The sequence below is a fragment of the Manacus candei genome, unplaced genomic scaffold (assembly GCF_025592945.1).
Source record: "Manacus candei isolate 608988 ecotype Guabito, Panama unplaced genomic scaffold, ASM2559294v1 h1tg000008l, whole genome shotgun sequence".
In the NCBI taxonomy this organism is placed as follows: domain Eukaryota; kingdom Metazoa; phylum Chordata; class Aves; order Passeriformes; family Pipridae; genus Manacus; species Manacus candei.
Window position 1 is genome coordinate 18,930,499 of NW_026138056.1, and position 250,216 is coordinate 19,180,714.

A 250,216-nucleotide genomic window follows, 5' to 3' on the forward strand; every position below is an offset into this window, starting at 1 on the left:
CCTCTTGATTGAAAAAATAATTTCCCCATTCTTTGCCTTTTTTTTCTTTTTTTTTCTTCTTTTTTTTTGTAATATTTTTATTCTTTGTAAATGCTCTGAGATTGAGAGATAAAAAAATCACAAACAAGGAATACGTGTTATATTACCCATGTGTTTAGGTAAAATAACAAACAAATTAAATAGCTCATCTCTGTGGCTTTTATTTGTTTCCACACATGCTTTAGAAATCTTAAAGGAGGCTTTGTAACCACAGTGAAGAAAAAACTAGAACCGTAATTCCCCCAAATCTTTGCTGTTTATGTCCAAGATAGCTTTAAGCAGTGTCACAGCAAGTGGTACGTGTGGAGTTCAAAGCGATCTTTACACACACACTTACTTGCAGTTTATTGTGCAAAAGAGATGTTTTTCTGTCATCTTTCTAAATCTAATTTATTTTCTCCTCAGTTTTCTTTTTCTCAGCTAAAAACAAAACCAGTATTGTATTAATTGGAATGGAAAGCTGCTGATCATAATCATCATAACCAGAAGCCAAGTGCTGTTAAATTTCAGATAAAGCTCTGTCATTCATAGAGTGATTTAATATTTCATCTCTTAGTTATATTTTCTTTTTGCCTCTTTCGTTTTTTTTTCCTATTTGGGATTGTGATGAAGCATAGGCTAACGGCTAATTGAAACCATCAAAACACAGTTGATAAAATACAGTATAGACCCTCAAGATCTGGCTGTGAACACATGTGCCTTTGGGTGTATTAATGGGCAGAGGCCTCCAGCTGAATATATACATAAATAGTTTCTCTTCACTGTACCTCCCTTTGAGATGCTAACACCTCAGGAATCACCAGGGATGACATGCTGCTCTCTTTCTGCTCTCACATACAGGGCTGTACAGAAGGTGAATTTTGCAAATCTGTAGTTTTTAAGGCAAAACAAATAAATATTGAAAAGGTGAAATAAAAATGCATTATGCTACTTTCAAATAGATTATTTCCACAAAGTTAAAAAAAGAACCGTAATTCACACTGAGATTATGAAATAATTTGAATTTTATAAAATTAACGGAGTTGTAGCATTCATATATGTTACCCTTATTGTATGTAACTTCTTTTCAGAGATTTCTTTCATCTTTCCTCTCTCCAATCTATTCAGTACACTACAGAGACAAAAGCTTGGTTGCCTATGTTTATGCTATGATAATCTGATTGCACTACCTAAAGGAAGACCACTGTTGAAGCATTTTAGCTCTCTGCCCTTGCCTACATTAGTCTTCCTCAATTGCCCAATTGTACAATGAATTCTGCCAGTTCTATCCACTGTATGATCTGATACAAAGTTCATGCAATGCAACTTCTACTTGACTACAGTGTATCAGGGCCATGATAAGTCAACAGATCTTACTTGCCTTGGCCAGAGTCACCTGGAACCTCCAGCCATAACGGGTATAGGATGTCCATCTCAGATCATGTTTGAGCTACTTCAGATGTGCATCTTACTCTATTCCTCTCTATGCCCCAGTCTTCTGCACAGTCCTTGGATGTATGTTGTAGCCTTATTTTCAGTCCTTCTCTGGCCCTTTCACCTGCTGCTCCCAGTTTCATCACCAGGATGGATTCCAGGTCATTTTCATTGTTTGCTGCATATGGGACTGTTGACAGCTCTGCTTGCCACATGAAGATGTTGCAGACCTGTTACCTAGTCAAGATCTCTTTTTGCTTGATATTGCAGTGGTTACATATCATCTAACAGTATTTTCTGGAAATATTTTGAGTGAGAGAAATTTAGTGCACGTGACTGCATGTATATATGGTAGTCGTGGTGACACAGGGGACAGACCTCTTCTCCAGCCATTGCAGAATGTCCAGCATGGAGAGGAAAATGAGGTACACTGCCTTAAAGTACTTTAAAACTTACCCTTTAATCCACTCTTGTACTTCCTATATATTATTTTCAAATTTTCCTATACAGTTAAGTAATATAGTTTGAGATTGCAATACTGAATACTTTTATTTTAGTCATTTTTAGTTATTGTGGATGCTGTGGATTTGGGAGAACTGGACAAAATTGTTCTTTTGATCAGCAGCAAAACAGGTAAAGTACTTTTTACTTTCTAAAGTCAGTGATGTGAATCACACAGCTAGCATCCTGTTAAAGTCAATGAAATCACTGCCAGAGTTAAATACTAATTAATTTCCTTTGGCTACTTCTAGAAAACGTAATATTTTATAAAGTAAAATCCTACCTTTTGATATATTAAAATCCTTGGATCTAAAATCTATATCATTATTGCATCCAGAAAGTAAACTATTCCATTGCATAAAAGAAAGAAGAACATAAAATTAGGATGAATAATTATATTCTGCAATTAATACATCATCTATTAATAAGTGATCTAGGAGAATAATTATAACTCAAGTAAGAAATTGGTATTGTTTAATATTCCTTCCCTGATTCAATTATTTTCACTATTTTTTCCAACTGTTCTGTTTTCTCTCTGTAACATTCGTAAGGGAATTTTACCTCTATTTGTTGGTCAGCAAGTTCTGTCACTGAACTTCCTTAAAGTCGTCATGACTTTAACATCTCTTTGCCTCATCTATAGAACGGTTATCATGCTATGGGGGAATATTTAAAAAAATAATTAAATATCTTTTTAAGTCTGTTAATGAAATTTGCTATACAATTGCAAATCATTACTTAGTAGGTATTACAGTTGATCATTTTCAGACAGTTTTCTAGGAAAACAGGGGTTCTATGTCTACACTTTATCTGTCTTTTTTTTTTTGTTTGCCTATCTGTAGACTCTTCATAAAAGCCTTTTAGACTCATCACCCAATTTCAACCAAATACATAAGATTTGGGCAGTAAGTGTGTGCCTACTCATTGGCTGGTCAACACTCCTGTACCACAGCACAGGCTGCCTTGTTTGCTAGGGGCTTCCGAGGGGCTACAGTGTGGAGCTGCAGTTGCTACAGAGGGGAAGGGAAGGAAAGGGAGAGCCCTGCTATGGTGTTGTGGGAGCAAGGCATATAGCTCTCTGCTTTTGTTCCCCATAGCTTCAGTTAACTATGGCCATCTGTCTGACTGACAGTCATTGAATATGCCAATTGTGTGTTGCCAAAGGGCATCACAGAGAGCATGACAGGCAAGACTTTTCCATTCAGGTTTGAAAACACAGTTCACAAAGGAGAGACATTGGGCTTATTGCCTCTGTGTCTTATGAAGAGAGGATTGGTTAGATGTATAATAGATTTCTTCCAGAGGAGTTACTTAGATGATAAAACACTTCAGATGAGTAAGGGTGTCTCTATTGTAATTAGACTTGTTTGGACTGAGACTAGTTTGGACCAAGATTTGAATCAAAAATCCTGAAAACCAAAAAAGCTCTTTAGTGTTTAAGGTCACAGAATCATGGAATCACAGAATATGCTGAGTTGGAAGGGACCCACAGGATTATAGAGTCCAACTTTTATCCCTGCACGGTCCAACTCTCATCCCCAAGAGTCACACCATGTGCCTGAGACTATCATCCAAATGCTTCTTAACTCTGTCAGCCTTGGTGCTGTGACCACTTCCCTGGGGACTCTGTTCCAGTGCCCAACCACTCACTCGATGAAGAACTTTTTTCTAATATCCAACCTAAACCCCCCCAACACAACTTCAGGCCATTCCCTTACGTTCTGTCACTGGTCACCACAGAGAAGAGATCAGTGCCTGCCCCTGCTCTTCCACTCATGAGGAAGTTGTAGACTACCATGAGGTGTCTCCTCAATCTCCTCTTCTCCAGTCTGAACAGACCAAGTGACCTCAGCTGCTCCTCATACAGCTTCCCCTCAAGGCCCTTCACCATCTTCATTGCCCTCCTCTGGACACTCTCTAACAGCTTTATATCTTTCTTATATTGTGGTGCCCAAAACTGCACACAATATTCAAGGTGAGGCCGCCCCAGTGCAGAACAGAGCACAACAATCACCTCCCTCGACCAGCTGGTGATGCTTTGCCTGATGCACTCCAGGACATGATTGGCCCTCCTGGCTGCCAGGGCACTGCTGACTCATATTCAACTTGCTGTCGACCCAGACCGCCAGGTCCCTTTCCACAGTGCTACTTTCCACCATCTCATTCCCCAGTCTGTGTGAACATCCAGGGTTGCCCCATCCGAGGTACAGAATCCGAGACTTTCCCTTGTTGAACTTCATAGGGTTGGTGATTGCCTAGTCCTCTAATTTTTCGAGGTCTCTCTGTGAGGCCTCCCTGTCTTCAAGCAAGTCAGATGTATCCTGCAGGACTGGTCAGCCCAGGCAGAGTATTGCTCTAATATATTTATACTTTCATTCAGTATCTGAGCAGGTTTTTGAGATCAGGTTGTTCAAGATCCCTTTCTGAAGCTTCTGACTCGCTCCCTGCACTATCTTGGCAGGTTGTAAGTATAACACAATGTCCTGGATTCCTCCACAGGAGTCTTATTATATCCTATTGACTACTTGAAACAGTAGTAGAAGACATTGGAATGCAGTTTGTTGAACAGGGCTGAAGCGACAAAAAATAGAAGAGAAGGGAAAATAAATAGTCTTCATGACTAACTAGTGGCAAGAGATTCAGGCCATGTAGCTGAAGTGAAACCCCCAGCAGAAAATTCAAAAGGTAGTGTAAGTCAGAGTGCAATCTTTCTCAAACAGCAGAGGGATACAGTGAGTTGCTGAACTTTCTTCATACCTGCCACCTAACTTCTTTGTGCTGCGTGTGGAATAGAGCTCCAGCCCTTTTGTCAACCATTCGCTGAGGATGAAACACCAGATGTGTATTTCTGTTCTTCCTTCTCAGATGTGCCTGCCTCAGTCATGCTGAATCTTTTCTGCTTGCCTGTCCAAGGATGGTGAAGACAACACTCCTTTGCTTGACTAATTAAGACAAAGGAAATGCTTACTCCTAAATTTCTAAGTTGAGGTTTACAAATAGGAACAAAATAAAGAATCTTGTAATGATTCCAACATTTTTAACTCAATTGTTGGCATTCATAAATTAATTAATAAATGATGTTTTAATATATTAGGAATGACACCATTATACCAACAATAGAGTCTACCTAATTTCTTGACACGCAATGCAACATTTTTACCTAACTCTATTTCCTTCTTTGTAGACTGCAAACTGAACATTAAAAAACTGGAAGTGAAAGAAGCTGCAAAGGAGCATCCTATCTATGTATTTGAAATGAACGGGTAAGTATATTATGTAAAGCTAGTAATGTTTTCTTAAAATGTAATAGCTGAAAACACTGAGCAGACACTGAATCAAAGTAACTATCAGAGCGGTTCTGTAAATAGACATTTGAAAAATAAATCCATCTTTAACTGTTCCACATAAGTTCATAGGATTTTTTTGATTTAACATATGATTTACTTACCACAAAATCATATGTGGTTTTGTTTTTCAGAGAATTTTCTGTGAGTGCAAATAAGCCTGAAATACAGAGAGATATCGCAAGATCTTTTGTTATTAGAGGAGATAAACAAAAAAATGACATCGATAACAACTTAAATAAAGAAGAAAGTCAAGCAAGAAATTTGACAGAGTATACTATTAAAGTGTACACAGGTGACAAAAGGGGAGCAGGGACTGATGCCAATGTGCATATTATTTTATTTGGGAATGAGGACAAATCTGAGGTATTTCAACTCTCTCAGTCACTAGAGCATCAAAACCCCTTTGAAAGAGGAAAGGTGAGTACACAGATTTTACAAGTTGTGTCTGTTTCTGTACTGGAAAAGCAAATTTTAAATCTCTGCAAGTTCTTTAGAGAACTTTAGGTATTTATTCTATTTTCCACGTCATTAGATGAGATTTTTTCTCAGCTATCTCTGTTTCAACTTTTCACCAGAGTAACCAAGGGACATTTTACTTCTGCTGTCTCTGTTGCTCTTCTGTCTCTTAGTCCCAAATACATCTTCATATTACACCCACTTATCTGCCCAGTTATTAATTTCCTTGTTCTGAAATGCACAACATGCATTGCCTGTACATGTGCATATATGTGCAATATCCCATGCTGTTGCCCAAACTTCGAATATTGTGCATGAGGATACATCAGTCTCTTACATCCCATCATTTTACTCTGCCATGGAAACTGATGCTGTGAGCCTCACTGAATGTATAAGCCTATAACCAGATAAAGTGGAACCATACACATCAACCTATTTCTGATATCCATCTTGCTTTAGGCTGTTATTGAGAGACCCAATAATTCAGATACAGATATTTGCATAATAATGCAGACTCTCTGCATTATGTCCTAGTACCTTAGCTGACTGTTCTCCTATTTTAATAAGCATATTAGTCCGACAAAGCAATTGCTCCATTTAGTCACCACCTGTACAACAGAGTACAATGATGGTTACCCTTAAGTAACAAGAAATATATATATATTTTCCATATCTTTCTCCTGTGGATTTATTGAAAGGTAATGACTGAATAATTAGAACTCAAGTGAAAATATCTTCCTTAAGAGATGTACCTCATTTTCTCCAGTATTACTAAACATGTTTTTACCTGCAGTTGGTCCAAGTTTCTTCAGCCAGGATATCTGTGACCATCTTCTAGAAGATCTTTACCCATGAATTGTCTTCCATACTGAGGAGGTTAATAAATCTGGTTAGCTACAGGCACAAGGAGCAACTAAAAAAGTATCTTGAGCAGTATTTCCTTTTGCCTGCTACTACGCAGGAGGTGTCACTACTTTTTGAAAAAGAAGAGTAGATACATAGAAATCCTGTTAGCAATCCAGCTAAGCCAATGGGTAGCCAGTGGTGTCAAATGCCTTATGAAAAAAGAATCTCATTTTAAAAAAATCTGCAATATGAAACAAGGTAATATTTTAAAGCAGATGCTATTTGAGAGACATAATGGTACATGTAGCAAAAGCCTTTCTCTCTAATGTTCTTGAATGTTTATTTATATATTATACACTAAATAACATTTTAGAAGACCATATCAGTTGAGTATTCATGAGACCAAAAAATGTTTTTCTGGTAGACAAAAGTCAGGAAAGAGGTGGAGATTGTCCTACTATAAATTGAAAAGTGAATCTTTTCTGTTTAAGCTGAGACCTAGTAGGACAGGATCTATACCACCATCTTCAGTATGGAAAATAAATCATCTGTGACTCATCTATTTTGAATTGGTATTATTATATTTGAATTAATCTCGGAACTGACCTAAATAAATTTGTAAGTTTCCAAACATTGGTATAGGTATAATATTTTTAATAACTGTATTTTAATATTAAAGGTCGATACATTCAAGATTAAGACAAAAAGATTAGGCAGCCTGTATTCAATTGAAATTGGTCACGATGGGAAAGGATTCGGTGAGTATGCTGCCTGTGTTCAGTAGCCTTGTAAAAATCTTCTGCCTAAAGATCTGCCTGACATTTGGAAAGGTGTTTGAAGTCATACTATGCTACAGCTAGCTAATACAAATCTGTGTACAAATGAGGTCAGATTCACTGCGCCTGCTTTCACCCCCTCTGTCTATCACATTTCCCTTGACTTTAATTTGATTTTTTTTTTCTAATAGAGATCAAGTTAACCTAAACCTCAGATGGTTTTATCCTTCAAACATTGCTCAGCCAAAACCCTTATTAGATGTCTTACATAAGATAGGATTGAATTTTCAAACTGCAGGCTAAACTTTCCATGATATGAGCAAGTTTTGGACTCTGGTCAAAGCATGCTGTAGCTCCCTCTCACACACATAGGGCTTTTCTTCTTGTGAAAGCGTGAGGAGAACATTAGTGTGCACCAGGTCTTGCCCTGATGTTAGGTGAGGATGTGGCTATAGTACATAACCACACATGACGATGGAAAATGTTTCTATGTACAGTGTGTTACAGGTAACCTCTAAAACCTGAATTTTACATAAAAATTAAGTGGGAGACTACAGCATATAATCTTTTGAGCTTAAATTTAATTGTGCTAAAAAACCCTAGGAATATACAGATATCAGATGTATACAGATATATAGAGACATACAAATACATAAACTAAATTTGCAAGCAATGTATAACTTGAGTCAAAAAGGTCTGATTATATTGAGATACTCTAGTCAGGTGAAGTTTGCTTAACCCATCTCAAAGAAATAGAGTTTTAGGTTTAATAAAATCTGATTAATTTAAGCTCATGATGCACTATATAGTGGCAAGGGTTTATCATTTCTAGGATGAACCAAGCAAAATTCTGCAAATAGCAGTTCTTATTTGGAAAAAGTTGAACAGGTTTGGTGTTTTTTTCCAAAGTACCAGTCACATTGTATATGTCATGTTGTTGAAAATTCAAACAGAAAAATCACCAAACTTGTTGAAATACCTGTAATAAATAAGATCCTTTTGCTGACTTTCATCCTGCTGTGCATGTACACAATTCAGTTTAGGTCTGATTCCCAGCGTGGAAATGGAACTCTACACCGGCAGACTTCTGGCACTCTGAGAGTTGCACAGAGGTCTGTAGGGGAAATAATGGGTTGAATTTTCATTTCCTGGATCCCGAAGTATCAACAAAATTATTATCTTTTCTCTCTGTGCCCTGATCAACATCACATAGCTGCTAATACTGCCTTCCTAGCACAGCTGGTGTGTGTCAATTCATCTTACAGACATGACTACCTTCCTCTAAATTTTTCTCTGAAATTATCTCCAAGTGTCTCTTGTCACATCAGCTGTTACCTTCACAAGCTTCCTCAAATGTAACAGCTCTTTGAAATGTTTCATCTGTTTCCTAGATGCCTCTGGATTTCTCCATACCTGGATATTTCAGAGGTGTCTGTTGGAGTTTTGTCAATAAAGGAGGAAGCATTAGATTTTGATCTTTTCAAGAGCACAAACATGCCTTTATATTCTCTTGTAAAATGCTGTGTAAATTTGCGAGACCGTAAATTTTTATTGCTGATAATCCTGACTATGAATTAGAGATTTCATGAAAGGTCATATATTCCAAGTAGAGTCTATGATATATTAAACCATTCACAAGATTTCATTAAAGGAGTTCCAAAAGTACTTCACAATATCAATAAATGAATCTTGTGAATTGAAGATGGAAAACCTAGACACATTCAGGGCCTAGTTATACCAACTATTTTTTTTGAAAATGCCAATGAAAAATGAGAAAAGTTGCAATGCATTTACATTTTGTTCAAATTGAAACAATTTACAAATATTTTCACATTACATTTTTAGTCTACTTACAAATAAAATATTTTTACTGGTTTTAGCCTATTTAGAACTTTGTCCAAATATTTGAAAACCAAAATAATTTGATAGAATATAGTTCTTTATCTATAGGACATGCAAAGAATGCTAAAAGGTAGTCAGTTAATAGCAGTATAGTCCTAATTAGTTTTAAAATATTGTCATTAATATTTGCCTTGGCAAACACAACTAAAGATATCAGCAAAAACATTGTACACATATATATATATAAAAGTTTTGGTTTTAAAATCTTAATATTTTAATATTCCATGAAATAAAATTCTATATCACAAGAATGAAGATATTTTTCACACAGCAAAATAGGAGATTATAGTATAATATTTAATACATTCTTAAAGATGAAACAGATGTGAGTGTTGGCCTAAATGGAGATGCTGTTCTGAATCACGGTACTGGAAAGATAGAATTATAAGGAGCATTCAGATTCACCACTTGGTTTATATACATATCAATATATTAATTAGAAGGGAGTAGTAGAATGCCCACCAGGGGTTCATGTGGAGTACATTTCCGAGTAAGAAAAAGGGCAAAATGGGTTTTAAAGAACGTATTCAATATTACCATGCACTCTGTTTCATTTGTCTTGTTGCCTGTTCTGTTCAATATGGAAAAATAAGTTGCAACAAAAATTTTCCATTACATTTTCTGTCAAAAACATCATAGACCTTCCCTATAAAACTGAGAGAAGTTGGTAGTAATATGAATTATCTACATTTCAGTTTTATCACTGTAGTTGAATACACTTGGAAGTATTGAACCACATGGGGTTTGGAAATGAAATTAGAAACCCTTCTTATACTCTAATTGTGTTTTGGTTTTATTAAATTTTCTCCTTTTTTCTTTCCTTCTACAGCAAGTGGCTGGTTTCTGGAAAAAGTGGAAATCACAGATGCATCTAGAAATTCAGTGTATTGCTTCTACTGTAACAGGTCAGCAGATCAGTTCATCATCACTCTGTACAAACCGTTTTCTTCTCCACAAGAATTAGTAGTAGTCTTTTTAGTCTCTCAGTTGGTTCTCTTCTGGTTTTCTAAAACAGTAAGAATGTTTTTATACCATGCTGTGTTGCTATCAGTCCATCGCCAAAGACTTTTGAAGCATTTGGCCAATTTCAAACTAATTTGTCAGAAGAATTGTTAGAAGAAAACACTATATTTTTCCAAGAAATTAAAACTGAATGACTGCAGAAGGGAGAGATACAATTTAGTGCCTTTGCCAAGAGAAGGTATTTGTATGTATTTTCAAAGGTAGAAGGTGTCTGGTGAACCATTATACAAGCATTAATGCATATGTGGCTCTGACAAACATATCATGGATAAGCAAACAGGCATGGGAGGGAAACAGAAAGGAGGATGTTAGGATATGGCAGTATAGATAAAAAACTGGAGAAAAAAGAGTGTATCTTATTGATAAAAAAGGCAACATTAAAACATTAGAATCATTCTGTTTCTATGTTTGCTTACTATGGGTCCAAAATACATGCAGCAAATAAGATAAAACCAAAAGAAAGCTTTATATGATGTGATGTAGGAGGATGATGATCTAAATTTCTAAATTTATTTGGATTCTGGGGTACTGGTGTAAAGGACTTCTAGTGTGCAAAAAGCAGATGCACTTTAGTCTGCATCAAACTGAAACAGTACAGTTTCAAAAGTTGGAAATTAAATTGAAGGGTATATTTGGAGTGACTGCTCACTATAGTGTACAGTTCACAGCTTGAAGAATTTCAGAATAAGCATCTGAAGCAAACATGTTCATGTCTGCCTAAGAGGAAATCAGCTTTTTAATGCACCTGGAGAACACATAAGTGTGAAAATTTACAAGTTCCCTGTATCTAGAGAGAGGAATGTTACCTGGTGGTCTGAAAACAGAAGTGGCAACCAAGAATATTTAGTTTATCCTTTCCCTAAATATGTCTCTAAACTTAACAGTTGACGGAAGCCAAATCCCAACCCTGAACCCAAAAAAGTACCTTTTTTGGTTTTTGGATAGTCAGTTGTACTCTACAGTCTAAGTCACGAGAATGTGAGGCTGTTAATGACCCTAACAACGTTAAACGTCTTTCAACAACATTAAACTTCACTTAACTTTCTCCAAACACATCCTCAGATACTATCTAGTCTTCCAAATACCTAAATTTAAGTTAGTGGACAGGAACAAAAATCCTTAAACCAGAATATCACTCCTTTGTGAAACACAATCCATAACGGAATTTCAGTTGATGCCACTCCATCTCTTTTGCTTGTAAGAGTTTTCAGATCACACCAGTCAGAGGAAGATTCTTGAAAAAGATAGCTTGCAACAAACAATTTTTTTCCAGAGATTTTTTTTCAATTTTATTTAAAGTATTGTAGTAAAACAACAAAGGTACGTAAGAGACCCATTTGGCATAGAACTCGAATCACATCATTGATGTGGGGGAGCGACTGACACAGATTGATTCTACATGCTGCTGACTAGGACATTTAACAGGGGCCTTGGTGGGTTAGAGATGTATGCTTACTTTGGTGTATACCTACTCACCCAAAATGGAAGTATTTTAGCAGAAAAGATTAGGAGGTTAACCCCAGAGTACTCAGTGACCCAGAGGCTCTGGGGCACTCCTAAAATACAGGAAATTGTAAGTTCATGTTCCTCTTCCAGCTGAGACATGGAGCTCCTCATCAAGCCTACCATGTAAATGGGGAATGGTTCATTCTCTCATCAAAAGACTCATCTGGTACAAACGATGTCTCTAAAAGATATTCATCACTGAAAAACCCAAATCCTTTGTTAACCCATCTAAATACCTGTTGTCTACCTTACACATCACACCTTTCCTAGGCTCTGTGACATCCATATGCAATTTTAGCTGCCAAGATTAGTTGTGTTTCAACCTGGAAGTGTTTAGCTTCCGCCATATCTCCCAGATGTTGAAAGGTGCAACTTCAGATGTGAGATACTTAATGCTATACTAATGTCTAGGAATCCCTCCCATACTACCTCCTTAGTAGATATCACATGAGGTAGACTGTTATAAACCTTCCAAAAGTGTTAGAAGCTTTTTAACTCTCTTTGGATACTAATTCCACTGTATCCATGGTTCCAGTTAACACCAGTCTACCTGAGTTTTGGACTCAGGCTTATTTCCCATATAATCAACAGTAAAACCTCCAGAGGCTCTTACAGAGCAAGGACTGAGCCCACTATGCAACTCAGTATTTTGTGAACCAACAAAGAGACACGAGAAATAAACAGTCATGGGAATGGAATACCAGAACAATAATCTGCTATCACAGAACAGGTTTCCTTACTCTGAATTATCCTGATTTTATGTCACTGTTTGTGGTGAACTACAGGTTACCCATATGACCAAGAAATAAAATGAATGTATATTTCATAAAAATACCCATAAAGTTAATTACACTTTTAAATTACATATACTGGGATACTAAAACAAAAATAAAAAAAAAATCACTATTTTTTTTCAGGTTGGTTTCTGCTTCTGTATAAACCAATGTAAAAGCTCTCCTAGAAAACCAAAGGTGCAGAAACAGGCTCTCACGAGTTGTCTGTTTATTAAGTTTTACATGTGTTGTGTTTATGACAGGTTTTTATGTTTTTTCCTTAAGGTGGCTTTCTGAAGATGAAAGTGATGGCCTCACCACAGTGCAACTTTATCCATAGCAGCTTGATTTCTGATTCTTTCTGAGTGTGTTGCTTCTCCAAATTCATGCTAATTTGATTTGATTGTATTTTATAATTCTGAAGGTATTGTAATTTTTGTGCAGAAATGTCAAAACAATGAGTTAAAAACATCACAGTAAATTAAATGTGTCTAATGTGAACACAGAAGTGTGATCCTATTAGAAATGCTCGAAAACTTTGCATAACTGAAATTTCGATATCAGAAATTTAAATATGTAACATGGTTTGTGGACTTGATCTGAGCAATCATAATGGTAGACATATGTAGTAACATACTCAAATATTTTTGTTCCAGCAATAATTTGTGGGTAAGCTAAGTTTAGCTCTTGTATCAAATCTGTCAGTATTTACTAATTTGATGAATCTTTATCAATTTCAACATTTATTAAAATTTAGATTTTCTTAAATCATTTTCCAAACAAATTGCACAATGTTTCAGCCTTACCATGTATCGCTGCTCTTTTCTATAGGACCATAACAGAGAGTAATAAAGACCTTGTTATTCAGGAGTTCACCCTGTGTTGGTAAGCCTCTCTCTGACATTGACTGTAAAATCTTGTAGCTGAGACAGAAACTCAGCTGTGAATCTTTAGATCCAAAGTGTCTTAAGAGAGGCTGTTGTCAGGAACACTGCAATAGCTTACTGGGAGGCTTAGGCATCTCCCTGCTCAGCACAATGACTTTTGCAGTGCCTGTCCTTAGCTATCTAACTGGCTTTCCAGTGCAATATGAGTGAATGCCTTCCCTTCAAATAAAAAAAAAAGAAAGAAATCGAACAATTATTTTTACAAATGCACAATAAATAGTAATATATTTAGCTACAGATGCACAAATTAATGTTTGTTTTGGTAGGCTTTGATATTGTCAGAATTGACTCAGGAAGAGTTTAGGATCTAGGCAAGTCTGAACTGAAATCATGACTTGCACATCGGCAGAAGTTTCATGTGTGTGATCAAAATACAAATATTGTATATAAGCTACATAGGTCATCCCTCCGTTAATCAAAGGCTTCACCTTTTGTACATCCAAACCCTAAAATCTTTATGAAGATTTGAAATTTATACATGTTTCACCCTCAAGATGCCATCATGTTCTGTATCAGCTATGTGCTTTCTATAATCACAAGAATTAAATGAGTTTCTAATCTGTGTTGATGAAACATTGTCTGGCTGTCTTTTTAATATGTTTAATGTTTATTTACTCACATTATTCTGTGAAATGAGGATGCTTGAAATCTGTATGTGTGTGGAGATCTCAGTTGTTACTTTGACACAAAAAAATAAGTGCATATAATTGGTCTTGGTAGGTAATATCATTTTTATCTACCTTTATCTATCTATGTCATCAAAAGGTATAAGGTGTGGATGTGGTAAGTGTGAGCAATGGAACAGATTCAATTTCTTCTAGAAGTGCTTTTTCTTTCTCCCTCTGCTACCATGCTCTCTGGAATGGACTTGAAATTGCATCCCCAGAGTGCACAGTTCACTTACTTAGTATCAGTATTCATTACACTGAATCACTTCATTGTGATCTATTATGTGATTTGTTTCATTATTATGTCTTTCATTAATAGTTTGTAATACTAGCTCTCTTTGATGTCATTTCTGATTTATCAAGTGTAAATGGTGCCTTCCTAATCTGTTTTTCCTTACTAAGAGTGAGTATCCTCCTTCTGCAGCTGCCTTCCATATTTGAAAATTATTTTCTCTACCTATAGGGTGTCCAAATCAGGTTTTTGATTCTCTTCCCTTGATCCAGAGCCATGTAAACACCTCTCTAAGCCTTCCTCTAACAGGGCCACCATAGCAGAGGGCTTCGTTTCAAGAGCATCATGGGTGCTTGCAGGCAATTTCACTTTGGTAAGAAAATCTGAAATACCATATAACCTCCTGTTCAAGTCTTTCTTGGAAGACGTGCCAGTTAGCATATTTAGCTTGTGACCAGTGCCAAACCCCAAATGTGTTTCTTCCACATGGTATACAGTGATGTCTGCTGTGTTTGGCACAGAAGTCACTTAGTCTCTCTCCCTTGTCAGTGGGATGATTTTTGGAAAAATTGCAGGCCAAAGACAGGGACATTACAGACTTGCCTCCTTGTGTGCACTCTGCTGTTCCTACACAGCAAGGGTGCTGCCCTGTCTTTTTCCTCCCAGCACCCTGCTCTGCCTATGGAAAACCTGGGCATATATTGACACCACCGATGCCTCTGTGGGGAACGGAGATGTAGCAGGGAAAAGAGTCTGCCTGGGTAAACAAGAAACCCATGAATCTGGCACACAAAGAAGTCTTGGAAGGAGCAGAGAGAGAACTCAATCAGTTGGAGAAGGTAAAGCTGTAGTGGAGAGAAGGGTTCGTCTTCAACTGCCTCTCCCTGCTGCAACCTGTCCTTGAAGATCTGTGCAATAGGGCAGTGGCTAGAGGATTCTGCTGCTATTGTTGTTATTATCATTATTGTCATTATTATTAATTTAATTTTGCACTGCAGAGAAAACCTGGAGCTGGGTACTAAAATATATACCCTGAAGATCATAATATAGACTCTTAGACAAAATAGAGTCTGAAAATGGCCATTAAAGGTCCAGTATTGGTTAACTGTATCTTTTTTCTTCATCCACTTCTCCTGGTGTGCTGTTATATATATTATTAGGTTGACCTATGTGACACATTTTTGCCCATTTAAGCCCTTAAGCATCTTAGTTTCTTTTGCTGATGATGTTAAGGACTTGAAAAAAATATAACAATGCTCTGACTGGCTCATTGGACCATTAGATATTCTCCCAGCAACTCCAAGTACTGCCTTGCTGAAACTCATCATACATAAGAAAGAATTCCTTCCTTTTAAGTACATACAACCAGTTATATTGCATCTATCCACCCTGTAGTTTGTCAGTTGTGGAAATGGCATGAGAATAAGAAAAAAGGAAGTACCAAGTTCCCTTTTGAGTTTCTTTAGATGTCTTGGATAGGTAACATCTAGTCTTCCATTGTTAGTATTTATAAATGTCTTTGCAAATATAAACCACCTCTGCTGACATATCAGTTTGAAATGTTCTTTTGCACTTCTCCACAAAGAAAGGCAGTAGACTGGAAAAGTCCATAAAATCCTCCGTACTGAACAGTGCAAAGCAGTGTCGTAACTTCTGTGCTAGTTGAATCTTTGTCTTACAATCATTTTGCTCGACTTGAATTCATTTTGAACAGATGAATCAAAAATGGGAAAGAAAATGGGGATTTTAATTTTCTTCAAACTTTTGAAAATTCTTAATTACATTTTACAGTGTGAGAGGGCATGTTAATATCCCCTTAGGCATTCCAAAAATGCTTTTCCCATTTATCATAGAAAGAAATATGCTTGCTTGTTGGTTGGTTTCTGCATGCACAATAACAGTGAAAGGGTTGTCAGCATTGTACAAAGTTTGCTTCCTTGATGTTTTCCTATATGGCTATGTCTTCTATCATTCCATATATATTTAGGTCTATCTTTGATTATATATTTAAATACATACTATGAAGTGACTTGAAAGGTGACTGGAATCCATTTCCAAACAACAAATGTAAATTTAAGAAATCCTGAGTTCAATCTCTCAAAAATTCTAAGAAATAATTTCTTCTTTCATAAGTAATATTTAAATCCAGATGCTGTCATCAAAGCATGGCTATTCTCTGTCTGCTTAAACCTGGAATCAATCAGGTCTATCTGTCTGTCTATCTATCTATCTATCTATCTATCCATCTATCTATCCATCTAGAGCATACTTGAATGTATTTACATGTTTCTAATCTTTAGACCTTCTGGAAATATAATAAAAGAAACTACAGCCCCAATTCACCATGAAGTTTAAGTATGTTTTAAAAATATATAGTATTCTAATATTAATTTTCTAAACAGCATACCAATTTACCAGTGTATTTCTGATTTGTGCTTATATTAATTTGCTGAAATATAGGCTTCATTGAAAGGAAATGCATCCTTCCTTTGCAATGGAGTAACTCTGTTATCAGAGCATACAGTGGCATGTGCCTGTTGTGAATGAAGCTGGTTGGGCAAAAAGGCAATTAGTGCATAAATATTAAACAGCCTATATTACAACTTTCACTGACACCTGCATGTACAGTTTAAACATGAATCTATTGAAAACACCTAAAACCCCCAAACATTTTGGAGAATAGTTCTTACTTTATGCTCCTGAGAAACTGATTCAATGTGCGTGTGTTCCTAAGGGCACTGTTTTAACATGGAAAACTAGTTAAAGTCAGATCTATGGAAGGCATAGCAGTGAGACCATGTCTGAGTGAATGAGAAAACAAATGTTCATCGGGAAGGGAGGGAGGGAGGGAAGGAGAGAAGGAAGGAAGGAAGGAAGATCTGCTAGCAGATTCACCAGATCTGGAAGACATCACCAGAGAACTCTTTACGGCATAGGACTTCATTTATTTCTAAGAAGGGCTGCTCAGGAGCTTTGTTCAGCAGGAGAGACTGGTCCATTGCAAGCCCTGCCAGGACAGTAGGGTTATGCACAGCTCCTTCATGACACAGAACTACTCCCCAAGGGACTGACAGTCAGAAAGTCAGGCTTTTGTGTCAGAATGCTTCCATAATGTGTCAAATCCAGTACAATGAGCTCATTCTAATGCTTCAGTTAGTCTGAACTAGAAGAAAATGCAGAAACATCAAGCACTAAACTGCAATTGCCAAAAGTACTGCCAAACAAAAGAAAATAGATTTTGGAATCCTTTGGAATGAATGTATGCAAAAAATTATTAGACCTGTACAGTATACTGATATTCTAATGGCAAAATGAGAGATATGCAAGCAAGAACTTGAATGTATTTTGAAATGGCAGTTTGTACAATACAGATAAAGAAGACTTGGAAAAACATATTAGGAACCCGAAGAGCTAAAAAATACTTTTGAGTGAAGATAAGAAGATTGGAACCCAGAAGCTTATTTCCTGGACATTTAGGTTTCAATTGATAATGGTCTACAGTGAAAAAACAGAAAGATACACAGACAAAAAGTATTGCTAAAGTAGATATAGATTATAAGATATTGTAAGGGGCAAAAAAAGGGAAACAGGAGTCGTAACTCAGAACAAAAGCAGTGGTATCCATAAAAATGTTTTCTTTAAAGAAAGTTGGAGAAAAAGAAAGCCAAGAATAAAATCTCCTTCAGACAAAAATTACCTTCACATGAGAAATAAATATATTTTTTTTCTGTACTTGGTTTAGGAAATATGTATTTATGTGATCTCACTTTTGCCATTCAATTATATGTTGTAATTAATAATTTCTCAGATTTAGTACCAACATTGGCTAGCTGAATGCATGCTGCTTTGCACACTGTGTATATACAAACTCTTCTGACCTTGAGATAGCTCCATAGATGTTATGTCAGTTTAACAAAGAGGAAATTTGGTTCTGTTACTATTATTATTTGGGATGCTTTTTATTTGTTATCTTTAAAGTGAGAAAACAAAACAGAAGACATTCCTCTTATAGAGTATCAAACAGCCTTTAATTTAAGTGTTCATCTAATGCACTGTCTTCATTTAACAGACAGTTAATTTTAACATGAAAATCAGTGGGAAATATTATTTCCCTCTCAAATGTAACAGTAGCTGAATCCACTACTGAGGAGGGGAGGGGAGGGGATGGGAGGGGAGGAGAGGGGAGGGAGGGGAGGGGAGGGGAGGGGGAGAGTGAACAGAAAAATATAGGAAAGGATATGTAAAACTCTCTCCACCACAGTGAAATATTTGGCAAACTGAACACCTTTCAGATTTACAGGTCTGAACCCACTGTGGTGAACTGGAGTCTTCCTGGAAGATGGATCAATTCCTTTGGTCAAATTCACCCTTTAGTGAAGTGGTTCAGGGTAAACATACCAGAAAATTTACCCCACTTAAGGAGAAGGGAGGGGAGGATATAGGGACACTTGGCCCCAGCAGTTACCTCCTCCAAGTGGCAAGCAGTGGAGTAGCCTTAAACAGGCTACCATGACTTCTGAAGATGATGTACAGCTGGACTGATGCCATTTATATTCTTAAATTTCTATTGCATTGCTCAGAGGCACCTTCTGCCCTTTTAGTAAGTTGGACCTTGTTCTCCTCCATTTTATTCTCTCCATCTTAATCTGACACGTTTGAGTAACTCTCTTGCTCCACCTACAGCCCAAGCAATTTAGGTTAGGATTTCAACTCTAGGAGCACAGTTGTTCCATCACTCTCACCCATGTATCACACTATAACCTCCATTATAAATTTGTGGCATCTTTTAGACCTGTACATGTTAAACAGACTCAATTAAAGTAACTTAAAGTGCACACTATAACATTTTATTAAAGATTTAACTATAAGAAGATTCTGGAGATACTGTATAGCACTTTCCAGTAGCTAACAGGACAACAAGAAAGGTGGAGAGGGACTTTTTGCAAGGGCATATAGTGATAGTATAAGAGGTAATGGATTTGAACTGACAGAGGGTAGGTTTAGATTAGATGTTAGGAAAAAAATTGTTTACTGTGAGGGTGGTGAGACACTGGAACAGGTTACCCAGAGAAACTGTGCATGCCCCATCCCTGGAAGTGTTCAACGTCAAGCTGGATGGGGCTTTGAACAACCTGGTAAAGCGGAAGGTGTCCCTGCCCATGGCAGGGGATTGGAACCAGATGATCTTTAAGGTCCCTTCAAACCCAAACCACTCTATGAAATAGAATAATGCTGGAAACTTGTTGATATATATAAACCATAAATTTGCCACTAAATTAGCTTTGTTATTAAGCACCTTCTCTGCTGACAAGGTGGTCTTGGAATCATAGAATGGTTTGGGTTGAAAGGGACCTTAAATGAATGTACTCTATTATGTATAGCTGCTGACCAAATTATGAAAAGATATCTTGAGAAAGAAGCAATTTGCATTACAAGTCTAAGGCAAGAAACATCATATGGATTGTAGTGAGAATAAAATATGGGGTTCCAAAAGGGATAGAAATAAAGTTATACCATGGTAACAGAGATTGGACAGCAAATGTGTATTATTTGAGAACCACTATGTGACAATGTAGTTAAAGACTCTTGTGAGATAACATGCAAAATAACTAACCAAATTAGTTTCATGTATGGTCTTCATCTTCCAAAGTTTGATTTTTGTGTGCTCAGCACTCTTTGAATAATACTGTAATGTATGCTGCAGTCTTTTCTTGAAATCTGGGGTATATATCAGTAAAACCTAATTTCCTAAAGGCAATTTTATACTTACCACGTACATTTAAGAGTTTGAAGACAGATTTTTCAGCTGTCCATATGACTTCTTCTGTTTAATTAATGAATTTAAAGGGACTATATTTAGTCACATAGCTTAACGTAACACTGCCCTATCACAGTCTCACTGCCATTCCTATTAAGATATTCTACCAACGTGGTTGAACTATCTCACTCTTCTATTTTAAGAAGGGAGAAGACATGCTTATAAAATATTCCAGAGGTTTAAAAAAAAAATTAAAATGTGAAGAGATCAGTTAGTTGCTCATTCTGTACGGTTAGAGGTGCAAGAGGACAGAGAGGGCAGGAGGGCCAAGGGTAGGCGGCAAATGCCTCCCCACCCAGCCAACAGCCCAAGCCCTATGACTCCCGTGTGACTCCCAGAGGCAAGAGGCTGGTGGCCGTCCGTGAGCGGGTAGCTAGCGCACACTTGCATCCCCCGCCGGGCTCCGAGGGCGACGGCTGCCCCGGACCGCCCTGAGGGGGTCTGTGCTCCTCGGCGGTGAGCGGCCGCCGGCTCCGCCCGGGACGGCCGCTCCCGGCCTCGGCCGCTCGCTGTCCGAGTTGGGAACTGCCAGCGGGGCCAGTTCTGCTCCCGAAACACGCGGGCGAGCTGTGTGTGAGGAGCGGCCGCGCTCCGCGTGCAGCAGTGGCTGTGGGGAAAGGGGCGGGGAACAGTGAAAGGCATCGTGAGTTCGCCTAGTGAATTTTACGCCTAAAACACGATTTTTCCAGGTGGTGGAATAAAACGGTGTCTCCTCACCTTCCCCCGAACGCCTCTGAGGCAGCGTGAGTCACAGCACAATCCGAGAGCTGCACCTCGCAACCGCGTTTCACAAAGTTAGGGAGCGGCGGCGGCGCTTCCTACGGGACGGCCGGGACAGCGGCGAGGGGCTCAGCGGGACTCGCCGGGCCGGGGGCTCAGCTCGGCCACGCAGTGTGGCCCGTGGCTCCCGCTCCGTCGGCCGGGTGTTACGGCTGGGCATCGCTGCCGGGGCCGGCCCCCAGTCACCGCTCCGGGGCGGCGGCGGCGGCTTCCCCCGGTCCGAGGATCCCCGCTCGCAGCGAGAAGCCCAGGGGTGGGGAGAGGCAGCCCTCTTGTCCGCCCCGTCCGCATCCACCCGCGTCCCGCCACTCCACCCCGCGCCGGCGGGGCAGAGGCAACCCAAACTGCTCCGAGTGCACCGGAGATCGACAGCAGAGCCGGCGGCAGGGCCGCGACCTTCTGCTCCTGCGGCCCCGGCCCCGGGGGGTGCCGCCCACACCTCACCCCGCCCCGTTCCCTCGCCGACCCGCTCCCTCGCCGCCGCCGCGCCCACCTCCCCGGGCCGGGCGGCAAAGCCACTGTTTCCCCTCGCCGCCGCAGGGCCGTGCTCCGCACCCTCGGGACAACGCCGAGCCCTCCCCTCCCGGCCGCCGAGCGCCCCCTTCCCCGCCCCTGCGCCAGTGCCGGTGCCGGTGCCGGGCGGGGGGCGGCGGCAGCGAGGGAAGAGGGATGAGGTCATCCTCTTTCCCGGCGTCAGTCAGCTGGGTGGTGGCGGCGGCGGGTGCGGGCGGAGGCGGGCGGGGAGGCGGGTGCGGGATGCGCTGCTCCGGGCAGCGCAGCCCTGCCTGCTCCCGGCTCGAGCGGAGCGCGGCGGCGGCCCCGGCACCGCCGGCCCCCGCGGAGGCGGTGGCGGGGCGGGCGGGCTGAGCGCGGCTCCCCGCAGACAGGCGGCGCTGCGGACGCGGCCGCCGCGGAGGAGCCGCCCGCGGGCGCGCAGCCCGGCGCGGAGCGGGGACAGGGGACGCGGGGAGCGGCGGGTCCGCGGCGGCGGAGGGCGGGAGGCAGGAGTCAGGAGGCGAAGGAGGAGGAGCAGGAGGAGACGCGGGATAAAGGAGCGCTCGCTGCTCCCTCTCGCTCTCCGGCGGGGCTGAGGGAGGCATCATGGCCGCGAAGTCGGACGGGCGGCGGAAGATGAAGAAGGGCGGCGAGGTGGCGTTCACGCCGCTGCAGAACTCCGAGCACTCGGGCTCCGTGCAGGCGCTGGCCCCGGGGCTGCCCACCGGCTCCGGGCCGGGCGGCGGCAGCGACGACGACGAGGCGCCCGGGGGCGGGTGCTGCAGCAGCGGCGGCAGCAGGGACGGCTCGGGCGGCGGCTCCCGGTGCTGCTGCTGCTGCGGCGGCGGCAGAGGAGGAGACGGCGGAGGGGGCGGCGGCGGGGGCTCCCGGGGCTCGGGCGGGGGCTCGTCCTCCTTGTGCTTGCGGCTGGGCAGGGAGCAGCGGCGCTACTCGCTGTGGGACTGCCTCTGGATCCTGGCCGCCCTGGCCGTGTACTTCGCGGACGTGGGCACCGACATCTGGCTAGCGGTCGACTACTACCTGCGGGGCCAGCGCTGGTGGTTCGGGCTCACCCTATTCTTCGTGCTGCTGGGCTCCCTCTCTGTGCAGGTCTTCAGCTTCCGCTGGTTCGCACACGACTTCAGCACCGAAGACAGCGCCGCCGCCGCCGCCGCCGCCGGGCACTGCCCCGCCGCCGAGAGCAAGCTGCTGGTGAGCAGCAGCTCCGCGGCCGCGGACATCGACGCCGCTCGCCCCAGCACGCCGCAGCGACAGGCGTCCACCGCCAGCAAGGGCAACGCCACCAACAGCAGCAGCAACAGCAGCAGCAACGCCGCCGGCAGCGGCGCCGCCGGTCCCCGCGCCAGCGGCGGCCGGTCCGCGTCCTGCGCCTTCTGCATCTGGCTCCTGCAGTCGCTCGTCCACATCCTGCAGCTGGGGCAGGTCTGGAGGTGAGGAGCCGGGCGAGGGCGGTGCGGGGGCCGGGGCCTGAGCCCCTCGCCATGGGGGAGCGCTCCCGGCCGCGTGCGGGACCGCGCCTGGCGAGCGCCGCCTGCCCCACCTCGGGGTCCCTCTTCGGGACCCGCCGGGCCGTCGGGGGCTCGGGGTGGCCGGGCCCCCTCGAGGCTGTGAGCGGCCCCGGGCGCGGCGTCTCCCACCCCGCTGAGGGGAGCCCCGCCGTGTCCCTGAGCGCCCTGTGCCGCACGGGCGGCCGCCGCCCGGGGAGGCGCCCGGCTGCCCCGCCCGCACAGTGCCAGGTGCCCTGAACCTCCTGGGAAACTTGCGCCAGGGGCTCGTAAAATAAAAGAACCGATAGGGGAAAGGGGCCATACCCCCGTAATGCTCGTCTCCTGGTGTCCTCACATGTGGCCAGGACACCGTTGCCGCCAGCAGGGAACTTCACTGACAGTGAAGAGTTACTTTCTGGTAACACCCCGATGCTGTTTTATGACATTTACGCATATGCTGCGAGCAGTCATCTCCTTGCTATGCATACCCGTTTTCTATATATGTGATGTATTAAAGGAATGTCTTCTAAACCAAACTTCTGAGTAGCAGTTCTCAAAACCACCCGCAAGCGACACACACTGCGTTATGGGAAGGATGTGCTGAAGTAGGTTGTGGAAGGCACTTACTGAGGAAGGAGATGACATCATAGTTTTCAAAAGTAAACTTTTCCTTCAATTTGAGCAAATTTACAGGAAAGATTCATATGGAGGCTGAATGCCCTGCAAATACATTTAGTGCTGCCTGAAAAGTGCAGGGTTCAGAAGGCATGGTGTATAAATAGATAAAACTTTCACATAAAATTTTGGAAGACAGATGCTGTGTTGAAGAAGGTCATGCAGTGGGGCAAGTGCACTAAAGCAACAGCTGAAAATACCTTTGGGGTTTCTTGTCTGATGGATGAAAAGAAATTCTGTCATCCTTCTGTTTTGGAAACAGTGGTTTGTTTGTTTGTTTGTTTGTTTTTCAATTATTTCATTAGAGAGTTTAATTTGTTGCTATTCCAAAGTTCTGGGGCTGAAGTTTTTAATATTTGTCTCATCCTTTTGAACAAAGACTGGCTTTTGCTCTGTATTAATGCAGTATCTGGTACTGCTCAGTCCCGCTTGTGGCCCTTAAGCATCAAGGAGTCCAAGTGCTGCTAGATAATTGATCAAAGACCTTAGGATGCCATAACTGTCTTTCACTTTCCAGAGTATTTTGTTCATTGTGATAAATACAATTTTCTAAACTTGTGAAACTAACTCAAAGTTACAGGTGTGCTCAATATGAACTTGAGAGGGAAGCAGAAATTTGAACAAAAAGTGATGCTTTGTTTTGGATCTTGATTGGTTATATGCTCATTTATGCTGTACCTCCACAGCTGAACACAAGTTAACACAAGTTAAATTTAGGACTTCGTGAGTGAGATGGTTTTTATGTAATGTTTAGTCCCCAACCTGCAGAGACAGAAAAGTAGGTACCATGGCTCAAATTGTATGTAGAAATTCATGTTGATACTGACCCATATAGAAGACAAAACTGTGGATCATGCTGAGTGACAGAGAAGAGAGTTTTACAAGGTCTAGTGTCATGTGGAGAATACAAAGAGCAGGGAGGGCTGTGGGTGGAGCAGGGTGGGATCTGATACTGTGCAGCACTTCTGTCAGATGAGGTGTCTGGGATTTAGAGCTCTCTAGCTGCTTGCTTTTTGATGAAGAACAGTCTTTTTTAAAATCCAATTTTCTCCTTGGAAGAGCACCTAGTCCTCTATATTTAAAGCTAGCTGAGTCTCTTTTGATCATATGTAGCTTTTATTTGTGTTTTATATGCAGCAACGTCAGACTACCAGAATATTAGACTGATGAGGCAAGTTAGGACATTATTTATGGTTTAACCTTTTTATGGTGATGCCTTTTTTTTCCTCAGTGAAACAGAGCCATAGAATTTTTTGTCTGTCAGTAACTTTGTAGTATTTATTTGCAGTTTTCCACAAACATACAAATATATATGGTTGCTTGTATGCAGTGTTGCATATCAGCACTTCATAATTTATTAAAGTGACTTCATTTTAATTCCCTGCATACATTCCTGTTAAGGGAGAGCCTTTGGAGACGTCTACAACTAATAATCAGCACCAAAGAGGAGAGGTCACATCAAACCCTGAGAAACTCTACATAAGCATGGCATCAGAACTAACATGATCTGTGGAAATTTTCTGGAAAATAGAGTGTCTATTTAGACACTTAATAGTCCAGAACTTTTTCTCTGCAGTGTAACACTGGCACTGTCTTGAGCAAATAATTCAAGCTATTTAGGCTGAAGGAGGATCTGAAATGTTTTCCAGTTGCTGGTATTTGGAGACTAACTCCTTCTTTGACACAGCTGAACAGACTGTGCTGGCTGTGTGAGCACCACAAGTACACATGTGTTGGGGTCACCATTCCCCCCAGTCGACAAAAACCATGTTACCCTTTGTTCTGTGCTTCTCACTGTGTTTCCTCTCAGCTTTCAGTTTTTCCCTTCTCTTTTTCTTTTGACCCTGGTTAAAACTCCCATATGTCTGCATTTAAGTTTTCTGTTACTTATTGCATTGAATTTCCTTCAGCAAAAATGACAGTAAGATGCCCCTCGTTTCTCTGTTGACAAGGAGCCCTAGGTATAAGTTCCTTGGTTTTGTGTAAGGGCAAGGATATCAGGGAATAAGGAGAAAGTTTGCTGATTCCTGATTCTCAAGATACTGAAACTGGTGCTCATTCTGTTTTTATGTGGTGTTTGTTGTCTTTTGTCTCCTATTAAAAATGTCCCATTACCAAAGATTTTTAGGGGAACTGTGTCAACTGCTTAGTTAAGGAAGCTATCCTGAGGAATGGGGGGTACAACTGACAATACCAACATTCTTAATTTTCTTGCATTAAATTAAAAACAAACAAACAAACAAACAAACAAAAACCAAACTTGTAAAAATGTGGTTTTACTAATTAGTTCTGTCAGGATGACTTTTAACAATTTCAAAGCTTTTCCTTTGAGATTAATTTTTTGTTTACAAATATACTGAAAGCCAGATCATTTAAAATGATTATGTGTTAATTTTAACTAGAATGTGATAATGGGAAATGAATGAGCTCTTTAATGTGGCATGGAACAATGCTGGAAATAGGCAATCTAAAATTACTAAAACAGTTTTTTTCCTAGAATGTAAAGAAGGGGAGCTCCAGGAGCAGCTAAGCTGCCAGTCAGTTCTGAATAAAAATGTAATTTTTTTTCTTTTGAAATCAGTATAGCTTTTTTCTTTTCCCCACAAACTTTAGAATATTGAATTTCTCCTTTCTGAAGGATAAACATATAATTTACTTTTTCTCTGGGGGTCGGATGTTCATGAGCTTCCTGGTAATAGTGTCCTGTTAAAGTACCAGTAAAGTCTCTGAGGGCCTCCTTGCCACAGCAAAGTGCAGCTACTAGGCCTTCATTGGCAGCTAATTTAATGTTAAAATATGATCATTGATGGGATTTTGCCTTCAGAGATAGATACAGACACATTTCTTTACCAATAATTCTGCTTTTAACCAATATATGGGCATAGAAGCCATGCTATGGAGCCCTGTTTTCCCAAGTATGTGCTGTGAGAGACCTGGCTGATTGTTAGTAGACTCTGGGGAGTACAAGGAAGATGTAATGAATGGATTCTTTGTATTCCATTGAAAAGAAAAAATGAAAGCAGGTGATTTAATTTATAGTCTATAAGGACTACGTAGAGGAATATGGGCCAGTAAAATTCGCATAAACTATTGCCCTTTGAGCTGGCATGAGAGTATCTAACCACTACCCTTGAGCATCCCTTTGATTCACTAAGCTTCCCAGGCTTAGCCATGGCTTTCAGATTTTGCAATGGATAGCAGGACTTGGTGACTGGATGTAAGAGATAGTAGTGTTCACTTGGTGTCTGTGAAGCTAGTTCATTTCCTAAAAAAAATTTTCTCTGGCTGAGGTTTCTTTGGGCTGGCAGGATTGGATAGCAATGCTCCTGAAGCTGGGAAAAGGTGTCCTGAGACCCAGCCCTGGGGGAAGTGTGGATTGTAGGAAATTGGGTGGGTGAGAGGAGGAGACTGGAGGACTGCTGGCACCCACCTTGTGGTGTCTGGAAAGCAAGAAGTAGCTCCCTGAGACAATTATTGTGCCTTGAAGCTGGGTGGTGTGAGCAGCCTGCCTTGGTTCTTGGAGGTTCCCACAGTGTCTGTCATTTGTCTGAAAGGCTGCAGTTAAAGTCCCTGAAAGGGAACTGTCAAGTTTCTGTAGCCAACAATGTCAGAGGAAAGGTGAATCATTGAAAAGAGGAGGTCTGGAAATTACTCTTTAAAATTATTTCTGGATAGCTAAAATAATACTGAGATGATTAAGTACATCCCTCTCAACAGAGTGAGGGGTTTTGAGATTTCCTAGCTGTGTGGGAATCCACCTGAAGAAGGAAGAGACACCAAGTTAATTGCAGACCCTTCCAAGTGGTATTTTCCAGGACAAGTGTCTGTTCCAAAGTGGGTCTAGTTGCCTGACAAGTGATGCTATGGTTTAATGATGCTATGCTATATCTGTTTATGTGTATTAATAAGAAACCATTATTTTGCTTCTCCTTCCTGGTTCTTATTTGGAAAAAAAAATCCTTGGAGCAAGGTTGTAGAGGTGATACTGGATTCTGAGACCAGAGTGAGTTGCAATTTCTCTGCTGCCCTGCGGAAGCATTTATCACAGGCCTGGGTCATCTGCCAAAGAAATTTCATTGCCTGTGTTCATGAGCTTCACCTCTTCAACAACTTTATGCTCTTAGAATTAGGAAAAAAAAAAAAAGGAAAATGGTACCTGCCTTGTATACTGTTCTGTATATGAGAAATCCTTACAACTTCATCAGGTGCTCACTATTAAGCACGACTGGACCCCTAAGATGGAACTGGGAGCAAGGTAGTTCAAATTAAGAAAAACGTCATCAGTCTTAGCTTGAATCCAAACTTAAATAAGTTCATTTGGTTTTGCACTTTTGCTCTACACAGTAGTTTTGACACTTATTGCAGTAGTAGTGTAGGAGTTCGGTGTAGTTACGTGGTCAATAATTCCAGCTGCCATTGGACTTCACGCTAAGATGTGATAATATCTCGATCTGACACCAGTTTTTCTTACTGTTTTGAAATCTGTCAGATAATTTGTCACATGGAGTCCAAATTTATGAATCATAGCCATTTCCTAGACAAGATTATTGCATATCCTCCCCATCTGTCTCTTAGTGTAGTGAAATGCTACCACTCAACAATACCATATTTCTTTTATTGAGTTACTGCAGTGCTTGAGTTAAAGTCCTACTGGCTAACTATTTTGCTTGCTGTGTCTTTAGGTCTCAGGAAGGTGATGGGCTCCAAGAAATAGCAATTAAAGTTTTCTTTTTTTCCCCTCTCAACAGGATTAGAAGGGGCAACCCACCCTGTGAGTGACCTGACCATATTTAGTTTTGCTTCTACGTTCAGCAGAATAAATATTCAAAATATTTTCTTTTTCTTTTTTTTCCTTCTTTTTCTGAAGACAGTGGTATGCAGATGAAGTCTGTGCCTTTCATATTTTTTTAGAAACACAAAAGTGAAGTTTTACTATGTTCTTAAAAATCTCTTATAAGTCTGCATACAAATCAGATTTGGTATTCAGTTTATTCTAATAACCTTAGCTATGTGTAAAAGATGCTGATGTACTTTAGAAGAAAGATACTATACTTTAATAATTGACAAGAATTCTCTCTGTAGAGAATATTTATCAGTTACATAAGTTTTCAGATTTTCAAAGGACTGCTTAAGCACTAAAATTTCTGATCGCTCAATAAGTCTAGTAGGAAAACTAGTATTTTGTACACAGAATACTTTCTAGAAACTTATGTATGAGAGGGATTTATATTTGGCTTTTGTCCAAAAAAGTGGAAAATCTATATGATTTCAAGGGTTTGTGTTTCAGAGGATTTCATGTCACCGTGTGTAGTTATTATTCAAGAGTCCTCCAACACTATGCAGGAATGAATATATGAACATACCATGAATTCAGAGAAATACTTCACATTATAATTTGTTTGTATATGTTGTAAAATTGCAACCAAATTGGTGTGTTGGTTCTTTTTTGGGTTTTTTGGCTTTGTGTTTTTTGGGGTTTTTCGGTTGGTTGGTTGATTTTTTATAATTTCTGTTACATACATCAGGGAAAGTATTTATTGCTGAAAGGTCAGTTTGCATGTCCACATCTGCTGTGGGAAAGGAAAAAAAGTGTGACATCATCATCTATAGCCTCAGTTATCTTGCTTCATTCTGCAGGTTATTTACATCAAAGTTTAACTTGTTCAGAGGAGTACTCCCCTTGTCAGCTGCTTAGTCCTTAATATTTGTCCATAAGGACTGACTTGACCACGAAGATACAAAAGTTCTAGTAAAATTAAAATAAAATCAATACCTATGTCACTTGTAACAGTATTACCTCGTTCTTCTGTCTCTCTGTTCCAATTAAGTAGCTTTTAATGTAAGGCAGATAAATCACATAGTGACTTACATTTTCAGTAAACAGGTTGTTTGGAAGGAATTTATCAGGCACAGACAAAATCAATAGCTCTTTTACTTGCATTTCAAGAGGAAATTTGTGGTTACTAAAGTATATTTACAAAGTGGTGCCATTTTTGTCCATTTTAGCACAGCTGCCAGGTGTATACATTGCGTCAAGCGGACAACCTGAGGCAAAGAAGCCACAACATAACATTAGTTGAGGTATAAGCACCTTACCAGTGTAGCAAGGACTGAAATATCCCAGACCATGGCAAAAATCACAAATACATGGTCATGCCATAGAATGAGTTATAAAACACTGTGCAGAATACACAGAATAAAACTAGCTAGCTGGCACCTGCAAGGTTACTGCTGAACTTAGGAAAGCAAACGGGCTATAAAAAGAACTGTTTTGATTTGCTTGATTTTTAAAATGAAAGGAGGATGATATAAAAGAGAACATGAGGGAGAATTGAGAGAGCCTGTAGAAAAGGAGTCAGGTTCTGAAAAAGCATGGGAATGCCAGTTAACCCTCCTAACTATGTACCTCACTCCAGTTTATTTCCCTTTTGCCATTGACCAAAGAGGGATTATTTGATTAATTTTCTAAGAGACTGCTTGAGAAACTGTAGAAGGAGGCAGGAAAACAGAAGATTTGTATGTCTGGGCAAACTCAGAGCAAAAAATGTTAGATACACAGAGAAAATGCTAGATAAACTCTGATTGCAGTGAGTAATCATCTGAACAATGATAAATACAAATGTAAGGTATCAGTGTGGCACCAGCTGACAGTGAAGAGAGTGCTCTGAAACATCTTTTCTTACATTTTAGAATTAAAAAATAATAAGTCTTGGGTATATATTTTTCCCAGGAGATTTTACCTGAATTTTCTGGCAACAATAACATAAATTATCATGTCCCCATAGACTCTGATTGCTGAAGTGGTTTTTTATCACTCTCCTTCTCATTCTGTTTACCTGCCTGAATGGCTGAAATGGGTTATAATGTATTTTTTCTCCCAAGATAAAATAATTGCTATATTATGTTATTATTTTCATTATTTTTCCTTTGACAACAAGCTGGTGCTGTTCAGCACGTTTATGGTATAAGATTTGTATGGCAAGCCATATAAATCTTTTTGATTGGCAGAGATAATCAGTGGGGGTGGTTAATGCTATCAGTTACAAATTATTTGATGTCATGAGTTGGAGCCCGTGGAGCATGACCTTCTTGTGGGATGTCTTCAAAGGAAGTTTGGCAGCAAGTGATGTGACAGCAAAAGTAACTACTTTTTGTTCATCTAAAATTTGAAGGTGTGACTTAGACAAGACTAATGTACCAAGGAGGGTACCAGCTGGTTTAGAGAAAGATGCAGATGTTTTATGGTGAATAAAAAGTGAATTAACCTACATATGGAAGGACAGTTTTCCTTGTTTCTCTCAGCTGTTATATATCAGATTGATTTCTGCCCTTAAGAATGAAGGTTAACATTGCCACAGTTTTCCACTTTACCCTCTTTAATGGGACGTTCTCATGTAAACATCTGATCTTTTCTAGGATCCTAGCAATTTCTTTGAGTGGTGTTTTTCCATGTATAGTGCATAGGATCAGTAGATTACTTCTGGCAGGTCCAAGGAAAATACCTTTAAGTATCAAGCACTAGCCTTCAGCTATCTATAGAGAGATCTGTACATGCATAGAAAGCAACAAAAAGCCACTGTGCTGATATTTTCACCATTTGCTTGTGTGGAAAAATAAGCTTTGTCATTATAAATGCATGGGGGTTTTATCTAAAAGAAGAGTATAGATGGAGTTGTGTATCTTATTTTTCTTCAACCCTAATCTTTATATGCTGACTTTATATGGAAATTCTTCTGTGAGCCAGATCTAAAATAGGACTTAGATCTGCAAAGCAGAATTCAGATACTCTTTGGACATATAGAGTATGTCCAAAATATGACCTAGAAAATATGACCTAGAAAATTGGGCTCAACAGACTTGTTAGGAAGGCTTTTTTTACTGTGAGGGTGACAGAGCACTGGAACAGGCTGCCCAGAGAGATTGTGGAGTCTCCTTCTCTGGAATTATTTAAAACATGCCTGAACATAATCCTGTGCAGGATTGCACAGGATTATAGATGAACTTGTTTTGGCAGGGGGCTTGGACTACATGATCTCCGGAGGTCCCTTCAAACCCTAACCACTCTGTTATTCTGTAATTCTGTGATTCTGTGTGAAGTTTCCTAAGGAACTTAAACATAATGGACCATAATGTTCAACTTGAAAGTTTCCTAGAGGTTTGCATTTTGGCTGCATTTTGGCTGTGTTCAGAACCTCCCCAGCACGCATAGCCTGAGTTCCTCTTTCTTATTTAAGCCCACTGCAAACCAGATGCTAGGCTGCAGTGACACCAAAATCCCATAGTGGATTCAGTTGGCAAGCATTGTTTATACCTGCTTTATGAGCAATGATGAGCTTAGATCCCTGACAAATATTGCTGACTCTGCTTTGGTTTACAGTACTGGAGAAATGTCCCTTGCGATTAGAGTATTTGCTCAGGTTTTAGGAGATCTGAGTCCACTGCCCTTTCCAGCTGTGAGGGGTCAGATCTTGTCTCCCTGAGTGGTTTCTGCAGTGATGCCTAGGCGAGGCTGGATGGGGACATTTTATTACCATTCCTGCTGGAGCTGTGACATAACACTGACAGAAATGTCATGTTTGTGAGGCTAGAGAGGAAAGCTCAATACTTAGGGACTTCTGATGAGACCAAATACAGGTCTCTCTGTCTCTCTTCTTTACTGCTTAATTAATTCTTTTTCAGCCTTTTCCAACCTTTTAACCTTCTCTCTCTCTTATCCTGGAAGTATACCACCAGTATTTCCATTTACAAGCGTTCATCCTTCATATATAGTATAACCACAAATAGCACCATAATACAGATCTGCATGAAATGCCTGCTTAGCTTATGGGAGTAGCTCTAGATGAACTGAATTAGCTGAAGGATTGATTTATTAATTTTTTCATCATTTTTTACTGTCTTTGATGTGTCCATCCCGTAGTTGTTTCACACTTTTGCTCTGTTGTCTGTTGCAAAAGTGAATAAGTAGTAATTTAAAAATTGCAATTTAAAAATGGCTTGAGTTCCTGGTTCTTGCTCTGAGTTTATTTCCTGATAACATTTTTGTAGTTTATTTTATCAACATAAGCAGCAGTGCTGTGGATGAAATGGAACCCTATCTTCATGCTCCGGTTTCTTGTTTCCCAATTTGCTGCTAGTTTCACAGCGAGTGTAGTCCAGCTTTTCAGTATGAATAATTTTGGTTGTCTTTTGGTTGCCTTTGGTCTGAGTTTCAGAAATGAAAAACCGCATCTCCATTTTCTTTTAATTGGAGTGGAGCTCATTATCTTTTTTTTTTTTTCTTGAAGGGAAAAGAGGATTTAAAATGACTCAGTTTGGGCAGTCAAAAGCAGTACATACTTCTGAAGATGTTATCTTTTTGTTATTTAGTACGTATTTGCAATCTAGTTGTTATATGGATATTATGAAGCTTAATTTCTGTAATATACATTGAGATACTCAGAAGGAAATTCATCTAGGTAGAAACAATTCAAAACCAATTATCAGTTCAATGTGTCTGTCAAAACAAGTTTTAGGTTAAGCATGTTGAAAACATGAACATCTCTCTATAATGGACATTATTGGGCTTTTAAAGAAAGATTTTAGTATTTTAAGGATTTCTTTCCACAAGGGTTTCTGCTTATTACAACCCTAATATGTTATACAGGTTAAAAAATTTCTGTCCTTTACCCTATTTCCTTCACCTACTAATTTTGCTGCTTCAAGTTAGCTCACACCTATTCCCTTATGCTGTTTTCCTTATTTGTTAGTATGCTTTACAATCTGGATCCAACATGCCATGAGAAAAAAATGGCTTAGGTAACAAGAGCTGGGAATTTTTCTAAACAAAGTGCAGGTGCTAGAATCAACTTCAATCCAGAGTTTACAAGCACTGGACATTTCAGCTCCAAAACCAATTACTTATATGGGTCACAGCAGACAGATAGGTTGAGGGTAGAACATTTCCAGTAGTAATGGAATTCAAAACAGAATTATTAGAAAAAACATAAATGTAAACAGAGTTCATAGTATATTAAACAAAGATGTTCTGTAAGTAAAGACTGGTTAATTACAGATTTACCCAAGTAAAGCCAAATACAGTGCGGAGGATAATTAATGTGGCTGAGAGAACTCAATAATAATGGCTTTGAACTTTTACAATAGTGTGTTAATGCATGTGTCTAAAGGAGGGATTGCATTTACAGTCAAGAATTTTTGTTAGCGATTTTTACTACACAGGTGAATTAAGAACTCATGATGAGAGATTATGAAAATTACCTTACTGAACTAAGAGCCGTGTTTGGCCCTTGTGTGCTGTTCATTATTTTATTCTGTTTATAAAATTTAAGATTTTGGAGATGTACATTTTTCTATAACTTGTCTTCATTCTGTTTGTGTCACTTCTATGACATAGCTACTCGTTAATAATCCAATTGAGTTAGAGAAATAATGAGTTATTGGGAGTGTTCTCTGCATGGTCAGACTAAATCAAGAGGACTACTGAGAAAACTAGCAAAAGATGCTAAACAAGTCATCCCACCATCAGTCCCTAAGTTCACCTCTGAAGAGACTGACTCAGCCCCTTGTACAGCCCACTGGTGTGTTTGGAGAAGCAGAGCATAAAAATCCAGGACCTGAGAAGGCTCTAGTTGAAATGGACTCATTCGCTTGTCAGTTTGAACCTGGACTCATATGCTATCATGTAGACTGAGAATTTTGTGAGTTTGTGGGTGCTTTACACTCATCAGTGTAGAAGTATAGCCCCTCTAGAGAGAGAATGCTGGCCTCACAACCAGCCTGTGATTTCATGTGGGTCTTGCCTCAGACAGCCCAGAGCAGGTGTTTAACAACTTCCAGCCTCACCTTTGTTGGTAAAGTGGCAAGATGTTTGGAAGAAGGTTCTCTTTCTGTTCCTTTGAAAACTTCAAAGCACAGCAGGAGAATGACGTTGTGTGCAGGTTTGGAGATATTCTGTAACAGAAGTAATGAGGAGTTGCTGCTACTTGTGGTTTAAGAGCATGTTTAAAATAGAGGAGTATTTTTGAGCAGGTGCCATTCCTAACTCATCCCAAAATCAATTCCAGACCTGGACTCAGTCCTTCTTCTTGAGTCTATCTATTCTCACAGTGCCCATATCTTTATTACACGATGTGTGCAGCCTCACAAAGTCAACCTTCCATGATAAGAGTCAGAATTTTTCTACAGGTCTAGCATCTTTTAACATGACAGGCTTGTGGAATACCATACTGCTTCAGAACTCATGTTAAGAAGTTGTTATCAATAACTTTTATGATGTTTTACAAATGAGAGAGTCATATAACAAAAAAAAAATTAAATTATACGTCCATACATTTCTGTTTGTTAAGTGTCAGGTACTGATTGACTTTCTTGAAGTGCAGAAGGTATTGTATAGGAAGAACATTTTGAAAATTTTGACTGTCAGCAAAATTAAGTATATTTCAGCAGTGACATAAAAAATGTTCCTAATAGATGGCCTAAGTAGGAAATAGAAGTGTATTACAACAAAAAAAGTAAAATTTCCATTTTTTAATGTAATGCTATGTCTTAAAGGATTTTAAATTTCCATAAAATGATTCATTGAGCTTTGAAACAATTGCTGTTTAAATTATCAACGTGTAATAACTCAGGATGTTTTCAATAGCTCAGCAAAACCTATATTGCTAGTTTTTAATTTTATACCAACACCTAAGGAGGAAAGATGACCAGTAGCTTTACTTGACAGCTAGCACTAATATAGGAGTCCAACTTAAAAGGATGCTGTTCATAACCATCATCATAAAAAACCCTCGCAAGTATTCTTTTGAAGTTCACTTATGAATTCGGTTGACTGTATTAATGACTTGTACTGATTTTTTGAGCTTGAACTTTATTAGTGCAAATACTTATGGAAGGTGTATTTTAAGCCTGAGTGCCAGAATATTAATCAAAACCTTAATTACATATTCAGTAGTAATATTCACAATTCATATGGGTCTTACTTAATTTCATTACTCATCCAATCAAGGATCAGAAGAAATGACATAAGATTTAAATAGCAAATTGTTTTGGATATTTCTAATTAGTAGGCACAAAGGATTGGTTATTAAAGAAATTAATTTTGGCACCTTGAAAACTGAAGAATAACCTTGAAATATGAAGAAACTCAACATTCAAATCTGTTCACAGAGAATTTATAAAATGTTTTTATGCATGCTTAATGTGTATAAAGTATTTACAAATAAGTAAACATTAGAAATATCATAGAAATATGTCTTCTAATGGCATGTCATAAATCATTCTTTGGGGAATTCTTCATGAATAACAACCTTAATAGTCATAGGGAAGGAAAAAGGAAGACAGCAGGATTATTTGTGTTGATTTCAAGTAATTGTTTTGGGTTCAATTATTGCCGTTGTCACTCAAGATGTACTTTATTGTGAGAATATTTTGACCACAGAAATTCTAATTTGGTTAAAATGGAGAATGAGTCACACTGGATTTATTTTACTATGCGGGGGTCTGCCACTGCTTCATCTGTGCTTTCACTTCCCCATCCTCAAAAACCTGTGAAGTCTCTTTTTGAGGGGACAAGTCTTTGAAAACTGAGAACTTGAAGAACCGATGGGAGAATTGGGTCCTTCTCCCTGTCCTGCTGTCACTCCAGGCTCTGTTAAGTGTCCTTCATCTGCACTACAACCCAAAGCTCTTTGATTCTCTGATGTACCACTCTTGATGCCAGAGGAAGGCTGCTCTGTGGCTCCCTCGAAGGTGCATTTCTATGAGCAATATTGGATTCTAAAAGCAAGGAAGCACAAAGCCATGGGAATAGTGTAGGAATGTTATTGATTGCCATTGCTGAATGTGTATGTACCTGTGATTTGTTGCAAGGCATTTCCTGACACAGGCTATCCCCACAGTTTTTGGTTTTGGTTTGTTTTTTTTTTTTTAATGTGAACATTATTTTAGCATATAGATTTCACAAAGAGAAGAAATGCATGAAGAAGTAAGGTAAAATCTGGGAACTGTCAGTCATGAAACTATCTTTTTAACTTCCTTTTTCTCTTGGCAACTATTTTTATCATATTCAAGCATTAGCTCTGAGAGAGAAATAATGTTCACTTCAAAAGCTACTTCCTCCTCAATAAATAATTCAAAACCATAGATTGTTCATGAGGAGTTATCAACACACTAGTAGTAATTTCATATACTGAGCAATCGCACTCACTTTAGCCTACATATGATTTAAATAGAATATGACAGTTTAGGGTCTCCATTTGCCCCATGGCATGTTGGGATCAAACTTGGCAAGTGATTGCAGTTCTCATATCTTCAGAAGAAGTGAATGAAAGTTGCATAATTCAAAAAGGATTTCTTAATTACATGCTAAATCAGAGTTTGCCTGCTTGTGTTCTGAATCCAAATTGTTGCCCAGGACCAGCTTTAAAGCATGTGAATATTTTCTCTGTCCCCTTTTAACTAGCATCTCAAATCTTGTATCTTTTTTTAACTTCTTATTATTTTGAGGCACCGTTCCAGTTTATTAGTTACCTTTGATTTATCCCATGGGTGAAAGGCTGTGTCTACCCTTCCTGAGCTGTCTTGACACATAGGATACTTCAGCTGAGTACTACCTGCCTCCTGGAAGTTTTACATCCTTTCATTTTTAAAACAGTCTATTTTTTTTCCTTTACCACTAGTAACCCAGAACCCTACACTGAGGAGTGTTAACTACTGGTTGTGCTGGGAAGGTCTGTGTTTCTTACGGTCATAAATGACTGTGGTTAAAAATATGCAAATTCCTTCTCAGTCTAATCCTCTTGCCCTGTTGGTGGGAAAATGCAGAGCAGGAGTACATCAATGGTATAGGTATCATGTACTACTAGAACAAATTTACAGATCTATCATACTGAACTCAGGTTAGGATTTCTCTTTCCCTATATTATTTTTTCTGAAGTGGCTCAGATGTGTTCACGGCTGCTTGTACCTGGCTCATCTCAAATTTGGCATAAAATTTCTTTTTTTGGCTGTACACAGAATTAATCTAAACACTCAATGACAATAAGCACTCTTATGAAGATTTATGGCTATAATCACTTAAACCATAGCAATTTGTCCCTGGTTTGCATCCATGGAAGTGGGTTTGCATGGAAGGCAAGGGATGTCTACAGTCAAGAGATATTAAGTGCAATGCATAACTTTATGCATTTGTCCTTTGTGTTCTCTAGGGTCTTTATCTTCTAGAAAGCCTTTTGATAGGTAGCCTTCTAACTATGCCAGAGTTTATGCAAAAGATACATAACGAAATCATACTTAGAGATTTGTAATTGTCTTGGTGATAAGATGCAGTCCAGGGCTGTATTTCTTCAGGAGTATAGCAGATTGAATTTGAGGAGTAACATGTGTTTCCATGTTCTTATGAAGGAAATAATTGCCCTTCAAACCTCTATGGTATTCTCCAATTCAGCTGACTAACAAACTAAAAAGATAGCCAAGCCTTCTCTCACAACATGTTTGCCTACAGGGAAGGCTGTACCTGAATTATTCTTCCTCCAAAGTTTCAGTATAATTTGAATAGATTTAACAAGGGTTTAAGGGGAGCCATACTCCTTTCATATAAATCCCTGCTTGCCAGAGGAAAGGTAATGCCACAGGTTTTGGCTTATTGCTGTGAATGTAATGCTGGCCTTGTTATTTAACTTCCTGGCTAACCTGGTCTTTTAGCAGAACTACACCAGAGATTTTCATTTTGGAAAAAGTCTACTGATCATACGGCATGCATGGAAGGAGCAGGCAACATTAGGTTAGTGGCATGCAGAAGTAAGGTACATTGGGTCACTGGTAGGTGTGTTTCTGCTTTGATTTAAAGTGTCTTTGAGATGTTCAGAAATTTCCTTTATGTTCCAGTGGGATAAGAGATTGGACTCATGATGGAGCAGTGGTGATCAGCACGTAACTCATAATGCTACACGGGGTGTGTTTTGAAGCATCAACCATTACTCTGCAGGTAGATGAAAGAGACATCTAAAGATGTACTCTTCTTGTCTAACTCAGAAACTGGTCTCAGGTTGGTGCTGACACGTCTGGAAGAAGGACTTTATCTCTCTCTATATAAAGATATATATATATATATATAAAATTAGTGCACAAAGAGTAAAATGGGGAAAATGAGGCTAGAACAGTGGATATGGAAATGTTAATAGTCATTTGGTTAGCAAAGAAAACTCTAAGCTGCCAAGAAAGTAGTGTTGGTGGTACATTGCTGCTAGGATTGTTCAGTGGCTGAGTGTTGACTCTAAGGAAAAAGGTGAAACATTGAGTACAGATTGGCCAAAAAGCTGTGCAAGAAAAGTAAAGTAGAAGAGTCTGTGCAGAACTTCATATGACACCATGACTGGAAATAGGGCCTTGAATATTGTGTGCTACTGAGAAAGAGAACTCAAACTAGACACATTCTGGTATACTACTGAGTATTAATGATATGTTAACTTGAAAAAGTGAAATATATGTGTTTAAAAACTATTTTTTTTAGAAGGTGTGCAAGGGTCATTTCCCTGGGCTAGCACTGGGCTGCTGTCCTGTGGATTGCTGGAGTCCTGTGGTAAGAAGGGAAGGGTAGACATTCCAGAAATCGTGTAAATGTTATCCATTGTGGGGGATTTAAACTACTTAAATGGATATTGGAGAGCACAGCCTATTAGTAACCATCACAGGTGTTTTCATGTGGTAGATGAGAGTCTTTATCAAGTAGCTAAATGTATTAATAAGATGTGTTACAGTGTTCTGTTTTTTATGGGGATATTTTCGACTTTTTAGAATTTCTCAGTAAACAATAAGGACGCTATGGAAGACTGATAACACTGAATAACTTTCAAGAGAGTGATCACAGATAACTTCCTTTTATGTTTCTTGTGGAAATAAAGCTTCTAAGTGTTTTTTGTTTTGTTTTGTTTTGTTCTCCATGGATGAGCAAAATTTCAAAACTGAGTCAAATGGTGAGAGAAACTTGCAGTTACAAATATATAAATAAATTCTAAATTTCTTTGAAATTAATAATGCTAACACTGCCAGAATCTCAACATCAAAAAAGAGAAAAAAATTGTAGGGTGTGACTCTATAATGAAGTGCTTGTTCACAACACCATTAGGAATCTGCAAAAGACACCTTGTCGCCTTGCACCCTTCTCCTCCCAGTTGTCTGAGCAACACTACGACTCAGAGATCAACAGGTTTGGAGATAAAGTGCAACTTTCCAAAGCCAAACCAATATGGGCTTTACAGAAAAAAATTAAAAATAGCAAAACACTCTTCAGCTATGTAATAGGGACAGAAAAAGGAAGAAAGAGAGCTGCTATCTTATGAGGGTGGATATTAAAGATAACCTAGATATGACTTGGTACTTTCCCTCATTTTTCAGTATAGATGTATATGTTAGAATGGTGGTAAATGGAAGACAGATATTGCAGTAGTAGTAAAATAGAAATAACCACAACTGCAGTGAAAGCAACATCAAATGAGTTTATCTTTGAAAAATCAAAGGGAATTCATCATTCCCATTCCAGAATACTGAAAGAACTGGTGAATTACATCTGTATTTTGAAACTGTTAAGATAGAAATCGTACCATAGGACTGGAGAACAGTTACATGTTTAGGAAGCTGAGAAATAAAATTATTCTTCAACTATCCATCTAGAAGTAAGTGATGCTATAAGTGTCCTTTCCTTTAAAAACTTTTCTAAAGACATACAGTTAAAGGGCAGGGAGGGAAAGAAATAAAGTGCAACAAGATTGGTACTGCCAGACTGATCTGAGAACTTTCTCAGTACCCTACTGAATTTTATAGGTGAAAGCAATGTGCTGTGTGTTTTCTGCCTGACAGGAAAAACCTTTGATGCATCCTGGAATTTTTCAGCAGAGCTGGACAAGCAGCCTCTTCCTTCTCCTCTCATCCAGAAGACATATGTTTAAATCACTGCATTGCTATTGTGCCAGAATTTCCAACCTATAGCTCTTTTTGTTTTCAAAATTCTGAATTTTATATCAGATAGAAGTTTGCATTTCGCAGCCTGGTCTGAGCATATTGGGATTTTGTTTATTCTTCAGGCATGATCTGAGCAGATAAAAAAAAATTGCTGGTGGAAATACAGTCAAAACAAATTGAGGCTTTCTACATTTTGATTTTGCTCCACAGAGATGTATTGTCACATGCTATGAAATCAGGGGGTTTAAAAACTTCAGAGTCAATGATTTAAGCTTCCGCTAAGCATCTTCTCAAATAGGATTCAAGCTTGTATATCTGTGGCATACCCCAAGACCATAGTTAAATTGGAGCTTTCCATATGTTGCAGCATGCCAGAAAATTTCACTTAAGCTTTGCTATGATAATATGTGTACAGGACCAAGTTTTCTCAAAAGGTACAGTATTCAGTTTCGGTACATAGTCTTGGTGAGACTTTGTTGGCTGCTTAGCATCTGTGAACATTTAGGTGTTTAGTTGGGTGTCTGCAAAGTGACAGAGGAAACTTATCACTGAAGATTGACTAACTTTATATCATTTAGATCCAAAGTGTAGGGATAAACTACTCCAAACAAAAGCTAGCCTAGGTATTTTATTGACCATGTGCCTTCTACTTTGTGAGACTGCCTGCTTGGGCTTTTTAGGGTAACAGTAAAAGGACTTTTGTCAGTTCCTGCAAATTGAGGTGGTGGTGGGCTTTTTACATGTAGAATTTTGTATTGTCCTTAAATCAAAATGTAGAAATAACATCATATTACTGTGGTAATGGCTTTATTATAGTTTTTATACTTTGAAACATTCTCACCCGCTGCTGCAGAATAAGCACTACAGCCAGAGAATGAGACTGAGAAACAGAACAGTATTACATCACTGGGACAGAATATATATTCCTTGTCCACAATTGTAATGGCACAAGTATATGTCAAGTAGTGTTGAAAAGCTTTCTTTAGGCTGTATTCAGTAGAGTTTGTTGACTGGCTCATACTAGAGTTTTTCTAACCTCAGGCATGGATGTATACCCGTTCCCTGGTGTTACATAAATCTAGGTGCTTCAGAAACTGAGTTAGTCTGAAGAAAAAAAAAAAAATGTTTTGGTATGAGTCTGGAATGCCTTCCCTCTCGTGCAGAGTGCCACAGGCCCTGCTGGTTAAGTAGTACTTAACTGAGTGTTAAACCAGTTTAAAGTGCAAAAGGTAAGTGGGTACATTGCACTGCGTAGTGGTCTGCAGCAGAGGCACCCTTGCTTTAGGCTCCACGTGAAGTCCCCACAGGCTTAATAATGTGTCTGACTGCTTTAATCAGCCTACTGACTGTAGTTCAGAAATTCACAAAGCAAGTAGTATCTTACTCATCCTGGGGAAAAAAAAAAAAAAGAAAGATAAATATAGAATCAGGCCATGAGGTTGTATTGTAAGTTTGCTAAGAATAGTTGCAAAGGGGATTACTCAATCACTGAGAGCAGTAGAGCAGTGGAACTTTTTTTTTCTTTTCCCAAAGAGTTGGGATTTTTTTTTTTTTTGGTGAGTAATGCTTCAGCAGCCCTCACAGTGAAGAGATGTATACAGACTTCTGGTCCTACAAGCACCATACCACCAGTTTTAAGTAGATATACAAGCAGATGAAGAATCAAGCCAGAGTTTACTGAGCTCAAACAAATTCAGTCACAGAAGTGAGACAGAAATTGATGACTAAATAAATAAAATATTAAGTGCATTACATTGCTTCTTTTTTTTTTGCCTTTTTTCTTCTTTTAAAAAAGTCAACTACAATTCATTCAGATACAGCAAAATATTGTTGGGCCAAAAGACTGTACAATTTCAGCTGCTGATTTGGACTCATGAGCAGACGAGAGGCACCTTGGACGGCAGATTATTTTGCACTGCTAAAGCATCCAGACTTGTATAGACTGCTGATAGTCTGTATTTATACACTTCTTGATCTTAAAACTAATTTTAAAACTTTTAGAAGTCAACAAAAATTATTACAGTTGTGCTTTATGCTAGTGAAGCTTTTGCTGAAAAACAGGACACATTTCAATAGCAAGATTAGCTAGACTGTGAAATATTACCCCTCAGGGAAGTTGTAGGAGACCAGTTGCATGGATCATTTAAATGCAATTAGAAAAACCAGCAGAGGATGGAGCCAGGCAATTCCCCCTCCCCGCCCCCCTTTCCTTCCTCCCCAAATAAGTTTGAAAAATGTCATTTTGGGAAATAATAATGGATTCAGGTTGCATTTAGCAAGTAGTTTTGGCTGAGAAGGGACAAATTTGAAGATCTTTTCTTCCACTAATTTTATGAAAATGTCTGCATGTTTGGGAAAGAAGTTTCACACTAAAAATGTGACTTGCTATTTCGCAATTTAGTGCTTTCATTTATGAGTTGGGTCATACTTGTTCCAGGTTGATGTAAAAATACATAATTATATTTTTATTTTCCTGATTCTTTTTTTGCCCAAGATCAGATTTTAATTGAGCTATTCTTTTGTTTATTTGCTTGTTTTCCATCACAGTCAACCAAACTATCTGTTATTTGCGCAGTTCTAGCAAATATACTGAGAAGTTAGTTTCAGGCTTGTGGAAGGACAGACTTCATGTCTTTTCCGGTGAGGTCTCTTTCATTTAGAGCCTGTGATTTACGGGTTGAGTTGGCTGTCTCAGCCTAAGTAATGCCTTTACTAGCTTTCAAGTTTGATTTTTCTGAAAATCTGGTGATGAGTAGGAATTACTTCAGTTTCAGTAAGAGGTACACTTTTGTATTCCCTCTCAAAATTAGGGTCTAAATAACTCAAATCTGGTGCTTAAAGCTACAGCAGTTCTAAACAGAAGTAAAGACTAAAAGGGTCTATAGTGGTTCTTAAGTCTTAGATTGCTTTTCTGAACAAGGGGAAATTTTTTACCTGGGGAGCCCTGGAAGGTTGCCTCTTATGCAACTTCCACTGTATGTGTGTCAATTCTCTGACAGATAGGAAAGAATTGAAACCAGTAACACTTCATAAAGATAAGAGTTTTGGGAGCTACTGGGATTAACACAGCAATATTTAGCAATCTACTGTGAAGCAGTAGGTGTATAATTCAATATAAATAATGTCATTAATCATATTTCTTTCTTAAATGGTGATTAAGAAGAAGTACTTAGAATTAGAAGTTGACTACAAGAGCTTGTTTTTCTCGTTACTTCAGAAAGGTGGTGTTTTTCCCTCTCTTGCTCTCTGTTGTTAATTAGGGAAGTGGTGATGGATGTGTAGATTAGGTTGCACATAATCTCATCTGAATATTTAATCATAAATGATTAAGATGAAGATTTATAGCATAGATTTTGACATTCTGGGTGATATAGCAAGGTTAATAGAGCTATATTGTCCCCAGTTACGGATTGTCTGGGAAAGCTGGAAAGACGATAGTGTCTACTGACATTAGAGGGCAATAAGATCTCCAAGAATGTTCTTTCCCTTTTTTATTTTTGTAAAAAAAATTGTGCTGATAGTCTGATGCAACATTAAAAGTTCTGTGAGGGAAAATTTAAACAGAAAAAAAACAAAATTGAAAGGAAAATTCTACTCTAATAAAACATACAACTGTGGATTCTCATAGAAATATATATGCAGGTCTGATTTATTTAAAAAATCTGAGATGTTATTTGATGGAATAAGCAGCTGATGTGATACAGGTCAGAAATTGTCCTATACTCTTGAGTTGTACTTTTTTGGATTGAAGACTACTGAGCTGCATGTTCCACACACTCTGGAGAGGACAAGACTATTGATATCCTCAGGACCACATGAGCTGGGTATGCAATCATGGGTATAGTTGCATGCATTAGCTACACGAATAACTGGAAAGTTATTAGGAAGTATAGTAGTACCATGATTATTAGTACAATATTTGTACAATATATTCTTTTATAATCTCCCAACAAGAAGGAATAATTGATTAATTATAATGCTGCTCTGCAGGATCTGATAATTAGATATCATTAGATAATTCTTGTTTCACTGGAGGAAGAACTGAGATTTGAAAAAGTATGGCCACAATAAAAATAAAAAATTAAAAAAACCCAAAACCTGGCAAAACAAAACTTGCACACCAAAAAAAAAAAAAAAAAAAGAAAAAAAGAAAGGCATGTATGATGGAAGTTGAACATCTACATGCAAAAATTCAATCTGAAATTCAGTTCAGCCACCATCTCTCTGAAACATTCAAACTCTGTGGGCATCATATTTTTAAACTATACATTTATGAATTAAAAAAAGGAAGAAAGGACATGTAGAAATATCTAAGCATTAATATTATTGGTCAGCTTGTTGTCTGTGTCACCCTAGATCTGCCTGGGATATAAAAATTAGAAAGTGTTTAGTACATCCATTTTGGGATGCACTGAGACAGACAGTCTGCAGGGTTGCCAATGAATATTCTGGGACCAAAATCTTTGAAATTATTAGCTCAGGTGTTATGCTGTTTTCAGGCTCTGTGGTAGCATACCCATGCAGTGCCACTTGGCATTGTGCAGGTGTAGCACTTACTGCCAGATCACCTTGTGATTGTTTTTCTCCCAGAGTAGGGCTTAGGATAGGGTACTCACTAGTACTCAGCATTGGCCAAAGTGTATTGCCACTCAAGGCAATGAAAATTTTTACCAGGCCCTTTAAAAAGAGAGCTAGGAGATTGACATTTTTAAAAATCTATGTTATGGGAATTCACAAAGAATGAATTTATCCTCAGAAACCTAATCTTGCATTCAGCTTGAAGGAGGGAGTGTCCCCCAGGAGGGGAGTTGACAGCAGAAGACTGGTTATAGCTGCTTGGTACTTTGAATTATAGCCCTGGAAGAGCCCATCTCTTCTGCTGCCCGTGGGAGGAACCTAGGGAGCCTGGGAAAAAGTCAGGCACTGTAAATATCTCACCAAGTGGCTTTTCTTCCTGTCTTCCTTACTTCTGTATGTCTAGCCCTGGGCTGTTGTTGCTGTCCCTTTTATGCATCCTCTGACATTACCCCTGCCTACTCCTGTCATTCTTGTTCCCTGTTACCAGATTTCGGGTGGGAGTACTACCTTTTCCCTTCAAAAATGCCTCCCCTATAACATTGACCCAGCTCGGGTGGTTATATCTGTTTGCTTTTAAAATCTATCATGTAATTTGTGTTGAGGATAGCAGGATAATTGCTCCAACAGCACCAAAGGTAGCTGTCCTTTTTCATTTTATAGGGAGCGGATTTTTTTACCAGACTTTGCAACTTCAAGCAGTAAATGAGCTGTTTAAGCCTTTTTGTAAAAGCCATTGTTCTCTCTCTGTAAAGTCAAAAGAATTGACATATCTCATTAGTCTGTTAAGCAGTACAAAGATAGATGCTTTATATATAAGAATGAATACAGATGATGATACCAGTTAATTGGTAGGCTTTATAAATATAAACTAGTGTTTCTATGAAGAGCTTTTCCTTCTGGAATATCATGATTTTTTTCTCATTTCATGGATAATTTAGTGTTCTAAATAGATGAGTACTAATATTAGTTGGTCACAAATGAAAACTGTTTACAGTAAAACATGAATACTGTCTGTTCTTAGTTAAGAAAAACTGGTTTTAACTTTTCGTTGTGTTTCTTTCATAAACAGTTGGAGGTTTAGATAGAATAGGGGTGTTAATGACTTTGTAAAGAAGATATGAGATGATTGAATTCTCATAGGCAAGTGGTGAGTTGTGATCACAGTTTCTTGCTGGCTACAAATAAATTATAAAGCTAATCCATGCTTAAATGTTTCAGTTTTCTTTCTGTATTGTTGTTCAACTGGATAGTTATTTACTAGTGCAAAATCAAGCTTGATACACAAACAAAATCCTAGTATTTTTTCCTCAAGCATATATAGATATACGTAAGGCAGAAAAATGTGTTGTCAGCTCCCAATTTATTTGAAATTCAGCACTTCTCAGCAAATTTTGTTCACTTATGTATTTGTTTCATTTACCTCCAGAGTCTTGTCTTAGAATATGTTTCTGTGGATAATTACACTAATAGGTCCATTTAAAAGCCTGCTGAGCAGGGCTGGACCTTTAAACTGTAAACTTTGTCAGGCAAAGACCATAACTAAAGTGCTTATAAAATTCATATCTTGGCAATGATGGGTAACATGCCTGGAATTGGAAAATAATAGCAGAAGCTAATGAGGGGATTTCCAGGAAATTAACTCAATCAAGTAGGGTTTCTTAACCCTAATGGGAGACATGCCTGCTTTTTCAGTCAGAATGTCCTTTTGCATGGGAATTGTGTGATGTCTGGTGAAGGGACAGGATATCCTAATAATGATTGGCTGCTCTTCCCGGTGTATCAGCAGGACTAATAAAAGATATTTCCCCTTCCTACAAGCCTTCTTCCCTTTTATTCTGAAGCCATCATGCCTACAGCAGCACCACCAAATGCCACTCTGAGTGAGACACATTTGTGATGCCTGCTTGGGAGTAAGTTAACAGCACTGAACTGACAGCGGCCTGTAACATAACCCAGGGTTGAAGGTACTGAAGGTAGACAGAGATGAATGATCAGTGTGTTAAGATATGATCCGTGTAGCAGTCCTCACTGTGCAATTCCTGAAGGGCAGGTATAGTTAATACAGAGGACAGATATGCCTTTTTGTATGCATACTGCTACATTCATAAGTGAAAAGTAAAAACTTTTCTGTTTTTTTCTGGTGAGTTCACAAAACTGCAGAAAAGCAGCATTAGTTGGTAATAAAGAAATAAATTGTTCATCTGTGTTGCCAATATTAAAAGAGCAGATGTGATAGATTTTCCTAAAAGAACTTTTTATTCATATGCTGAAGTCAGGAAGAGCATAATTAGAAGTTAACTAAAAATAAGAGCCAGTTTTCTTATTGACAGCTGCTTAGGCAAGTATCTGTACAGCACAAAATATTCGACCCCAACATGTACTTCTAAAATTGCTAACTGCTAAATTTGCTCAGACGGGTCATGGTGTTGTTGGTTCTTTTGCTGCTAAGAAGTGACACTAATGATTACATTTCCATTTTGAAAGCTATTTTTATTGCAGTACTTAGAAACTATGAGAAAATCTTTACTGGTAGTATTGGCAGGAAAACTACTTTTTTCAAAGACATTCTACTAAATGGAGTAGAATTTCCTAATAGCTTTTGATTAAAATAGTGGGTTTTTTTAATTTCTGAATCCTTTAAATATCTTTTACCAGTGCTTTGTTGCATCACTTCAACTTTAATGCTGTCAGTGCAAAATTTCTCTTTAAAGGACACTTGAATTCTGTCAATAGCCAACACCCCATCTGTTCTAGACAGCGGCATAAATGGAATAATTTTTTTAATCAATAGTTCTATCCGGAAAAAAAGCCCCACAACAAAGTTTTGCAGAAAAGCAGTTTTCTAGCATCTTATTCATAAACCTATGCATATGCATTCCCGCAAGCACACACAGACATTCCCTTCTGCATACTATCTGATTGGTATAACAGATGGCATAAGCATAAGGATTTATGAATAGACCTACATATGATAGTATCAGCCATCAGATCCATTCTTTTCCACTGTTTTTGTGGGCAGCTTTCTGGTGCTTTGCAACAACTTGATTTAAGGCACTGTTATAAATGCTGTCCTTTGATACTTGGACCAATTCCTTACTGGTATGAATTTTCACCAGTGATATCTTGAGGCCTAGCAGCAGTTTTCCAGCAGTAATGGCTGAGAAAACAGGAGCTGCTTAATAACTGTATATCATTTCAGTTGAAATGGAAATTGAGAAGTCTCCATATGAACCTCATTAATCCTGTCCGATGTATATATGAGGAGGCATGATATGCACATTTGTGGTCCCAGAATGATGTGTGTTTTGGGACCATCAAGCTGCATGACATCTCCCAGAGATAACCTCAGTCCTTCCTCCTGCCATTTTGGTGGGAACTCTTGTTGAGGCCTACCTTGAATGAGAAATAAACTCTTTGGAAGATCACCTCTGCTGGTGGCTTGCTGGAGAGCACTCTGGGACCTGCATGTTCGTGATGCTCACTGAATAGCTCTGTCATGAAAGCATTTCAAACTATTTACTTTCAGTCAATGGGATCACTTGCTTCAGCCTGGAATGGCATCACAGTGTTGTTACTGTTGAGCTCTGCCTTGCATGACTCTTGTGGAAACAGTTGGGGAGCACGAACCTCCAAAAGTACGGTGAAAACTGACCAGATGAAAAACATGTCAGACGAAGTAAATAGTCAAGAATGGAGGCAAGGAACATTCAGTTAAATCTTATCTAGATCTGTTAATGGTACAGGTTACTATTGATGCCAATAATAATAAAATTAATTTCATTTGTATTTAGTTCCATGAGGTTTTAAATATTTTTCATTAAAAATGTTTATAGACTGCTTTTGTTTTAACTCATCAAATATAACACTTCATAAATGACAGAAAGAAATCAAATGAGGAGAGCTTTCTATCATGAATTTTAATAGTATCGCTGGTCCATGTTTTATTTTTTAAATGAAAAATTTTCATCTCATCCAGAATTCTGGCCCAAGTCCAACATCACAGCTATTGTGTACTGGAATCCTCCAAAAAGGTAATCCAAATTAAATAGAAGTGTGAATCCACAGTGGATTAATTAAATGACATTGAACTCTCATGTGGATACTCTGAATCAGAATTAAAAGTGTCTTGATTCAATTTAACTTAATTTCCAGAGTAAATGAGTTAATTGAGCATACTGTAATTTTGAATGAAAGTGTCTACACAGAGGTTTAATATGTTTTGACTAATCCACTTTAAAAATTAATTCAGATTAACTTTCTTGAGTGATCCTTGTACTGGCAAACCCTTGGTAACTTGATAGGAAGTCAAAGAAAGGCTACTGCTCCAAAAAGAAGACTGTTATTGTGAGCAGCAGTTCAGACTTGATTTTTGTGTTGGAATTTTGTACATCAAGAAACGGCTTTATTTCTTGGTTCACAAATTGTTCTTCTTGAATAAAATTCATTCTATCAAAGAAATGGAAAATAGTTGTGCAACCTCAAAAGTGAAGTACAGGTAATGGTGCAGTTGGTATTGCCACAGGAGGTTGCTTTATGTGATTCATTTCTGAACATCAGAGCAGGGACATACCAAGTATTTCTGGTATTACAAGAACAGAGTAACAGCATTTTTCAAAAGGTGAGAAGGATAGAGAAATTCAGTTAGCATTTTTTATTTTGTAAAGTAAAAATGAACCACCATGGACCTATTCCACTCTTGATTATAAGCTAATAGGGAATCATTGAGATAAGAGTGTGAAGAGAATACTGCCCTGGTATAAAGAAAAGCAAATTAATCGGTAGCTTTACAGGATCAAATCATGTGAGTTAAGAGTGGTTACAGTATTGACAGTACCAGCAGTCAGGACAGAAAAGAGAAGGTGAACGTGACTTGATATCTATGCAACAATGGATAGGGGAATGGTAAGGAAGAGGGAAGTAGGGAAGCACAGGTATCTCTTTCAATGGTGAAGATTCCTGAGCAAAAACTCTGGGCGCTATCCCACCCTAATCAGGTCTCCTGAATGAGCTATGAATCATTAGCTGGACCTTACAGGGATGAAGTTGGAATGAAAGAGGTGGAGCGACTAATCTAAGTAAGCCATGCCTGTAGGGGCTTCCCTGAGCCACTATGTTCGTCTGTCCCACGATTCCTGGCACTGCTGTGACATTTTGGAATTGTTGACTGTCTCAGATAAAGGCATGGAGAGGGAGATGTTTTCTCTTCCTTCAGCTGATTATAAAAAACAATATGTAAGGAGAATCCAGTTTGGTGCCATATGAGACCCAAGTACTATCAAGCAAAGAGCAGAAAGGCATGTTCATCACTGGAAAAATATCAGGAAAGAGGGATAAGGACTCAGCTGCTATCTTGCAGAAATAGTGCTTCCTCCACTGACGCAGAGATTAACATATTTATCTTGGTCAACTTTTTTTCTTCATTGGTATTTTATTATAATTTTTGTGGTAAGTAATTTATGGACTCCTTAAGACTTCAGGACTCAGTGTTTTGTAATGGTAATGTGAATACGAAGAAGCTACAGAGCTGAGACAGTTTCAAGTGCATTCTTTAATTGTACTTTGAATCTTTGTCCTTATTACCCACTTTTGTTATACTCTGTCCCTTGCAAGAGCCTTTAAGACCAAATAGCAGCCTTCAAGCATTTACAGAAATTGCAGCACCTATTGCTAGTAAAATTAAGAAACAGATGCATAAGAAAATAAGCTTTTTAAATGCCTACTTTAATTTTACTGCAAGAATAAGCTCTGGAAACAAAGCCCTGATTGGAAAAGTGCAGAGAATCAAAAACAAGTTGCATGAGTGTCTTCACTACATCTTTTAATTATGATGAAATTTTGCCACATTTTCATTCTGTATTATTATCAGAGCACAATTTTCATGCCTTTCATATTCTAAAAACTCCAGAGTGACACACACATTTATTTCTAGTATTAAATTGTGCTGCTAAAGCACATTCTGTTTGGCATGACGTCCTTTCAGTTTAATTTTCTCCAAAAATCCGTTTCATCTTTTCAGAATATAAATGGCATACCATTGACCCTTCAACTTCCTGCTATTCCCTCCTGCCTTCAGTACTCAGATGACTAAGTTGGGAACGTGTTCAAGTGGTGGCATCTGGCTCTTTGGGGAGCTCTGTGAGCAATTGTGTTGGCAGCTTTACAGATGCCTCTTCATGCATTGTGGGGTGAATCTGAGCTTTTATCTTTTAGATATCTGTGATTTGGAAGAACTTGCATGCTGGTAAATAACTACACTCTTCCCTTCTTGAGTATCAGTTCAAGGCTAAACTAAATGCAGCTGCATTAAAAGCTCATTGCTTAATGAACCAGACATAAATAAAAAACATACCAGTGTTCATTTACAAAATTGTTTTTAAAGGCTTGGATACATAAACAGCATCCTCCTTAAAGACTCTACTCTTTGTCTTCCAGATAACAGACACTGTCTTGTTAACCAGGTATTTCCCAACTGGAAATTTAAGTACTAACCCTTGAAAGAGAAACTGTTAGTTCTTTAAAGAGAGTATTTCCTTATAGCTCCCTTTAAAGACTAGTTGATTCAGGTGTGCTTGAAGAATATTAAAACCTGGATGCTTTGGGGTATATTTTTTTAAATAGGTGCATATGTTAGATATATTTAGAATAATCAGAAGAAGGCCTTATCAAAAAGTTGCTTTTTCTCAGAAATCAGTCAGTTGACACTGAAGTAGAATGTAGACACAGGCTGGAGTTCAAAGAGCACTGATGGATGCAAGAGGGTGAGAGCTTCCAGACTCTATAGCCTTTGATTTTTTGACCCAAGATAAAGTGTGGAGACCGATTTATTTTTATTTTCAGGGCATATCTGACTTGATCTCAAGCAATTTTCTTAATTTCTTCTGGAGACATGGAGGCATGTGTAGGTAGGCATTATTAAGGCTTGAAAATCTGTCAGTATGGGTAACACAATTAGCTGGAACATCTAAAAGACATCAAAGTCTTAAATGAGATATCTTTAAGTGATGATGTCTCATTTCATCCTGAACTGAGTTCAGAGGACAGCAGATTTACATGTAATGAGTGCACCTAATACAGCAGACTCCAGGATTTGTCTGTGGAATCCGTACAGAGAAGAGGGGGCAGTCTGGTCCAGAGCTTAGGTAATGGATATACATAATGGATTTATAGATAATATCAGCTTCAAAAAAATCTCGTCTGGGTCATAGAATAACATTTGCTAGTTGCATTACTGGCAAGATTACATATTGCCTTTTGGGGTCTGAGCTTGGTGAATTCAAGAGGAACCAATTTTTATAGTTGCAGGAGAAAAAATGAGGCCTTCAGACATGGCAGAGCCTCCCACAAGTGCTGAGGAATCACTTGAGGTATATGATGTAACCTGGAAAATCCTGGTATCAGGATGCTGTGTCATCTGAGAAAATTCTTTAGGATTTTTACTTTGATTAAAGCTGCTTGATTATAACGTTTGATTATGAACTGTTTCATAATGTGTTCTTTAAGAAGCATTCCAGGATTGAGGAGTTTTACACAGCATTTCTAATGAGATGGATTTCGAGCAAATATACCATATCAGAGTTATTATGAGTTCATAATCTCTTTTAATACTTAGAAATAGCAACTTCTGACTGATCTTTTTCCAGTTGTAAGTCTGTAATGTACTCATTTGAAAGATTAGCTGATATTTTGTAAGGCTACCTAAAGTAAAATGTGAATCAGCTTAAAGGACTTAGCAGAAAGACAGAATTTTTATATATCCCATAGAAGATTGAATTACAGCCTTTGAGAATCCTGTGTTCACACTCCCAGTCACAACTAAGAGACAGTAAAAATTGTTACTGAACTGCAAAGATCCTATGACTTTCATATGTCTTAGCCAATTTGATTATTGAACTGTACCTGGTTTTAATTTCTGCCTGAAACAACTGGCACACAGAGGAACATGGCAATGGCCTTAGACAACCCTTCTGCTGGCATTTAAGAGAAAAAGTAAGGAGGTAGCTAATTTTGAAGGCAATCGTGACTCTCCATTCCTGCTCCCTGGGGGAGAGGTATGAACAAAACTGGCCAGACTCAGAAGGGCCAGACAGGGCCCTCAGGGAGAACTCTGAAGTTAGGGAAGATAATATGTAACCTGGCTTTTGTGACAGTGTTTTCTCCAGTTGCTTTTTCTTATGGTTTCTATAGAAGCTGTTTGGAGCTACTGTATTTATCATCCAGCCACTTCTCCAGAAAGATGTCCCTTGAAGATGTCAAACTCATTAGGACCTGCTGAAAAATGAGGTTGGTACATAGTGAAGACATCTAACTGATGAACCCAGGAGGTTTTTTTTGCATTTAGATCTTCACCTTTGGAACACAACCTGATATTATTTTGTGATGAAACCTGGATGTATACCCCTGGTGTCTCTGAAAATAAGTCTGGGTATATGAGTCAAAAGAGAGCTAGGATACACACCAGCAGGTCCTGATGAGAGACCAGAACTTCAGAGAGTATTGTGATGTGCATTGACACTGCACGTAAGAAGCAGTTTGGTGTTCTACCTCAGAAGTCTCCAAAGTAGGGTGCATGCACAAGACAATCCATGGAAGCGTAGGAAAGATATACATTTTGTGCCATTAATAAATTAAATAATATTTATTCATTAATGTTGAAAATAAGGTTTTTTTAAAGTATTTATTTATTCCTTAGATCATCCTTTTCCATTTCTATTTTTGTGTATGCTTAAGAATATGCATAATATATTAGTATAGTAGCACATTAATATAATTAATAAATAAATAAAATTTGTTTTGCTGAAAAGGATTTTACTGGTAGGTGATCACAATCAAAAAAGTTTGGAGGCTACTGATGAATTTTATTTCTCAGGTGAAGGAGTATCAGGCCTTTCTGTAAGGCAAGAAAAGATAAACTCTAAGAGTGTTGCCTTAGTAAGATAGTCTCTGTAAATTCAAATGTACAACCTCTCTGTTGTAAATCGGCCAAGAACATAAAAGTTATTTCTGAAGGTAGCGTGTGACTGGGGAAAGATTAGGAAAAGGGACCATTTCCATCAGCATGAAATATTCTTTATTTGCATAATGTTTAACTACTACTTAGTAAAAGGTAGTTCAACCTTCATTATAATTATTTTAAAATTACTGCATTTACTTAGAAACAAACTCAGACTAAAGGGACTTAAATGCAATCATTCATCCTCTTAAGCAGATAAGTTTCTTGATGGAAGCTCAATTCCAAATTTATAATAATGAAAGGCAACAAAGAATGATTTTGAGATATTTTGTTACCCATGCTAAGTATTATTAAGAAGAACTATGTGTACAGTTCCTTTTTTTGTCTTTCTTAAAAAATTTCCCAGACAGATGAAATCTCTTATATATTGAGTAAGGCAGAAGCATAACCAGCTTCATGCAGTTGTATCGGTAGAAAAGAATAGTGTGAAAGACAAATGAGAAATTAAGCAAATTTCAAGCATGAATAGGTAAGATCAATTTTGCAAGCCATCTGTCTGAACTTGCTTTAGGAAACAGTAGGAATGCCATGAAAAATCTTAAAACTACAAATAATTTATTATTGGTTTAAGTACTTCACGTTCTGAATGCCTGCTTCTCTGTTGCACTGAAAAATGTCCAACAAAAAATCTCTATGCCTCCAGGTCTTAAGATCTACCTATAAAATAGAGAAAACCAGTGGAATAGTCATTTCTCATCTTCCTCTTGGGTTTTAATCTATGTGTTTACAAATTGAAATAAAACACAAATGGACAGTAATATGCCAAAGTCTATCACAATGTATGTATATAAAGTCAACAAGGTTCGAAGCCTATAAACAATAATTTCTAAACTCTCGCCCCAGTCAGCTCAAAGAACAGAAGAGATTCTATAGCCTGTAACATGTCCTAGCTTTGGCAGAACTGGGTCTGTTGACCTGACAGAGTGAAAGCCAGGACCACACAGGAAGCAAATCCTGAGGGTGCAGCTTGTGGAAGTGGATGCTTTCAGCTTCCAGCTGACACTGAATCATTTGGAGAAGTCAATTCTCTGCTTATTTAGGGCCAAACCAGTTTTTTATCAATTTCTGTATATTACTATTTATATATACTCTTGTACAGAATTCACATTCTACATTGTACTGGCCTCTTAAGAGTTTCTAGACATACATATGAGGGTGTCTGTGTAATATGTGTGATACAGGCAATTCCATGCTTTACTGGTGTTTGTTTCCAAATGACTCTGAGGCATAATGCGTTAGTTGTTTAATCTTCAGAGTCATTCATGAATAGCTAAAATAAGTTACTTGCTGCTGCTTTGTTAAGTTAGGTGAGCCATTATGTTAGTAAGGGATCTAGGAAATTAAGGGTAGGCATCTCTTACTCTGCTTGTTGTAAGAACAGCGTGATCATATAGAGGATGAGTTTGTTGGTATACACATATAGCCATGCATTCCACTGTGTAACATAAAGAATTTTCAGAGAGGTAAAGAAGTCTGTATGATAGATGCACAGCACTATAGCAAAACTGCCGCTAGTAATATTTGATGAGCTCAAACTACAATTCACTTTCAGTGGTCACTATCTGCTACCAGCACTGCTGCATCCTAACTTGTGCTGCATAATTCTCCTTTGAAGATTTTGACTCAATGATGCTTCTCCTAGACCCCTCATGTAGTGAATCCTTTCCTGCCCCTTCTCACATTGTCTGTTCTTTGCTGACATAGCCCTTTCACTGCCTTTCCCTGCTGTTCCGCTTGCACAGGGAGAAGGCACACAACCCTGTAGTCCTTCATTGGTTAAGCAACAGCAGACAGTGTCCAGTTAAAAAAAAATTAAATAACTGCAATTAAATAATGAGACCTTTTTCCCCTCAAAGACATACATTGAACTTTCCATCTGTACCAAAAATTAAAAAAAAAATCTAATCCCGAACTAAACCACATAATATGTGAAGGAGAGGTAAGTAGAAAATGTGTACAGAAGTTGTGGCTTAGAAATGGGATCATTAACTGTGCTGACATTCCTGCAGTATTTCCAATTTGATCTTTAGGTGATCTTCATTGGCTTAAAAATGGTGAAATTTTAACTGTAATGAATTCCTGAATCTGTTTCTTTCTATTTGTTGGCTTTTTAAGATCAAGGAGAACAATTCAAGATTTTTCCTAAGCATATGGTTCAGAATTGTATTAGTTTTTAAAGATGTATTATTTTTATGTAATCTCATTATACCACCCCTAGGGAAAATACCAATTATTGTGTGATTTGCATAAGTTGGCAGCGCTGAAACAGTAGTGTGGTACAGTGCAGCATATCACATGCTAATATCTCAGCACTGAGGTGACTAATCTGCTGTGTTAATTCTCTTTCCTTGGGGGATAGCTTGAGAAGCCCTTTTCTTGACAGTGCTAATCTCACAGCTGACCCTTTAAGTATCTTAAATTTTCTTAAAAGCTCACAGAGAATAATGTGACAATATTTCCTGTTCTCTATTGTGGATCCCATAAGAAGTGATGAAAAGAACAAATAAACAGCAAACAAAAGAAAACTCATAGGTTAATGCCTTTTTTGGATTCCTTCATATTTTACACATTACCACTATTCACAGAATTCTTTCTAGAAATCTTTTAACTAACATTCATATCTCTCAAAAGAGGCACCACAATATATCTATCTTTACCGGTTCTGTTAACACTCGTGAGTAAGGAGTTAAAACTCATTTTGCATGTTCATTTAGTGCTTAAATTGGCAAGTTGAAGGTTTTTATGGCTTTACAATATGCTGTGATTTATTGCCTTTGTGAATTTATTTCCAAGATACAGACTGAGTAGAACAGCGACATGCAAGAGACCAAATTCTGTTGGCATTTACCCTCTCATAGCTTTGCTGATTTTAATTAATAATACTGCAGGTTTACACTGAGATCATGTCCACATTCTAAAAGCTTTCTTGATTAAAGCTAAACTGAAAGGGCAAATTATAATTTGTTTAATTAATAGTCTCTAGTTCAAAATATTATAATTCAGGATGAGATCTCCAAGAAGATTCATCTGTGAGCTGGGTTCCCAGGCCATTCAGTGAAATATTAATGCCAACTACCTTGAGACTGGAGTTCAGGGACTTTGGAAATCTCCACTGGGTTTGTGTTAGTATTAAAGCTTTTGAAGTAAAAACATCCAATGCCTGGGTATTTTCAAGGCACTGTAGGAGCACACAAGACATTCTGAGCATCGGTAGAATGCGGAATTATATCTTGTAATCATGAGCTTTTGATTCTTAAAGAATAGAATTTGCCTATATGGTCATTTATTAGACATGCCACTATTGATGTGTTTATGATTTCATTTCAATATTTACTTTACAGAAGTATTCAGGGGGCCTATCAAGATAAAGGAAAGAGAAGACAAATAACTGTCTTCCAAATGACTATTTTAAGAAAAAAAGTAATCACTCATTCTCAGTGGCCAAGAGGACCAAGAAATCTTCAAATTGGGGTGAATGTTAGGGAAGACTTCCTGTGCAGAAAGAGAAGGGAGCAGCTGAGTGTATAAGATTGCCTTGCCCAAGAAGTAGCGCACAACCCTCATGGTGGTGGTATTTTGTGCTATGGAAGGGAAACAGAACAGGTGAACAGGTTAGGTGAACATTTCTTGAAGTGTTTGATCTTCTTGGAAAATCCTCACAGTTGTACTGTGAAATAATCACAGTGTTCTGGTAAGAAGGACTAGGAAAACATCTCATTTCTGGCAGCTATTACTGCAAAATATTTATGAAAAAATAATGTATGTACTCCTGCAGTCTCTGTTCAGTTGAAGGAACAGTGATGCTGAATTATATAATTTGGAATTAGAAGCCTTCTGAATATTGGGATAATGATAGTTCTAGGAGTATATTAATGAAACCATGTGAAGGAAGGCAGGGCTGAAAAATGGCTAATCAAAGCACAAGTTATTTTAAATGGATTCCAATTTTATCTCATGACCTTCACGAAAAATATGCAATATCTGTATCAGTAAATACTCTACTTTTTTTGCAGGCTTGGCGCTTCTAAAAATATTTTCTTCTTTATGCTCAGGAAATAGAGAATACATACCACTTCAGACTAAATAGGGGTCAAAATACTTTTCTTGTCATTACCTTTGTTTATAGAGCTCTGACAGTGGTTGAAAGGTAGATTTGAGGTAACTTTAAAAATCATGGAATGGTTTGGGCTTGAAGAAACCTTTAAAGATCATTTAATTCTAATCCCCTTTCCATGGGCATAGACAACTTTCGCTAGATCAGGTTGCTCAAAACCCCATCCAACACCATCTAACCTGTTCATGTACTTTTCAGAAGTAATAAAAATACGAAGGGGAAAAATACCCTACATAATATCTGTCAGGATAATTTCTGAACCCAGATAAACATTTAAATATATAAGTAATTCAGTTTTTTAAATGTATGAAGCCTGGAATCATCATCATCTCCTAATTGGTGGGATTCTGTGTAATGTCCCTTGTGGTTCTTAGTGTTGTCTGAGAATGGAATAGTAGTTGTATGCTTAACAGGGAAACTGTCATTTTTTCCCACCAGTACAGGATGTAATGGTAGTACAATGAAACTATTAATGGTCTGACAGTCACACAAATTCTCTAATTGATAAATAAAATTCTAACTATGGCACTTCATGGATCCAAAGAGAAGTAGAGATCTTCTGGAACCACAGAGATGCTTTGCCTGTACTGAAGACCACAGTTGGAGTTTGAAAGTGTTTTAAAAGTGGACACGCTCTTGCTCTTCTTCCATCAAATTTCTCATACTTTTGGCATTCCATGAACAGTCCCATGACAGTCATGATTGGAACAGTCAGGAGAACCTTGGCTACCGTGAGAGGGGAAGAGGGGAATACAGCAATGAGAACATCAAATAATCCCAATTTGGTTCTTTTTTTTTTTCTATCACAGTAAGTCAGCTAACAGCTATAAAAAGAAAAAAAAACACCAATTGCATTAGGTTGCCTTGTGTATATTATCCTCCATTCTGTTATATGGTTAAGTGGTTATTTTTTAATAAAGCTTGTTAGGAAACACTTCTCAAAAGGGTTTTGATCTGAGATGCTCTTTTGATAAAAACTGAAACATTTTCTCAACCTGTTTGTTTAAAAAAAAATCTTAGTGATTCTTTATAAAATCCAGAATAAAATTCTTGTTGAGCAGAAAGAAAAACCAGTAGCAGAAATAGCAGGCTGATCCAGATTCACTTTTGATCTGGCTTGACATAGACACAGAAATGGTTTATATACATTTCCTCAATCAAAGAGAGAACTGAGCAGTGTATAGGCATGAATCTGCATCTCTCTTACACTATAGAATAAGTCTCTCTCAATTTTTTTTCCTATTGGTGTTCTCTTGCTTCATATAGATAAATGCTCATGATGCTGGGAAAAGGCAGGCTGATTCTAAAAGTGGTGGGAAGATCCTACATGCTTATTTTTGGCCCACTGAAATGTTAATTCAGTAGTATGAAGTCAAATGGTTCCAATAAATGTGACTAGGAGAAGTATATTTGGTATCAAGTCAAACTCCAGGGAGATCCCTAGGCACTTAATTATCATGTGTGCCTTCTCCCTCTTCTGCCTTCCCCTTGCCCAGCTTTTATTTGTTAAGTTTTGATTGCGTATAGGTGTGAAATAGGGATAATTTCTGAAACCTTGTATTTTTATGGACTTTTGTTTACCACTTAGCTTTAGATTTCAAGATGACAATGAAAATATGCAGGTGTTCTTGCATATTTTTACAGATTTGTAATAAAAATAGTACTAAACCTTTTTCAGAATGCATCCCTTTAATGTCTAAATTGGTTTTGCTAAGGCTCACTTTTAAGACACTTTTTATAATTAATTCTAATGTAGTACTTTTAATAGCAGCGTTATACTTTAATAACACCTGCTGCCTCTATGTCTTTATCTAGTTCACAGAAAGTAGCAATTTTAGCCTTATCTCTTTGTGGTAAGTGGTAACAAATATTTTCTTGTATAGCTTCCTTTTTTGTCCATGGAAGATTGAGAAAAAAGTGTTTCTCTTTCTCAAAATCTTCACTCTCTTTGATTTCACAGTGACTTGGTTCCAAGCATTTGTTTCAATGATTTGTTTCTTCCAGGGCCTTGAACTTTAGGGTCGTAAGGTGGAATAAAATTCAACATCTTTTTTTACCAGAAGCCACAGGCACTTATCACTTGAAATCAAATAGAATTTCCATTAATGTGTAATAAAAGTTTTCTTTTAGACTGAATAATAGAGGGCAGCATAGCTGAAGCAAACTCTGAGATTTTATGAACATGGGAATCGAGATGTGCAGTAGCCTATTCTCATGGATGAAACACAATAAATAACAACCTGCAGTGGATCTGTATACAGCGACTTATTTAAGAGCCAAGGAGAGCAGAGCTTTTACCCTTCCTGGATAGCTTGTGCCCTCGCTTGCCTAGGGCTTGACTCCTCCACAGAGGAATTGCTGCCACCCTGGGAAGGAAAGTCATGTTGGTTCATACTGTGTTGCTGCTTGCAGTCACCCATCTCTAGCATGCCCAGCCAAGGTCCCTGAGCATCCCACAGCATCCCTCTCCCAGAAGCAAATCTCTAGGATCTTCACTGACTTCCAGGATCTCTTCTCCAGCCAAAATCTTACTTTGTTTTCAAGGCTGGAAGGTGTCCCTGCCCATGGCAGGGGTGGGGATGGAACTAGGTGATCTTTAAGGTTCCTTCCAACCCCAATCATTCTATGATTCTTCCTTCTGAGATGACCTCCTCTGTTCAGCAACCCTTTGTGGCAGCAGCTGTTTTATCCAGAACCCCAAATCCCAATTTCCCATTCTAAATAGTGCAGAAGCACAAGGCGTGATCAGCCTCCTAATTGGTGACTCTGTCTCATGTCTCCTTATTAATAGGAGGATTCAGGACATGCCAGTTCTGGTTAGCCCAGGTGTTACTGAAATTTCCTCTCAGTGTACCAGTTGTTGCTAGCGATTAGTAAGCTTCTGCTTGAGGACTCACAAGTTCAATTTTGGACATTCATACCCCCCAACCTGTCATGCACTCATTTATCAGTTGCCTGTTGGTGACCACAGGTCAAGCTATTTTTTTGCCTATTACAACCATCATCATCATTATCATCATGGCTGGGCTTCGCGAACGAAGATTTGGGAAGGGCTCTACCCACATTTGTTGCAGGAGCGTTGGTGGCTAAAAAGGCCAATATGAGATAGGCATGTCCAGTTGCAAAAGGCATAGCAGAAAGACTCCTTAGGTGGTATATTCTGCAAGGCACGATTCTTTCTGCGTTGTCTTTTCTCCTCAAGGGTGATCCTGCGTGCTTTCTCAAAAGCATCAGCAGCGTTATAGGTGGTGTGTCTCCAGACCTCCCAATTGGAGGCCAGAGTAGACCAGTTATGTTGATCAATATGGCCAAGGCTGAGATGTTGTTTCAGGGAGTCCTTGTATCTTTTCTTCGGGGCTCCTCTCTTGGAGCAGCCAGTGGCAAGTTCACCATAAAGCAAGATCTTAGGGAGGCAGTGGTCCTTCATCCTGGAGATGTGCCCTGCCCAGCACAGCTGTGTTCTCAGCAACATGGCCTCAATACTTGTGACTGCTGCTTGTTCTAGAACAGATGTATTGGTCACATAATCTGACCAGTGGTTGTTTAGGATTGCGCGGAGACAGTGTTGATGGAAGCGTTCTAGGAGATGCAGGTGGTGGCAGTAGATGACCCATGATTCAGATCCGTATAAGAGAGTAATTACAACCATTTACATTGTATAAACCAGGAAAAATCCCCTGTCCACCACAATGGAAAAATTTACCCTTCTATCTTCTGTCCTTTGTTGGACAGTTTCATTCCATGTAGTTAGATTAGCTAGAACGTGTTAAAAGAAATGAAGAAATACTACTTTATTCTTTCTTCCTTTCTTTCTCTTCTGCTAGAAATTATCCTTTTTTAACAGGGAAAATTCTTCCTTGTCAGTACTGAATATGCCAGAGTCAGGATGTGAGTTATCAGCATAGAAGGCTGTTTCTTGCAGTTACCTGATGCTGTCATACTTCTAAGACTTGTGTAACTCGTTCTATCAGCAGCTGCCATGTAGCTCCATGGATAATGAAATAAGTTTAATTCAGTGGCCCTACATAATGGAAGGAGGTCAAGGTTTTCACTCTATTTTGGTTCTTGGTTTGAAGCCACACAGGTTGATAGTAGCCAGAATCATTACTAATTTGCAGTTGGTTATAAACAAACACAATATTTTTAATAGAGTTCCAAGTGGACAGGTGTCCATAGGGCAATTAGCAGTGAAGGAATTACTAGTGCTGTTGCAAAGAAACCGAAAAAGAGACGAAAAAGATCATTGGTGCTACACAGACCTCTGACCCGAGGTTGTGATTGTTCATGGTTAATGGTGAAAGCAGTTGTACAATGGTGTTGCAAAGAAGGCTTTAGTGTCATTGCATAGGCAACCCTGATATTATGGCTGAATTAGATTCTTTTGCTGATGCAATTATAGGCTTTCAGAGACTGTCACTTTATTATTTGTATATTGCAAAGAGAATGGGTAAATAGCATTTACTTCCCTCTCATTATAAAAATCAAACTGATCTCACTGTGATTTCTCCACTTCTTATTAACTAATTGCACACTGTACTGTGCCAAAAGGAACAGTTTTGTCCACTGCCTAAAAAATATTCCTATTTCTCATCTACATAAACTATAACTTGTCTTCTGATTCAGATATGCAATGCCTTAGCAGTCATCTGCTCTTAAATGCTGAGTCATTTGATTGCTGTTTCTTCAGTCTTTTGCTGACTCCAGTGATACTTCAGCTCTGCTTCCTGGTCAAAACAAAGACCTGAATCAGAAATGGCAGTAGCCAGTTAAGTAATGTGAATACATTTTTCATTTAGAGAAGCCCTCACTAAGAACAAGTTTTTACAAAATTGTAAGTAAAAACAAGCTTAAGATATCTAGAACTTAATTCCAAAAGAGCACCTACAATTAATTTGCTTAGGCAGAACCAACATAAGGCAAAGTGGATCTTTGTCTCTTGAAAATGCAGTTAATAATTTTTAAAGTTTGTAGAGATTTGTCTTTCTTTTATCAATTAAGACTGGAAATTTAGTTTATGTAAACAGCATACAGATTACATGAGAGTGGAAAAATCTATGTAACATTCTAAACCTATTACTTTTTTTATTAATTTGACTTAATATTTTGAAGCAGTGCAGTGTAAAAACTAGGCTAATGCTGAAGAAAGCTTTCCTAAAGTGACAAAACCAAAATGTAAATTCCTGAGTAAATACTTAAACCTGAAAAGGCTATTATCAAGCACATCTACTCGCTGATTCTGCATAGGTTAATGTAAAAGTTAGCATAAATAAATTGTATTGTTTAAGTTATTTTATGCATCCGCTTTCAAATCCCAACAAAAAAATTTATTATTCTGATAATATGTCCTGTTTTCCCCGTGTGTTGCTATAATGCCATTAGTTCTTGCAGTGAACAGGTGTGCATTAAAGTCCTCCTTCAAGTAAACAGGAACTTCATTATCTGCTTCTAACTTCTGTTGATTTTCTGTGTTGATTCATAGTCAATTTTTACGACTGAGAATTTCATATTTTAAAAAATACCACTGAACATTATTTGCTCGAGATTTTGACCAGCTGGTAGGAATCATACTTCAAATACAGTTATCAAATTATACTGGTTCTTCAGTACAGAGGTAGTACATATGTACTTTCACACATAAAGCAAGCCTTACACTGTGGCCCTCTGATGACAGTTGTACAATTATTTGGTCACTTTTTGGTCTGTAATTCATCAAGCCTTGTAAAATTTATCTACCTGAATTCAAATCTAAATAAACGAGCCTTTACCAGTTCAATAGTGATCAGTGACTTTTACTGAGTGCTGCATTTAGTCATACATACAAATCTTAAATTTTCATCTTAAATTATGGTGGATAGGAAGTTAACACTGCCAGTCTCTTGTGAATCATTCTCCCCTTCTATCAAGTGTAAATATTTTGTAGACTTTCTTAATGTGTGTTGTCTTTTCTAGGATTTCAACTTGAGTTTTTACTGAAAGTAGAAACATCTGTCAAAGCCTGCTTTCAAAAGACTCAGAACTTAATTTACAAGTCAGTTAATGATTTCAATGCATTTAGTAATCCAGTTGGTCACAGAAGAATGAATGTACTAATCATTAGGCATTTTATTTGAAACTTCCCCTTTAGCCAGTCTTCATTTTCTACTTTTAATAAGTTGTGGTTTATTAAACTAGAATTTAGTGAGTTAATGGTCATTAATATGAAAGCAATATTTGCTTTTATTGTCCAAGTATTACTGTAAAATATTTCAATTGAGTTTCTGGCTGGAGAAGACTTTTTCTCCAGCAGTGAATTTTCCACCCTTTGGGATTTCCTTTCCAGCATGCTGGAAACTAATACTCTTCTCTTTGCCTAAGACCAAAATGCATGTGCTATTAACATAGTAAGATCAAAAAAATTCCTGTTGTTAAGTCTTCCATTAACACCTTCGCTGAACACAGGTCAGCAGCGGTTATGTTCCTGCGAACAGAGGGAGAAGTTTTTTTGATAATATTTTCACACTTAAGTACTTATCTTTCTCCATGTAATAAGGCACTGGGTAGTGTGACTTGAATTCCTGGAGTCTGACTGCTGACGAGAATCTGTTCCTGTTTGTGCTGGGAGGAAATGGATTAGATGCAAAATGCTCAGTGGCTGTGAGGGTATGTTCTGTGAACACGTGGACTTGTTTGAGCACACATACAAGATAGTTTTTGCTGATTCACTTCTGTTTGAGGATGTCTTCTACAATAATGCTGCCTTTGTTTTTTCCTTGAAAAAAAAAGATAAAAGAATGTGCATAAATATAAAATATGATAAAGACTTATTAATAGACTTGCTACTCACAATGCTGCCAGGACTCATCGGCTTATGTTACTGAAGTAAATTTATTCTACTACATAAAACTTGTGCTGGCATGAGTACTGATTAAACTACAAGGGAGTGTATTGAATTCTGCTTAGCTAAAGTAGCATAAACAGCTTTATTAACTACAGATGCATACAGCTAGTCTGCATTGCAGTGTTGAGTTGCTTGAGCTAAATTAACTAGCTTGGATACAAAAAAAATCCCAAACCCAGTTAATTAAATAAATAAATAAGTAAAATACAAAAAGCCCACATCTGCACAATGAAAGACAATTTACTCCTCTTCTTGGATAGCCTGCTTCAGAGCACAGTGACTTTGACCCTACTGCGCTCTGTGCCACTACCCTTAGTTAGTTTGGTACCCAACCTACTTCATGCACTTCTAGTCTGGGCTTCTTAAGACTATCCTGAGACTGCACTGTAAACTTCAAATAAAACATGGATGATGTGGGGACCAGAAAACACTAAATTTGATTTTCCAAACCCAGACTAACTTGCAAATGACAGAACTTTAACCATGTTAACTTCCAGATAAGTAATTTGGAGACACAGTATATAACTCAGTGCAGTTGTCTTTTCCAATGGAAAAAAATATATTATAATGTATATCTTTAATAAAACAAGTAACTATTACTAGAACTGAGATCCCCAATATAGTGAATGGTGATGTGTTAGTTATTGAGCTTGAAAAGGAAGGGAAAAAAGGCGTACTGTGTGCACCAGAAGGAAAGGTGCTTTACTTAATGTTCTGAAGATATACAAACTACTAATTTCTCTCAACCTGGCCACAGGAAGAAAAGGAATATCCATCTGAGCCTGGGAAATGCACTTCACACAGATTCCATGCTAGGTATTTAGCAGTGTTCTAGAAATAGTCAAAATTTTTTTTTAAAAAGAAAGAGATATTCATTCTTTGCTTTGTCTGACAGATTTAGGACTGCACCAGAATGTACTTTCTCCACAGACATTGTGCCTGACTTCTTACAAGAAAACATCCCTCCAGTCCTCAGCATGAAAAAATATTGCTACAGTAGTCCCTTCCTTTGGCCTCAGACCCTGAGTTTCCTATTGTCTTTCCCATGGCAGATCATAGTTGAATTGCTAATATAGATGTTCATTCACTTGGTGCAAAACCAGTCAGGATGACTTCCTTATGATCTGTTCTGAACTTCATTCAGGAAAAGAAGTCTGTGTCATGGGTGAGGGAAACCTGAAGACAAGCATTTTGTTGGAGCATGGCCAGGAGGAGGGATGGGCTGCTGCTTTGAAAGCTTATTGTGAGAGCAAACAGTAGAATACTTCAGGTTAATCTATTTCAGGGTTTGGTCCATGACACATGCTAGAACAGAATGAAGTAAAATTTACCATGAGTCTTTCACTGAGATAAGAGCAACCATGCCCTCAAAATGGTTTTTATTTATCTTTTACAACTAGATAACCACTTAAGCTCTCTGAGCTGATGAAAATAGTAGATAAGAGGCACTTGGGGTTAACACAGCTTCAAGGAAACCTTAAGACAGACTCTCTCTTTGTATTTACATATACTAACAATTACAAGACATTATCATATGCAACATTGGCTAAGTTAAACTGTTCAAGAAACATGGATTAGTTTCCTAGCATGATTTTTCTCTCCTAAATGTGACAGATACCCCTGTAAAAACCATTTCACTCCTGCAGTGAAAAACCATAAAGGTGATCTGGGGCTTTGTGTGACTGCCATCTAACTCTGATGTTTTCTGCCAGTGAAGCAGGCCAGCCATATCTTTTGTGACTTTTATGAGCACAAATGAAGTTAATTGGAAGTTTTGATCTCTACAAAGCAGTGTGTGCATATTTAGTAACACAAAAGATTAAGAGCTATTGTTAAATCCTCTGAAGCATGCAAGTTTTTGTTAAGCTTGATTAGTATTTGTTAGTTCCATATGTTCAAGATCTTTCATTTTAGGCTGTCTGTTGTTCAGTAAGGAATTAATTTCCAATTTAATCTTTCTATCTGCAGTGTGTCCTTTACAGGTACAGTCGTACAATAAGATAGTATCAGTGCTTGTTAGAGACAGTAAATTGTCTTATGCATATTAAAATACGGGCTCATTTTCAAGATTACGTGCCACAAAGCTAATGGACTTCAACTAAAAGTAGCTCTGCACCATTTACACATGTATTTTGAGTAGTATTCCTGTGCTTTCATAAATTACATCTGGAGGACTTAATTGTCATTTAAGAACTCTCTGTGTCTGTGGGTAGCAATTTCTCTCTCTTAGCAAAAAGCTTTTCTTTAGGCTCCGGTAATGTGAACTGTACAGATTAGAAAACTTCTGCTTTGAATTTTAGTCCTTACAATTGCAGACAGTATCTCCAAAAACAATCTTTAAATTATATAGAGGAAAACTAAAAATTGAAAGCATTTATTTAAATTTCATCTATGTGCCTAGGTTCACTCTTACTGAGTTAGCCACATCTGTGAGCAAAATTAGTTGGTAATTGTAAGAACTCAGATCCTAATGAACAGGGGGATTTGTGTCTCTGCTTCTCCCTGTATAGAATCCAGGTCTGTATGTTGCTGGAGAATGCAACTAGTCTAGTAGCCAGTCCTGTAGCCATTTACAATAAATATGTAGTTCAGGAATTTGAGCATTACCATCTGCTAACTAGCTAACTGCGATTAGCCGCTTTGGAAAGAAGTTTCTTACCACAAGGTATGAAGGGCTAAAGTCAATCCCTTCTTTTATGATTAACTTGTTCATTGATAGCAAGGATGTGTATTAGTTCATGCTATGAAGTAGGATTATCATCCCCCTGACCAATATTGAGAGCAGACCTAGGTTTTTCGACTGTAGGATTAATAAAAACAATGGAGAATTAATTGTGGGATACAATTCTACTGTTTGCATTTCTCTTGTAATTAATAACATTGGATAAAATTCTCTGTCTGTTGGAGCAATACACTTTTGAATTTTGGTGTTTTTTAAAATTTTCTTATTCAGTCCACTATTGCAAAATGATTTAACTGAAAGGTCAGAACGACCACTGCCAGATTTGCATGAGCTTATAAATGTCAGAGGTAGGTCCAGTCTGGGTTGCTATTTGAAGTTATTTTGTATGGGATTTTTTAGTGTTAAATATCTGCATTTTCCACACACAAGGGGTCTTGGGTTGATTGGTTTCCTTGGTAACAGCTGTTTGCTCTGATTTCATAAGCACACTGGAGTGGTGCAGAACAGATTACTACAGAAACACACTGGAATTAGTCTGATGTAATGGGATGTTGTCTGAGCTGTTTTGAGTTCTTAATTCTATTATCCTTTATGTTATTCCCATTAATACTGCATTGTAGTGAAATAAAAAGTAGCTTACTTAAGATTAATCAAATTTCCTTTAACAAGTTAGCTGTTGGTTTCTGAAGGAAAATTTTTAAGTGAAGAAAGTTAACCTAACAATTGCTGAATAAAATGTACTGTCATGACTGGTGCAGGAGAACACAATTCTTGGTGAATTAACTGGCAAGATAAAAATATTTATACAGCTTAAATTTATGTTGATGGATTGTCTCAGTCATTCTTTCTTCTTAGTCCGTAGAAGAGCTCCCTTGGGTAGTTTTAGAAAATACTCTATGTCAGTCTCTCATAATCTTTAGAGTGTGTGTATTTTAATAGGAATTGCATTATTTTGGAGATTATGATTAAAGCTAAACAGTGGAGAGTTGTTTCAATCACATAAGATATAAACACAGCAATGAAATTTTTGAAATGTTCAAATTTAAAACTAAAGAACATTAGCTGCAAAAATTAGAAGAAACTGCATGGACATACTGTCGACTGCCACATGCCAGGTTGCTGCACTGGAGGCTTATAAGTTTTCTGAAGTCTTCTGAAGCCCATCAGACAGAGGCCCTGGCATTAGCCTCGTGCTAAAATAAAAGCATCTGGTCAGTCCTAAGATCTCTGGCTGTGGAAATATGTAAGGATGTGCTTTCAGTAGCTGGTGTGGCAGTGAAAGATGAGCCAGTCTCTGGAGTGAAACATGACTGAAGTCCTCACGTCCATGATGCCAGCATTTCCCTTGTTTCTCTTTGGACTAGCTGACTAAAAATTCAAGTGGGTTAGGTGCACTCTGTGGCATGGCTTTGGGGTTTTTTATGTCCAAAAGAAGTCTGGTTGCATGCCCCGAGATCTCTTTATGAGACAATATGCCTCCTTAACATAAAAGAGAAAAGCTGGGAGGTTTACTTTAGGAACATACCGCTCATCAAAGCCAAAACCCCAAAGGAAGGACACCCTGAACATCCTCTAGAACCCCAAAGGAAGGACACACTGAACATCCCCTAGAGCCCTAGAAGTGTGGTCATTTTTATGTTTGTAGGTCAGTTGGCCAAAGGACATCTGAAAGCTGAACTGACCAGAAAGAGAACCTTTGAATCGGGAGGAAGGGTGTCTTCTCCAACTGATAAAAGAAGTGTAAACATTTGAACAAAGCTGTATATCCTTATGTATTTTCCTTAACTTATTTTCTTCACCTTCTTTTGAGTGTAATTAGTATTAATGAGAGTCATGGATAGGATCCGTGACTGGTATCCTCGCTATTCTCTTTTGAGTCAAAGGACACTTTCTTATTCCTCTGTGTAGCCATTTTACCTCATCTGCAGTCTGATAATTACAGTAGACACTTGTGTAAAGGCAGCAGAGCTGCCGTCTTTTTTTTTTCCTGTGACATTGAGAATGTCAGTTCCTTTCAAGTTGTTTGCGCTTTGAGGTCTCTGAAACCCAGCAATAGTCTGGGTTTTGTTTTGCTTTTGAGGAAATTCTACTCCCTCTACTCTGTTTCTTTTAAAAAAGCTCTCTAAGGCAGATTTTCCTGAAGTATCTCATTATTATGAGGTGCTTCCACTTAAATAGGTCTTTCTAGCAAGGGAGCCTCATTCCTGGCTAGAGAGAGACATGACACAACATTGGTCAATTCTATCTACACAGAAGTATTCAGTAAAACAGCAATTTCATTAGCACAGACAGGATCTGTAAGCAATACACAGGCAGCCATACCACACCTGTCATCTAGATGATCCTGAAAATCACTCAGGTTAAATACTGAAATTACTACTTTGAGTCAACTTTGAAGATTCACATAGAATATTATCAATATATAGGGTAATGACAGCCTATATAATAGCACTTGGTAGAAGCACTCTCAGCACTTGAGTTTCCTAAGAAAGTTTATTTGCAATGTTCTTTATTTCTCCTGAACAATTTCCTTGTTGAAGATGTTGGAACAAGGTTGGTTGCCTCATCACCCTCACAGTAAATAATTTTTTCGTAATATCTAGTCTAAACCTTGTCTGTTTTAATTTGGATCCATTCCCCCTTGGTTCTCCCTTTCTACCCCAATACACACTTAATACTGTTGATAGCCTGAAATTTCTTGAGCAGAGTCTCTTCATATGGGGACTGTCTCATGAAAGTCCTGGCTTTGACTGGTATCTCTTGGTGAAGATGTGATACAAATAAATAGTGACATTGTAACAGACATAAGGAAAAGTGGTTTAAGTTGACCTTGAAAGGCATTAAAAAATTTTAAACTGTATTGAGAATTCACAAATGTTTTGATTTAATATTGGTTATTATTTATTATTGTTTAAGGTGATGCAGCATCTCATGGGAAAAAAACCCAGTTTGTGGGTAGGTCTCAGCTCAGTCAGAAAACCGATCATCTTAACTTCTAATGAATATCAATTTTGTTGGAAAAATCAAATGGCAGTTACCTTTTACAGCTAATCCTTTCCATGCTACCCATTCTCACATCAGGCTGATACTCCCGCTTGGGCGAATACAAACCCAAAGCAGCAACAAGTCAGTGGACTTATATCTGCTTGTGAGAGAGAGGATTTAGCCTATCTCTGCCAGGAGAGGATTGGGAGTCTTAAGCTGCCCGCAAGCCATCCGCTGTACAGTTGTGCTGTTGAAAGGCAGATGGCCTACACAGTGTGCCACAACTCTGCCTTTTCTTCCCCTGTCAAGTGCAGGGTAGACACAGGCATTGAAGCAGTAGGGCTGCAGCACAGTCATTTTCTATGCTGCCCAAGCAGAACAAGCAGGTGAAATGTGTTTCTCTTCTGAATTATTCCCTTATCAAATTTTACATCTAAGTTCCCAGCATGTGGGGTAGGACCTCATCTCTTTCTATTCCTAATGGTGTTTAACTGTCTTGAAAGACACTGTATATCATATTCCTGATTATTTTCCCTTTGCAGCAATTTTTCAAAAATAGATATTATAAGTGGGGAGAGAGATCAAGGTTGATGGCATGTGGAAGGTCAGAGTTAGGAAGGGAAAGAACTGGTAACCCACAGGAGGAAGGGGGCTAGTTGCCACGGCATGAACACTGCAAACTCACTGTGCCTTTCCTTCTGCATGAGTAAACTGCATTACATAAAATACAGACTCTTCACAAGCAACACCAAGGTTTCTCTGAAGGATTCTGAAGGGATTAAATAGCCTACTCAGACATCTTGATGTTAGAAAAAAATATAAAGGCATAAAGATTATAAAAGTAAATTGCACATTTTAGCTGTTAGACAGACTTGAAGATGGGAGAAAGTTATGGATGTAGCAGTGAAATGTACCTGAAGAATTATTTGTCAAATCCCTTCTAAAACCAGCAAGGTCAGCTATAAGGACTGTATTACTGGGTACAAACTGTTGAAAAAAAAATTCTGTTATTTACGGATTTCAAATCTGCCTTTGCACAGTGTTCCTAAATGAAAAAATTACATTACTAGTCAAAGATATTTGACCAAATACCATTGTAGCTTACTAGAGAAAGATAATACTGGCTTTACTTCATAAACGCTTAATGTTTCCATTGAGAGTTAAACAGGAATAGGTTTTAACAGTACAAAAGTACACCTTTTTGTTTAAAATGTCTGTCAATACTAAAAGTTGACTCATTAGAGCTGCTGTCACTCAGAGACTTCCAAATCAACACTGGTTATTTTATGGGGTAAAAGTTTTACCCTATGAAGTGTGTTCAGGCTACTAAATAGAGTTGTGTAGTTTAATCACCTTCAAAGAAATTTTTTATTGGAGAACTCCATAAAATAAAGATCCTTCACCAAGCTTTGCCATTCTTTTTTTTTATCTATACTAGCATTAAAAAGCTCTGATGATAAAACAAGGGAACTTTCATTCTTTCTGTTAATGTATATATGACATATTATCATTATTTATGTTATTATGGTGGGTTGATTTTGGCTGGCTGCTAGGTGCCCACCAAGCCACTCTCATTCCTCTTCCTCAATAGGACAGAGGGAGAAAATAAAATCAAAAACTTGTGTGTTGAGATAATGGCCAGTGACTGAAAAAAAGAAAAGGCCATGGCCAGAAGGAAAACAAGAATGTTTATTCTCAACTTTCCATCAGCAGATGATTCCATCCAGCTCCCGGGAAGTATAGCAATTGCTTCAGAAAACAAACACCTTAATAATGTATGCTCCTCCTCCTCTTCCTCCTTTCTCTTAGCTCTTTTTGCTGAGCATTGTGTCATATTGTAGGGGCTACTTGGTCGGTTTGGGTCAGCTGTACTGGTTATGTCCCCTCTCAACCTCTTGTCCACCCTCAGCATGCTGAAGGACAGGAGCAGGATGTTCGAGAGACAGTGCTGATGCTGTGCCAGTGCTGCTCAGCAGTACCAAAACACTGGTGTGTTTCAACACTTTTCCAGCTACCAATGCAAAGCACAGCACTACGAGGGCTGCTGTAGGCAAGGTTGTCTCCATCCTAGACAGACTCAATATAGTCACACTAAGCTAGGCTCCAGTTTGCTTGCTGCAGCCAGGCTGTGTTTGCAGCGTAAAGATTAAAAGTGGTTTTATGGTTAAAGAAACAACTGGTATAAAGAAAAATAGATTAGGATAAATTCCCATTTCTGCTCCTATAAAATCTCCAGATATCCCCTCTGCTTTTATTACTAATGTAGGGACAATATTCTCTCTCCTGTGCTTTAATTATGAGATTAGATGATAGACACAGGAGCTGACTGTTGGTACGTCAACATACACAGAGAGGCACTGTAAGGTGCTACTCCTCATTTAGGGCACCTCGAGGACTCTGAGGGACTTCTCCTCATTTAGGGCACCTCAGTGCTACTATAACAACACTAGTCTTCACTAATGCCATTATTATATCAACATAATAATTTACTATTCTGAATGACGTGGTTGAATAAAACACTGATTAAGAATGTGGCATTTTCACAGGTTTAATATATATGTTGAGTTTTTCTTGCCCTGATGCCTCATCCCATTCCCTGTCCGTGAGCTTCCTTGGCTAAACGATAGTGGTTTCTGGAAATGTAACTAAATAAATACAGACCACTGGCAAATCCAGCTTCACAGGTACAAGAAATTTTAACACCTATTTTCTCCTGTAATTTTATATATTCAGAATTGCATGCAATATCAAACCAGCTCTTGTAACCACAAAAAGATAGAATTTGGTTTCTAGAAAGCAGTATACAAATTATTCTTCAAAGTTTACTACATCAGTTGATCCCTACAACTGCTTTTTAAAGGCTTTCTAAAATCTTTTATTTCAAAGCCCTAGATATCTCAAAGTTAAGGCACAACAAACTTTGTTATACCTGCCTATTGTCAGTAGGGTTTTTAAAATACTTTCATTCATTAAAAGGAAAAAAATGGCCCTTTTCTTATTAACTATGGAGTAAAAGTGATTGTGGTCTCAGGTTAATTTCATGATTTTGTGTGGATTTTGCCCTGAGAAAAGAAAATACAAGGAGGAGAATAAAACCACTTCTACATTATTTTTCCCCTTGCCTTTAAAGAAGCCTCTAATGTTTTTAAAGAAAATTATTTGAAGGCAGTAGGAGGCTAATTAAAAAAAAATATCCATATTTCTAAGCTAGTATAGTTATAGAACCACAAGAGACATTTCAGTGATGACAGTAATCAGAAAGAATCATCTTTAATGCTGATTTCAAAGATACCAGAAAAAATGTTTTTCTTTGAGGGGAGAATATAATTTGATAAAACATGCTGGTGATATGAATTCTTTCCATTAATGTTGTTACAAGCAGATTACAATATGCAACAGAAAATTAGTATCTGTCTTCTCTCTGAATTAACAAGGAAGAGGGAAGGACAGCTGAGGCTGCTGACCAAACAGGGATGCAAATTTGTGGCTCCCAAATTTTTGCAACTTTGAGTGGAATCATGGACTGTGGGGTGTACCAGAGAAGTGTTCCTACCCAAAAAATCATTTGTCCCCCATTAGACCAATAATTCAGGTATATTTCCATAAAGAGAAAATCTCAGTTTTAAACCTATGAGGGTTTTTGAAAATAGAGACCATGTATAGTTTAGGTATTGTCCACAGAGTCAACCCATATCACTTGTCTTTTCCTACTCATGAACAAACCATTAATTTTGGCTTGGGCAGAAGATACTGGAAAGAATACCTGGGCCCTGTATCCAGATGCAAGGAAAACTTCTGAGGGAAGGAGATACAGTCTGCAGGTCTCTAGGTCCATCCCCAGGGTATTCAATTGGTCATTTATGCAATAGTTTTCTGCTCCTGGTCACAAAGGTTGCAATATAACCTTTGGTAGTCAGTCTGCTGCTGCTTTTAATATATGGGACAGAAAAAAGAGGTGGAGAAAAAAACATATTTTTGTGTCTCTACGTTTTTTTAAAAAAATATTATACTATATTGCCAGCATTGTTTACTTTTCTAATGAATGACAGTGAACCTCCATGCAGATGCTCCCTGACATCTTTCATGACACTACTGTGGTTTCATCATGGACACCCCATGTTCAGAGGAACCTGGGAGGTCCTGCTCTTAGTTATGCAGTGCTTAGTTGTGCAAGGCAAAATTTTACCTGTTAGGCCTAGCACTATTTCTTCTTAAATTTGCATGCTAAATAATGCTACAGAAAACATGTCAACATTTCCTAGTTAGCAGCAAATGATGATCAATGGTTCTATGATAATTAGTATGGCTGACAGTCAATCAAAGTGATGAAAATAAAAAGCTCTGATCAAAAGCCCTTTTCTTCTGTGCATTGTAAATTAGCATAAACATTGCGATCCCTTCATAATGCCAGTAAATCATAAAAAATTGCTTTGGCATAAAAAGAATTATTATACGGTCAAAGGGCAATGAATTTAATCCACTGCAATATTAAGATTTTTTGGGGTTTTTTGTTTTCAATTTAGATAAAACAATTAAAAAATAAATAAGTACCTGTTCTTGGGGTAGGCTAGTTTGCACTGCTTGTTTTTAATGCCTGTGAAGGTGTGTAAACTGGTTGAACAATCATTTATGAACCAACCAAAATTAGTGCGGTCCTAGGAGCCTAATGATGATGCGAAGAGAGAAAATAGATTAACTTAAATATGCTTGGTCCTTGGTTCTGATCTTCCCTGATCTCTGGGAAGCTGTGGGAATGACAGACCACATGGACAACACATTTTTACCTTGTCATCATCTCTGTTTTCATCATAGCACCTGTGACTTTGATTTATTTAACTTCACTGCCATTAGTGGGATGACTCATGATATTTGTAAGTGCTCACATGATTGAGCCCTACTGTCTAACAATAGTTTGATTCTGTATAACAGTAATAAAGAAAAATACTGAAGACAAAACCATCTTATAAGATCCACCTTGGTATGGATTTTACTTTTAAGACTCAGGAGATGGATCTTTTGAACAGTCCTCATTTGTGACATTTATGTCTCTAAGGATTAGAGTTAGGCACTTAAGAACTAAAAACATTAAGCATGGTGAAAGATTTGTTTTTCTTGACCTCTATTAATATTCAATGCATCCCAATCCATAACTAAAGTATTGCAATACACAGACAGATGCACAGATGTTTCAAGAATAATTCCCATTTTTGAGTACCAAAATACTTGTTTCCCTTTCACTGCAATTCTTACCTTTATTATTATTAATTTTTCATCACATGAGCTACCAAATATATAAATAACTTCACCTTTTTCCCTTCCAGCTCTTGTAGCCATTACATTTTGTGGTTTGCTTGTTTTTGAATAAAATACCTGTGCTGCACTGTTGTTACTTGGTACCTGAAGGCTGACCTTAATATCAGTAAAGTCCCATTCTAAAATATAAGGCATTAGTTATGATTGAAGTTAATTAAGAAAACAGGGCTGCATCCTGGAAAATTGCCATTCACTAACTACATAGTTTGCTGTATTTTCACTTCAAGGGTGGAGCTACACAAGAAACAATAATTTTTGAAAAATTCTTTTTTATTTTTTTTTTAATTCGGAAGTAATGTGGTCAGGTTTTCATATTTTTTTTTTTCGTTTCTTCTTGCTTATGATCTATTTATCATGAATGGTTTTTATTTTCTTGGAAATTGGTGTGTAACTGAGTAGATATGGAAAGCTATAAAAATAGAAGAAGCTAGTGTTTTTCTCTTAACGAATATACTGTATACTTTGAACTCTTATGCCAATGGATGTATGGTGAGTGTAGATCCTATGAGATCTGCAGTTCTATATGTCATTGTAGTCAGTTGACTTCATGCCTGAAAATTGTGAACATGGTTTATAAAGAAGAACAGAAATTATTTCATCCTCTGAACATGATTTCAGAAGTGTAATTTACCAGCAATTAAAACCCCCCAAAATGTAAACTGAATTACTCTTCTCTTGGGATTCCTAACATCATTTAATTTGTGTTGGTTTTATCCTTTGGCATTTTATCTTCTAATAAGCCTTTGAGGGAGAATGGAGTATTAGTTTTCTATTTAAAGGAAAGGACAAATAGATGCAGAATAAGTACACTCTAATGGCCAAAATTATTCACGATTTTTGGCTTCAGCAGCATGCAAATAAACGTCTGTATTTAATGTGTTGGAAGGGTTTGTTTGTTTTACAGAAGTGTTTGCTAGAGATTTATTTACAGGTAATAATATTTATTTACTATCTCTTCTCCGTTTGAGTAGCTACAAATTTCCTTAGGTTATTTATTTGTGGAACACCAGCTGTGTCACTATACTTCTGAGTCAACCTTCAGTATTTCTGTATTTTCATACTTTGAATAGTTCTTTAATGAAGAAGCTGACACTACAACTTAAATCCCTGTAATTGTTCATTTATCAGCTTTCCCTTGTGTGACCCACAGAGTTTATTGACTTGGTCAGCTAGTGGTGAAAAGTTAATAACAAAAATACTACCAAAACCACCACTAAAAACCACATAAAAACAGAATGTTCTTTCTAACATTCTCTTGCCTTTTTCTAAATTAACACGTCTCTCAACTGGCTTCCCATTCTTCTATTCCAATTTCTAATTAAAAAATTAGAGGAAATATGCTTCCAGAAATGTTGGTTTTATTTTGTATGCATTTTTTTCACCAAGACACTTTAGTGTATCTAGGAATACACTAGAGCAGCACAGCCTCAACTTGAAAGTGTTTGCACTGTGATTAGTTTAGAAGGGTTTGCACTTTGTTGTACATTCTTTATGTTGTCTTCAGGTCTGCTTTTTATACTTCAAATTCCCAGAGATTAGTCTTCCTTCTGTTATAAACTGTCTTCTCTTTAGAGACATAATCTGAAGAGAAGACTTGGAAGATTGAAAACAACTCATCAAAGCCCCCACTCTGCAAATATTTGCTTGGTACCCATCTATGAGTTGCTCTGTTTTCTCCCAATAGTAGGGTGAAGCATAATTGTTCAGTTGGGATTTCCAGCCTGAACTCCCTTCAATACACTCCATACAGGTGGAGTCTGACTTAGGGCTTGCTTCATTAAGTCTGGCTGGTGGTCTAGATATGGAGAATTTCTTGGCCCCAAATCTGTGTTCTGTGAAGGAGGATGCTGGTAGGTGGGTGCTTTGCAAACATATGTACTTTAAAATAGACATTATGAAACTCACAGGCAATAAATTCCTTCTGTTTTTGTGACATACCACATAAAACCCTTCCAGTATGGTTCCTTCACAGCCACATGATATCCAGAGGTGTATGGGCCAGACTGTGCATCTCCTGTCCAGATGGAGGGAGCAAAACTTCTACCCCACCCACATTCAGGATTTGCCCTGGGTGTGAATGGGAGTAGACTTGCACCGGTGTACTGCCTAAATTTGAGTCTGTGCTATTGCTTGGGTTGTGTTCAAAATACAATCAGAATTAATTTTCTGTGCCTTTGAGGAAATTTACATAAAATGGTGCCTATTTATTGGCTCGTCCATTACACTTATCTTGGAACGGGCTCGTATGGCAACTTAGGGCCTTTATTGAGAAAAATTCTGCCCATAGAGAACAGCAGTTAGGATTTGGGTGTATTTGCCCCTAGTGACTATAGGATTTCCCTGATACTGTTTAATGTCTTTTTCTCAAAAGAGGAACAAAACTAATTGCTGAGACCTTTGTGTCCTAGGGGATGTGTCACACATAGAGGAAAGTATTCTTCACAGCCATTACCTTCTCATAGTTATTTCTTGCCAGACCCTCAAGGATAAGCTGTCAGTGCCCATATACAACAGATTATATAAGATCATCATTTTCCACTCCATATAAGATGTTACTCTGAAAGCTATATTCTGTTATTAAATAAAAATACTTTGAATTATATTAAGTCTTTCATCCAAAGACATAAAATGCACTCCAGTGTTATTATTCATGTTGAACAGAAGATTAAAATGAGCCATGCAAGGGTGAGGCAACCTGCCCAAGGTTACAGGGAATCAGCAGTTGTTATCCCAGTCTGAGACCCTCTCCTGAAGTATAAGCAAAAATGGGGGGTTTGGTCATGTGATTTAATGCAGAAAAACCCTCCTATTCATGTGTAGCGCTAACATAGCAGGAGGATTTGGGGAGAGCCTTCATGTAAGTAGTTGGGATCAGATTACAAGATAGGGATTTAATAAGCAGCTGTGGTTTAAATCCAGCAGACAAGTTCAAATCTAATTGTTGGACAGATGTGTAGCTAGTTTTTACTGAATACAAAGTAATACAAGATGCAGACACAGAAAAATTTTTTTTCCGTGGTCATTTGTCAAAACCTGCAGATTGTGGCTAAGTAAAATTCTTTGCTAATCCAGGCTAAAATGTTTTGCACAATTTGTAGTAAATTCTTTTATTTTGAGTGGTACTATCCTCCCTTCAAACATTCATCTAAGGTTGATGCTGTGTTTTCTGTATTCCCTCAATATTCTAGATGATCAAACAGAAAAAAAAGACTTATTATTTTTAATATAGCAGCTCAGAAAAAATACAAGAAAAATTTTACTTGGAAGTGACAAAATATAATTGTGGAATATTTTTGACAGATAACTGGTAGATGGACTGTACATGATGTAAATAGGTTTATAATATTTAGAGGTACACTTTGAGCCCTCATCTTTGCAGCATTGCTAATGTGGTGGCATAGTCACAGAACCACAGAATATGCTCAGTTGGAAAGGACCCAAAAGGATCATCAAGTCCAACCCTTAGCTCTGCACAGAACCATCACAAAGGGTCACACCTTGTGCCTAAGAGTATTGTCCAAATGCTTCTTGAACTCTGTCAGGCTTGGTGATGTGATCACTTCCCTGGGGAGCCTGTTCCAGTGCCCAACCACACTCTGGGTGAAGAACTTTCTCTAATATCCAACCTAAACCTACCCTGACACAACTTCAGGCGATTCCCTTGGGTCCTGCCACTGTTCACCACAGAGATCAGTGTCTGGCCCTCCTCTTCCCCTCACAAGGAAGTTCTAACTGCACTGAGGTCTCCCCTCAGTCTCTTTTCCTCCAAGGCTGAACAGACCAAGTGACCTCAGTCGCTTCTCATATGGCTTCCCCTCAAGGTCCTTCACCATCTTTGTTGCCCTCCTTTGGACACTCTCTAACAGCTTAATATCTTTCTTATATTGTTGTGAAGACTATAATTACCAAGAGCTTTCTACACTCTTCTTTATTCTGAGTGTATCTTCTGTTACCATTTCCCCTTATTATATAAAAATGAGGAGAGCTGACCCCAAACCCCCTTCCCTGTTCTGTTCCTTTGTTGGCAATGAGCCTTACCTAGCTCAGGAAATTGCTACAACCATCACAAGCAGTGATGATTGACAGAGCCAGAATAACACTGTGCTGTGACCTTCCTCCCCTCTTTCCCTAGGTTTTGGAGAATGTGGCTATCAAGGAGACCACCTCAGTTTGGCAAGGTCATGCTTCTCTCTGTGTGTGTCCCCTCTTCCCAGTCTGGCACCCTGCTCAGAAGGAAACTCTTCTCTTACCACATATAGTTATGTCCATGTACATTAGCTGACTTACCTGAATGGCTGACTTGATAATTTACAGTGACTTTTTGGGTTTGAGAAATGTATGCCACATAGCATGCTAATCTACTGTATTAATGTGAATGATAAATTAAGCTTTCAGACTCACTCTACTGGCTGAAAAAAGTCTTTTCTCATGCACTCAGTTCATTCCTCTTTACCTAGCCTTTCAAAGAACTTCCATTTACAAGATTTTCATAATTCTGAGGTTTTTAGAGTAGTAAAATTTTAAGTAAGACCTCTGCAAAACTTTTTCACCAGCCATCAGAAATGTCCTTAATTTCAAGATAATCCATTAATGTTATTATAAGATAGTATTCTTAGTATCATAATAGCTACAAAAGACATAGAAGTACTTCTGGAGAAGCAAACAAATAAGTAAAATAAAACTTCTTTTTGATGTTAAGAGAGTGGCTCCTGGTGTCCACACAGGTCTTCTTTCTATAATATAATACCTTTTCTAATAGCAAATACCAAGGCTAGATCAACAGAGGGACTTTAATGCTTGCTATTGCTTTAGAAACTTAACTACAGCATTTAGACACTATTGAGATAGTTTAAAGTTTGCTGAGCTACTGCTTAACTTACATCAAGTAATGATTTTACATTCCTGCCATGGAGTCTAACTATCTCCCTCCTTAAGATGCTGGCCTTGACTCATCTGACCTTTTGTACTATTGTCTATGCACTCATCTACAACTTCTGCTTTTCATTGTAATAAAGAGGTGTTAAAAAAAATAATACTTTACTGAAGAACCTGACTAGTATGGAAATAAACATCTGCAATAGGTTTGCAGAATAGATAGGATGGAGACAGACAACTTTTTAAAACTAAGATATTGCTTAGTAGTAACCAGCGTAAGTTACTTTTCACTACCGTTGCAGTATTCATCAATGTCCTTTGCCTAGCAAGCAATACAGAAAGTAATCACAAATCCCAACAAACTGTATGAACCTAGCAAAACCTGTGCCTGCTATTACCCTGGTCATTTCATCCCTGTTATTAGTCCTGATGGTCTAGCACATGCTGATGTGCTCATGTCAGGCTTCATGGACTTGAGGACATTGCTTTCTTTTCTTCCAATTTTCGGTTTATGACTTTGTTTTTCAGCCTGTGAACTCATCAGGTCAAGAATTGCCACACAGTGTGTTTAGAGAAGAAGCTGCATTGTTTTGCTTTGCCTTTCCAATGTTCATCTGAACAGCATAGAATAGGCTCTATAGCAGATGTGATCATGATGCATAACAAAAAGTTGACCTAGCATACATTGAGCAGGTATCCTTTGTAGGGATTTTTAAATAATGTGGTTCAAGGCAAGATGGAAGCAAAATTACTTTTTAAATTAACAGAACTTCCAACAAGCAATAATAGCTAGTTTATTCTATGTAACACTGTACCTATGATAAAATCTCTTGTGAAGGAGCTTGCCACATAGAAGCCCAGTCCTGAAAACTGTACTGGAGAAGATACTTATTGGTAGTTGTACACGTTAGGGATGGACTGTACACAGATAGCACTGTAAATGATGGTGTATTAAATATTGTGCATTTAATTTCTACATTTTCTCACTGGTAAGAAAGGACAATGATTTATTGCCTATTGATATAATGATGTTGTGCAAGTCAATAGTTATTACTGCACACTACAGTGGGTTAGCCGTATGCAGGAATAAACCATCAGACATTTGTCAGTTAAACTATTCTTTGCATTACAGATTTGAATGCCTTGAACATTTACCTATAAGAAGTTACCTAAGTATGCTCCAAGAATCTAATCCCTGAAGATGAGGTGAAAAGAGCTTTCTGTTAGATGTCATTCAGTCAGAGTTGCAGAATGAAGGGTGACAGCATCATGCGAGAGCCATTCACCCGAACTGTCATTTTACATTTCCAGGAGGAAAAAGATTTAAACATCCACTTTATATATTTTATTGTTTCCTTATCTTTTTTCTCTTCTCTCTTGACCCTTCTGGAATATATTTTCTCCACTCTTTCTTTGGGGCAAAACCTTAGCACCCTGTAGGTTTTCTGTCAGACACTCTGGTTTGCACTCATGACCCAGCTGAGTGAACTGTGGAATGTGTAACTAGATAAATGTCTGAATCCTCACTAAATAACAACTGTTCTTCGCTAGTACAGTGCTGGTTACTGAAACAGAATTACTGCATATTTGTACCGAAATTAGTGTTGGAAGAAAATTGATCTGAAAATTGCCAATACCTTACATATTAGAACAAAACAAATTATATTAAATCTGTTGGCATGTGACTTACATCCCACTCCTGTCTCTCTAGCCTGCAGAGAGAAATGCAATTCAGATTGCAGAGAGAATGCAAATTCAAAATCTTCTGGAGCTATAATTTTGTTTATTTCTTCCCACAAAGCACATTCCTGTGGCTGGTGGTGATGCTGATGCCTCTATTTTGGCACTTGATAGTTCATTATGTGGAGCAGCAACGCATACTTCTTTTGAGAGTATAAGTAGCTCTTACCCCATTCCTACCTGTGACACCCCCTCCATTATGTACATCTCACCACATCTGTTTTACTAGTGAGGTAGTCATTCTATACCAAGGACCCTAGATGTACCCTCTCTGGTAGTATTAAGTTTGTATGTAAATTATGATAGATCTGCTGTGAGCCTCTCCTCACCACGCAGATGTTCTGAGCCCATAATGAACATAGTTTCTTTGCCTTAAAGGCAGTCAAACAGGAGGGCAGGTTACACAGAGAACTTGTTCAATCTCCATTTTCACAGACATTCATAATGTGACTGTAAAAGACCCTGAGCAACCTAAGCTGGCCCCAAGTAGAAACAGATGACCTCCATTAGGCCTTTCCTCCTGGGATTATTCTGTAGTTCCATGATTTTTGACTTTTCTTCTTAAATAGCATTCTGAATTTCAGCAGATATCTCCATTTATCTCTCACCTCAGGTATGTAGAAATGTGCACCTTGCTGTGCTTGTGCATGCTTCATATGTGCAAGATCACTTGATGGAGAGGGGTCATAATGTTAGGTTGTAGCAGAGGAAAATTTGGATTCTGCTGGGGTTTCTTCAAGCACAGAGCTGCCAGTTCACACTCTGCTGCACTTCAGCATGGCAGGTCCCATCTGCCAGGTGTATGAACCTTTGGAAAGCACGGGTTATGGAGCATGAAATTCACTGAAGAGTTGTGTCTGGCATATAGCATCCTTAGATGAGTATGGGGAGAATTAAGTATTAGTACTGTGCAGTAAGCTCAAGTCAGGAATACTCATACTCAGCATGCCAGACTGAGGCACATGCTCCCCTTGATGACTGGTACCACAGAGGGAAACAGGAGGCTGAAAAAGTAGAAGTGAGTCTCATGCTGAATGCAGATTGCGTAAGCCAATTTGCTCTAGCTGTGTTTCACACATAAATATATTACTCTCAGTTGATCCCAAATATCTATTTCAGTCACTGAGTTCACTCTGAAACAGCTCCACAGTCTCTATCAATGAAGAGTGACATGCTGCAAAGTGCTTACCTCCAGTTACCCTGGTTAAGACATTTAGAAGAGCTCTGCAGACACAGAAGGGGCAAAGTTTGTAGAGAAGTTCACCTTCCATTAGGCGCAGAAGAAATGGAAATTTTTTCAGGAGAATTTATACTGGTGTTTGGTGTCCATCATGGTTTCCTTTTCTTCTAAAGTCTCATTGTAGCTAATTCTCATTCCATCTTCACCTAGTCCTCTCTGCAAATTTAGCTCCAAGTGTTCTTGTATTTCATGAGCAATTTGGGAGGCAGAGAGGTTCCACATTGGTATTATACTTTATTTCTTTACTCCCATAGCTCCCACTGCCTTTGGAGTTCATTAGGATTAGCAATTGCACATCCTCTTACAAGTGTTCTCTTGCTTTTTTGAAGTTAAGAATAGTGGCAATCTAAAAATAGTGTATATTTGTACTAAGTTGAGATGTTAAACATGTCAATGCATTGTATTTTCAGTGTTTTGTTCAGAAATATGTTCTGTGATCCATTATGATATCTGAACCTGTAAAAAAAATTTATATATATATTTTACAATAGCCTTTAGATTAGATAAGCATTTTCAAAAAGGGTTTTTTCATCTTCAAATATTCTGAAGATATTTGTGTTTTTATTTGTCTGTCAGTCTGCTGTTTCATTATAAATATAAAGCAGATATGAGAATCATGTATATTGTTATTTTTAGTTAAGCCAGTAGTTTTTTTTCATGGGATTCTTTGGTCTACATTAGATTACAAACTTCTTGGGTGGGAACTGTCTTTAGTAATGTTACAAAAAAGGTCTAATGGGACTTTGGCTGCACTATTTACAATAGGAACAGGATTAAATAAGACCTGCTTTGTTTAAACGAGGCTCAGAGTGGTGATGGTGGCTTTTTTGCACTTTTTTAAATGATCTTTTCTACTCTGTGTGTGTGTTTAGAACTAAATTACAGAACCTTCCTTTTAATAAGAGTCATTATTTTGGAAACCTCTTACTCTTTCAGTGATGCTGATAGTGATGATGTCTTGCACGATAACAAGAACACTGGTCTGTTCTATGTCACAGACAGCGTTATTTAATGAAGTTGTGAATGTCAAAATCTTGCTGATAAATGATCACAATGAACACAGCTTGCTTTTCGAACGCCAGACTTTATTTACAGGGCTAACAAAAATAACTGTCTCTCTGACTATGATATTCTTCATCCGTGATCACTGAGAAACAATAAACATGGGCAAGAGGCATCTTTTGAAATATTGTAGGATTTGAAGTATGAGACACATGCTAGATTTCATTCTGTAAGTCTTTACAACTCTGTAAATCAGGTGATGAAATACTGCATATTTTCAATACGGTGCTCCATGGCTTGCTGAAAACAAACCATGGTACCAAATTCTTCTTAAATTATTATTGCTCAATTGTGAATCTGTTTGTCATTCCCACTATTGTCCAAGGAAAGCAAGCCTCTTCTAAAAGACGCTGCATGTTTTTAGGTAGAAATTTGACAGGGCATTCATTGTTCCTTTAGGAAGTCTAAGAAGATTTCTGATAAGGACGAATCAAAAGAGAATTATTTCAACATTCAAGTTAAAGACCTTGCTAATTGAATAGTATTTTTAAAACTAGTGATTTAATCATCACTTTTTCTTTCTTTTCCCCATGTGTCTTGCCAGACAAACCAAAGAAATCAGTTTATCCTGTGCTTCACTGTCTCCAAGAATAAAAAGTTAACTGAATACCAGTGCTGAAAAGTGCTTTGAGATTTACCAATAAAAGTCTCTACAGCAGGCTTGTGTTTACTAATAAATAACAACAGTCAAGAATAGGGATCTTGGTGTAATTGGTGAGTATACAAAGTAATCTTAACTTTACATGTAATTTTACATATATTTGATCTAGCAATTCCAGAAGGCAATCTGCCCCAAGAAATCTGTGATAAGCTGTTGCTACTTGGATTTTTGGTCCTACTGGATTTTGAGCTGTTCAGATTCACAGATGGGCAAAGATCCTTTCTCTGGTGGGAAACTGTGCATCCTGTTTCTGTAAAAAACATCATTCCCCTTTCTCAATATTATCTCACGTGGTCTGTATACCTCCATCTTCAAAGAAAGCTAAAATACCCACTGGCTTAAAAAGAGATAAATTTGCTAACTTTATTTACAGTGACATAAAAGTCTTAAAATCTATATTGCCTCTGCAATAACTGCTCCTGCTTAAAAACTATGCTTCTTCTGCTTACAAAAATATAAAAGGTGGTCTATATAATCATGTAAAGACTGTCTGTCTTGAAGTAGTTGTTTCTGCAGTAACCCTTTAGAAAACAGGCTATATTAGGCTTTCATGCTACTTCTGGTGCCCCACTAAGTTCATTTAGGATTAGCTTATAAATCCAGCTACAGCACTACATTTTCATTTTACCTTGTGATGTTTGGTCATAGATGGTGTTTCTTTAAACAATTTATTCCCTGTATGCCTCCTGATCTGCCATAGCTGTTTGTCTGCTAATTTCTGGTTGAAACTCAGGAGACTGCGTTGACTGTGTTTTCAGGTACTGTTTATGTTCTTCAGGTGGGAATTTAGTGCACTGGGTTATTAGCAATGGCCTTTGATTTTAAAATGCTTTTTCTTCTAATTTAATTTCTTCAAGGTGTTGGTGATGTTCAAGGCATGTAGTTTCTTTGCTTTATCATCTTGTTTCTGAGGAAGGTTTCAGGGCTGTTTGTAGCAAATAAGGAAACAGAAAATTGGTTTTGTGCATTGGTTTTTTCAAAATTACCTCCTTCATGATGTTTATAATAATGCCTCATTTATGGTGCTCAGATTATGCTTCTCACATGTTAAAGTATGACTGCTTGTAATCTAGGTACCATGCTTTATGACTCTTTTTTGTGTTTCTCTCACATATTGAAAACCTCTCGAAGAGAAGCCATCAAGCCCAGTCTAGCCAGTGGTGCCTATCACTGTCCAACAATAAAGAAGAATAGCTCATGTTTGTCATTCTAACAATAGACTTTTTATGTCAACATTTTTTCCTTAAAGATGAAACTTTAATTATGTACTGAACAGCAATATTGTTTTAGCAATATGGCTAAAGGATTAGATGACAATTAAAGTTACTTAAAAATTAGTATGACCACAATAAGCTTGATACTGCAGTTAAGTCAGTGAATTGCCCCTCATTCAGTTCTGTTAGAAGGGTTATGTGGTAAGAATATTTTATCAATGAAAATAAGTTGGTTTATAATTTTTTCATAGTTTCATACTAAAAGATTTGACCAGTTAAGCTTTCAGAAACCAATGTGTCTTTTTCAGAGTGAAAGTTAGACCTTGAACATTTCAATGGCCAACTAAAGAAGCTTCTATAGACCGTTTCAAAAAGGCTGCTGTTTAAAAAAAGAAAACAAACAACTCCAAACACTAGTTAATTAAACTTCACAGGATGATGCATGTTCATCTAAGAATTTATTTTGGGAACTGCAGAATGCATTTCCATATTTAAAGGGAGCATTTAGCTATGATATTACTAAGCTTCCTAATTTGCCCTTGCCATCTTAGGTAGCACCTAACAGAATGGAACAAAAGGAATATTATTTGGCAATGCAACACCATGAGAATTTTCTGACATTCAGTACTGTTTGACACTCTAAAACTTTTTTTGGTATATATTCAGAGAAGAGCAATAACAGAGTTTTGGAACCTGCTTTTCAGCATGTGCTAGAGAATACAGATAAGCTTACATACATACTTCTTAGTTTATTGGAACATTAACTTGAATTTTTCTAATTAATCTTTAGACTATGAATGTATGAACTGAAGTTGAACTGCTTTTGATAGTAAACTATCCAACTCTGGAGAGTCTATTCAGATACTCTACATATCTCCTGGATTCCTGTGAGACTTTTTGCCTGAAGTCCCATGTTTTGCCTTCAGTTTGATGCATATTTCTTTTGCATTGCTCTTCATCAATGGGTGTTATGTTTCATCTGTTCATCCACAAGAGATCAATAACTCTTTCTAACTCTTCCTCTCTAAAATTTAGGAAATTTGACCTAAGTAATCTAGGTATCTAAAATTGTTGCACTGAGGAATGAATCTCATGAAAGCATGATTCATCTAAAGCAGACACCTATCTGATGTTCTGAGTTCATATTTTAAAAGGTACCTACTTAAAGAAGAGTGATGAAGGTAAATACTTTTAATGTCTATGATACTTTTACTGAAAGATTTCAGTGTGCAAGGGAGAAAGGAAAATGTGGAATTTCAGGGAAAAAATATTCGTTCCTCATTGCTAGTGGAAGAATGCCACTTTGTTATGAACCTTCCTACTTGCTCAACTCTTGATGTCATCAGAAAGCATTGGCTGAGTTTAGGAGAACAGTCAATTTTGGTAGGAAAGGGCTCTAAAGCTATAGACTGGGTCATTATTACAGGTTGACCCTGGCCAGATGCCAGGTGCCCAGTAAAGCCACTCTCTCACTCCCCTCTGCAACTGGACAGAGGAGAGGAAAAAAAAACAACAAAGGATTTGAAGGATTTCTGAGTCAAGAGCTGGGAGAGATCAGTTACTGATCACCATCACAGACAAAACAGACTCAAGGTGGGGATATTAATTAAATTTATTACTAACACAATCAGAACAAAAGAGGGAGAAGTAAAATAATTTTAAAAACACCTTCCCCCCATCCCTCTTTTCCTCCAAACTCTACCTCCTCCCCTCCGGTGGTGCAGAGGGACGGGGAATGGGGGTTATGGTCAGCTGTTGTTTCTGCTGCTGCTCAGGAAGAAGAGTCCTTCCCCTGCTCCTGTGGGGTCGCTCCCACAGGAGACAGTCCTTGATGGATCTCTCCAGCGTGAGTCTATCCCTCGAGCAGCAGTTCTTCCCAAACTGCTGTCCCGTGGGTCACTCCTCCGTGGGGTTCAGTCCTTCACGAATGAGCTGTACTGACGTGGGTCCTCCACAGGGGCCACAAGTCCTACTCATGAAAAACCTGCTCCAGCGTGGGCTTCCCTCTCCATGAGCTGCAGGTCTCTGGCAGGACTCTGCTCCATCTTGGGCCTCCCACATCCTCCTTCATGCACCCACCTGCTCTAGCATGGGCTCCTCCCTGGGCTGCAGGTGGGTCTCTGCACCCCAATAGTCCTCCATAGGCTGCAGGGGCACAGCTGCTCCACCATGGTCTGCACCACGGGCTGCAGGGGCCTCAGCCCATGGAGGCGCCTGGAGCACCTCCTGCCCCTCCTTCTGCACTGAGCTTGGTGTTGTTGTTGTTGTTCCCATGTTCTCACTACGCTCTTCCCTGGCTGGAATTTTTCACTGCGCAATAACTTTCTGTCTTGGCCTTGGCCAGCAGCAGGAAGTCTGTCCTGAAGCTGGCTGGCATTGGCTCCACCAGACAGGGGAAGCTTCTAATAGAAGCCACCCCTGTAGCCCCTCCTGCTACCAAAATCCAGCCACAGAAACCCACTACTGTGATCTACTGGCTCTTTCCAAATTTTGCCATTCATATTGACCAGCTGTGTTAACTCAAAGAGCCAAATCTTACTTCTTCTCCTTTCAGACAGTATTTCAGAGATCACTGAGTTTGAGTCAAGAAATAGTGCTTTTTCCTAGACTGCATTTAAAAAATACCAAGGCATAATAGAAAGATATGCAATGAATCCTCCCTGAAATTGCCATCTTTCAGGTGAAGTAACAAAATCATTGAGACTTCAGTTGGAAAAATTCCTGGAACATCTGTCACGTTGAATAAATGTGCCATTCATTGTTTTTCAGTCTATATTGGTTATTTCTGCTTGCCTAAGTTTTTTTTTAGAGTACTAGCTGGGGTATTCTTTCATAAATAGTGGGTTTCCTAAATGGGTGCTAGTGAATCATCTCATTATACTGAATAACCTCTTTCTGTATCAGTTGGCAAATACACTGTGAGAGAAGCATCATCTAACTCGCTCTTGAGGTGCAATAGATCATTCTATTAACTGTACTCTACAAGCAGTGTTTCTTTGTAAAGCCTAGTTAAAGGAAGATTCTCCTTGGATTCTGCTTGGATTTTGCAAAGGAAAAAAGTGTTTAGGGAGGGATGAATTTGGCAACTGTATTCTATTGTGTGTCCTTTTACTTGAGGTGTTTTTATAGGCAGCTTATTAATGAATCATACTTTTAGGAGGATAATTTTTAGAAGTAGTACATGCAATTTAGTTTTGTCTGTATTATACAACGGGATAGGAAAGACCAGTTTCTCTTTGTGTGGCTGATGCTATTGAAGTAGCTGGACTTACAGCAGTGCTAAACTGACCCACCTCTCATTCCACTGGCAAATGAAGATATGAGTCAGAACAGCCAGTAGATGTCAGTAAACACAAATCTGAATGAGAGTAATCTGAAAATATTCTGCCTTTTGGGGAATTTGGCTATTCAGTATTGAAGAGTGATTTACATGGGTGATAGAGACCATCAAGTGTCTCATAAAGGACTTGATTATTACATTTTTTGTGTATTGGAAGTGTATGTGATAAAACTTTTCTTTTTTCTTTTTTTCTTTTTTTTTTAACCACCTTTTCAAACATAGAGGGAAGAATATTCAGTTTGTGCCTGCAAATTCAATTTAGAAGGTGGGCAAGATTACATACTGGACTCTTCCAGCTCTGGAATTCTATGACACTGTAATTCCAGTATTTGACTTCAGTGGCAACTCCTGGAGAGCATGACAGGGAATGGGGAAGAAGAACAGCATCAATAACTCCCCCGAGTTTACCCCTGCCCAAGTCTGCATCACTTTGTCCAGTCCTTGCTTTCCCTCTACAAAAAGAAGACCACTGAGGCAACCATTTTAAGCTACATCACTTTGAGGCAGTGATAGAAATTATAGGAAAATTTGACTCAAATTGTTTCTCTTCACACTGAACCCTGACAGAGTTTAAGATCAGTTTTAACACTGGCGCCATTCAAAATTGTTGTGTTCAGAACCTCTAATGCTTTTCCAGTTGCAAAAAGGGACCATCATCAATTCTTCCACTGATAAGAGCATTTTAATGACTCTGATTATGAGAAAAATACTTTTCAAATGGTTTTAAAGAGCAACTGAAGGATGAAACATGGTAATGCATCTCTAATACTTCTACCACACACTATTAATACACTAGGATAACTGCTGAATTAATTTATAATGCATTCAGACCCTTCTCATGAGGAGAAAGGCTAGGCACTCTTTTAAATGGACCCATCAGAGAAAGTAATGGTGGTACCTGTCTTTTATATAACACTGGTGTTTTGAGTAGGAACCATGCTGTGAGGAGGCAGTCCTGGTGGCCTTACCTCTCTTCTGTGGATTCATTCAGTGGTCTCAACCTTAATAAGAAATCGATGATTTTCAGGCCCTTTTAACTGGGTAGTTGCAGCACACTCTTACCTTGGAAATGCTTATGATGAAAGAGGGAAATTGGATGTCTCCCACGTTTGAGTGTGATTCTAATCATGAAGATGTTACCTTGCACGCTGGTCTCAGCTGAGTATAAAACATAGCTGTGGTTTAAACTGTAATTTCAAACACTCCTTCATTTGAAAAAGGAAGGGTTTCTTGGGTTGTTTTTTGGAGAAGGGTAGTTGTTTGGTGAGAATGAGGCTTTCTGGTTTTTGGTGTCCCAAGTTGCTTGGTGTAGGACTGAATCAGATGCTTTAGCTTAGGAGAGAAACAGGACATCAGCTGCAACTCTGTGCTAAGGATTTCTGGTGAGCAAGCTCTGAGCACTTGATTGTTTAAATATGTGAGGTTTTGAATTACCATGCTGAGATGTTTTGCCTTGTATTATGTACTGCATGTGAAATTTGTATGCTTAATAGAGGTCTCTGAATATTACATTTCTATGTTGGCTGTTGAGCGGAGGGGCTACTGAAGGATGGTGTGTGATTGAGGCCTTAGAACAGTGAACTAGGTTCTATCAGGTGTAGGTGGGTTTCTCCTGTGATGCTAATAGAAGCCATCCATTCATATGTGTGTTAAATGGTAATGGTAAATGCAGAGAGAACTCCATTTTTTCTTATTACTCTTGCTGCTTACAGCCTTTAAGGAGGCTATTTTAACTGTACATTAGATGTGCTTCAGTCGCTTTGGGTAAAGGAAGAATGAAATATTTTTTATGTGACTTTTGAAAGACTTCACTTGTGATATATGCATCTTTTACTTCAGTACTCCATCTCATCTATTTTGGTCCTGTTTTTCATACCTGCAACTAAATTAAAGCAAGTCAGGAGTAATTTATTCAAAACAACATTTTTTAGCTGCTTGCTTAAGGGTCATCTAAGCAAACGGTAAAAAGCAAAAAAACTTCAAAGCTTCACTTTGCTTTCACATAAGTCTTAATCTTTTCTCCCAAGCTTTGGGAAATGGTTTTCAGCTCAGCTACTTTCACGAACAATGCACAAACCACAGATATTGTGATTTCTCCTTTTCAGAACTCTCTGAGGCTTCTGGTGATAGCTCCATTCATCTTCATCGCCAGTCTTTCATTTTTCTCAGACTTCTTCCAAAAAAGAAGAATGGAAAAAAAAAAAAAGGAAAAGTATTTGGTAAGGTAGATATAGTCAAGCAGCAATTAATAGCTCCAAGAGCCATTCAATGAAAAGACTTTATCTCTGGTTTTGCTCAGTTTCCTTATACCTTCATCCACATCAGCCTCCTGCATTTTAAAACTATTGAACCACAAAAACTGAAGTGCCTATGATGTATTTTTTATGTATAAATTATGCAAGTATTGTTTTTCTTTCTCTTTACTGAATTTTTCTTCCTCTTGTGTCTCTTACTTGTTGATTTGTTGTGGTAGAATTCATGTGCACTTTGCATATGTTTGTGTTAACATATGGTTCCAAAGATTTAAACTATATAAGAAAACATCTATTTTTGGTCCACCAAGATTTATGATGAGAGAAAATCCTGGCCTTAGACTTTCCCATGAGTCAGAATAGCCATACTAGAATTGGAACATAGATGCTGACTTACTTTTGTGTGAATGCAAAGACAATTCTTTTTACTCTGCTTCTAGATTTTAGTTCATCTTAAAAAGAAAAAACAGTAAAAAAAATTATTACCTGTGTATAACTGTATGTGGGTTTTCTAATACTGTTGTGTCTTTTACCTCTAATTTTACAAAAATATGGCAAGAAAAAGTGAGGCCAACAAGCTCACATCAAATTTTGTAATAAGAAATCAAATCCAGAGTGCAAATTGAACTCATGTAAATGAACACGTCAGGTAGGATTGTTTTGGATCAACTGCGCTGCTCTTAGTGAGCTGAATGCAATTCAAATGTCTGCATTGCCTCTGTATTACTTGGTGCTAGTCAGATGGAAATGTCTTATTGGGTGCAATACATTGTGAAGTTGGAATGAATGAACTTGGATCAAGGGTCATCCATAAAGTTGCTGAGGAGATTGAGAAGTAGATAGAAGTCTCAAATGATTGAATGTGATTACAAGGCAGTGAAAAGGCATCCAAGAACATTACCTTTCAATCCAAGGAGGTCTGAAGTAATGTTGCAGCATAAACAACTATTGTGTACTAAACATAGTGAACATAATAGAGACTAAATTCACAACAATGCTTTAAATTATATGCATAACTAAAACAGTTATGTAAGTAGCTACTTGTGTTTGAAAAACTATGTATAACTGAATATTTGAAAGTGGCAAGTTGAAAGTGTGCCAATCAGTTTCTGAGTTTCTCTATTAATTACGGGCTTTTATTTCTTTTTTTTAATTATTTTTTATTTTTCCTAAAATTGATATCTTAATGGCAGAATTGCAAATGGAAAAAAATGTCTCTGCCTTTTGTTCAGGCATGAGGAAGCTGAAATAACTTAAGTATTTCAATAAAATGCAACCTCTGTGCAAACGTAAACATGTCATATACATTTTACAACTGTTCCAAAGAAGTTAACTTTAAGATATATTTCTTACAAATGCACTGTTTTGATCATTATTCAGTTTAAGGAAGTACCTTCTCTTAGATTTAAACTACTTGCATTTTTAGCACTTATTGCACAACCTATTTTCCCATTGAGAGAACAAGGTGCACAAAAAAAGCAAGGCATCCTTGCTGCTAACAGAGAGGCAGAGTGAAAATTAATTTTGTTCTCATGGCATATTTTCCCCAAGAGAAATAGAACCACACTCCATAAGTAATCAGAAATTTTTTAAATGAAACGAGTTGATATATGAATAAAAGCTCCAGTCTCTTATTCAAACATGGGAGGTCCTATTATCCTTTTATTCTCTGTGGGGTGCTCTGTTTATGTGAGTAAGTCTGTAATGCAAGAAGTCAGCAGTGGAACATGACACAGCCAACCTCCTTCATAAGAGGGATTGCAGCCACAGGCTGCTCTCTGAAGATGCAGCTGAAGAATGTACCTCAAGATCTTCAACAGAAGCTGTGAAATGGTCTTGCCCTTTCCTAGGAGGCAGAGGTTAGTTTAGACAGCATACAATACGTGACGGAAGCCTCTTCAGGCTTGAACAGAAAGGGTACAGAAATAGACTTATGACAATTTTCCCAGAATCCTATCACTTTGCTGCAGGCTTTGAGTTATGCAGTTGGCAGTAATATGCATAATGACATGTTGGAGACCTGCCCCAGAAAGAGGGCCCTTGCAGACAGAGGTGGTGATGCTCCACTACATGCTGAACCCTCTATATGAGACATCATATGGTTTACCTTCAACAGCCCAAGCTATGTCTTAATATAGTGCTTGTTTACGGGCCACTGTCTCCACACTCAGCACCTATGTCTTTCAGGCACACATCTTCCTGCTGTGAATGCTGAGGGTTAACCCTAACCTCAGAAAACCATCCAGGAACCTGCTTATGTAATTTTATGTTTCTATCCTTGTGCTGCATAACAGTATTTCAGAGTTCTATATTTACATATATGGGTCTTTAACTAGTCTAGGAAAAAAAAATATACTGGAAGTCCAGCCACTATAGTGGGTGAGTACCCACAATCCAGTTATTGTTTGTATGCTTAATATATCAATATTGCAACAGACTTAGATAATTTAGAAAAATGGTCTCCCTACTTTCCTCATTTCCTCTTTATAGGTGCACTATTTACATGTGCCTTCTGGTCCATAGTCCACGTTGAACCAATGTAAATCTTCCAGTTTTACCTCGCAACACTGTGTTTCCAAACACCGGATCAAACCATTTCTGATGCTGTCTTCTAGACTCACCCTAATCTGCCTGTCACTGCCTTATTATGATGTGGGCAACAATGAACATGGTATTCAGCATTAAGTAAGCAGACCAAAATGGATACATGTGTGACATCATCATGCTGTTAGTCCCCATTGGTTCATAATCTGCTGCTATTCCTGATCCTTTTGCTGTCTAGCAAGCCAATACTCATTTATCAGTATACTTCATATTTTTGCCCAAGCATGCCAGTATATCTTGGATTTCATAGGATTAAATTCAGGCTATTCCTTGAATTTCCCAATATCACTGAGTTTTGATCCTTCCTCTGGAATATCCGCAGTTCTTGTCCTTTTGGTTCCATCACCCATTGAAAAAGACTGATATGGGTTGCAGGTGAAATCACACAGAGCTCTTTTTGGAGAACTATTTCATTTTGACCAAACCCTGTTTTAAGAGGTCTTTGAGAGAGCTTTTTTCAAGCAGAAAAGTGCTCCCTTAAGAGGATTTAATCTAGACCATGTTTTCTAAGTCTATGGGAATGTCATAACAGCTTTTCTTATATTATGGGTTGCTTTACATAAAGCTAACCTTAATAACCTACTTAAGAGTGGAATCTATGTTTAGGAGATAGAGAATTCAGTCATATTTTGGGGAGTTAGCAAAAAATGCTCAGAGTGCTGCAGTACTAAGTCACAAATTGAATGTTCTATTTAAATCTTTCTGCAACAAATCTGTAACTCAGACCTATGCCATTCATATTGCAAATTTTGTCAGAGTCTGATTCACTCAAAAATTCAAAACTCTTTTTCATTTTGGAAGCTGGGAGAGGCTTCAGTCATTTTAAATTTATTTTCTTCTATAGGTATTTTAGGCAGTCAGTGAAGCAAGTGCCAGGCTATTATTGTGGTGCAGGCTATACTGAAACAGAAAAAATACTGAATGCTGAAATCTCCATAAATCTATTTTTTTGAATGTGTAAAAAACAGTGAAACTTCTGGGAAACCAAGGTTTTGAATAAAAAAAAAGAACTGAAAAAATTTTGAAGTACATCTAAAAGTACATGTGAATATTCTTGACTTGTTTTGGTTTTTTATGAGGCAAGTTTCATTAATTCCAGCACAACATTTTCAGTAATTCCTTCTGCTAGTGAGATCTGTGTTTAGAAAAGTTTAAATGTAATATATAAGTAATCCAGAATTCAGCCAAAAAAACACCAGGTAAACTAGCAAATTGGCCAGAACTCCTGGATGAGGTAATGCTTTTTGGTTTGAAAATTTATGCTGCAGAATTGACATTTTTATTTTCGGTATACGCAGAACTTTAGCTTTAATGTGTGCAGAATATTCTTACCCTTTTCTCTTAAAACTGTTATTTAATTATTTTTTTTTTATCAGGTCTTGCTTCAACCAGTTTTACTGAGACTTAAAATGCAAATGTCTTGAGACTTTTGAGAAATATTTTCTATCAAAGGGCACGATGATGCATTCAGAAAGTTCATTCATGGTTACATGCATCATTCATGGGTTTTATTCACGTATAATCTCCTATTTGTTTTGAAAGCTTGCTCCCAAAATATTCCATTGTGTAGAAAATTCCCTGGAGCACATTCCTTTTACAAGTAATACAGTCTTTTATAGGTCGCTTCTAATTTGGACACTTCACTGAACACAGCTGCCACAATTAGAGTCAAATTTGTGATTTTCTTCATTGTATGGTACCAGTGTGAATGATACAGAAACACAGCTGGCCTGAATGCAGATTTCTTCACATGATGATGCCTATCAGCAGCAGCAGTATCTCTAAGGCACTGACCCAGAGAAGCCAAATTAAAAATCAAATTAAGCATCATAAGGGCAGCGTCATTACTATTCACACTTTAAAAATCATGAGCAGATATTATTTATATAAGAAAACTGACTGAATGTCCCTGACTGAAGAATTGCACAGGTCAATCAATATAAGGTTCCCTCATACCTAAAGACATTTAGGCATAAAACAGTACCCAGCTCCTGCATATGTAAGTGTTCTTTCAAAGGAGCATTGTACCTAAAAGGTTTCCACTCTGAGTGGAAACTTTATACCCAAGTTTCTGTATGACATAGCTCCTCACGTGCTAAATAGGAGGAGTTATAATACTATCTTAATCAGAGAATGTTCAGAAGATAAATCAATTTAATGTGAATCATTTGAGTATCACAGCGACAAGCACTGCTGAAAAGGCAATGAACATGCTAACTCTCTTACTAGAGCAAGGTTGGCCACGAGGCAGTAACTACAGTGGCACAGGACCACATATCGACCCTGGAAGAGAAAACAAAAGAGAAACAGAAGCTTGTCCAGCTGATTTTTAATGGAACACTCTTCCTTCCTGTGAACTGAATACAGCAGTGGTCCTGAGGGGAAAAATAGTGCGTGAATGTGTAATTACAAGGCTGTATCATAATGCATATCCCCAAAGGGACTGGATTAATTTTGCACAGGCAACCTTTCTTCTGACATTGCCTAACTCTAAAATGCATGATTAGTGACTAAGGGGGAGCAGAGGAACTGCTCTTTTGGCAGCTCTCCTGTGTTTAAAAAAAACACTCAATAACAGTTCTGAAGCATTTATTTGTATGTAATAACAGCCCTGATCATTTCAGTCCTGTAGTTTCAGGTTTGTTAGGTTTTTTTACTAATACTGTAATATTTGTGTTTAATGTAGCAATGTATTAATTATTTCAGCAACCTGAACTTCAGGTTAAATAGGTATTTTGCACGTGAGAAGCAATGTATGTAGGACAACTCTGAGTAATAACAATTTTCTTCACAGTCTGCAGAACCAAGCAGAATAAAATTGCTTGTTTAATATTCAAATCTGCTATGAGATACTCTTAGCAGTCCTTTCTCAAATGACTCCTAGACCTTGCTCAGAGACCCAGGCTGCTTGGGGGTGGGAAGAGGCATTTATATTCCTCTTTGTTCTGAGGCTGTGGTACTTTGTGAGGTGACTGTGAGGAGCAATTCGTATTCTCGTTAGGCTCCCACAGCAGAACCTGTTTCTCTTCTGGCCTCTGTGTGTCCATGGCCCTCTACTCTAAGGTACTCGCTCCATGGTTCTTTTCCAGTCAGTAGTGTCAATTCACGAAGACTTGAAGACTGAACACCCCTGTTACTAAGCCTGGGTTTTAATTTATATGATTGGCATACTGCACTATCCCTTGCTTAAAGTTCTGGATGATACACAACAGAGGTTGACCTAGATTTTGGGTTTGTTTCACCCCCATATGGAAACTATAGAGCAACGCTGTTAGGCCTGTCCAGTATTCCCACCACATCATGCTGCGATGGTCCACTGAGTTCAGTACAAAGTGTCATTCTTTTATACCCACACTTGAACTTCGGGCCAAATATTTAGCAAGAAAACAAAAATTCAAAAACACCAGAGCACTTCATGAGTTCAACTTGGTTTTGCAGAGTAGTTCCTTTTAGGAGAGGAAGATGTTTTTCTTAATTCTTCCATTCAGAATTAATTGTAAAGATTTTTCAATTTTTATCAAGGCAGTGTTTTTAAAAAGCAATTAAGTCCCATTTGAGGTATTTATTTTAAAGTTAAGCTCATGATTAAGTTGGGTTTTTTAGCTTTCAATTTCAGTCATCATTATTTTTTTTTCTTTTTCAAGATACACACTGAGCAGGTCCAGCAAGGCAAGTTATAAAGTAACTGTAAAGCAATTGTAGCTCACAGTACTATTTACTTTTTCTTAATGGAGAAAAAAGTGGTGTGCTAAGGCTGTCTTCCCATTATCTCATATTTATAGCTTAGATTCCTCCATGATGAGAAAAACTTTCCTCAGATTACTGGAATGTCTGATTATTGTAACATCCCTTGATTTGGTCTAGCTGCTACAAGATTGTGTTAAAAGCAAATCCAACCAGAAAAGGGGTTTGTGACATACATCCATAAACATTACAGCCACTGTATCCCATGGAGGAATGAGCAATATCTTCATATAGACTTGTTCCATTTTGGGGGGCTATAAGATCATGTGGTGCAGTATGTATCTAATGGAATAGATACCTTTGAAATGTCTTGTGAAGAAGATGCTATAATTTATAACATTTTAAAAGAGGAATGGAGAGGAGCACTGTAGTATCAAATGTGCTTCTGTGTTTTTCATTGTACCCAGCCTTTGTCCAGGCTTGCACCAGTCTGGTTTCTCTTGCATACATTTTTATTTGATTCAGAGATTTTTATGGAATGTAGTATGTAATATTGTGTTTAAAAAATAATTCTGTCTGAATCTTTTATTTGAGAAAAATATTTTGTACTCTTACGAACACTGGCATTTCAGCATTTAAATTTATTAATGGTAACTTTGTAAGATAGGAAAGCTTTATTATTTCCTCTTAGGGATAGCAATGAAACACAAAGTTATACAATGGAAGTCAGACTTGAAAAGTGAAGCAGAATAGGCTATCTGAGATATGCAGCAACCAAAGTTGTGACTTAAATCTCAATTCACTTTAGTAGTATAACATTACCAAACAAGATAATATACTTAAATGATAAAAGCAAATTTGACTACAGTCTCATCTACTTTGTGATGTGCTGACTATAAATGTATTTCAGGTGTTTGATGACTGGAATAAATGGCTGCTTTCATGAATAAATGTTTCAGTCTTCCCAGGGTAATCTCTGCAGCATGCTTCTGCAAAACCACTTTCCCATGAGACTCTCCTGAAAGCTAAGCACTCTTTCTAATGGTCATACCTTTCTCTTTCTATCCTTTGGGGTTTTTTTTTACTGTTTTTTGTGGATTTGGGGTTTTTCTATTTGATTGGGCTTTGGGGGGGTTTTGTAGTTTGTTTGTTTGGGTTTTTTTTTGGATGGGGCAGGTTTGGTTGGCTTTTTGCTATTTTAGTGTTTTTAACTACTGTTCATGAAACAGAACAATTGGTTCCAATAAATAAATAAAACAGGGCTGTGATTCTAATTTGGCTGCATGTACAGAGAAGCTATTGACATAAAATTTAGACTTGAAAGAATTTTGCTATTAAAATGGGCTAGAAGTTTTGTTTATGGTGTCTTTGACAAAAAAAAAAAAGAATATAGGAACATAGACATAGTTATTTTACATCAGACCCCATTTTAAGAAAATCTAGTTATTGTCAGAATCTATCTAGGGCAATTCTTTTTTCAGAAAAAGGATGTGAGAATCCAGAGAAGACAATGGTGAAGACTATTTCCAATTTTCTTTTGATTAATAGGAGTTTGACTTAAATCTGGAAATTTAAGAGTCAATGCTGCCTCGAAAAACTGCAGTGATATTATTTTTTTCTCTTTCACTGGGTAGCCTTTCACTTCATGGTTATGATTTTTTACTTCTGTTTTCACACTCTACTGTTTCTTCCACCTGAATTATTTTGTATATTTGTATTATTCTCTTATTTAATAGATACAAGTTGAAAAGAACTGAAAAATGGTTCATTCCAAAGCTATTTTGCTTAATTTAATAATTTTTACAAAACAGTAGTTCTTTATTGTACGGTAACTGAAAGCAATAGTTACGAGGATCTGGGCACAAATCCCTCTCCTTGTGGGAGGGTTTCAGCCCATATTTTTTGCCATTGAAAGGGAATGCCTTAACCACAACTCTGCACAAGACTCTAGGAAAAGCTTATCTGTGTCTCTCTTCATGAAAATTATTTCCTAACTTTACCTGATATGCACTGAGAGGGAAGTAAGGGTCCAAGACATGAATTCTTCTGTTTATATCAATAGCAGAAATTGAGGAATTAACTGAGATTTTAGGTCCTTACCTGTTTCTCAAGTCTTGAGAATATAGCCCTTTGTTCTGCAGGCAAAGCAAAACATAATTACTTAAGTATTTTGTTCTAGTATAATTCTCATTTCTTTTACTGCACTGACAGCAACAGTATTTTCCCATTATTCTTTTTCTTTTCTGAAAAGTGTTCCCATTTATTTTCCTTGAGCATCTCCATTAGTTCAGTAATATTCTCTTTGAAAGGAGTAACAAGGTCTATGTACAATATCGCAGGTGAGAATGACAGAGTTATACAGCAAACTACATTTCTGATCTCTTAAAAGTGCATACCACTTATGTATGAAGCTTCTTGTCTTAATTTCCTTGGGTTCATAGACTGAAAGAAATTCAATATCAGACCTTCAGTACCTTTTGTAGCAAAGATGCTTAAATTAGCAGATTTACCACTTGATTTTTTGAATGTGAGTATTCTGTTTTGGGTGGTGGGACCAACAATAAATATAGTATGCCTTAGTAAAAGAAAGTATCATTTGGTTTAATGAGTGTAAGCAAGGCATAATATTACAGATTTTTGCAAGAACAATAGACCTTCATGTATAGACCTGGTATATTCCCCTGTCCTACACTATAAAATGTTAACTGCTCAAGAGCTCTGTCTCAGGCAGTAGGATAACCAGTATCTGGCTTTTATAGATAGAATTTTTAATTCATTTTTTTCCTTTTTATGTACAAACTTCTAACCATGGCAAACATGCTCTGTTGCATAACTAGCAGAGTGGGAGCAAGCAACTCATGTTTGATAACTCTTGAGTTTCTTAACCCTTAAAAACTTGTCAGCTTATTTTATATAGAGTTTACATCAGATCTCAGGTGACTATTGTTAATTTTAGCAACCATATGGAGTCAAAGACTTGACTTCTGGTGAAGCTTGTCTCTGTGAAGTGTTATAATAACTTATGGACTACAATTTGGAGTATTTGTCGCTATTTCTTGATTTAAGGACATGAAAAAATGAGGCTATGATCCAGTCTGCCTAAATCCTGCCTACAATGGGATTAGAATGCTTTAACCCTACTGAATCCTAGACACTGATCCAGCTGATCCAGCCTGCTTACTTAGTAAGGCTATTAAATCCATCAGGGATTGAAATTCATTAGATGCTTTCCATGTAGTCTGAGTGTTCCCTAGTCACTAACGTTTTGACAGTCTATATGCACAGCAGAGCTTTTGCTTCTGGGGAATTGAGTGCCAAAAGTTATATTGCAATCTAAGATGAAGCAGAAAGGTACCTGAAGCAAAAAGCTCCAAATATTAGACCGTCTGATATGTCTGACTGTTTGGCTTCACTTTATATGAGGACAGTACAGGGAGGCAAAGAGATGGGATCTAAGTTTCTGACCCTAGTTATAAGCAATATGATAAGGATGGGAAATGCATAAAGTCCTCTCACAACTGAATGTTTTAACTAATAAGTTGGACTTGAGCTTTTCCAGCACTTGCTCTCCTTCAAACTGCTGGATACTGTGACATGGTATTTAAAGATCTCCCGGTTGAGTAATCACTAGACCACTTCTCTGAGACATGACCTCAGCTCTGACAAGATAGCCTGGCAACTAGATCTTCACTTCTTTCACACATTTTTATTGCCAACACAGTTCTGTGAAGTGCCACCATTCTGTGGACTAAGTGAATGAAGCTGTGCAAAATTTTCCTTTAGCTTCCTGTGATCTCGGTGTGAAAGATGAACGCCTCATTCAAGCATAAAGCATTGATGATGTCTGGAAATGCCTGAATTCCATATATGGGGAGGAAAAAAGGAGGAATAGGTCAGCTAGGAAGACTGCATATACTTTTACAAGTCTTCAAAGGTATCTGAATCTCTCCATTCAGTTGTACAGAAGCTGGGCAAACTAAACTGCCTTTCCTCGCCAAACACGTAAAACTGAGGTGATGCAATTTCTAAATTTGAGCAGGCTGGATAATACCCTGAAAACCAAAGTTCTGTGACCAGATGGTTGAATGAAAATGGCATGAGTCCCCTGCGGTATGAATATTGCGAATGGCAAAATTTCATGTTACCCTTGCCAAGGAGAAATTTTGTATAATGAACCTTATTGCTGGAGGGAGGAGTCACATGTACAACATTTTCTCAGACTCTACATGAACTCCTTCATCCAGAAGGTGCAACAGCCTACTTATTATGTTTGCCCTGTTATTTGTGTACTGTTCTGTCAGAGCAATATAGCCTGAAAGCAAATTGTTTCATGGATCCCGATACATTTCTATATTTCATGGCCACTAGTTTATCATGATGTACAGGGACAATGGTCAACAGATCTGTAGCTGACACATTTTGATATATTACAATACGTCCACAAGCCAATGGTTTTGTTTTGAATGATATTCCTAAATCAATGCTAGCCTAAGGTGTAGAAATGTACGTGCTTAAAAGGGTGAACAGCTCACAAATGGGGGGTGCTCTGAATTTTTAGGAGGAGTTGAGGAAGGAGGAATAATCATGTGTGTTTTGGAGGGGGAGGAGTATTTTGGTTTTCTCAATTAAGCATCAAATTTGTGCTTCTGTTGTAAGAAACTGAACAAGTCAACGACATTGTATTGTATATACTTTATTAAATTTGAAAAATCCCACGTGAGCTTCACAAAATGCTTTTTCACAGATGAGGGTTTGGTGAAAGCATATTATAACTTACTGAACAGAGCCTGTTCAGATTCCTTTGGAGTCCCTGGATATTTGCCATGGTCACCAAATGCACTGTCACTGTCTTGAGTTGAGCTTGCAGATGCTGCTTTTCTTGTGTTCAACTCATCTTGAAGTTATTAAACATAGTGATCTTCCATATGCCAAGGAAGAGCTTGATCTGTCCTGTTCTCAGGTGCCTTGGATATGTGTGACAGACATTTATTTTATCTCTGAATTGTTCTGTACTGTTAAAAACATGTACATTTTTTGTCCAGAGTTATCAGAACAGTAGTTGTTGCTCTTCTGCAAGAGCATGTACAGATTTTCAGCTTACATCAATTCTTATACAGTGAGATTCCAATCTGTGAGCACTTTCATGAAATCTTTTATCCTATCTTCATATAACAATAGTTTTTCATTTTTAGAAGGAAAAGTCAAATTAATATTCATTTAAAATACATAACAACCTCTAACACTTAAAATATTGTTATACTGAGATCTTGTTCAATAAGAAACAAAGATTGAACTACTATTGATCTGCATATACCTTTCATTTTGTGGACTGATTACCTTTTAAAGGGGGGTTTCTGTATCTTCTTTGAGGTTTGGCCTTGCCATGACATTATGGAGAAACTGTACAAAATCTTTAACTTTTAGAACATATCACTTTATTTTTACACTTTTTTTCTCTTAATGGTGGATATTAACTCAAGGATTCTACCACTGTGTTTTTAAAGCACTTAACTGCTCTTGTATAAAATATTTGACATCCCTGTTTACTCTTGAACATTTGTTAATGTAAGATTTGGCAGGTTATGTAGCCCAAGACTGAACTTTATGCCTCCTGAAGATTTTAATGTGTTTTTATGGCAGTGGAATTCTCTTCTGATTACTGGTTAAAATAACTACTTGTCTAGACCCTTAAAACTAGAGTTTTTCTGATTTTTTTACTCTTGTATAAAGTACTGATGATGATGTTATAAGCCTTTGAGTAATTCTCTGCATGAGTTCATTTGATCCTTCACTTTTTGATTTCTTATAAAAAAAACAAATTGACTATCAGAGAGGGATTATGAAAAAAAATTCATTGAATAGTCAAATCATCTCTTCTCTGAAGACTTCTCAGATCTGGTCAAGAACTCTTCCAACAAAAAAAAAAATCTCTTTCTACTGTTGAGTGTGAGGATGAGGGACGGGGAAGGCTGTTTGCTGAAACATGGTTTTTTTGAAGGATTGAGTCAGTTGGCCTCAATAATCATCTAACGAGTGGATCTGGCACCTCATACTTTGCCTGGCAGAAACCCTTCCCATCACTTCTCCGGTCTTCTGCTCAGAGGTGATCTGGGTGTGAGGACTACTCTGAGCCTGAGAGATGCTTAGGGGAATGCAGGGTTTTGCCAGTCCCACTAATACCTTGAGGTGTCTGGGAATCAGAGCTGTGTGGAAACTTGTAGGACTGCACACTCCAGCTGTGTGGGTGGATCAGGAGGCAGTATAAATGTGCTAAATAAACTTATGTTATATACAATTTAGGCCAGCTTTGTAGCCTTAGGTCAGCTTCATACTGGCTGCAGAAGGACAGGTGATATTAGCCTGATAAAATGTTGATTTCTGTATATTTTTTTTACTAGGATGAATGCTTTATGTGCTTTATTTATTTATGTTTTAATCTAGTATCATCAGGACCTGTGATGTCAAATTTTCAGGATTTATTGTTTAGAGCATTTTATAACATTTTATTTTCTATCTTAATTTGTAAAAGTCTGACTAACAGGTATAGCTCTTGCTCTCTACCCTGATAGGCATTCTGAGGAAGCATTCCTATTCAGAAACATTTATCTTTCCAATTTGAAATTAAACTCTTCTTAAATATTGACTTTACCAACAGTATGGGAATTGTGAGTTTTGAACATCTCTACTGATGTTGTTGGTCAAATTAATTTCCTTTAGGGATGCCGCGTCACTGGTTTTAAATGTCTAAGTGCCTTCTTGGAAGAAGAAGCAGTTAATGTTCTGTGATAGATGGAGAAATTCAGGGTGCAATTTTTTTTCTTTTCTTTATTTAATACATTATAGCCATCCTGTGGTAGAATTACGGAGACGCGGCTCCAGCTGTGCTACTCAACTTCTGTAAGCAAAATTAAAATTGCATGTAAATGGTTTAATTGCCCTTCAGTTTTTAATATTGCAAACTCAAGCTGTGACTTATTTTTTTTAGAATCTATAAATATAGGACCAGCATTCTTATTTATGTTGTGAGTTGTGGGCAGAAAGATAAGATGTGTACCTCAAAAGACCTACTTTTTGTAGATGTAGCTCTACAAAGCTGGCAATTAACACAATTTTCATACCTAGGGTGACTCACTAAATTTTGATTAATGTTTAAAAAGAAGCCAACACTCATTAAATACAGAGTAACTGTTACCAAGCTACTATAAATGAACTCTAATGTGGGTTATTGAATTTCATTTTACATATCAGCAACAGCTGATCCCTTCAGAGAATTCCCATTTGGCTTCTTACAGTGCCAGGAAACTGATTTTTTTAAAAAATATGACCGAGGGGTCGAACCTCAAACATTGATGGGAGTAGAGGCCTCCTGGTGCCACTGGGAAACTATTAGAGGCCGGCAAAATCAGGGATAGTCAAATATGACAACATCTTGTATCATATTGTTGAATGGACTGTTTTTATCTTGTGTTCAAAAAGTCTTCTCCAGATGAAAAGGTGCAGTCAGGGCTCATCCTCTACAGAGGAAGGAGGTTAGGACTTCTGTGGAGCCCTAGATTGAACAGATTATATTTTTCTGTCTTAGATGAAAGGAATTTTAGTTATTGTTATGAAGAAATAGTGTGCACATGGCCATAGTAAGATGTTTATTTTGACAGGAAATTATTCTGACTGCTATTCTAATTTCATTTTCTCCTGAAGGGAAGGAAGGAGACAAACATCTATATTTTCTCTCTGTTTTAGTGTTCCCTTAAAGTTGAAGGAGTATTCAACCATGGAACTTCATATTGCTATATCAGCAAAAACCTGTTCAAAGTCTATGAAATTATGAATTTCTGTCATTTCATAGCCCAGGAGATATTATTATTCATTTAGCATAATGGATAGATTGTGATTGCTTATGCTAAATAACCTAGACATCAGCCAGATGCCATCACAGACTTAACAAAATGGTGTTAGTGAGCATAATATACTGCTTCTATAATGGAAAAGCATATGTTTTTCAGTTTTATAGCTAGATGAAGAAAGCACATTTAGCTCATCTTATCCTGTTTGTGGGCTAACGTAAAAGCATAGTCATTTTTTTTTAGAAAGAGGTAAACAGCGAAGAAGATTATGGCAATGTAACAATTGGAGTTTTCTATCTACAGTTCAACAGTGGCTCTAAGGACTCAATAAACTCCCAGGGAATCATGCCTTTTGCATACAGTATCGTTACATTCTTTTCACCTCCACATCTGCATTAAAATATAGAGTGGTAGAATACTCCTCCTGTCAAAACCTTATTCAAACGTGTTGGATAGCTGTTAAAATAAAAGGCTCTTAAGAATATAGCTGCTGTTACTACTAATATGATTTGTAATTGCAGATTAAGGTTCGTTCATGTCATGTATGTCTAAGGAATGATAGTAGAATGTGAATTCAGTGTCGTCAGATATTTAGTGCTGTCTTATTTCTGAGTCCAAGTTGACTTTCTCTTTTTTTTTCTTTACTTTCTTTGTTTTCTGTCTTTTCCCTTCCTCTCTTTATGGTGCTTTCAGAAAGAAGGCATTATAGATGGGGTTTTTTAAATATAAAACTGCTCACAGTGTCTCCCTGCTAGACCTGTGCGTTATTTAGTAGCTTAGAAAAGAGACTAAAGTACGTGCAGCATTAATTTTACTTCTTATTCTAAATCACCACTCAGAATGTACAGGGGTTTTATCCTTAAAACTACATGTCTCTGCAGAAACCTAACATCATAAAAGCAATAAAACCATGAGAAACTGATTATGCTTAAGAGACCATCATTCTATATTCTTGGAGATAGTTTTAAAACCTCCATCACACTGCAAGAAGCAAATTTGTGCTCTGCCTCTCTCAATTGATGTATTTATGCAAAACCTCTGAAGTGAAAATCATCTCCAGTTCTTTCAGTGAGGAGACTGTAACTCCCAATAAGTGATTTCCTACAAAAAGCACTACTAAAGTGGACCAGACAAAAGTTTTTTTTCCAAATAAGGGCTTTTTGGGCATAGTCCAGTTTGAGTAAACATAGTGCTGTCTATCATCCTCATTTTGCACTCTAGGTACTGTTAATCTCATTTGTGTTTATGGTGAAAGATTAACAGATGAAACCAAGATCTGCTGCATGTTTATTTCACAAATGCGCATACAAAGAATATTTTATATCATAAATTGCCCAGAAAGAGGTATTTTCTGATCTTCACACAAAATCAAGTTTGATGACACTAGATTAGCAAAGGAGATGAAATGAGTGATAAATATAATTCTTGTTTTATTTTCATCTGAAGATTTTCCATGTGAATATGCTGTTGGCTTAAATAGAAATGCCAGACAGTGTTCGAACAGTTCAGTTATCAGACTCTTTGACAAACCTGATTTACCCTTCCAAAATAGGAACCATAGAAAGGTCAACGTTACTCCTTGTTTTCTCTTCCTCTTTGCAGATCTCCTTGTGTCTAACTGCATTCATAGGAAATTTCCTAAAACTCTTAATTTAACAAATTTAGTCTAAATCTGACAGCAGTTCTCAACACTTAGTGGCATGACATTAGCCTTTGTTATATATGAGGGCACTGCTGAGATGCAGCCCCTTGCTAGGTAGGCTCAGGCAGTGCAATCACTCTGGAGAGCAAAGTTCTTCACACGGTGCAAACATACCCTTTCCAGATCATATAGACTTGCACATTTCTATGTTAGGTCTTTAGGAGCACATGTGTTTCATAAAATAAGAAACCCTTATTAAGTGTTGAATTTGAGGTTTGGATGAGGTGACAACCGATGGCAGCTTGCTGGGTTTGGGAGGCTTGGTGGTATTTTTAAGGATCCCATGACAACGTAAGCACTTCTGCTAACTGGTTGCACCTTACTGTATGGGGGATTTTCTACTTAAAATGAAAATCTCCTTCTTTAAGACACTGTCACACACACCTAACTTGTCAAAGTGTCCACTGATACCAAAGGCAATTTTGCAAATAGTGAGGCTTACAGCAAGGTGATTGTAGGGAATGCTTGATTTTTGCAAACTCCCATTCTAAGCTGACTGCCATCTCCTTATGCATTATATATGAAACATCCAGCATTTTTCCAGAAAGCTGTATTTCAGGATCAATTAACGGGCAAATATAGTAGATAATAATACTCTAAAAGTAGTCTTGATTAAAAAGTGACCAGGTAAGAATCTTTATCAAAAAACCAGCAGGACTTCACAATTATAGAGGCAAAAAAAGAATAAATGCCTCAGTTAAAATTGCCTTTGAGTACAAATACTGAGTTTGGGTCCCGATTGCTGAATCAAGATTTTTCCTACTCATATGATACAGCAGTTGCTGGGTGTCTCTGAGTACCACGTGCAGGAAATGTCTGATAGAACAAAGTTTCATCCTGAAGAGCTCATTCCTGGGGGCATAATTCTCTGATTCCGAATGTGCTGTGTTTGATTAAATCTTCTACAAAACCAAAGCAGAGTTCAAGAGAGGAGCATCTATTTCCCTGATGGCATCAGCAGTGTCTGATGGAAAAGTCACTTTCACCAAGCAGCTGCAAGGCTCAGGAAAATTCTGATTCTCTGGAAATATTGAAACATTTACATTTAGTTTCATTTTGACCAAAATGAGACTCAATAACAATAGGGAAAAAAATCCCTTTACTACCATCAAGGAGTCCTACTTGTCAACCAGTTCTGTCTGCATCTCATGTGCTGGAGATGACACTCTTGTGATGTACAGAGGTTTGGCTGCAGGGAGTTTCCAAAGAAGAGCTGGAATCAGAGTTAGGCTTGTATTTGAGGTCCAACTGTGCCACCCCTTGTTACTTGTTTACTTGCTTGTTTACTTCTTTAAGGCTTTTGCTTGTGAAGAGAGCAGTGGTTAGCACATGGAAGGCTTTGACTGAAACAGTAATAGAAACCAGAGTTGGTAGGAAACAGATATTTCAAATCTGTGCATAATTCCAACATTTGGAGTGCAGGTTGGTGGCAGATTTGTTCTCATGTGAAATGGAAAGAACCCCCAAAATTCGGTTCCTCATGAAGCACACATTCCTTTCTCTTCTCATTATCTCCAACATAAATGCTGATGGTTTGGGTTTTTTTCGTTAAAACAACATCCATATAAAATTTTAAAATAACATCAGCTGTAGGCACCTAATTAGTATTAAAGCTTAATAGCTTAAAAGCATGAATTGAGTATTATCAAAATTTGACTTTTGATTTTCTCCCCTCAGAAAGCAACTTTTCAGTAATCATAATTCCACAAAAGAGATACATTTCTGATAGTTCCATTTTTAAAGGAAACCTGTATTGCCTTATCAGAAAAAATATTTTCTTTGCAGTTAAGAGCCAGCTTTTTAAGTGTTCTATTCCTAAAAGTGATATTTCTTGTTGTTTAGTTTTGTATTTGGCCAAGACTTCTGATATGTCTAGTGTTGGAGTTAATTAAGATTTTAAAAATCTAAATAAATATATTTCTGGATAGATATTTTTCAAGAAACTGATTGTTGGCAGAAGTATTAACAAGCCCTGTCGTTGCTGCCAGGTAGTAAATAAATAATATATCCTTGATGTGACTAGTGCTTCTGAAAATGCATGTTTGCAATGCCAGTTGGAATCTTCCTGACTCTTCTTCAACAAGCGTTTTTGTAGCAGACGCATCTACGTAAAGGGGTATGCTATGGGTGCAGTAAACATACACAGGAAAAAAATAGTTATAATACAATCAGGGATAAAGCTAAAAAATCTGGACTACCACTAATGCACAACCTCAGAAGTAAAGGACTCCTACTCCTTTTTTAAAACATGATGGAACTAAGAGAAGGAAGGATGTGGAGGACCCTATGGGAGTGCACATGAAAACATAAATGGAAGGAATAAACAAGAAATTCTTGATGACATGGCAGCTGTGCGGGAACAGTTCCCTTCTGAGAAGGACCAAAAAGGTCGCAATTAAAGAGGACTCATAAAAGACAGCAGCAGACAGTATGTACCCTTAAAATATGAATTGAGAAAGCAGTCTATGACAGTGCCGAATGCTTATGCTGTAGTGTGGTGCTCAGTAACTCTTTAAAATCACTTCCTCTGACAAAACAAATGACCCATTTCTATCTAGCAGAGGATGAAAAATAAAAAATCCATTGTGTCCTGAGAGTTCTTTGGTTCTTAAGTGTACATGGTGCCCATGCCTGCATTCTGAGCCTGGTGCCAGCTTTTATCTTACTCATCATGAGCTCTTTTTCTACGGCTCCAGGTAGAGGTGCCCAGACAGAATAATGCTGAATAGTATTCAACTTTAAGACAAGTGCCAAAAAATACATTTATACTAAGGACTCTATCACAGCCTCACAGAGGAAAGTTCCTTAGTATGTAGGGGAATTTACTTGCCTTAGTATTGGTGGTTTTAATCTTTTTTTTTTTTTTTTTTTTGTCTAAAGGAACTTAGCATTACAATTTCTCATCACAGCAGTAGTATTCTCTGATTTAATTAGATGATCGCCAACTATTCTAAAGTATTAATGACTTTCTAACAGCTAGTCTGATGAGATTCCTTCCAAACTGCAAACATCTGTGATTTGTCCAGGGACAAACTTCAATGAAGGCCGACGCACAGTGATCGTAGGGCTTCCTGGTTGGGGTCCTACACTGCTGTGATTTCCTGTGACCTTTCTGCTGTTCTTACACACCATACAGAAGTTTTCACTACCTGGTGCGTAATCAGCTTCAGATCCATTTCTAAGAGGTTTCTGATCACTCAGTCCAACACCAGACAGATTTTATCTGCTCAGATTTGCAGGCAGTGTGGTCGCAGCATGCATGCACCAGCCAATAAGCTTTTGCTCTCAGCCAGATTCATTACCCTGGGGACAGCACCAGAGCAACCCCATGGCAGGGAAAGATCTCTCAGTTCCATTCCTCCTTTGTGCCTTTCTCACCAGGAGAGCAATGGAGAAAGAGGGAGGTGTTAGAGATGGAACAGAACCGGGAAATTCATTCTTATGGGACCCTGACAACCTAAAAATATCCTAAACCAAAAACAAACAAAAAACCCTGAAAAATACCACATAAAAGAAAAATTGCAGCAAAGTTTAGGGTGTTTTTGCTCAAGATAGTTTGAATACTGTAGATGAAATACTGTAGATGACTGCACTGAGCAATCAGACTGCACATAGCCAGACCTAGAGGCATTTGAGACTTACGTGTGTGCTCAGGCGCAGATCTCTTGCCTCCAAGTGAGGTCTTTGACCTGAAAGTGCCCTGGGAGCTTTGATGTTGCCATGTTAGAAGGCAGCTGTGCTGGAGTCTTCACAAACATTTGGAATAAGATTTCTAAATTACACCTTTTAAGCCTTCTCTTTCAAGTCCAGTTTTGTAATTTTTCCACCAAATATTTGTGCCAGATTTTCAGGAAGTATGTCAACCTTGCTTTCTTCCTTGCCTCCTTCTTCAGCTTCCAAAGAATAAAGGTTTACCACAGTAACTTCAAAAGTATTGTGAAGTAATATGCCTGAATAGTGCAGGGCTTTTGTTTAACACTAGTACAGATGAAGATCTTGCACCACAAAGTAGACCGAAATAAGACTGTGTGACTTGTATGAACAATGCAGTGAAACTGCACAGTTCAAATATCAAATGCAGCAAATAATTTATGATTAATCCACTGATGAAAAAAATGCCTCAAATACATTTGAATTCTAAATTGAAGGGAATTGCAATCTGCTTGCAGATATTTTACAATGTAAGTATGGAGCTAAATAGTTCCTTAAAATTATTCACTCACTCATAATCACAGTCAATAAAAATACCGTCCTCAAGAAGAGTAAGTGCAAGAATAGCATTAATCTTAAGGAAGGGCTGAATCACTGAACCTGGAAAACAGATCAGTAGACTTAGGTGGTGGAAGGCAGCCACTATTCCTTGGCACTGAAGTGCTTCCAGATTGCATCAAATTATCAAAATTCTACAGAGAACTGTGAGGATGGCTGTGACCCTCAAGCCATTCTACAAAGTTTCAAAGCTTCTGGTGTTTCTTACAATCTTTTTCTGATTTCCTGTTACCCAACACATGGGGAAAAAGTACGAGGAAAAAAAAAGTCAAAATAGGTTATCTGCTTTTTCTTTATGATAAATTTAATTTTGTATTCCTCATTCTGTTCCGGTTTCTGTTATCAATATTTACTGCTCATCTCTCATTTTCCATTAAATACCATTTATGCTAAAACTAGGTCAGTGGTAGGAATATCTATGCATGAATATTTTGTGAAATTGGAAATTGCTGAGTGGAGCTCTCAGAGTAAATCAGAGTTCATTACTGAATTAAGCTGCCCTGATTACACTTTTACTTTGTGATGGTTTTTGCATCTGTACTAGACATTGGGATAGCCTGAATGCCACACATTTCCACAGTGCAGATAGGGCCTTAGCATGTGTTGCATTCAATTGTTTGAGCATATCCATTTGGGTACATATGTTCACACTAACTGTGTATCTCCTTGCAGGCTCCCAAAGCCCATATTTAGTGGTATTTAACTGTTATACTACTCGCTGTAGAAACAACTTATCTTGTTGGCTTCAATACAGTGGTGCAGTATGTGCACAGGCTCCCCATACCATGCACAGGAGGAATTTCAAGGAAAGGTTTGAAGAAAATGTCTAGCTGAGTGGAAGCCCTGTAAGTTAGTCAGAAGTGAAATGGGAGATGTGTACAAGAGAGGGAGGCATCTCTGTGCCTGAGGCTGTGAGGATGGCTGGCAGGCCAGGTTGAATGTCTCATCTCTTGTCTTCACATCTTGTCCTCAAACATCAATAACTGCTGGAACTGAGCATCTAACTCAGATCAAGTATTTAAAGTAACCTGCTCTGTTGTCAAAACTAGTTGAGTTCCACACTCACTCTTAGCTCTTCGTATTTATTTACCTGTATTCCCTGTTGTGTTTTGAGTAGCAAACTTCCTGCCCACCCTTCCAGCAGTGATACACCTAATGCAGGATGTTAAGTGTATTTGGTACCCTCAAGGCATGCCCACAGAAGGGGTGGAGGTGACTACTGCTGAAATATGTGTTTCCCCACCTGAACCATGATGGCCTTCCAAGTCTCCCTGGTTCTTCATGTCTCGACACAAGGGAGGGCTACAGGATCTGAAGTTTAAATGGCTTTTCAGCCAATCAGTGGTAGAAACACAGATGTCCAGGGACCCAGACCTAGGAGTGTTGGAAGCTGGACCACAAGTGGGTGACAGCTGAAGATGTCAGTGGGATGTCCTTGTCAGACATCAGGACCTGGATATCAGGGTGCCCTGATGCTGTACATACTTATAATGAAGCAAGACCAAAGGACCAGCATGTGATTGCCCTTTACCATTAGCCTCATTCCTGACAGCTTTGGCATGGGTCAGCTATCACTCCCAAGAGAAGATCAAAGATAGGCACTGATGTGACTGGTTACTAACACATTCCCAATGGACAGTTGACTTATAGGTAGGGTTTCAGACCACGTTATTTCCTAGTACAACCGTAGCCACAGAGTCTTCAAAATGAAACAAGGAAATGTTTCTAGACCTCCCAGCCCTTCTGCTTCATCGCTCAGCCTACGTCTCACACTGTGCAGTGATGATACAGAGCTGACTGCTATGGAATGACCATGCAGTGTCTTTGATTTTCTCCCATGAATACCTCTTTCCAGATTACTGACCTAACCAAAGCTTTTAACAGAGTGGAAACACGAGTAACTATGTTATTTAGCTCGTTCAACAGGTAATGGATCCCCTTGTTTAGCAAATGTATTATTGAAGAGGCTTTTGGTTATAGATTTTTCACAGGCCTATGATTTCCATGAAAATATAGTAATCAAGAAAAGCTTCTTCAAAAGGAAGTGTTTTTCCTCATTAGACTATAGCAAGCAATAAGAAGTAGGTCAAAACCACAAAATTTAAATGTCTGTTGGTTTGCCTAAATCTAACATTTTTCTCATAGGATTAAATAGCTTTGTCTTAGCCTTGATCCTCTGTGGCCTTCCAGGTTCTCCTGAGCCTGAACTTTTAACTTCTTTTTGGACTTGTATTTGAGGAGTACCTACCAAAATAATGTTGGGATTGCAGTTACCACAATACTTATGCAATCTAGCTGGATGGTACTGAATATTCACAAACTCAAAAAGTAGAGGTATACTCCATCACTTTTGTTTCTCCATGGGATTCATTTTTTTGTTGTTGTTTGGCCATTACCTGACTTTCCATGCCACTTTTTCTAATTCTCACCCTCTTCTTCGCGAACTGATGGTTCCACTGCTGAAGTGAGTCTGTTTGTACTGAGCTTAGTTTTCACCAGAAGTTTTCCAGGATCTTCAGGTTTTGTGTAGTCTGTGAGCCAACTGTTGGGCCAGCAGGCAGATACGGGGATGCTGAGAAGCAGTCTACACTGCTTCACACAAAACCGTCACAGGATTATCAAACCAGTCTCCAAAGGTTGCCTGTAGGCTGCAATCTTGTGCCTTAGCAATAAAATGTTACCTGGCAACTGTCCTGTCAGGCATACCATTTATTAATAGCAGGCTACATCTCCCAAACTGGAGCCACACTGAAGCTATTTTCAAGCCACATATGGCTGAGCAATTTCAACTTGATGATTCTGAAGTAAGACACATTGCATAAGCCATGCACACTGATATATGTGGGAGGAATTGTGAAATGGTGCATACATTAAATTTTGTAGTATTAGGGTGTTGCCTGTGATGAAATCTTGTCTGAGGATTACTGATACTACAGGGTCTCACAAATCTAGGTTTTGGATGCTAGAAACAGCTTCATGCCAGCAGTTCAAATAAATGTTTATTTGTTTTTATAAATTTACAACAGTATTTCTATTGTCTTACCTATAGAATGATTTTGCAGTCAGACAAACCGGTTTTTGTTTTCTGTTTTTTCTCACCAAACTCTGATCAAGATTTCAGTCATTAAAATTATGACAAGGCTTTCCAAAAATTGATAAGTCTGTTTCAGATTCAGATTTTCACCTATAAATAGAATAAAGGATGACATTGAACATAATGAAGAGTGCACATATCATCATATATTTAATATGGTAATGGTGCTGCAAATGGGTAATTGAGGATTGGCAACATGAATCATTTACAATTGTGTTCTCAATTCTATGAATATTCTTATGGGCTCTATATAGAGTCAGTGCCAATTAACAGGGGCACCTGGGCTCCAAGATAAATGTGTTTGTAGGTATCTAGGACAAGGACATTCTTCAAGTTAAATCTTCCCCCTTTAATGACTCCCTAAATGAGTCCCAGATTAGGAGATAAACTGCTCCTTGTGGATAGCTACACTGGGAAAGTATCTACTGTCATGTCTAGTAGTAAATCTGACTGATCAGCCATGGAAGTCTGATTTACTTGCTTATTTATTTATGAGTGCTGGACCCTTTAACTAGATTCACCTAGTTCTAGGGAACTCAGCCACTGCGAACACCAAGCTTAAATTAATACAGGTAGTCTGAATCTCTCATGAGAAAGCTGAGGTTTTGTGTTCAGTCTCAAATTGAAAATACCTGACACAGTTCAGGTCTCTTTACACTGTGTGTAGAGAGGTATGGGGAAGCAAAGTATGTGTGTACTCTGCATAGACATTTCAGGTTTTCTTCCTTCTTAGAAAATATTTATATATCTGCCTGGGAGGCTAAGCCCAAAATTCCTCTATGATTAAATAGCAAGAGCTCCTTTTGACAAAGTTGTCAGATGTGTGTTAATATATGGTGCTCTGGTGGAGTTATTTAGGCTTTTGCTACTTACTAAACTGTAAAACATTTGTTTCTCAGTGGTCAGATGTCATCTTTGATCCAGTGAGATTTAGCTTAAAGACCTTTTTCCTCTGTTCTTTGGCAAGCAATCAAATACAGCTTTCTTTCATGGTCTTCTGAGAAACGCATCAAGCTTATCAGGATTTCTAATGCCTCACATTTTTTTCACTGTATTTATTGAACTCCATAGATTCCAACTTGTTCTGCAAAAGTATTTGAGGAGCTGGAAATTCATGTTGTGGCAAGAAAAATGTCAATTTCAACTGAAGTATAAGTATTTTGGCAATTAGAGGTATTCCTTGCTAACAGAAATTTTCCAAGGTTCTACTTCTTGAACAAAAGTGCTGAACTGAATGTATTAAATGGTATGGACTATGGTTTACAAAACTACTTTACTCAGAAATTTGGAAGAGAACCTCAAAATGCTATGTCTTTTCCTCTCCTGTCTTGTCTCTTGATGCACTCTTCCATTACTTCCTAGTGTGTTTTGGTTTTCTTAAGGCAAAATGAAAAGTGGAGCAGTCCATGGACAGTGTATTTGACCTTATTACCTTTAGAGTACTTGAATCTTCTCCTACCCAGTAATACTCCAGTGATATTGTCAAATTCCCCTTATGCTCACTGTTTTTCAGAAAGGGTTCAAATTCAAGGTCTCCATTTTAGCACATTGTAAGAAGCAGTTTTATTTTCCAAATGCTTTTTCTCTTGTGGAGCCTTGTCCTTTTACACTCTGATGTTTCGCCTTCTAATCTTAGAGGTGTAAACTCTGTGGCCTGAATGTTTTATCTGTCCATCCACAGGCCAAAATGTGATTGGAATTTATTAAAATTACTTATTCTGTTATTCCTGGAGGCCTTTGGGAAGCCTGACTGGGAGCTTGGAAAAGGGATTTGATCCAAAAGACAGGTTGTAAAGGAAACAGAGAAGTCTCTGTGACTGTATGACACTGATTATCTTTTTCCATCTGTTTATTCAGCAAAATCATCACATTTTGTGTAAGAGGGTTGGCAACATGTTCATTGCCTTTACAGAGTCCACAGAGTCCTCTCTTCTGACCCATAAGTAGAAGGTGGTGGGTACAACTGCAGGAAATGCGTAAAAACTAGTGTAGAAAGCCAGTGGCTGGTATTATGTTTCTAGCTAATGAATGACTTAAAATTGTTAGGAGCTGTAGCAAAGCTTATTTACAGCTCTATTGATTTTTGTTATCATGAGTGCCATTATTGCCTTCCCCAGCCTTAGATGAATGATCAGTAACTTAAGAAATGAAAGGAGCATATGTTTGTGTTCAGAGAAGGAAGCGAGCTAGTGCAAGATGTATGACCACTGACAATTAAAATAAAATTTTTAAACATTTCTTATTAAAATGATATATCCAATTTGTGAGCCCAGCTATTCATGTGGATTCTGTAATTCAGTTAAGCAACAGCAAAGGAAAACTGCTGTAAATAAATGAGGCAGGAGAAATGAGATGATACAAGTCTGAAGTGGGCTATTGAAGACCTGAGGTATATTTCCAGCTCTGCTGGCTATTTGGTCTGATACCAGGTAGTTTGAATTTTTTTCTCATTGCACTTTTTTTCTGCCCTATACAAGCTCTTTTGGAGGATAGTTTACTTATTACAGTTTTGAAAAAGCAATGAAATGAATCCCAGTTTCTGTCAGCGTGAGTGGATGTTAAAACAAAAAAAATTAACACCCTGCACCTATTACTCAAATTTATCTTACAGCACTAGATCAAGATGGAAAGATAGAGTTCTACCATAATTAATTGATACATATTACATATGGCAACCCCTCTAATTAATTTGGCATACTGTTCTTTAGATGTTTCCATCTAATAACTTTTAAAAGGACTTGTCAAAGCTGAATCTCCCATCTGCCAATTGTTTAAGGGCTGCAGTAGTTCTTTCATTTAGTGTTAGCATTGCATTCTTTCTCCAAATGCATCCTCACACATTGTTATCCAAATGTGTTTATCTGCCTTCCATCTGAGATGAGCCAGTGGTGTGCTGGTTAGAGACAATCTCCTTATGGAAAAGCTAACTTCTTAAAATGAGATTTTAAAGGTCTTAACTTCTGTTCAAATGAAAATTTTAGTTGTAAAGCACAGGTTAAAAGAAAACCAAAACTGTTCCTGAGAAGGAGATGAATGTAGGGTAAGAAACAGAATTAATCATTCTTGACTGTAGAAATAGCATGATCACAAAATAGTTACTGTAGAATAGAATTAGTTGTTTAATTTAGAGTATAAAATGTATTTATCTGATTTATCCTTGATTAATTGCTAAATTTGTAGATTAGGAAAATTATATCCCATAAAATATAGAGAATGAGGATAATTTACATTGTGCCAATGTACCTGGAAAACCACATACAATAAATTTAGAGCATTTCTTGTCCTGAATTGGTATGTTTCCTCCATGAAGTGTTAAACAATTAATGGTCTTTAGGATGGACAAATGGCAATCAGTGTTATCTCTCTTTTTTTCCTCATTCCTGATGTGGGATACTTTATTTCAGTCTTACAATGGATCTTGCACATTTTAAAGTTGACTTTGGCTGTGGAGCATAGATCCTGTTACACTTCTACACTTAGTGATTTGAACCCATGGGAAGTGCAGTCACAGATTATTCTTTCCAGGCAAAACAGCATAGAATCATAGAATCAAATCATAGAATCATTAAGGTTGGAGAAGACCTCAAGTTCAACCTTTGACCAAACACCAGCATGTCAAGTAAACCATAGCACTAAGTGCCATGTCCAGTCATTTCTTGAACACTTCCAGGGATGATGACTCCACCACCTCCCTGGGCAGCACATTCCTGTGTGTCTGACCACACTTTCAGTGAAGAAATTTCATTCCAGGTGCCTCCAGCTGGTCATGAAATCTTGAAAGGAGATGAAGACTTTTAATGCCATACTTTCCAAAATTATTTTTAAGTTTGTGCATCCTCATATTAGGACTGATGGAAATAAACACTCCAAAATACCTAATGTATCTTTCAGAAACACACTTGAGTTAGATTTCTTGGATTCGTGGTTGGATTTGGCAACTATTCAGTTTGTAATTTATTTTAATTAATGAAGACCTTTTTTTCCTCCAGCAACTTTATGTTTTTCTGTACAAGAAGCCAGAGCCACGAGAACAATCGTGCTCACAATGACACAGCAAATGCAAATCTCGGACTCACCCGCAAGCCTGCTCCTTTCCATAGATGGTTGTAACTATTAAAATATGGGTTAACTAATGTGGCTAAAACTGCAGTGTTATCTGTGACTAAGCAGCAGAGTAGGAGTGTGAGAATAAAGGTCCAGGATAGCCATGCAGTGAAAGGCAGGAAGTCCCCACACAGATGATGTGGTTTTTAAAATCTGAGTTGTAGGCAGGTCTGCTGTCAGTAAAGCACATGCTTAGGATTATGTGGTGTAGTACATTCAGGTGTTTGTGAACAGCCACACACTGAAATGCCTGTTGGCTTCTTCCAAAAGTGCAGTGTTCTGAATAATCCCAGCACACTAAGAACCATCAAGATGTAACACAAAGTTACTGGAAGTGTTCAAGACCAGGCTGGATGGAGCTCTGAGCAACCCGCTCGTGAAAGGTGTCTCTGCCCATGGCAAGGATGTTTGAACTAGATGGTCTTTAAGGTCCCTCCCAACCCAAGCCATTCCATGTTTCTATGAAAATTGAGTCAGGTCAGGGCACAAGTACAGGGTACTGAAAATTCCCTGTAGATAGGAAACACTTGATGACTAATGGAATCAGCAATTAAGAGGAGCTTTTCTCCTCTTTTTTTCCTTCCAAACTGGTTGAAAGGGAAAAGATCACAAACATTTTGAAAGGCATGAGAATGGAGCATTAGACTCAGCTTGCCTGGTGTTTCCACTCTGAGGACAGCTTTATTCACGTAGAACTTTGGAATGCAAGTTGGCAGAAGAGTTCTGGGGGGAAAAAAAAAGGCAGCTAAGTCAGGAAAAAAGCATGGGAAATCAATGGTTTCATTCTCCAAAAGGCTTTGCTTAGTATTTTGATGGAAGAGAACAAGGCTTAGGCTTTGTGTCTCCCTTGCGTGTTGTAATTTAAGCATTGTTTATAAATATTCTTTGTCACCAATTCAGAGTGCTAGGAAATATGTCCAACACTAGATTATTGCTGTCTAGGCCATTTTACTAAAAATTTCATGCACAAAAATTTGCACTGGATGCTAGGATGTGATAAAAGCAATTCCCAGTTATGGATAACAAATAGTACAGGAGGATGCTTATAACACCTTTTTTTATAGAAACCATTAAATCAGATATTTATTTGGTTTCTCATTGGAGACTATTCAGAATTGTACTGACTCACAAATAGATTATACAATAAAATAAGGGATAGTATAAAAATGACAAAACACTACATTGAAGTGAGACAAAACTGTACCTTTTTTTGGGGGGGGGGGAGCAAAAGGGTTTTGGGGTCTTCAGGTCTTTTGTGTCCAATCCTTATTGGAATTTCAAAAGTTTTAGGGTGGGTCTGGGAAAACTGTAAAGTTATTAAATGCAACTTTGTAAAAAAAAAAATGGTGCATATGTCAATGAATTCCTTCAATGGTCTCTGTAATTAGCTATTGCTAGCTGAGGGCAATCACTCTTCAGTTTATTGACTTCTGAACTCTTTGGAGGGAATTTGTGCCCAAAGCACTCTTGTGGCAATAATAGACACTCTGGGAACTTGTGGACTGCCTAGGAACCTGCTCTGACCTGCTTCTTCTGAATGTCACTGACTGCCTCTTCCTCCTTTTGGCTCCTTATCTTGCCTTCTGCAAGTGTTAAGGTAGATCCTGTTGCTGCCTTAGCTTGCTTATCCAGGCAGTTCTCATTTTTTGGGGATCTTCTTTCCCATTTGAAGTTCTGTCAAGAACAGATTCTGGCCTGATTGCTGACTATGTTCCTAAACTTGATAGGTATATTGTGCTTATGGACCCTAACAGCCTCACTTTCTCATCGAGACAGTCACTTTTTTCCCCTCACCCACACTAAGCTTACTTCTGCATTTTCCCCCTATTTGTTTATCTGCAGCTGGGACAATAACCCCAGCCTAACACTTCAGCAAATGTTGAGGGAGGCAGGCTGTGGGTTTTTCCATCTCCTACTGCCCAGAAACCACACCAGCATGATATTAGAGTGCATATTCTGATTATAGCACGTGTAATTCCAATCAGTAATACAGTTAATATTTCTTTACTGGTATATAATACTTAAACCTCCACCAGTAGCAGAAATCGGATGGCAGTGATAGCGTGATTGTTTCACTTTGCTACAATTTCTGTGCTGCATTAGTAAAAAATGTCGATTGATAATTCTACCTCATTTCCAGAGCCTGTTCTCAGGGGCCTAGCATGTAGTTTTATGTTTGAAGATGTTCCCATGAACATGACTTACAGGAAGATGCCTTCAGCACATTCATGGTAGAAAGGAGGTTATCTATGTTCGATGTCTGTATTAGCTTTCTGAATGATCCTGCATTTTTGCTTAGTTCCCTTTTGGCTATTACAAATTATTTGCACACTTCATGTTCCAAACCAGAAGCAGGCAAAGTCCCAGGAAAACACAAATGCACAAATGCTTTTGTTCCAGTAAAGTAACCCACATACTTTTAGGGCTTACAGAATGTGAACAGGAAATCTAAAAGACTGCCAAAGATGCTAGGGAATGTTGGATCTGTTAATATAATATAAATCTAGTCTTTAAATATAGCAATTAGCACAAGGAAAACTGGAAATCACAAAAGTGGTGTGAAGAAAAGTATGTATTTCCCCTATGTGTTAGAGGGAGCCTTATAGACATTCAGGAGAATCTGCCTAATTATACTTTCTTTTCCCTCCAAGTAGTAGTAGAATTTACAGGGTAGTATTTAAAAAAAAAAAAAATCGGTTTTATTCTAACATCATTAACCAGAAACATAGTCTGTTCTGTACTTTCTGCATGGATTCTGGTCCCACTGAATGTTATAAAAACATACCTGAGGGAAGATCTGGACTACCCTGGAAGTATACTTTTTTCTTATTTTCTTAGAAGCATATGTTTGATTTGAACAAGTTGATGATGATAAGAATTAACTGAAGTAACAGAGTAATGGAGACTTGTTTCCAGGTGAGCACTTGACAGTCTCACAATACCCCAGTGTTACACGAACTGGTAACTGGCCTGAAGGAATTGCTCTTGGCTCTATTTGTCTTTCCCCACTCATGATGAAGGGGGACCTCTTTCTGCAGCAGTGAGTACGTTGCAACATCAATACCTGTCTGCTCCTTCTCCTCCTCTGTGCTCCAGTTCCTGCTGGGTCTGTTGGCTGTGAGCTGACCTGGACCATGTACTTCATTGTCCTGACTTCTTTTACTGAGTGTCTGACCACGGCAGCAGCAGCAATACTGTGGGGAAGTGAACAGTACATTCCACCCTAGAGAGGTGCTAAAGAGGAAAAAGTGCTTTAAGCAGCAAAACCACCACTGTAGCCAATAGCTGGCTGCATTTTATGAGTACAAGAAAGTCTTGTTCTGTGTAAGAAGGTAAGATTAGGCCCTAATTAAATAACTGTGGGGGAATCATTGCAGTAGTCAATGTGCAACACCCATGAGAGAAAAAATCAAATTAGGATGGAAAGGTTTTATTGAGGCAACTGAGACCATATCTGACATGCTACTTAGACTGATCCTGCTAAGCAGGAACTAGAGAAATTATTTTTAACATGAGAAGTATTGTGGGACAGGGTGCAGAACTGTCTGAAACTTGTGCCTCCTCCTTTCTGGCAAATTGCCCTATTTGAAAATGCCTTAGTAATTGAAATTACAACCAAACGAGTCCTTATCATGGACAAAGTAAATGTTCAGGGACATGCAGGTTGTGATTCAGTAAATTGGTGGGCAGGACATTCAGCTGGGAGGTGGACACATGGGTTTGATGTCTTACTCCGGGAAAAACTTATATCCTTGACTTGACATATAACTTTGAATCTTATATTTTGCAAGGAAAAAACTTTAAAACTGGTCCAAGCTGATAATATTTTTTTCAATGTGTAACAGAAACCCCATTAATATTACTACCCTAACTGCATACCTTAGTTTTTTATTTTAGATCACAGCAGATCTTTTTTATGATGTCAGTCCGTTACACATCCTGAAGAAAGGTTCAGAAAATGAAAAGAAAACCTTTCAGTAAAATATATTTTGAAAAATTTAAAATGGCAAAACAAATATTGAGTTTCTGAAGGCTTTCAGAAGTAAAATTATAAAATATTCATGATTTTTTTTCCAAGATACATTTAAAAAAATGTATTTAGAGGCAGTATTTTTAGTCTTAAAAATTCAGGTTTAGGTGGTCAGTAGTTACATAATTACTGCTCTAAAAGGCAGGAACAAAACGCAGTCAAGAATTCTAATTTTTAAATTAGTATTATTAGAATAAGAAGTTGCATCAATGAGCTTATTACACTTGTCTAATTGGGCTCAGCTGGGTATGTGTGAGACAATCCACTTGCAGCAGCCTCAGTGATGATCAGATCTCTTCCCATGATGCCCATGGCAGTGCCCATAGCTGGGTCATTGCAGGGAGGAAGCCTCCTACACATGATCATGTCCATGACATGCAGCCTTTCTAATAGGGGAGCTGCTTGAATTACATTGAATCCCTCTAACCGATCAGTGAATGAACAGAATGTTTATACCATTATCTATTTAACTGATCTCATTTAGTTTTCTCCTAGACTTCTAAATTAAATGTTATTAAAATTAATGCAACTGATTTATGTTCCAGCCATTTAAAATTAGCTGCTTACCTAAAGACTATAGGAATATAAGTGCTTTTTAATGACAGCATGGCTGAGAGTTTCATTTGGGTTTAAATAAAATTAAGAGTGTAACTAGACCACTGATAACAAATTATGTATTCCTTAGAAACTAAGAGAAGGCACTTGTACATCTTCTGTTCATATCAACAACTTGACCCCTCTTAAAGCTCCCTTTGTATGGTCTGTATTTTCTCAGGTCGTATCTGCTCAGGTCTGAGTGTGCTACTCCTGATGCCATTGCTGTGCTAAAGTGGCTAAGAATGTGAAGTTTCAGCATGTAGTTTCATGGATGTTAACAGGCATGTCACCATTTGTTGCACCGTTTGCACTGCTGTCGTGTTGCCTCGCACTGGACCAGCTGTGTTCCTCATGTCAATCATAGGCTAATGATGAGGCACAGCAACAGCTGCTGTTTGTAGAAATCATATGAGACCTGAGTTCAATGTGATTTCAGTGACTGTACTTACATACTAGGAGAAAACAGTTCCTGGAGGGAAAAATGTAGGCCTTTCAGCTAATTGGTGGTTGGTATTCTTTTTAGCTTCTGTTATTCAGGAGATAAAACTAGGTGAGGATAATGGTGTCTTTAGGATTTAAAATATATGTCTATTGCAAGGCCAATGGGTAATCAGCAGCTGTTATGGAATTCTAAGTTCCATAAAATTCAAGGTTTGTTTTTTTTTAAACTATGATATCACTAGGCATAAAGAGTGATGGAAGTAGGGTCCATTAACTACATGAATTAAGATGCAGATAGAAATGGTACAAGGTCTATCATAATAAGCAGAAGTTCTCCTGCCACCAGTTGGTGTATACCAGCACTAGCAGACTTCTGCAAATTCCACCTTGATCACAGTGTATCAGGAAAACGAGAGGTTCTGGTGACTCCAAGCACCTGTCTGGAGGCTGAGGAGAGAAGAAGGGCACAGTCTGAATGCTCCTGAAGGAAAAAATGAAGAGAAACCAGCCTGTAGGGATGGCCAGCATGGGTGAGCTTTCTGACACTCCCTTGTCCTGTAGCCATCCCTTTGTGCTCAGTATGTTCAGATAGTACATGGTGTGTGACAGGATGTCATCAGACTACAATGTGCATGTACCCAAAACACCGCTGTCTTCCTGGGAGCCGTGGAGAGAAAAAATGACAGGGTTTTTTTTGAAGAAGCATAGTATCAATCATAGAATGCTTTGAGTTAGGAAGAATCTTAAAGATCATCTAGTTCCAATCCCTCTGCCATGGGCAGGGTCACCTTTCACTAGACCAAGTCAATCAAAGACCCATCCAACATGGCCCTGAACACTTCCAGGGATATGGCATTCTTTAGACACTGTAATGGTTTATTCTTTGAAATGCATGTGTAAATTATGAGTTACTTTATTTTAAAAAGGTGTATTACTATGCATGACTCAGTTTTGCAGTGCTTCGAAGAGACAGTTTTCCTTTGTCTTCAAAATATTATCAATGCCTGTTATGTTGTCAGTGAAGTGCTTTAACTTAAGACAGAAATAGAATATGATTAAGCTATGGTGAGGATAGGTAGAGGAGAGAAATCAGCCCTCATCTATAGCAATTCCCAAATTGCCATGAGACTCTTGGTTATGTAAAAATTGAATTGCCTGAGATTTCATCTTTAAAGTGTAGTGTAGTCATTATATATTAAGAAATCTCTTACATCCACTTTATTTATTCTTTGGTATTTATTCTTAAATCTCTGAAAAAGTCAGCAGTAGGGAATAGACAATTAAAGGAAGAGTTGCACTACTAAACACCGTGTAGTGATTATTCATTCTGGCAAAAAGATTTTTTTTCTCCTGATGTACTTGTGTTAGATAGTACAAATAGATTTAACTTTTAGGAGAATATTTCAGCTGAACACTACATTTCCAAGATGTTCTATGAAATTAATCTTTCAAAACTGTTTACAGTTTTATAGGTGAACTGTGAACCATCATCTCTGAATCTGTTCATAAACTGCTATAGGCACTTACTCCAATACCTCTCAAATGCCTCATATTTTGAGGTTGTTGCTCATATTATCTCTAAAGTTGCCATGTTCCACCAAACCTGTATCCCTCTAGTATCCTCATTATCTTCTCTGTTATTAAAAACTTCGTGCTGCAATTAAGACATGTCAAAGTTCACGTAGAGAAAGCTGTTTATGCAGAAGATATGAATTCTCCAGTTTTCATTGCTTCTTGCACTCCATTTTCTGTCACACAATACTTAAAATGCAGGAGGGATATGTTCAGTTCTGTGCCCTGCAGACCTAACCCCCGTTCATACAGACCTGCCAGGGCACAGGGTGACTGTCCCCATCCCACCCACATCTTCAGCCTTAGGCTGTCATGCAGCCATAGCCAGGAGATGGAAAGCACTCCTGGACTCAGAGTTCAGCTGGCCCTATGATGTCTTAGATTAAATTTTTTGACGTGAGATTGTAATACTTGTCACTCAGATTTCTGTCAGAAGTTAAGTGCTTTTCCTGGCATCTACTGCAGTAATTTTATTTGCAGTATGTGCACAACTAGCCAAACCAAACCACGACAATCTTGGCAGTGTTCAGTGTGTTTAGAGGCTCCCTGACCAGCAGATCACCCCCTGAGCCGTTAATCATAATGTGCATCTGGCCATGTAGCCAACACAGATTGTCCTGAAAGCCCAGCTGTGGGTGCAGGCTACACACTGGCTATGGCCACCGGCAATTTAGGAGGGACTAGAGGTAATGCAGTCTGTCAAAATCTGTTATCTGAATACAGGCTTTCAACACAGAAGCAAATTGGAATTCATTTTGTCTGCTGGCAAGATGCTACTGTGCTACTAAGAAGTTATGGCATAGTCAAACTGACCATCAAAGATCCTTGGATTTAAGATGAAGTGGAGGGAGAGAGGAGAGAAAGAAAGCTACAATAGGAAGTTGGGGGTGTTTTAGTACTCAAGCTGGAAAACCTTCATTGCGAATGTGCAACAGAGTGATGTTGTTCAGTGGTGACAGCACAGAGTTAGGATTTGGGTCACACAGTATCTGAGCAGCATGGTTGCACACAACTCCACACTGAGCATAACACAAGTGGAGCTTGACTGGTGTGGTGACAAATATCAGAAGGGTGTGTTAGATCCCTTACCAGATTAGTAAACTTGATATCTGAAGTATTTTTTATCCTGTCTTGGCAGCTAATTTTATCAGTTGGTCATAGAAATTCAGCTTTATCAAGGCAAATGCTGACATGTGCTGTGTATTGTGAACCAGCTGTTGGCCTGACAGGGAAGCAGTTGTGAGCAGCAAGGACAAGTGGAAATATGATTTGAAAATTAAAAGCACACACAACTGATTTAAAAGTATTCGGCAGAGCAAGCACCGTTTATGGTTGTATGGGATATAACTGCTAAGTCAGCATCAAAGAAGCAGTGAGTTCTCAAAGACTCAGAACAGAGACCTGAAAATGAATGTGTGAGCAGAGATCATCAACTTGAAAAAAAAGCAATAGAGGAGTTTCAGGTGAATCAGGGAGGTAACAGTTACAAACAGCAGTTGGTGAAGAAGATGACTGATCTGAAATTTCTAGGAAGGAGTTTCGTGGACTAGCACACTTGAAAACGGTAGCATGTAAAACTTTCTGCAGTGCAGTCAGCAACTGCACTGAGGGAATATTCTAGAGTTTCCCAAGAAGGTTGCTGGGCCTCACCAATGTACTTGATATGGGCATTTACTGTCCAAAGTTGAATTCATAACTTGTATTCCTAGCTGCATGAAAGAAATTGCAGGAATGTAGGCTCAGTGCTTATGCATCCAGCAGTTGGCAGAAAAGGTGAAACGGAGAGCAACTAGCAAACTCACTACCCACCCTTTCTTAACAGTCATTAAAGTGTCATTTCTCACTTTTTTGCGTAGCTGCAGGCAGGAACATTGCTGCTAATTTTCAGCTCCCTGCTAACACTTAAATTGAAGCTCTAGAGAGATTTGCTTGGGTTTTTTAACACCTGAGTAGTTGTTTGACAGCCTGTGAAGTAGCAGATGAATACTGGTGAGGTTGAGAACTAGGTGTTGTCCAAGGGTAAATACATATGGCAAGGAGGTAGGGTAAATTCACAACAAAAAAAGATTGTCCTGACCTGGGAATGAGGATACTTGAAATAAAATTACTGCAGGCAAGTCTGTGTTGAGAGTATAAAGACCAAAACAAGCTCCTTTTTTTGCTGATGTGTTTGGAAGGCCTTAATATGACCTTGGAAGAGTAGTATGCTTCAAAAACAAGGGTCAAGAGACAAGAGTCTAGGCTGAGTACTTGAACAGAAGCTAGGACAGGGGTCAAATCCTAGATTTTAACCTGGAATAACTTGAAGAATGAATGGCACAATGGTACGTAAGAGTCAGATGCAGGAAAGCAGCTCTTTGTCTCTTCAGAAAAAGCTGTTTTGAGCATGAATTTTGAGTGTGAGGAGATCACAGGGGTTTGTGCTGAAAGCTGCCCTGTTGCACTGTTAAAACATTCTCTATCATGGGAAAGAAAGATTTGCTGAACTTGATATTCCAGAAACTGTGGTGGGCAACAAGCAGTAACACAGCTAATTCCTGCATGGATTTAGTATGAGGTTCTTCCCCTGATACTGCATCTTTGGACACACAAATTACAGTGAACTTTGTATAAAGTCACAAATGAGGTGAGGGATGATCAGAACTTTGCAAGTGGGATCAAATAATGTGATAAAATTGCATAAGCTTATTCACTATTTTATGGTAGTTTTCTAAGGGTATTAAGAGACATTTTGAAGTTATTGAAAACCACGCTGAAAATCCATGGTGGAAATTTGTGTAAAGGGTTTAAAATATTGAGAAACTCATTAAAATAAGGCTGATCCAAATCAGTGATACAAAGAGCTCTTTGTGTAGCTGTATGAATGTTGTTAAGAACATGTTAATCAGAAGCCAAAAAAGTGATGTGTGTAAAACCAGAGATTTCCACTGCTTTTCTAAAAATCTGAAATTTTAAAATTATTAAATATGTAAATGAAGAAATCTTCATAAATTCAGCATTTGGGTTTCTGCAGTCTAGAATTTTTACATATATCCAACAGATACCAGGAAAAGTGGAGTAAGGTGTTGCCTTGTCTTGGGCAGAGATGTACATCATTTTAATACTCTTTTATGACATTTGAATAATACAAAATGCAAAACATTGAACTAAAAGACATGGATCGTTTTATTTAAGTCAGGATTTAGATCATATGCTCATTACTGTCTGCCAAAATAATTTATAAATGACTAAGCAGTCACTCTCAGGAAATGATACTTTTTTTTAAAACACTTTTTTGGTAAGAAGTTTCCATTTTATTCCTTTTCTAAATAAAGCTGCACTTACCCCAAAGCTAAACACAGACTGCAAGCTCAAATATTAAGAGAATAAGGGAGAAACTTAGAGGAAACCCATATCTTTCTGTAATTTGTAATGCATTATTTCACTGCTTCTTGGCTCATCCGTGCATGTTAAAAATAGAAGCACTGTTCTAAAGCAAGTTGGTTTATAAATTTGACTCAAATACCCACTTGGCATCCTCTTTTCCTGGTGATGAGTGTGCAGAATATGGTCCCCTTTGGCCTCTTTTGCAGCGCTGAATGCTCCCTTGCAGGACTATTGTGACAGCTGCTAAAACAGATGCCAAACTCTGTATGATACTGTATTTTTCTGTGTGTAATCCTTAAATAGTTTGTGTTAAACAAAGCGACTCTGCCACTGCATGCCCAGGCCATTTCCTTCATGGTTCAGCAGTAAAAGAAAGTTATTGATGTGTATGGGTGATATGATGGGAAGTTTGCCTTTGCCTTTCACATCTGTTTCTAATATTGTAGCAGGTACTTTCTCTTCCCCAGTAAGCTCATGTCTCTGCTTTTCCTTTGTTCATATTATAAAAATGTGTCCCAGTACTTCACTGGTACTTAGCTGCTTTGTAAGTAGTTGATTGGAAGTATGGGTGATATCACAAAACATTATTTGTCTTCTGATCTTCAGCTGGCTCCCTGAATGTCTCCCTATAAACAGCACTTCTGAATGTACAGGCACTTCAGAGCTGAAGTGGGGTCAACTGGGCAGACATGTCATGGGAGAAAAATTTCTGCTTACTTTGTTTCTTGCTGTAATTTTTTTTCTCAGTGTACTCAGTAAAGTATTTAGTATACGTCCCACTAGCATAAATAGGAGTACATAGCAGTATAGCACTGTTAGTCTGTACTTACTGAGGCTTTTATATCTACAGTATTTAGAGCATCAATATTTTTATGATACTTTTTTATTATGATCATGTGTTGTTATCTAAGCCTGGGTTTCTTTTCAAAAAAAAGAAAAGTCCTTCCTCTTAACTCACCATTTTCAGCAGCTGTTCGCAGATTAGATGTTTCCAGGCTTTTTTCTTCTTAAAAAATAAATTGGAACAGTGTTCCAAAGCTTTTCAACTTGGCAAAGTCTTAATCAATTTTTTATGATTTCTTTCCACTTATTGTAAATGTAGGAACAAAGAATACATCCACAGTAGCAAGAAGGATATATAAGCTTACGTTCATGTGTCTGTTTGGGGAGGTTAACAGATTATTTGACCTTGAATGGCTAGGGTATGTGTGCAGAATTGAAAACCAGCATTCTGTCTGCTTTATAATATAATAAAATTTGCAGTACTTCAAGTCACCCTGATTTATTTTCACTGTCCTTCTGCATTTGTGACCCTTTGGTTCAGAAATAGTGCCCTAAATCCTTATTAAAGTATCCTTTGTATCAAATTGTACTTGAATGCTGAGAGGCAAATGAACATAATGGAGCAAAAGCGAAGAACACTGGGTTTAGATGTTTTGCGGTATTCTTGGCAGGATGTCTCACTGAGTAGCACTTTAAGGCCATAGTTCTGCATGCTTTCAAAATTATATTCACTATCAAATGAGAAGGATGAAACTCTAAAGTCTACTGAGAGGTTACTGTAGAAGAACTAGATTGAAGATATGCTTACTCTTTGTGTTTTAGAGCAGATGTCATGCATAACTAGAGAAGGAGAAAATCATGCATCCATATTGGTACCTTGCTTAGACCAACATGATAAAATTTAAGGGAAGATGAGCTTATATGCTTAATTCCAAGCCCAAGGTTATATGGTCATGGACCTCTCTTTTTCTGCCTCGGAGTATAGGCAAACTAAGCTGATGAGTGCTTGCAGCACGGGCAGAAACATGCGTTTATCTCTCCACAGAATGCGTAAGCTGAACGTATTGACAAAAATCTACCAACCTGTTGAGGCACGCTGGGTAAAGCACATCTCCTGGTTCAGTGTCAGTGCTGAACTCTACCATGATGCTTGGCTGTAGGTCTTGATGGAGCAAACTCTAATACCTGAAAGCAGTAAAATATTTCCTGCAGCTCAAGTTTATTGTGTGGCTGCTGAGACATATTGTCTTTGAACATCACAGTTTACTCTAAGGATCTCCATAATGCAATGTAGCCACTAAGACCTTCTCTGTATAACCTGTGTGTAAAAATTCTTGGCATTACTCATATACATGTTTAGCGATGTGGTGGCCACTGAATGCACCTTTTCAATCCTCAGCTTTCTCATTTGTAGAACAGTTTTAACGATACGTACCCACTTCGGAGGCCAAAGTACAAATTCCTAATGCTACATTTATGCAAAGTATTATTAAGATGACCATCTGGCAAATGACAGATTCTGGCTTGCAGCCCTTTGTTCTTTCATTGAGCCATTCTGTTGCTATTTTTCAATGTCTCTGAGTTCCCAGACAGGTCTGCAAGCCCAGCAAACCTTTTAACACCTCTGAAAGCTGGGGAAGCTAAAGAATTCACAGCAATTCCTGCAGAACACAGGGGAAATGAGGAACAAGACTCCCAAATTCTCTAAAATAGCAGAGATTTTGTTACTGTTATCCCCAATTATTCCCCACGGGAATGGATGACAGTTCATGGATCATTGAGCCTGGTGCCTGCAAACACAGCCAACCATGTAATAGATGTAACAGTCCAGAAGAGACCAAAGGAAAAGCCAGCCAATATCTACTACACCAGCCACCACAAAATGCTTTCTTTCCCAACATTTCTATCTGTAAGGTAAAAATCTCCCAGAATTATGCAGTGTCACATGAAGAGAGTGTAACACAGATGTCCTGCATTCCCACAACACTGTATGCTTTGCCAAAGTGCTGTGGTACAGAGGGAAGCAAGTTCTTCCACCCTCAGTGCTTCCCAGGGGATAATGGTCCAGAGGCCGACCTTTACTTCTTCCTCCCCTCAAATCTGGTCAGAGGTGTTTTACCTCTAAACACACAGAGAAGTAAAAAAAAAAACAGGAAAACAAGAAATTTCTCAGCTCTACCAGGTAATCTGCATTTCCTGCTCCACAAGACCAGCATCTTGCCTTGGCTGTGGATGCATCTTCAAAGGATGTTTTCCAGCACCCAGTGGAGAGAAGAAGAGAGTGCAGTTCTTTCTTCATTGCTACAGTCGAAGCCTCAAGTCAGAGGAAGACATATTTGAAATGTAATTTCAAAGCAGCTTGATTATGACTTTGCATTAGTGCCTGTCATAAAAGATGAGGCATATTCTCCTACTATAGCACTCCTTTTTTGCAATTGAGAGCTAGGCATAAGGGGAGATGAGACAATCAAAAATCAAGTAGGAGAATAAACTGCAATTAGAGAGTCGGCCTAGCCACTGTTCATGCAGGAATTACAGGGATGTTTGAGAAGGAGGTGGTTGTGCTGCTGATAAAAATGTAGCTTCATGCTAGAGTCTTACTTATCTACAGCCCTGGTGTGTAACAAATACTACACTTCTCTTAAAAATAATATTAGGGGGTGACTTGAGGAGCATAAAGCACTGACCTTAAATTAGGATCTGGTACAATTACTGAAAAAAAAAATTAGAACCTATAAAACACTAAACTAAGTATGATACAATAGATGCAAATTAGTCCAGCTGCCATGAAGAAAACAGTCTAATCTTACTCATCTCATAGAATTTAAATCTGTCATTAAAATAGCAGAAAGTGTTACGTAGCCAGATCTTTATCTAGACTCTTGAAAACACTTTGCCAAAGGTCTCTAGCACAAATTCCATGTCTGACATTTGTCATAGTAGGAGGCTGTCTAGGGCGGGAGGGTAACTTACTGGAGGGATAAGCAGCAAGGAACTTTTGTAGAGGGCATGCTGAGGAGGACACAAAAGAAACCCTCCACTTTCCTGCATGAATCTTCATTGATCTTTTCTATTACCTGACTGGCTCTTTCTAGGCTTCTTAGAAACCAGGTCTGCCATCTCAGTGCTACTGCACCAAGAAGGAGGACAAATCCAGCTATGCCCCTGTGAGCTCGATATGACTTTGTCACAGGTATCTGAGGAAATTAAGTGTTCAAGGTAGGCCGGCCCAAAATAAGCAGGGTTATAGACTATAAACCAACTGAGAGAAACAAAGAGGAACTACAGTTGGGTTATGGTCAGTATGGAAGTAGGTTAATTTCTACCTTTCTCCAGGGCATTGTACAAAGGCTGATGATCCGCATGTACATTAATGACCTAAGACTGAAATGAAATTTGGTAAGATCTGAGAATAACTAACTATTAGATCAATCCCATACAAATAAGACATTGAAAGTTTGCCTTCTTTTTTAACGTAACTAAGGTCAACACCAAATGGGAGAAAAATTGAACCAATATGTTGGGATTCTTTTCCTGCATAAATATATTAGTCTATCTGAAATTCATATGAAACATCATAATGACTTCTCAAATGAAATCATCTTGGTATACATTGCCAAGACAATGAAAGCAGCTGTCAGCTTAAAAGACCTTGTTCTTGATTTTAAAGATCCTGAAAATCTTGTTTTACTGATGGAGAGTTAAATTTGAAAGGAAATCTGAAAAGCTGTAAGAGGTTGGCATGTGCGAGCAGCTGTCTGTAGAGACAAGCTGGCATAGAAAGCCCAGCAGAACTGGGCCATTTTGTTCCAGAAATGTGAAAAAATTAAATATGCACACAATATGGATTTGATATTTTCCTCCTGAAAAACTTGCATCTAAAGGTCTTCTAAATAACTTCATTGAAGGAATGATCTTCAGGCTTTTTCTCTCACTTTCATTGTCCCAGAAGGAGCAAGAAAAAAATCACTTGAGCCTCTTGGACTCCAGTGGGTGTCAAGATGACCACAAATGCTCTACAGAAGCCACTGTCTGGGTCTGAGTGTTTTTACTTTGAGCAAAGGCACCAAGACATGAAGACTAAAACCCTGATAAGGTGCACTCTGAGATGGAACAGTAATAAGGTTCAGTTGGTTGGGTAAATACAGAACTTTATTGGAAGACTTGTGGCAGTGCAAATTTATACAGACTTGTACAAAAATAATGTGTTTTGGAAGAGAAAATTGTATCTGCTCACTCAAGTGTATGAGTCCTTCACATTTTTAGCAAATAATGTCCTCACTGGCCGCCACAAAAGCTTCTGAAGTTTATTTGCAAAGTACTTCAACTTTCAAGATTCAGCACAGATGAAGAAAACTGACATGTTTGCATGTGTGGGTTTCACTCCGAAGAAGGAAGAGCTTGTCAGCGGCTTCTGGTCAAGGCAGGCAGAGTAGGCAGTGTAATCAACAGGACAGTCCTTAGTGTAAGGTCTGTGTGCCACAGCTGGGCTCTCAGCTTAAATATTTGTATCATACAAAGACATGAAACAAGAAACCAAATTGGGTGTCAGTGAAATAAAATACACATGCTCTTAAATCCAGAACAAAGAATAATTTAATAAAATTTGGTTTAGTTATAATTATTCTCACAGAAGTTTTCTTGTCCGGAATATGCAGGGTAAATGAAATTTCTGACAACAAAAACACCCAGAACCAAACCAACAAACACCAGCAAGCTAATAAAATTATCTATGCATCTTTTTTTTCCTAAGGAAAAGCACCTAAGGGTATAGTCTGAAAAGAATCTAAGAACTTGATGAATAAATCAATTGATCTGTATTGTAAAGCTAATACCTGGTGCCATTAAGATCTGAACACATAGAAAAACTACATGACATGGACATGTGAAAAAACCTGCAGTATATCTCGTGCTTTTCCTGTAAATCAAACATAGAAAAATTGGCTCTCATATGGTTTTTCCACCCCACAAACTAGAATAGTTTAACTACTGCCTTAGAATTGAAGGCAATAGTTGAAAATGTGAACTTGACATTTTAAATAGAAAAGGCAGCTGCCAAATCCACCCCTTTACCATATTTTCTTGCTTGCAGGTGGAGTGTATAAGCTCCAGGGTTATAACAGAACAAAATAGAGGTACTCTAGTTCAAACAATATTTTCATTACTGCTATCTGAATTTTCAGTCTGACTATGCAATGACTGGAGGAGGTTTGGGAGTGCAGGGGAGCACTATTCCAGTACTGCCCTTAATCCACTGCCTTTATAGCTGATATATTTCAGTTATAAACTGAAAAATATATAATTAAAGTTGGTCTTTTGACCCATTGACAGCACTAGATATTTATGTGGACTAGAAGACTAGTCAAATGCATTATGAGGAAGTCACATCAGTATAATTGTATTTGAATGAAAATTCAGGATATTAATAGTAGATACAAACTAGGAAGACAACTTGAGGTATAAAGATCCCACTGAGGTATAAAGATCCTCAATGTATGCTAATGATCACCAAAATAACACTTTGGTTTAATTTGGGCTTAGTAATGTCATCTTAGGACCTGGTGGTACAGAAAGTATGAAGAGGATAAGACAAGCTTTCACTGACAAGAAATAATTCAGGAGTATAAAAATAAGTTTAAAATAGGAGAGAAGTTTTGGAAGTGAGATGTAATTCCACTTTTACCATGCTATACGTGAGTCTATATTGGTGTAGTTCTACTGGTATGACTGGAATTGCTACAGATATAGTAAATCTTTATATAGTAAAGTAGGAAATTTTTGGCCAATCATTTTGCATTTAGATAACCTGTTTCCATATTTTTCAAATAAAAACACTTGAGCAAAAATTATTTGAAGGACGTATTAAACTTCTGTAGCTCCTGTTGATTTCAGTTTAAGCTGAGTTTACCTCTGAAAGGCAGCAGCCATACAGTGCATAAATAGATCTTAACTCTAGGGTAGCCACAGTTTGGATCTGGTTTATATGGCCAAGAGAAGCCCATGCTAAGGACAAAAAGAAAGGTAAATGTCGCAGCTCCAAACCTCTGACAAATCTACTCTGTATTACTTGTAGTAACATATAGTAACATATGTAGTAATATAGTCAAATTCCCTTAATTTTCATGAATTATTGCATTTTAGAAAAGCATTGTTTGTTTTGATTCTATACCTTCATTGCCTGTGATTTTAAGAAATGTTTTAATACAATGTAATAATTCAAGAGCACTGCATTCAGGAAAAAGTGTGGGAATTTGCCTGTCCAAATTAATTAATGAATTTTAAATAAGCCTTTTTATTATACAGGGGAAACATTATATTTTCTGATTCTGTTCACTCCAAAAGGCACAATACCAAGCGTTGAAGCATCCTATCCCCATATATGTCAGATGTTGTAATTTAACTGTCAAGAATCCTAGATTGCAGTGATAATTGCTTTCCATGGTTCTGTTAACGCACAGTCATTCTTGAAAGGTGTACAACTAGAGGATTTTTTGTGTCCTTTAAAAAGAAGGGACGGAGAATTTCTGTATATAGTTATGCTACTATAATTCCCCCTGTACTCAGCACTGGTGAGACTGTTCCTCAAAATATTGTGTTCAGTTTTGGGCCTCCCTCTACAAGGAAGACTTTGAGGTGCTGGAGCATGTCCAGAGAAGAACAATGAAGCTGGCGAAGGGCCTGGAGCACAAGTCTTATGAGGAATTGGGCCTGTTTAGCCTAGAGAAAAGGAAGCTCAGGGGGACTTTATAGCTCTCTAGAGCTGTAGAGAAACCTGAAAGGAAGTTCTAGCAAGGTGGGGGTCAGTCTCTTCTCCCAAGCAACAGGGGATGGGACAAGAGCAAATGGCCTCAAAGTTGCACTGGGGAAGGTTTAGACTAAATATTAGGAAAACTTTCTTCACTGAAAGGGTCATCAAACATTGAAATAGGCTTCCCAGGGAACTGGTGGAGTCACCTTTCATGGAGATATTTAAAAGATGTGTACATGTGGCACTTGGGGACCTGGTTTAGTGATGGACTTGGCAGTACTAGGGTAGTGGTCGAACTTGATGATCCTAAAAGTTTTTTCCAAGTAAACAGTTCAATGAATCATACTGTAGCCACACTCCTTATGGGAAAAATCTGTTAAAGAGAAAGCCTTTTTTCAAGGTTTCATGACATTTAAGATAAGCAGTGACAAATTTTTTCGTTCATGCATACTACAGTGCTCAAGTCAGCCTACCCTTCTCCACTTCTCAGTTTGTTTTGCTAGACTAATTTTTCAGGTTCTTTCCTATTTGTTGGGATCTCAAAGATATTTGAGATCAAGGGGTGATAATCGATTACAATATTACAAGCCTTTTAAAGAACTAGTTTTGCTACATGTTGTGGATGAACATGTCCTAGCATCAAGTATTAACATAAAATTGCAAAAAAACCATAATATTTTTGTATGTTCGTGTGTGTATGTGTATACAGAGTGTTATTTTCTATGTTGTATGCATATAAAACCACCACAGGTTTGCCTCTGCAACTTAAATATTTAGCTTACTGTTGGATGAAGAAATATTTAAATGTTTCAAATCTGTCCAGCATCTATGTAGCTCTGATTTTAGAATTGTAACCCATGACTATTATGACAGTCCTTTATCATATTCCCAGATTTTGCTAAGAATATAAGTGGAATGAATATTATGAATGTATGTAACAAACAGGATTTTTTTAACTTTTAAGTCATTGCTAAGCCTAAAAAGATATTCAGCAGGATACAATCTCTGGATCCAAGCTGTAATTTATCCTTTTTGAATACATAGGACTTTTTTCGGTATGTGCATTAACAATTGATTTTACTGGGAAGAGGCCAAATTTGCTTGCTGCAGCCAAAGACTATGGTGGTTTTGGAAGAATGAAATGAAAACATGCATAAGGGAAGTTTTACACTATTCATAGCTAATGAATTTCTCTGGTACAAATTCAATATTAAGTGCAGATTACAGCTGCAATGGTTCTTGGGGGAATTCAGGAGGATATTGCATCTTATGGTGGATGCTAATTTAAAAGAATGGCAGGCCAGGATGCATTTAATAACCATGGGAAGCTGTAGTGTACAAGAAGAGGCAAGGGGGAAAATAGTACCTGATGTGATATAGATGGAGGGTAGCAGTCTTCATTAGGAAGTATCTGAGATTGCTATGACTCTTTTGGAATGGACATAGTGCTATTATTTCCTGAAATGTGAGAGGAATCATGCAATTTTGATTTATAACCAGTATCTACTGTGAAATTATTATTTTCCTTGTCAAAATTGAATTGGTAGGGGCCTTGCTTGCATCTAGACATTCTAGAAGAACTGGAACCAGTCCTCCGGTAACTCATTAATTTACTGGGTAGAAAATGAGGCTTAAAAATACTTTAAAATGGAGGAACAAGGTGGGTAGAAGTCCCCAGTCACTTCTCTGCTACTAAAACAGTAGTTTGTTTCATTTAATCTGTAATTGTATTTGTGTGCTTAAATTTATCTATCAAGCATATGCATATGCATTCTGCAAGTGTGTTCATATTCATGTTTGTATATAAGGTAACTGTGTGTGTGAGACAGGGAAAGCATTTTTAGCCCTAGAAAGAAATAAACTTCCTGTTGCTTACTTTGATTCTTTTCCTCTTTTAAAAATGCCAGGTTTTACTTTGCCATTCTAGACGCTTTGAGATGGCTGCTGTTTTGGGAAAAGAGTGGGAGGGAAAAGAGAAGGTTTTGGGAGGATGGGCTGGTGTTGACAACCTGTTAATGAAATTTCAGCTTTAAAACTCATCGAGGATTTCTGTGAGATAGTCTTCTGGAAAAAAAAAGTTTCCCTTAGCATGACATTTTAAATATAATATCTTTCACTTATATAGCACCTGCCTTCCCAGGGAGCTAGTATTTTGCAGATCCTAATTTAATTAGCCTCCAAATATACCTACAATGTTACTGAACAGTACCATTCTCATATACAGATGACAAGAGATGTGCAAGGAGATAAAGCTACTATATTACATTAGAATGAATGGCCCGTCTTGTGTTACCTTTGGTACAGGAGAATACTTAAGGGGAAATACTGAGGAGGTATCTCAAATCTCATCTGCTTTTGGTTACCTACTGGATGCTGAAAATTAGCTGCTGGTTCTTGGTAATTGTCTAAAAGCTATAGACCAGCCTACAGTGTAGTTGTGGGCAGATCACTGTGCAGGGAGTGTATGGGCTTCCTGGGGGATCCAAGCCTGAGTCTCAGATCTCGGGAGTGAGAGAGCCAGAAGGCCACAGGAAATGTTTGCAATAAGAACACACTCTGCTTTTGATCACTAAATGTGTTTGGGCCAGAAAAATGGACCAAGGACCATTTTGTGTGCAGGACTGACTGAGGTTATAGCCAGGACTGGATCCATATCAGAGTAGTAGGCATGTAAATTTTGGTACATCCCATATGGACCAGGGAGAAGAAGATACTGAGGCATTTAGCTGGGCCGGTGTGATAGGAGCTCTGGGCATTACCATAGTAATTACCATAGTTCTGGTGTTCCTCATGGATGAAACTGGAGATACCACCAGTTGTTTGTTCCTCGGAGGAGTAGTCAAATTTTCATAAGTCTCTGGCTGTAGGTGCTTAAATTGAGTTGCATTCAACTCTATGAGCACATTTGCTTTTTGTGGACCTCTGCCTTATCTTTTGTTCCACATGTTGTTAGCCTATCTCCACTTAAGTGATTCTGCAAGCTTATGAGAGATACACAGAATGAGAATAAAGACTGCATTTTCCTCACTCCTGAGGCTAATTGTTTAGAGCATTTCCTCCCTCCTGCTTGAAGTATTTCCCTTTGGCATGAGGATATGGTTCAAATCAAATCAGGACCATAGGGATGGATGAAACTGCACAGGTTTGCCTTAAAACAGCAGTTTCAAATGTGAAAAGCTGAACAGGAGCTTAGTCAAATTCCTCAGTTCATTAAAATTAATTTGGAGGTCTCAAGAGGATCATCAGTCTTCTTTATGACTTCTGGCACTCCCTGTGTCTAGTTAAGGTCCACCTGTTGCAAACACGGGCCTGATTCCCAGACTGCTGAAATTCGTTTCATCAGCTTCCAGGCCTGCTTGATACCCTGAAGTCCCAGAGTGTGAAAAAAACCAATGTTGAAAGCTAGCTAAACGAAGGAATTTGGACTGGCTTATTCAGGGCATTTTTGTTTGTTTGTTTGTTCATTTGCTTTTCTTTTTAAATAGCAGAGACCAGGTTCACTTCTTTTTAATCTACTCTTAGACAAGGTGGCCTAAGCCCAGCTATAGCAGCTTTATGCTAAATGCCAGATTCACCCCTGCGGGCATTAAGGTGTAGCAGACACATTCAGAGCCAGACAGTGGATTGTAGCACAAGGAAGGTACCACTGACTCGGTTCAGTCCAGGGAAGTAGCACAAGAGCCTAGGAACCTCAGGGGGAATTGCACTCCACCTGGTGGGCTGGCATGAGAAGCAGCTTGGGGCTTGTTCTTTGCTTTTGTCTAACAGTTCTGGATTTGCCATTTTGGTGGATTTACCTGGAAGAGCTTTGGTTGACATTGGCTCAATTCTTTGCCTTCATTTCCCTCAAATGGTTTTGTTGAATCTTGGTCTGCTTCTGGGAAAAAAAGGTTAGGTCACAGAATCCTTTAGAGTGTCCAGTAGATATGATAGTATGGTGTAGCATGTGTGTATACATGAGACATGTCCATGCATGTATGTGTATGCCTGTATGTATAATCCTGAGTCTATCCAATTTTATTGATCTGCCTCAATATTTAAAGGAAGGTAAAGGTCTCAGTCCTGGTGATTTCAGTAAGAGCTGGGCCTCTGCCAATGCTTTCTGGGAAGTGGGATGTTTTAGTGTTCTGTGAAGATGTAGCTATAATGTGCTTCTAACTTAAGATAATCTGGAGCCAAGTTTAATCGGATACACATTAGTGAATGGAATACACTTCCCAAATAATGAAATTCTAGTTGGACCACTCAGTGCAAGATAAGAAAATCAGAGCAGATGCCACTAAAGCAAAGGTGGAAGTTGAGGGCAGAGACTGCCAAGAAACAGTAAATGTGTTTTACAGAAAACCCACTGGTTTTTTGTCAGTGTCTTTTTCCTTGCTTGCCATCATCTCTCTGCAACTAATTTTCCCCTAGGAAGTTGTAAGGTCACATTGACCTGTATGTTCAAACCATGTGGTCAGGAAGGAAAAAAAAAAAAGATAAAAAGGCATTTGTGAAAATACTTAAATAGTCAGTACAAAAGGAACAGGCTTTCTGCAGTCTTTTTCAAAAGTAAATTAAAAGAGTGAATGATGGTCTTTATCTTGACCTAGGGTCTCAGTGCTTCTCAAGTATATCATGCCAGTCTGCAGTTTGGTTTAGAACATGCACAACAATATGGAAGAAAGAATCACAGGTCCCTAGAGACAGAATTGATCATTATTGTATTTACAAGGAAAATAAGTGTTCTTTTGTAGAGGTTCTTTTTGGTCTTTTTCTTTCATGTCCATCTTGACAAGGACAAGATGGAAAAACAGAATGTTCGAAAACCATTCATAAATATGTCTTAATACCAGAATGTTTTTATCTTCCTCTCAAGTCATTTATACCACAAAATAAAAGCTTTAATGCTTCAGTTTAAAAAAAAAAATTGTAGTGCATTGAATTAATCAATGCACCGAGAGATCTTTATTACCGTTATGTGCCTAGTATAAGTTAGTCAATAAGCAGATGGGATTTTCTGGAGTACAGTTAGCCATATTTGACTGACATACCAGTTCAAATGCATTTAGATACCTTTGTTTCAAATGTCAGTAAAAGGTAGGGGGGTTCTAATTAGAAAAAGAATCAAAGTATTCCCTGGGGAAATGTGGCAAAGCCAAACTGCATCCTTGGAGCCACCAAGGTCTTTCCAATAAATGAATTTGCCCTGCCATGGCAGCGGGACTCCTTCCAAGTTATGGATGATGTGGTTCCACCTTCCTCCTGCCTTTTTCTACCTGTGGTTTACTGTTCTCTTGCCTCTTGCTGTAGTTCTAGTGCTCTGTAATCCTCATGGAGCAATTTCAGCATGCCGAGATGACAGAAAATTAACCAAAATTAAATGAGAAAAACAGGGGTAGTTCTTGACCTGCACAACATGTTGAAATAGCTTAGCACAGACTCAGCCATGTTCAGGAGCTGGCATGAAGGAGGGAGTTGGTTTGCACAGCCAGGTTTCATGGAGAGTGGGTGTCAACAGATAGATCAATGTGGGCTTCCCTGTAGCCATGGCTTTAATTGCTTTTTTGAAATGGCCTTCAAAGCACAGGTCACATTTGTCATGTATCTCTGTAGGTGCAAACTGGAGACACAAGTAAATATGAGCACAGAAATTGAGGACAGTAGCAGGAAACTTTTTAGATCATTATAATTGCCTTCTTGCACGAAGAGATGCTTTGAGAGAGCAAAGAAATGCTGCCAGAAGCAAATATGTCAAAGCCCATAGAAAAACAATGTAATCGAGCACCCTTGGAACTGAGACAATCATCTTAAAAAGGTGCTTCACTTCCTTCAAGTGTTTTTTTCAAAGACGAGTTCTCAAACTTAATTAGGATTCCTAAGACATAAAAGACCTTCTCTGACATGAAAAATGGTAAAAGACATGTAGAAAGCAAATGTGTTACCTTAGCTACCTGTTTGGGGTGACATTTTAAATACGGAAAATAAAGTTGGCAGAATTATAGTGACCTTTCAGCCTGAACAAATAAAATAACATCTGCCAAAACTAAATGGCTGCCTTTAGCTGTAGGAAATGATATGCATCTTTGATCACTAATACACAGGTCTTTAGTAGAGTTAGCTTTAGTAATCCTTCCTAGACCTAAGAAATTTATTTTGCTGCAGAGCATGGAAGGCTGAAAATTCCAGGAATATGGTGCAAGTGCCAAAGGACCTATAGGGATCAGCCATGGCTGTGGGTATGGGGAAACCATCTGCATAGTCTTCCACCCTCTTAACCCATCACAGGTCTATTGTTTTCTTTGGACCACCCAGAAGGAGCTGTTCAGTGTATCCCTGTATCTTTTCTTTACCCTCCCTATACATGCACATTTCTGTGTATAGAAGCAGTCTTCTGAGTTATATTCCCTCTTTTTGAGTTTCCTCTGAAAACCAAGGGCATATGTGTGGCCTGGGAGCCAGCAGCAATCAGACAGACTGCTGTTAGAAAGGAAACTGAGAGGTCTAAAAAGAGAAAGCTTGTCTTTAAAATATTCTCCATAGGAAAGGAAGAAAAAAGTAACTGCAAAAATTACTTATTCCTGCTTCCCCAAGCTCTTTTAGCTTCTGGTCTCATCTGTACCAGCAGATAAAGCAAGTTCTTAATTGTGCTCTTGAAAAGCTGAGAAGAGCAGTTCGTAGTTTTTATTACCTCCTTTATCACGCACACTTACAACCCTATCCACCTTCACCTCAAATACTCCTTAAACTCAGAGCGATCACAAATGTGGGAAACCCAGTTCTGCACTTGGATGACTGGGATCCACAGAGGAAGGAAATGTCAGGGAGACTGGTATTTTACATAGCTAACATAGAAGGCAAGCAGGCCCCATGAATTACAACAGTAATTAGCCAAAAATACTGAATTTCTTAATAGTTTACAAAGGTCAAAGGAAGTTCATGCAATTTGCTGTCTGTATTAATATGAATGGCTTTCAATTTAAGCAAGTAATGCCAAACAGACTTATTATTATTAACAGTATTATTATTAACATTATGTATAACTTCACTTGCACTTAGAATTTTGAGAGCTTTTTTTATTCACTGTGCAAACAGCTAGGAAGACATGTATCATATATTCCTTGAAAAAGTCACAATTTGTAAAGTCTAGGCCAAGAATCAGATTTGTAGCATGTCATTTTGGAGATAGGGTGTCAGTCTGAATAAGGAATTCCAGCTCTGGCAGCTGTCATATGTCTAAGGGATTTTCAGTGGCAGGCATGGATAGTTAAAAGATCTATCTGTTTGCTAAACATATTTTTTTTATATTTTGTTTACTTGTAAGCTTTCATTTTTTTCACCAATGCTGTACTTACAAACCTGACCATAAGTCCTGCCATACTGATCTCTTCTTAGTTTTATATTACCCTCCCATGGTAAAATGACTGGTCTGGTAGGTGAGTGGAGAGCAGTGGATATTTTCTACCTATACTTGAGCAGGGCTTTTGACACTCTCCCATAAGATCCTTGTAGAGAAGCTAGTGAAGTATGGCATGAAGAAGTAGTTAGTGAGGTGGATTGAAAACTGGCTGAACAGCTGAACTCAAAAGGCTGTGACAGTAGCGTGAAATGTAGCTGGAGACCAATAAATAACAGTGAACCCCAGGAGTCAGTGCTGGCTCTGGTCCCGTTTAACATCTTGAGAGGTGTTACATGATCTGGATGATGGGGCAGAGTGTATCCTCAGCAAGTTTACTAATATTACAAACCCGGGAGGAATGGCTGATATGCCAGAGGGTTGTGTTGCCATCCAGAGGGACCTCTACAGGCTGGAAAATGGGCTAACAGAAACATCACTAAGTTCAACAAGGAGTGCAAAGTCCTGCACCTGGGGTGGAACAACCCCATGCACCAGTACATACTGGGGGCTGACCTGCTGGAAAGCATCTTGTCAGAAAAGGATCTGTGGGTCCTGGTGGACAGTTGAACCTCAACCAGCAATGTGTCCTTGCTGCAAAGCAGGCTAATGGTGTCCTGGGCTGCATTAGACAAAGTACAGTCTACAGGCCAGGCTGAGGGAGGTGATTCTACTCCTTTCCTCAGCACTGGTGAGGCCTGCTGTGTCCTGTTCTGCTCTCCCCAGCACAGCAGAGATGTAGAGATCCTGAAGAGAGTCCAACACAGGAACACTAACATGCTTAAGGGACAGCAGCATCCCTCTTCTGAGGAAAGGCTGATAACTGGGACTGTTTAGCACAAAGAAGAGTTGGCTGAGGGACGATCTTACATTTCTGGAAGGAGGGTGCAAAGAGGATGGAGCCAGGCTCCTTTCAGTGTTGCCCAGAGACAATGGGCACACACTGAAACTCAGGAGGTTCCATCTGAACATCAGGAAACACTCTTTGGCTGAGAGGTGATGGAACACTGGCACAAGTTGCTCAGGGAAGTTGTGGAGTCTGCATCCTTGGAAATACCCAAAGCTGTCTGGACATGCTCCTGAGCAACCCAGTCTAGGTGATGACTCTCTTTGATCAGATGACCTCTAGTGGCCCATTCCAACCTCAGCCATTCTATGATTAAGATTGCAATGGAAGAGTGAAGCAGATCATGCTCTTTGCTAATTTCAATAGATATACCATGGCCAAAGTAAGGTATGGATAACCTTCAGAGCTTTTTTTTTAACCTTCATTGTGTTTAGGGGAACTAGCATTGGGGGATGTTTTCTGCCCAGCAGCAAAGGGATAGTGCCAGATGCTTTGTGGGGAGCAAGTGTTCCCTCCACAAGTCCTAAAAGAGCCTTCCAGCTCTGGCATTTCCTTGCTCACCATGGTGAGAAGAAGATGGCCATTTTGTTCCTGGCAAGCCCCTGTCCAGTTTAACCACCTTGAACACATTCCTTTGCTGCACTGAGCTCTTAATTTTACTGATTTTTAGAGTGGTAGTGAATTCAGACATGATACTGCAGGTGTCATTCTTTGTTTATACATACCTATATATATAACAGTTTGGGACTTTTGGCCCACAGATTTTGTGTTATATTTGTAGCATTTCAACAATATGCTCTCCTAAGTTTTACAAGCCTTCTATTACATGCTATATCCTTCTCTGCTGGAATAAGATGCCTAAACTGCAGGGGAATGACAAGCTTATACATATGCATATGTATGCAAATATGGTTGTGTTTTGTGTTGCAAAACTGATCTTATACCCAGCTAAAAATTGTATTAAAAAAGTGTTCATGGACCAATCCTTAGCTGAGCTCTTTCAAACCTTCAGGTGGAGACTCATTCAGTGCTATGGGCTTGTTTCAGTTTACCTTAAACCGTCTCTTAAAAACTAAAGCAAGTTGTCTGTATGTCAAGAATTCAAGTGCTCTAAATCAACAATTCTAAACACGTATTTTTAATTAAATAGAGGTAACTGCCCATGTAGACTAACTCATACAGGTCCTATAAATTTTTTCCAAAGTAATTCTTTTCTTAAATAGACATTTCATTGGAGTTGTTCCTACTGCACATAAATTGATCTTCTCTTTGCTAATAGGTAACACATAATATGTGTATAAGGCTCTGACACCCCTGATATTTTGTGCTGCCTCTTTCAATGGCCATTGCGTTTGTCTGTCCCTTAGGTTGTCTTTCTCAAAATTCAATGGTCAGGTTTTTCTTCTGTTTGTCCGGGGAGTTCTGCCCAAAGCAAAAAAATCTTAATTCTTGTTTCATGCCTCTGTTATCTCCGTTTCTTTTCTGAATAAGTTTGCAAACAAAATGTTTGTTGAATTCTGACTTAGTCTCATCATTTTTTATAAATACTTGTCCTTTCACACAAGTCATTCCTTGAAGTATTTTTATTGAAGGTATTTTACTATCGTTCAGTGCTTTTTGGATTTTGAGGTTTTCTATAAGATGGAACTCATATAGGAATTGAGAACTCCAGTTAGACTGAAACTGTAGATCTCTAATGATCACAGTTTGCTTTCAAGTCCTAAATGAAATTGCTGTCTTGCCAGCTCATGTTATTTTCTCCTTTGGCTTGTATGTTGCTGCCAGCATGTCACCTCATATTCCTTCATCTTTTTCTATAATATATTGATAAGGGGCAAACTGGGAGGCCTGTAAGCTGGCAGAATTCCCTCTAGGTTCCTCAGGGTACTTTTCTCACTGATGCCCTTTGGATCTGGCCTATCTGAATTGATGAAAGGCTCAAATGAAAATGCTGTCATTTGCCTTAGAGCCTTTCCCCTAAGCAAAACCCAGGCCAGAAATTTTATTCCTAAGATTTCTGAGTACTACATTTGTAAAGCACACAGATACAGTGCATGGTGCAGTATTCAGCTTGGTATTCAGGACCATTTCTTTGTGAGATGCTGTTCAACCCTACTAATGCTATTAGCTGGCAAATTTGCTTTTGAATTTTGCTTTTGAATTGAATCTTATATAAAATTCTTCAAGCAGGTAACGTTTAAAGAACATTCTCCATTAGTCCAGGCCACTTATGAGCAATAAGAGGAAGTTAGCCTGAATTCCTGTTAAATAACAGTGTGCCAGCCATTTGAATATCACATAAAGATCACACGAGCAATGTCTGTCTATATCTTAATAAGTGACTAATCCTACATTGCTTCCTGAGTGCTTATAGATTGCTCCATCCAAACAATGACCATTCAATTCATTAGGAGTTTTATACTGGAGAATTAGCTAATGGCTTTTCCTGAATACTTCAAAAGAAAAATCTGAAGCATAGACTGCTGTATAAATCAGATGAATAAAAAGTTATTTACAGTGCAGGTATTTCCAAACAGAATTCTCAGTTGTGTGTTTTCTCTGAGCCAGAAAGAGCAGGCAGGTTTTAAAAAAGCTCTTACAAGCAATTTGGAAGGTTTTTTGGAGGAAGGAAGGGGAGGGTGGCAATAGTTCATTTTTACTGGTTGGTGGAGGCAGCTAGCTCCTGCTGTTTCACAGTGTGAGATTACATGCTAGGCCCCCAGAGTGACACAACCCAGATTCATCCTGGCACACACCAGTGGTCATGAAAGAAAGATGTTTTTATGGAAGGAAACACATTATATTTTGTCTGTGGGGATAAAATATATCTTCTACCCTAGCCATTCTGATTTTCCAGTGTTTACATTGCTGTTGCTTCTCTTGACTTTTGCAAAAGATACTAATATACTTTTGAAAAGACTACAGGCATCTCCTCTACTTTAAAAATGCAGTTCTTTCCTTTTCTGGATCAAAGGCCTCACCTTGAATTCTGTATGCAGTTTTGATCTGTGCAATATAAGAAAGGTATTAAGCTATTAGAGAGTGTCCAAAGGAGGGCAATGAACATGGTGAAGGGCCTTGAGGGGAAGCTGCATGAGGAGCAGCTGAGGTCACTTGGTCTGTTCAGCCTGGAGGAGACTGAGGGGAGACCCCATTGCAGTCTACAGCTTCCTTGTGAGGGGAAGAGGAGGGGCAGGCACTGATCTCTTCTCTGTGGTGAACAGTGGCAGGACATGAGGGAATGGCCTGAAGTTGTGTTAGGGGAGTTTTGGGTTGGATACTAGAGAAAGGTTCTTCACCCAGAGTGTGGTTGGTCACTGGAACAGGCTCCCCAGGGAAGTGGTCACAGCACCAAGCCTGACAGAGTTCAAGAAGCATTTGGATGAGTCTCTCAGGCACATGGTGTAACTCATGGTGTAACTCAAAGATCCTTGTGGATCCCTTCCTACTCAGCATATTCTGTGAGCTGCCTGCTGTTGTTCCGTGAAAGTTGACGCTGGAAAGCTGCGTAATCTGTGGGCAGATTTATCTACTTAATTTATCAAAGGCATCAGAGAAAGCAACAAACAACATGGGTTGTTGTGAATACTGGTGTGAATGTATTCCCTCTTCCAGATGGTGAGTTTGACCATGAGGTTGAGAGTTTGGCACTGAAAGGTTCCCTCAAAACTAGTCATGAACTGGCACAGGAATGCTCAAGGGTATTTACCTCACCAGCTGCTCTGCTACTCCACCTCCATGTTGAACCCTCCCCACTGAACTGTTCAGATTGATAAATAGCCCATGTCCCTATGGAAATGGGCTGAGAGATGGATGCTGGGAGAAACTCGGCTGTCCCAGAGGGGCCTGAGCATCTCCCTGTGAGCAATGTGAATAATAAACACTGGTACTCAGGGGAAGAGCCTGTCTCCAGAGTGCAAAGTCTCCAGCCATGGGACACTGGTTTTCAGTGTGCTGTTGTAAGCTTTGCTCCTGTGGAAGCAGTGGTAAGGTAGGTAAAGGTTTCTTGATGCCTTATCCCAGTCTTATATGGTAATGGGATGCTGCCTGGCTGCTTGTCCAGAGAGCTGGAAAATGCACCTGGTACCCCAAGCTGAGAAGCCAGAAGCACTGTTTTCCAGTTGTGCCCACTCTTAACTCTGCAAGTGGTCCTTTCTTCAAGGGCAGTCAAAAAGTGATGAGGAGACAGGTGCATCTTCCTTTACAGTCCCATGATAGGGGTCTTGAGACCATTTCCAAGGGCTATCATCGTCATTCTGTCATAGCTGGGAAGAAACGGGGAAACAATTCAGGTCCTGCTGCAGCCCCAGGGACTGGTGAAGTGAAGATGCCTATGATAATGATTATATTCCTGTGACAGCTGCATGGTACAGATCCTTGATCATGACTAATTGTCTTTCCAGGGAATGCCTGAAGCTCCTTGGGGAATTCTGTGCTTTTTTGCTCCCTGATTCTTCTTGATATCCCAGACTGAGACACAGAGACAAACCAGAATTCACTTCTAAGAGCACTTTGGGGTGACTAGTAGGCAGACGGACTTAGAAGGAAATGAAAAATATGACATGGGGAGGAAGGGAAGAGGACAAAGAAAGTCAGCGTAAACCACCTCTGGTTGGGAATCTCAACTCTTCTTCTTTGGCTACCTCCAAAACTGTGTAAGGCTGCAAGGAGGAAACCAAAAAGAGACAGTCACAGAGCAGACTGTGAATCAGGATTTTAACTGAGCTCTTTAGAGTGTCCAATAGAGCCATGTTTTCCTAACAGTTTCAGTTGAGTATTGTTGCTTCAGGAAGCCACTATGGACCCTTTCAACACAGCAGGAAACCCCTAAGCTTCTCAAAGGACACAGAGCAGGGCAGATCTCTGCTCTCTCAGGAAGCTGCTTGTCCTCAGGGGTCTAATCTTACATGGGCATCATTTCCAGGGCTGCAGCCTTGATGATACATAAGAAACTCATGTTTCCCACAGGTGGAAGCCAGGGGAACCTCTGAGAACCTCTGAGAACCTCTGAGGCCCAAAGTGATTTCATCAGCTTTTGATAAAGCAGTGCCTGTGGTTAAAGAGCACACAGGTGTGCAGTGCCATACAGGAAATGAGAGTGTAGTAAAACTTTTTTAGTTGTGCTGCTGAACATGTCTAAATGGCCTTGTCCTCTGACTGAAACAGGAAAGGAAGCTGTTTTGCAGTACCAGTGTCAATGCTTGGTGAAGAAACTCTGAAATACAAAGCTATAGATTGCAGCAGCACACTGCAAATATTATTCTTTTTTTAATTTCACTTCTGCTTTCTCCTTTTCAATTCTAGCCCATAGCTGATAGTGCAAAAAATGCGCTAATATTTACTCCTGAGAAGTATCAGGGCAGCTTCTAAAGGACCTGCAACCAGTGGCTGTGTTACACCCCAAGACAAGGTTAAGCCATCCCTGTCACCAGCAATGACACCATCAGTCTCCTGTCTGACAGGTCCGTGGCAACCAAGCTCCATCTGCCCTTCATCCCCAGAGATATGGAGGGGAAGGCTCACCCAAAGAGGAGCACCACAGACATGGCAGGGACAGCCTGGCAGCACAGGACTTCAGAGGCTGATTGGGATGCAACAGATCCTGCAGGCTGACAGGGAGCCCTGGGAGGCTAGTGCATACTGGGATTACCCCAGTTTTGAAAACAGAAACATGGAAATGATTAAACTAAATGGCGAACATTCAGCAGCACTCCTGTGTGATCTGGCAGCATGTGGCAGGTGTGATGTGGGGATATAATCTCACTGTGTGCATAGGCAGAGGGTTTGCTGCCTGTCTCATGTGAATCAGCAGGGTGCAGAGAAAAGGAAGGGACAGTAAAACACTGAAAATAAAGGAGTGCTAGCCTTGCATCCATGCCATTTAGTGCAAGCATCCAGGCTGCACCTCTCTTCCAATACAAGGAGATTTACTTTCTGGAGTTGGCCTTTGCCTCATGTAAGGCTGAATCCCACTGTAGCCTGAGCAGTGGGGCTGAGCATCTGTACCCCGTGGGTGAGAGAAGTTAGTAGGGGAGCAGGGTGCATCAGGCATTTCTTTAAACCACGCTGCCGCCTTCTTGTTAAACCTGGACATAGTCCTACCTAGTCCTACCATCTCCCTACGCCAGTGGTTCACAAACTGCAAGTCTGCAGTTTGCACAAGTCAGGAAAGGAAGGAAAGTACCGGGTATGACTGGTTACATTTGGGGAATTCAGAGAGTAACTAAATTCAGATGGCCATAAAAATTTAGATGACCATAAAATGCTGCTACATTATGACTCATGGCCATTTGAGAAGGATCACCCAGTCATGGAAGATGCCAGGGAATGCTTTGTAGATAGCAATGAAACATATGTAATCATTTTGTTTATGCTCATAAAGTACTTTGCTTTGTATTAAAGGAAGTAAAGGAGATATTTCTCTGATACCTTAAATACTGCAAAGGAAAATTAAATACAAGGAGTTGGCTTTTGTTTTTTTATGTTTGTAGGGCATATATATTCTGGAAATAAGACTTTTAATGTCTCTTATGCTGAAATATTCCCCAGTGGGATCTGTCCTCACATGGATCTCATCTCAACGTCACATATGAGGATACTGCATTCATAATTTAAAGTAAATTAAGTCCAGACATTTGACTGCTGTTCTATTGCCAGAACCTTGCTTGGTTGGAAAAGCTTTGGTCAATGCTGTGCTACAGAATGTGTTTCAGTTTCCTTTTGCACATTAAAAATTAATGGTCTCATCAAAAATAATTTGATTGGAAAATTAAAAGTTGGCTGATTGTTCCTTCCTAGAATAAGGAATTAAAACTGAAGGGATTTGTTTGTTTCATCAGAACAAAAAGAATAAGCATTAGCACGCTAAGGCATTAAGTATTCTTGCTAAAGAACCTTTTTTTTAGAGTATTCAGGTACTTCTAATAAAAAGGCACATAAGAAGCAAAATAGAACAATCTGTTGTTATTTAACATGGCAAATATTGTTGAGATACAAATACAGTTAAGTTTTCTCTGGTAACTAAGCAACAGATGAAAATACCACTTATCCGAATTGCTGTTTATTCTACTGTGTTTTAGCTCTGCAGTACTGATTTTCATTTTCCACACCTCAAACACAGAAAGAAAAATTGTTTATGGTATGGCTAAATTGTTTAATATAGTGTTTGATATAGGGGCAAATTAGGCATCAGAATAAACATCTAGGACTTTTACAACTAGCTATTAATGACTTTTGATCTTCTCACAAGTGTTTCACTAGATTAGATAACATAAGCAAATGTCCCCTACAGACTTAGACACTTGTAATAAAATGGACTACATGAGGCATGAAATCAGAATAATATCATTTTTCCAAAGAACACAAATGGTCTCTCATTCATGTGTATCATCCTAAGGACTTTTTAGATAAAGCACATGGTAGCAATGTAGCCTTTGACACTTCTAAACCGAAGACTTTTTTCTAGAGCTGTATATATTACCATCAGATGGTTGATTTCATTAGGGTGAAAATCTGTAGCAATAAGTTCTCAGAGCCATAGTCAGATTGGACTCACATATGGTTTCTCTGTTCCACTTATTATAAGCCTCAGCTATCTGTATGAAAAAAGAATAGTGTCTGTGAAGCATAATGGAGCAGCTTCTGAAATAATTTCTTAGAGAGAAGCAATGGGCATAAACAACACCAAGCTACTATGAAGTAAACTGGGTTAAAACTCAAACTCTGTTAAATCACTGCCAAAAGCCTCTTCAGTTTCAGTGATACCAGGATATTCACCAAAAGCCTTTTACAAAAGAACAGTAGGCAGGTTGGAAACCTTTAGCCCAGGTGCCAGTGACATCTCAACTCTCTTCAAGAATATCTGACTCTGAGGAATTGTGTCCTGTTTGGAATATATTCTAGGAGCCTCCTTGCCTACCTTTTACTAGAGCAAGATTTGTGGAGAAGGTTTGTTGGGGTTTTTTTAATCCACAAATTCAGGAGAAAATATCACATTCCCAAGAATAAGGGAGAAAGGAGAATTTTCTTCACACAAGAGAAGGGCAACTCCTCCCAGTCATGGGTTTGTCAAATATCACTTGGATTTGAGTCTGCTGAGTGAAAGTTATACCTTGCTTGGTCAGCTGCCAGTTTCTGAGGAATGTATCCTGTGAGATTATTTACATTCATCCCAGTTAATCAGCTAGTAGTTGTAAAGCACTTTAAACATGGAAAGCACTCCTATAAATATTGGGTATGATCATATAATTACACCACCACAATCTCAGTTAAATGCACAATTGGGTATGCTCTAATCATGTAAGTGATGTGTTACTAGAAGTATTTCCAACATAGGTGTCTTAGTCTACTAAGATTGGTATGTGATCCTGGAGCAAAATGAGCACTCTTGATTTTGGAAATACTGGAGAGCCACTGTCTGATCAGAATGAATGTCTCTCTCCCTAGAAAAGAAATATATTTTTTCCACAACTACAAATATAGGTAATTTTTTACTTCTATTTGTCTTGCATCTTGAACACGTTGTGGACAGCACAAGGACTAGCCTGCTTTTCTGTTCATTTTTTACTTTAGTACCTTCTCTCATTAATATAATGGAAAAAGAATATCTTTTCTCAGATTCACATCCTTCAGAGTTACACTCCATCAATGGTCTGTGTACTGTGCTGTGTGATGCACTGAAATAAATTAAAACAATTAAATGACAAAGCATTCTTCACTTTCTCCAGAGGTTAAAAAAGACATTAAGCTTCAAATAATAATATGTATGTTGCCATCTGATTATCAGTGATATATGAAGTATTGCTTCCCACTCCATTGTCTTAATTCTGAATAGTAAGCTTGCTTAAATCTGCATTGATAACCCAAGCAGTTGTCTGTCTTCAAAAAAAAAAATTAAAATAATAATTAAAAATTAAAATAATAGGTTTTGATATTTCTTTTTCTTAGTACATTTCATAGAATCACAGACTGACAGAGTGGTTTGGGTTGGAACGGACATTAAAGATTTTCCAGTTCCAGTTCCCTGCCATGGGTGGGGACACCTTCCGTTAGACCAGGTTGTTCAAAGCTCCATCCAACCTGGCCTTGAACACTTCCAGGGATGGGACATTCACGACTTCTCTGGGCAACCTGTTCCAATATCTCACCACCCTCCCAGTGAAGAATTTCTTCCTTATATCTAGTTTAAACCTACCTTCTTTCGGTTTGAAGCTATTCCCACTTGTCCTGTCACTAAATGCCCTTGTAAAAAGTCCCTCTCCAGTCTTCTTGTAGGCCACTTTTAGGTACTGGAAAGCCACAATAAGGTCTGTCTGGAGCCTTCTCTTCTCCAGGATGAATACCTTAACTCTCTGAGCCTGTCTTCATAGAAAAGGTTTCATAGTCTTCCAACTGTAAAATCTTTAAGAAACTCAGTTACGTCTTAGCTTTTCTCCACAAACAGAAGAGCTGAGGAATTGGGGGGGGGGGGGGGGGGAGGGGTATGTGTGTGTGTGTTTATTTGTTTTTACTCTTCTAATGAAATGAGAAATTTTGATGGACTATCTTGATTTATCAGATGAAGCAGTTACTTTACTAGATGGCAGTACCACACATTCTGTTCCCTCTTCTTTTCCTTTTTTGTCTGGTGCTCTAACTCAGTTCTCCACTCCTTGTCATCTCTTTTCATGTCAATTAAATGCTCTTTGGGGACATGAATAGGCAGTGTTTGTATACTTGTAAAGCACTTGCAGAAGACTGCAGTTGACTGGATGCAATCACAACCAAAATAGTAACGCTCAGATCTGCTGCTTTAGGTTCACTGACATCAGTTTACCCCACAATAAACCTAAGACATATTCCAGTGCAGAACTCTTTTTCACTTCTTCCTATATCTTTCTGGAATAATTGTGTATAAGACTTGCAACTTGAACTCACATAAAAGTGTGAGTTCCCACCAAAACAATACCAGAAGACCAAAATATAAAAACTGTTTAAAATAGGAACTACTTCTGAGTGTATCTATATGTCATTTGCTGACAATAGGATTCCAGTGAGGGTGTCAAAAGTGGAATTACATAAAGCATATATATATAAAATAGAATGTGTCATTACTGCAGTGTTAAGCTATATTTGGAAGGCACTACAAGAAAGCACTTTCTCTCATTTTTTTTCTTCTTTCTATTTCACAATCAGAAAAAAGTGTCTTTGATATATGAAGCATTTTATGAGACCATCTTTTTATTTTAATAACTGCTAATTTGCACACCTAACATCAATTGCTGGTGCAATTAATTGTGGATGCAAATCAGAATGTTTAGCTGTCTAATCACCTGATTGTGCCTATAAATCAGTGACAGTAACTGACAGTAAATGCTCATTTCAGCCTGCAATTAATTTGGCCAAAATTGAAAGGACAAAAAAAATACCACCCTAGGCTGAAATTTGCTCCCTAGCGTGTAAAAACAGAAAGTATCTTCCTCCTCTACCTCTTGTGTCTAAATTGCAGAGAGCTAAGTAGACAAAGAGCAATGATTCCCCAGTTCCCAATAATTCACTGCCAGTGTTTCACAATAAAGTGCTATGGGAGAGGAAATATTTCCATATGGGTTCATTAATCACAACATATTTGCCATGCACAACCACTCTGCAGAGCAGGTAAAGAACCCTGGGGGACCTCGCCTGGCACAGTATGTCATTTTTGTAATAGGAAAAGTATTTTTTTTTACAAATGGTGTAGAACTGAGGTTGCAGATGGCTCCACTGGCAGAGCTAGAGCCTCCTGGCACAACCTTCAGCAAACACATCTACTTTAGGAATTTATAGCAAGGGTTAGTGATAACTTAAAAGAAGGATGCTAAAAAGGCTGTCTGCCCCCACTATGCAATATTTCAAGGTGTGCCCCTTGAAAATGACATGTTAGGTAGGACAAACAAACCCCATCCAAAAAATAAACTGCAGAAGGAAATACAAGTCTTACCTACCCCTGTTGCACCGCAGGACTTTAACGAGAGGTCTAGGAACAATTAAATGGATTGTGACTGAGAACCTGTGGGTCCAATGGACCCCATTAACAGAACTGTGCAGCAAAAGGTGCCTTTCCAGCCCAGTGGCTTCTTTCAGATCTGGACAGCAGGCCATTTCACTTTACCTAAACCCAAAGACATCAGAGAGCCCCAGTTATCCCATCACACTCTGACCCATCCAGACCTGCTCAGTGTTTTGTGCGAGAATTACAGCTGGTGTCTTGTTCACTGCACCTCTGTGGTCTCAGTCTCTGAGCAGTTCATTGCTGCTTCACTCCACATGGGATTTTGACAAAATTCAAAGCCACCCGGTGTGATTTTAATTTAAATGTGAGTTTAATGTGTTTTCCTTTTATATTGCTATGATGTGCATTGTCAAGAGAAATGCTGCAGGCTCAGATCTGGCCTCTCAGCTGTTTCTCCGTGCTAGTCCTGGTTTTGCTCAGTGCATACTTCTGAATAAAGCTGTCACTCTGCAGTAGCATGCACATTGCGTACAAGAGTGCGTTGAGTACAAGGGTTCGTTGGGTACAAGCACAGTGTCATTCTTCAAGGGGGCAACTCAGTCTTGGGCTATTTGTCAGTCAGAGGCCAAAAATCTCATCAGCAGATACCTCCAGAGTTACAGTGGAACAGAGTAGAGACAAAAGTTTGCATGCAACCTATATAAAAGAGGTTTCAAAATTCACAGTGTTCCACCAGTTATGAAAAGACTTTTAAGACAGGAACTTGTGAAAAGAAGAAATACTGAAAGACTTTATCTTAACCAATTAAAAGAATTCATATTGAAACTGGTTATAATTTATTAAAATTATTCTTATTATAAAATATAATCTCACTTAAAAAATAATATGAAAACATATTAAAAACATCATAAGAAAATGCTGTAAGGACCAGGATATGAAAGATGCCTTTAGAAAAAGAGAAACAGAGATCCACATGAGTTAGTAGCCCATCAGGGCACTCCAGTAGGATGCAAGGCACCCTGATCTTAATCTTCAGAATTTTTCATTAAGCAAGACTGGGTTTTTTTCAGCCAGTCTTAATTAGTGTGGAATTAAAATTGTAGGGACAAGGTGGGAGCCTAGACTTTCTGACACAGAATAACAGAGAGCAGATCAGAGTAAAAGAGCAAATCAAAGGCCACCTGGAGCAATTGCTGTGCTGCGATTCAGGTGTATCATGGCAGACCACTGCAAACTGCAAGGATCATGACAGGCACCACAGCAGCTGGGTGGCCTGGCCACCAAAAGACATCCCTTGTTTCCTAAAACCACTCGTCATTCCTGCACCAGCCAAAATCTGTGTAATGGGCTGGCTGCCATTTGTATTTCCCAATGCTTGCACAGGTCACCAGGGCTGACATGTGCTTTCTGACTATTGCTTCCTTTATCTGCTGGTTACTACTCTGAGCAGCAACAGCCTGTTGGGTTCCTGGCTCCTGCTGCTTCTTACTTGTTCCCTATGCTGCTGCATAGGAGCTACTGTAGTGAGTCATTTCGAATCACCAAGGGAACCCACAGCCAGATCTCCACTCCTCCTAAAATAAGAACTCACAGCTACATCTTCTCTCCTCCTAAAATAATCAAACTATGAGAAAAAACCACTATATATGTGGCAGTGTCTAGAATACGATACTCAGTGTATTTGATGGGTGGAAAAGCAGGACAATGAGCTCAGCCATAGCAGGGCTCCAGGCAGTAGCAGGGCTCCATCCCAGCTTTGCAGTGCATGTGGTCCTCGATGTCCTCGTAGAGCCATGCAGAAAGGAGACTAGTTCTTTGCAGGTTCTGAGTAGAAATCATTAAAGAGTCAGCTTTGTTCCCCTCCTTACTTCAAAAACTTCTGAGGAAGGCCATGTAATCAAGATATCACCCTTATATTTCAGATCAGAAAACTGAGTCCTTGAAAGAAATACTATTTAACAAATAAGACAGTGCTAAGCTTTTTTAATGGCTTTATGAGGGCTTGTCTTGTCTTCAGTTTAGTTTACTCTTATCACATCAACTATTATAAATTGAAATACAACAATCCTTTTAAATAAATGTTCATTATTTTGAAGTACATTGAAAAATATATTATTTTCAAGCAGAGGTATAACCCGTAAAATATCACTCGGCACTTCTATAACCACTCTTTTTTATTTCTAGGTATTTTCACACAATGTACTTGGGTATCCGGAGTCGACAGAGTGGAGAGAATGACAGATGGCGGTTTTATTGGAAAATGGTGTATGAGTATGCAGATGTGAGTATGCTGCATTTGCTAGCCACGTTTCTGGAAAGTGCACCACAGCTGGTCCTGCAACTCTGTATTGTTGTACAGACTCGTACACTCCAGGCTCTCCAAGGTAGGGGTTCACTTAATCTATTTGTTTTTTATATTTTTTTGAAGATGTAATTTCCACACATGCATATTTATCCTTCTTTCAAACTGCTGTGTGCCTTGTAGTCCTGGCATAAGAGTGGATCTTGCCTGCTAGCTGGTATTGAGCTATTAACAATGATTCTGTCAAGAAAGCCGGTGTTGTTAGAGGGTTTTTTAGCATTTCTTAATGGCCCTGGGTTGTGGGTAGGATTTATAATGTTTTACTTTCTGCATGTCCTTGTAATAGAAGAGCTCTTCTGATTATCCAGTGGGCCAATGTGAAAATTGCGTCAATCAAGCTATTGCTCTTCTCCCTGTGCTTCTTTCTGTGAATGTTCAAAACCCTCCAAACTGCAATAGTGAGGTTCATGTGGCATTATGCAAAACAGAAGATGGTACAGAAGATAACACCTATTCTGTGAAGAAAATGCCAATGTTTGTGTCCACCAGTTCTCTTGAGTCTCACGTCATCTCCTGAGCAGTACTCATTGCTTCACACTCTGTGTTTCCTTCTAAGATTGATGGTTTCAGCAAGTGTGATTACTTCTTTAAAATGGTAAATGCATGCATATGTCCTGCCATGCAGTTTTGTCAGGTGATACAGATATTAGAATATCTCATCCTCTACTGCTTTTTTGATGCTACTTTTGGCTACCTGACAGTTGTCCTTTTGTATTGCCCCATTGTTTTGCCTTATGGCTGCACCTGGACAGAGATTTTTAGCAAGTGAATGAAGTGAATGAGAACTTGGGATCCAGAAGGTAACAAAAATGCTGTGAGGCAGTGAGGAGTGCAGGGAGAAGGAGTGGAGAAACAGAGGGACAGAGGGAGCAAGGAAATGCAGCTTTTTTGTCATTTGTTTTTAAGAAACAGTTTGTGTGCCTGCACTGTACAAGATAAAAATGTGACAGCACCTTGCTCTGAGAAATTTTGGGTCGGTTAGCTTATTATGAGTAACATTCAGGGAGTCTGATTGGGTGAAAAAGGACTGGGCACAAAGTGGGTAACTGTGAGAAGACCTTGATCCTGGGCAGTTTCCTGTGGATAAACCACAGGCTTTTCCTTTACCTCCTCTTTGAACAGTCAACTAATAAAGAGCTGTCCTTCTTACTGTGTTTTTGTTTCTTTAGATCTAAAACTCTGTTACCTTAAGGGGAAAAGAAAACCAAAATTTCTCTTTTAATTAGCTGGTGCTCTGTATAAGGAAGTTTGCCTAAGCACTTCCTCCAGCTATTTCTCAAAATGGTAATGCCCCACACCAACCAGTTTGAACTATTATCATTCAGGAGAAGGTATTATCATTTCAAGAAGCTTTGTCTCCCCAGAAAAAGTGAGTCCAGAGAGAGACTTAGGAGAAGAACATAGCCAGAATACTGTATGGTCAGATGTAATTTAGCTATCTTCATAAACTATTAATACAGAGTGACTCTCGCCCTCATTTTAGTGCAATAACAGATCTGTCTCTGAGAAATGTGGTTGGTGAGTACACACTGAGCCTGTGATACACTCTGCAAGTGGTTGTTAATTAGAGAAGACCTGAAATGCTTCAATTTAAAAGGCAAAAATGGTTCCTGAAGCCTACAATCAGCTCTGTGAAATCTGTGTATCAGAAACCAAAAAGGAATAAAACTATAATTATGTATTTCAACTGAGAAGGTTGAAAATATTTGCTTATCCTCTCTTCTCCCATTTTCTTCCATCTTCTAAGGAGAAAAGGCTCCATTTAAAGAAACTAAGAAAATTAAACATGGTTGTAGTATTTTCTTAAGCAGTAGTACCGTTATATTCTCCTGATGAAACCTAATATGTTTATATTTTCATCCTCGCCAGCTGTGAAAATCCTTTCTCTGTTCTCTCTCCTTTTTTAAAGAAATATTAAGGATAATGCTTTGTACCACAGGATGCTGGATTTCCTGTGAGGCTGCTTAAGGAGAGCATAATTTCTCTCAGTGATATCATGCTACAACTGGGTGTTTTAAAAGGTCCAGTCATAAGGTATATGCTTCAGCTAGCTGTCCACTCACTGAGCCAGTTAGAGAGATTTCTAGCATGGATCAGTAAACAGAGCGTTTGATTGATTTTATTTGTTTAGAGAATGCTACTTGTTTTTTATTACTGTTCTTTTAATTCTCTGTCCCGCAGTACAAAGTTTTTATGAGAATTGTTAAGTGACATCACCGGTCCATGTTCTTAAAAGTATATGACTTTCACAAACCACAAATTTGGCATGGGAAATGAATTGCCTAGCAGGGTATTTCTAATATCAAACCATTAATGACTGGAGGAAAAACTTTTAAGTATTTTATTTATGAAATTGTGTATTTTTCATTCCAAATGCACCAAAATAGCATCATTCCCAACAGGAGAATGCTGTCAGTGTGACTAAAGATTCCAAGTTTTGTAATAGGGGCTGGCTTAGTATGGATAATTTCTTATTTCAGTAACTAAACCCTGCTAATCAAGGTGAAAAAAACACACAAGCATGTGCAATGTGTGCAAAACCTTCTCTCTCAATCTTCCATACACTGCAGCGAGGGCCACTTCAAAAGGCCAGAGGATGCACCACAGGGATCCTTTAGCACTTGCCTGGTTTCCCCAAGCACGAATTAGAAAACTGCAGTGTAAACTTCTAGCAAAGATTGTGTACCACTGCACTGGGATGCTGCAGCTTATGCAAGAGGCCATCAACAGTCATGATTGGCATCTCTCTTCTGTGTCGTCACCCAGAGATATCTGAATATTAGTAGAAGAGTAGCTAAATTATCATCTAAAAATCTGATTCTTTTTCAAGATTTCACCAAAACTGGCACAAATAGAGGCAATGATCTTTCTTATTCTGCCTACAACCAGCAGCCAGCTCCCACCTCAGTGGAAGGAATGAAATTGCTTATGGGGGAAGCTGATGATTTCTCAGCACTAATTCCTCAAGACGAACAACTTCAATCTGATGCTGGACTAAACTGGAGCTGTGCTAATCTCCTATTACCTCCACCTTTTCCACTCGGGTGGTTCCTTTGAGTTTGAAGAAATATCTGCTCTCTAGAAGACAGATGTGCCTTGAAATAAGTAATTCCTCAGTCTTTTCCTCATGGGAGTCTGTTTCTCCTGCCTTTGCTCTGAACACAGCACTACCACAGGAACTTCTCTGCTGAACCAGCAGCACTTTCAAGCTGCTTTGTCTTTTTCTTCTTTTGCCTTTTTTTTCCTCTTTTTCCTCTCCCTTAGTTACCCTGTAGGACAATCCTGCCCTAAGCAGCTTCATGATGGCAGTCACTAGCTTCACTGTTCCTGTTCTAGGTGTATGATGAATCGGATGGCTCTGTATGTGGGGCGAGCAAAGGCAGAAAATCCACTGAAACAACTGATGCTCAACTTGCATCTCTTTGCATAAGGGCATATGTGTGGGCAGAAGTGTCTGAACCACCTGCAGATGACCTAGTTCACCTGTCAGAAATGGTGTAACAGCAATAGCCTGGTGGCTGGGGCGGGCTTACTGACCTCAGTGCCAGCCTACTTACACCCACAGCCCGAAACTCCCTGGGGACCTGGGCCCTTTGCCCCATGTTTTTCATTCTGCTCCCAGGGCTGGGCAGTCAGATTCTGCACTGGCTCTACCTCCAAGTCACAGGGATTATCTCAATAAATTCAGAAGGCTGCAAGTAATTCTCTTATAAATGCCGCCATCCCTCAAGCTATTTAGCAAATAAGCAGTAGTTTCACAGTCTTTGCTACAAAAACGAAGTCTTTCACAATAAACTATCATAGACTAAGTATCAGTCAAATTTGCTGACAAAATAAGAGCAGTCTAAAGGCTACAAGGCTCTTCCTTGGTTGTGTCTCTGGACATCCAGCATAATGATCACATCTCATTGCATTTGCTCTGCTGGCTTGACAGGTTTTAGGGATGACAAAGTGATAGACAGACCTGGATGAACAAGCTCACTTAGTGGGGTTATTCCAGTTACTTGAAGCCAACTTTATGCAGGGTGCCCTTGAAAACCTCTAATTTAATAATGAAAAGTTCCTACCCAGCCTGCATGCTCCTGTCACATCACTGGCATTCCCACGGCTGAACACTGAGTCCCTCACACACTTTTATTTTCCCCATTGCTAACCTGATTGAGGCTCAGTGGGATCCAGCTGTACTCCCCAGGACAGGGGTTGTCACACATGGGTAGTGACAGACCTGGGGAGGCAAGGGGGACACATCATCAGGGTGGGTAAGGAAGGTCAGGGCTGTCCCTTTTGTGGCATCTCATTTTGAAATCCTGTCCACAGGCCAGCAGTCATCCCTTGGCACTCTCCTTTTACTTACTTGGATTTTCCCACTATGCCATTTGATTTTAGAAAGACTTCTCGTCTTAAAATGATTAAAAGCCAGCAAGCAAAAAATCCTGCTCACCATCTGACTGGAAAGAGACGTCCATCTGTTAACCTAAGTTACTATTGTCTTATTCAAGGGCATGGTGTTCTAGCTACACCTAGATGAGCAGATAGACAAGATTTCTCCCTGGATTTACCACAGATTACATTATTTTTACTGTATTAATTAACACATTGTTTAAATTATAGATTAACTTCTCATTGTTTATTGAATTGACAATTTTTTCTTCATCAGCCTTTGGGGAGTTTGTTCTGGCTTCTCCATACGGTGCTATTAATCAAAGTCTCTATCAAATTTTAATCAAAGTCTAATCAAAGTTTATATCATATAAGGCTGCAGTTCTTAGTGGGGACTGACAGTAGTGCAGAAGCAAAAGGAGAAGTTCAGAACAGTTTATAAATTCATCAAGTTTCGTTGAAGTCACCACACACCACAGAGCTGCTGAATTCTGCTGAAAATGCATTTCCAGGAAAACTCCCTGGCCAACCATTTTCCCATTTTCTACCAGCTCTGTTGGAAATGCCTACACTGTTCATATGCTGACACTGCAGCCAGTGTACAAAGATTCACAGTGCCACCAAGGATCATTCTCCAGTCCTTCTACTCCAAACAAATTGCTGTTCCTGTCTGAGCTGAAGAGGAAGTTCATAGACTTGATAGCAGTTTATGATGTGTTATAGGTCCTAACTTTATCTGGCAGAAGAAAATTATGTTGTTAGCTAGTTCATTAAAAAAATCCTCTGGCAAAGCTCTTCCTCATGCATCAGGAATTCAAATTCCTTTCATATCAGTGCAGCAAAGTGAAAATCATTGAAGTCTTTACAATCTTCTTGTGAGGACAACGTTATGCTTTTACATGGCTTTTCTGTTATTGTTACCTTCACAGTAATTTTGGATCTCTCTGTAAAATACTGCCTTCATTTGCAGGGGTCTTAAAATAAATAAATAAATAAATAAATAAATAAATTTTGAATAAATAAATAAATAAATAAATAAATAAAATTTGAATAAATAAATAAATAAATAAATAAATAAATAAATGAATTCTGATGTAAAATCTTATACAATTCAATATATATTTGTATGGAAATAAGGTGCAGCACTTGAGTTCTGGGCAAGATGCCATTACTTTTCTCTGTGTCGTCAAAGTTCTGCACTGCTGCAGTCCTGCATCCAGCCTTTCCAGAGAGAAAGTGAAACAGAGCAATCTGTAGTCACAGATTCTGCCTACAACTTGGCAAAGCAGATTTTCAGTGACAAGAATGAACAAGTATGATATTCGACACAGAAAATGTGTTTTCTGCAAGTGACTGTTAAACTGATCTGTAGGTCCCTTTGCAAATCTTAAAATGTTATCTTGCACTCATTAGGATAGAGCCATCATATCAGCATACCCTTATTTCTGATAGTACAGGAGAAGACCTTCTGAAAGCGATCGTGTATCATAATCGATTTTATAACCTGATTACAATCTTAAAAACTAGTTATACCCTTTGTATCTAATATACCAGTTGGAAGTTTATTCTCTGATTGATAGAGACCTGCTGATGCTGTCTTGACTTTTGAATACGATCAGCAGTCTGTCCCTATTTATTTTTGTGCCATCCCTCTTTTTACACTCGTCCCCTAAGGAAATGAGGTTCATATGATTATATAGCCCATTTCTGCCTTTCTGTCCCAACTTTTAACTTCTGATCCATTGCACTATTTCAATTGAGTATAAGAGAACAGGCAACATTTCAAAGATAACTATGTTTCTTTACATGTTGTGAAAAAAGCAGCCAATACCAAAGGAAAAAAAAAAACCCAAACAAACCAAACCAAACAAAAATAAATAAAAGAAGATCGTCCACTAAAGGGAAAAGCAGGCAGACTTCAGCCTTTTATTAGGCACCAGCCACCAGTCAGTCCAAATACACATCCTTACAGACAAGGCATTGCACTGCTCTCCCCTGCCCAGTGGGACTGTTGTAGCTGACAAACAGGATTGGAAATAAGAGATACTTTGATAGGAAAGTAAGAATCATTCCTCATGCTGTGCATTATCTCATGAGAGGTTCTAAATTGTCTTCATAGACTTTTCCTTCGTTGGTTTCAGTATGAATTCATCTTTGATGAATATGGATGACCAAGACTGCACAAAACACTCTAGATGACATTTATCTAGAGCTCCCATATTTCTCATGGCAATATCTCACTAGGTATGAGTTAGGATTGTAATTCCATGTTGACTCAGGCATTTCACTAGTTAATCTTAGCTATTTCATGGTTCTTTGAAACACACAGGCTCTTCTGGTGTCATGTCCCTCTGATGAGGCTTCAATTGCATTAAAAATATATTAGCGATTAAATGCATGTAATGAAATTTCATCTTGTTTCTATTTTTCCAACATGCAAGATGGTCCTGATTTTTCCACATCTCACTCTCCTTTTCTACATTGATAATGTCTCTCAAAAACTTATTAGTACGTTATGTTTTAAACCCAAGGTCATTAAGAGAAGTATTCAGACGAGATTGCTTCCAAGTTTAATCAGTATTGGAAAAGGTAATAATAATCCAACTCCAGCCCAAGAGTTCTCTAATAGCATTTCAACATAATCTGCAGTATCTTTCTTTGACTAATTCCTTTACCCGTTTTATTTCTCTTCTACTATTCCTAACTTCTCAAGCTTCACCATACTTTCCCATTAGCATGGTAGTCTGCCAGAGTTTTGATAGATTAGATCTGCCACATTTTACTTGTTGAGAAAGGAGTTATAAAAGAAAGATACAGAGCTAGCCTAGACTCTGTGGCTCTCTTATGATCTACTTTTTTTTTTGTAGGTATCCTTTATTTTTCATATTCTTTTATGTTTCAAGGCCATGTTGGACAGGGCGTTGAGCAACCTGATGTAGTGGAAGTTGTCCCTGCCCATGGCAGAAGGGGCTAGAACTAGACAATCTTTAAGGTCTCTTCGAACCCAAATCATTCTACAGTTCTATGTTTACCTTCATTTTCAGTTAGTTATTGCTTTAAAACCTGCTCTAAAGCTTTGTATTGTATTGAAGCCTACATTGTAGGCCTGTTTCAGCCAGGTACTCGTGAAATGCACCAGGTTGCCTCCTTTCCAGTCACATGGCACCAGTTTTGAGTGGAGAGACTTAAGATGCTTCTCACCAGCAGCAGGATTTCATACACCAGCTTATTTTGAATCCTGAAACAGAGAGGTTTTAGTTGCACCGGATGAAAACAAGGAGCTTTGAATTTTGCTTCCATCTACAATAATGTGGATTTCCTTTCTGTTTCCCTTTCCTATCAGCTGGCTGTCTTTGAGTCCTTGTTTAAAGAGCCCTTATGAAAAGTTGTCCTATAAGGCACAACCTTTATTGCTGATCATTCTTTTTCTATTTCTGTCAAGGCAGAATTTTTGAGGTGGGTTTGCATACAGCTACGTTTTGAGGTTTTTTCCAGAAGTTTTTTGTTTTTCAGTGTTTAAAAGCTCCAGAAATCCTTCTGTGCTTTACCTTAAAAAAATCCAAGATTCCCCATGGAGAAGTCCCAGAACAATTAACTTCTGCTGCCTTCACTGATTTCTTAAAAATTCTGATAGACAGGCTTACTAACAGATCTATTTTTGTTTATCCCTCCATTTTATTTGAATTAAACCCAACATTCATGTGATCAATGCTACTTTTCACGATTAGATGTCCTGTAACAACCTCAATACTTTCTGTAACTAAGTTTAGAAAGAAGCCTCTCTGCTTTCTGTCAGAAAAGCTGTCAGTTGTCACACTCCAGAATATCCAGGCTGCCTTCAGTAACGCTTGTTCTCCAGCCCATATCTGAGAAATCAGAGGCTGCCATAACGAGACAATTCTGTGCAGAATTTCTCCCTGCAATAATGGTTTGAACATCTCTATCCATACCCAAATTTAACTCAGGAATTCTACAGCAGACTCTAACAACTACCCACTATCTTTCCCCAAAGCAATTTTGCATGCAAACAGAATCTGTTTTATCAGGGACCAGTTTCTGGAACACCATCCCATTTATGCACACTGGTTTTACCATTATTTCCGTCTTTTCTAAACACCAGCTCCCTTTCAGTACCCATGTCCAGGGAGTCATTATGAGTCCTTGATGTTTCTTTAACCCTATAGTTCTTTTTGTAACCCTGTAATGCTTTATGTCCTGCATTTATTTCCTGTGTTTCCTGATGTCCGGTCCCTATCCATTCATCTATCTATAGGCATGAGACATCAATACAGCCTGTAAATGTAAAAGAGGCAATGTATGCAGTGTGGCAGGTGTTGTCAGGAAGACAAGGAGTTGAGAGAGTTATGGTGTTGTTTCTTTGCACATCCATAACAACCCCTGAAAGTCAATCAGAGAAGATACTAGTGAGCATTTTTATCCTTTCTGTTTAATTGCAGTAAAAACCCGTAATTCCTCTAGCAACATTAGTAACAAGGGGAACTGCATCAAACATTTTTTCCTAAATAGTATGTTCTGGTGACTCTCTTTTTTTAAAAGTTTGTGCTATCTTTATCCTTGTTTAGAACCTATTAACTGGCCATAAAAAGACCACAGGTCCCCAGCACAAGAAGGACGTTGACTGTTGGAGTGAGTCCAGAGGTGGCCATCACATTGATTAGAGGGATGGAACACCTCTTCTATGAGAAAAGGCTGAGAGAATTGGGATTATTCAGCCTGGAGATTGGGTGACCTAATTGTGGCCTTCTGGTACCCAAAGGGCGACTACAAGACAGATGAAGAGACATTATTTACGAGAGCATGTAGTGACAGGACCATTCCATGATCTCAGTGGCCCTCCACTGGCCTCGCTCCGGTTTGTCAAAGCGTTTTCCGTACCGGGGGCCCAAAATGATATGGACATGCAAGAGTTTTCCTTTTCCTTTTTAAGTCTTTTTGTGGCTCTTCTCAGTCTTCTGACATCCCTCTGCAGGGCAGCCCTGCTCTCCAGCACATCAGCTGCTCCCCTCTGATGGATCCAGGATTTAAGGTCATCATGAGCCTGGAGGTATTGTGAAAAGAAATTCTTCGCTGTTGGGGGGAATGGCAAAAAAGCCCAGCCAAAAGTTACTTTCACATTATCTACAGTTTTTTAAATATAATAGTGGCTTTGCAAAGCTGGTAATATATACATAGTGGTAAAAGCAGCCTGAGACACAACGTAGTGTATTTAGTTTCTGCAAGCGTGATATATTGCCTACACACTGAATTTTATCTGTTGGGGAATGTCAAAAAGTTAGTCACATATCCTTCTGCTCCATTTTTGTTGTGCTAAAAGTGCATTTGTCAAGTAACAAATTTCTAGTTTCATTTTGGTTACATACTATGACTGGTATGTTTGTTCAGGGTTGGGAAAAAAGTGATGCATGGTTGGCACAGAAGAATCTTTCGTGCGCCTAATATAGCAGTGAGAAATTTCAGTCGTGATTGTGTCTTACTCAAAGACTGCACAATACTTCAAAGATACGAATTAATGTGAATTCTCCATCATGCAGTGACCTTTAAAACGCCAGTCATGGAGCCAATGTACATGCCCAGCTTCACGCCAGATACATAGATCTGAAATTTTATCAGCCATCTTTGTTTTTAGTACATGATACATACCTTCCCTTATTCATCTTGCACCTTTTTGTCTATCTGCAAAATCACTTTTTTTGCCAAAATTAATTTTTTTACCAAAAGAAAAGTAATCCTTTCTGTTTAAAGTGATTTTAGCTGCAAGTTGCAGGTCAAAGTGGAAATGCATGTTTTTAAAATATGTCTTCTCTGAAATTCAAGTTTAGTTGTATACAGGCTATACTACAAATTATGACATTTCTGTGGGAGTTAGTATCTGTAACATAATATACGTATTAGTATTTTTCTGTTGGGTGTACACTAGGTATCAAACTGCAAATATAAACATAACCCATTGCATTCTTGCTTTGTGCTTGGGATTTTGCATGTATCGGTGAATAACCAGTGCTGCAGTGAGACTCAAACAAAAGGTCCAATCTGGCATAATAGGGTCACCCATGTGGGCACCTTCTCACTGGACTCAGTAGAACTGTTCTAATGAATAAAATCTATTGACTGGACTAGGATTTGTAGGTGCATTGTTTTACAAAAAGGTATTAAAGAGCTCTCTTTTGTATTAAGCATAACATTCTACTTAACCTAATGGGGATACAAACCTATTAAATGTGTTCTATTAGTTTTTTGTTTCCCTAACTAAATTATAAAGAAAATGAATTTAAAGTATTTTTTTCTTTTTCCTGTGGGTGTTATTTCTTTTAGCATGATAAATAAAGTGGTAAACCATATTCTGTTCTCTGTACATAATGAATACAGTTTAAAAACAAAGCATTAATAGCTTTTGTGCTGCAGCTGAAGAGAGAATTTCTAATTTTAACTTTGTTTAGGGCTTTTAGAGTATTGTTTGTCCATGGGTGGCCAGCGTGTTCTCAAGAGTTAAATAGCCTGGGCAGGAAGAATCTTGTGATATGAGGCTACTGAATCACTGTTGATCCCAGACCCTTACAGCTAGTAGACACTGCCTCTGCATGTTCTTTCCCACACTGTGGACATTTTAAGGTGCAGAGGAATTCTTCCATTCTCACATAATTGAGTCAAAAATGTGAACTTAATCTTCCCTCGGTTTGGCTTTCCTGGCATAGCCACAGTTAGTGCTCCCTGTCACCCTCCAGCAGCCATCCGGGACCATCGCAGAGTTTTGCAGGAGCTCTGGCCAGTGGCACCTTCCCAGAGCAACCACCCAGCAAAACCGGGAGGACCCAGGACCCTGTGGCAGTCTCAGAGAGCAGCCCAGAGATTGATCAGGACCATCCTGCAAGTGTTGGACCCTGGGCCATGGGACTTTCATGTATAGCAGAGAACATCATCAGCAAACCCTTTCTGCCAGCTGCTGTATCTGAGCAAGGCTGCTGCTGTGTCCCCGGCAATGGGGACAGCCAAATGACTCACAAACCTCCTGCTTTGCTGCAGTTTTCAGTCTGCAAAATTAAATAAACTAACCCCCATCTCAGCTTCCTGCTTTATGCTGTGCTAAAATCTGCAGTAGCTCAGGGGCTGCTTCGTGAGCTGTGCTGTCGTCCCCATCACAGGGGCAAGTGAACGGTGGGGTGTAGCCCTCCTTCAGCCATCTGCTGCCGCCCCAGCGTCAAAGCCCTCTGAAAGCTTATGCAACTTCAGGCTGTTTTCAGGTTTTAATGAGTTCCCTCAGTGCTCTCATATTCTCTGTCCTACTCTGTGGAGAAATGTATTGAGTGGTTCATTATCACTGGAAAGATTAGATAGATAGATAGATAGATAGATAGATAGATAGATAGATAGATAGATAGATAGATAGAGATAGATAGATAGATAAGAAAGAGGTGTTTGTGCACCATCTAGTTAAATTGGATCTTTTCCAGGTCTCCCGTGCCACAGAAAGGCATTCAGAGCTAATTTTGAACTCCTAGGTTAGTCACTCTTGGTAATGAAGCTTAATAAGTAAAATGCCCGGAAGCCATAAAAAAATTGAACTCTGGTGATCTTCTTGATCCTGACCCTAAATGGCATGGTAGCATTTACTCTCCAATTGCTCATCCTTATATATAGCAGCTTGTCATCCTTATATATAGCACAAAACATAACTGCTTTCCTCAGTAACTGGGCTCTTTGCTGGTTTTGCTCAGCAGAAGGCAGAAGACATGTAACATGAGTCTAAGGCAACAGTAAACTGAAAATGGCTTCCCATGTCTTTTCTTCAGACCCACTGTAGTCCCAGCAGATCTCTCTCATGCCATGGCCAGAACTCTCATCTGGAGGTTTTCAATGAGGTATTTTCACCTGCAAGTACAGTTAACACTAAAATCGTTTGCAATAAAAAATGATTCTTCTAGGTAATGAATATTTAATATCTCTTTTTCTTGGTGTTTCCTTTAAAAAGCATTATTTTACTTTCCACTCTTATGGAGTAGTTTTGTTTTAAGGAGATGTCTCAGAAATGCCTGAAAGCATCTTGAATGGTGATTCAGCAGGAAAAAATGGCATTACAATCATTTGATTGAGAAAAAATCCAAAGGTGTTATCTGGTTTTGATGGTTGTTCTTTTTTTCCCCCTCACTTCCTTGATAATGAGAATAGGAGCAAAATTGGGAAAACAAGCTGGGAAGAGTGCATGATATAGCCAGACACCTGGCTGACTCATTCTCCACATCTGCTCTGGGGTGGTTCACTTTCAGCTACCTCAATGCTGTCCCTTGAGATGCAGAGCAGTGCAAACAAGGGCAGAAACAGGCCTTTGGCTTCATAGGAGCAGCACATTATGTGGCAGCAGCCTTTGGAGCCAGATGGGTTTTCTGAGAAGAGCATAATGCATTACAATTGAATTGATATTTTCAGCTAACAACTGTTTAGATCAGAGAGGCTCCAACACAGACATTTACAATACAGGGCTGATTGCAGCATGACAGAAGCAGCTAAATGCTGTAATGGGGAAGGTGGTGTCAGCATTTCACTTCTAAATTTCAATTCTCAATTACTTAAAGCAGCTGTAAAAATTCACTTTTAGCTGAGGCTTGAACAAGGACATGGGCCAAGACCTAGAGCAATCTAAAAAGGGGTACCAGTTCATCTCTTTATGAAAGGCTACCCAGCATGAGGAAGCTTAAATGTAAGAGGGCAGCAAAATCTGCTTCCCGAAAGACGGGGTCCTGGTTTTGTTTCTGAAGTTGAGATACAAGTGAGGCAATGAGAATGAACAAAGCATGGAAAAAAGCTCTTCTGAAAAGATCAGCTGGATAAAAGGTACAAAGCTGCAAACGATCTCCAGGAAAGCACATCAGCCATATTTCATCTAACATGAAAGCTAAAGGACCACTAAGCTGAACAGTGGCAGAGTCCAAATTGTGTGTTAAGGAAGCGCTATCTTTAACATTAGTCTCTATAAAGTATCCCTTTGTTGTCAAGTATCACTGAGGCCAAGCACAATCAGTAAGGGTGAGTAAGGATTGAAGAACATTATTATTACGAATGCTATTATCATTATTCAACATTCTAACAGCAAATGCTTACAATCCAGCCATTGTATCTTTCAAAGTTGTGTTTCCTGATGTAGGAAAAGCCTTTTTTTCATGGCAGGCTATTCCTGACCTGTTTATTGTAGAATTTCTTATACCTTTCAGTGAAGTGTCTTGCTCTGGTTGTTATCAGCAGCAAAAATGAAGTAGCAAGTCCATTGCAACTGTATTGTCTTATGTTCCTCTGTTACTACACTTGGGGAATTCTTCTGCATTACGGGCTTTTTTTTAATCCTACTAAAGGTTTCATCAATAGAGAACAGTCATCAAGACCAAGTCTTACATATTATACATTCAGAAGTATTTAAACTGGCTCTGCAGAACAAATTAGAAAGATCAGACACTTTAAAAATATCTTCTGTTTTGACAGTCTTGTATCTGTACATCCTGTGAATTGATTTCGAGATTTGATTCCAACTAGAGAATTCTTTATGCAGCCTTAAAACAGAAAAGACAGATCACTGCATATATAAAAGTTAAAAGTAAGATTGAAAGGTATTGTAGAAGATTGTTAGACAAATATCTGAACATGAGTAATTTGTAGAACAAAGCCTTCAACTAAGAAATAATTCCAGTTAAAGATTTTCACATGTTTTTCTACATATGAGCCATACCTGCTATTAAATAAAATTTAAGTCCTGCTGGGAAAGCTATAGTTCTCAGATACCAAATTCTTGGTCCCAAGAACCATATAGAAAACTTCACCAAGTCTGGAAGGAGAAAAAATAAAGATCTGAAGTCTGAGGAAAGCAGGAATGTAATTAAGAGAACACCAGGCTTTTAGACCATGTCTTTGGGATGTGATTTTCGTTTCTTCCTGTAATACACCAATAACCTGTTACTTTGACAAACACTTTAAAAATTGGGTATCTAAACTTAGGAAAAGAGATCTATAGTTAAGCACATAAATAGGCAATCTGCTTTCCAAATGGATCAGCATGTGTAACTTAAAAAGAAAAGTTTGCAGTTACATGTTTGTAAATATGTTGGAGCTACAGAGGAATTTTCTAAATACCTGTTGATCCAAGTGAGAGTTTAATGCATTAAAACATGAAATCATACGAAGTTGAAAGCCATGAAAATATTTGTACATCTTTTATGATATCCTATCTAAAAATAATATCTTGTAATCTTGTAACTAATAATAATCTAGTCACAAGATATTTTACAACTTATACAGCTTTCTTGACTCCCTTAATAAGCACTATAAAATCATTACCTAATTTTGAATACATACATTTCTTTAAATAAATAGAGTTGTCTGGAGCACAATTAGATTTTCTTTCATTTTTACTCTTTGATTGAAGAATCTTATGCCTATCAGACTGTGAACTTACTTATAAATGAGTCAACATTTTTGCTGCCTGATAAGATGGCCAAGAGGAACAAAACCTTTCCTTAAGGATGGTATTAATTAACTAACTAATATTTAGATTTTGATTGCTTCCCCCATATGGACATAAAAACACGCATACAAATTCATTAACACCTCACTGGTGAGTGCTAAAATGTTTATTAGTTTTTCACAGTGACTACTTGATGCTGATTCCAGTTAAGCACTGCTGCCTAAACATTCATTCTCTGGCTTATTAATCCACAGTGACAAGTCCCATTTCATCCTCCTTTTTGTCCTCCCCTCCATTCCTCCTCATAAATACACTCTTCCCTCAGTGTCATTTGCAGAAGATGCTGGTTTTAAAGATAATGTCATAATTTGAAGAAAAGGGAGGTAATGCTTTCAACCAGTATTTCTGTTGTCAAAAATGGATGCTTTAGCTCCTGAGTGTCTTTGAATGCAATAATTTGTGTTCAGCCCTCTAAAACCATTACAAAGGCTGCATTGGTACAACTCACATTGTATTTTTACCATGGTCTCTCCTAACAGTTAAAGGAATGTCAGGTGCCTGATGAGAAGGAATGTATTTGGATCACTAAACTCACTCTCCTGCTATGGAAAAGAAAGAAAATAACGAAACAATACTAAGCTACAAAATGTAAAACAAAAGTCAGCAAAAATTAGCAACATGTCATAAACTGTGTCCAAAGTGAGGCAAGAATAGGCAAACTGCACAGAGTGGTTTGTGTATTTATGTGTGGAGGGACTTGGGAATGAGATTTGCGATTTCTACGCAAACTGGCACTAAATTTGTATTTTTCTCCAGCAGGGGCATGAGAAACCTGCCCTCCTCTCCTCTCAGGACTGAGAATTCACCCTGCATCCAAACGTCCTAAAAGCTATATACAATTGGTAGAAGTCTACATCTCTGCTAGCATTGCTTTTAAACAATTGCAAGGAAAAAAGAACTAAAAAAAAGAAATAAAAAAGAAGTAGTAGCTATGTGCGTGATCATAAATTGCTCTAGCCTGTGTGCTTCCATGTCCCAGTAAGCTTCAGGGTTTCACTAGAGAATGCAAATTAAAACTGACTGCAACAGTTGGCTCTAGATTTTGTTGTCAGGGAGCAGTATTCATTTTCCTCAGTGTCTGATTTCTGTTGCCTTTCTCCTTAGGAGAAAAAGAACAAAAGGAAATGAGGCAGATTGAGAAAGCATGGCATAAAAATTAAAATATGCTTAGGTTCATTTTAGCTTGGTAATTTTCAGTGATGCTTCTCAGACATCATCCACTGTCACAGGGTTACTGTGAGTGATTATTTTAGGTGCATTCTGGTGGAATACACCAATGCTCTCAACCATCATTGATCATCTGGCTCACGTTCTTCTTCTGACTTACATATTAAATGAGCTGATGTTTATTTTGGCTTTTTTTGTTTTCTGCCAGAATTCAAGCTATCTTGAATGAGCTTGTTTTAGCAATGTTCTCCTTTCTGCTTGGCTGGGGGCTTAATTTCCCATTAGTCTCAATGGGCTTTTGATCCACACGTTCCTATAGATACTTCTTGTCATCAGAGTTTTGTGCAAGAACATGTGTAGTTAGGTCAACAAGAGAGAAAAAGTGTCTTAAACTAGATATTCCACAGCCAGCTGCAGAGGAAAGGTTTGTCTGAATCAACATTACACCAAATAGACACATTTAGTAGATGTCTAGATTCTCATATGAAAAAATCATTGGAAGCTGCTCAAAAAACTGGTTGGTTTGTTTGTTTGTTTGTTTGTTTGTTTGTTTGTTTTTAAATTGGGAACATCAAAGGTCAACAATATCCTCCTTACACAATACTGATACAATTTATGACCCAATACTGTAATCTCTACCATCAACTGCCATGGGACCTGCCTGAACAATGAGTCTTCATTATGTGTGGAGCATTTCATACCATGTGTCCCCAAACACTTAACAGAGTTAGATAAAAGAGTCTCAGTAAATAACAGCAGACAAAAAAATAAATTTAAAAGGTTAGACAAAGGAAAACAGAAACAATTCAAACTCCTAGTCAGACATGCAGCACAGAGAGGGGCAGTAAATGATGCCATGTATTTCTTTTGAAAACACATAGAGCAGTTGTTTTCATTTTTTTCATTTGCCCTCTAAAATACTGACACTACTGCTCAAGAAAGCTAAAGAGAATTAGTGTCATAAACAAGCAGCCTGGAGTCTAACAGAGGCAGCCACGCAGAGTGTTAAGCTTTCAGTTCAAGAAACCATCCAGTCCTGGTATAACAAGATTCTTAAACCAGTGTGTGTGGTTAGAGTTTTTCAATCGTGGAAAGCTGGGCATGTATTTAAATACCTTATTGAATTGTGAAGATGATACTGAGGAAACTGAATGCTAAGGGTAGAATTAATCTCACTGAACTATAGGTCTGTTTAAAAGTTAAATTTTCTGTTTAAGCTGGTTCTATAGACAGATAAGAGAGAGAGGCACCTGAAGGACATTCTTTCTTTCTTGAAGGGCATCTAAACAGGTGAGATGACCTACCCTAAAGATATGCTTACTTCTTTCCATAGACCAGAAATGAAATTTAGGTAATTAATTTAGTTTCAGTATCTGACTTTAACATAGCTAAAATCAAGGGATGGATACGCATTCACTTTTTCTACATCTTTCACTGCAAGATAGCTGCTTGAAAAATTTGCAGAGAGATTTCACGTGGCTCAATGCACAAGTCGGGGGTTTCAATTGCTGCAGAATCTGAGAAATTTTTAATTTCTGCACCACAGAGGTTTTCTCACATTATCACCCAAGAATAAACTAGAAGTTTGTTGAGTATGAAAACAAGATGTTGCACTTCAAAAACTCATAGTTAAACCATGGCAGTTTTGTGTCAAACCTGTGAGAAACACTGCAGATATTTGTGCCTTAATACTGCTACAGGTCATACAGTGAGTTACAATATCTAGTCTGCCCTCAAAAATGACAGAGAGCTGCTGTCTGAGGAAGGAACAGTTTGTTCCACCTGCTGCAAGATCAGCCTCTAATATGAAACCTTGGGTTTATCCTCATATAACTGGTTTGCCTAATTCACACTGGCAGACACAATCCGAATTCAATGAATCAGAAGATGCATGAGATTTCATCTGCGAGATCATTTGAGTAGACCAACACAGGCACTACCAGCCTCTCTCAGCTGCTTTAGAGAACTGTTGGGGCAAAGGAGGTAAGGATGGAGGCCAGCCAAAACCAGTTGATTGCAAGTGCTGTATTGCACTTTGTCAAAGAGGCACACATAAAGAAACTGGTTTTCTACAGATGGAATATGAAATGTCTGGCCCATTCCTAGAGCCTGGTTTAGCAGGTTCTCACAGGCAGACATGACATATGCAGATTTTGCACTGCATTTCACAGTTCTTTTTATAATAATTATAAATGCCTCATGTATACTGTAGACATAACTTCACCATCCCAAAGATCTTAATAATGATCTAATAGCAAAATACAAACATTATACTTTGTCAGCATAAACAAAACAAAAATTATGTCAAAGGTCCTACAGACATTGCTCATTTGTACTAATAATTCCTGCTTTGCAATCAAGCTGTGCAAGATGCCAAGTTAATTATTTTAAACACTTTTCTCCACTTGGCACTTTTTTTGGACAGCACATGGGGAAGAGAGGAGAGGAACGAAGAGCAGAGAAATGAAGAATCCTTCACCATCAAATAATTGAGGCATAAGACAGAAGGGAGGAAAAAGACCTAAGGAAATTTTGGGAGGTTTCACTATTTTGTTCAATGGTGAACCATCCAAAAATAAAATGCCTGAAAAGCTGAAGGCTGAACAGCTTAAGATAGACTGTACACACAGAAACACTGCAATGTTAACTGCTGGAAGAAGCATAAATTATGCATTTCTGATATGTCTCTATAGGCCTTGTAACCTTTTTTTGCCCCTTAGGGTGCTCATTATCTTCAGGAGCAATTAACAGATAGTACCTAGCAGCTAGCATGATGTCTTACCTTTAGAGTGATTTCAAATCAAATACAAAGAAGGTTAATATAGACGAGGAGGCCTGAGCTCTGATGTTGTTTCTGCAGTATGTTGGAAAGAAATAATCACTAAATTGAAGGTACATGGTGCCGGGGAGCTTGGATCATGTCTGGTTAGTTTTGCTTGCTGAATCTTTTACGTTTTGGATAGATATTGTTTTTACCATGAGAGATTATGCAAGTGATACAAATAATGGAAAACGCCTTCATTAATTCTGAAAGGAAAGGCCTGACTTCCCTTGCTTCAGCAACTTCAAGCTTATTAATCAAAAGATCAGATTTTTCAACAAGCAAGAATAAATTAAAGACAAAAGAGGTAAAAAAGCACGCTTAAGGCTGGCCTTGGAAAAAGAAGTTCTGATGACTATCAATTTGCTTAACTTCGCAAACTCAGTGGAAATTTTTCAACATTTAAGACATATGAATAACTTAAGAAAAAATAACTGATCAAGTGCAAACTACAAAATTCTAAGATAAAATTTGTACAAAACTAATTATTTCAAATATTTAAAAAAATCTAAATTAAATGTTTCTTATCTGAAAGAGTAGACTGTTGAATACAAACCAGTCCTATGTTATGATACCTCTAGAGATGTCCTATAGCAATATGGAAAGCCGTGACAATGTTTAATATACAGAACCTGGCACGGTCCTACTAGATGTGATGTACCATCACTTTTTTAGCAGTAACATGCTTTATTTTAAGTTCTTTCCTAATGCTTGAAAACCATTCCAAATGCTTCCACCTGAAATACCTTAAAAATAGCCATGTAAGTTTTTTAAAAATTACTAAATTTCTGGTTAAAAAACCCCAAAGAAACAGAACTTTAAAATATGTGCCAAAATGTTTATTACTGCTATATCCCTTTAGTCCATGCAAGCCACTAGTGTCTAATAGCATCTTTTTACTGTTTCATCATGAGTGTATACTGAGTCTGGAAAGGGCATTTGTATAGATTCCTACACTATACAGACCTGCTAATTTCACTGAGGATCCTGGTGGAATCTGAGATCTGGCTTCCATTACAAGACTGAAGTATTAACTCTCAGGTTCTTAATACTTTATTTATTTTTCTCCTGTAAACTACAAATTCTTTGATCATTTGAAAATAATATGCTTGCAGAAACTCTTGGTTTTATACTAATTTCATGATAATCTGTTAATGAACTACGTAATTCAAAACTTTCTATTGTATTACATTATAAATAAAAATAACTACTCTAACTATTAGTATCAGTTTTTTAAAATAATCTAATTGTATCTAAATACATTGGGATAAATCCTTGAGTCATTCAGTTCACCTGAAGTTTATCATGACTAATATTGTAGCCAGGATTTCACTCCGAGAAGCAAAATCAGATAAGAGTTGAGACTGGAAGAGTAGAAACAGGATTTGATTTTTCTCAAAATCATTAAAAAAATAGCTATTGAGCCTTAAAAGCATGTTCAATTCACAAAATTGCAATTTCATCTTACATGTAGAAACACCAGTATATTGATTATTTTTAATGTGTAAAATGATAACTAGATTTCAGAAGCAGAATATGAAAGGATGCTATTGAGCTTGTAAGGAGGGGATGTATTTTGGCAGACTGGTTAAGATTTACCACAACAAAGCCAATCATTTGACTCTGGATGTTGCTGTGCTTCGCTACAGGAGTTAGAAAAAGTAGATCAAGAAAGAGGGCAGTCAGAAGGTCACAAATGTGCTCTTGGAGGATTGCAATTACTTGGGTATTGATTAGGATGACAATTATACAAAAGCTGTAGAGAAGAACACATTTGTAAAGGTTGACCAGGATTGCTTCCTTCAGCCATTGTTGAGGTGACTACATAATGAGAACTTATTTAAAAACTTGTCCTAACAGTTGTGAGCTCTGATAAATAAGAAGAGTTCAGGAAACAGCAAAATCTTTCTAGGATCTGCTGAAATCTGCCTTGTGGTGGGAAAACACAGCACTGTTTTCTTATCACAACTGTGATCATTCCTTCCAGAAACTCCCCATAAACTCACTTGTTAGAAATAACCATATGATTTCCAAAGATCTTTTGTCCCTCCTACATTATCTCAGAATGTCTCCACTCTGACTAAACTACTTAAAAGGTCAGGTTTGCATCATAGACATGCTACCAACAGAGGCTCACAAAGACAAATATATCTGCACTTGTGTGTGTGTAAATACTAAGTCATCATCCTAAATGTTAGAAGGTTTTTTGGGAGCAATGCTTTATATTCCTTCAAGAGAAGATTTATAATTAGGTGGAACATCCTCAAAAATTAACATAAAGGCAGTTAAATTTTCTGTATGGTATGGATTTGAAATCACAGAATCATAGTATTTGCAAAATAGGTCAATAGAAATTAAATCATAATCAGTCAGCACATGATCCACCTTTAGTATTGAACTGTTTACTCTTCATCATTATTACAACAAAGATTTTCAGGAGTTTCAATAAGCTGAGTACTGCTACTAGGCAAAGGATCCCAGGTCACATTTGCAATTAATCCCATATATTTTTCTAGTGCTTGAACAGTGTATTAATTTATAATTCATTCAAGGGTTTAATGCTCCCGTCAGATATGCAGGCTCAAAGCTTTTCTAACACAACATGTTTATTTCTTCACTTTTTGGAAGTGAAGTGCAAAAAGGCTGGTATTGCTTCTAACACTGCTGTTTACGTAGCATCTCTGTGCCCCACTTTAGCCAAAGGTGATTCCTCCTCAATTAAAATGGAATTTCATCTGTTTCCAGCCTGTCTTTCATGCAGCTTCTCTGACAAAGTCTGTAATGAGCAGTTTGTGTCCAGCTAGTTCAGCCGTGTGCAGAATCAAGAAATTTCAGCTTTTCCCCAGTAAATTAGGAATGATGTCGATATTCAGCTGCTGTGCTGTGTGTGCATGTTCAGTCTGAGAGGGAAATTTCTGCAAAGGCGAGAACAAGGTATCTGTGACAGGTAGATCTATTTTGGGGAAGTTAGGGAGTTGCAAAGTGTTTGTGAGCACAAGGATCTCCTAAAATACATTGGCATAGCTCAGTGGTACAATTCAAAATTAAGGCATGATTTCCCACTCCTCCAGGTCACATAGATTTTTGTGTCAGAGAAACCATCAATCTCCTCGTGCCTGCTGGAGGAAAACAGCCCAGAAAAATCCTTCTCTGTGCTTCATTCACGGTAGAGAGAGGGAACGGGACTATTCTGCTGGCAGATCATGGTTTATCTTTCGCTGTCAAAATGTATGGGAAAGCCTTCATAGCTTGCTTAGGCTTCATTGAGACAAACTTTCAGGGAGAGCAGGCGGGGAGCGAGGGGATGCGGGGCTGCCGTGCCGCGGTCCCCCGCAGCAGCCCCGCAGTGCCATCTAGTGCGAGCCCGGCCCCGGGAGCCCGCGGAGCCTCAGCCCAGACCAGGGCTGGCCCAGGCGATGCTGCCCTTGGACAGCCCTGGCTCCAGGTGACGCAGCTGTGAGCATCGCGCAAATGATTTTTTCGGGGGTTCCTTTCGGAGGGAAGAGTGCTTTGACTGCATCTCCTGCGGGATGGTGGCCTCACGGGCATCTGCCGTGCTAAGAAGTTGTCTGCTGGGGTTGTACAGCTGCAGAGTGCAGCTGTAGCTATTCGTTCTGAAGAGCATGAAGGGAGAGAAGGAGAGAATGACTCCAGCGGTTCAAAGCATAGAATTCGCTGTTTCAAGCACCTTCCTGAGAGAACATTATTCTTGTTCTTGCAGGAGAGACATGGAAGCACTTTGATGACATTCTTCAGGATGGCTGCAGGTTGAATAGGTGACACTGGGCATATAATCTAGAGTTTATGAAGCTGAAAAGAACAAATGGGAATTCAGGTCAGACTTCAGCCCTTGCATCTGTGATAGTAAATATACTACCAGAAACCCACAGTACAGAGTGGTGAAGGGGAAGTTGAAAGCAACTGGAAACAAGAATGAGCTGGAGGCTCTAGCAAATGTGCAAAGGACTAGTGATACAGGCTCACAGTTGTTGGGCTGCTTCACTCATCCTACTGGCTTCTTCAGTTTTCTTGCTGGGGCTGCTAATATATGTTGTGCATTTAAAACAGTTCCAAGCTGCTAAAAGAAAGCACAGCAAGGCACATTTGTTATTCTGCTTGGAAAAAAAAAAAACAAACACAAACTCCACACATAATAGTTGGTGCATCAAAATTCATATCTGTTGTTTAGAACAGATATGTACACATTTATTACTAATTTTAAATTCTTTGTAATATCAAATGTAGCAATATCCAATCCCAGAGGGACTCCCCTGCAGAAAAAGGGAAATATATTGCATCAGTATTTCATTACACAGTCCACTGATCACAAAACACATCTACTCTAGGTTTACCCCAGAGTCCCTACCCAACACACTGTTCACTCAGAACAAATGCAAACTCCAGAGTCTCAGAAAAGGGAGTTTAAACCACAGTCTTTCGTTATAGCATCTTGTTCTCTGTAGATAATTAGCACACTTCACAAACCTCTGATTAAAGTTGTCTTTTTCTTTTTTTTTTCCCTTCTATTAATCTTGTCCTCTCAAGAACTAGCTGGTGTCTGTCATGTTTACATTTTGGAATATAGGAACCTCCAGCTTCCGTATAACAAGCTGAAAGTAAGTGGTCTAGGAGTACACTGGCAGGGTATTCCCTCAGCTCCAGAGGTGCCATCTGGCATATTTAAACTTCTTTATGTTCCTTTTATGATGTTAATATGGGGAAGAGAAGATGGGGGTGCAAGAGTCAAGCAAGTCAACTGCTTTAAAAACAGCAATTTAATTTAGCAAGGCACTGGTTCCTGAAATGAGTGTAGTTTTATGCTTCCAAATATGACAGATTTAGTCAGTCAAGAGATCATGATGTCTACAGTAATGGATACCTGGAGTGACATAAAGTTTATTCTCTGCATCCTGCACAAAGTAGGTATGAAATATGATTAAACCAAGATAGTATCTTTTAAATACCCACTTTACAAAGACAAACCACTTCAAGAGGTGCAAACCAATGAGAAATCAAGCTCCCAGTAATGGAGAGAGCAGTGGTATGCTGGAACACTACACTATTCAGCAACAAAATGGTTACACTACAATGCAAATTGTTCACTTTAACATTCAAGTTGCTGCTCTTCCTCCTGGTTGCATAACAAACTAAAACACTGTTTGCTTTCCACACTCAAGCAGTGTTCAGCTAAAAAAAAATCACTACTGCTCAGACTTTTTCCGGAAATTTGGAGTGCTTTATGCTGTTAAATAAAAATTCTAGTTTTCTGGTTTGATTGAAACTGTATGAATTCAGAGCAGAACAGAGAATTTGTGTAAAATAAGTTAATACATGAAAGCATCCTGTTTTCTTCTCCCAAATGGTCTATTACAGCTAAAATTTCAACAGTGTCTCTTTCATGATATCTTATCTTTCGAAGCAGAAATTCAAAGTATGATTTTGAGAACATAAAGTTGAGAAATTGGAATCAGAGGGTGTATCATAACAGTCTTTATAGAAAAATACCAGAAAGCTGAAGAAGTTTTAAGCAAGCAGGATTCTGTCAAGGCACATAGAGTAATACATAGAAATTATTGTAAAATTTTCTTTCCTTCTCTTTAATTAGTATTTTGCATTGAGATAGCATTTACAACTACTTGGCAAGATTGCCAAATTTTGCTATGTACTGAAAGCAGTAACTCAAAGTGAGTTTAAACATGTGGAGGCCAAAGTAGAAACATAAAAAAATGGAAAGGGCAGATAAACAGTCTGTTTGCTACCACTGAATATAATAAACAGTTTCATAGTTTGTCATCTGCCTTACCTAGTGCATGGAGATGTGAGAAAGCATGAAAAAAGAGGGGAACTAAAAAGAGGATAGTTTTGTTATGAATCCACATATTTTATTGAAGTTCTTGTTGTGAGTAAAAGAGACCAGAGAGACCACAAAAGAGCAAAAAGAAGATGTGGGCTGATGGACAATGAGGAGCTGTATTTTAAGGTAAGCAGAGGCAGAGAGACAGTAGATAAGATAATCGTGATGACAATTATGAGGAGGACGTGACAGGTTTTGTTGTCAACAAGATGGTAAGTTCATTGGGGTAGGAAGCAGAGTATTTGGGGTTTGCAGTTAGTGTAAGTAATAATTACAATGGCTTTCCTGAAAAGGGCTGCAAGCTATATTACCCTTTGCTGTCTTTTCTGGTGGCTAGTAGTGGCTACCAAGGTAGGCAGCTTGACCACAGCTTAATAGGATCTGGATAAAGGAATAAAAGTAAAGAGCCACTTAGAGACTCAACACTGCAAGAGCTGAAGAGGTCGGTGCAAGATCAAGTGCCCTGGAGTACCTCCCTATGTGGTATGAGTACTGGCACAAGGGCACCTCTCCCAGATTTACATTTATTTATTCAACCTCAGCAGCCTTAGATTTCCCTTTGTCATACCTTGGTAACACAAACACTTTTACTTTTGTAAGCAAAGCTTAAGACATCATCTCTATCCAGACACCTGTGAACTAGAAGCTGTTTGTTGCTACACCACAGCTGGGTCACAAATATGAAGCTAGTTCTGCTGATCAGAAGAAGACAGACTGTGTATAGATAAAAATCTGTTTAGTAAAACATCAAGTAGCAGCTCTTCAGCTGCAGCTGATCCAACTCTGTTGGGACCAGATATGATATTACAAACACAACTGAAAATACATCTGAACACAGATAGGAGGCTGGAGCACTGTTGTCCAAAGATCTTAATTTCATTCATTGGATCCAGGAACAGCCCAGCTACACTGAACCACTGGATCTACCATCTACAAGGTGGTAGATGATCCCTACTGATACCAGTCATGCAGATAGAGTTAAAACACTTCCTGAGGCTTGGAAAGAAATGACTGAACACAAGTCAGGCCAAGAGAGAGATTGTGCCATTTCTAGTTTGCTATTATGTATTACAATATTATGTTACAGTGCAGCATCAAGGGGAGCAGAAAAGGGTCCAGAACCAAGCAGAGGAACATCAGCTCCAGATACATAGAAACATACGTGAATCTCTTATGGGATTTGTAAATCCATGTTTGTAGGTTTAGTGTCTTGGATAGCTGGTTGCAAAACTAAATAAAGACCAAGTCCAAAATTCCTTCCCAAAATGGTTCAGAGAAGAAACAAATGGCAAATCAGAAAATCACAGATTAGATAAGGGTGGAAGAGAGTTCTGGGGATCATTTAGTCAAACCCTCTCACTCAAAGCAGGGCCATCACTAACAGCCCTGGACCATGTCCAGACAGGTTTGGAGACCACGGTCTCTCTGGGCAACCTGTTCCAATGTCCCCTGGCCCTCATAGTTAAAAAAAAGTGTGTGTTTGTGACCAAAGGAAATGTCCTGCATTTCAGTTTGTTCCCATTAACTCTTCCTGTTACTGGCTATCAATGAAAAGAATCTGGTTCCATTTTTTTTACCCTCTCCCCTCAGTTATTTATATACGTTAATAAGATTCTGCCACAAGCCTTCTATTTATCAAAATCTTTTATGCAGAAAACCTTATAAGATTGCCATAAGTCTGCATAAACTCCTAACAAAACAGAGCCAGAGAGTGGGGAAAGGGAAGAATGTTGGCTTAAAAGAGGAAGAAGAAGAGATCTCTGCCAAGACAGCCCTTGCTCCTGTACCTTTGCAAACCATGCTTCAGTAATACTTCCCTCTCAGTTCAACAACAGCATGTTCACACTCCAACTCAATAGCCCCTGGGAGATGGAGGCTGGATTAACTAACACTGTGGGCAGAAAGCAGCAGGACTGCTGGGCCCATGATGGATGAGCAAGTGTCCATGTGTCCAGTGCCACCACCAGGACTTTGCATGCTAGGGAGGAAAACTGCTCTGTAGAAAGGCACATCCAAAAGAAAGTGTTGCATTAAGAAAAGCTTCCATGCAGATGACCATCATAAATCATTTTGATGGCTAATAATGGCATTGAAAAAGGAAGCTTTAGAAAACTATTTACTGTTATAATGACTATAATACAATGTATGTAAATCTGTGTGATGTGGCATTTCTTTAAATTTTTTCCATGCAATTTTTCCTGAATTGAAAAATGGATGATGTGTTCCTATGCCATTACAGTTAGTTTAGGAAAAAATCATAGTTCATAACTAGCTTACATTGCAGTAATAGAGAAAATTAATTTCCTTTTCTAAAGTTTTTTTAGCTTTCCTAATCCACTGTCTGGGAGATGGTTTGCAGATGATTCCTGCTTTCTCTACCACATCATGGACAACCAGTGTCCTGGACTGGGCAGCACCCCAGCCTGATTCCAGAAGTAATTGCCAGAATGTTTCAGAAGCAAAAAATAATAATAGTAGAATTGTTGTAGATTAAAGACATAATGGAGCAAAAGTATAGTATGTACAAACTTAATTTCACAAAGATTATTAAAAGATAAATATTCTATGTCCAGTCCAATAAATATGCTGATTCTGAGAAGTAAAATTTTCAGATAAGGATGGACATTCATTTTCTCTCTTTTATGCCTGTGTCTTTATAGCAAGTAGGAACTGAAGTGAAAATTTATCTCCATCTTTACGTATTCAAGTTTTTTTGTCTCTGTTTAAAAATATTATTTCAAATGGGTCACTGCAAGATTTTTCTATGCAGTCATCAAAATAAGTTGGCTATGTTGATTAGTGTTACAATCATAAGGGCAAAAGGTTGGTTAGAAAATAGAGCTTTTCTGTGGTTTTCTGCAGTTTTAAATTTGGGGATATAATTGAGGAAAATTGGCTAAAAGTGTATTTCAATGTTAAAATTTCTAATCAAGTTGGCCATTACATCATCTGTCTATTTATCTTTCCTTTTTATTTACACAATAATATTTTAAATACATATTTTATATGTTTCTATGCATGACTGAAAAATATGCATTCCTTACACTTTGGTAGAAGTTCTACAAGGCTGGGATAAAATCCTAGTGTAGTGGGTTGACCCTGGCCAGCAGCCAAGCACCCACACAATCATTTACTCACTCCTCCTCCCTCCTCCAGGAGTACAGGGAAGAGAATAGGAGGAATAAAACAAAGAAAACTCCTGACAGTTGAGATAAAGACAGCTTAATAAATGAAGGAAAGGGGAAAAAAAATTACACTGGTGTTGCAAAGGCAATCACTCACCAGCTTCCAAAAGCAGATTGATGCCCCCAGTCCCTGAGCAATGACCACTTTGGAAGCCAGAATCTCCATCTTCCTTTTTCCTGTCCCACACTTTTTGTTGATGAACATGGTGCCATAGGGTACGGACTATCCCTTTGGCCAGTTCAGGTCAGCTGTCCTGATTGTGTCCCCTTCAAGCTTCATGTTGACCCTCAGCCTGCTCACTGGGCAGGAGAGATGGGGAGCAGAATAGGAAAAAGAGGAAGTCTTGGTACTATGCAAACACTGTTCAGCAATAGCCAAAATATCAGTGTGTTATCAACGCTCTTTTAACCACAAGTCCAAAAGACAGTGCCATACAGGCTGATAAAAAGAGACCACCTCCTTCCCAACCAGACCCAGTACTTCCCCTTTCAGTGATCTGAGAATGTAAAGCATCATTGCTGCCTCTTCCACAGTCACCTACACCTCTCAGTGACCCTGACTCTGGAGTTATACTCTAGGATGGAAAAGTTCATTAGCCTTCATTTCTGGTCTCATCCATAACCCCAGTGAAAAGAAGGAGACCAGTGGAGATAGGCAGGAGTACAGAAGGTATAAAGAAATTTTTCATCAACTTTAAATGCTTTGCAGCATATAAATTCTTCTTTACTGATCAAATTCTTCTTTACTGTATGCCACAGTCATACACACTGCTCACTGTACAGTGCATTCCACAACCTGTACAGAAATCTGTCCAAATAATGCTTTTCCCTTCTTCTCCACTGGTCCTGACTTCTGTGACCCTCCATATCTGTTTGTGGTTGGTGTTTCCCTATTCTTTTTTGCCAGTTGTCACATTGCCCATATGTCTATCTATATGTATTGCAGGACATGAAACAAGGCCAGTGTGTGGTGCACGTTGGTATATAGTGCCCCCTCAAGCAGCCAGTACTCTCCCAGGCAACGGCTAGGCTACCCAGGAAACTAGCACAACCCCAGCGTCTGCTTCCAGAGGACAGACACCTGGTTGTCTGATCTGAGTTTGGGATTTTGGGGAGATAGAGGTAAACGAGAAAGAAGATTTTATCTATAGGGAGGCAAATGACACTGTCCTCAGGGCCAGACAACAGCTCTTGGCCCATTTTATTCGCCAGTCTAGACGTATTCCCACACTTCATCAAGGTTTATTCTTCCACTTCTTCTGGTCTGATATCCACCACCGCCCTTGCTGTCCATTTTCTTGCTCCTTGGCATCATCCAGCCCCATCTTCTCTACAGTCATTTGTGTAACCCACAGTCTCTAAGGCCTTTCTGCCTCCCTGGAAAGAATGAGAACACACGCTTGTTTTACTAGGGCAGCAGCATGCGCGACCAGCAGTGCCCACATCTTACCTGAGCCAGGACATTTCTGAAAATGGGAAATTTTGCAAGACTGAAGTAGAAATACTGTTTGACACTAAGATTTGGAAATTAAAATAAATCTCATGATAAAACCAGAGGAGCTGGTGGTGCTGTCAGCTGGGGGCATTTGCCAGCAAGTACCTATAGGTAAGGTGGCAGCTTGTCTCGTCACCATGATGCCAAGAGAAGCACCTCACAAGAGGGATGCCCAGGATGTGACATCCCTTCAGACCCCCATGCTGTGAACTGTCACCTTGTTCTGGTGACACTCGTGTTGGATATCTCTGTGCTAGAGGAAAAATATGGAAAAACGGCAAAAGGTAGATCCTTATTGACACAAGTAGCTGCTCCGGTGTTATGGTTTTACCTTGGTTGGATGCAGGTACCCACTCAGCCACTCTATCACTCCCCTTCCCAGAGGGACAGGGGAGAGGGTAAGGTGGGGAAAAAAAAAAGAAAACAACTTGTGGGTTGAGATAAGACAGTTTATTTAAAGCAAGAAGCGAAGTGAAGCTTGTGCGCGCAGAAGCAAAAGATAGCAGGTTTTATTCTCTACTTGCCATGAGCAGTGGTGTTCGGCCACTCCTGAGAAGCAAGGCTTCAGTACCTGTGATGGTTCCTCCGCAGGCAGCCATTAGACAATGAATGCCCACCCTCCTGCTCTGTGCCTTAGCTTTTACATCTGAGCTGACGTCATATGGTCTGGAATATCCCTTTGGTCAGTTTGGGTCAGCTGGCCTACTTGTGTCCCCTCCCAAGATCTTGCCCTCAACCAAGGAAGGAATGTCACAGGGTTGGTGCTGTGCTCAGCAGTAGCCAAAACACCATGTGTTATCAACACCTTCTAGCTGCTAGTGCAAAGCACAGCACTGTGAGGGCTACTGTGGGGAAATGAACTGCAGCTCAGCCAGACCCAATACATCCAGGAAGATGACCTCAAGTTTCTGTGGGGGACAGTGGCACTGAAGACATATTTAATCACTGGGACAGGATTAAAAAGGGAGGGACAAGGGTGCAGTGGTGCCAGGGACCAGGAGAGGGAGTCTGAGCCCAGGAGAAAGGCAGAAATCTGGGAAAAATCCTCCATACTCCATACCTCCATACCTCCTTAGTGGTGGGATTGATGGGGCACATGGTGGGGGCAGCAGCATGGCTGGAGTTGGGTCATTCCCACAGGTAAATAGCATGTCTGTGTATAATCTTCCACCTTTACCTACCAGCCAGGTCAACAGGCTTCAGCCTCTTATCTAAAACCAGAAACATTTGATTTTCAGTGGTCTCATCAGGCACACAGCAGTAAGTGGGTTTTACATTTGGGCTATTAACTGCTATGACCCTTTTGCTCTGTGAACATCAGTTGTGCTGTGTTGGAGTGCATGCAAAACAGCCAGTCTATACCTACTGTAAATTTTCAATCTAAATATATACCTATTTATACACACACGTGAATAATTATAACAGTGACTAAGTAAATCTATTTTTATCCAATCCTGTGATTCACCAGACATGCACCCTCAGTTCTCTGCTGGCATGCGCAGCTGTAATCAAAATGACAGCCACTCCTTGCCCACCTTTATAAAGGGAAAATGGTGCAGGTTGTGGATGCATGTAATTTTCTAAACCACAATTCTTTATAACTCGGTGTACCCTAGCTGTGCAATAATGCTTAAAAAGTTCATGAATTGAAAATAATATGCATAGTGTGGTGACTTTTGAAAAATCAGATCAAGACCAAGGAACAGTGATTTGTTCTTTTGATTTGTATTTGTCTTAAGCCAAAGTGTTCTCTATGGGTATATTTTTAAGTTTTTAAAGAAAGTTCAGGCCAGGCACTGCTTTTGAAAATTCTAATTTGGTTTTCAAAACATGTATCATGCTTTTGTCAAGTTTATTTCAAGACTTGAAATGTGTATGCACTGATTTCTGAAACCACTTTATCTTTTCTAGTCATCCTACCATTATTCTTCTTGAACATTCACTGATAGTATCTTTTCCCTGATATCAACACATAATTCCTTTGAAACTATGAGCAGATTAAAAATCAATTTTACTTGTGTAGAGGCTGAAGGTAGAATAGGGTTAACCAAAGTAAAAACCATCCTAGCACCAATCTTGGGAAATAAGTGCGAGTGGTTTCTAATCATCTTGTCTTGCCACAGACCCCTCAAAAGAGAGCCATCAGCTGCATGTTAATGCTTTTCCTAACAACTGTTGTAACACCATCACCGATAATGAGCTGGACCTCACTTCAGTAGCCCTTGTGGTAGTGATGTTGGTTTGTTTTCAGCAGCAATGACTTGTGTGCCAAGTAGTGTAGGAGTGAGCTCGGCACGAGTACCTGCTAGAGCACCCCTGCCTCTTGGGCAGGCCTCTGCTGCTGAGCAGACTGGAAGGAGCAGTTCTAAACCTGGCTGGAATGTTTTAGAAGCATGGTTAAAACAAAAAATCATTCTGCTTTGTTCTGGGGAATGGGAACCATGATACCTAATACTACATTTCACATTTATTTTTACTGAATGGCCTCAGTCCAAATCAGATTTATTCCCACCAGACTGGGAAATCAAGGAAACAAGATATGGAGAATAGGAATAATTCACCTTTTGGACATGCCCTTCTAAACACAGAGAATCCCTCTCAGGTGAAGACTGAGTGCCCAGAAATGGATTTGGTTGCTCCTGGCCTTTGCAGAAGCCAGGTGAGGTCAGCGTGGGGCACAGAAGCATTTTGTACCTGATCCCATATGATAGCTTCACTCATTTCTTCTTAGTGTACCTTAAGCTGATGAGGAATGTATTCCAACAAGTTGGATGTCAGCCTTGGAGCAATTCTGGATTTACCAGGGCTTCTGTGACTTTGATTTTTGACTTTTTGGGCTTTGTTCTCCAGAAATGATAATTTACCCCATTCCACAGCTTCCCACCACAAAGAAGGCACAAGGATCAGCTGGATGAAATTCCTGTCTTTTGATAGCATGTGACCCCCTTTGCAGGCTGATGTTGCGTTACCTTTAAAAAGTAGCGACCGCAATGTTTCTAGGAGTCTAATGTACTTGGGATTTTTCTCTAGTGTCATTTTTATTTAATCTGTTTCCTGTCTACCGTGTTCTTTAGGGCAAACCTCAAAAAAACCCAAACCTGACATTTGCCCAAAAGGGGTATTCTCAGTTGAAAACATGTATTGTATTAAGTGGTTTGGGATTATGATGAATTGCGAAGCTGAGAGCAGACAAAGGTTCACAAAATGTTTCCATTTTGTTGTCCTCTTTAAATTAAAGCTTGATGAGAATCAATGTCAGTGTCCTCGCCCTTGCAAGAAGAAAGAGAGTACTTCACCCAGAAGAGTGAAAGTAGTCAATACCTTGAAATGGAAAAATTTAAGAGATGGAGTATGTATGTAAGAAACACTAAACCTAAGGCAAAGGCACATAGTGCCCACCCACTGTCTGAACATAGATAAAGATGTGATTTTTCACCCCTGCTATTTTATTGAAAGAATGCGAGAGCCTTTCATAGGTAGGCAGGCTAAACTGGCTTTACTCTCCAAAATTAACAAAATAAATCTCCAGCAAAAAGAAAGAGATAATTACATAACTTATCTTTCTCCATTAAATTAAACCTCCACATTTTTTTTCTTGATTGACACATCTCTGCAATTTGCCATATTTTGAGCTAGTATTTATTCATACCATAATGTAACTGTATCTGGTTCTCTCAATACATCTGTTTTAAAGAATTCTGCCAAGTAGATTTGAATCTTCTTTTAATACAAATATTTTACTTCCAGATGAATATAGAAATATCTAAACATGATGTTATGTTTCTCTTGAAAATACATTCTCTAAATTCATTTTCTTAGGCTTGGACAGAATGTAGAAAAGTAAATCTCAGATTTCTTTCTTTATTGTTATTAATATTCCAACTACTTTGTTAAATTGAAAAAAAATCGAGTGATTAATATTTTAAACTCCCAATGAGTTATGGCATCTTAAAAAATGTTATTACAGTTAAATTAATTGAATAGAAGATAGCAATAGCTTTTTCTATGGTGGTGCACATGGTAAAAGTTGCTGTATCTATTGCAGAATGAAGTTCAAAGGTGTTTTGCAAGAGCCTGTCAAAAAAGAAAAGTATCATAAAGCTTCTCTATGATGCACTTTCTGTGTTATCATGCAGTACAGTATTTTGAGTGTATTTTGTTATGGATTTGCTTTAGGAGACACAGTGAACCATACTATAAACTTTCCACACTTTGTTATACTAAGCATAAGTTTGTCTCCAGCAAGTATGCAGATCAGGCTGAACTTTGTATGGCCTGGTGTGACTCTTAATATTAATCTTTCCTTTTCATATTTTCATTTTCTATTACAACTCAGAAAATATGATTATAACTTTAAAACCAATTTTCTTCTTTATTCTATGATAATCCATTGAATTATACATTGAAACAAAGGTAGTTTAGTTAGTTCTGTTAAATATTTCTTTAGTTAATACACATAATCAGATACCAGGTTGTAGTACTCCTGTGTGATCTCTCCCCATCCCCCTATCTCCTCATCTCTCCTCTTGCTATGCTTTCTCTTTTGTTTAATTTTCTGCTTTCCTACTTGTCTTCCTTCTTTGCCATCTTTTACATCTGCTTTCTATGTCTCTCCTCTTCCTCTATTCCTTCCTCTTTCCACCTTCATATTTTTTCTGTGTCCATATTCCTTTCCATTGGCCTTTTGCACTCCTTATGGTGTTCCCTTTCTTTCCCTGTTTTCTCTCTTGCTTTCCCTTTCCCAAGTTCTCTTTTTCTGCTCATACAAGGCTAAATTAAGAGATGATATCAGATAGATATCAGCGTCTTTCACAGTGGCTCCATTCTGATTGCAAAGGCTGCCTACCAGGGTAAAGCTGATACTCGTGTTTGTGTACAAACAGGAATAACACTGTTAAGGAATGACACTGATACTAAGGTAGGTTTTAATTGGTCATTCATAGGCCGTTAAAAAAACAGCTTCTCTGACCCAGTAACCTTCTTATTTAACAGTGAAAGATGATGAAGGATAAGCTTAGAAAGGCACAGGACATGGTGCCCTTAATACGTGGGTTTTCTTTGTGATTCCATCACAGATTTAACATGTGATCCTGGGTGAGCCATTCAAGCTCAGTGCATCTCTTTCTTCATCTGAAAAGGTGAGGATCACACACACCTGCTTTACAATATAATGTGAAAGGAAAATCAGTAATTCATGCCTCAACCATCATGGGAGGGTCTGTTAGATGTGAAGTATTGATTTTTTTTCTCATAAATACAGGATTTTATCCATCTCTTGAAGTACAATGCACACAAGCACAACAGGCAAATTATTTCCTAATTTGTTCAAGATAATCTTATGCACGTGTAGTACTGCAATCACTCAGTATCAGTGTGTCTGTAGAGATCAGCTTCATTGACTGTCTGATTTCATATAATCAGTGCTGCATAATCTGAATCTCTCCACACCCTTATAACCAGTTCTGACCCTCTACAAGCTTCTTAAAACATTTAACTCTTTACACTGTTGAGACAGCTAAGAAACACATAAAACACAGTAACAAACATTCTGTACAGAGGAATTTTTGCGCTTGGTAAACCACTCAAGTACTCCTTGCATACTCACAGATATAAATACACAAAAATATAGACTATATATAGAGAAAGGGATAGAGAAAGGGATAAACACGTCTGGTCTTGAAGTTCTTTGTCTTGCTTATCCTGTAATTGTTAATGTGTAGAGTGTGATACCACAGTATTCCTTTTTCAGGTGTTTTTAAGGGGTTAAAACATTGTGTTTCATTTGCTGACATAATATGCCCCAACTGTTTGATCCTGCAGATAAATAGCACACTTTCATATATATTTGAACTAGCCAGTTAAAACTTAGTGGTGAATCGCAGTCGCTGGGGCTGCTCAAGATAGGAGCAGCAATGTGATCACACCAGGCTGCTCAGGGCTTTCCAGTCACATCTTGAACATTTCTAAAGATAGGAACTGTAAAACCATTGTGGACCCTGTGCCACTGCCTCACTGTCCTCATGGACAAAAGGGGTTTTTGTTCTGTTCAGTTTGAACCTCCCACGTTTCAACTTAAGCCCATTGCCTTCATCTTCCCACCTTGTACTTCTGTGAAGAGCCTGGCTCCATCTTATTGATGATTTCTTGGGTTTTCCAGGCTGAACAAGCCCCAGTCCTGCAGCATATTTTCACAGGGCGAGGGCTCCAACCCCTGACTATCTCAGTAGCCTTCCACTGAATTCTCTCCAGTTGATTGATGCATTTCTTCTATTGGGGGCCCAAAACTGGATGCAGTGGTACATGCGGCCTAATGAGTGCTGCATAAAAGGGGTCATCAGTTCCTTCAATCTACGGGCTGTATCTAACAATACTTCTCAGGATGCCATTCAACCAGGGAAAGTGGGGCTTATGTGCCACTTACTGATTGCCATGGTCCTCAGGGCCTCTTCATTGGAGCTACTCTCCCACCAATCTGTCCCCAGTCTGCATTGCTGCCAGCCATTATTCCTTTGCAGGGGCACGACTATTCTGTCCTTACTGAATTTCATAAGTTTAGTGTTGGCCAGTTCCTCCAGCCTGTCCAGGAGGCAGCTCTGACTTTGAACATGTTGGCTAGTCCCTTCAGTTTGGTGTCATCTGCTCATCTGATGAGTGCACAGTATTGCATCCTCCAGGTTATTAAGATGTAAAGATCCCAGGACAGACCCCTGTGGTGCTCTGCTTCTTGCCAGCCTCCAGGTAGAGTATAACCCATTAACCACCACCCTCTGGGCCCAAGCATCCAACCCTCACTCTCTGTTTGTGCAGAACTGATCCCACTGAACAATAACAGGGACAGAAACAGTTTTGGCTGAATGACATCTGTGATCCAGTTTGCTGCAGGGACATGATTTCACATGGGCCATGACAATAGTGGGGGAGGTGTGGAGGTGGGAACCAATTCAGGGCAGGAAGGGTGGTAACTGCTTAAACCAGTTTAAGTGGCACCACTAACTGCGTAAACTAGTGGCATACACTAAGTTTGAAAACTTGAAATCTCTTATACCACACACAAATGCATATGACGCTTGCTTGTCTGAGACCTTGTAAAAGTTTTCTGCAGCTTCCTAGAAAAAATATTTGTTTATTTATTCAGGGAGAAATTTACATATTTACAGCAATTAATCTATCCATTGCCAGTTTAGTGCATGCGGTTACAATAAAGAGAGAAGGATTTGTATTTTCTCATGATCCATGTTGTACTCGTTAGGTTATTGTCTCTTCTTAAATGAAATTGGTATGCAAACAGACAAAGTTTGGAGGAAAAGGGTATAAGGGTTTTTAAACACTTGTCCAGAGCAAGAAATAAAGCCCACAGCACAACTGTGAAATCTGTGCAAATTTTGCACATCCTTATATGATTACACTTAATCCTTAATGATTACACTTTTTCATAAGTGCCCGAAGATATGGGCACTTATACCCCCAACACTATTTGTTTTATAAATTGAGTTTAAAAAGTTTAAAAGGTTAAGAAATAAAATAAAAAAGAGTAAAAGATCTGCCATACTTACTTTATGCTTCTAATGTGTATTTATAACTTACCTTGTGTTTATAAGCAACAAAGACTTGGGAGGGCATTTCAGCTTTCTTTTAAATAGAGTAAATGTTTCACCAATGTTTTTTCATTATATTTACTTCAAATCTCTTTCTTTTGAAAGTACCAGTTGAAGACTGCTAGTGTATGGGTTGACAGAGCCAATGAGCATCTCACAGTTCCAAGAATGGCAAGCAATCCACTTTTCTCTTGACTAAATAAATTCCAAATAGCAATGTAACCATGATGCTCTGAGCATATAAGTGAAGTTTTTATAACAAAAGGTACTGTTTCTCCCCTCAAACTTATCCTAAAGTAAATTATTTCCTTTAAAGAAGCAGCAGGTGTTACAGCTTTAATTACAAATAGAAGGCCTAAAATTTCAAGGCTAAAAATTCCAAGTATAAACAAGTGGTTACAAAGGAATAGTGGACAGAAGGCAGTGCAGTACTTTCTCTTTAAGCTTTAGTAAAGAAATCCCAGTACCCCATGTGCCTCTATATGCAACATAAACTCAAAAATTGATGTGACATATTTAAATGAGTTCACTCTGCTAGTCTATGTGAACTCTGTGTGAAGAAATCAAGAGAGTGCGCTCAGATCATAAACTCAATACCAGCCCACTTTAATCCCTGATAACAATTCTGCTTGGGTAAGTCCCATTGAACCCATCTTCTTGTTATGTGATAGCACTCTATTGCATTACCCAAACCTTTTACAGCACACGTGCTTCTAAGACATGTTAACAAACCAGTCAGAACACTAGTTTCAACAGCTTCAACATTACCTCCAGACTGCACTCCTTCAGGTCTGAACCTGTTGTTTCTTTCAGCACTGCCTGGGTGCCTCCCAGAGTGGGAGTGGTTGTAATCATGCATCCCCACCTCCATCATTCCACTTGCAATTTCTTCTTCTTGCACATTTATGTAAGAACAGAGGTGTGAAAGTGCCAGAGCAGTGGGAGACAACAATTTCCAGTTCAGTCACAGTGACACGTTTGCTAACAAATGCACATTTGGCACCTACATGTTGTTTTGCATGCTCCTTTTCAATGCTGTTTTCTATTCCTGATCCATGCTCCATAATTCACTGAGTTCTGTCATTAAATGATGTTTGCCATATTTGGTTTTATCAAGAGAATTAATTCAGTTTTCCAGATTACATGCAAAGCATTTAATGGCAAACATTTTTTGCAATCTCTCTTGGTCAGACCCTTTTTTTGCTGCGTCTTTCCATACATAGGTCTTTGCTGAGCAGAAGTGTTGAAAACTAGTAATTATTATTCCATGGCATATACAGAAAAACGGTGGAGTTTTTGTCATAGGAACATGAGGCATTGCACTTGATGTAAATGAAGGTTCTACTAGTCCAATAATTTGTTTCTGGCAGCAGCCAGTAGGAGAGATACTTTGGGAAAACATGTAAGAAATACTGCTCCCTCCTCTTGGTAGGTTCTTCTCTGTGTTGCACACAGGTGTATGAGAACCCATGATCATAAATTGAAACAGGAGATGGTCTAACTGTATACAGGAGGGAACAAAAATTCGTCAAGAAGAGAATTAATCATGGAAGAGATTGTCCAGACCTGAATAGCCTGACTTGTATTTAGTGTTGATGCTGCTCTGAGCCTCAGTTTGACTAGGTGACACAGGTCCATCATTGATTCTAGAAACCCTGTAGAAGTAATTGTCCCTTCTGCACTCAGAGAGCTGTCACGTCTGAGCAGTTCTCATCTTGATTGCATGTGTCTATATCTGTTCTTCATGAAATGAACAGCTGCAGTTTTGTTTGTTCTAAAGGCAACAGTATTTAGACTATTATTTCATAGAATTTTATTCTGTCTGAGGCCATGATTATTTTTATTCAAACATTGGCTCAAATGCCACCTTTAGGTGCGTGAACTGGCAGCTGTAGCTATCAAACAGAAATCAGTGACATTTGCAGTACACCTTCTTCTGTGGAAATAAGTGCTCTGAATTAAAAAGTTTGCCTCCATGGGGCAATTATTTTTAGTAGTTTTATGAGATACATCTGCTATAGGTATCTGCCCTGCTTTCTACAATAATAATGCAACATCCTTGTGTTGATGATATGAACATCCGGTAATTGCATCCTGTTTATCTCTTTATCCACGTGTCCATGGGCTTCAGTAACAATAAGTACTTAACTATTATTAAGTTCATTGCACATTCAAAGTAACCTACAAACAGTTTGAGGGGTTTTTGTTGTCCTGATGCTTCACATTTCTAGAGCAAGCTAGGAAATGACTGCAGAGTGGTGTCTTGGCAGTTACAGCTAGGATCCCGCATTGTGCAGGGTCTAATTTAAGAAAATGATTCTGTTAATATATTGATTTCAGACTGTTAGTGAAGATTTGCATATTTGCCTATTGTTTTGGAAAATGATCCATGAAGCTAAAGGTGTACAATGCTCGTCAAATCTCAAGGGATATGAGCCCATTGACAGTCTGGGTATATGTACATTTTTTTGGTAGAACTTGACTTGAGATAACTAAACTAAAAGATTTCCTGTCATGTTTGATGAACAGAATGCAAAAATCATTTGTCCTTTACAATGTCCTAGAAGGCAAAGAAGAAATTTCACAGACTGTCCAACATGGCTTTGATGAGAAAGTAATTAAAGTCACTGACTGAGCTGTCCACATGTTTGAGTCAGATAACAATGTAATTGACTGTAATGGTCCTGTGCTGAAGGACAGTAATCAGAAGATAGATGTGGCTGAAACCAAATTTGCTAAAAGAAAATTTTATTGGCATTTCTAGATAGTAATAATAAATCAAAAATTAATTTTACTGTACACAAGAGTTAAGTACTCTATGCTATGCTGATTTTTGAAGAGAAATTAGAACTTAATTCAGTACCTAGATGTTTGGGGTTTTTCCTGATAATAACCTGCTGTTCATAATTTATAGTTACACTATTATCACATCTTTCATTTTGGAGTGGTTATCACATGTGCACCATATACACACCTCAACAGCTCTACCAAGAGCAACTGACTTTGCAAGTCCTGCTGATGGACCAGCCCACATCACAGCCTCATCACAGCACACAGTAGTTTTAGGAGCTCGTCTCCTCCCTCTCAAAGATGGTTAGAAACTAATTTTAACTATAGATAATTTTGTAATTTGCAGGCAAAGAAGTCAGTTTGACATACTCTCCTTAGCCTGATTGAATTAATTTAAAATGCTTTGGCAGCTCTTCACCATGCTGCTGTTAAAAGAATTGCAGATAATGACACAACTTCCAGCTGATCTCAATCCTTCCTCTGAACGAAGAAAATAGTAACCCCTACAATAATCACAGCCAACCTAATTCTTTGTGCAACTTGAATTGCTTCTTTCCTTCCCCTATTTTTTGTCAATTTAGCCTCAGATGGTTATTTTGGAATGTAAAGTAACCAAGCATACATATTCTGATTTTTTAACTGTATTAGGTTTTCTCTCTATGCTTAGATACATAACATTTTCTAAATCTTATGTTAATTTTTATAAGATTTGATGCTTTAAAGTTACATTGTGAAGTTCCTTCATTGTATGTCAAAGATAGTCTATTTTCTTCTCCAAAAAAATTATTTTAGAGGATTCAGGATGACACAATCTGTGTCTGACTGTAAACCATCAGTCCTGGTTTCCTTCACTGCAGTTTCAAGCTGCTGTCATTCATGACCAACCAGTTTAAGATGTGCAAATCAGAACACAATACCAACCTTTACCCAAATGATCTTCCAGTCTCTAACACACCTGCAAATGGTGCTGCTGTTTCAGCTTGTGCATCATCTAAGTAATTGGTGACTTCTGCTTCAGTCTTCAAATACCTCTAAAAGTGGCTAGCAGAGCAGTGGAACACAGGTTACTGCTTCCTATTCTTCCCTTGTATCAAGTGGGCCCTGAAACTCAATGCATGTTGGAGTACTAGAGTCATAGTTCTCTGACAGGCAGCAGTGTGTCAGTCCTGGGGAAGATTTTGCTCCTTACGTAGACAAAAGAGCACCAAGACACCTTTCTATGAACCAGAATTTAGCCCTAAATTCCAGGTGCACAATTCTCATAGTTGCATAAATAAGACAGTAATGTCGCTTTTGAGATTATCCTGAATTTACGTTGTTGGCAACACAAGCAGCACACCTTTAATTTGTACATAAGTAGACTGGATTTGAAAGAAACAAACTCTGTCCCATACTTTTCTTCCAATATTGTTCTTCCAGCAACTTTTCAGCAAAGAACCATTCTTAAGGCATCATTTTTAAAGAAATCCACAGTCAGCATGTAAATAGTCAGCATGTAATCTAATTTGCATGTAAACTAAACATTTGCACACCTAAGCAGTAGATAGGCACACATAAATTTTTATGTAACTTAAATGATGCTGACAACTGCTGGGTTCATAAACTTGTCATTCAAATTCAGCCTGTAACCATAAGATAAGTTTCAAAGCAACCTATTCATTCCTGTCCCCTCCTGAAGCTGATCACTCACACTTGTGATGTTGCAGCTGCTTATGGCACTACCCTTAAAACGAGGTAACTTAAGTGTTCAAGTTTTTTACACTCCTGTTTCTCTCAAAGGCTTCCTTCAGAATATAGACATTTCTGAAGATGAGGTGAAATTTAAGGCATATGGAGAAGATAGGAGAGAGAGAAGATAAGGACTTTTTCAGCCACTGTTGCAACTGAGGAAAAAGTATGTGGGATGAGATCTTCAGCCATTAAAAACACAAGTTTGGAAAATATAAACAAATTAAAGAAAAAAATTCACCCCAGCACTCCATGTGTTATTGGTCAGTTCTTTGTACATGACTGTATTGATCTTTCAAACCTGTATTTCTCTTTTAGACTCTAGCAAAATCCTTAAGCTGGTACTTGCCCTTAGGCATTTGAATGCTTTTATCAAAGTTTATTGTAAATAAAGTTCGCCTCACTTAAAGATGGGGGTGCATTTGATTGTTTGAAGTTATGCATTCATCCAGGCATTCAACTGAATCTGGGTGCTCTTAATTGTTATAAAGTCCCTGCCAAAGACCGTGTAGCTGATAAATGTCTTTAAACACATCTTATGAAAGGAAGGATCTTATTTTTTCTTGTCCAAATGGCATTTTTCAAGATAGCTCTTCAGAAGCTTTAGCCCTGCCAAAGCAGATTGTGTAAATCTTTCAGATAACAGTGGCCTCTGATCACTGAAATGATATACCTGAAGCCACAGAAGACGCTTCACACAGAGATTCAGGTCCTGCAACACATTAATTCTTTCCAAAGCATTTTTCTATTTAATATTTGCTCAAAGTAGGAAAGTGAAAGTAATTGTTACCTAAAATTAATTTTTTATGGCCAGTATCTCAAGGGACCTATGCCAATTTAGAGTCACATTCCTGATGAAATGCTCAGTCCTCCTGTCTTTTTCTTTGTACTTTTTCTACCTTTCTGTTTTCTAGTGGCAGGATTTTTGGGACCATGCAGGTCCTGCTGAAATTAACACTGTGCACAAACAAACTTTTTAAATTTTCAACCAGATTATCTTGCCAAACCACCAACTGCAAAGCTGCACAAGGGCTTCTGCTAGCACAAGGGAGAGCAGGAGTAAACACAATAAAGTAGGCACCTGGGAGTCCTGTGGAGAATAGGAGAGGTGGGCTGAATGACCTCACCCCTATTTTCCAGGAGAAGAAACTTCCATTCTCTACCTGAAAAGCCTTGTTTAATTGGAAAGTTGTTAATTAAATTGGAGGTTTGCTTAGAGATGGTCAAATGTAAAAGTATTGTGAGAATATCTGAATGTACCTGAATGAATGAAACCAAATTTCTATACCTTAGAAATTATTTGGCCAACTTTACTGTCATTGGGAAAAACAAAAAGAAGGAATTCAATTTTCAGGAACAGCTCTTTACAAGGTCAGGACAGGAACTTGTTTTTTGTGCTTCTGATATCTAGAAAGGGTAAAGAAGATACTGAGGGAATTGCATGTATTACATTTTTTCCTCTAGTCTCTTCATACACACAGAAAAAATGGTTTTCAATGCAAAAATCATACATCATTTACAGTGTGAGCTGTTAAGCAAGCTTTGACAGATAAAGTCAATCAGCTATTTTGCTAAAAGTATATATTTTTGTGCTCTTTGAGAACTAGTCCTAGGTCTACTCCGAACAGGAGTCTGCCTTTATTTTAGTCTTAATGGGTAATGATTTATCTTCACTGTGCTTAGATGTTTAAAATCTGAATCCAAACATTTTACTGTGTTCTTTTTACTTTACTTCCATTTTGCGTGACCTGAATCAGCTAGGGAATAGAATAATGCAAGCAGTTTAAACATAATTGCTCCAAAATGACCAATTTTCAGTGTAGTCTCAGGCTCTGAGTCACTGCGAGACCTCATACTTGTTTCCTAACCTACTCCCTACCTTGTTTGCACCTGAGATAAAATTAAGACAGTAAATTTCCTTATCCAAACCTGCACAGTGCACTCATCTCAGTAGTGACCAAGCAACTGAACATATTTCACAGAAGCTCAGCAAGGATTACTTACCTTGCACAGCACTTTGAAGATTAAAATGATTTGCTAAGTTGTAAGGCACAGTGTAGGCATCTTGCTCCACATGGTCCATTCACCAAACCAAAAAGAAAAACCCGTGAAAGCAACCGTGTTACCTTTGGCATAATAGACTCCCAGTGCTTGCTGTCATAACTGCAGGGACCCATCTCAGCCTCATCTGGATGCAAACACCAGTCTCTTCTCTTCCTAAGCTCAGAAGGTTTTCTAGCTCAGCTCTTTCTTCAGCTTTTCCAACTGGTTCAACCGGGATTCAGGCTGTTAGGGATTTCTCCTTAAGCATCTACCTCGCCTTGTTTTGTACCTCACCTAAGCCAAGAGCAAGGCATCCATCTTGGCACTGGGAATTACACTGCAACATGCAGCATCACAGAGACTGAATTTAGTGACCCTGAGTGAAGTTATCAATACAGTGTGAGCTATATTTTCTAAGCAATTTCTAACAGACTTAATTTCCTTCTTTAAAAAGATGCTGCCCTCCCTAGCCTAACCACTTTTCATCTTAGATCTACACAGCAGCCCCTAATGTTTTTGACAATAGCATGAACTTTGCAGTGTGTTATTGTCTGTCAGCTGAGGTAGTGGCTAACTGAAACGATTGTCCAGTAGCTTCTTCAAATTGAAATATTATTTACTGTTTTGGATGCAGAAGCTTCTGCATCAAGGCAAGTCTCCTGATTCCTTGTGTTTCTAGTTGTCAGAATCCACAACAGTATCTTCACCCGCTTCATTTTAGGAGTGCTCTCTTTCTATATTTGAGCTTTTTCTTCTTATCTCTGTTTTACATTAAGGGAAGATAATTTCAGCTAAATAAAATGAAGCTCCTGATTTCATCAAGCACAAAGTCTAAAATCCAGTATCCCTATTTCCTGAGTCAACAATGTCTACAGCAGTAGATACAGAATATCTCTAATGTCAGTTTGTTCATGGCTGTTTAATGTATTTCTAAATTGGGAGAATAACAAAACTGATGGTTATCTGAGCTATGATGTGGCTTTTTTTTCCTTAGATAGCTCTCTCACTCTGCTTTAGTTTTACTGACAATGAAAATACATGTTCACTAGGTTTAAAATTTGGATCTGAAGTGTCTCTCTGTCCACTCTAATTCTTCATCCAGTATTAAATGTGAGTATGATACTTCTTTTGAAGATCCTTATCCGTGAAAGGCTTTTGTAACCTTGGATATTGGGGAGTATTAATAAGCTGCTTCATTCTTAAAGATGGCATTTTTAAGAGTAGTCCAAGACAGGACAGGAAAGGAAAGACAAGATCTTTCGACATAAGAAGGCCACTAGTAACCTTTCTAGTGCTGTAGCCTGGTAAGAGTAATCATAAAATAAGAATTTCCCAGGTTGTGGAGAATATCAAGAAATCAACATTTGAAATGTATTTAAGCATGCAAATGACATATCCTTAGATGAGTAACTTGGCAGAAATTAATTCTTCACTGAAGTTTTTATCATAAACTCCTAAAATCTGTAGTGACTGCAAACTATTGAGTCTGTCTATAAAGATGCTGATTGATCACAGTATTATCAGATATATCAAAGACGCTCTTAGAAATGAGTCTGACATTCGTCTTAAAAATGCACTAGAGAGATTTCGTTTTGTTTAGCAACTCCAAGCATTACATCTGGTGTATAAGTCCTCTTAACAGCTGCAATGGCAGTGATGAGTCAATTCATGACGTGTTTATCTGATCCACTCTCAACAGGTGCATTTGAACTGTTTCACATCCCTACAGTGTCTAAGTATTGCGCTATATAACTGTGTTTGCATCGGCAGGGTCTCAGAAAATCAAGGTGGCTTCTCTTGTTACTTTTCCAGGTGCAAGAAAAGGGTTTCCTGTGCAATGACATTGCAAACCCACAGTGGCTAAAACATAGGGCAGTGAGAGGAAGGAGAACTAGTCAATGCTCGTGCACAAACATGGTAAAATGACTGACCTCTATGGCCCAATGACTGAGCTCAAATGCAATACCCTTTTGTACCATTTCAACACCTGACATGACCTTAACATAGAATCTTGCTGTTAAAGGGGCTTTCTGGTGATGGATGAAGACCCAAAGCTTACACCAGCCACTCAGCATGTTGCCCCAGTATTGGAATGGCCTGCAGAAAACTGGACCAGGGGTGAAAACAAGACAAGACAATGTTGTGCTGTCTTTCGTTTCTGGCAAATGAAAAGTGATTAATTGTCACAGTTACTAATCAAGTATTCATCATGCTTATGCACCCAAATCTTGCTGTATGTCCACTGTATCCCCATTTACTTCCATTAACCAATTTTATTTGTAATTTGTTTGAGGTTACACTGAATAATATTCTAACCATGTAATGTTAGTGGAATCTTTTAATATCTGTGGAGGCATATCATGCTTAGATTTCAACTACTTTTTTTACTAAACTTTCATAAATTAAGAAAAGTCCTTTTGAAGTCTCTATGTAGACTCATATTTCAGCTTAATTTAAATACTTGGGTAAAAGTGAGACCAAACCTTTAGTACTGAGGCATTCAACTAGAGTATCTAAATTTCCATAGCACCTTTAAATTGCTTCTAGACCTGACTTAATTTGGCCCTATATATCTTATAAAATCTTCAGAGGCAAGTATTACAAAATCTAATCTCTAGTAGGCTTTGAATAAATCAGTTTCAATAAAATTTATTTACAGTTATGATGTCAGCTTACACTGGCAAATATAAGTATTAATATTAATATTTCATATTTAATTGGAATATGTAAGTGTTCTTACATAAGGAACAAAGATCCTGAAAGACTTTGCAATAAAAATGTATCAGTCTAACTGGTATTAACTTGTTTTGGCCTAAACTTGGATCAATAATATTTTGTGCATCCCACTAGGGAGCATGTAGTAGGTTGTCTTGTGCTTCTGCCTAATTTCTTACAGTGCTGCCTAGCAAATCTATATTTTTTAGCTCTGGCTGTAGTGTGTTCATTTTTTTGTTTTTATCTATAGAGGTCCCCAGTTTAATCTTTTAAGTTTTTAACCAGCATGGATATCATTTTGGCAGTATCAAAAGACTTCAGCTGCATAGTACCTCAGTGATAAATACTGTATAAAACTTTGCCATTATAAAATGCACAGCTTACACTTTACCCAGCACAAGAATGTAAACAGGACCCATGCACAAATCCAGTAGAAAACCCTTAGGTGAATTGTTTCTAGTGCTGCTCACTAAAAAGCAAAATGAGTTTTCAGACTCTAGGGTCTCTGTCTGATATACCTTACCACAGATATGCCTGTCAACTAATAAAAGGTAGCTGTTAGTTTAAGAGCACTTCTTCCACACCCTGATGGCTGTCTGATAGCCAAGATCTAAAACAAACAGAGCTTTGTGCCTTGGGCTGTGCTTGTGTAAACCCTACTGTTTAATTAAGCAACTGTATCAGAGATCATCTGCATCATATAAATGCTGTATTACTTCCTTTAAATATTTACCTGGTACCCAAAGAACACTTAGGAGTTAGTGAATAAAAGAAACATCAGAAGTAGAAATTCGACAGCCTTTTATGAGAAAAAAACTTCTTGCATTCTTAATTACTCCTTGTGTTTAACTTTTCTTACCTAAGAAGACATTTGGCAGCTAAATTTGCCAGGACTACAAGTCTATATTAATCCCGATCAGAGAAAAATAATACAACTTGCCATTACAGTGTTTTTCCCATTAATATATCTTTGATGCTTGCAGATGGGACAACCCTGGGATGAATATCAGCTTCGATTTCCATATAGTATTCCCAATGAACTATGTTTACAATCCAGATACAGCACAATGCTTCTCCTACCAAGCCATATGTTGTATTTTGGGCAACCAGAGGCAGTGAGAAGCTATGAACTCTTATTATGAAAGACATTGCAGGTCTAACAGGGTGAGTGATGTGGTCTTTACGTTGTTCTGTTTATGTCCTCTGGCAGGACCTAATGAGTAGCTGTGGGTAATTGCTCTCCTGTCATGAGGTCTTTTTAGTATAGATTACGAGTAGATGTGATGTGCTCACAGCTGTGTGCTGTTCTGTAGGAGGCATGTATCAATCAATCCAGACTGAAAGATAATAAATGAAGAAAAGCTGGTAAAGGTAGCAAGGGATCAGACTAACATTAGCAAACAAGGATGACATGATTTGTATCACAGGTGTATATAGTAGCCTCCTTCTGCTCTGGCTACCTATAACCAACTGCATTTTCTTGCACTTTTAGGCCACTTAGGTACAATCTCTAATCTGTTATTGTCATCGCAGAGTTCAGTCTCTCACCTTCTTGCGCACCACACAGCAGGCACAGCAGGCACAGATAACTCAGGAAGCAAGACTTTTCCATGTTCTTTCTTCCAAGTAACATGCCAGAACAACAGCTGTTATCACCTCTAAGTTGAGCAAATCGGTCCACCCCATTTCTTACTGTATTTGCTGAAGCACTGCCACTTTACTGGTATGAGTATGTGCATTTGGCCAAATGCTCTTCATGATGAACTTCTGAGCTCTAGACTGTGTCTCCCACATAATCCATTAAGGTCTATATTAATTATCTTATAAACTCTCTGGAAAGCTTAACTTTAGCATAAGTTTCTTATAGAGGGAGCTAGCTGTAGTGACTAGGGTTTTATTTAATTTCTTATTTGTCACAGCATTTATTGTTGTGTGGGGGAGGCACAAGATTTATTGTGAAATTAAATAACATAAAAATAGCCAGACCATGGAGTAGAAACTTATTTGTGCTAAGAATCTAAATAATGCAATAATTAATAATTCTTCACAATAAAGCAATGAATCCTATATATGTTTTTGATAAAAGCATGTCCTATCAACTGACTGAAAGATACGTTTACAATCCATGAATCAGAGTTGGCCTGGCCATCAATTACTAATAAGCAGGGAAGCAGAAAAACTAGACTTTTTAAAAGATATCTTCAGTGAAATTATATTGAAATGGATCAGGACTGGTTTGATAAAGAATCTAAACCACCTGTAGTACAAAGGCTGCAATTGCCACAGTTGGTCACCACAAAGAAAAAGTTCCACTACATCATCTACTACATCATTCAAGCAGTGCAAGTTGATGAGAAATGTACTATTCCCCCACTGAAGAAATGTATTTCTATATAAGATGAAAATTGCCATAACTAGGCATGAGCATTGTATTCTATTAAATAGTAAACTATTCAGACTCCATACAATGGAAATTAATAACACAGATTCTTCCACATTGAACATTCTTTTTGTGTGTGTGTGAGTTACAGACAAGGCTTACTGAGTTAAAGTGGGTTTTTTAGTTTTATTTCTATGTACTGTAACAGTACACAATACTGAATATATATTTTTCTGTATATATTTTCAGCTGGTAGTGCATACTATAGTGTGCATTGCTCTTATTGCAGAATGTCCCTTGTGATGAAGTTCTGCAAAAGACACAAGGTGGCCATCATTGCCAAGAAAACCGTAACAGATTCAATCCCTATGATATCTACATAGCCCTTCTGTGAACCAGGGGGAGAATTTCTTATACAACCCATAGAGATAAATGCATGGGACTGCCACAGGAAAAGAAAAACTGTCCTCATGCTAAAGTACATGTCGGTAACACTTTCCAAAGCTAATTGGGACTGCTGGTTCTGAATATAACACCATAGCAGGTCTAGGGCCAACACTTTTAAAAAATTGCCTAATCACCAAAATTGATCTTATAACAATTGTCCAAGTAAGCAGCATTTAGGGACTTCGAGGGCAGCAGCTCCAGTACACATTCTGTTGATTTCACCACCAGTTAAACATAATAGCTTCTTTTACAAGCAGACTTCAGTTCTCCATTCTTATTTTCCAGAGAGAACTAGAAAATATAATCTAGTAATGAAAGAACTTCAGGTAAGCAGGTTTAACATCTTCTTTTTGCTTTGTATGCAAGCCTGTTGCAAATGTACATGTTCAAATTATATGGGGTTTTTAATTGTTTTCTTAAGCTCTTTGATTATTCCTATAAATGACATCAGCAGGCCTGATGCCTCAAACTTCAGTGGCTCATAAACAGAGATACTGAGCAACACTGAGTGACTGGTGTGTTGCAGGCTTCCACTTTATCCTTTTATTTCTTGTGTGTATAAGAAATATATGAGGGTCTACTGACTTTAATCGATTCCATTCTCTTTCACTTTCTTCCATCATCAACAGGGTGTGTCTGACATATTGGTGTGTGTTGTGAGAATTGTACAGTCTCAGAAACTGAGAATAAAGAAAGAAAAATCTCACATTATGCTGCTTCTACCAGAAGCTCAGTTCAGATGAGTTGGCAGGTAACTTGTTCTTGTTTGAGCCTGATATTTTGTTTTCCAGAATCTCAGTTTAGTTATATGTAAAGTTTCTAATTCCTGTAGTTATGAAGTAAATTAAAACAACATCAGAGGAAGAAAGTGATGTGTGCCCATGTTTGCAGAAATTCTGAATAATGGTGTTGAGCAATGTGAAATATAACCTTTATGTCAATGTGTTCTCAGGTGTTCAGTGGCAGTTATTGAAGTGAGACCACTCTGTTAACTATTTCACTGCTTTCTACAGTGTGTAAAATTGAAGATTGGTAAATACATAGAAAAAAGTATTTTAGAGGCAGACATTTTGGGTTTGTCTCATCCTTAGGGAGTTAACTGAAAAACTGTGTCATTTTCTCCCTCATCTTTCTGCCTGGAACAGCCCACTGTGCAGCAGGAAAAACCTGGTGCTGGCTTTTGTCCACCCTCCACCAGGGATGAGTCAATCATACAGTGCCTGATTCAGCTCTGCAGTCTCTTTGTCCTAGTAGCAGCTCCTCTTCTCTTCTCTGGAGAACAAAAGTAGATGTGTTATTACATTGAAGACGTTGAACACCTATGGGTCATGTTTTCAGCCCTTTCTGAAGTCTGAAAGCTTGTATTATATACATGAAAATAAGAAGTTGTGAGTGCAATAAGGAGTAACCAGTGGTTTGAACTTTCATTTGGTACCTTGTCTGATGACTAAGAAGGAATTTTAGAAAATGGTACATTAAGAATTAATAAACAGGTGTGTTTTTCATAGCAGGTATATTTAAAGTGTGAGGATGTTCTGGGTGACAAATGTTAGACAAGTCCAAAGCAAATCTGGGAGTGGTCTGGAAAGGAAAGAGGATTGAAGGTAGCTGGAACAAAAATTCACATTTGGGGAGAAAGAAGAGTACAGCTGTCCTAGTTGTGTACGTTTCCCTAGGTGACTGATATGGGCTATTGCTGGAGATATGAGGCTTCTTACACCTTTGCCTGAGCGTGTGTGGCAACTCTATCTTAATTTTTCTTCATTGGCATTTATATATGAGAGAGGTTTTTCTTTTGCTATTCTAATAATAAAAAATAATTACTCATCACCACTGTTCTTTGCAGGTAATCAGGTGCTTTAAAAAGACAAAAAACGTGGGAATCATCACAATGTAGTGTCTGTGTTGAATCAGCCATCTAAATATCATACCTTTTCTAATGCTTCTATCAACCAAAGAAGCAAACATCCACTCCTGCAGGACTCATCAATGCCTATCACCTCTCAAGGGCAAGGTTTCCATCACTCTAATTCCCCTGCCTAAAGAATGGCATAGACTTCTGCAGAAATTACATCAGCCATCTGAAACTTGTCCTAACCTTAACAGTGGTCCTGTCAGGACCATTATCTTTGAGGATGCTTCCTCAACACCATCATGGAGTCAGTCCCACTTGTGTAAAGCTGGGTGAGTCAGCATAGCCTGTGTCTTGGTTTAACCCCAGCCAGACACCAAGCCCCAGGCAGCCTCTCGCTCAACTCCCCCACCAGCAGGATCAGGGAAAGAATTGGAGAGTAAAAGCCAGAAAACTCATGGGTTGAGATAAAGACAGTTTAATAGGGAAAGGAAAAACCGCATACACAAGCAAAGCAAATCAAGGAATTAATTCACCGCTTCCCATGGGCAGGCAGGTGTTCAGCCATCTCCAGGAGAGCAGGGCCCCATCAAACATAATTGTTGCTTGGGAAAACAAACACCATCACTCCAAATGTTCCCCCCTTCCTCCTTCTTCCCCCCAGGTTTATATACTGATCATGATGTCATATGGTATGGAACATCCCTTTGGTCAGTTGTGGGCAGCTGTCCCAGCTGAGTCTCCTTCCAATTTCCCACACACCCCCAGCCTCCTCACCAGCACGGCAGTATGAAAAGCAGAAAAGGCTCTGGCTCTTTGTAAGCACTGCTCAGTAATAACAAAAACATCTCTATATTTTCTTGGCACTATGTTCAGCACAAATCCAAAACACAGTCCCATACCAGCCACTGTGAAGACAAATAACTCTACATCAGCCAAAAATCAGCACAGATTGGGGTGAAGGATGGGGGGATATGGACTCACAGGGAAATGGTGCTGCACAGCTGCGCAATCTCAGCCATACCCTGCAACACAGGACCACTGGTCTGAAAAGAAGACATTATAGATGACTTAGCTTCACTAGTGATCTTGCATTTCCCTGTATGGAATTCACTGGTTCTTCTGCTTCAGCCTACACAAGGCAGAACATTTTTCTTTTGAATTTACTTTCTTATTTTTTAGTCACCCTTAGGAGTGACACTGTCTTTCAAGGCTCCTTTTTGACAAGACCTTTTTTATTTCTTGAACTGTTTACAAAAATGCCCTACAAGGGAAAAATGTGTAGATTTGAATCTGACTGAATGATATTTCCTTTCATTTTTTTTTTAAATCAATATCTTTAATGGTCAGATGCTATTGCTATTACATTTTTTGTATCAAGCAAGTTGAACACTCTGGTTCTACAGAGAATTAACATGCCATGGATAGGTTGTTTGCAACCTGTTGTTTGCGACAGAATAATAGAATCATAGAATCAACCAGGTTGGAAAAGACCTCTGAGATCATCAAGTCCAACCCTTGATCCAGCACTGCCATGATTACTAGACCATGGCACTAAGTGCCACATCCAGTCTTATCTTAAAAACCTCCAGGGACAATGAATCCACCACCTCCCAACCCCCACCTTTCTACAACCTTCTTTCAGGTAGTTGTAGAGAGTGATGAGGTCTCCCCTGAGCCTCCTCTTCTCCAGGCTAAACAACCCCAGCTCCCTCAGCCTCTCCTCATAGGATTTGTGCTCCAGTCCCTTCACCAGCCTTCTCTGAGGCTCTGTTGCTCTTCTCTGGACCTGCTCCAGCACCTCAACATCCTTCTTGAACAGAGGAGCCCAGAACTGGACACAGCACTCAGGTGTGGCCTCACCAGTGCTGAGTACAGCGGAAGAATCACTTCCCTGGACCTGTTGGCCACACTGTTCCTGGTACAGGCCAGGATGCCATTGGCCTTCTTGGCCGCCTGGGCACACTGCTGGCTCATGTTCAGCTTCCTGTCAGTCCAAACTCCCAGGTCCCTTTCTGCCTGGCTGCTCTCCAGCCACTCTGTGCCCAGCCTGTAGCGCTGCATGGGGTTGTTGTGGCCAAAGTGCAGGACCTGGCACTTGGCCTTGTTGAACCTCATCCCGTTGGAATCAGATCATCTCTCCAGTCTGTCCAGGTCCCTCTACAGAGCCCTCCTGCCTTCCAGCTGATCGACACTCCCCCCCAACTTGCTGTCATCTGCAAATTTGCTAATGGTACACTCAATCCCCTCATCCAGATCATCAGCAAAGACATTAAACAAAGCTGGACCCAACACTGATCCCTGGGAGACACCACTGGTGACCGGCCGCCAACTGGATGCAAAACCAATCACCACCACGCTCTAGGCCCGGCCCTCCAGCCAGTTCTTAACCCAGCAATGATCCTGAGTAGGGCTGCTACTGAGGATACAGGAAAATTCTACCTGGTATGAAAAAGGATATATAAACAATGACCTATGACTTTTCTTTAATTCACTGGAGATTACAAAGCCTTATATTTTTACTTTGGACTACATGTGACTGATAGTATCAGTTATGCCTTATCTACTTGTGGGGTTTTTTATTCATTTCATTCTCATCTTTTCACCTCCATGGAATATGCTGTCTACAATATCAGAGCACTGCATGTATTTGAAGACTTGATGGACTTAGGGGGAAAAGTATGATGCTTTCTGTATAGTCTTGATAATGGAATTATCTGTTCTTCTAAGTAAGAGAGAATAGAACTCTGTAGAAAAGGAAGGACCTGAGACATGGGAAGAAGAATTAATCTTGCAACTTTTCCCAGGGGTCATTCTGTTGGTTGGGACAGTTGCAATTTCATAGTCTGTATATCCTCATCCACTACATTTTACCTAGATATCTTATATCAAGCACAAAGACTGCATTTCAGGTTGCATTTCATTTCTAAAAATACCTAACCTAGCTATGTGGAGAGAATGAGACAAACTGATGGTTCATCAGTGCCTGAAGTATCAAAAAAACTGCTTAAATAAGCTACGTTTCTTAAAAGAGTCTATGTATGTGCCAGTTTTTAATGTATAAAATGGGAATAGAGACATAATAATGCTTTACAGGCGTGTCTGAGGTTTAAATATTACGAGCTCTTTAACTGAGAGGATTGTTTGATTGTGTAGGCTCTATTAGCTGGAAGAGGAGTGTATCACAGACTGGATTTACTGACACTGAGCTTAAATTTGTTTAGGAGATTGTGTCAGGACAGATGAGTGTGAGACATATTTATTTTAGGTCTACACTAAATTAGACCTTGAAAATCTTTTTGAGAATTTTTGCATGCTTGTCTAGAGTGACTGTGCTAGATGCCTTTTAACTCATACTTTATTTAAAACATGTTTATAATAAATGTACTTACATGCTATCTAATATAAATAATTGATTACTTAGAATAAATATTCATGATCTCAGTCATAAAACTCAGTACTAAGTCAGTTGTGAGCCTGTTTCAGGTCTTAACACCCATATCATTGACCTTCCTACAATACCCTGCTGATTTTCTATCCTAGCATTTTAAGCTGTAAATTTTCATCCAAATAAGCAGCTGTCTTCTTTCCTGACATACCCACAGCTCTTCCTCTGGTGTTTTCTTCAGCCTGTTGGCATCCACAGGATGTCAGAGCATATCACAACTGAGGAGGGTTAACCTTTCAAAACTGTTTACCTCCATATGTGACCAGTTTTTGTAGCACTGCAGTATTGTGGCACAACCTCTAAGTATAGCCTTTAGATGTGTTTCTAGGAACACTGACTTATAAATAAATACAGTTGACAGTCTGCTGATCACAAGCCTGTACTTACCACAGAGTTGACATTATGTCATGTAGGATTTGACAATTAACCTTGAAAATTCCTGAAGTATGTTCAACATCTTCTGAAATTTTTCTGAGTAAAATCACAATTTTTAGGATAAGATACTTATGGCAGAGTGTTTCTTTGGATTACAGAAGATAATCACAAACTGTAAGGCGGCAAAAATAATTTCTTCTCTGTCAGAATCATGGGTAGGATTTTTAAATGTTTTCTGGGATTGCTATTTGGTATTTCAGCTGGGTAAACATTAGTGGGGCAATCTGCTATACTGCTGCTTCTTCTGATCCTTTGTATTAATTCAACAGAAAAGTTGACCATGTCTACTTTTTTTTCTGTATGCCATGTCTTTGCCAATAATGTATCTGATCAGATGGGAGATTGTGCTGTGTTTTTGGCAAAATGACAATGGGAGGATACCTATGCCAGAATGATACCTGTGCTGTATTTTGCAGACATGGTGAATGAGTTCCTCTTTGCATTGGCCTGAATTTCAAGATAGCTAGTTTTGCCTGTCTACACCTATGTCAAGTTCTGTGCTTGATGACACATAGAATAAGTTCCTGTGTATGCTCAGGGCTTCAGTAGTTGAAAAGCATCCCTACATTTGTTCACACTCACTTTGCAGAGTTTAGAGAAAACCATGCTTTGCTGCAAGGAATTAGCAATTTGTCAAAGGACTCTTGTTCTAGCAATATATTGGCCTCTCAGTGATGATGGGTTTTCCCTCCTGGAAGCTTATTCTAATGGTGGGTTTGCCTTATCTTGGATTTTTCATTGATTTCTATTATTTAAGTTGGAGCTTCAGCATAGAAGCAAAGCAAGTTCATGGATGCATGACTGACCAAAGAAGAAAAAGATACACAGGTATCTTAGCTGGATAGAACCCTGGAAACAGCACAGGAAGACTGAGCTAAGTTAGCAGAAGAATACTACCACTGAAAACATAGTTCAAGTCTTAGGGAAAGCCTAATTTTCCCAGACAGGCAGTGAACATGTTCTGAGCAAGGGACTGGGTCAATGTGCCCTCTGGTTACATTTCCAAAGTTATAACTGAATTGGAACTGGCATTAAGGATTCAACATAAGGGTTTATTTTGAGCTGTAGTAGGAGTCTTACAGCAAACTTAATATCCCTGTTATTTTTAAATGTGGAGATCTTGGCCCATAGGATTTTATCTGAAGTGCTTTAATGTCTGATTCCCACTGACATCGGGGGGTTAAGCATCTAATTAATGCAGAAGGCTAAGTTAATTTTGAAACTGGAATCAGGACATTTCACAAATTTCTTATGATGGATTTAACATTACTCAAATCCTATTGAGTTATGTGTTGCCTTTGCACCTTGTTGTATCATGGATCAACAAACAAAAGTGAAAAGTTTTGCCCCTAGGGTAGAATGTTGGCATGTACAGTCAGCACAAGAGAGAATTGTATTAAGAAACAGCTCTCTGTGCTCCTGTGCAGCATTCTTTTCCTTCTGTGTGACTATGTGCCTCTGCTGAAAAGCAGTTCTGGTGAGCCTTATTTTTCTTCATAGAAAGAATCACAAGTGTTTTTTATTTGCTTACAATGCATTAAACCTTTGGTCCACTTTCCTTCTTCCCTCCCTCCCTCACTGTCTTCTGTCTCAAATATTTAGCTTAGGTGGTTTTCTAGGGCTTTGATGCTTTTAACTGAGGAAACAGCCTTGCATTGCTTGGCAGGCTGACCTATTTCACAATCACAGACAATTACGCCCACCACAGAGCAGCCCTTAATTCACAGCCAGGGACTGTAGAAGAGCTTTCCAGTGCACAACGATCCTCTGATGCCCTGGAAGGCAAGGTGCTATTCCCTTCTGTGCAAAGACCATGGCCTTGGGAAAGGCGACATGGCTACGCTCCTCCAAAGCTCAGTAGTCCTTTAAAACTGTTGCCAGCAAAGGCAAATGACAGCCACCTTCAAACTGCTTTAATTTATACCAGGTAAACATATTGGCAAAGTCGTTTATTTCACCCTTCTGCTCTGAGGGCCAAGGACCTACATTTCCTATGATAAGTATGTGTGATTATGTAAGTGTTTGTCTTCAAAAGTGCAAAGGGTACTTTCACTAATTTCATCCCAGGAAACCAAAAATGAGCAAATTAATTATGTTAACAACTTATTTAATTAATTAGCACTTTAGCCAAGATATGTGGCATTTGCCTTTTGAGATGTAAAGGCAACCTGTGCTGTGGATGCCTGCTACATGCAGCCCACTGGATTGGCATCCCATTTTTCCTGTTCTGTTATCATACCTGCCTTATAAAGTCATTTATTATACAAATTGGCTACTTCAATTCCTTTTTCTGGATGGTGTTTGCATTTTTAAAATGCAGTGTGCTTATTAGTCAGTTTTCTTTAGCTGTCACTCAAAGTTACTGCATGACTTGATTCCCTGTTGGTTAAATAAAAAATTAACAGAAAAGCTGCCAGTCAAGTTTACCAAGCAGTCCAACAATAGAGAAACTGCAAGCCCAGAATATTCTTCCGTTTCTGTAATTATACACTGTGAAGAATAAGAATTGTATGATAACCTGGCATTCCTTATGTGAGCTTAAGTGCTTACATTATAGACTTCTATTTTGAGGACATTATTACCATGCAGTAATAATTCAGTTCAGGTTCCTGATACCTAATACACATTAGTTTTTGTAGAGCTGGAGAAATTTGTTAATATTCTACTTGCAAATATGCCAATAAAACTGCTGCTTGTTTTCTAAAGATACAAAAAAAGTTTTTAAAGTCAAGTGACAAATCCTTACCTCCATTCCTCTTGAATATTTCAGAAAATATGGATTTGATCCAATTGCTATTTAAACAGCAGAGTATGCCAACAAGTACTGAAGTTCCAGAGGTGACTGTGCTGGAATCACAGAATCACAGAATATGCCAGGTTGGAAGGCACCCACAAGGATCATTGAGTCCAGCTCCTGGCCCTGCAAAGGACCATCCCCAAGAGTCACACCACATGCCCAAGTGTATTGTCCAAACTCTTTTGAATTCTGTCAAGCTTGGTGCTTTCCTGGGCAGCCTATTCCAGTGCCCAACCACCCTCTAGGTGAAGAACCTTTTCCTAATATCCAATCTATACCTCCGTGACACAACTTCAGGCTGTTCCCTTGGGTCCTGTCTCTGGTCACCACAGAGAAGAGATCAGTGCCTGCCCCTCCCTTTCCCCTCACAAGGAAATTGTATAGTGTAATGAGGTCTCTCCTCAGCCTCCTCTTCTCCAGGCTGAACAGACCAAGTGACCTCAGTTGCTCCTCATACGGCTTCCCCTCAAGGCCTTTCACCATCTTCATTGCCCTTCTTTGGACAGTCTCTAACAGCTCTATATCTTTCTGATATTGTGGTTCCCAAAACTGCACACAATATTCAAGGTGAGGCCATCCCAGTGCAGAGCAGAATGGGACAATCCCCTCCCTCAACCAGCTGGCAATGCTTTGCCTGATGCCCTTCAGGACACAGTTGGCCCTAATGGTTGCAAGGGCGCTGCTGACTCATATCCAACTTGCCATCGACCAGGACACTCAGGTCCCTTTCCGTGGCACTGCTTTCCAGCACCTCATTCCCCAGTCTGTATGAAAATCCAGGGTTGCCCCATTCCAGGTGCAGGCTAGAAATAATAAATTCAAGTCGCAATGTTGGATTGATCTGCTAAGCTTATCAGAGAAGATATTTTTAAAAGGCCCATAAGGATATAGTGAACCCAATTCTGCTAATGACCCATAGAATTTATGCTCACAAATACCTGATCCTCAAGTCTCCTTCAGATGAGGAAAACTATTGAAATTTTACACTTCTGTAAAACCAATCTAAGGAGAATTAGTTCACCTAACAGTTACTGCCAGTGAATTAGCATGAAACCCATTAGAAGTTTGTTTGCACAAATGTGAAGTCTTGAACAAATCTGTCACCACTGTGACAGTGTTATGAATGGCATCTAAGGTTGGAAAAGCTCCAGCAAAATGTCTCTCATGCTCACCCAAAGGCATTCTCAGCATGCTTGAAAGATAGTGGTTAAACTCTGTTTTGGGTAAGCACAGGCATAGAACTTAACCTGCACTTGCAAGAGGATAAATTAAGCACTTCTTGATCAAGGATATAGAAAGCTGCTAGGTTGGTAAGAGTTTTATTTATATAGCTTTTGAGAAATGGAAATTGTGATAATTCTGAATTGTAACTGCGGTAGCCGAGTACTTGTACGAATGAAATCCCTGTCACTGCCTAAAAGTGTTGAAGGCTCATTTGAAAACATTCTCTCCTTGATGCTTTGATCTATTTTCAAAGCCCAGTTGCTTTTGATAGATTGAGCAGTACTCACCTGGCTTCCAAAATATACAAGTTGGTTTTTATCTTTTTAGTGACCTGATTGTTGAGGAAACAAGTTTCCAAAGATCCAACTCGGTGCTGATAAGCTAGCTTGCAGTGCAGGCATGGACTGTGGTGCTGGCTCATGGGCAGTGGTGCTCAAGTCCACTGATAAGCACAGCACCAATGCAGAGAGCTAATTCGTTGTTGGAAAGTTTAGCCAAGGAGCCTGCTGCAAAGTGGTGCTGAGGTGCCATTGAAGGCATGTTCTTTGTGGCTATGATAATAGACTCTGCTTTAAAACTCCTGGGTTCCTCCTCTTGAAAAGGCTTTGTACATTGATATTTGAGGCAAATCATTCAGTTCCTTTTTCCCTGGTTCATGCAGCAGGTAAATGGATGTCATACTGACATTCTTCATGAGCTATTTTAAGGATAATGTAATGACTACAGAGAATACTAAAATATTTTGAGAAAAGATGTTAGATCTGCAAAGTATTGTTAAATGTCCCATTCATAGAAAACGCACATTCTGGGAGCTAATATGTTGCTCAGCTTGAAGAGCTTAGAGGAATACAATGGAGATATAAGAGGAAGTTTTGTCACCTCTTCAGCATGGATAAAGGAGAGGGAGTCTTATACTGGGGACAGAAATAATGTGTTTTACTAACTGAATATTGTCAGACAGCGGTTTTTGTACACATATCACTTGCATTTCCCATAAGCTTCTAAGATATGCAGTTTATGAACTCTTTGCACTGAGAATAATCTGTGTTGAGATCATGCCTATGACTTTATCTATTTTAATATTAAATTGTGAATTTATGGATCTGGATACTCTGTGAATAGCATTAATTATTTTAATGCAGACAGAAATATAATGTGGCAGCAAATAATTACAAATAAATTCCTGCCTTCTATGGAACTTTATCTGATTACTTGACTATTGTATTCAGATTCTTCTCACGTCATTATGAGAAAGAGAGGTAATAAAAATGTATAGAGACACAGGGCAGGGATTATTCTGATAACATAATTCAGCAAATAGGAGAGCTAGTCAGAACAGAAGAAAGTGAATTGAAATGCCCTGGGTAACGAAGGCTTCTTTGGAAAAAGCAGGAAGAAGTGAATACCCTTGCTAACTTGACAGTTACACAAGCAGACCTTTGTCCTCAATATGACATCTCATATTAAAATATGAAGCAGGTAACAAAAGTAAAACTTTCCCTAAAATTAAGGAGAATTTTAGTTTCTTGTGGATTTCATTGCTGTAGCAGGATCTTTTTTTAAAAAAAAAAAAAAACCACAGAATTATTTAACAGGATTTTGAAAAGATCTGGCTATTTGAGGAAAGCAGATGAGGTGGCCTGGGGGGAAAGCCTGAAGAACAACAAACAGGTATGACCTGTGTGTGACTACAAATAGTCCAGAAACCAGAGCAATGAGTTGGTGGGACAAGATGCTGCCACCAAGAGAAGAGAGCATGACATTAGCTGTCTGGTTTTACAGAGGACCACAACACATTCCTGAACCAGGCAGCTATGATCTCAATGCTCCTGTCATCAAGGGGTCGTATCCCAAAACAGAGGCCTGGGCAGCTTGTCCCATTGCTGGGATGAGCATGGGGACTGTGGAGACACCAGAGGAGGTGGGTAGAGGGAGGGAGGAGGAGGGCTAAGGATTTGGAGCACCTCTACAGAAAATAAGTATAGGAGCTGGGAAACCTATGGAAAAGCAAGAAATATGAGGAGCGTTGAGAAAAGAGTAGTTTGAAAACCTTGCAGATGAAGTGACAAGGAAGGTGCCTCTGGCAAATTTGGGAGGGAGATGATGCTGAATCCTTTTTGAGTCAGAAGCAGTGGAAGGAAAACATGCAGAACTGAAATGGACAAGATGTTTAAGCTATAGCTTATGGTTATTTTGGTAGAGGAAAGGAAGCATTGAGTATCTGACCAAGCATAAATTGAATCACAGTCTTGCCCCTCGATAAACATTACTTTTCAAGAACAGAATAAGGAAAATATCTATATAACTTCATATTCATATACTGTTCTAATCATAATCAAGACAAAATCTCTCTGTCTCCTGCCTCCCAAATCAGGTTAAGATTTAAAAAAAAAAATAAATTAATAATTTAATATTCTAGGTTATTGCAAGAGCGTTGCAGTTATTCTTAAACTAGTATCAATGCCTATAATGCACTGTTCCAAACTGGTCAGTAATAGCAATAGAAAAATATTAAATTCAGAAGGGTATAACCAGGCCATGAAGCACTAAGAGTTCAAACTAAATACTAGTAACTCAATATATAACTCATTTTGGTAACCTGACATTAAAACTTGTAGAAACATAGAGACGATCTACATCCATCCTCAATGGAGTTCTGATTAATGTGAAATATGTCTTCCCACCAGTGCCTGAGTGTTTGGGGAAAGTTATTTTGCATTTGCTCTAGTAAGAATTGCAATTATTAAAAAAAAAATAATTTGCCTATTTATTTCATCTCTCTGTGGAAGACCATGTACTCAAATAGATCGTGGTACTTTTTTTTCTGTAACTGGGAATCTGAACTCTTTGAAGCATATTTTCATATTACCTTTCAAATCTTGAAATGTGATATAAGTTTGTCATGGTGTTGGTTTTGATTCTTTGTTTGACAGTGTATTTGTGGCATGGCTCAGAGGGCTTTCTATGATTTTTTTTTTCTAAAGAGTAGCTATGTTTATAATTGACTGAGAGGAATGAGTTATCTCAACGTAGTAGTAGCAGAGATAAGCTTTTTTCCTGCAGTCTGCATAAAGAGTTGTTTACAGGTGCACATCCAAACAACTACCAAAGCTGAAGGGAAATAACATAACCTTCCCCCAGTCATGGGCACACACACTATCCCATTTCCTCTCCAAATCAGAATTAATAAGGTGGACCAAAGTAGAGGCATTTTGCTCATCTAGTATATTCACCAGTAGGTTTAAAGCTACTGCTTCTGGGCTTTTATCAGTTGTTGAGAAAAGACTGGATTTTTATTTCAAATTGTTTAGTTAGGTTACTGTTGTAGATTGAATACTTGTTATTCTGTTTGTTAAAATGTTCCAGTGATGTTAATTGATAACTTCTTGATCATCTTCAGTGTCAGAAAAATACCTTGCTAATCTCCTGTCATATCGTATTAAGAAAACAATAAATCAAATAAATATTAGGTATGCGGCTGACTGGCACTTCCCCCTTGTGTCTGCAGAGAATCTGATTTAGAGTCATACTACTATAAAACTAATATCCATTTATTTGCTTTTTGAAGTACACGCTCAGTAACCTCTAAAATATAATCTGAGTCTTTGAGTTCCATTTGCAGAGCCCTCTTTATGTTCTATGTCCAACCTTAGCTATATCATCTCCAGTTTGGAGGACCCAGTTGTGGATGTCTATAAACACAGAAACATTAATTTTTAACAAAATATTGGAGAAGCAGATGAGTCCTAGAAATGCAGAGTACCTATTAATATAGGTTCTTCAAGCAGCAAAAATAATGAAGCCTCATTTCCTGCCCTTAATCATTGCCCTGAAAATATATCCAATTTTTTATCAGATCCCCTGAGTTGCCACAATATATTGTTCACTCGCTGCCTTATTCCAAGTTCTCTCTCATGACTTTGGGTTTGGATGGCTAAGAGGCAGTATCTGCTGGGATTACCTCAAAGTTACGTCTATGTGGATTTGCCAGCTGCCAGAAACATATTTATTCACTTACTAATTGGTCCCTAGCTGTTGCAATAAAAATGCCTGAAGGCATAAAAATGCCTAAAATTCAGGCATAAAAATGAAATGCTTGAAGTCTGTTTTACTTTAAGTGGGAACATTTCTTTGGGCCCTCCTCTAGCTGCTGTTTTCTCTGAATTTCACAGAATTTAGTATCTTTCAGACATCTGTTTCTTTGTCAAATTCTGTTGAAATCAGTTGGTCGTTCTTAACAATGACCATGGAGCAGACTGATGTGCAGATGCATAAAGAAACAAATCTAAAAATTATAAAAGGAAAGATGCACATAACTAAAAAGAAGTATAGATTAGCCTGACTTTAATTCAGTATAAAATAATAGAAATGTCAACTGTGTACTCAGGTAACAAAGAATTAGAAGCTAGATAGTAGAATTCTGCAAACTTTTTATTTTTTTTACTCAGGTATTGTTACTCAGACCTGTTATAATTCATTGACAAGCTTACAAGTTAGAATGCTGACAGCAACAATAATAAATAATGTAAAAATATTTTTTTTAAAGTTCATAGGACTTAAAATCACATGAGATCTTGAAGTAGGAATGAGTAGAGCTCATATAAAGTGGGCTAAAATCTGTCATCTAGATGTATACTAAAATTAAGAAAGAATGAGTGAGGAAGTGCCTAGTAGCACCTATTAAATACCTGTCCTTGCTCTCATCTTGTTTGATAGCCTTATGGATGACAATGCATATTATTTGCTGGCTGGGTTTCCAGTGACTGGTTACATTTTTCCAGGCTTTTGCACAGAGATGTGAGCGTAGTTAATATTCTTTAGTATAACTACCATCACAGATTAATCTGAGTAATTTGGTCAAAATTATCGCAACCAACTAATTATGTTTTAATACAGAAAAGCGTATTTGACAATCATAAACACAGATTATACTTATAGGCTGGGGAAATCTCTGTCTTAAAAATCAGTAATTCGGAAGTTGACATAGCAGCCAGCAGATAGAAGGGCTTTTTTTTGTGAGATCCCAGTGTCAAGTTGTGGCTTTGAACCTTATATTGATCCACGGATGAAGAGGAAGAAAAATACACAGTAGACACATTGAAGTGATCATGCCACTGTGAACACCAATAAGACCACTTTTAAAAGCCTGTACCCTGTTCTGTGTCTCACACTTCCTGGAGGATGGAGCTACTGAAGGAAATTCAAAGTTGAGGAATTAAATGGTCCCAGGGTCCATCAATCAACCATTGGTACATAAGTCTTTTAGGAACTGATGAGCTCAGAATATTGGGAAAACGTTGAAAAAGTAACTCAATCACTCTCTCTGGGTACTTATACATAAAAAAAAATGTTTAATGACAGGAGCCAAGGGAACTTTTCAGTCTTCTAGACAAGCAGCAGAAATGGAAATTAGATTAATTTAAACTTGCAATGAGGTGTAAGTTTTTGGCACAACCCACAGATAAATATTGGAAAAGCTTTTTGGAGGAAATGTTGAGTCATTTATTTTGCTCAGTGTCTTAAAATTATGCCAGTTTATCTGTCTGCATGTAGTATATAACTGTAAATATACCATATATAAAAAATGTACAGAGACAGGTAATATTTACCCATGTATATTGTGTGGATATATTCTAACTATATCAGAAATACGTAGAAATATAGCTGTAGAGCTTTGTTACTGATAAAGAATAGCTTTGTAACTAATATTGAAAACAAAGACATAAATATGAAATCTAAAAAAATCCAAAGCTGGGCATGAGCTGGAAGCTGAATTAATCTCCAGAATACACTTCAATTCAGTTTGTTAGACTTTACTTAAAGTTACATTGTCTGCACAGTAGGTGAAACCATGAATTTTCTTTTGGGATGAAGAAGAAGAGGTTAGTGATTGCTTTTCCACTAACAGAAAAATAAGTCTATTTAATGAATTATTGTGAAAATACAGTTGAACTTTTTCAAAGTGAAAGAAACATGGCAAAGAGTGAGGGCTATAATATTTCAGTTTGATCCAAGGGAAACTTCTACAGCATCATGTACCAGGCAGAGCTAACAGCTCCAGTTTTCCCTTTGCTAAGAGGGATTGCACAAATACTAAATTGATTTCCTTTTCAGAGTGATGATAATTGCTTTTTATCCCAGAGCCCCATGTCAGACATTATCCTCAGCATCTCTTCATAGATGAAAAGCTTAGAGAAGCTTAAAAGGCAAACACAAAAAATGCTACACATATAAAATATTTCTTAGACAAATTATATCAAATAAGGTACTAACTTCAGACTGACTTTAATGTGCAAGTGGGAGAAATATCAGTTGCTTAATGAGGGCTGAAATTTATCCCCTTTCAGAAAGCCAATATTACCCTATAAACCACTGAAAGCCAATCCTAAAATTATGATTTAGGGAGATTTAAGGGGAATGATAGCCCCATGCTATCTTTTTTCACGGAGTCGGTATTTTGTTGTCAGTGACCTGGTCCCATCCCATTGATTTGTAATAAAACTTAGTATAAGGTATTTGGGATATTTTTCATGCCAAAATTCATCTTGGCTTCTAGTCTTCTCTGTGTTGGCTGCTGGCCACCGCTAGTGCAATATCTTAAAGAAACAAACAAACAAACAAACAAACCCACAAAAAATAAAAATCTCAAGATCTCTGGTATATTTGAAATACTGATTTAGCCCTTCCTCTTCCAAATCCTCAGCAAACATTTCTAGAACCAGTGGGATACTGCTATTTGTATTCTATGATACTCACCATCTCTTGAAAAAAATACTTAGAAGAGAGAGTTTGAATTTGCCGGATACTATTTCAGATATGTTCCACCATATTGCAGGCAGTATGATCATTTCAAGCTCTTTTGCTTGTGGGATGCTGGTGGAAAACACGTCAGAAGACTTGGTTAATTGTAAAAATATATATCTTTCACAAGCTCATTGCAGGCTTAGGAAAATTGTCTTCAGCTATTTAAAATTTGTTTTAAAGTTGCCTTGTCCATGTTGTTGACATTTCTATGGAAATTCAAACATTCTGTTCTCTTCCAACATTTAGTCTTTAGATAACTGAATATACAAATGTTGTATTAATTTAGAAATATCTGCTTGGACATACCACTAGTCATCAAGTCTTCTTTGTAGATTATACCCTGGTCTCTACAGTGTCATTGCATCTTGAGAAGGGAAGGAGTTATCCTCCCCCAGAAAGGAAAAAAAGAAAGAAAGAGAGAAAGAGGGAGAGAGAAAGAGACAGAAAGAAAGAGAAAGAGAAAGAGAAAGAGAAAGAGAAAGAGAAAGAGAAAGAGAAAGAGAAAGAGAAAGAGAAAGAGAAAGAGAAAGAGAAAGAGAAAGAGAAAGAAAGAAAGAAAGAAAGAAAGAAAGAAAGAAAGAAAGAAAGAAAGAAAGAAAGAAAGAAAGAAAGATAGAAAGGCATGTTTCTAAAGATACCCTGACATTATACTCTTTCAAGGGTACTGAGGGCTTCTAAGTGTAAAACTGATGTCCTGGAAACCTTTAATTTTAAAATTCTGATGGCCCATGAAATATTATGTTGAATTCGTTTGAACCCTACAGAAATTCAACCAATTCAGTGGCTGAAAACCAAAGGTAGATAAAGTCAGACTGAAAAAAATGTACATTTTTCCAGTCAAGGTAAATATCCTTTGGAAGAATGTTTTCTCCCTTGTTTTAAACTTTTGAATTCTTAATCACTTGTTTGAACACAAAGGATTCACTCAGTGTTCATAAGGCAATGCTCTGTGGCTTATATTGCATTCACACTGATTGCAACTGTGCTATCTCACTTAAAATATATTTCCATATCTATGAAACACATTACAGAACTATGAATTTTTTTCCTCATTTCACCATAAAAAAAAAATAGTAAATTTGTTGTGACTAAGTTACACTAAAAAAATGTTGATATGTACTTGCTTTTTCAGAATTTATACTATTCTCTACAGACATAGAAAAATTGTATATGCAGTAAATTTCTAATTCTCCTGGGTACATTCTCCTCCCTCATCCTTTCATTAAATCTCGGGAAATAATGTGACAACTTTTATATTCACCGACAACCGGTTTTTGAGGCAGCCAGTGCTGCCTTGTAGGGTGCTGGCAGGTGGCAAAACACCCTTCAGAGGAAGGAGGGTTTACATAAGTTTGAGGTGTATTCCATGTATCCCTGTGCAAGGAAAAAAACCTTTTTCTTGAGCGGTCCTGGAATGAGAAGGTACAATCTGGCCCCTCAAGCAATGACCATATGCATGGTTTGTGCATGCAAAAATATATTGGCATGAGGTGATTAGATGTGACGTGTTGACCTTGGATTGCACTCAGACACCCACCCAACTGCTCGTTTACTCCCCTTGCTCAACAGGGACGGGTGAGAAAACAGGATAAAAATCCCTGTGGGTTGCAGTAAAGGGAGATCCCTTAGCAGTTAACATCACAGGCAAAACAGACTCAACTTGTGGAAAACTTATTTAATATATTGCCAGTGAAAACAGATATGGATAGTGAGAAACAGAGGTACAAAATAAAACAAGTTTTTCCCCCTATATCCCACTTTTACCAGCATCAGCTTCACTCCTTCATCCCTGACCCTTCTGCCTCCCCATCCCATGTGGCACAGGGTGATGGGCAATGGGGGGTTGCAATCAGTCAGTAACAGTTTATCTCTCCTGCTCCTTTCTCCTCACACTTTTACTCTGATCCAGCATGATCCCTCCTACAAGATATAGTTCCTTCAAGACAAACCTGCTCCAGTGTGGGCTCTCCAGGGGCCACTGTTTCCTTATCCATGGTCCTTCACAAGTGGTGAGAAATTACCTGCCCCACCATGGTTCTCTCCCACAGGGGCTTGGAGCACCTCCTCCCTTTCCTTATTCTCTCACCCTAATGTTTATACTGCTGTTCTCATGTCCTTCTTTCCCGTCTCCTCTACCTACCAGGATTTTTTGCTCTTCCTTAAATATTTTTTCCAGAGGTGCTACCATCTTGGCTGACGGTTTCGGCTGTGTCCTGTGGTGTCTCACTTTGGAGCTGGCTGGAAACTGGTTGGAACCATCTGTGTCTGGCATGATGCAGGTCCCTGGCCTCTCCTCATGAGGCCACCCCCTGTGTCCTCATGCCAGCACTTGAGCATAGACACTCAGTACATTAGAAAAGTTTTATGGAGAATTGAATAGGAAACTAATACTATTTCTAGCACCACCATGCTTTTACTTCAACAGACTTATTTCCAAATTTTGTACCATTTCAGTTCTAGTTTTGTATTGTTGCTCTGAGAGTTTTTATTCTGAAGTTTTAACTTCTTACCATATTTTGATGTGTGGGTTGAGCCCACACCTGCAGCAGCTCCAAGACAGCCACTAGGGTCTGGCAGGCCCCTGCCCTGCAAGCTGGGAGGGATAGCATACAAACCTTTGGACAGGTGATACAATGACTTTACAAAAGAAACAAATATTAATACTGATTTTCTCCCTATTCATACTTAAACACTCTTGTAGGCTAAGTACAGTGTATTTTTTTTTTTTAAGTTGCATATTCCTAAAAAAAAAAAAAAAAACAACTTGTTTTCATAGAAGACTAAAATCATCTAAATGGCATTTACTGTGTACATCTTTTGTGGGTTTTTTCACTTGAATATTTTTCCAAAGCATTGCCAATAAAACAGTTCCAGTTGATCTTATTATTGGCCATAAAATGGAAATCTGTGTGCCTGGTTCCTACAAATCACTCAAATATACCAGGATAAAATTTGTTCAGAAGCTGCCTAAGCAAAACTCAACAGAAGAGTATAGGTAGAATCACAAAAACGTGGATCAACAGAAAGGCATTTCCTCAAAACTTATGTTTTAACAGGATTTTTACAGGTATAAAATATAGTATAATATACTAAACTATAGATTTTTCTCTTTCTCCTGTTGGGTGGCAGGGACGAGTGCTACTGCAGCTGGTACTGACTTCATGGAAGGTTTCCATATATGCAGTACATTGGACAGAGCAGTGCAGGTGGAGCCTTCTCCCATAGATGGTGCCCTATATTTAGCTTAGCATTATGTTGTCATGATGTTTCTTCTCAAGAGCTAATGGCAGAGGTTTTGTTCTGCTTGGAGTTGCTGCATTCTCCAGATAATCCCTTGATTTCTGTAAGCTACTTGCAGCAACCTCAAGGCACTGAAAGCCTAAGAAGAAATGTAGAAATCATGGAAATGAGCCTGGAGTCAGTGGGTATGTTTGTGCTGCACATACTTCACTGGAACAGAAGTTACCAAATTGCCTAACAGACGAGTCTAGCTGTGAAAGTACGGAAGTCTAAGTTTGGATTCATAACAGGCAAAATGATTTCATGGTTCTTGTTTTCCCTGCATGGCAAGTTGTCTCTCTTCATCTGTATTGATTTGATTCATAGTTTGTAAGAGAACTCCTGAAATACACCAGGAGTATTTCATTTTGGGTAAAAGAATTAGTTTGGAACTAGGGGCAAGGCACAGGGGAACTGTTCTTGATGTTATCTTGAAATAAAATTATGACTATCATTCATGTATTTAAAGCTATGACCAGGATTGCTGCTCTGCAGAAGCTTCTCAACATTATGTCTAACAGATTTGCTAAGATGAATATTACCTTGATTGCAGCAAGAGATAAATCATTAGACAGGTGTCTTGTAAAGACCCTAAGAATCTGCTCAAGATACATGCAGTAAGCCAAACTCTTGTCAGTTGACCTGGGTTGTCTATGCAGAATCCAAACCACTGCTGGTAAAAAAATAGGAGTAGGTAAAATAAGTAAGGTTGAAAGTAACATTAATATATAGAATGTTTCTAGAGTTCCCAGGCAATGGTAAGTTGTTGTCGTGAGCCAAATGAAAGAAACAGCTGGAAGCTGTCTCACCAGAACTATCTATAGAAAGCAGCTGAGAGGAATCATGGGATTCCTATATATGCTAGCATGTTCTATGATAATTACATAACACATAGGAGAAGTAATATCAGGCATAATACTGACTTGAATTTTAACAAGGAAGAGTTCCTGTCACCCCTTATGCTGTTACCCTGCCTCGGTATACTGTGGGAGAAAGCTGAGCTGAATGTTGGCAAGCTGATGAAACCATCTATGCTGCCCTGAAAATCCCTGTCTGTGAATGCAGCCTGTGGCAAAAACTGGAAATGTGAACTACTGGAGACTCATCCTCAGACACTGACAGTCCCATGTTTTTGGGTAGCAAACAGTCTGAGTGTAAAACTAGAGAAATGGAATGTTACAGTAGGGTGGCATTTCTATCTAGACAGAATCAGATCTAGTGGCACTTAAAAAAGAAGAACAAAGTCCTTTTCTGACCCCAGGCATCTTATTTCAGTTGAACAGAATGCTTTTGATCTTGATTTAGGGCAGCTAATATATGACAAACTTGCTGACATGAGAAAGTAATAGGATTATCTTGGCAACAAGCTTATGAGGGAATAACCCAGGTGAGGGGGAGAGTTTATATTGTTATCCCTTTAGATAATAGGAAAGCATAAAAAAGGTAAGATTCATCTTTAGGTTTCATCTCACAGTATTGGTCAGGGAGTGAAACATGAAACACATACTGATGACCTGGACATTATGGTCCTTGATGTCATCAAAAGCTGCCCTTAAAGCATGCAAAGCGTCCTGTGTACTAAACCATGTATGGAAGCACAGTATGTACACCATGCCATACATTGCTGTACTGTGTATGGGAATAAAAGAATTAGTGCAGAAACCCATAGACAATTGTCAAGCTGCCTGCAAGCCTGCCTCCATGTGAATCTCTAGCAGAGCAACATAGCAAAAGTTGTGTAAACACAGCAAGACATTTTCTGAAGCTGGAGGGATGCAGTCATGATATGCTATTTCCTACAGGACTAAGATTCAAATATTAGAGAACCTTGGCTTTGGTTCAGAGAAGCACCTGGAAGCTTGGATGCATCTATCAGCACCTCTCCAGCTGAGTAGGAAACTCATAAAATAGGCTTTCTTAAAATAATGTTTCATAGTCCCAGAACCCAGAAAATGTTTTCATGCCCAGATGTCCTTCTGCATTTGGTATTCCTGCTTTTAGATAAGTTTACTCCAAGACACGGTGAGATGAGCACAAGTTTAAAAGGAAGGATGAAGCAGAGACAGACACAGTTGGCAGTAGTTTGATTTCTGAAATCAGGTTGAATGTTAAGGAGCCTTTTCTGTGATCAGTTCATCCATTTATATGCTTTCCAGCTGACTCAAGCTGTTCTGTACTTATGCTATATAGGATTTATGGACTGATGTGATTAGAAAAAAGTGATTTATGGACTTGAATGTGCCTTTACTATCTCAAGTACAAATTAGGAGTAAAATAAAATTACTGTGAGAATGAGACCTGTATTTTTTTCAGCTACACTCCAGTCTAAAGGTTATATTGTGGGATATCATGCAAAGGTAGAGGTGTTAGCAAGATACAACTAAGTTGTGAATTGCCATGCAGAGATGTAATATAGAAAACCCCTATGTGTTGTGAGCAATTCTATTTGGTTTTCCCATGAACAAAATATTTCACTCAGATTTCTCACAAATACTGTTGAGAAGAATTTCATTTACTCTCCTGTAGTTATTTGGGCTTGCTTGCTTCCCTGAAATCTTACATTTGTGAATGTATTCATCTCTGTATACATTCTCTTTTCCCTCACATATATTTGCTTTCATTTCTGAAAGTCATGTTAGTGGGGTTTTTATCTTATCTCTAAGGAGGTGTAGCTCATTGCAGTGTATCAAATTTTATATTTAAATTATCAGTATGGATATGCCGCACTCTATAAAATGCAAACACATCTTGGAGAAATTAATAATTTCCAGGGGAAAAATTAAACTTATAATTCAGTCAAGGCAGTTCTGTTCTTTGTTTATCAGACAGATAGTGTACTATCTTAAGAATACCTGAAACTCATCTGTAATAAAAAGTTGTCATTCCTTTATACAAATAACATAATTAAATAATACAAACCCTTAACAGAATAAAAGAGGTTAAACTGTATTTTTCGCTCAAAACAGATTATAATTAGTTCCTAGCAGAAAGTTGTCTTGATACAATCTATTATTTTCTCACTATTGTGACTGTTGTTGATGGGCTAAGCTGCAAAGTGGGTACATACAATCCCACTCCCATTCATTGCTATTTAGAGTATGTCAGGTGTCCATTTTAGAAACAGACAGAAGCCTCACTTGCCTGATGCAAATTGTAAAGTGATGCTTTACCTATGCAAAGCCTGTATTTCTTTCCTTTTACAAACAGAACTTTAGAGACCAAATCACATACTGTGGAAAAATATTTGAAGGTTCAGCTTCAGAAAAGAAAGAACCAGGAACATGTTTCATGCTTCCTAAGGCCATTTTAGAGAATTTTCCTGTTCTTTCAACAGTCTGTAAAGGGTGAGCATACAATTGCTTGTGTATATATTCACTGGGAATGGCTATTTAATCTTAATTACTGAGATCAAGACTCTAAATACAAGACTCTCATAATACAAGACTGTCAAATACACCATAAAGCTGCTGCAGCACCCAGAAAGTGTACATAGGCTGCAGCTGAGCAAGCAGCAAAGCTGGTTCTTGTTCCTCATGAATGGTGGCTCCACAGATCGCATCCAATTTCTGTACATTTCTGGGTGGCAAATAAGCCTTCCTGACTGCAGACTTTAACTTCCTGACTTGTTAAAGTTTTGGTTTGACAGTAATAGGAATTTATTTTAGTTCCTCTTTTGAAGTAAGGATAAAGAGGTTTATCCAAATACATACTCAGCAACTGCATTAATAGGTTCTAATTAATGAATTATCCATTCAGTGCTACAATAATTCACTTTATCTCTGACCACTCCCAGTGAATTATTGATATAGTGACATTTATTAGCAAACTGCCATTTGCATCACTTTTACATTATTGTTTTCATTATTAATTTACTTTTAATAATTCTTTAGTGCTTAGTCTCATCAATAAAGAGGAACAGATGGAGCCTACGTAGTGCTTAACCTTATCTTAATTCTATATCCCTAACACCATTGCCAATAGCACAAGGGTAGATACATAATACATTAACTGACAGTTCTTTCCTTTTGTACATTCCCTTGTACATTCCTGTCTCTCCTGTTTGCCAATATCCCTGAGTTTGTTCTGTAAAAGCAAAGGATGATTCCCTATTAATGACTATTTAAATAACAGAATTACATTACTATTGTACTTGCTTCTTTCTGTCCCAGCAATGACTATGAATTAATTAGCATTAGAACACTGGAAATTCCTATGAATTTACCATTATATTCTGTGTGCATTATTGAATGATTTTACACTTCCTAATGCAAAACTGATGATATCTCTACAAACCTCAGGGGGAGTCCGTGAGGTCATTAAAGTTACATTTGCAAAGAAAGCATGCGGATTTCTTGCTCACATTATTTTTTCCTGTGCTGATAATGCTATTTTTGAGCTTTTGTTCGGAGTGGCTCATTTGTATTGAAAGATTCTTTTACCCTTTATCCTATTCATCTACCTTTCCAAACTTTTCATTTCATGAGGGAAACGAACTGTGTTTTTTCAATAATTAAAACATTCCTACAGGAAAACAAGAACTTACATTTTCAGATCGTAGTGTTGTCTTCAGAGATAACAAACACAGAAGGGCAGCCCAGTGTGAGAAAACATACATACAAGTCAGAAATGAAAATAGCAATTTACACCGTGTCTTCTTCCTGTCTTCATTGCTGATAGCTTATTTTCTCTGTGAAGGAGGATTCCAGCAGTAACGCTGGTGTTTTGTCATCCAGACATCTACGTGGGGATTAAAATGATGAAGTTTTGTTAAAAATTCTCCTTGGAATCCTAAGTTTGCTCTATATTTCTGCTGATTGTTTGTTATTATTTTTAAAACAAAGATATTTTAAATTCATGGGAGCTCACAACATTATTAGCACCCTGCCGGTGACTGAGGGAGAAACACTGGCAAATGCAATCCCTCCTGAAAACAATTAATCTCTCTGTACTACTTACTGAGCAAAGTCTTGATGTGTTAAACCAGGTGAATTGCTTAAATAGAATTTTTTCCATCAGAATCAGGTAGTATTTCCATAACCTACATTTTTCTGTTTTAAAATAACCTCTTTTTTTCCTGAAGTAAGTAGCAATATGTATTTCAGCTTAAATTTACCATCCTATATTAATAAAATTTCATAAAATTTATAATAGTTAAGTAATATATTCTTGAACAGGGAAGAAAAATCCTGGCTATACATCCAGAACCAAAGGTTGTTGAAATGATTAAACAGCTTTTAACAGCAGACAAAAGAAATGTTTTCTTCATGTCAGTTTGATTTAGTTCAATAACTAGTTCAAAGTTAAGGAACTACTTAGAAATAGAATAAGCTGAAGCATCATTATCTTTAAATGGTCTATGAATAAACTCTCAGTCTGGGATGCTGAGACTTATGAATTCATTCATTAGCTGTATGTAAAATTAGGCTTGGTAATAAACCAGTTTTAAGTATAAATTGTTTGATACATTTTTCCTCTGTATACATTTATTGCAATTTTATTTAAATAATAAATACACTTGAAAGGCTGGGATTTCGCATTTCAATTGCAAATCCCATTTCCATACAAAGCAGGTAGATATGAGTCGTAAGTAAATAAAAATTAATCTTCTAGTAAAGAAGAATTATTAGCATTTCTAACAGAATGCTGTGTAAGTAATAAGCATTTGAATAATTATGCTGAACTATACCATTTCTGAAATGGGAATGTAAGGTATGTTTCTGGTAATGTATGGAAGTAATAACAGATCAGTTTAAAAATTAGATTCAAACTAACTTTTTTTTTTTTTTATTTACCTACAGACAAGAGTCAAAGTCCCTTGAGGAGAAAAGAATAATACACATTAAAAATAAATATAAAATGGTCTTTTTAAAAAATAATTGTTTTACAGTTTTTTTATTTTTGTAGTTTTTTGTATTTTCACAGAACTAATGTTTGAAATCTTATGAGAAATAATTTTATATTCAATTCTTTAAATAATTTTGAAGTTTTACCAAAATATTATAGTTTAGGGCCTTGTAAGTAGGCAGTTCTGTGATGTATGGGAGATAGAATGGCTGTATTGCTATATTAATCATAAACCCCTACTTTAGGAGCATCTTTACTCAGAATTTTAATTCAGTAGACAATTCCAGCATTTCTAAAATAAATTTAATTTCCAACTGAAAGAAAATAAGTTTTGACATTTTATACTTATTAAAATTCTGTTTAAAATATCAAAATGGGTATTTTTTTTTCCCTTAGCAAGAGTAAAGCAGTCAGTTTACATTTTCATGTAACAAGAGTTACATAAATTTATTTTTAAAATGCAGATTTATGCTCACATTGTTTTTGATTTATTTTATATGTATATGATGCTGACATTTTAATTAGAAAGACTTAATTGCTTTATATTAGATTTCCTTAATGATTTATCAAAATCAGAAAATTCATATTCTTTCTTGAAAACAATAACGACAGCAGGTCCTATTAAATCACAGAGCTGACAGAGATGCCCATCTCCAACTTGCTCAAAGTTGTGAATTAGTTAATTTGTTTCAAATGTGTAATTGCTCGAGAAGCGGTTCACAGTGTGGTTTGATGGCCACTCACGTTTTTGTGTATCCAGCATTGTAAGGGTAATGAAATCTCAGCTGTTGAGGTCCATTTCTCTGAGATAAAGGAGAAGGAAGAGGTTTTATTGTGTCAATGATGTAGAATGTATTTAAAGCAGTAAGGATCTCACCGGTTTCAGCCAAGCACTGACATACTAATTATGCCTTAACTGCATCTCCTGTTTCCTCCTAGGTCTTACTGCTGCAGCATCTCTCGTATCCCTGGCCTGGGCTTTGGCTTCCTACCAAAAGGCCCTCCGTGACTCCCGTGATGACAAGAAACCCATCAGTTATATGGCTGTTATAATCCAGTTTTGCTGGCATTTCTTCACAATTGCAGCAAGGGTCATTACTTTTGCTCTGTTTGCCTCAGTTTTCCAGCTGTACTTTGGGATCTTCATCGTGTTGCATTGGTGCATCATGACCTTCTGGATCGTTCACTGCGAGACAGAGTTTTGCATCACTAAATGGGAGGAGATAGTTTTCGACATGGTTGTTGGGATAATCTATATCTTCAGCTGGTTCAATGTCAAGGAAGGAAGGACACGCTGTAGGCTTTTCATTTACTATTTTGTCATCCTTTTAGAAAACACTGCCTTGAGTGTTCTCTGGTATCTGTACAAAGCCCCTCAAATCTCTGATGCATTTGCCATACCAGCACTGTGTGTAGTGTTCAGCAGCTTTTTAACAGGCATCGTTTTTATGTTAATGTACTATGCCTTCTTTCACCCCAATGGACCAAGGTTTGGGCAGTCGCCAAGCTGTGCTTGTGAGGACCCTGCCACTGCCTTCACCCTACCCCCAGAAGTGGCCACAAGCACGCTAAGGTCCATCTCCAACAACCGGAGTGTCACGAGCGAGCGGGATCAAAAATTTGCAGAGAGGGATGGGTGTGTGCCTGTGTTTCAGGTGAGACCCACCGCACCATCCACACCTTCATCCCGGCCACCAAGGATTGAGGAGTCTGTCATTAAAATTGATCTGTTCAGGAACAGGTACCCAGCATGGGAGAGACATGTGTTGGACAGGAGCCTGAGGAAGGCAATCTTGGCATTTGAATGTTCCCCTGCTCCTCCACGGCTACAGTATAAAGATGATGCCCTTATCCAGGAGCGCTTGGAATATGAAACCACATTGTAAACAAAGCAAAAACACGGCTTGAAGAAGCTCCAGTGTTACAGTCCAAATTAAGGGTTGACAGTCGGGCTGTAGGAATAACTAAACTGTGTACTGCAAGTAGAGAAGCAAGCTATAGTGTTCTTAGTCTGGCTATCATCATGATTATCATTTGATCCACTGTGTGCAGTCTGTCTGCAGGACACTGATACAGCAGCATCATCTGAAAGCCTAAAACAACTTTGACCCACACATACAGATCAGTTACTTCAGCTGGGGAAACTCACCCACGACCCCTTGCTGCTATGAAACTCTAACTGCACAGTACTTACAACCAATCAAGAGCTTTCAACTTTAGCCAGTAGTGCATTTTATTTTAGAAATTAATGATTCATATTTCCATAATCAATGGCAAAAATAAACAAAAACATACCTTTTCAAAAATAACAAAACTAGCACACAGTGTTGCTGTTATGAAAACTGTTTTCTGGGGAAAAAAAATAGGAACATAATAGTTTTCAACACTCCCATAAATCAACCATTAAGGTTAGGTTAGGTATGCAAAATAGTTCTTAATTAAAAAGATACATTATCATGTTTGTAAGGCTGTCAAAGGAAAGTAAACTAAATTTTGATTAATTAGGTCATAAAAATTAATAGTACCAGAACTGTTTGTTTTCTGTAGAATTTCAAAGTCTTTTTAAAATAAAATTTAACTTCTTGAGGTTACTTTCAGCAGAAATCCTATGCAGCTCACTTCTGGTTTTCAGAAGAAATAAGGAGCTCTAACATGTAGTGATATACATTAAATGATAATCATGATTCAGTGTTCAATTTGTAAAAAAAAAAAAAAGGTGAAAGAACAGGGAAGTATAGCTTTCACATTCTAAACTTTTTGGAGGACCCCATTCAGACATTTCAGAAGAAGCTACAAGGAGATGAACACACTGAGACTTCTCTGTTTCAGGACTGAGAATGCATGATTCAGTGTGTGAATGTATGCAGGGGTGACAAGAGACTGTGACATGCCATACCCTTCTAGTGCCAAACATTGTATAACTGCAAGGTTGATATTGCCTGAGGGACAGATAACAAGTGGCACAAGCCCTACCAGAAAAAGAAGCAGGGAAGACCAAACAAGTTCTCAACATGTAGAGACAGCTCTGATTTTTCCCAACCCAAGGTGAAAGTGGTGTCTTTTAAAGGCTTTCAACCACCTCTTAGTAAGTATATTCACAGAAGTATAAGAAAGTTATGTGGAAGAGTCTCTTCTGCCTGTTCAAGACTTTTGTCCAGATGCGTCTAAAAATTACGTTGAATCTCTTGTAATAGAGTGCTTTGCTGCAAGCTTTTGGGTTTTAAATACCTCCCTAAATCTAGTCAATGGTATTATCCTTCATGTTAAAAGTATCCCCTGATGGTGCTTTCAAATGCATTAAAGGTGCAAGTCAAAATTTGATAGTATTTTTTTTAAATCTGGTGCAGAGTGGAAAAACTCATGGATTATTTCGATATTTTTGTAAACTAAAAATATGGTATAAAAGGTTACTTTTTATAAACCTCAAATCTTTTAATACATTTCATTCTCTTTATAGCTTAGATGTTAAGAATTGGTCCATGAATTTTATCAAATGGCATTTTCAGGTTGATGTAAACTTGGTTTTCACACATTATGGATTTGTTTTGCAGTGTAATGCTATATGAAAGCCTACATGGGTACTTTTAGAATACCCTATAAACTGTGGATCCTGTTTCAAATATAAGTGGCTTGTAAAGACACCAAGTGATTCCATAAGAAAAAATTTGCTATAACTATTTCCATCCATTTTAGGAGAGAGAAGCAGAACTGAAGAGTTATTGTTGTAAATGGCATTGTCAGAATGGAGAAGACCTGATGATTGGTATTGTAATCTTCACTGTCAGATATATCCAGTGTAGTCACTGCTGTATATGCTGCTGGATTAATTTCAGTCTTTCCTATTATGAATATTTGTACTATGAAATGGCCAAGGTTACACCGACTATGTTTATTTGTATGCGTTCAATTAGCCATTTTTAATGTTGACTTTTTTTATTAGTGAAATGTTCGATACCTGTTGTTCTTTGCTGGGGCAAGTTCCTCAAAACAAAAAAAAAATCTGTGAAAGTGCAGGAATCTGCAAGGCAGAGGGAACTTTACACAGATCAGAAAACACCCATGCTTCAAGGGTTTCTTAGGTATTTTCAAATTAAGCAGTAGCCAACTGCCTCTATAATAATTTTTTAAATAAACCAATTTTTTGATAGTCCAAACCTGAAGCTTTGTACAAAGTGATTGCCCTTCTCTCCATGAATATATAGCTAATTATTCAGAGAAAAGCACTCATGTTTTGTCAAAAAATATACCAGAGCAAGAACTGCTAAAAAAAGGTTTTTGAAGCAAGTCCTTTGTCCTGTCAAATTCAGTAGAGCCTTCACTCCAGAATCAAACGCTAGCTCGCACAAGAAAATTGCTGGTTTTCTTTACAAACAAGGCAAATGGTAAGCTTTGTGATCCAAGATGTGTTTCTTTTGGAAACAGTTGAATGTGTTTGCTGCTGCTTTAACAACTCAGAAATGTAAGCCTGAATGAGGCACAGTGGGCAGCCTTCGCAAGCTCTACCCACCCTCTGGTACCTCCTGGGGAGAGGGGCACATCACGGCTGTCAGTGAGGCTTGTCCTGTGCTGCTGTCCCTCTCATCCCCTGGCTCTTCCTCAGAGCTGTGAGCCCTTTGGTCAGGGCTTAAAGAATTGAAGAAACGTTCCTTTGTACGAAATTTAAAGAGTTAAAGTCTGCACCAGTGCTTGCTTTGCAAGGTTGCTGAAGAAGGTTTGGGGTGAGTTTGTTTGATTTGCTCTTGTTTGGTTTTGGAAGGAAGGACACGGAGGTATTATTTATCCATGTGGGTTTTCCTGCCTAGCATTTACTTTCTTTACTCTCTCAGCATTTTTGATTTTTTTAAATAATGTTTGTAAAAATGTTTATCTTAAGCAAACTACTACTGCAGGGTCTGAGTGCAGAGCAACATACATATACACATATATACATATATATGTATATGCACAGCACTATATATATACATCTTGTCCTAAGAATTCAGTCTCGCTGTTTGAGGGACGGAGAGAAATCAATATACACTGTCAAAATTTGCTCTCCAAAATCTTACTCTGTTACATTCATAACATCAGTGATACTTGCACTGAGAACAGGGTGGCCATTGAAATCTTAACACTCAGATGACTACGTGGACAGTTTCATAATTTGCATTGCTGTGAATAGTCACATTAAAAGCTGTAAGAACTTTTTATAGAAATTGCCAAGATTAAACATCATCCACGTTGAAATTCCATGATGGCCTTAAGGAGAGTTAATAATCAATATGCACTATTCTTTTTACCACAGGTAGTTTTAAAATCAATAACATTCAATTAAGACAGCAATAGCAAAAAAAAAAAAGCCGAAAAACCAAACAACAAAAAAACAAAACCCAAAAAAACCCATCCAAAAAATTGTAAAGAAAATTAACTTCTGCTTTTGAAATAATAAAAAAAATCAGGCGTTTTAAATTTCATTACAGAATACAAGAAAATAAAATGTTCATATTTTCATATTCACATTCTGGTAAAGAAAAACAATCACATCTCTTTGTTAGAAGTAAGAATTATGAAAGCATTGTTCTACTGAAACAAAAATTTGCCAGTGGATTTAATGGTAACTTATCTGGTTAAACACTTGGTCCTAAACTTTTGAGAGTCTGTATTTGTCTGTTACAGAAAAGGTGATTCAACTACTATTCACTACTCTAATTAATAAAGAAGAGGTAATGTATACCAGGTTCATTCAGAAAACATATAAAAAATGTAACATACAATTTTTGTCTTATTTTAAAAGTTATTTTTTCTGTAATAAGATAATTTTTCTGAAAAAATTCTTTGCAAATATGTGCAATACATTTTTCCTGCATATTTAATAATGAAAAAAGTAATTTCTGATTTCGTTTATGTCAATTTAAATATGTTTCTTGTGCTAGAACAATGTTTCTGTGCTTGGGCTATATGGCTTTGATGACATATAAACAACATTTTTATTGACAAAACAACAAATTCTCTATTAATTAATTTTTATAACACTGGAGAAAATTTTCCTTCCAAAATTCAATGCTAGGCCTCATCTGCCTGATTTTGTAAACTTTTAAGCAGAGAGGGTAAATTACAATTTTATTGGAGATGTAATTTTTAATATGTGGTGAATAACTATTACACCCGTATTAGTTTAAAACATACAATTGTGTAGCCAATACATCATTATTTCCCCAAAAGAGCAATTCATAAGTGGTAGTAAAAGTAAAGGTGCTGCTTTATTTGGAAAGGGACTTCCAATCATGCAATATGTTCATTTACTTTTTATTGGCCAGCAAATATTCACAACCAGCCTTTTGAGTTTTTTAGAACACCAACAGTTTTGAAGTCTTTGTGATTTGATCATATAACTTCTTAAGAGCCTTAAAAGTGGCACTGCACTGAGTTTTGGTTGGCTCTGCCAGTGATTCAGCTCCCAAAGCCACTGCTGCCATTTCTCTGCTCCATCCCTGAAGTTGTGCAATCCAGAGTGACTGAGATGCTGAGATTTGTTTTGCACCCCCTGCACTGCCTGCACAGTGCCAAGTAAAAGACTTCAGCAGATTTCTGTGGTCCTGCTGCTGCCTCTCTTGCTCCTGTGCATGGTGGGAAGCAGAGTAAATTGCATCTGTGCATCTATTTAAATGAGCTTATTTACACTGAGCCCCTACAAGATGTGTGTGATGAAAATAATTGCAACACGTGTCCGCGAATTTACAAGCCCAACACTGCAATTACTAATTCTGTAGCATAACAAAGCAGAACATGGGAAGAATTGTCTAAACAAACAATAAGCTGTTTAATTTTGCTAATTGTAGCAATTAGACTAGCTTGCATGAAGCCTGTGCTCTCAGCAGAAAGCCAAATAGAGTAAATGGCAAACAGCCATTTATATACCAGAGACATTAAGTCATGAAATCCTCCCTTCATTGTTATAGAACTATGTCTTTTCATTATGACGTTTAATTGATTCTTCTTTATTCTGTTAAAAGAGATAAAATGCAAAATAAGAACAGATTCTTTTAAATCTGGGAATTAAAAAAAAAAAAAAAACCACAACAGATTACTGCAGTTCACATGTAGTGATTTTTTGAAACAAATTCTGTCATTATTTTCACTTGGCTGCAGATTGCTGAGCAATCCACTTCTGAGATGATTTCTCACATCTGGTATGAGCAGACTTCATTACAGGAGAGACAGAGATGAACATTACAAAGCCTTGCTCATGTAAAGTTAGGGGAATAGTGTCACTGATCAACAGATCGTTTAACACGTGAGGGATCCCTGGGCACAATTTGTTTTACAGTAGTGACCTCAGTGCAGGACTTTTGTGAGATGTCTTCACTGATATGACAAAATCAGGCCCCTGGTATTGAGTGAACAACTGCATGAATTCAGACCACAATGGAAGTCTTCACCTCCTTGTTCCAAACTGAAGTCAGCTGGAGATTTGCTTCTTTCCAAAGAGACTGCATGTCACTTGGCTCAACCAGAAATACATACTCTAAACTTAGTGCTAGCTCAGCATGAATCAAACATTTCTTCTTCTTTCCCTTTTAGTTCAAACATTTAAGAATATACCCACTTTGACACAGTTGCTGTTTTGTGATCCTTTTAAGAAGACTTTGAAAAATTCCTCTGAAACCAGTCATTTCCAGTGATTCTTATAAAAGCCAGTTGCTGACCAGCACATTCATTAAAAAGAACATTTTCTAAATGTGTAAACTTGGCTCCTGTACATACATTTTGCTCTGAATGCTTAGGGTTTCATTCTTATGCAACGGATCTTATGTACCCATTAGTAAGCTGTATGCCTGCTCCGAACCCTGGGGCAAAGAGGACAGATATGCAAGATGCAGGGTAGAAAGTCCTCTTCAGCACATTTACAGGGTGATTTGCATGAACCAGAGACATCAGAGAGAAGCTTGTATATAATTACGACAGAGTTATACATGCTGTATTCACTGATAGAGATTTACAAGAAATTGCGATATAAGTGGCCAACTAATAGATCAAATCTCAACTTTCACATGCAAGGCAATGTAAAAAAAAAAAGCAGCAAAGAAACTTTAAAGTGCAACCAAAAATCTCTTTTTGAGGAATGGTTGGGATAAACTTAAAAATATAACAGGTTTGTCAGTGTAACTAGATGTCATATTCATAAAAAGAAAGATAAAATGACTATGGGTACATTTTCTCTGTCTGTAGATTTCAACCTCTTATTTCAGATATCTTTGGAAGCAATTGCTTCTGGATCTTACTTCTAGGCATGCTGCAGCCCTAAGAACACTAGCAGCTTTTCTACACAAGACCTGTTCTGCTATAGGAAAGTCCACATCCTTTTAACCAGGTGTTAAGTTTGGCATTGTTTACTGCACTGAACTAAACCTCACAAAAGCTTTTTTAGCATGAAATAGGTGTGTCCACTCAGCCATATACTGTGTAAAGGAACTGAAAAACAGAATTTCACTAGTAAGTGATTTCCTCAAGGTAAAAAAGCTGCTAGTTGAATGTCTAGAAGAGATTTCAGAGGCATAACACAGTACTAAGGCAAGACATAGACTGTTTGTGTGCTACGAGTCCACTCAGGGCAAGGCCTGGTCGTAGTCCAGCACTCCCTTCCCCACCTCATGCACCAAAGAGCCCAGAGAGAGAAAAATCAAGTGCATGAGCTGGATGAAAGCCACAACACTCGGGGACCAGATACCCAGCACGTCGCAGCACACGTGTAGAGGTCTGCACAGGCACACTGGGGGCCTCAGACTAATACTGTGATCCTCCAAACTGCACTAACTAGCAGCTCCTGAACATTTTTAATGCCAGATGTTCGACCACATAAAATTTGGCTCCTGGACTTGGTCAGAAACAACTTGGTCTTAACAGCACAAGGTAGCTCAGCTCCTATCTCCCACCTAAGCCTGCCAGGATCCCCTGAGCACATATTCTTCTGCTTATTTTACCTGAAGGACTTGGGTCCTCTGGGGTGCTATCAGATGGAGTTTTGCACAGAGATACCCATGACTGCTTTTCCAGCAGTAAATTGGTGGTAAGCAGAGACCAAGGGGAAAGCCAGATGCAGTTATCTCTTCAACTAGCAATGATTCATATCTTTAGCTACTATCTCTCAGGGGAAGGCTATAGGGCTGCACACTACTGAGGAGAAGGGCAATGCTCCCTGCTTCATATTTTGAGGCTGTTCTTCCTCTTTGTGGAAAACATAAAAGTTATCCTGTGCAATGTAGACATACTTCTAGTATTTTGACATGTTCAGTCCCTTTAGTGTCGAGGGCTGAAATTGTTGAGCACATTCAGTGCCATTGCCTACATCCAGCAATGTCTACAGGATACATCTGGGGAAGAAGCAAAATCACTCTGCTCACCTTCCAAAAGCCGTATGAACATGGTTAGCACTGTGACAAAGCCTGAATCTCTACATGCTGCCTTGAATCAGGTCTACTAATGCACTGTGTGCTAATGCACTGCTAACGCTGTGGCCACGTTCACCTGGTTTTTCATTGGAGCTCAGGCAGACTTTTTATGGGCGCCAAAGCTGCACGTGTAGCTTATCTATAGTTGCCTGAGCCCAAGGTGCATACCCTTTGCAATCCCAGTTCCTTCACCAAACAAAGATCAGTTTGGGCTGAGCAAAGGGCAGACAGGCTCTGTGCTATCTAGCCAAGCATGTGGAGCACACGTGGTTTCTCTGGATGGTACATTTGAACCACAGTTATGTGCAAATTGTCCAGGTTATGGTGAATGCAAGAAGTGAGTTCAGTGTCCACAGTTTGGAGCATGCTGTAATGAATACTCTCTGTGAAAATGTTTGTTTTTATCATAATAAAAATAGTACAATCTTATCTCATACTTGGGAGCAAATTTACAGTATCAAATGCATTTATATATATATACCTGTGTATATATGTGTGTGTGTGTGCATGTATACACATGACAGTGAGTCTTGAGATTCTATTAGGATTCAATCTTGCAATTCATTTAAATTCTAAGCCTAAACAAAAGGATCAAGAGCATTACCATCAAGGGTAATCAAGTGATAACTGCAAAAAAAAGAACATTATTGGAAAATATATTCTAGTTATTATTTGAGACAGCTTTGCGATGTATTATGCCAGCACTTTAACAAAAAGTTATGGAGAAAATATGTCTAATGCTATATTTCATAATCTTAAATATTTTGGTAAAAGAATAGAGTGGGGAAAATTTATATAAAATAAAGAAGGATCTATCACATTTACTTAATCAAGAAAAAAATCATAGGAAAATGGCAAAGGGATCAATTAAACTTTTATTTCATTTAACGTTGGTTGTATTTGTTTTTCTATCAGTTATCATTGTCAGTAGTTTATGAAGGAAATAATTTGCAATAATTAGGATGGTTTACTTGCATTTTAACTGAAGAACACTAAAGAGTGTTTGTTATCCAGCCCATGTGCAGTTTCCTGATACATGCTGTCAGAAGGAAAAATTTGCTCTTGCACAGATTATGTATTGAAGATAAATTTAAAATGCATGTATTTGAAAACAATACCCCTGTCAATTTAAATATACCATGCATACACAGTAGCTATTTCTGAAATTTTAATTACTGATTTTTTTTCAGTATGTTCTGCATTATTATCTGCCTATCCCAGATTGTTTCTTAGTTGATGTTTGATAAGAATGAATCCTCAGAATGAATCTGAGGAAGAGACTACTCACCAGTGAAGGCGTTTACTTCCATATGTCTAGAGTTCCTGACCAGAGTCACCATTCAGCATTAAGGACACTGTTTGAAAAATCCAGTAACTTTCCAACAGGATCTGATTTATGGACAGATAGATCTAAAATTGTTGTGACTGGGTCAGACAATGGCAGTAACTACAGAGAGAAAGTTCAAAAATAGTCACTAATGACTTTCAACATTGTTCCCTGCGTTTCCATTTTGGGACTAGCATAGCCTTCCTGTCAGCCAACATCCACAAGTGCTGTGATTACTGCTGGCACTGGCACTGTGGCATTCCCTCTGGCTGAAAGTGAAGACAAGGTAGGCAGCTTGTTTCCAGCTCCAGTTCCTCCTGGGTTACCAGGCTGGCCCATAGGGAATATTTCACTGAGAACACTTTATCTATTGGTGAGATTGCCACACCAATCTGGGCAGGATTTAGCCTTTAGACAGCACTGCATAGACAATGAAAAATCTTCCTTTGTCAGCAGAGAGGGCAGCTGCCACTATTTATAGTCACAAAGTGCCAGCATATTGTCATGTATTTGTGGCTGCTATCGATTCCTCCTTTTTTATTTTATTGGAACAGCTTGGAAGTTGTCGAGCTGTGCCTAGGTTGATTTGCAGCTAATTAATTCAACGGACATTTTTAATCTTGCAAATTTGTGACTTGTAATACAGTAATCAAGGTCCCGTGAGCAAACATTAATCAGCTTGGGAGAAAAAAAAGAAAGCCATTGTTAGCTATGTTCAGCAAGGTGCCCACACTGGAAAGAGAGATCTAGAAGAAATGTAATATTAATAAATTCATCCTAGCTAAACTAAGCTTTCATCGTTCATCTTATGAAACATTTATCCATTTCATTTGTTTTGTACGTGCAAGGAGTTGTATTTAAAAGAGGATTACTGGGATTGAGACAGGTCTAGTTACCATCAATGGGGAACTGGCCATCTATTCATCTTATCAACCAAAAAGTCATTCTACCCAACAGCAGTACAGTTTTATTTTTGAGATTAATTTGCTGGTTGTGGAACAGTTTATCTGTAACAAAACACATAACCACATTAAGTAACAGCACTAAGTACTGGGTGAATGAGTGAAGAAAATATTGTATTCATTACTTTTAACACACAGCTGGATTTTAGCTGCTTTGACACGAAGCAGAAGGGAAAAAAATATAACGTTGCCTATAACAAACATGATCTCTCAATAATGAAAGGCTTGTGATCAGCAAAGCATTTAAACCCTTTCATCATCAGAAAGGATGTATGTTAGTACACTTACAATTTATAAAAACAACTAGGAATAAGTGGATGGTTTTATATTTAACCTAACTCTAGTACTTGGAGGAACCCAGCAACATGGGACTCAGCAAGAGCTCTGGCTTGGGCCCCTCCTGGTACAGAGTTTTCAAGCAGGTGCTGTCACAGCCCCCTCCAGTCAGGCTGCACAGGGTGCATGTGTGTGTACGACAATGAGTAATCCATACATATGTTTCATTCTGGGAGCATCTCAACTGTTGACCTTCGCAGGGAGGCCAGAGGTCAAAGACACAAAAGCAAAAGGGTGATTCCTCAGTCACGATTAAGAGATGTTTGTGAAACACTGTGGAAGCTGCCCCTGCTGTTTCAGTGGATAAAGGGAGGAGCAAGAGTGTTTCAACTGGGGGGGAGGGGAAGGGGAACAAAACAACCAAAAAGCCAAAACTCAAACTAACAAACCTTGATGCCAAAATACTACTTATAGAGCAATTACTCTCTCCTCTGGGAAAGATATTGTCTGGGAAAATTCTACAAACCAACTGGAACACACAGGGAGACAATTAAAGAAATTGTTGCTATTGGCAGGAGATGTTTACTAGCAATAAGATACAAAGTTGTCTCAAACTAAGGCCTGGGAGACAAGGATTTTGTATGGCAGTGATTGTTAAATTTAGAAATCATAGATCTTTATAACAGATTATAGGTCAGAGAATTTTATTATCTATTTTACAGAGAATTAATCTCAGATGGCTTCCACAAAAAACATAAGGTTTAAAATAGGCTCAGAAGATGGGCTTTTCTGTATATGAAGTATTATAGGCTTGATGTTGTTCAAGTGCTTGTGCATTTTCTCATGGTCTCAGTTTCTCATGTAATACATCCATAAGCAAATAGTGGATATGCAGGTGCATATTCCTTTAGTGCTAACTGTCCTCACATCAACTTCTTCATGCACAGCTGAGGAGCATATACATGGCAAGGTGTAAAGGTGTAGAGCAGGAAATAACAAAGATGGAGATCAGTAGATTCTGACAGATAAGGCTTCTGGTAGAAGCCTTATATTTAGGGAACAGCTGTGAATCTATAGAGTAGGTGAGCCCTCATAGCATTTGTTCATGCTCAGATATTCTGTCACTCAGCTCATCATGGAAACTACTGCCGAAGGACTTTCAACTATATTAGATGTTATCACCAACTCTTGCTTTTTTTAGAAGCAGGAACAGTAGATTTCTGATTTCAGTAGATTTCCTGATTTCAGTAGAAAAGCCAATGGAGTTATCCATAGCCTCATGCATGGTCTGTAAGTGTAGCATATCATGAAAGGTCTTTTTTCTTCAAAGATTCACTCAAAAAAGTTGGCAAAGTTTGTTAGATACTGTTATGATGTTTTTCCTTGTGTTTCCTTCCATTTTCCTCTTGTGCTTGAGTCTCATGGGCAAAATGCACCAATGAGAGAAGACTGCTCAGGTTATCTAAAAAACTTTCTTTTCTCATATCACAGTACAAAACTCAAAAATTCTTTTGTATAACACCTGGCTATGGGATAACCTATATGGTTAGAGAGGGAAAACCAAGTTAAAACTGCAAATACTGAAGCAATTTTCTCAAGTGGACAGCATGAATTTTTTTAAAGACAGCTGTCATATTTTGATGCTCAACTGATCTTACTTCATCATTCCAAAGCCTTGTTATATGCCCATAGCAACCTAGAATTCAATATCTTTTGTTTCTGAGATAATTTCTGGCCCACAGAACAGCCACTAATGGGGATCATGTTGGATTAGCATGCAAAGATCTGCCATCCCACTGCAGTTCTCCTTTAACAGGACTGCTGTTCCTTTAAATCAATTCCCATTGATTCTCAAGGGCAGAAACTGTCCCCTGTGTAATTTGTTCTGTTTGAGGGGACAGATATTTTGCTCTCTATTCTCTGAGTTGTGCATTATTAACAAGCTAATGTTTATTCTAACAAATGAACATGGCCGCATTTTCCTGCAGGTGCCATTCCATGTATAAGTTTGTCTCAAGAGTGGCAGCTGGCTCTGCTTGTCTTCCCTTGCTTGCTCACCTGCCTCTTTAATCAAATGTTAACTTAACAATTGTTATTCCTCGTGCTGCAGAGCCATGCAAAAACCAGTTTGACTTCTGGATTTGACCCGTGGCATTAGCAAACGGGAGATTCATCTTCTCACTGTAAGCTGAGTGCATTGGAAATGGTACCCTCTGGGATGCAATAAACACGGCTCTTTACCATATTGATTTTATAGTAATTTTCCAGAGTGCAGTTGTGCTTTGAGACTTTCTGCAGCTCTCTGTAATCTTCTTGTATTAAAAAAAAAAAGGAAAAGAAAAAATAAAATAAAACCAACTTTTAATTGCTCTTCCTCAATATACATTGTTCTCTTGAAACTTGCAATGTGCAAGGAGCATGTCAGTTAATTCAATTTGGACGTTTTAAATGGATTCCTACAGACAATATTAATTAACTCAGTAGAAATTAAAAAGGCATATTCTCCAGTCATTACAGTAAAATGCATACTCAGATAAGGCTAACTAATTTGTGTGTTCTTCCACCCTCCATCTCTCAATATACAGAACTCAAAGTTTGTTTCAAGCTGACCTGGTGGATTTGATTTTGTTTGGGGAAACTTGTGCAAAAGTGTTTCTAGGCTATTAATAAAACAGGTGAGCTATCCAAAGCAATTTCACACGGGGCAAATGATCCTAAAAGACAGACTTGATAACAGCTGTGCTTACAAAACCTTCTTCAACAATCTAGAGCTAAGCAAACAAACAAACCAAAAGACAGTCTTAAAGGACTGATGGAGAAATTCTGCCTGGTGCACGGGTCAATAAGTCATACTTACACCAGCACTCTGGACAGGAGCGTTTATTATACTGGGATTTACTTTGATTATGGGCAGTTTATCATCATAAAGGGCTTCCCTGAAGGTCCACCATAGCAAATGGATTACTTTCTTTTAGCTTTAATGGGGTCCAGTAAACCGCAGGAGAAAGCACATGGGCATTTCACTTTTAAATTTCACAATGCTGCTCTAAGTAAAATTTATTTTTTAAGGAATCTCTTTAATAAGTACTTTACAGTGCACTTGAACTTTACTGTCAAGTGAAACTGTCAGCCATTATGCACCCAATACAGATAAGGATAAGTCATTGAAAATGTTTGAGGAAGCAATATCAGGCTTTGTATTAAAAAAATATTCCACTGGAAATAATACTAAAGCATTTCTAGGTCTTCCAATCTCTGGATGAGGCTAAGATACCTGGCTGGATTCCAGGATAAATTAAAATGTCTTTTTAAACTTTCAGACGGCTTATGAATATATTAATTGTATTTTAATATTTTCTATGAAATAAAAACTATCCTTTGAGCTATACATTTCAATTTCAAATGAATATACATCTTTCTATAAAGCCTAATGGGCAGGTTGGAGAGGTGAAATTTTATCCTAAGCTCAGGCAAAAATCCTCCTGTTTTCCCCTACAGACTGCCAACCTGGCCCTCCATGATACTTGCCTGTTGTGCTTCACCACTGAAACCCCTGAAAATGGATCTAGCATCTGGATCCTGGCAAATCTTATCTCATTCTTTAGTTGCACAGGAAGAGGACAGAGACAGCTCAATGCCACAAGGGATCAGGCAGGTGCAGGTAGATTCTCTTCCAGTTTCTCCAATGGCTACCACTGACACAACTGAATTGATGATTAGAAGGGGGACTGTTTCTTGTTGGGGCAGATGTTGACTGCATGTAATGAGACTTGGAGATATTATCTGTATTTGGAAAGGAAAGGTGGCAAATAAGTTTATGACACAGTGAAGAGTATGACTACATATGTCAGATATACACAATGGCAACACATGAAGTACTGAGCTGGATGCCCAGGTTGTAGAGGTTAGTGCTAAGAAAACAGGTTGATTAGCTGGTGCAATAAAGTCCTCAAAGAAGCAGTTTTTAGGGTTTTATCCTCTGCAAACTAATATGCATAGGGGAAAATAAAGGATTGCCTTCACTGTTGTTTCACATGCAGAAAAAAAGATTTTTGCATCCATTTCAAAAGTGTGCCTTTTAGCATCTTTGTGTTTCATAAAATCAGGCCTGAAAAATATTTCTATCCCCTTCAAAATCAGAGCATCTTTTTCTGCTTAGGTTTACATAAAGCTATAAAGTCTTGACTTCTCTGAGAAACTGAGATTCTCTCAGCCTCACTCCTTGTCACACTAAAAAAAATCAAAGCAATTGAGTTGAACTCCTGACAAACATTTTGGGGAAAGCTGCAATATCATGCCACATCAAGGAATCTCACAGTCCAGTCTTCTAGTTTTTCATTTATTTCTATCAGGAAAAATTAAAAGGCTGTGATGTGCAGGACATGCAAATGTAATTGGCTGTAAGCAGCTCTGCTGCCATAG

At 38.4% G+C, this 250,216-nt stretch overlaps 1 protein-coding gene and 1 long non-coding RNA gene across 2 annotated transcripts; both read left to right on the plus strand.

Annotated features, from left to right (window-relative positions):
* Positions 1-7,306: 7,306 nt before the first annotated feature.
* On the plus strand, positions 7,307-12,908 carry LOC127463266 (uncharacterized). Its single transcript, XR_007900716.1, has 3 exons — positions 7,307-7,360; positions 10,110-10,185; positions 12,868-12,908. It is a non-coding gene; the product is annotated as an uncharacterized LOC127463266 (long non-coding RNA).
* An 8,976-nt stretch (positions 12,909-21,884) lies between these two features.
* On the plus strand, positions 21,885-236,381 carry XKR4 (XK related 4). The gene is made up of 3 exons (XM_051771854.1): positions 21,885-22,973; positions 158,816-159,015; positions 234,741-236,381. Exons 1-3 carry the CDS (start codon positions 22,129-22,131, stop codon positions 235,685-235,687), a joined length of 1,992 nt encoding a protein of 663 aa, XP_051627814.1. The 5' UTR covers positions 21,885-22,128; the 3' UTR covers positions 235,688-236,381.
* Positions 236,382-250,216: the final 13,835 nt, after the last annotated feature.

What these genes read in the sequence shown, in the direction of transcription:
- XKR4 (XM_051771854.1), top strand. Translation starts at nt 22,129, where the DNA reads ATGGCCGCGAAGTCGGACGGGCGGCGGAAGATGAAGAAGGGCGGCGAG. An exon ending in CAGCTGGGGCAGGTCTGGAG is followed by an intron (nt 22,974 to 158,815) that starts GTGAGGAGCCGG and finishes TTTTATTTCTAG; the next exon opens with GTATTTTCACACAATGTACT. An exon ending in TACACTCCAGGCTCTCCAAG is followed by an intron (nt 159,016 to 234,740) that starts GTAGGGGTTCAC and finishes GTTTCCTCCTAG; the next exon opens with GTCTTACTGCTGCAGCATCT.